This window comes from Phyllostomus discolor, chromosome 8 (assembly GCF_004126475.2).
Source record: "Phyllostomus discolor isolate MPI-MPIP mPhyDis1 chromosome 8, mPhyDis1.pri.v3, whole genome shotgun sequence".
Lineage (NCBI taxonomy): Eukaryota > Metazoa > Chordata > Mammalia > Chiroptera > Phyllostomidae > Phyllostomus > Phyllostomus discolor.
Genome location: NC_040910.2, coordinates 43,822,567 through 44,080,011, shown reverse-complemented (window position 1 = coordinate 44,080,011; position 257,445 = coordinate 43,822,567). Strand labels below are relative to the sequence as shown.

The following is a 257,445-nucleotide window of genomic DNA, read 5'->3' as shown; positions in this document are numbered from 1 at the left end:
GTTTATCTTTGCCTTAGGCAAGTCTTGTCCCTGTTCTGGAGCATCAAGGTTAACACTCCTTTGAAACGTGAGTGGTCTTTTTCAGACCCTGATCTGTAACCACCGTCAGGGTAGCACATAACCTTATCAGTGTCCTGTAATCCAGCCTTGGCCTTGCTGCCTTTCATCTTCATGATCTTCTCTATGTTCCCTCCTTAATTCCAAAAGTGTTTTTAAAAAAACAAAAGTGCAAACTATCATCTCAGGAGCATTTTCTCAGTCTGTTGGGATCTTGCTTCCAGGTCTGTTCTGTGTTTAGGCCAAATAAACTCTTTTTATTTTTCCACAACTTTGAACACTTTTATGTTAACACTGGATTTGGGGTTCAGACAACCCCAGCTGAGACAAAACCCCCAGAGCAGGTCAGTGGGTGGGGAAGGAGGGCCGGGACACCTGAGCAGGCCCAGGATCTACTCTTGGAGCTCCACTCACCCTCCCTGTCCTGTAAGCAAGGGAGCACTCCCTCCCCTAGGCATCCACTCTCACCCTAAGGAAACTTCAGCCTGTTTTAGTTTAAGATTCTGATCCAGATTACACCCCAATTTCATGAACCACTAGCCCATGAGATAAAACACCTGACAGTCACACTTTCTCCGTGTGCACAAACTATAATCTGAATGCAAAACTATATAAAATCTAAAAATGTCTAAGCCTAGAAAGCCATAACTACAACCTCCGAAAGGGCATCATCTCTGCCCCGCCCCCACCTCCCTGTCACCTTCCCCACTCCCTACCCCTCCTTGCATCTCCAGCTTTCTGGACTCTGTGGCTTTTCTCATAAATCTAACTTGAACAATTCCTCTTTGCAAGACTAAGCCCTAAAAATACATTTTAAAACATTGAAAATAAAGCAAACCTCAGAAACGTACTACACATGCTCAGGAAGAAAGAGTGAAAGAATTCTATAAAAATAGAATGTATGCTGCATTCTAACTTTTTTTTTCTAAGTTCATCTTTCATACCTGGTTGGAACTATTTTATACCGTCTTTCAAGCTCTATTGATTAAATACGTTTTATCTGTATTGAAAAAATGAGGTTTAGATCAATAAATGTTTTCAAGTGTCAGATGGAGGAAAGGGGTGGTGTTAAAAGGAGAAAAAACCCAGGAAAGTTTCCAAAGAGAAACCTCTACCCAAAAGACTCCCCCGAGGATGTCTGTGCCCAGGGAAGATTCAGGAGGGGAGAGAAACAGGGATTTCAAACATCTTCCAGGTGGTTGCTTTCTAGCTTTCCTCTCATGTAAAACGTCCACGACAAATATAAATCCTTAACAAGAGCATTTCATTACTCTTTTTAAAGAGACAAACTATTAAAATATCAGGTCCATTTGAAATGCACCAAAGGACAAATAATTGGTGATGCTGTGACTCAAAGAGGGATATTTATTTGGCTTTGTGATTTGGTGACGGAATCTAAAAAGTTAGGGGCTTGTTGCCAGTCCTAGTAAGACCCAATTTGGAAGGACCGGGTCGTGTACTAGAGATCTCGCTTCCCAAATATTTGGAAAACTCAGGAGAAAATGGATCTCCCTGAGGAGAAAGGAGGGATTAGGGACTGCAGACAACAGCAGCTCCGACGAGAACCCCAAAGGGTGAATCACGATTGTTCCCAGGGACCCTCCTTACGGTCGCTTCACCACCTGGGGAGCCGTGGGGGCTGCGAGCGCAGAGCAGCCCAGACAGGGTCCTGGCTGAAGTCTCCGCGCAGAGAACAGACGGGACGCCCGGAGTCCCAGCTAACGGCCACCCCACTACGCGCGAGTCAGAGGGGGACGTCGTTGTAACGGCTCCCCCAGGGGGACTGGGGTGCACAGACTCTGTCCTTCACCTCGGGGGACCAGGTCCCTGCCGCAGCCGACTCCTGTCATCTCCTCCTCCTCCCGGTGCACCTGGCCTGGCACACTCACCATTTCTAGGTCTCCTGGGTCTCAAAGAGTCCTTCCTGTCACTCCAACCACCTGTGATCACAGCAAGACAGGGAGGGCTGGCAGCAGGGAACACACGATTATCAGCCAGGCTGGAGCGGAGCTCGGAAGTCTGTCCCCGCGGCGATCGCGATTGGACAGAAATCAACGCACATTCCCCTCATGCCTGATTGACAGAGCCAAAAAGGACCCTGAGGGAAGGAGCTTCCCCAGCCTCGGCCCCTGGGAGGCACTTTGCTTGGCACTTTCAGTGCAACTTTTTCCTGACCTGGAACCGACTGTTCTGTATTCTCCCGGCAATTTGTGAACACGCGGGCACAGGTGTGCACGGGGAACACCCCACTGAGCTTCCCGATGGAGCTAATATAAATAACATTACTTATCAATTCATATAAAGGACACATGGACAAAACCAAGGGGGAGGGCGGAAGCAAGGGAGGGAGGTGGGTTTGGAGGGGGTTGGGGGGAGAGGTGGGGAGAAAATACAGACAACTTTAATTGAACAACAACAAAATAATTTAAACTTTAAAAAGGGGATGTAAAAAAAGTTTTACCATTATTTTCAGTTAGCTTAAGTAGTTATATTTTGATAAAATTTTAATAAAAAATTCATGTATAGATATTCATCAAACATTTGTTTTCCTTTTTTTTTATGGGCATATATATCCCTAGAAGAGGAATTGATGAGTCATACGGTATTTCTGGCTTAATTTTTGATGGCCTGCCAGACCGTTTTCTGAAATGGCTGCACCATTTTATATACTGCACCACCGGTATATAAGGGTTCAAATATTCCACATATACTCAACATTTATTATTATCTCATATTTTTATTCTAGTAATCCTAGTGATTGTGAAGTCGTGTCTCATTGGGGGCTTGACTTGCATTTTCCATTTTCTTTTTTTTATTTTATATATTGATTTTGAAAGAGAGAGAGATCAATTTGTTGTTCCACTTATTTATGCATTCACTGGTTGATTCTTATGTGTGTCAGCAACCTTAGCGTATCCAGATGACACTCCAAACACTGTGTGGTCTGGGCAGAGTTGCGTTTTCTTGATGACACGATGTCAAGCATATTTTCATGTGCTCTTGGCCATTTGCATAAGTTCCTTGGATAATGTGTATTCATATTTTTTAACATTTTTAATTTGACTGACTTTATATTTAAATTATAAAGGGTCTTTAGCCATTTTCTACACAAGTCTCTTATCTGCTATGATTTGCATTATCTTTCATCTATCTGTGGGTTGTTTTAACTCCCTTGCCAAAGACTTTTACTTTACATTGTAGTGATATACAGGTATAACAAACATTGCACTTTAACCATTTTTAAAGATTATTTATTTATTTTTAGAGAGAGGGTAAGGGAGGGAGAAAGAGATGGAAAGAAACATTGATGTGAAAGGAAAACATCCATGGCCCTGGCTGGTATGGCTCCGTGGACTGAGCACTTCACAAAGGGTCACCAGTTCAATTCCCAGTCAGGGCACATGCCTGGGCTGTGGCCCAGGTCCCCAGTAGAGGACACGTGAGGGGCAGCTACACATTGATGTTTCTCTCTCTCTTTTTCTCTCTCCCTCTCCTCTCTCTAAAAATAAATAAATAAAATCTTTTTTAAAAGACAGGAAAAAAAAAAGCCATCCAAAAACAGCCACTTATACACACCCAATCCAGGATGGAACCAGAAACTCAGTCATGTGCCCTGACCAGAATCAAACCAGCAACACTTTGCCCAATGCCCCACCAACTGAGCCACACTGGTCAGGGCCTCAGTAAACATTCTCAACTGTATAATTTAGTAGTGTGAAGTGTATCAGTCTCCAGAACTATTTTTATTTTGCAAAACTGAAAAATCTATCTCAGTAGACACAACTCCACATCCAAGCATTACCCCAGTGCCTAAAACCAACAATTCTTCTTTTTGTCTCTATAAATTTCACTACTCTAGGTACCTCACACCAGTAAAATCATATAATATTTGACCTTTTTAACAGAATAATTTCATTTAGCCTAATGTCCTTAAGGTTCATCCATGTGTCAGGATTTGCTTTCTTCTGGAAGCTAAACTACTCGGTTTTGTGTGTACACCAAATGGTTTTGGTCACTTGAGTTACTTCCACCTTTTGACGACTATTGTAAATAAAGTTACTATGAATATGAGTGGACACATAACTGGTTGCTTCCCTGCTTTCAAATCTTTCAGGTGCTTACCATGATGCAGAATTGATAGATCAGATGGTAACATAGTTCCTAATTTTTTGAGAAACTGCCACAAATTTTTCAAACCTGCAACACAATTTTATACTCCCAGCAATAGTGTACATAGGTTCCAATGGGTGTTTTGACTTTCTGTTTTTCTCTTTTAAAGCACAAAAACCATTAATTGGATGAAATCACAATTAACTTTTTCTTCTGATTTCACTCTTAGTGTTACATCTAAAAATTCTTTGTCACACTGATGATCAGGTTTATTTCCTATATTTTATCTAAGTGTGCTACAGTTTAGTCTTATATTTAAGTCTGATCCTTTTTGGAAAATTATTTTGTGTGGTATGATAATGTACCACCTTTTTTTTTTTTCCATATTGCTAGCCACCTGGCCCAGCACCAATTTATATAAGGAATATTCTTTCTCCATTCTTGGCCCTTGACACTTTTTTCAAATGTCACTGGACCATAGATGTGGGGGCTTATTTCTCAAATCTCAATCAATATTGTAAATCTGTATGTCTCTCATTGTGTCAGTGCCACACTATCTGAATTACCATTGCTTTGTGCAATGTTTTGAAGTAAAAAAACACTAGTCCAACAAACCTTTTTCAAGGTTTGGCTATTTTGATTCTGGACAATTTCATATAAATTTATAAACCCATTTGCCAATTTCTATAAGAAAATTATCTGGTATTGTAAGTACTGTGCTGACTGTTCAGATTATCTTGAGAAGCAGCAGCACCATTTCATGGAAGTTAAGTCTCTTGATTTATGAAGTTGGAAATTTTCCCAAATACTTTAGATGATTTCCAAAATATTTACACTGTTGTTAATTTCTTTCAATAATGTTGTATTTTTCAAAATATTTTCTTTGTACTTTTTTTTGTTAAATTTACTTTTTAGTATTTGATTCCTCTAATGCTATTGTAAATGCTTTGCTTTTTGTTTCATTATAAGAATGTTCATTGCAGAAATACAACTGATTTTTATATCTTGATTTTGTATCCTACAACACTGCACAACTCAATTATCAGTTCTAATAGTTTTTTTTTTTGTAAATTCCTTAGAGTTTTCTACATGCAAACATAGGGATAAGGCAGAATAGTAAGAAGTTAGAAAAATTCCTTCACAAGTAAAATGGGGAAAATGAGAGAGAGCTGAATACAGCCAGATACAGAAAGTTGCCTCCCTGGAGATAACACCTAGGCCTCAGCCAGATTCTAACTCCAGGCCCAGAAAAATGGCAAAACCAGGTGGGTGATGAAATGACCTCTTCTGAAAATGCACACCTGGAAAAGCTGATGAATATTCTATTGAAATCCTCCCCTAAACTCCCAGCCTTTGAAAACTCGTCACAAAAAATCCTTCATGCACTCCACCTTCCAGGAGCACACCTGTATTTCTTTTCCCCCTTCTTCTTCCTTCTCAGGCCTTCATCTCCTAAACTCTAAGGGGCCCCTCCAAACTTGTAACCAGGGGAGCAGTGGGCAGTGGCAGCTCATCCCAAGGCAGTCCCCTAAACCTCTCTCCAAGGCCCCCTTATCTCTGACTTCTCAATGAACCAAAGCAGCCCTGCCACGGCTCTCTCCTGCAGTTTCTTCGATGTCAGGCCCTTCCTTGTTTCACTGTTCCCAGCTTGAATAAACTCACTCTCAAAATCACCCAGACTCTGAAAGGGTCAGGCAAGTTTCCCAGCTCGCCAGACTGCTCATGACCCAGTCAGGCCAGTTTTCCAACCCGCTGGACTGCCCATGACTCAATTATCCCGACTTGCTCGATAGCCCGCGGCTCTCTGGAAACTCTTCTCCCGCTGCGCATGATAGACATCTGGCAACAGCCACAGTGGCCAGTGGTCAGACTGACTCTCCTGGACTTGAGAACAGTCTGCCCCTTACCTACCCATTGTCCCAGCCTGCTTACTGGAAGAACAAGAGACTAACCCCTCCCCTATCCCCTCACAAGCCCTGCACTTTTTCTTTTAAAAACCCCACTCTCACCTTCCCCCGCCTCAGCCCACCTCTCAGCACATCAAATAAAAGGCACTTGGATGGTGCATTTCAAACAGACTCCTATTGTGAAATCATCCCTTCATGAAGTCAAGAGCCCACACACTGCCAGCCAGCCCTAGGTGGGCCCTCTTAGGGCCCAGTCCCCTTTCTGGTAATAGGGACAGGCAATTTTTTCCTTTTTTCTTTTTAGATTCTTTGCCTGGTCTAATAAGTAAAATGAGGTGAGACAAAATAACCAAAAAAATCAATCAATTAATTAATTAAGCAAAACAACCAAAAAATTAATCTCCTATATATGGGACATTAATTAAAAAAAAAAGACTCAAAGAAGTGACCATAGTGGAAAGATTTTACACCTTTTGGACAAAGAAGGAATAACTTTGGGAAGAGTGGAAAAGGCCAGAAAGTTTAGGCTAGGTGCACTAAATGGTGAAGAGATACATATTTTTATTCAGCCTTCTCAGTGCCAAGTCTCTGTCTCTGATGACAGGGATGCAGCCTCCTCTTTCCGCGCATGAAGGCACCTAAGGCACCTTTCACACGAGAGATTCATCTGCTTTCAGAAGAACAAAACGGCTTCAAAGTACCCTATGAAGAGACCAAAATTCTGCCACCATGAAGCTGTCTTTTCAGGATATTGATTTTAAACTTTATTTTTCAAGATTTTATTTATTAATTTTTAGAAAGAAGGAAGGGAGAAAAAGGAAGAGAAACATCAATGTGTGATAGAAACATCAATCAGCTGCCCCTCCCACACCCCCAACTGGGGACCTGGCCCACAACCCAGGCATGTGCCCTGACCTGGAATCGAACCTGCAATCCTTTGGGCAGCACCCACTCCACTGAGCCACACCAGCTAGGGCTAAACTGTTTCTTAAGAAACAAAAGACTCAATGAAACTTTGGCTCTCCCTCTTTTTGTTGCCCAAGAGATTCAGCCAAAGAAACCTATCTCAGGAAGGAGATCTTAGAATGCTGCTTTAACCTAATTCAACTTAAGTACAGTAAATAAGAGGGCTTTAGGCAAGAACTTGTCATCTAGGCACCCCTTGAGTCCCACTGTTTCTGAGTCACTTAGCGAGGATTCCCCTGCTCTTTGTGTTCTGTTCTGTCTTAACAACCTGTAAGCGGCCCATTCTCCCTTCTGAAACATAATACCACATTTCCCCCTTTCCTCTTTGCCCAAAAAAAACTTATACACCCAATATTGCCTCATAATTTAGTTAGAGGCACTGACCTCTTTTCCTCCAGATTGTCAAATAAAAATAACACCCAACACAACAGCTGTCCAGTGCAAAAAATTAAAAATAATTTTAAAATAAAACATAGATTCTCTGCCTTCTAAGTAGAAACACTTCTATAATATCTAGAGTAGAATAAATGCAATAAAAATTCTTCTTTTTATGGAAGTGAGAAAGAACCAGACTTTCTACATTAGCTTACATTTGATATTTAAATTCATTTACTTAAATTCAATCTTATTCAGCTTAACTATATATAAAATCTCAGAACTTTTCTTCATAGACCTTCCTCTAGGTTGTCTTTCCTTGCACACTATAACCAAACTCGTTTTAGGACCAACCTCATTCTTTTAGTTTTTTCAAAAAATAAATTTCGATACAATTTGTATTACTAAAAACATCTGTTTCTTTCCATCTTAAATAGAAATCTTAACTCTTAGGAACCTCAATTTCCAGTTACAACTAAAAAGTAAGAAATTAGTATACTTTAGATGAATACATTTATGACAAATTTAATAATTTCTAAAAACGTAATTCCTCATAGCACAATTTTTTTAATGTGGCTCTGTTACTGGTTTGCTTCTGTGCTGGGGGCTGGCCCTGCCCTGGCCCAGTCCAGCACCTTCCACGTGTCAGGTGACCTTCTGGTCTGTGACTCACCCAGGAAAGATTTCAAGGACAAATCTAAGTGAGAATAAAGCAAATTTTATTTAGGTAGAGAAAAGAAGCCAGGGCACAGGTGCTGCTGTGAAAGAAGCAAAAAGTACATGTCCAAGTGGGCATGGGCCACTCAAGAACTCAGTTAGTTCTTGGGATTGCAGGTGTGTCCAGGGCAGGGGGAGGTCTCCAAGCTTTGTCTTTGTGGTGCCAAATTCTGACTGCGCCTTCTGGCTGGGAGGCGGCCTCTTTCCTGACATGGTCCACTCCGTAAGTGTCATGGTATTTGTCCCCTCTGGTCCTCTTTCTACTTGTGGTGTCTGTTTTCATCATACGAGCTTTGGGGTTGGTCTCTGGTCAATTTTTCCTCCGTCTTGGAAAGATCTGGTTCTAGCCAATCCTTATTTTTTACTTCCACACCCACGGCCAGGGTTTTCCTGCCAGAAACTGTTCTCTCTTTGATCATGCCCAGAGGTGGGGATGCTGGCGACAAGATGTGGGCTCCTACATTCCACATGTCAGAATTTTTCCCTGACTTCTTTCTATCCTGCCTCATTCCACCCTTAGAGACTTTTGTCTCTGAACATCTTCATAGGTGGTGAGGGAGAAGGGTCTTATTAATGGCATAATGCACCAGATATTACCTGCAGAGTTACACCTCAGTCCTTGAGTTTGGCTAAGAAAGAATTTGGAGCCAAGAACTCAAATACCAGCAAAAGTCGATTTAGAAAGTCACAGACAGAAAAAGTGAGCAGGATGGGCTGCGTGGATCCAGGAAACAAGCTACAGAGGCAAAAAGGGGTCCTTGGAGTTTGGGAGAAAGAAAAGCAAAGAAAATGTACCTAGGGGAAAGAGAGAGAGAAAGACATGGGCATGTTCCAGGGGACGGGGAAGGGCGTGGGGAGAAAGAGAGGGACAGACAGACAGAAAGATAAAATGCTGGGTCCTTCATTTTGAGAGTTTTTACCTGCTTTCCAAAAGCAGGAATCTTAGGAGTGGTCTCAGGGGAGGATCTCAGTAGAATATTCATCAGTTTTTCCAGGTGTGTCCTTTCAGGGTTGTGGTCTCTACTCCTTGTTTGGCGCCAGGGCAGGGGTCATTAGTCACTGCAGCTGGTCCTGAGGCAGCCGTGGCGCCAGAGCATCTGTTTTTGCTGCTTTCCTAGACCTGAAGCGAAAACACAACTGAGGCCTAGATGTTATCTTTAGTTTGACCAAAACTCTATCTCTGTGTTCAAAAGACCCGAGGCTTTGTTCCTGAGATTATTTCATGCAGGTCAGAACCTCATCGTCCTGAGGGCTTAATGCTAAAAGGAGTTGTCATGCAAAGGTTTATGTGGGAGCTGTATGAGGCTATCTCTGGCCCCCTTGTTCCTCCTTGAAGGGGGTCTACCACATGACTAGTGACATGCCAGGGGAGGGTCTGAACTGCATGAGCAGTGATATGAAAAGTCAGGGGGTCAAAACTGCACAACCAGTGATACGCTAGGGGAGGAAAGGTCACCCAGGGGACAAGGTCCCTCTCTACAATACTTGCTTCCCTAGTTTTGCCCATTGCAATGCACCCAGGACTTTCCACCCTGGTGACCTCTTGTATCTGGCCTATTGTTCCTATTCTGCTTATGCCTGGCTAACAGCCTACTAAATCATTCCCCTTTAAGGATGACTGCCTCCAAATTATTTAAGGGAAGTGTAGGGTGTTCTCTGTATCTGCTTTCTGCTGAAGAGGGATGGAGTTTTTCTTCAGAGCCAAGTGATCCCTGCTCTGCATCAGAGGGACAGTGAGGCCTAGGCATGGAAGGCGGTTGTGTTGCTGCCTAGAGTCAGCAGCGGGTGGTATTCCTGGGGCATGAGCAAGCAAGGCTTGTCACCTGATAGAGACAAACTGTCTTATAAATCTTAATATTAAGGCAAAAGCTAGACGGACAAGAATTATGACAAATATAAAAAGGAGTAACTAGGTAAGGATACCAAGGGCCCCAGGCTGGCTGACAAACATTGCAGATGTTGTTTGCCTTGACTAATAACTAATACCTCTGGTGATATCATCAGGTGCTCAGGTAAATCCTGTGTGGTTTACAAAGCATCAGCCACTAAGATTTTTTAAGCTGTTGTAGCAATTTTTTTAAGTTTCTATCAACCACTTTTGATTGTAATTTGCTATTGTGAAGCTTAGAAAAAAGTTTAATTCTCAATAATTCCAACTCAAAAAATGGGAGAAAAATGAAACATTAGTTTGGAGAGTTGTAGCCAAATATTTTTAAAAAACTAAAAATATTCAGAATCCAGTTCAGTTTGTAGGTGAAAAATAAAACTTTGAAGACAGTTAACGGTGCTAGAGTCTAACATACCCACAAGTGTGTATTACAGATTCTATGAAAACAATTTCCTCCCTAGAATCACCCTCATTTTATTAAAGACCTAAATTTATTTACTGCATTAAGTCCAGTTTTAATTTGGCCTGATTATTTGCATAAACACAAGAATAGTAACTGATCATATAGGCCCTTTTAAATCTGCTGTGCTGGAATCTCGTAAGAAATCTCCAGACTGAACTTTAATTAGCCTCTCAGGGTAAAGAAAGCAAGCCACATAGTTGCCACCAGCCTTTGCCTGTAATTCCTTTAGGGTTGGGGGAATTCCTCAAGTTCTTGAAGCCCCCAAAAATATCTTGAGGCTCTTTCTTTGCCATCTCCCAGGAAAGCAATCTTCATGCTTTACCGGGAAGGACTGCCATGAACCACGTAAATGAGCAAGGTACTCAGCTGATTTTCCAAGGGGCTTTTATAAGCTTCCAAAGTCAATCTTAATTCCTTAAAGCTTTCTGATAACATCCAGAGTCTGGGCATGTCTCTCTCAAACATAACATTCCAATCTAAGTCTTGGTTACTAAGACCAGTTTCCAATTTTGTCCTCTTAGAGAAATCAGATTCTTTTGGATTCATGCAAACATATTGCCATGAGAATCATAATATTCACGTTGGCTTAATAAGTGAATCATAATATTCACTTATTAAGAGTTTCCAAATTCTGGAGGGAGCAGATAGGAAGAAAAATACAAATGCTTTAACATTGCTTATAAAGGTATATTCACCAAATTATTTTAAGAAAAATAGGTCCCCTCATATCTGGAAAGCAAAAGGAAAATTTTTGTCCCTTTAACAGAGTGAAAAAGAACCAAACTCCAACTCTGTATTAGCTTAGTTTTGATATTTAAATTCATTTACTTAATTAAATCCATTATTCAGCTCAACTATATAATTTCCTCTCAAGATTTCTCTCACAAACTTTCTACAACTTTCTAGTCTCTTTTAGTTTACCTGTTCTCATCTCATTGAAAAATAACCAACTTTAAAACAACTGAATTTCTTCTTTCCCTTCAAAAAGTATCTGCATACCTTACACCTTCTATTACCAAAACCATACATTTCCTTTCAAGCTTAATTAGAATTCTTAACTCTTAGAAACCTTAATTTTTAGTGAAAACTAAAACGTCAGCAATTAGCATTATTTAGATTGGCAAACACATTTCATAACTTCTAGAAACAAATACATTTCATAACTTCTAGAAACTTGGCAAACACACTCACACTTTCAAGAGACGTTCATTAACAGCTCCAGACTTATTTTCTAGCTTCTCTGAAACAAACAAAAAGCCAAAAAGTAGGTGAACTTAAGACTTGTCTAGCAATCAATGTTTCAGTATCTCATGTTACTTCAAAATATTTATGTTCAAGAATTTTTATCATTTAACTTAGAAAAACTCTAAAGTTTCAAGTTACCAACAGATGTTACAGCACTACATTTAGGCACACACACACACACACACACGCCTAATTATATATATAATTATTAATTAACCCTTCCTTTTAGTTACATCTATTTATTAATTCTTAACAACTCTATGAAATTGTCGATTACAATCCAACCAATTTTACTGGCAAATTTTGTAATAGTAATAACATTTGCTTTTTTAAACCTAGGCAAAATGAATATATATTTTATGTTAATAACTCTAAGAGACATCAACCAAACTTAAGCCAGCTTTAATATCAAATATTTTTGACAAATATCAAGACCACAATGATCGTGAAGAAACATTTGGGATAGTTTTAATTTCTTAGTTTATTTAAGCATTTAATTTCTTTTTCTGATTTTTGAGAGCATGTTTGTTAAAGCTGGGGTCAGTGAAACAAGGAAGGACTTAGAACAGAGAAGCAACAGGAGGGAGTGGAGGCGGGCTGCACTGGCTGACTGAGAAGTCAGGGAAAGGGGGCCTTGGAGACAGGTTCTGAGGGTCAGCCAAAGGGAAAGAACTGTTCTCTGATGTCTATTTCTATAACATAATCAGGTAAGAGAGACGTAATCAACTGAGGTTGACATTACTTTAACATAAAGCCTGCTTAAATGTTCCAGTTATTCTAATCTCATTAACCTTTACATTTTCATATTCTTTAATCTAATTGTAGCCTGAGTCAGGGCTCCACCAATGAGTTTGTGCACCAATGTTCAGGAGTTTCAGTCTCAAGGAGTCCTGGAAACTTCTCTTTTCTAGCCCCTGGTCATTTTACCCACTGCAGAGTAAAAAGTCTTTGTGTTCCTGTTACCAAACAGCAAGTGGGGTCCCGCTGCCCGCTGCTGCCCTCTAGGCAAAATTCCAGGGGCAACGGGCTGGTGATAGAGGAAAGGAGTCTTTATTCAAAAGCTACACAATTTTGGAATAACAGCTTTCCACAGTCATTAGTCAATTAAGCCTATCAATCGAGGCTAAAATCTTTAACTCTTTAATTATAGCTTTAATCACTGAAACCTATCAATTAAGACTAAACTCTTTAACTCTTTAGTTACAGCTTTAACCACTTAAGCCAATCAATTAAGGCTAAAATCTTTAACTCCTGAGTTCCCCATCACTCCCCCTGTTTTTAATTATCTTATTTCTATAGATTAGTTTACAAACTAAAATGACATAACAAAAACTACACAATTTTGGAGGAATGGCATCCTTCTGCTTCACAGCTTGTCCCCTCTAGAACACCCAAGGGGGAATAATCCTGCCACTCTCTGCCAGACCAGCCCAATCCTAGACTGTACCCAAAGTTTCTTCTTCCATCCAAAATACTGTCCTTTGGGAAATGCAGGCAGCTGCAGCCGATCATCCAGGCATCCTTGAGGAAGAGAGAGCCAGAGAGAGCCAGAGAGAGCCATTCTCTGCCCTCCTTTTATTTTAAATTGTGTGGCCTATAATTCCAGAGGCATTCAGCTTCTCAGCCAATCCTGTCCTAGACTGTTTACCATTGCCTTGGCAACCCCCTCCTACACCCCTCCCTACTCCTCCCCAGTGATCTGATCTGATATCTCTATGCATCTCCAGTGAGGAGTTAAGCCAAGGGACACTGGCCCTGTTATTGATCTTTAACTTGATTTAACCAGCCTCACAAATGCACCAAGTGAATGCTGATCAGGTTTCTCATTGTAATGTCTTCCTTCCAGTCTTTTAAATTTCTCCACACTGGGGTAAATAGAGCAGACTTGTTTGAGGCCCCTTAACCTTACAGGGCTAACAGAGGGTCACTTTGGCCCCATATAGCCTTTGGTACTCCTGTACTAAAACCTCTGTCTTAACCCCACTAATATCAGTTTTACAGTCATACCTCAGTACTCAATGGCTTTGGACCTCATCAAACCCAGTACTCATCACATTCTGATTAGAAAAAAATATTTTAGCTCTTGGAGCTTGCTCGGGTCTTGTCACACTTGCTAGAACTTGTATAAGTCAAAACACTGCCTCACAAGAGAAAATTTCTTATGGGAAAACTTCGTTCAGTACTTGTCAGTTTGGGCACTTGTCACAAGTTCCAAAACAAATTAACAACAAGTACTGAGGTACCACTGTATTTCGCCCAATTTTTCCTTTCATAGGTTTGTAGCTAAATGTACTTAAGTTCTGTATGATACAGCCCAGAAAGCTACCAAGAGTACAGATACAGAATTACCCACATTACTAAGGTCTTTATCAATCAAAGTGATAGGGGAACTCAAGAGTTAAAGATTTTAGCTTTAGTTACAGTTGATAGGCTTAAGTGATTAATGCATGTGGAAAGCTGGTGTTCCAGGAACTGGAGTACTTGACTAAGTGGCTCCAGGTCAGCAAGTAATCCAACCTGTCCCAGGGGGTCTGCAAGCAACCTGATGGTATCTGAGTTAATCAGTAGATAAAGAAATGCTACACAGCAGAAAGAAAGAAGGAGCTCCTACCCTTTTCAACAACAGCGTAGATGGATCTGGAGTGCATTATGCTAAATGAAATGAACCAGGCAGTGAAAGACAAATACCATATGATCTCATCTATAAGTGGGACCTAATCAACAAAACAAACTAGCAAGCAAAATATAAACAGAGATGTTGAAATTAAGAACAAACTGACAGTAACCAGAAGGGAGGGAGGAGGGGGTAATGGGAGAAATGGGGGAGGGGGTTTCAGGAACATGTATAAAGGACACATGGACAAAACCAAAGGGCGGTAGAACCAAGGGTGGGAAGTGGGGTTGGCTGAGATCAGGGGACATGGTGGAGGGAGGGGGAATGGAGACAACTGTACTTGAATAACAATAAAAAATGTGGAAAAAACAAAAGAAAAAAATTCCAGGAAAGTCACCTCCAGACTGCAACTCTTATCTGATTAACCTCTTTCCAAACCCCTTACCTACCCTTTCCTTCTTGTTATAAAAAGGTTGGCTTAAGATGAGATGTTAAGACATTTTTTTAGGGTACATAACCCACCATCTTCTCAGACCACTGGTATCTGAATACAGGGCCCATAAAGATTTAATCCTTGTCTCTACTTACTGGTTCTGGTGGTGACAGGCAGCACAAATGCTGACTTTTTTGCTTTCAAAAGTAATTACTTATTTTCAGCTTGAGCGATCTTAAATAAGTCCTACAATTAAACAGTTGACACAAAAGAACAAACAAGAAACAAGCAGTTACAATATCTAACAACAATTCAGCAACCCTTCCATCTTTCTGAAGTTCAGATGGTACTAAGTCAGATACAACAGACAAGACAGTTGGAGAAGCTGGGTGGCCTGCACTTCTCACTACATGTCAACCCTGAGCTTTATTCCCTCGAGGAAACAAACATGAGTTCTGCTCAGTCCAGTCAAGATGAGATGAACAGCTGCCTTGAGTCAGACCAGAACAAGCTACTGCTGACCACTCCTTCAAGATTTACTGAAACGTGGTCAGCGTTGGCCCCCTTCCCACAAGATGAGACACAGATTCAACAGGCAACAAGGACAGCCTAAAGCAGACTGACAAATAAAATTCTTTCCCTTGGTTCCCACCAAGTTTCTCAAGTGTGAAAGAAGACTAGATCAGACACACAAGATTTCTCCCTCTTGGTTCCCCACAAGTTTCTCAGTCTAGGGGAAGGAGAGCAGACAAACCAAGGTTTCTCAGGAACCACATCCTTCCCTGTTTCCATCTGAGTTTGCCTGAACCTTAGAGGAGAGTGATCTTTCTAGGGTCATCACCCATGAAACCTTATCAGGAAAATTCTTCAATTTCAAAAACCAGAGCAAATTTGAAATCTAGACCATTTCAGTTCCTCCTTTCTTATGCTGCAAACAGAAATACTGTAGGTCAACAGCCCTGGGTCATGGCCTGCCATCTATCCACCTCCAAGACAACAGGTCTGAGCAGCCGCTGGTGGGGGCCTGGTGGCAAGCCCTGTGCCTGGGGGCCAATAAGCCCAGGCAAGAGGGGGCCTCCCATTTGGCATCAACGTTACCTAACAAAAGGGGTCCATTTACCTGCATGCATCAAATCCCAATAAGACACAAACAGGACTTTGCAGCAAAGTAGTTTATTAGTTGAAAAAGTGGGCAATGCCTGGTAACAAGTTAGCTAATGATCAAAGATCTGAATCCTCAATGGCTTTTAGGGGAAAAGTTATTAATCACAGTAACTCAGAAAGTTAGGTTTGTGGCCAAGGTTGTGGTCTCTACTGATTACCAGGCTCTAGGGCAGGAGGTAGTTGGCCCAATGCCGGCCATAGCATTGCTTTGACTGGTTTCGCTACTTTTCTGGGCCTGGAGCTGAAACACAGCTGAGACCTGGATGTCATCTCTAGTTTGACTGAAAACTCTGTGTCTGAGGCCAACAGACCCAACACTATGTTCCTGAGATTATTTGATGCTGATCAGGACCTTATTGTCCCGAGAGCTTAAGGAGTAAGGGAGTGGTTCTGCAAGGGGGGAAGCGGTGCTGGGTGAGGCCAGTTTAAATCAAAAGGACGAAAGGAGAAAAGGACATATTAAAGAAATAAAGTTTACATTGTTACAGCTTTATACTAGTATACTAACCATTAAGACACCCCTAATAAGATGGAAAATCAAGATTAAAACAGAAGTCAAAGTCCACTCAGACCCCTTCTTATTTATTTGCAGATATTATTTTAAAAATTAGGACATTGTGCCCAGCTGGTGTGGCTCAGTGGATTGAGTGCAGGCCTGCAAAGCAAAAGGTCACAGGTTCGATTCCCAGCCAGGGCACATGCCTCGGTTGTGGGCCAGGTCCCCAGTAGGAGACATCCAAGAGGCAACCACACATTGATGTTTCTTGCCCTCTCCTTCCTTTTCCCTCTCTAAAAAGAAAATAAATAAAATCTTTTTTAAAAAGAGAAATTAGCATTTTGGTTTCAGGACTACTCTGTCCCCCAAATTACCATGACAGTTCTGGGAGAACCGAAAAAAGAAATCACTACCTAGTAAAAGGGGACATGGATGAGCCACTTCAGCAATCACCCCACCAGCATCACAAGCCAGGGACCCCCCATCCCCTCTCCTTGCCTACATCTAATGAAAACTTTCCACCGAGGCCCTGTCGAGGCTCTCATTTCCCAAAGGCTTCCACTCTAACTTCTTGAGTGCGTACTTTGACTTTAATAAGTGCCTTATTAAATCTTTTCATTGTGCTCTCAAATCCTCTCCTGTGCGGTGACAAGAACCTAGACCCCTGTACTGGTATCAGGTGGAGGACTCTCCTGGCCTCCCTGGCTGCCACCTGGCATCACAGGGAATAATTTAGACACCACAACCATTGGTTATTCAGTGGCCCCAGATACAAACTGCTCAGGTAGCAACAATTGCAGAGAAAGATGAGTCTGCAGAATCACAGGGTGTAATTGATTCTCACAAATGTAGAGAAATCCTTTCTCAAAAACTCTCTTTATCGAAAAATACTAAATGAACTTTCCCAAGATGTACCTGGTGTTTCCAAGATTGAAAAAGAAAAATCAGAGGGACTGCTAGGGGGAGGGGGGCATAAGGGGACTAAATGGTAATGGAAAAAATATAATAAAGATAATATATTTTTTAAAAGGAAATAAAAATCAGTGGAAGAAGGAACGCCACCTAACATCACTACCACGTCAGTATCAGACGAGCAGGGGGCAATACAATATGTATGTTGCAATTTGATATGGTACAGTACTAGCATAACATCTTCTCTCATTATATTAAAACAATGCAAATGTTGGCCTTAACTTGTTGCATTTTAAAATGCATTATAGTACCTAGCCCTGACCCGCATGGCTGTTGCTTGAGCATCATCCACAAAAGCAAAGGGTTGCTGGTTCAATTCCTGGTCAGGGCTCATGCCTGGGCTGTGGGCCTGGTTTCTAGCTGGGGCACATGTGAGGGGCAACCAATTGATGTTTCTCTCACACATCAATAGTTCTCTCCCTTTTTCTAAAAATAAATAAAAATAAAATAAAATAATAGACACCCACACCCCTGCAATTAACCTTGACAACTACCTTCATCCACAGTGCTTTATACTTAAACCATCACAGGGGAAATGAATAAAAGCAAGAAGGGCCACAGCTTTTAAACATTTCACCTCAATCCAGATGATACCCCGAGCCTCTGCTCATCTCTACAGCAGTGAATCAGGACAAGACATAGATTTGGTGATGTGCACCTCATCACCAAAGGACTGAAGATGCCTGGGCTTTTATTCTGTAATATTTCTAAGGCTGTGTCCATTAAATGCAAACAGAAAAGGAAGAAGTCCAGTCAGAACAGAAGAAGCGATGCACATGTGATGACCAGATCGGTTTAAGTACTATTCGTGGTGTACAGCCTAGTCCATGCTCTGGCTGTCTCCAGCCTTGGGCATCATTGGTCCTCCACTGCTCCCTGCATCATTAGCTCATGGATCATCTGGACTGGGAGCACTTCACAGAGCCTGGATCACTAGCAGAACTGCAGGGATCTGCAGTGCTGGGCACCACTTATCTTCCAAAATATCTAAACACGTCCTTCCCAACTTGTCTACATTAGGGTGATAAATTTTGGTCATGAAACAAACGTATGTTAGATGCTGCCATTGGGTATTCTTCTGAAGGAAATAGTTCAAGTTTAAAAGTTCCTCCCTCAAAGTGGGAATCCTGGGGGCACAATGACCACTGAAAATAAGGGGTCTGGCTGTCATCTGGTTCTGCCAGCAAATGCTGGGTTTCCTGATAACCGTGCAGGGCAGCCCAGCCATCCTGACAGATCCCAAGTTCAGCCTCTGGTCTAGCCCCTGGCCCTCTGGCCTCACACACTTCTGGGAAACACTGCTGCGCCCACCTGCAAGGCCCCTCTGGAAAGGCAATCCCTGCTTTGCTCAGATGCAGCCAAGCTTCCCTCAGACTTGGTCCCCTCGAAAAAATTTATATCCAGAATCCCCCAAAAGGAGCACTGTTAGTTAGACAGGGAGAACATGACATTTATCGTAGTAATTCATAACATATCTCTAAAAATGGTAAAAGATAGTTCCAAGTAAGAATATTCCCCACTTCATCTTAATATCCCTGACTAGAGCCTCTTACAAATTAAGGTTAACACCACTATATTGTTTTTAACTTGTAGAAAACAAACATTATGAATGGTGATGCAGAATAGAGTTTACCGCTTCACAGGATTCAATAAAAAAAGGCCTGTTTCCTTGAATAGAAATCACACCCTCTAACAGAGTATTTAGCACTCTATTGCTTAAAACAGTTAATAAAATATTTGTATGAGATGACTAGAGAAGTGTTTGCTGACAAAAAATGCACATAGTTTTAATGACATACAATCAAACATAAATGAAAATATTCTGAGATTACATTTACCTAAAAGTAACAATAAATACCCAGTATTCCTGACAGGAGGAAGGTGCTTACTATCCCGCTGAAAAACCAGGTCGAGCCAACTACTGCACAATGCAGTAGAGAAACAAACTCCATGTCCTTTTATCCAATGCATCATTGTAAATATGAATCAACAAAACATACCTTCCAGTACTATCAACAGCACAAGCTGTTCCCTGTACAAAGTAGGTCTTATACAGATAACACCTAGAGAAGCAAAGAATCAGACGATGGTCCCATGCATGAGAAGTTCAACTAGCTTCTAGGTGGACACAAGAAAGCTTAAGCAAAAGCCACTCTGATGGGTCCCTGGTGTGAATCTTGTGAAGAAATCACTAGAAAACTACACCTCTAAGAAATCAAACAGGCCATAGTTGAAGATATTCTTGACTGGAAGGGCAAAGAATCCAAAAAATGACCTGGAAAATGGTGCCCTATGTTAAACCTCTATGTATCATTCCGTTTCCGTATATAGTGGCTCTACAAGCTGACTAACGGGTTTTTGAGATAGGCCTTCTCTATCTCATCAAGTGAAGCTACTGGTAAAGTCTAATATGGAATCTCACAGTATAAATTCTGGAAAATCTAGTTCCTAACATTACTTACAAGGGAATATCTCCAAACATAGTTGCTATTTTTGGTCATATAACAGGTCTCTCCTCTTAAATCAAAATCTCTGCACTGTGACATGCTAGTCAGGGGGGGAAAATCACAAGATCCAACAGTAAATTAAGTTCACATGGAAATATGTTCTTTCATAAACTTAACCCATATAAATATTTATTCCATTTATTGCTAAGGAACATGGGGAAAAACCTCTTATACCAATTACCCCCACTGCAAAAGGTATTGTTAATAATAAAGGGATATATGTGATATATATATAACATATACATACTGCACTAGGATTGTCCATCACATTTCACATGGCCAGTAAAAAAAACAACCCAAACAGCAAAATTAAAAAATTGCAACTTTTAATGCCACTTTAACAAACTAAAACATCATTTAAAAAATCTGTTTCCGCCCTGGCTGGTGTAGCTCAGTGGATTGAGCACGGGCTGCGAACCAGGCATCGCAGGTTCAATTCCCAGTCAGGGAACATGCCTAGGTTGCAGGCCATGGCCCCCAGCAACCGCACATTGATGTTTCTCTCTCTCTCTCTTTCTCCCTCCCTTCCCTCTCTAAAGATAGATAAATAAAATCTTTTTCAAAAAATCTGTTTCCATATTAGAAATACACTGGAATTCACACATTAATGGGCTTCAAAGAGTCAGCAATGACTCAGTGAAAAATAACTGGTTATTAATGGTATGTCATTTTGTTGAAAGACATGTCCCAGAATTACCACACTATAATACTCATCTCTGAAAGAAACCACAGTTGACCTCTGAACAACACAGGTTTGACCGCTGTTACGCAGCAGTTCAAACACTCGACGTTAAGGGTAAACGGTCATTTCAACGTGTGACTGGGAAACCACAATTATCTGCAATTTTAAAAACTCTTCACTCTTGAAAGTTTTCTGAAACATTATATATACATAAATTAATTTCCATCAAGCCCTATCAGGTTATTTACATTTTTATTTTCTTTAGTGGAAGTCTTCACATACATCTATGTGGACCAGCTGAGATTTTTCCCACACACTTAACATTCATGAGGTTTTACCCAGTGAGTCCTCAGATGTCTGTGGAAAGGAGAGGAATAACCAAAATCTTTCCCACATTATTTACATTCACTAGATTTTATTCAGTGACTCCTCTTATGCCTTCGTAAGGACGAGCGGTCAACAAAGGCTTTCCCACATTCTTCACATTTATGCGGTTTGTCTCCATTGTGTCTTCTCACATGTAATTGGAGGTTTTTGTTACAAGTGAAGGCTTTTCTGCATTCTTTACATTTATAGGGTTTCTCTCCAGTATGATTCCTTTCATGTATTTGTAAGTTACTGTGATCTTTATAGGTTTTACCACACTGTTTACATTCATAAGGTTTCTCCCCAGTATGAGTTCTTTCGTGTCTTTGATACAAACTAAGGCAAGTGAATGCTTTCCCACACTGCTGACACTGATAAGGAGTGTTTCCAGTGTGCATTTTCATGTGTCCTTTGAGGGAGCAGGGATAACTATAGGCTTTACCACAATGTTTACATTCATAGGATTTCTTCCCAGTGTGAAACTTTTTGTGTATCTCTAAGGAACTGTAATATCTGAAGGCTTTTCCACATTCCTTACATTCATAGGGCTTTTCTGCTGTGTGAGTCATTTCATGTGGTTCTAAGGATCTGAAATATTTAAAGGCCTTCCCACATATCCTACATTCATAGGGTTTCTCTTCATTGTGAGTTCTTTCATGTCGTTGAAGACAGCTGGGGTACATGAATGCTTTATTACACTTTTTACACTGATAGGTCCTCTCTGCAGTGTGATACCTTTCGTGATTTCGGTATGACCTGAGGAGAGTGAATGCTTTCCCACACTGCTGACACTCATAAGGAGTGTTTCCAGTGTGCATTTTCATGTGTCCTTTGAGGGAGCTGGGATAACTATAGGCTTTACCACAATGTTTACATTCATAGGATTTCTCTCCGGTGTGAAACCTTTTGTGTATTTCTAAGGAACTGTGGTGTCTGAATGCTCTTCCACACTCCTTACATTCATAGGGCTTTTCTGTTGTGTGAGTCATTTTGTGTGGTTCTAAAGACTTGAAATATTTGAAGGCCTTTCCACACATCCTACATTCATACGGTTTCTCTGCACTGTGACTTTTTTCATGTATTTGAAGTTGACTGGGATGCATGAAGGCTTTACTGCATTTCTTACATGGATAAGGCTTCTCTCCAGTGTGGGCTCTCTCACATGTCTGAAGAGAAGTTGAAGAACTAAAGGTTTTCGCACACACCTTACATCTGTAAGGAGCATCTGCAGTGTGTGTGATCGTGTGTCTCTGAAGGGTTTTGAGCCACATGAAGGTTTTCCCACATTCCACACATTTATAGGGTTTCTCTCCGTTGTGAGTCCTTTCATGATTTTCAAAGCACTGGAGGTAGCTGAAGGCTCTCCCACATATGCCACATTTATATGGCTTCTCTCCATGTTTCTGATACTCAGAAAACTTGTGTCCAGTGTGACATTGGGTGTGCCTGTTACGGGCTGAGCCATCCAGGAAGACTTCGTGGAACATGCTACATTCACATGATTTTCTTCCAGGAAGAGTTTTCTTCTCCAGATTGAGATTTGGAACAAGGTTGGTGTTATCTCCACACTGACCAACATTTTTCCCTTCACAGATTCTCTCTGACATATGTCTTCTGTAAAAAACAAGAAACACATCACTAATGTTTTTTATTAGTGATTTTATATTTATTAGTAAAATATGTGAACTATATTTTTATGATTTATACTAAAAGTGTAGGTTTTGTTTTTCTCAACTTGTTCAAAATTTAATATACTGAAGGCTCTGTAAGACAAGTTTACCCTTGCTATTAATAAAATAGTGACTCTCATATAGAGGGTTTAATAAATGCTGTTTCCTACTCTTTTTTTTAAACACTGATAATTTATGTCATATATAAGAAAGCAATTTGGTGAAACTTTCTAAGATGTAATACATTTAAAGCAGCAGTTGTTTTGGTTGCTTCTTTTTAAAATTTCAAAGATAACTGGTTTTTCACATGAGACACTGCTTTCTCTTGTGAGTATGACTCACCTTCGTTTTCTTTTCTGGTTTTTATACTGATCTTCAATGTCATGATCTTCCCATACTTTACCTAAAATAGCAGACCCAGAAAAACAATTCCAAAGTATTAGAGATTATTTAAAAATTAGTATGTTCTACTTCTATGATGAGTTGTGACTATTTGTCAATGTCCTTTCTTCCCACATTATACATCTTAGAGTATGTTGATGAGTAAAAAACACGTGTGCTCTAATTGACCAAGTGAAAAGAACTTGCCATCCTTACCTACAGAAGCCAAGTTCCTGAAGGTTTCCCGCATCACATCTCTGTAGAGTTTCTTCTGTGAAGGATTCAGTAAAGCCCACTCTTCCAGCGTAAAGATCACAGCCACATCCTCAAGGATCACTGAGTCCTAAAACATTCCATAAATGCATAGAGTAAAATTTGTGGAACTGAAAGCGTGAACATCCATAATCCATTTATAAGAAGGTTACCTATGATCTATTCCCTCCAAACATTTATTATATGTCTTGATCAAAGAAACTTTCTTTCCACACTTACTTCCTCATAAATTTAATACCATCAAGAACACAGAGAAATTGTTTATATATTTTTACGGTGATCACATTACATCATTATTTCTCTAACAGCAGGATACAGCACATGTTGAGAAATGACAAAATCTATACAAATGAAATAAACAATATTATTTTAATAACATCAATGCCTTGTAAAAATTCATTCAGCTCCTTTCTTATTATTAATAATGTACAGCACTCCTAAGTTAGAATGTGAAATCTGTATTCAATGAATAATATTTACTTAAGAAATTAAAGCTTTCTGACCACCAAATATAAGACAAGCCCGTGTGGTCTTTGGTAACCCAAGTTCTAACAAGGTGCCGAGGCTGTGTCTCACTCAAGTCCTCGAGGACACAACAAGTTGTCAGACGCATCTGGCTGAATAAAAATATTCTATGGAGAAGTATTGCTTTTACCTTGTGTAATATTTACCAGTTTCAGTTCTTCTTTTCTTTCTGTATGATTCGATGAGCTAAAATGTTAATCGTGTGCAATTTAACACAAGGGCACTCTCTGAGATACGTGTTGTTAGGTGAATTTGTCATTGTAGGAATATCATACAGTGTACATGCATGAACTTCGATGGTAGGCAGAGCCTCCCATGTTCCTAAGCTATGTGGTTTCATAGATTGTTCCTAGGTTATAAGCCTGTACAGCATATTACTGTACTGAACACTGTAGGCAACTATAATACAAGAGTAATTAGTGTATCTAGATAGTGCCTTCCCTTCTGTCAGTTCTAAGTTCCCCTGTTGACTAAAGGAGCATGACATAGGACTTCCAGTCAAGATGATGGCATAGGCAGACATGGCTCACCTCTTCACACAACCACATCAAAATTACAACCAAAATAGACAACCATCACTCAGGACCATCAGAAATCTAATTGAATGGATGACTGACAACTATGGAATTAAAGAAACCACATCCATCCAGACTGGTAGGAAGGGCACAGACATGGAACAGGCTGGTCCCATGCCCACATGTGTGGTGGATAAAAATTCAGGAGGGATATCTTGGGGGCGAGGAGTCCCAGCCCCATACCAGAACCCCAAGCTGGGTGGAGAGGGACAAAGTGGGGGGAGGGGAAATGAGAACAACTGTAAAAGCATAATCAACAAAATGTAATTAAGGGGAAAAAGGAGCATGATATCAACCCTTGAGCATAGAAATCCCTCAGATAATGACACCACACATTGCCAATAGGGTATGAAAGCGTTGATGACTTCCACAACAGGGGTCTCTGGGAAGAGAAAGGCAGGCCTCTCAAGCAGGCATGAAATAGCTTGAGAGAGCAAGATATGGTACATGGATTTGTTTTATTGAGTAGAAAGTCAACTAAGGTGAGAGTTCATACGCAAGGATGGAGCTAGCATGTAGTCAACCTCTTACTACCCTATAGGATGGAGCACTAAGGCTCTCTTGTTGCCACGGATGCACATGAAGACAAGGAGAAAATAAATTATGAAGTATTAAGGATGTAAGCAATCATCAATGATTGGAATCAAAGACTTTGAATTTCTGATCCAGAACATAAATAACTTAGAAGACATCATTCCCCTGTTCACAGAAAAAAAGCACAAAAATTGGAAATTAACTTGTATTCTTAATCCATGAGATAATTTAGGGCACAGGGCAACCTGGTGTTTCCAAACTTTGGAAAGAGAAAAAATGTACACAGTATTTTGAAGTATGGCCCAAATATTTTGTTCTAAACATAAGCATTACTTTAAAAAATCTATCTTGGTGAAGAATAACGCAGAAACAACAGAGAACAAACAAGAACACAATATCCATAAACCCTCGGCAAACCAGCTTTCAACAGGAAATTTGAAAACGCATCATGAGAATGCCTTTTTTAAAAAAAGGGAGAAAGAAACAAGTCAGTGCAGTACCAATTAATTTTCATAAAATTAGTAACAGACAGCAAACTGTCAATGCAAAAAGTTCATGTTACACTAAACATGAGAAATGACAAAAATGCACACCCATACTTCACACTGAATTGGAAAAAAAATCAAAGGCAAATACAATCTATTGAAAGAAGCCAGAGGACAAAATACCTTACATATAGAAAATAAAATTTAGAACTAAATCTAGAATGTCACTTCATGAAATATGCTAGCAAGACAGCAGTAAAATGATACATTTAAATTTTGAAAGAAAAAATATATATAAATTTTGAAAGAAAAAATTTTCCTAGAATTCTGTCTCAAGCAAAATTATCCTTCAAAAATAAAGGAAAGAATGTTCTGAGATAAGAAATGAGAAAATTTGTCATGAGTACACCTACTTTAAAGGAAAATTCAAGGCCTGGCTGGTGTGGTTCAGTGGACTGAGTGCCAGTCTGCAAACCAAAGGGTTGCTGGTTGGATTCCCAATCAGGGCACATGCCTGGGTTGCAGGCCAGGTCACCAGTAGGGGTGTGAGTGAGGCAACCACACATTGATGTTTCTCTCTCTCTCTTTCTCCCTCCCCTCCCCTCTCTCTAAAAATAAATAAATAAAATATTCTTAAAAATAAAAAGTCAAGAATTCATCAAAAAGAACATAAATGATTACATTTGTCAACTAAAAATGAATGAAAGTTAAATATCTTTTGTTTTCCTTACCATAATTAATGTAACAGATGACATATTGTTTAAAACAATATAGACTTAAATTTTAAATAGTGATAAAAGGTCAATTCCCCAAGAAGAGATTGCAATTCTTCATATGCACATGATAACAGAGAATCAAACTATGTAAGATAAAAAGAATTTTAAAAGACATAGATAAAAGCACTAGTATAGCTATCAACTTCAACAACCCCTTACTATGAATTATAAATTTTAGCAGAAAGAACAACACCAAGGAGAGAGATAAACTCAATTATGCCATGTAACAAATGGATTTAATTGTAATCTATGAAATACTTCATCTGATAAGAGCAGAATACTCATTCTTCTCAAGTTCACATGGTACATTCACCAAGACAGAACACTTCTTGAGACATAAACCCACCTTAACAAATTTGAAAGAATGGCATCATACAAAATATGCTCTTACATCACAGAGGCATTCCTCTAGAAATCAATAACAGGATAGCTGGAAAATTCCCAAATGTGTGGTCATTCAAAAAGATTCTTCTGAATAACATACAGAAATTTTTTAAAAGTCTCAAGAGAAATAAAAAATTATTTTGTGTTGGGAACTGCCCTGCCTGGTTTCAGAAGCCATAACCCCCGTGGCTAAGGCTGAGTAAAGGACCTTTGTCGGGAGTGGACAAACAGCTGACCTTTGACACAGCTGGGTCGAGTGAGACACGTCTGCACAGCAGAAGTGGCTGTGGCCAGGTCTCCTGACTATCTCTTCCCATATGCCTGTCCCTATTAGCATCAGGTGGTGAGATTTTTGGACACCTGTGCTTTATAACAAAAAATTCTGCATGCCTCTAATTCTGCTTGAAATGACTTGTTAACCACAGAACAGAGACCCCTAGCAACCCTAATGTTGCCTGTTTCCCTCACCTGGAAAGTTAAGGATAGAATTAAACTATGGGCAGACTAGCTGCCAAAATGCTGGAGGAGGCAGTTGCTAGGAATGTTTAAGGAGTCACCATTCAAAAGCTCAAGATTTATTAGAACCACTACCTTTCCCATGCCCTGAGCAGGAGCAGTTATTAATGGGACCAGGTAAATAGAGGAGGAAGGACTTTTAACTTAAATATAATAATCTTAGTAAATGGAAACAAAATATGGGCCTCCCTAGATATGTAGTTAATAGATCTAGGCAAAAAATAATTTATTTAATTTAAACCATCTAATTTCTATAAACAATAACTAATTTTTAAATCACTCTTTGTACCCCCTTATTTTAGACCAATCTTTAAAACTTAGTAGATATTTAATTATAATCAGCATTTGAAAGTCTGTGCTCATATGGCTTCTTTAGCTATCTGATTAATAACCCTCTTGGTCAAAATAACCTTTGTTTAATATGCTTGATCTGTGGGACTTCCTTTACTTTTCAGTTATTTCTTTGCTTAACATAATTAATCTGTAAAATCTTCTGTACTTTTCAAAGTTATTTCTATGGTAATCGTTTCTGTTTTAATAGTCATATTATGTATTAAATATTGTATAACCTACCCTATAAAAATAAAGATTGATTTTTCCCGGAGAGTCAGTTAGGTCTGAAGAGCCTGGCTGTCCTCTGGCACCTCACCCAATGTCTTGTTTTGCCTGAGCCGTTCCTCCTTCGGGGACCCTAAGACCCGCCAAGATTGGACCCTGGCAGATCCTGGGACCATAAGCCACTTAGGAGACAAAGCTTATCTTCCTTGTAGGAGCACCACCTCTGCCCCCTTTCTCTTCACCCTGCTTGGCCCTGGGCAGATGACTGATTAGCCAATGACGAGTAAGATTACTCAAAAGAAGGACAACCTAAGACAGGCATGGTCTTGAAGGGGCCCCCAGGGAAGGACTTGGGGGGCTATAGAAAAAGGGGGTGATAGACCCTTGCCCCTCAGCTTTGACATAGCCTGACTCCTCATTCTGTCTGCAAGAAGTCTCCTAATCTCTTGGCTGCCTTACTTCCCCTGCCCGACTTAAGCCTGAAACAATGCCTTAAGCCTGAAACAATGCTGGAGGTGGGTGGGGCCCTGTGCTGGAAAGGGCTGGTTCCCTAGGGCAATCAGGTCTAAGAAAGAATGCATAAAATCCTATGAAACCTACTTTGCTAATACTCTCAATTTAAATGATAAGGGTCCAAGCAGGAAGTGAGTTTGTTCCCCAAAGTTTTATGGGCCTTTAACTACCTGACCCTGACTCAGAACAAGCCATCAGAGTTCTTTGAATGTTATCTATTGTTTAATCATTTCTGCCTGAAAATGATTGATGAGCTTTACCTATACACCCTGTATTCCTATGCAAATCGAACTCAATAAAAGCCTGTCAAGGCAAGGGTTGAGGCACTGTCCTCTTGAGAGGGTGGCCGAGGCACTCAGAGGCTTTTTCCTTTCATGAGAGAGAAGCCACACCGTCCCTTTTCCTCCACAGGACTCAGTAATCCATGTGAATTTGTCTTGTCTCATCCATAATGCCACGGACCCCAGGAGCCGGGATCCATGTCAATTTTGAACTCCACAAAATGAAGAGACAACATCAAAAGTTGTGGGATACAGCAAAAGTAATACCCAAAAAGAAATTTGTACCACTAAAGATATACACTAGCAAAAGCAAAGATCTATAATATTTAATGTGAGCATCCAACTGAGAAAGTTATAATTTATACTGGGTTATCTTAACATTACTAATGGTAGGGACCACTCAGTACAATTTTGTTAAAGCCAATTTGGAAGTTGTGAAGACTTGATTTAATTAAATTATAATTAATGAATTATCAGTTCAGAGCTTTCCTGATCACTACAGATATTTTTGAAGAATGGGTCTTATGACCATAAGTCAAGGCAGACTTTTGATTTTTACATGAGGTAAACCTTTCTCCTCCATTTTATTTCAGTAAGTCCCCTATACCTTGGGGTACCTTGCTTTAATTTATTGAGATCCCAGATATAACTGTAACTTGAGACCAAGCATTGAGAATTCCATTAAATGTTGCATATTACTGCATTACAAAACATGGTTAACAATTCAAAATTATTTTTATCATTTAAAAAACATTTTATTTATTTACTTATAGAGAGAGGGGAAGGGAGGAAGAAAAAGAGGGAGAGAAACATCAATGTGAGAGAGAAACATCAGTTAGTTGGCTCTTACACACGCCCCAACTGGGGACCAAACCCACAGCCCAGGCCTGTGACCCAATCTGGAATCAACCAGCAATGCTTCTCTTCGAAGAACAGTGCTCAACCAACTGAGCCACACAGGTCAGGGCCAAAATTATTTTTAGAGACTCAACATCCAAAGAGTGACCTTTAATCATTTTTATTTAATTCTAATTAAGTCAAACTCTCTACCATTTTCAATATCTTTTCTCCTCTTGCTCCTTTGCTCAAGTCCTTACCTGCTTTATATTTTAGGTACTAGGAAAATATCAGAGGATTGTGCAGTCTCTCTGGCCTGGTATCCATTAAAGTTTTCCTTCAGAGGGCCAAATCAGCATCATCAGGATTAGAAGCCTCACCTATGAAAATGATTGCTATATAGGACTTAAGGACCTGGGGCCTGAATCCTACTGCTGTGCCACAGACATGCTATAAATGTTGTCCCAATAACCAGAGAGTCAGGATCTGTGTTGCAGTAGAAACAGAGCCAGCAGAGGTACTTAAGGGTCCTGCTAAACTCTCTGGTATTAGGAGAGTGAACTGAGCCCACTGTCAATGAGCTGCTTTTCCCAGTCTCTTCTCTTTCTCTCCCTGAAATAACTTCTCTTTAAGATGTGACCATCAGATAGGCATACCTTACTCACACCATACAATATTTCTTTGGCCACTAAGATTCCTCTCCTGCTATCTGGGCAACCCCCAGCCTCTGTCACAGCCTCACTCTGAGGAAAGGCAATATTCAACATAAGCATCCCGCCCAGGATAATTTTAAAATTACACCATTCTAACAGTACTACTCCCAAAGGTAGATCCAACCTTGCCACATGTGGCAGTCATCATCAGCTTGCACTGTACCTTGCACTGTACCGAGTGACTCCAACAACGGTACACACAACAGCAAGCCTTGGCTCTCATCATAGACCCTTCTAATCAACTCAGGTCTGGTAACTGTAGCAGCTGACCCTGGCTAAAATCACTGTTTCCCAACCCACAACCTGCATCTAGCCTCAGCCCACAGCCAGCCACTCCAAAGAGGCTTCAGAGTTGGCATACTTGGAAACCAGCTTTGTCTCATGGGAGTGCCACACCCAAGTTACCCCATAAGGGACACACTGAGGGGGAGACTCAGTTAGCACCAGACCTCCCTAGCAGCTGCTGCTCCACTGGGGCCAAGCCCCACACAGCAGATTGTGCACATTAATCATGACCAGTTTTATCAGCTAGTCAGCATAAAAAAAGTCCCACTCACGGTAGTACCTACACCAATCCCCGCCAAACTAAGACAGAAAGGCACATAGAACCCACCCAGGAGACACTAGTAGAGCACCTGTCTCTGGTGGCCAATGCGGATTGTGCCAGGGGGCCCATATAACACTTTCAACATAAAACCACTCTTTTAAAAATGGGAGACATAATTGATCTACATAATGCATAGAAACAGAAACATAAGCAAAATGAGACAATGGCATACTTTTCCAAATTAAAGAAAAGGAAAAAGCTCCAGAAAATGAACTAAATGAAACAGAAACAACCAATCTACTAAAGAATTCAAAGCAATGGACATAAAAATACTCAACAAAATCATGGTAGAATAGATGAATGCAGTGAGAATGCTCACAAAGAGATAAAAAACATAAGAAAGACACTATTGGAACTGAAGAATACAATAACTGAAATTGAAAAAAAAATACTAGAGGGAATCAAGAACAGATTAGATGATACAGAAAAACAAATCAGTGATCTGGAAGACAAGATACTGGAACTCATACAATCAAAATAGTAAAAAGATAAAAAGAATGTTAAAGAACAAAGATAGTTTAAGAGAACCTTGAAACAACATCAAGCATACTAATATTTGCATCATAGGGGTTACAGAAGGAGAAGGGAGAAAAAGACAGTGAACCTATGTGAAGAAATATTGGCTAAAAATGTCCCTAACCTGGTGAAGAAAACTGACATTTAAGTCAGGAGGTACAGAAAACTTTAAATAAGAGAAGGCCAAAGACACCCATAACAAGATACAATACAATTAAAATGCCAAAAGTTAGAGACAAAACAGAATCTCCTTTCTTTACGCCAAGACCTTGCCACCAGAACAGTGTCATGAGGATCACTGCTAAATCTAAGCCCAAGTAAGTACAATCCAAGACAAAAGAGAAGTTGCAACCAACATAACAGAAATACAAAGGATCCTAGTGTATACTATGAACTATACACCAACAAACTGGACAACCTAAAAGGATAAATTCTTAGAAATATACAATTGTCCAAAAAATAACCAGAATGATATAGACGATCTAAACATTACGATTACTAGTAACAAAATCAAACATGTAGTATTAAAAAAAAACTCCTCCAATGAATTCTACTACTTTTAAAGAATACCTATACTTCTTAAACTATTTCAAGAAATTGAAGATAAAAATACTCTGCTAAATTTATTCTACAAAGACTGCAATACCCTGATATCAAAACTAAAGATAATACAAAAAAACCACAAACTTATATGTCTGAGGAACACAGATGCAAAATTCCTCAACATAACATAAAAAAGCCATATATGACAGACCAACAGGCACCATCATACACAACTGTGAAAAGCTAACAGCTTTTTCCCCAAGATCAAGAACAAAACAAAGAAGCCCACACTCATAACTGTAATCAGTGAAGTATTGGAAGTCCTGGACATGGCAACTGGACAAGAAAAAAAAAAATAGAATAAAAGTCATCATAATTGAAAAGGATGAAGTGAAATTGTTGCTATTTGCAGATGATTTAATACTATTTATAGGAAAACCCTAAAAACTATCAAAAAAAACTATGACTAAATAAATTCAGCAAGGTTGCAGGGTACAAAAACATACAGAAACTAAAGGCATTTCTACACACTAATAACAAATGATCAGAAGGTGAAATAAGGAAAACAACATAATTTACAACTGCATAAAAATAACTAGCAATAAATTAAATCAAGGAGGCAAAATGCTCCAAATCTTAAACAATAAGGCATTGATAAAAAATTTGAACACAACAAACATTTATATAAGGATATACCACGCTCATGGATTGGAGGAATTAATATGTTTAAGTGTCTATCCCACCCAAAGCTTCACTGCATCCCTATCAAAATAATAATGGCATTTTTCAAAGAAATAAAACAAATAATTCTAAAATTTATGGAAACACAAAAGACCTCAAATAGTCAAGGAAACACTGAGAAAGAAGAACAAAGCTATAGTATCAGTCTCAATGATTTAATGTATACTACAAAGCTTTAGTGCTCAAACAGTGTGATACTGGCACAAACGCTGATGAAATAGAACAGAATACAAAGCACACAAATTAACCCAAGCTTATATATATGGTTGATTAATCTACAATAAAAGAGGCAGGAATATGCAGTGGGACAAAGACAGTGTCTTCAATCAGTGGTGATAAGAAAACTGAATGGACACATGCAAAAAACTGATCATGAACCACATTCTTACACCATATATAAAAATAAACTCAAAGCAAATTAAAGAATTAAATGTAAAACTTGGAACAATAAAACTCCAAGAAGGACACACAGTCAGTAAGCTCTTTGACACCAGTCTTAACAATATTTTTTGGATGTGTCTCCTCGTAGAAGGACAAGAGCAAAAATAATCAAATGAGAAGACGTCAAACTAAAAAGTTTTTCATTGTGAAAAAAAAATGAACAAAATGAAAAACAGCCCACTGAGTGGGAGAACATATTCAAAAATGATATATCAGATGAGGATTTAAAATAAATACATAAACTCAAAATTTTTTAAATCCGATGAAAAAATGGATAGGTGATAAGAATAGACATTTCTCCAAAACATACAGATAACCAGAGACATGTGAACAGATGCTCATCAATAATCATCAGAGAAATGCAAATCAAACCACAATGAGAAATCACTTCACCCCTACCAGATGGCTACTATAAAAATTCAAAAAACTACAAATATTGGCAAAGACTCAGAGAAAAGGAAACTCATGCACTGTCTATGGGACTGTAACTGGTACAGCCGCTATGGAAAACATTACAAAAATTCCTCAAAAAATTAAAAACAGAACTACTGCACAATCAAGGAATTCCAATTTGGAGTATTTATATGAAGAAAACAAAAACACTAACTCAAAAACATATGCACCCCTATGTTCACTGCAGCATTACCTACAGTAATGGCTAAGCTAGGAAAGCCACCTATGTGTCCAAAGATAGAGGAATGGATCAAGAAGGTTTGACATTTACATATAATGAAACATTGCTCAGTGATAAAAAAAAGTGAATGGAAAGCTTGCCATTTGCAAAACATGGAAGGACCTAGACAACATTAAGCTCAGTGAAATAAGTCAGACAGGCAAAGACAAATACCAAATGTGAAATTCAAAAAAATTAAAATAAACCAAATTAACAAACAAGTCATAGAAACACAGACTCATGGAAACACAAAACTGCTGGCTGCCAGGGAGAATTGGGGCAAAGGGGATGTGTGGAAAAGTTACAGAGAAATAAGAGGTACAGATTTCCAGTTACAAAATAAGTAAGTCAGAGGGATGTAATGTATTGCACAGGGAATACGGTCAGTAAAATCATAAGAACACTGCATGGTGATAGTTCCTAGATGTATTGTGGTTGTCACTACATAAGGTGTCAAATGTCAAATCACTATGTTGTACACTTGAAAATAATATTGTATGTCAAATACACTTTAATAGAAAATAAAAGTCTTTAAATTTTTTATTTTGAAATTAAAAAATTTTAAAGCTTTAAAAAGGTTTTTTTAACAGAATAAAAAATGCCTGTACTTTTGGGAGTGACCATCTGATAGACTTACCTCACAGGGTCTAATTATTCTAGTACCTGACCGAGCCAAACTCATGTCAAGAACTGTTTCAGCCACAATTTCACTCAAAGACACATATAGGTTCCAGTCCAGACATGGACCCAAAACCACTATAAGGAAGGCCCCATGTCCATACTCAGGCCCCCAAAAGACAATGAATTATCAAAACTTAAAACTCAGAGTGCCATGCACGTAGAACCCAGGCTTGGCAGTGTCAACAACGTAACACAGGCAGCATGGCGCACAGGAGAAGCACCCCAGAAAGGAACAGTTCATAGTCCCTAACTGTCTGAGGTTTCTCATCAAGCTGCCCAGATAAGAAGTGCTTGGGGAAACGTGAGGGTTGAGGCTTAGGTGTTCAGGAAACAAACATCCAACTTGGATCCACAGTACTCATGACAAGAGCAAACACCAGTAAAAAATATATGCATTATAGCACTAGCTTGTTTTTATGTAAAGAAACACTAACAGAAAATTCTACAAATAATCAAAATTGGTTATTTCATCAGGGTGGCTACAGTAAAAGGCTGGGACTATACTAGGATATGCAGGCAGCAAGTCTTCTTAAGTTAGTTACCTAACTTAGGTATTTCCATGTATTATTTATTTACAACAAAGATATTTATATATGACATATTTTCTAATCACTAACCACCATATTTAACATTTACATTTTAAAATTAATTTAACTTTTTTGCCCTTGGCTGATGTGGCTCAGTGGATTGAGTGCCAGCCTGCAAACCAAAAAAGGCCGCCTGTTCGATTCCCAGTCAGGGCATGTGCCTGGGTTGTGGGCCAACCCAGGGAGCATAAGAGAGGCAACCACACACTGATGTTTCTCTCCCTCTCTTTCTCCCTTCCCCTCTCTAAAAATAAATAAATTAAATCTTTAAAAATGAAATTAATTTAACTTTTCCACAAAGAAAACCACTCCCAAATTCAATCTTTTAATCATTTAAGAATACACTACTGCAGAGCATCAGAATCTTCCAAATCTTTCTGATAAAAACAAATGAGGTACATTCTAATATATTTAACTCTGAAGATAGTTATATAATGACTACCTGCATTAGGGGTTTGTAATTAAACTCCTCCCCCAAAATGAATTAGAAATTCCAAAGATTTCCATGTTTTGAAGTGTTTTCCTAAAATCAAAGAATATAGAAATTCAATATAGAAATTGCTTTTCCTTATATCCATTTAGATAGGAATTCATTTGCCTTAAAATTAGTATAACCTTTTAATAGTCAAACTTTTCTAGAGATATAAACATATAAATAATAACCAAAAAAATGGAAAAAGCATCTGAGATACTTATCTCACATCTTTTGGTTCTCTTGCCTAAATAGAACCAAAATTCTATCAAGAACCAAAATTCTATCAATTATAGAATTCCCTTGTTTTACATGGTGTCTCTCAACTTACATACTAAAAGCCCAAATGCTAAGGTAAACTAAAAGAAAAGAGCTGTAATATTCAATGGAGAAAAAAAAAATCCAAAGAAAAGAAACCCAGATCTTGGAATCAAAATACATCAGTCTGCTTCCCTAGAGGTCAGAAGGAAAACCCATGTTAAAAAAATTGAATCTATTCCCGATGTGAATGAAAAGGGTCCTGGGCAAAGCTCAGTGAGGAAAGTCACCTCACTGGTGATCCTGTGATCTGATCATAAATTTGTAACTGGGTGTGTCAGGAAGGGTCATCCAGCCTCAGGCCTCATAGCCCTACTACAAGCTTAGAAGACCTTTGAAATGTGAGAGGTCTTTTTCAGACCCCTGAGCTGTAACGACCCTCAAGGGAGCACATCATCTTAATCAGTGTCCTGTAATCCAGTCCTGGCCTTGCAGTCTTTCACCTTCATGTAATCTTCTTTGTGTTCCCTCCTTAATATCAAAAGTGGTAAAAGAACTGCAAACTGTCATTCTCAGGAGCAATTTCTAGTCTGTTGGGATCTTGCTTCCAGGCCTATCCTGGGTTTAAGTCAAACAAATTATTTTTCCACAACTTTGGATGTTTTTATGTTAACACCAGATTTGGGGTTCAGACAACCCCAGCTGAGACAAAACGCCCAGAGCAGGTCAGTGGGTGGGGAAGGAGGGCGGGGACACCTGAGCAGGCCCAGGATCTCCTCTCGGAGCTCCACCCACCCTCCCTGTCCTGTAAGCAACGAAGCGCTCCCTCCCCCAGGCATCCACTCTCACAGTAAGGAAACTCCAGCCTGTTTTAGTTTAAGATTCTGACCCAAATTACACCCCAATTTCATGAACCATTGGTCCATGAGATAAAACACCTGATGTTCACACTTCCTCGATGTGCACAAACTATAATCTGAATGCAAAACAACAAAATCTAAAGCCTAAAAAGCCATAACTATGACCTCAGAAAGGGCATCATCACTAACCCCCTTTCCCACCTCTGTCTGCGCTGTTTCCCATTCCCCAGATGCCTTGCATGCCCAACTTTCCAGGCTCCGTGGCCTTTCTCAGTTCTGCAAGACAAAGCCCTGGAATTATATATTAAAACTCCGAAAATAAAACTAACATTAGAAATCTACTATACATGCTCCGAAAGAGTGAAAGAATTCTACAAAAATAGAACTGAAGCACTGCAATATTTTAATTTTTTCTGAGTTCACACCCTTCGTGTCTGTTTGGAACTATTTTATGCTGTCTTTCAAGCTCTATTAATTACCTTTACCCTTATTGAAAATAAATGATGCTTAAATTACTAAATGTTTTCAGTGAGAAAGCCAGGGAGGGGCAGTGCTGACAGGGGAGAACAGCCAGGAAAGTTTCCAAAGAAAGAATCTTGACCCGAAGGACTTCCCCGAGGATGTCTGTGCCCAGGAGAGGTCCTAGGGGACGACCAACTAAGATCTCATCCATGTCTTCCAGATAGTTATTGTCGCTTTCCTCTCGTGTAAAATATCCACAACAAAGATAAATTGTTAAAAATTACTTCTTTTTTATTAGTATTTACTATTTTTTGAAAAGTCAAATTGTGACTCCAAGACCTATACATGGCATTGAGAATTTGAGGAGGGATTTGGAAATTTGGAGATGTATTGCCATTTCTAGGAACAATCAGCGTGGGAGAACAGGATGTTGGATTTGAGAAATGCTTCCCAAATAGTTCGAAAACTCTGGGTGGGGAAAACTGTTATCCCAGAGGTTAAAAGAAGACCGCAGCTCCTCCGGCTTAGGAATCCCGGAAACCAAGTCGGAGCCGGGTCCAGGTCGCTCTCGCGTCCGCAACCTCCACTCTTGATCACCTTGATCACGGGGAAGACGGGTCGTGCCTCGGACGTTTCCAAGGGGCCCCTCGTCCCCAGCATAGGACCCCAGCCAGGCACACTCACCATTTCCCAGTTTCTGGGATCTCCCTGCATGGTCCCTTCCGCTCCCGCGGCGGGCACCAGTCACAGCAGGACTGACGTTGCAGCAGAGGCGCCTACACCGTTTATGCCCGGTTGAGACTCGACCCAAGGAAGCCAGGAAAGTCCACAGGTTTGTTGAGCTGCCACCTGCCCTGCTCCGCCCCTGATTGGACAATTCTCAAGGACCCACCCCCTATATTCCTTGAGCGACAACTGAAGAAACGGCTCAGATGGCTAAGCAGAACCAGCTTCCGCTAGTGGGCGGGATCATCCTCTTCAGGGACGTTTCCTTTTTTTTTTTAAATCAACATACGAACTAACAAAAGTCAAAGGTATAGTCAAACACACACTTTTATTAGGAGAAAAAGTGACTAGAAGGAATTTTATGTTAAACACCTTACAGTAACCTACTTGGCAGCTGCAGTTAACTGATCTCTGTTGCTGTGAATACAGCTCACGCACAGGTATGAACGATTTGTATATTTTTTCAAATACCCACTGAACACTACCATATATTAAATTTGGAAAAGAATGTAATTGACGATCCCCAGGTATACTTCAATTTTGTTGATCTTTTGGACGAGGTCGTGTAAAGAGACAGGTATGTGTTTTTGGCTCATCAATCATGCCATGAACCCAGCACAGCCTGTTGGACACCGAGTCTCCTCCACCCCTCTTCAGACATCGGACGGCTTTGGGGTAGTTGTTTGCAAAAGTTCTTTGCGTGACATTACATTCCTGTCCTCATTGTGTTCGTGGAAGTATTTAAGCACTAGATCTGCTTGTGCCCTATTTGCGTTTGTTGGGGTTTGGGAGTTGCCTCGGGGCAGAAAGAGCAGGCTCAGCTATCAAAGATTCTCCTAGCGCCAAGACAAGGACTGGACTGTGACCAACCCTAGGATCGTTTGCTTTTAAACAAAACTTCTTCCTGACTCTAAAGAAATAGTGATGTATTCCTGCAGCTTATTCTGAATGGGGACACAGATGCGCATAGGGAATTCCAGATGTTGTAATGCTCTTCTCCTCAGCAAAAGGGCCCACCCAGACCAAGCCAGACTGGTACCAGAGGGAGGGAAGTCCTCCGTGGGTCAGAGGGTGGCAAACACACTTAGAAATGTTAACCCTACGCACACTCCTGCAGGGTCCTCGGCGATACATCTGGCCTTTCTTCCATTCCTGTCTCACTCTCCCCACTCCATCACTTCTGTCTGCCAGGATCACTTCAAAATAAACTACATTTATCCCCCTCCCCCACACACAAAAAGTGTCTATGGCTTGGAAAGACGTTCATGATATATTGCTAAATTAAAAGGAAGTGTGAGCCCTGGCCAGTCTGGCTCTACTGGTTGGGCGTAGTTCTGCAAACCAAAAGGTAGCAACTTCAATTCCTGGTCAGGGTACACATCTGGGTTGAGGTTCTGTCCCTGGTGCATGGGAAGGGCAACCCGGTCAATGTTTCTCTCTCATATTGATGTCTCCCTCTCTTTCTCCCTTCCTTCCCCTCTAAATAAATATATATTTTAAAAAAATAATAACTGTGAAACAAAAAATGTTTACAAACACTTAAAAATGACTTTACCATATACAATAAAGAGTCTGGCTCAATTCTGATGTTTGTTGACAGTGTTTAGACTTCCACCCAGCCCATCTCCACCTCCACACCTGTGGAGGTATTTTAGCTAGAGGCCCATGGCTTCCCAAACATTTGGATCTGGTGGAAAACTTGAACCGGGCAGAGCCACATGGACACAGGCACTCTTCTGTGGACAATCATAAGCTTGAGCTGCGTTCAGTAAAACTTACAGGTGTGCATTTTAAAGTAGGGGACATTTATTTTTCATAATTTTTGAGTGTGTGCCTAGAGATTTTGTAGTGTAAATGGTTATGATATCAGTAAGGCAACTGAATTTCTATTTTCACCAACATAAAAACAATAAAAGATTTTGGAAAATGGGATTATGTGAAAACTCATTGGTTCAAAACTTCTAGTTATTTATACATTTGGGTTTTTTTTTCTGTTCATTGAGTTTTTAATTCTAAAAATTTACACACCAAATTATTGTACACCAAAATGTTAATGATCATTGCCTTTCAGTGGAGGGTTATCAGTAACATTTTTTATGTTTCTACCTTGCACATAATTATTTATATATTTGAATAACTTTATTGAAGTATAATAGCCATGCCATATAATGCATCCCTTTAATGTGTACAGTTCAGTAGAAACACAGTATGGGAATAGCTAAAACAAAAAAAGACAAAAATAAAAAAACCAGTGTAGTCCCAATCACTGAAATTTTCCAAAAATTCAAGACAGAAAACTGTTAATCGAGGAAGCTCACATGACACTAAACATAATAAACAACAAAACAACACAAAAATCACACAGGATTTGCTCTCACATCACAGAGTCATTAATCTAGGAACCAATAACAGGACAGCTGGAAAATCTCAAATTTGTGGTCATACAACAAGACACTTTTAAATAATATATGGAATTCAAAAAGAAGTCTCAAGAGAAATTTAAAAAGTTACTTTGAACTCCATAAGAGAAAAATACATCAAAATTTGTGAGACACCACAAAGGCTATAATGCCCAGTGTTTCTTTATGTCACCAAATATACCAGCAAAGAAAAAACCTATAGTCATTAATATGAATACCCAACATAGAAAATTATAAAAGAGAAAGCTAATTAAACCCAAAGTAAGCAATATAAAATAGAAATCAAAAAAGTAATTGATGTAATTGTGGGAGGTTGATTTAAAAGTTAAAAGAAAAATAACAGTTTCTTTGACAGAATGAATAAATAAACAGCTACTAAATATAACTAAGAAAAGAGGGAAGGGATTACAATATAAAGGAATTACAGGAGTAATTACAATATAAAGCCATCACCCACATGGGTAACTCCACGAGGTGTGAGAAGTGGTCACTGAAGCTTTATAATGAAAGAGTCTTTGAGGACATGACCAGGTGTACCTGCTGTGTGACAATTTAAACATTCTGGAGTCTGCTGCTCTAGGGGTATGCACTCATTGGTTGTTTCTTGTATGTGCCCCGACCAGGGATCAAACCCACAACCTTGGGTATTGGGATGATGCTCCAACCAAAGTTGGCAGTTTGCACAGCACAAATAGACTTAAGCATATTTGTAAACAAGGAATATGTTGCAGCACAAACACACAAAAAGTCATCTAGATAACATGGGGGATTCTGAGAGTACTGTAGTTATTTCTTCATGATGTCAAAAAGGTTGTGGCATGTTGTTCATTAAAATAGTTATTTTTAAAAAAAGTAACCAGGGCATCAGGACCTCACATGTTTTGGGCAATGGTCCATCTCCCTTTTGCAAGTCCCTTTTTTTCAACATATGCATGTCCTAAATATCAAAAGACTGTCCACAATTGAGAATGTCATGAATGTGATGTCATACCTGTTCTGGAGCAAGGCAAATGCAGTTCAGATCTTACCTACAGAGACTGGGTGTAGCAGCAATGGTGTTGAGGTTCCCTGAGGGTAACCAGGTAAAGCTATGTCATGTCCCTTCTTAAGGTGAAGCCCAACTGTGCTAAACAGGCTGTTAAAATAGGTATTCAACAGGACAGGCTTATCCAAATATATCATAGCAGAATATGTACCAGTTGCTTAGTAGATGGAGTCAGTAATTTTCATAATGTTAGAAAATAGAAATACAAATTTATTTGGTAAAAGCACTACGTCAAGATTGAAGGGATCCAGTGTGAGGAGTCATTCATTCTTTCTAGGTTTAAAAACAGGCAAAAATTCATCTGTTCAAAGTATAACTGGAGAAAATTACTTCCTTTCAAAATTTTTATTTATTGATTTGAGGGAGAAAGAGTGAGAGATTTGTTCTTCCACTTGCTTATGCATTCATTGGTTGTTTCTTGTATGTGCCCCGACCATGGATCAAACCCACAACCTGGGGTATCGGGATGATGCTCCAACCAACTGAACTACCCAACCAGAGCTGAGAAAAATCACTTCTTTTTATCAAGTTACTTATAACAGTTTTCAATTCTTGAAGGCCATGTTTAATTTACACTGGGCCATACTAATTAACATTACTAAATGGTAAGGACCATAGAGTCTCATTTTGTGAAGCCAATTTAAAGTGGTAGACTTAATTTAATCAAATTTTAATTTAGACAGTATTGTTTCAGAGCTCTCTTGCTCACTAAGGATATTTTAAGAGAGTGGGTTATATGACCATAAGCCAGTCAAAGCAGACTCTTGATGTTTAAAATAAAGTATAACTCTTTCTCCTCCATATTAATTCAGAAATTCCCCTAAGATCACAGGGTACCCTGCTTCAATTTATTGAGATCCCAGTTATAACTTGAGACCCAACATTGAATTGTATGAAAGATTGTGTATTACTATGTAACACAAGATGGTTAACAAGTCAAAATTATTCTTAGAGACTCAAAATCCAAAAAGTGCCCTTTATTTTTTTTTTAATCTGTAAATTCTTTCTGTATAGTTTGGATTTTCAATTGGAGCAAATTGTTTATCTTTTTAATTCTTGTTTCTTTTCTCATGCTGTTGTCTATTTTTTTTTATTTTTTGCCACTATATAAATATCAAGGGAGTGTGTAATCTGCCAACTCTGCTACTCAAAATCTTTTTCCTCCAAGGGTCTCAAATCACTAACACAAGGTTTAGAGGCCTCTACTATGGAAATAACTACTGCATAGGATTTAAGGACCCTGGGCTTGAGTCTAGTTCAAACTAATCCCATTGCTGTGCCACAGACTGTAAATGTTGTCCCCCAAAACAGAGGCAGGATCTGTGTTGCAGTAGATGCAGAGCTGGCAGCAGCAGAGGCAATTAAGGGCTCTGGTGAGATCTCTGGTATTAGCAGAGTGCACTGAGCCCACTATCTATTTGCTGCTTTTCCTGAGCTCTTCTCTTTCTTCCTCTGAAATAACTGCTATTTAAAAGGTAACCATTAGATAGGTGTACCTCATTCACAAAATACATCTTCCTCATTTCCTCCTATGACTCTCCTCCTACTGCCAAGGCAACCCCAGCATCTATGACTCTTAAGGTTTTTGCAGGTTCCAGGAAAGACATCTACTGAAGATCATTTTAAAGTCATATCACGCTAATAGTACTACTCCCAAAGGTAGATTCAGCCTCACTGCTTGTGGCAGTCATCATCAGCTTGCAACACACCTTGTTCCAAGCAGCTCCAACAATGGTACACACAGCTGCCAGTCTTCGCTCTCCTTGTGGTCCCTCCTATGTGGCCTTAGACCTGACACATGCAGCTGCTGACCCAAGACACCAGAAAATGAACTAAAGAAACAGAAACAGGCAATCTACCAAATAAAGAATTCAAAGCAATGATTATAAAAATACTCAACAAAATCATAGAAGAATAGATAAACTCAATGAGAATGCCAACAAAGAGATAGAAAATATAAGAAAAAAACAATCAGAACTGAGGAATACAATCATTGAAATGAAGAAAACAATAGAGGCATTCAACATCAGATTGGATGATGCAGAATAAAAATCAGCAATCCAGAAGGAAAGACAGTGGGAATTACACAACTGAAACAGAAAAAAAGATAAAGGACTGTTAAATAACAAGAATAGTTTAAGGGACCTGTGAGACATTAAGCATACTAACTTTCACCGCATAGGGCTCCCAGAAGGAGAGACACAGAGAACCTATATGAAGAAATAATTGCTGAAAATGTACCTAACATGATGAAGGAAACAGACATCCAAGTTGGGAGGTGTAGAGAATGCTAAACAAGGGTACCTCAAAGAGGCCCAAACCAAGATACAACATAATTAAAATACCAAAAGTTCAAAATAAAAACAGAATCTCTTTTTTTTACCATATGTTTTGTCATAAAAATAGTGTCGTGAAACTCAATGCTAAATCTAAGCCACAATAGAAAAAGAAAAACTCATAGCAATGTCATTGTCATTAGACATGTAGATTTGAGCAAGTCTACCAGTACTGGCCATCTGACAGTGTAGTGGGATTGACAAAGGAACCATCAAAAGTTTTGAAAAAGAAGCTGTCGAGATAGGGAAGGGCTCTTTCAAGTATGCCTGGGTCTTGAATAAACTGGAAGCTGAAATTTAGTGTGGTTATCACCACAGATATCTCCCTGTAGAAATTCAAGCCCAGCAAGTATTGTGTGACCATCACTGATGCCCCAATACACAGAGACTTTACCAAAAACATGATTACATGCACATTTCAGGCTGAACGTTCTGTCCTGATTGTTGCTCTTGCTAATAGTGAGTTTGAAGCAGCTATCTTCAAGAACAGGCAAACCCGTGAGCATGCCCTTCTGACTTTACACACTGGGTGTAAAACAATTAATAGTGTTAACAAAATGGATTCCACTGATTCACCCTACAGTCAAAAGAGATATGAGGAAATTGTTAAGAAAGTCAGCACCTATATTAAAAACAATTCACTCTAACCCTAACTAGTAGTATTTGTACCAATTTCTGGTTGGAATGATGACAATGTGCTGGAGCCAAGTGCCAATATGCCTTAGTTCAAGGAATGGAACGTCAGCCATAAATATGGAAATTCCAGTGGAACCACTCTGCTTGAAGTGCTGGATTACATCTTGCCACCAACTCATCCAACTGACAAAGACCTTCAATGGCCCTCCAAAATGTCTACAACATTGATTGTATTGATACTGTCCCTGTGGGCCAAGCAGAGACTAGTGTTTTCAAACCTGGCACCATGGTCACCTTTGCTCCAGTTAGCATTACAACTGAAGTATGTTAAAATGCACCATGAAGCGTAGAATGAAGCCCTTCCTGGGGACAATGTGGGCTTCAATGTAAAGAATGTGTCCATCAAAGATGTTCATCATGGCAATGCGGCTGGTGAGAGAAAAAAAATACTTACCATTGGAAGCAGCTGGCTTCACGGCTCAGGAGATTACACTGAACCACTCAGGTGAAATCAGTGCTGGATATGCACTTGTGCTGGATTGTGGAGCTGAAGGAGAAGACTGATCATCACCCTGGAAGAAAGCTGGAAGGTGGCCCGTGGTTTTTGAAATCTGGCGATGCTGCCGTCATTGATATGGTTCCTGGTGAGCCCACGTGTGTTGAGGGCTTCTCTGACTGTCCACTGGGCCATTTTGATGTTCATTCATGACAGGAGACAGACAGTTGCTGTTGGTGTCCTCAAAGTGGTGGGCAAGAAGGCAGCTGGAGCTGAAAAAGTCACCAAATCTGCGAGGAAGCTCAGAAGGCTAAGTAAATATTATCCCCAATACCTGCCACTTCAGGTCTAATAAGGGTGGATGAACTGTCTCAAAACTATGTCTCAGTTGGCTATTTCACGTTTTCTTTTTTAAGTTTAAAAAAAATACCATTTAAAAAGTCAAGCTCTCCTGTATTCCCCGCTCTACACCTCCTGACCACATCAAAGAGACCCGCGTGGTACTGGAGCCCACCACAATGAAGGGGCAGTGTCCCTGACTCCCACACCACCAGATGTGAAGTCAAGCTTCTCCCTACCTGACAGTGTGCCCAGTTCTCCGTGTGGCCCGTGTGCCCACAGAACTAGCACTAATGCAGGGGCCATTTCTCTCCCCTCCAACAGGGGTCCCAGGCTCCGCTTGCCATCCATCCAGGGTAGGGTTTGTGGGGAGGAGGGTCATTACCACAGAGAAGCCCACTTTCCTCCGCCCTTGCCTACCCTCCTAGTGCAGAGCTGCGTCCTTTGCTTTGTGTCTGGTCCCCTCCTCACTTCCATCCAAGGTGGGATTGTTGGGGAGTGGTTTTTATATTATACGCTACAATGCCCTCAGAGGGCATTGGAACGTCAAGGAATGGAACGTCAGCCATAAATATGGAAATTCCAGTGGAACCACTCTGCTTGAAGTGCTGGATTACATCTTGCCACCAACTCATCCAACTGACAAAGACCTTCAATGGCCCTCCAAAATGTCTACAACATTGATTGTATTGATACTGTCCCTGTGGGCCAAGCAGAGACTAGTGTTTTCAAACCTGGCACCATGGTCACCTTTGCTCCAGTCAGCATTACAACTGAAGTATGTTAAAATGCACCATGAAGCGTAGAATGAAGCCCTTCCTGGGGACAATGTGGGCTTCAATGTAAAGAATGTGTCCATCAAAGATGTTCATCATGGCAATGCGGCTGGTGAGAGAAAAAAAATACTTACCATTGGAAGCAGCTGGCTTCATGGCTCAGGAGATTACACTGAACCACTCAGGTGAAATCAGTGCTGGATATGCACTTGTGCTGGATTGTGGAGCTGAAGGAGAAGACTGATCATCACCCTGGAAGAAAGTTGGAAGGTGGGCCACTCCCACGCACAGGCAAGGTCTCCCATTCAACAGAGGGTCTCCCGCCCCTCAATGGTCATCTTCGCAGGCCTAGCAGCTGCAAAGCCCAGCTCTAGGTGAGCTGCGGACCACTTCCCCTGCCCTGTCCTTGGCAAAGAGAGAGCTCAGCAGCCAGAGCGACAGGCGAGGAGCCACCACCCAAACTCTGACAAGGTGACCCGCAGGCCTCCCCACCGAACAGACAGGAGAGAGGAGAGGCCCAGGATTCTGGTTTGGGGACATTTATTATTTAAAAACATCACCCGTGTGCTTTCCCAGGGGCGGAAGAGTCACTGCTGAGCTCCTGGAGGAGAAGGGGCAGTGCAGCCCCCAGCTCCAGGGCCCTGCATCTCTGCCAGCTGAGCGCCCTGCCCAGCCTGACCCGCAGCCCAAGCGGAGGCCCAGGCAGAAGCAGGCCAGAGCTGCCCTCGAAGCCAGCCCCGAGGCAAGCTGCTGCAGCCTCTGGCCCAAGTGGTCCCCACGCGTTCACAGCTGAAGCCGGGAGCCAGACTCAGCCCACGGGCAGGGTCGGCGTCCACTGGCACACTCTCCATGTGTCAAATGTATCAGACACGTTTCCTCAGAGCTCGGAGCCCCACAGGCGGTTTTAGTTCCATCCCCCCTTTCACAAGGAGCTGAGTCTCAGCAAGGCTGGGGGTGCAATTCAGTGTCTGAGAGCTGGTGTTTGGGATTCAGGGGGCCGCTCCAGGCTCCTCTCCCGGGTGTGTGGGGGGCGGGGCACGGAGACGGTGGTTAGGTGTGGGCAGAGCAGGGTCCAGGTGTCGGGAGCAGCAACGAGGTCCTCCGCAGGGCACTCTTTCAAACTTTTGGTGTATTTGGCTGGCGCCTTGGGTGTCTCGTGCTGTCGGGTTCTGTAGGTTCCGTTGCTGGCTTGGGCATCTGTCCCTTGCTTCCAATGGGGGCTGACCGTGAGCGGGGCGTCCCTCCCAGAGCCAAATGCACAGTCCGAGCCCTGCAAGATCCAGGCGTATCCCCAAGCTCCAGGCAGAGGCTTAACCTGGGCGAACACCTCCAGCAGCCCCCACCCCACCGTCCGCTGCGCGGAGTCTTCAGTCCTGCCTCGGCTTCTAGCGTGCCCGCGGACGCATCCTCCAGCCTCGCTGTGAGCTCTCCTGCGTCTCTGAGCCCGGTCAGGCTTCTGGCTCGCACTGGCTGCGGTCCCTGCCCCAACTGGCACCGGCCTCGGGGGCCGTCGGGGAGACCAGTGCGGGGCACGAGCCCGCTGAGGGATTGCCGCTGCGCTGTCGCACTCGCTGAAGCTGGGTACCTCCAAATTCACTTTCGTTTGTTCTTTGCAAAGATCCTAATTGTGGGGATGGCGCCTCTGCCGCCCCGAAGCTGAGCGGGCAAGGCGCTGGGTCGGAGGATGCGGAGGAGAGGCCTCAAGCCCTCGGGGCGAGGCCTCGGGGAGGTGCACGCGCGGAGCATGGGCGTGGTGATCAATGGCGGAGTCAGTGGCGAGCCCTGCCTGGGCTTCCGCTTGAAGCCGCTTCCCTGTGGAGAGGGGTGGGTGGCCGGGGCTCCGGGGGTTGGGGGGCGGGCAGGCGGGGCAGAGGGGCTTATTTGTGGTTTTGACTTAGTAAAAGTCACAGCGCTTTCTTACATCGTCCAAACTCTCCAGGAGATGGTTACTCTAGGCCCCCAAATTATCGTGGTGGTCACCGTGGCTGAACCCGAGTCCCAGTCCAACGCATTGAGAACGGGGGTCCATTACGCAGATATTCTGGGTGGGCCCCAAAGGCGAGTTGCTTAGACGCACCCCAGTGAGCCCGGTCATGCAGACTGGATATGAGCGTGTTTCCCGCCTTGCTTATCTCTCCCCGGACACTCCCAGCCTCACAGGCCCCATGCCTGGCAAATTCGGACCTGGCCCGGCCGGTTCCCGGGTACCACACCTGGAGGCTACCGCGGCTCCCGCTGCTGCGCGCCCAGGGACTAACCCCCTCCTCCGCAATTCTCAGCGAGAGTCGGGGATCCCCCAGCCACACCAAGCCACCTGCACCCTCACTCTGACAGGTCGCCCCCACCTCGTAGGCCCCAGGCGGTGCCGCTGGGGACTGGGACACCGTCCACCCTGCTCACCCTTGCCCTCCCCGTCACCTCTAGCCGCGCGCGGGCAGGGATCCTGACACTCCAGAACCCAAGATGGGACCCCTGAAACTTTACAACGGCGATTTGGGATTTCTTGCACACTCTGCCGCTCCCAATCCAGTCTGGTCCCCGCGCACCCCACAGAGCCCCACCCCTCCTCGTCTCCCCGTCTTCCCGGCGGAAGCCCAGGACTCCCTTCCCCTGGCTCCAGTTGCCGTGGTGCTCCGGGCAAGGGCCAGGGGGGCGCACATTGGCAGGGTCCCCAGGGGGTCCTTAGCAGACTCGTGCCTTCCCCGGTGGCCCGGCTATGAGAGCTGGGTGCTCTCTGGCACAGCTGCTAGAGGCCAGGCCGCCCGGACCCCCTTCCAGCCCCATTTAAGTTTACTAGTCAAGTTTGGTTAATGATTACAATGCATCCTACAGCCTTCGGGAGATAGGGGTAGGGGTAGGGAATGTTTTCTAGATCATTGGCAATTTTTAAGCTATTCATTTTTAAAATCAGTACTTTTCAATGAAAACTTGACCAAAAGTTTGTCACAGAATTTTGAGGCCCCTTAAAACAAAGTTTAATGAGAAAAAAGAAAAGAGAATCTTAAAAGTAGCAAGAGAAAAGCAGCTGGATACATGCAAGGGAACACCCACAAAACTATCAGCTGATTTTCAGAGTAAACTTTGTACTCAAGAAGGAAACAGCATAATTGACTCAAAAAGATAAATAGAAAGAAATCTACAATCAAGAAAATTTCACCCAACAAAATTATTCAGAATAAACGGAAAGATTTTTTAAATTACCAAATAAAAAAATCTCAGTGATAAAAGCAAACATTTTATGCCCTGGCTGAGTGGCTTAGTTGGTTGGATATTGTCCAGCAAAGCTCAAGGTCAGCAGTTTGACCCCCACACGGTGCACAGACCTACTGGTGGATCCCCAGTAGAAGTTTGTACAGGCGGCAACGAATTGATGTTTCTCTCTCACACGGATGTGTGTGTGTCTCTCTCTACCTTCCTCTCTCTCTAAAATCAATAAAACATATCCTCAAGTGAGGATTTTAAATAATAATAAATAAATAAATAAAGCAAACATTTTGTACAATAGTAGACCAACTAATTACAAAGCTACTACAATGGTTAAGGCATCAGTATTAAAATCAGGGTTGTCTAAATAATTAAGGAGTAAGCACAAAAATATAAAATTCAATACTATAAATGTAATGTGTAGGGAGAGTATAAGTGTAGTGATTTTAAAGTGGTGTGACATAAAACGTAGGTTGTGCCCTGGCTGGTGTGGCTCGGTGGACTGGGTGCCAGCCTGAGAACCATGGAGCTGCCGGTTAGACTCCAGCTCAGGGCACACACCTGGGTTGCCAGCCCGCCTGGGTTGGGGGTGCATGAGAGGCAGCCATGCCTTGATGTTTCTCTCCTTCTCTTTCTCCCTCCCTTCCCTTCTCTCTAAAAACAAATAAATAAAATCTTTAAAAAAAACATAGGTTGCCATACATGAAGCTCATAGTAACCACAACAAAAAACTTATAGTACAAATAAAAATCAAAGAGAAATGTATCCAAATATAACACTAAAGAAAGTCATCAATGCCAGAGAGAAAAAAAAAAAAACAAGAGACAAAATAAAAGAGAGAGTAACTATAACAACAACCAGAAAACACTTAGTATTGGAAACATATACCGTATTCATGCATTGGAAGAATTAATATCATCAAAATGTCCATACTACCCAAAGCAATTTACACATTCAATGCAATTCCTATTAAAGTACCAATGGCATATTTCACAGACATAGAACAAACACTTCAAAAATTTATATGGAATTATAAACGACCCCAAATAGCTGCTGCAATTTTGAGAAAGAAGAGTAAAGTAGGAGGGATCACAATACCCGACACTAAATTATACTACAAGGCCACTGTAATCAAAACAGCCTGGTACTGGCATAAAAACAGGCACATAGATCAATGGAACAGAACAGAGAGCCCAGAAATAAACCCAAGTCTCTATGGTCAATTAATATTTGACAAAGGAGGCAGCAACATAAAATGGAGTAAAAATAGCCTCTTCAACAAATGGTGTTGGGAGAACTGGACAGCCACGTGCAAAAAAATGAAACTTGAGCACCAACTTACACCATATACAAAAATAAATTCAATGTGGATAAAAGACTTAAATATAAAATGTGACACCATTAAAGTCCTAGAGGAGAACATAGGTAGGAAAATCTCAGATATTTCACGCAGAAACTTTTTTACTGACTTGTCCCCTAGAGCAAGGGACATAAAGGAAAGAATAAACAAATGGGACCTCATCAAAATTAAAAGCTTTTGCACAGCTAAAGAAAACAGTATCAAAATTAAAAGAGAACCGACTGTATGGGAAAACATATTTGCCAATGATACCTCAGACAAGGGTTTAATCTCCAAAATATATAAAGAACTTACAAGACTACACTCTAAGAAGGCAAGGAATCCAATTAAAAAGTGGGCAAAGGACTTGAACAGACACTTCTCCAAGGAGGACATAGAGAAAATCCAAAGACACATGAAACGATGTTCAATATCGCTAGCTATCAGAGAGATGCAAAGTAAAACCACAATGAGATACCACTTCACACCAGACAGAATGGCCATCATAAACAAAGCAACAAACAACAAGTGTTGGAGAGGTTGTGGAGAAAAGGGGACCCTAGTGCACTGCTGGTGGGACTGCAGACTGGTACAACCACTATGGAAAGCAGTATGGAACTTCCTCAGAAAACTAAAAATGGATCTGCCTTTTGACCCTGCGATTCCACTGCTGGGACTCTATCCTAAGAATACTAAAACATCAGTTCAAAAGAACCTATGCATCCCAATGTTCATAGCAGCACAATTTACAATAGCTAGATGCTGGAAGCAACCAAGATGCCCATCAGTAAATGAATGGATCAAGAAACTATGGTACATTTACACAATGGAATTCTATGCAGCAGAAAGAAAGAAGGAGCTCCTACCCTGTGCAACAGCGTGGATGGAGCTGGAAAACATTATGCTAAGCGAAACAAGCCAGGCAGTGAAAGACAAATACCATATGATCTCACCTTTAACAGGAACCTAAATAACAAAACAAAGAAACAAGCAAAATATAACCAGACACTGAAATAGAGGACAGGCTGACAGCGACCACAGGGGAAAGTAGAGGGAATTTAAGGGGACAGTGGGAAGGGTTCACAGGAACAAACTTAAAGGACACATGGTCATAAACTAAGGGGAGGGTGGTAATGGGAGGGAAGTGGGGAGGGGTGGGAGGGGGGAATGGATTAGGAGTAAAAAGGAGAAAACTGTATTCGAACAATGATAAAGAAAAACACTTAGTATTGTACAACGGTAACACACACATATCTATCAATAATATAATTACTTTAAACACACTGGTAAGTACACTAAATGTCAAATAATAAGTCCTGAGGTGGCTGAAGGGATGAAGATAAAACGAGACCCAAACAGAGCTGCTTGCAAAGATTCACTTCAGATCTGAAGACATGGACTAAACGTGAAGGCACAGAAAAAGATGTGTCAAACAAATGAAAAGGAAAAGAAAGCCGGGGTAGCAATGCTTATATCAGACATAAAAGACTTTAAAACTAAAACTTTAACAAGGGACAAAGGACATTACATAATGATAAAGGTATTACTCTAACAAGAGGATATAACACTTGTAAATATCTATGCACCCAACATAGGAACACTTACATGTAAAGAAAAAATTCACAGATGTAAAGGGAGATATTCACACTATAGCAATGATAGATGAATAAACCTAAGCTATTAAATCAATGGATAGATAATCCAGACACAAAGTTAACACGGAAAACATGGCCCAAATGACACATTAAACAGGTGGACTCAACAGATGTTGCGGAACATCCCATCCACAGACAGCAGAACACATTCTCTTCAAGTGCACACGAAGCATTCCACAGAGTGAATCACATGTTCCGCCACAAAACAAGTTTCAGTAAATTTAAGATTGAAATCATATCAAGCATCTTTTCTGACCACAATGGTCTGAAACCAGAAATCAATCACAAGAAGAAAACTAGGCCCCGGCTGGAGCTGGGCACCAGGGGAGGAGCAGCGCGGGAGCTGGTGCCCACAGCGGGAGGGGCGGCGATGATGAGGAGTGACCTCAATGGCTCAATTCCTGTCTAAAGAGAGCACGCGGACCAGCAGCCCTGCTCAGGGCTCTGGCACCCAGGTCTTGGCGCTGGGCTTCGTGTGCTCCATCCTCAGAGCGCTCCTGTTGCTGCAAGTGGTGCTGCGGCTCTTGGTGTGGGCCCTGATTGCCGACACCTTCTACCACTTGTGCCCAGCCCACGGCTGGGTGATGCTCCTTGCTGTCTTCCTCTGGCTGGTGACTATCATCTTCTTTCGTCCTCTACCTGTTTCGGCTGCACATGAAGTTGTACATGGTGCCCTGGCCGCCGGTGTTAATGATATTTAACACGGGCAACACCGTTCTCTACATCACAGCCTTCATCACTGGTTTCCCTGAGGTTGAGCAGACGTCACTGAAAGGCGCCTGGCCTTATAAGCAGCAGGAAGCTGCCTCCTTCTCTGCCTATTCAATGGTGATTGCCTGTGGAGTGAGCACTTTCTTCAGCTTCCAGGCCTGGCGAGGAGTAGGCAGCAATGCAGCCACTAGTCAGATGGCTGGCGGCTATGCCTGAACCAGCTGTGCCAAGACCCACCTCGGGGGCTGCAGGCTGTGGCTGGGTCACAGTGCAGGGTGGCCCTCTGGGTCAGCCCAGAAGGACTGCACTTGCTTCTCTCTGACCATCAGACTTGGGCTCACCCAACACTCCTGGGGAATCAGAGTCCTACCTCTGGTTTGGATGAAGTGGGCATGTGCATGGGTTGGAACTAGGCCCACAGCCGAGACCTCCTTCTGCTGATCCCCCTCATTCAGCAGAAGGAGACAGGGCATATGGGGCTCATTGTCCCTGCTTTGTCTTTAGAGGACTTCAGTGTCCAAGGCAGGGCCCCCGCTTCTCAGCAGCACTAAATACACTAACAAGGACCTAGACCCTGACCCACCACAGAATAAGCCTGACAAGCAATGTGTAGTTATGTCATCACGGTCTTTGGTCCGGGAGTGCTGAGCAAGCTCATGAAACCATTCTGATTCCTTAAAACACAACTCGGACCTGACCCTCCCCCAGACCAACATGTTCTTTCTAGGGAGACATTTTTGACAACATGGCCTTCCTTTCCTATACCTCACACATGCCACTTTGAAAGCAAATTGGTTTTAAGCAACTTCTCAATGATGAAAGCCCATCTCAAAGGCTTCCCTCCCTTCCCCAATCCTGTCTGTAATAGTTCTTTGGGGAAAGCTAAGGTCAATACCCACTGCTTCTCTGACACTGTCGATTAGGCACGTGGGACATGAGGAGAGGGCATCAAAACCTCGCTTGGCGAGTTGTCATGTCCTTAGTGACCATTGTCTTTGTTTTTTTTGTATTTTGTTTTGGTTTTTTACAAAAATAAAGATAGAAGAACCTTAAAAAAAGAAGAAGAACACTAGAAAAAACATGAACACGTGAGGGAAAACAGCATGCTACTGTTGGGGGCAAAATGGCACCAGGTGTTAGATGGTGGAGTCAGACGGGACCTCGGTTCGCCAGCCTCGGTACTTGAGTTCTGGCTAAGAAAGAATTCAGAGGCAGGACTCAAACTGTAAGATTAAGTTCATTTAGAAAGTCACGGAGGCCCTGGCCAGGTGGCTCAGTTGGTTGGAGCGTCATCCCATACAGCAAAAAATGTTGTTGGTTTGATTCGGGTCAGGGTACCTACCTAGGTTGTGGGTTCAATCCCTGATCAGGGCATGTGCAGGAGGCAACTGATGTTTCTCCCTCTCCCTTCTCTCTCTCTCTAAAATCAGTAAACATATCCTCAGGTGAAGATTAAGTTAATAATTATTATTATTTAAAAAGTCACAGAGGTAGAAGAAGCAAGCCATAGACGAAATGGGCTCAGGAAACAAGCTACAAAGGCCAAAAAAAAAAAAAAAAGGCCTTTGAAGCAAGAAAGGTAAAGGTAACGCTCCTTGTCTGAGGGCAGAGGGCCGGGAAAGGTGCAGGCTTATAGGTACTCAGGAAGGCCTAAGGGCTATTAAGGGTGGGGATTTTAGGGATGGTCCCAGAGGAGGATCTCATTAGAATATTTATCACTTCTCCAGGTGTGTACTTTCCTGATTGTCTCTACTGATTGATCAAGCTGGGGTGGGAGGGTCATTAGTCAATGCAGCTGATCCTGAGGTCAGCCACGGAGTCACTGGTCTGGTTTTCTGGGCCTGGAGCAGAAACACAACTGAGGCCTAGATGTATCTGATGTGGGTCAAAACCTCATTATCCTGGAGACTTAATGCTAAGGGCTATTCTCCAGCTCCCTTGTTTGTTCCCCTATAAAGGGTGTCTAACCCAAATAACTACCAACATGCCAGGGAAAGAAAGGTCAGGGGAGGGACTAAACTGCATAACCAGCAATATGCTAGAGAAGGAAAGATTGCCCTGGGGGTGAGGTCCTTGCTTTCCCACTTTTGTGCATTGCTAGGCACCCAGGGCTTCCTGCCCTGTTGACCTTCTGTACCTGGTCCATTGTCCTTGCTCTGCTCACATCCGTCTAACTGCCTCCCACACAAAGACCTGTTGGACCTGATTCTCACCTGCGAAGAGAGTGTACTGCCAGATAGTGCAAGATCTGAATTCCAGAGAGCAGACCTGCTCAACAGTGATGTCCAGGACACCCACAAAGAGCCTTAGTCGATGTTTCCATCCCCAGGGCATTCCTCATCTGTGAGCTCTGCCACTGCATTCAGCACATGAAGGACAGGGAGAATGAGATCCAGGAACTGCTGCAAGAGTTGGATAAGAGTGGCAAGACTTCCCTGCACACCTCTGCTGCTGCTGAGCAGCGGCCGGTGCTTCCTGAAACCCCCTCCTTGCACATACTCCTGTTACTACTCTTTCCTTCCTGACCCTTGTTTTGACTCAGTGGACAGCTGCTGGTGGACAGCAGCCTCACTCATACACCACATGTAGAAGATGAGAAGACAGACTAAGTGCAGACCCAGGACAATCAAGTACTGTATCCCATTGTTACTTACAAGTGTGAAATTGTTTTGTTTTGTTTTGTTTTTTAACCAAAAAAGAAAAAACCCTAATCCTACAGTGTGTTGATTATATGTGCTAAGTTAGGCACGACACTGAAGTGCGTGGCAAAGAAGGATGTTAAAACATTACCATCACCCTGGCTGGCGTGGCTCAGTGGATTGAGTGCGGGCCTGCAAACCGAAAGGTCACTGGTTCGATTCCCAGTCAGGGCACATGTCTGGGTGGCAGACCAGGACCTGGGTTGGGAGTGTGCGAGAGGCAACTGAGTAATGTATCTCTAGAACCCCTCGCACATCAATGTTTCTCTTCCTCCCTTCCCCTCTAAAATAAATAAAATCTTTAAAAAAATTAGCATAAAAATGTATTGTGAGAAGTAAAGGCTGTTTATAATAATGGTCTAGTGTTTCTCCTTTGCTAGGTTTATGTTTCCTCACAATTTACCTAAACATATAGGCCTTGGTAGAAACCTAAAGGAAATATTAAGTATATCATGTGGTATATTAAGAAGTGAACTATTGTTTAACTAAGATATTTTATGATAAACTGCATCTAATACTGTAGGAAATACATAAAAGGTAAGAAAAACAAAAGCTGCTACAGAGGACCAGGAACTGGCCTCATTCTCACTGTAAGGCCAGTCTTGTCTTGTGAAGAGAGAAATGTCACACACCTTCTTCATTAAAGGCAATCAGCGACCACGATGCACCACGGTATTCGTAAGCGTATTTTGTGCCCATATCATTATAAGTGGTAAAGGATGTGTTTCCAAATCATAACAATGAGGGGAACAATGATATTCCCCTCTTCCTACTAATATTACTGACTGAAGTGTCTTACGAATTATGTTTAGCTCCACTAAATTATTTCCCCTTCTAGAAAATGATTATGATTACCAACTATAGAATAAAATTTACTTCCTCAGAGCACTCAATACAGGAAAAGTTCTTGCTTCCTTGAATAGCATTCGAATCAACTAACAGAAGCCAAAATCCTATAAGTGCTTTTGAGCTCATGTTACTGTCATACCTCACAGTCCTTGAAGGTTTGTGGTCATTCTGATTAGAATTCATTATACCTTTTTTTGACTTGGTGCAACCCTGCCAGTTACTGGCAACAGGGCATTGAGAAAACCATGATGTCCATTTTTGGTATTAAGAATGAAAAATAAATGTTATATGAAAAAAATTGTAACTATAAAACAATAAAAGATAGCTCTGACCAGTGTGGCTCGACTGGGTATCATCCAGCAAAGCAAAAGGTAGCTGGTTCAATTCCTGGTCAGGGCATATATATGCCTGGGTTACGGCTCATGTGAGAGAAAACCAATCGATGTTTCTCTCCTCCCTTTCTCCCTGCCTTCTCCTCTCTCTAAAAAATAAATAAAATCTTTACAAGATTTTTTTAATTTAAGAAAAGAGTAAAAATTTAAAATTGCAAACTTCATCTGCAATTCCATAATTATAATGGAACATGTTAATATATCATCACAAGAACAATGTTAGCATTCTATGGCTCAAAAAACAGTTAATAAAATATTTCTATGAAGCAACTGCATAAGTGTCAGTGTGAAAAAATAGGCATATGGTTTTAGTCACACACAGTCACATCTGACTGAAGATGTCCTGAGGGGTTCCATGCAGCTACAAGTAACCGTAAACACCCACAGCCTTCTGACAGGAGGGAGGTGCTGACTGTCACGTGGAAGTGCCAGCGCGAGGCAGCCACCGCACACGCAGCAGAGAAACACCGCCCCTCATTGCTTTCTGGCGGCACCACTGCAGACAATGTGGGCCATCAGGAAAACAAACTCACCAGCACTGCTGACAGCAGGTGTTTCCTATACAAACTTATGCTGATATAACCCAGAGAAGAAGAAAATCAGAGAATACTCCCAAGCATAAAAGTCTGAATCAGTTTCCTGGTGAACACAAGAGGGCTTACATCTAACCCACACTCTGATGGGTCTTTGATGTAGATATTGTGAAGATATCAGAGGAAAACCACACCTCTAAGGAAATGAAAATCAAAGAGTTGAAGTGTAAGAAACCAGCTGGAAGATGGTGTCCTCAAAGCCCCCATGTATCTCTGTCTCCCCTGCGTGGTGGTGGCTCTAACGTTTGACTAATGTCTTCTTTGCTTCTGCCTTCCAAATCACATGCAAGTGAGGCCATTGGTGAATTTTAATATGGAACAAAAAAGAAAATGAATCCTGGGAAACCTACTTTCTAACGCTATCACGAGAGAGAACACCCCCAACTTAGATATTTTGTCCTATCACAGGTCTCTCTTCTTAAATCAATGACTATTTACTGTATACCAGTTGAGAGAAAAAAGAAAATTTTTAAATTAAAAATAATAACTCATATGAAACTTTATTCTTTCATAAACTTGACAAACAAAATTTACTTCAACTTTTATAAGGATGGAAAAAGGGGGCTTATACAGTAAGAGAGGAAAACTATATATAATGAACTTATTACTGATTAAGTAATTACAGTTTACCCTTGAACAACAAAAGTTTGAATTGCACAGGTCCACTTATACTGGGATTAACATATCTGTAAACAACTGAGAATCTACCCACGCAGAGGACCCACTTAAGTTGTACAATGATACACTGGATAGTAAGAAAAGAAAGAAGCTTGGTAAACATAATTTACAATTTTAAAAAAATTTTATTGTATTTTTTATTACCATTTGGTCCCCTTACATCTACACCCTACACATAATTTACAATTTTATTATCAACCCTTTAATGTCAAAAAATTTCTAGAAAATTATATGTGAATTAATTTGCATCAAGCCTTCGTACATTATTTACATTTTTATATTTGTGTGTGTGGAAGTTCTATATGTAAGGATACAGGCCTGACTAAGCCTTTCCCACACTATTCACATTCGAGAGGTTTGACCCAGCAGGTCCTCTCACGCCTTCAGAGGCGAAATGGCTGAAGGCGCTTCCACATGCCTCATATCTGCATAGTTTTCTCAGTTGTACACACTTTCATCTCATGACTTGGAAGGGTTTGTTAAAAGTAAAAGCTTTTCCACACACCTAACACTCACAGGTTTTTCCCCAGTATAAGTTCTTTCATATCATTGTAAGGACCTCTGTTCTCTGTAGGCTTTACCACATTGTTTTCACTCACAGTGTTTCTTTCCAGTGTGAAAACCTTTTATATCTGGGATACAAATTAAGGCAAGTGAGTGCTTTCTCACATTCCTTACATTGAAAAGCTGTATGTCAAGCCTGCATTTTCACGTGTCTTTGCAGGGATTTTCGAGATGAAGGCTTTACCACAATGTTTACATTCAAAAGGTTTCTCCCCAGTGTGAGTCCGCTCATGCATTTGTAAGGAACTGTAAGATATGAAGGCCTTTCCACACTCTTTACATTCATAAGATCTCTCCACTGTGAATTCTTTCATGTATTCAAAGATTGCTGGGATATCTGAATGTTTTACTACATTTTTTACACACATAGGGTTCCTCTCCTTTGTGAATCCTTTTGTGCATTTGTAAAGAACTAGAATATCTGAAGGATTTTCCACATTCTTTACATTCATAGGGTTTCTCTCCTGTGTGAGTCCTTTCGTGTGTTTGCAAGGAATTAGAAAACCTAAAGGATTTTCCACATTCCTTACATTCATAGGGTTTTTCTGCAATGTGAGTTCTTTCATGTTTTCGAACATAATTGGGAGCACTGAAGGTTTTACCACAATGTTTACATTCATATGGTTTCTCTCCAGTGTGAGTCCTTTCATGTATTTGTAAGGACCTATTATTACTGAGGGCTTTTCCACATTCCTTGCATTCATAGGGTTTCTCTCCTATGTGAGTCCTTTTGTGTGGTTGTAAGGAACTGGGAGATCTGAAGGCCTTTCCACACTCTGTACACTGATAGAGTTTTTCTTCAGTGTGAGTTCTTTCATGGATTCGAAGATAACTGGAATACATGAATGCTTTACTACATTTTTTACACTGATAGGGTTTCTCTTCAGTGTGATTTCTTTCATGTCTTTGAAAACTTTTATAACATCTGAAGGTTTTTCCAGTGTTGACATTGGTAAGGCTTCTCTCCTCTGTGGGTTCTTTCACATATTTGCAATGAAGTTGAAGAACTGAAGGTTTTCACACACACCTTACATCTGTAAGGAGCATCTGCAGTGTGTGTGATCATGTGTCTCTGAAGGGTTTTGAACCACATGAAGGTTTTCCCACATTCCACACATTTATAGGGTTTCTCAACATTGTGATTTTGTTCATGTTTTTCAAAACACTGAAGATAGCTGAAAGCTCTCCCACACATGTTACACTTATATGGCTTCTCTCCATATTTCTGATACTCAGAGGGTTTGTGTCCATTGTGACATGTGATATCCCCATTATGGGATGACTGATCTATGAAGACTTTCCCCCACACACTATATTCCCAGGGTTTTCCTCCAGGAAAAGTTTTCTTCTTCACATTGAGATTTGGAATAAAGCCAACATTTTCCCCACATTGGCCATTTTTTTCACCTTTATGGAGTCTCTCTACAAGGTGACTTCTGTAAAAAACAAGAAGCAAGCACATTATTAATGAGCTATTTATTAGTGATTTTATATTTATTAGAATAATTGTACTACATCTTTGTAGCAAAATTGTAGATATTCTGCTTTATTAGTAATATTTGAAATAGACTACACTGAAAAGTCAGAAAAACAACTTTACAATTATCAAAACAGTGACACTCACATAGGGTTTCTTAATGCTGTTTCCATGGGAACTAGTTTGCAAAAGTGAACATCTATGTCATACATAAGAAGGTACTTCAGTGAAAAGTTTTCAAGAAGCAATTCATTAACTTGAAGCAAGGGTTGTTTTGGTTGCTTCTTTTTAAAATTTTGCAGCAAAACAGGTTTTTTATATGACACCCTGTTTTCCATGGTGTGACTCACCTTTGTTTTCCTCCCTAGTTTTCGTACTGGTCTTCTATAACAACATCTGTCCATTTTTTTACCTATAATGCAGACCCAGAGAAATCACTCCAAAGTATTAGAAATTACAGAAGAATCAGAGCTTCTAGATCTATGACGGGCTGTGACCACGCCGTTTATTTGGCAGTGTCCTCCCTTTCCACATCCCACATCTGAGAACAATGTTGAAAGGTGAGAAATATGTGTCCTGTAATTGAGGAAGTGAAGGTAACTTGTCATCCTTACTGACTGAGGCCAGGTTCCTGAAGGTTTCCCACATCACTTCTCTGTAGAACTTCTTCTGTGCAGGCTGCAGTAAAGCCCACTCCTCCAGACTGAAGCGCACAGCCACATCCTCAAAGGCCACCAAGTCCTAAAACAGCCTGAATATGTGATTTTGGGGACTGACAGCACTGGACACCGAGATCCCATTTATAGGAAGGTTACATGTGATTCTATCATCTCTAAACATTTATACTATGAATTAATCATCAAAAATTTACTCTATCAGCACTTCATTCCTTATATAATTAACACCATTATTAACAAGTAAAAATTATCAACACATTTTTCTATGATCACATTATACCATATTTTTCTCTAATGACAAGGTTCAGAGCATGCTGGGAAATGACACAAATGACACAAGTAAAACTAATATTATTATTTTAAAACCATCAATTCCTTGTGAAAAAAAATTCCTTCATTTCTCTCATTATCTATTTACAGTACCCCATAAACTTCATCTGCATGAGGTTTAAATAAATAAAATCATAGTGAAAACTGGAAGCTCTTTTTTCTGACTCCAATACTTGTTCATTGAGCTTTGATTTATTGCACTTGGCAAATATTGCATCTTCATCAGTATGGAGATAAGACCCTCCACCAACAACACATTACAATTCCCTGAAGGCTCAGATGATGGTGAGCATTTTTTAGCAATAAAATATTTTTTAATTAAGGCATGTACACTGACATTATAGACATAAGGTACTGCACTCTTAACAGACTAAGGTGTATAAATAAAACTTCTTTATACATTGGGAAACCAAAAAAAATTGTACTATTCTTTATTAACTCATGCACTTTATTGCAATGGTCAGTACTATTTCCAAGGTACACCAGTAATCTGAGGCAGCTGGCTGAATAAAATTATTCTCGTGGGGAAGCTCTGCTTTTACCTTGTGTAATATTTATCATAGACTCAGTTCTTGGACCTTGGAGCTCAGATCTTAGGAAGAAGGCAGGACAAGCTAGAACACAAAATCCCTATACTCCTGTGCCTCCGGGCTGCTGCCAGCCCATTTCTGGCACACATGGGTACACACACTAGACGCAAATATACCGGTGTGCTCTTTCTAGCACAACCATAACAGTCAATTTTGGGACGTGCTGACACTGGAACAGGTTCAAAGCCACAGATCACAAGAGAGTCCATTGATGTCCACAATGGTCTGATGATGAATTTGCCCATGATGGTACATTACATAAAGATGTTTGCAGTGCTTTCCTTCAAAAGAACACAAAGCCTCTATTCCCCAACTAAAAGGACGCTTTTCCTCATCAGCCACTCTAGAGAATGCCCTCCCTTCTTCTTTCATTTCCAAACCCACTTCCCCCAACCCCTGCCCATGGAGTAAAGGAACAAGATAGCTCAACCTAAGCATGGGACTCCCTCAGCTGATGACAGCACACATGGCCAACAGGGAACAAAAGGGCTCATTACTTCCACAGGTACAGTCTCTGGAGGCAGCAAGCCAGGCATCTCCAGCAGGCACGAAATAGCCTGAGAGAACAGCAGCAAAAAGAAAACTTCATGGACTTGTTTTTTGAGGACAGAAATGCACTAGGGCACAGGGGGCAAACACAAGGCCCATGGGCCGAATCCGGCCCTCCACCTTGTTTTATCCAGCCAGTACCTTGTTTCTCCCCAGTGGCAGCACCGAGCTCTCGCTTAACTGTTAAGGAGTAGTTACATTTATACAGTCCTAAAATTACATTCTGCCCTCTGAGGGCAACTGTGAGGCTGATGTGGCCCCCAGTGAACATGAGTTTGACACCCCTGCACTAGGGTGAGAATTCACACACAAGGGCAGTAGTTTGCATGGATTCAATCTCTTGTGACTACGCTAAGGTTTTCTTGTCACCTTGTGCAGATGTGGGGCACAAGGGGAAAGGGGGGAGATGTGGTTGAAAAAAACAGAAAAAAATCAGTGAAGTAAACTTTCACTAAGATTTTTAAAAATTATAATAGAAAACTGTCAAGTCAGAGAGCTCAAATAACACTAAATATGATGACCAAACATTTCAAATCAGGTAAAAGTCAAAGAGAAACAATACATTTAAAAAAGCCAAAGTGGAAAATGCCTTAGTTACCATGAAACAGAAACAAGAATTAAATAAAAAATTTCTTCCCTGAAACCATTCAAGCAAAAAGAAACTGAAGTAAAATAAAATATTTTTTACACCACTCTTCTAGAATTTTGTGTCAAATAAATCATTCAAAAATAAAGGAAAATAAGGTCTTTCAGCAGCATTCAAAAACTGAGGTATTTGTCATGAGTTCACCTACTTTGAAAGAAAAAATATTCATCAGAAAGAATGTAAATGATGATGTGGTAAATTAGAAAAAGAATTAAGGCATAACAAATATAGTTTGTTTCTTAGCATAATTAGTATAACAGATGAGTTTATTTAAAATAATATAGATTTCAATTTAAAATAATAATAAAGAGGACCATTCTCCAAAATGCATAACAATCTTCACGTGTATGTGTTCAACAACCGAGAAGCAAAATACTCGGGTAAACCTGACAGAATGCAAGCAAAAATGGATGCATCCACTACTATAGTTGTAAACTTCAACAGTCCACATCATGAATAATAAATTCCAGCAGGCATAACACCAAGGACAGAGATGAACTCAACAGGGCCACATAACAACTGGATTTAATTGTAACTTATAAAACACTTCATTCAACAAGAACAGAATTCACATATTTCTCAAGTTCAAATGGAACTTTTACCAGAACAGAACAGATCCTGGGACATAAACCACACCTTAACAAATCTGAAAGGACAGAAATTGTACGCAGTATGCCCTTACACCAAAGGCATTAATCTAGAAATCAGTAACAGGATGATAATTGGAAACCTCCAAATATGTGAACGTTTAATGACACAAGTTCTCAATAACACAGGAAATCAAAGAACTTTCAAAACAAAAAAAAGTTATTATGAACTACATGAAATAAAAATAAAACATGTCATGTGTCATGGGCTGCAGCAACAGCAGTCCCTGAAAGGGACATATTCATGCCATCGCATGAATATGCTAGGAAAAAATCTATAATTATTAACATGAGCATCCAACTACAAAAAATAAAAAGAAGAATGATTAAATTCAAAGTCAGCAGAATTAACATATATACATATATATATACACACACACATACCATGGAATACTACTCAGCTGTAAGATGAAATACTGCCATTTGTGACAGCATGAATGGACATTGAGAATACTATGCTAAGTGAAATAAGTCAGAAAAAGCTAAGAATCATATGATCTCACTCATATATGGGATATAAAAGTGAAACTCATAGACACAGACAACAGTATGGTGGTCACCAGAGGGAAGGGGTTTGGGGATGGTAATAAAGGGTAAAGTGGGTCAAATATATGGGGACGGATGATGATTTGACTGCGAGTGGTGGGCGCACAATGCAATATACAGATCATGTATACTTGAAACCTATCAAATCTTATTAACGAATGTCACCCCAATTAGTTTAAAAAAGAAACAACATTTAGAAAAGAAATCAAGGTAATTGTGTGAAATCAATGAAGAAAAATAAAACAATAAAAGCAACTTCCCTTTGAAAATTAATAAAATTGATAAACATCTACTCACAATAACTAACAAAACAGCAAGACAGCTATTACACCCAAGAGGTGTAAGAGACGGTCGCTGAAGCCTGATAATGAAGGAGTTTCTGAGGACGCTACCAGCTGTGCCTTTCGCACAGCAGCGTTCACAGTCTGGAATCTTTGGCGGTACTGGTGCTTGTTAAAGGTGGGGCAGTTTGCAAGTAGCAGCATAAATGAGCTCAAGCAAAATTTGTAAATAAGCAATATGTTGTCCCCCAAACACACAGAATCTACACAATGCTCTGGTTGTTGAGAGATACTATACCTATTTCATCACGTTGTCAGGAATGTGGTAGCACTGTATTTATTAAAATCAATTTTTTTAAGTGACCCAAGAATCAGGGCCTCGTAAGTTTCAGGCAGCAAGCCATCTACTGTTTTTTAGATATGTCAAATGAATGTCCACAAAGGACAACATCACTAATGTCATGTCATACCTGTGCTCCTGGGGCAAGGAAAAAGCAGTTCAGACCCTGCCTGTGGAGGCTGTCTGTGCTGACAGAGCTGAGGTTCCTTCCCTGAGAGTGACCAGGTCAAGGGATATCCCGTCCCTTCAAGGTGAAGCCCCACTGCAGCTGAGAGACTGTTGAAATAGACACTAAACAGAACAGGCTCACCTACAAAATGTGTGCCAGCCTCTGAGTGGACAGTTAGTAAATTCAGCTGGGTACTGGGTGCAGGGGTTTATTTGGTGTGACCACAGCCTCAAGGGTGAGAGAACCCAGTAAGAGGAGTTAGTCTTTCTTTCTAGTACCAAGTACAGGCCGAATTCATCTCTTCAAAAGATAACTGGAGATAACCAAGTCTTCCTAAAATGTAGCTTACAACAGTTTGCAATCCTTGAAGGCCCTGTCTAACTTATACTGGGTCATCTCACTGTACTGAGCAAACGCCACGAAGTCCCATTCTGTGTAGCCACATTGGAAGTGGCAAAGGCATTTAATTTAATTTAAATTCATGAATCATTGTTTAGGAGTTTTCCTGCTTAGTAAGGAATATTTTAGAAGAGTAGGTGTTATAACCATAAGACATGGATGGAACTCAAATGTGTTTTGCAGACAAATGCTGTGTAATTTCACTTATGTGGGGAACGTAAAAAGAACAAAACCAGCCGACAAAACAGAAACAAACTCAGAGACATAGAGAACAAACTGATGATTGCCACAGAAATGAGGAACAGAGGAATGGGTGGGAAAGATGAAGAGAAATAAGAGGTACAGACTTCTAGTTATATAACAAAATCACAGGAATTTAATATATAGCACAGGGAATATAGTCAATAATATTATAATAACTTTGAAAGGTGACAGATGGTTACTGACTTATTTGCTGATCCTAAAGTATATAAGTTTTCAATTACTATATTAGACAACTTAAAATAATGTAATAGCAGTGTATAAATTATACTTTAACATACATAAATCAGAAATTTAAAAAAAAAAAACAGAAAAAAAAATGCCTGCTTTTTAAGGAGTAACCATCTGATGGTGTCACCAAATTCCCAGGGTATAATTATCCTAGTGACCACCTATTGCCCGCCCACATTTCAAGGAGAACTTAGCCTCAGTGGCATCTTCACTCTAAATGCACAGACAGGTTCCAACCAAAACATCGAACTAAAATCACTGTAAGGAAGACCCCATTCCCATACTTCTGCTCCCAAAAGACAACAGATTTTCAAAAATTACACTCCGAATCCTTCGTGTAGAAAACTCAGGCTCAGTGGGGTCCACCAGGCCTTCTGCTGTGCCGCAGTGAGACCACAGCATGGCCCCCAATAGCCCGGAGGCCAGGATCTGTGCTTCAGTCGGGGCAGGTGCATCAGCAGAGGAGCTTAAGGAAACCTGGTGAGCCCTCTGGTATCAGGGAGCCACCTATGGGCTGCCTTTCCCTGTCTCCTCCCTTTCTCTCTAAAATAACAGCTCTTTAGGGAGTGAACATCTGATGAACTCACCTCCTTCACAGGGTGCAATCATCTCACACCCCCTGAGAATGCCCTGCTGTTGAGGGGACCCCAGCCTCAGTCACACCATCACACTAAAGACAAAAGTTCCAACAAAGACATTGACCCAGGACCACTGTAAGGAGGGCTCCATTCCCATACTCCTGCTCACATTAAAAAAAAAAAACCCACAAGGAATTACCTAAAATGTCAACCCGGAGTCCTCCGTACAGAGAACCCAGGCTCAGTGATGTCAGCAATACAACAAAGGGCAGCACAGCTCACAGGTGAGGATGTGGCTCCCCAGCAGGCAGCCAATCACAGAGCAGGAGCTGCCAAGTTCTTACCAGCCTGACAGATACAAAGGTGGTGGGGGAGGGCTGAGGCTTAAGTTGTCAGTAAACAAACATGGAACATGTGGATCTACTCTCATTACAAGAACAAATACAAGAAAGGAAAATGTGCATTCTCACCGGCTTGGTTTTATATAAAGAAACGCTAAGGAAATCCTAGAAGTGACTAAAATTGATTATTTGAGGGAGGATGGAGTGAGCACAAGGGTGGAGCAGGCTATGTGGGCAGGGAGTCTTCTTTAGTTTCCTAGCTTAGAAATTTAACCTTCCAATATGCTATTTATTTTTAAAAAATGAAAAATATTTACATATACCATATCTTCTGTGCTTAATCAGTATGTTTAATTAACCTTTGCTTTCTAGAATTAATTTAATTCAACTTTTCTACATAGAATACAACTCCAAGATTTAATTCTTTAAACATTAATGGATATAAAACAGCAGATCATCTAAACTTTCCCAGTCCCTTTCTCACAAAAGACACAAGGCATTATAATAGTTTGTCCCATCACTATACAAGGCCTGTCCAGTAGGTATCCAGCCATGCAATATGAAAAATAGAGACAATTATTGAAAAAGATACCAGAAACACTGTACATAGGACAATGACGCCTCAGTCCCCAACAAAGTAGGCACCTTAGGACCTCACACAGTTTCCCCAATTGCCATCAGCTGCCCCATTGTATTTTCCTGAATCTCATCAATGTTCTGAAATCTCTTCCCTTTCAAAGGTGATTTTAGTTTTGGGAAAAGCCAGAAGTCACAGACACCAAATCTGGGCTGTAGAGGAGCTGAGTCACCTGGGTGATTTGATGTTCCTCCAAAAACCTCTGTATGAGATGTGATGCATGTGTCATGGTTGCCCATAGCTGCAGCCTTGTGAATCATCCAAATAGTTTCTGCAGAGGAATGTTCAAGCTTAACACGAAATTGGATGCAGACTCGCTGCTGTACTCGTTCAGTCATTTTTAATGTGATCGCCACACAGTACACATGCTCACTCAACAGCATCTACCACCCCCACTGACTAGTGCAGTGAAGTCAGCATTGTTCACACAGGTGCACTCCAGTCCACTCTCCCTGGCTGCCAGGTTGCATCATGTTGGGCAAACCATTGTCGTTATATTACCAATGGCTGGGCTTTTTCTGGAGAGACGTCATATTTGATGCTGGAGTATTTTCAAGAACGAGGAGCATATAGTAATGCATTAGGGGTTTGCAATGAAGCCCTGAAAAAAAACTATGATTTTCATACATTTTTACAGGTTTTGAGGCATTTCCCTCATATCAGTGAAACTAGAACATCAATTGCTTTTTCCTCACATCCTTTGAAATATGGTAAACCTTTTCAATATCAAAATTCTCTAGAAACATGGACAAACACTGACCCCCCAAAATACAAAACACACCCATCCCACATCTTCAGGTTTTGGGGGAGGGTTTTGCTAAATGGAACCAACATCTATTTGATTCCATAATTATCTTGCCTTACTCACATGGTATTGCTCAATCAACTTATACATTAGAACCCCAGATGCTGATGGAAACCACATCAAACAGCTGCAATAATCACCGGAGAAAGGAATTCAATAAAAAGAAACACAAATATTGAAATCAAGATAAGCAGCCAGCTTCCCTATAGTTCACAAGGAAACCCACACTCAGGTAGGTAAACGTAACTGCAAACTTTAGGTCTAGACACCCCCATCTGAGCTAGAACCCCAGGGAGCAGGTTAGTCCCTGAGGAAGGCAGGTAAGGACACCTGGGCAGCCCCAGGAGTGAACCCTGGGAGTTCCGACAGCCTCCTCTCCTGTAAGCATGGAAGCGCTCCCTCCCCCAGGCAACCACTCTCACAGTGAGGAAACTCTCAGCCTGATTCAGTTTTTAGTTCTTACTCAAATGAACTCTCCAATTCATAAACCATTTGTCCAACACACAGAGCACCTGATCTTCATAGATTTTCTCAGTGTGCACACACTACACTCTGAATGTCAAATATTTAGGCATTAAGAACAATAGGGCATCACCACCACACAACCCCCCTGCACTTGCATCCCCAGCCCCAGGGCTCAGCTGCTTTCTCATGAAACTACCTGAACACTTCTGCTCTGCAAAAGGAAGCCCTGGAATTGTAATTTGGTTTGGTTTTTTCTTTTTAGATTTTATTTATTTTTACAGAGAAGGGAAGCAAAGGAGGAAAAGAGGGAGAGAAACATTGACTGGTTGCCTCTCGCTCTCCCCCAGCCAGGGGTCTGGTCCACAACCCAGGCATGTGGAATAGAATGGGCAGCTGTTCCCTTTGCCAGTTGACACCCAAACCACTGAGCCATGCTAGTCAGGGCCGGAATCGTATTTTATAACACCGTGTCTACATAAAAAACAGCCAAACCTGTAGAAAAATTTTATGAGCTTATCTGAGCCAAAACTGACAATTGCCAGGAATCAAGATCTAAAGTGCTCCTTTTATGCATTTGAAATTGAGGAGTGGATATAAGGAAGATCACAAGAGGACAGGAGAAAGCAAGGGAGGATTGGACTCCAGTACTAATTCTGGCACTTTAAAGTGTGTTAATCTAGATGCCCAAGAACAATGAAAAGGGCTGGCTTAAAACCTTTTACTAATGACGTCAGAGAACTGAGGTGTGACTACCCACCAGAAGCTGCCCAGGTAAGAATTCGTGACCAGATCGCCCCGTGAGATAACTTTCCATAAAACCTTTTTTGCTGTTGTTGCTCACAACTCAAAAGTAAAACAAACTTCAGAAATTTACTGCATATTCTCAAGAAAAAAACAGTTACAGAACACTATAAAAATGTAATGCTGAAATATTTAATTTTTTCAGAATTCACCTTTTGTGCCTGTTTGGAACTGTTTTACACTGCTTTCAAGCTCTCTTCATTAAATACATTTTTATTCCTATTGGAAAAAAAAATGAGACAAATCAGTCAATAAAGTTTTTCAAGGTGACAAGCCCAAAGTGCTGACAAAAGAGAACACTCAGAAAATTTTCTAAAAAAAAGAGAAACTTCTACTCAAATGCCTTCCCATAGGGTGTCTGTGCCCAGGATAAGTCCTGGGAGGATAGGCAAAAGGATTTCACACAAAATATTTCAGGTAGTAATTCTATGATTTTTTTCCTCATGTATAATATTCACAGACCAAAAAAAAATTTAAAAGACAACATTCTATTACTGTTAAAAATATATAAACAATTAAAATATGGGTCTGTTTGAAATGTACCCTGGAGGACCAAGAATTGATATTGTGATTCCAATACAGATATTTGGGAATGCAGAAAGGAAGCCAGAATTTTGTACTTATATCCAGACCCAGGAAGAGCTAAACTGCAGTGGCAGGGTCATGGATTTGCGACTCTGCTCCCAGAACACTTGAAAAACTCAGGAGAAAACGGGAACTCCTGGGAAGGAAGGAGGAACTGGGACATCACAGACCACAGTTGCTTTCTCATGCACCTCCAGAGACCCAGTCCTGATTGCCTGATAACCCGCTCTGTGGTTGCTGTACCGTCTGGGTGATGTGGGGCTGCAAGCACAGAGCTGCCCAGAGAGGATGTGGGCCTGGAGCCAACATCACTGAGCACAGTGACCGGACAGGACACCAGGGGTTGGCTGCCAGCTTAGCCCCCAGGCTGCGGGCTGAAGGGGACCGAGGTCTCAGCGGAGCCAGCCCCTGGAGGACTTGGGTCTGCAGACTCTGGATCTGACGGTGGGAAGGTGGTCCCATCACAGGCCATTCCATATGGTTCCAACTGGCTCCCCTTTTCCCCATCTCTGAACCCAGGCCTACACACTCTAGGTTTTCTAGATCTCCCTGAGTCCCCAGACTCCCATGACCTTGATAGGTCACAGAGGCACAGAGCCACCAGGGACCAATGAGAGAAGGGGTCATGTTGTCACCGGCCAGTTCTGACATCCAGCCTATGATGTGTGTGTCCCTAGCCATCTGCCCCAGCCATGCCCCTGACTGGGCAGAAATCGATGCACCTTCCCTCTCCACCTGATTGACAGCTGGCATGAGGAACCAAGGCTCCAGGGAAACCCTCAACTACTTAAACCTTCAACAACACACTCCTAAAGAGCTTGGGCATGAATACGGGGCTCATGTAGTAAATCCTACAACTTCAGCAACAGAAAGTAACCTCACAGGATGATCAGATCATAGAGGACTGTCACTCCTCAGGCCTACAACTTCTTTAATGAAATCTTTACCTCTGCCTTAAGCAAGCCCTGTCCACTCTTCGTGTCCATCTAGGTTAGCACACCTTTAAAATGCCAGACCAATCCTTTTCTCCAGATCCCTCAAGGAAGCACAGGAGCTTGTTGCCTGCATATTATTCCAAATGAACGTACTTTTTATCAATCACAAAAATTTCCCACCATGCTTTCTCTCACCTTCTTAATCTACCACCGATAAATTCCATGTAATCTTTTTCACTTTACCTCTTTGGATTCCCCAGTGCACAAAAAGAGCAGCAGAACTGCTCTTGCCCAGAGCATCTCCTCGGACCCCTGAAACCATGCTCCCAGGCGTGTCCTCGGTCGGCTCAAATAAAATCCAACATTTATTAAACTTTCCGAGTAGGTTTGAATGTTCTGATGTTGACAAACTCGTGGACAAAAGAACTCTCAAAGGTAATTAAAATCATTTTGTAATAAATAGACATGAAAATACAAATTATCAAAAGTTGTGGGGTTCGGCAAAAAGTCCCTAGAGAGAAATTGTAGCACTGAAGGCATATGATTGAATAAAAATATCTGTAGTCAAGGATCTAAGCCTCTCTCTGATGGAATTAGAAGAAGAAAATCGAAATAAACCCAAAGTAAACACATAACTAAGCACATAAAATTATTTTTAAAATTAATAAAGTATTGAAAATCAATTAAAAAATTAACAGAACCAAAAGCTGGTTCTTTGAAAAGTTTAATAAAATTCGGGAAAGTCTCTAAAAGCTAAAGGGGGGAGACAGAAACAACTCTTATCAGGAATGAAAAAGAAGAAAATGAAAATGTAAAAACATTTAACAAAAACCCAAATCCATTTAGGATGGCAAACTAGGAATGGAGGAGAACTTCTTTATCAGGAGAAAGCCCATCTACAATGTACTTACTGGTAAGAAACTGTCCGAGACCCCAGATCTTGGTCGTTCTGCCTAGCACAGCTCACATCAATAGGACAAGACATATTTGGCAAAGCAAGTCAGAAACTTTATTCCCTGGCCATGGAATGGAAAAAGATAATCAAATGCTAATGATTCCTTCTCCCAGATTCTGGAAATTTAAGAAAATATTAAAAGGTTGGGGGGAAGGTAGGCAGGCTCAGGGGTGGGGATTCTGGGGAAGGGTAGAAAGATTCCTAAGGCAGCATACGCAGTTCTCAAATATGCTTGAAACACGCCCAGCCATACATCAACTGTGTTATGTTAATGTGAAATCTCCATCCCTGAGCACAATTTTTAGTAGGCTAATAAAGAAAAGTTTGCCAAAAATTTGGTTGAGAAGGGGTTTCAGGGGCCATCTTGCATTTTTCTGGTGTAAGCCCATTCTTTTAGGTGGTCCTTAGGTTCCTTATCTGACTCCTGCTGGCACGCTTAGCTAACCCTGGAATTTCTGATTTTTCCCAGATGACTTCAGCCTACTTTTCTATTTTTTAAATTTATTTATTTTTAGAGAGGGGGGAAGGGAGGGAGAAAAAGAGGGCAATGTGAGAGACAAACATTAAATGGTTGCCTCTTGAATGCCCCCAACTGGGGGCCAAACCCACAACCTAGGCATGTGCCCTGACTGGGAATTGAACCCAGGATATTTTGCTTTGTGGGACGATGCCCAACCAACTGAGCCACACCAGTGAGGGCAAGTTCAGCTTACTTTTTGTCAGGTGCCATGTTGGAGAGAATTCAAGAAAGTCAGTAAAAGTCGAACTGATGATGTGGTGGCACAACCTAGTGATAGAACTAGATATTTTCCTGCTAAGATCAGAAATAAGGCAATAATGTCCCCTCTCACAAGTCCTAGTCAAAACTGTCCTGGAAGTCTAAGGAAGGTTGCGGAAAAAACAACACCATTGTAACCAAATGCAGGTCCGGCTGCCTGCCACTTAGAAAGCCAATACGTCAGAGACAGGTGCTCATGTAAAAAGGAAAGTGGTTTATATTCAGGTGCCAGCCACCTGGAAGATGGGGGTTCATGTCACAAAGCCCATCTCCTTGGGAAGATGGGGGCTCACTCCCAACATCTCAGGCTAGGCAGAGAGGTTTTTACAAGGAGGGAGAGGGGAGCAGAACAAAGAGATCACGGGAGGAGACTGAGAACTTCTCTGCGTGCAGACGAGCACAGTCTGTTCCGATAAGGCAAGTGACCGTCCAGTGTGCGTCATCCTGGTTTAGTCATCCTGGCACCGAGGTTGAAGGTCAGCAAATCCCCCGAAGCAGAGATGCCCGAAGGTCGGAGTCTGTGTCTTTTGAAGTTAGTTCCTAGGGCTCTTACACAAATGTGCTGTTTATCTACAAGCTGCATATCAGTCAGAGTCAGCACTCACAGAAACAACGTCTAAAGACTGGTGGGGCGGGTTATCATTCCCACTGTTACACTAGAGACGGTCAAAGCTCCCTGGCTGGCAAACACTAGGGGTGTGAAGAGGAATGATAAACAGGTGGAGTGCAGGGGGTTTTTAGGCAGCAGAAGTCTTCTACATGAAAAGACAAATGCGTGTCATTTTACACTGCAAAGGGCCAGAGGTTTTAAAATGGGAGACAGGAAAATGGCCAGTTTGAAGTATGCCCATGACATCCTATTCTGGTCAACAAGGCCTGTCCTCAAAGGTTCCGTTTCACCAGAGTCTGACTGACACGGGGAGGGAAACTGCCAGCTTACGCCCCGCCCCCCGCCACTCTGCCTGACCTACCTTGAGGCCGGGGGCACAGACTCAGAAACACCTGTGGGGGTCACAGGATATATTTTCCTCCTGACAGGAAATATGTGCTGGGATTTCCAAATCATTTCTCCACCTCCCTGACACCAACTGGGTGGCCTACAATCCAATTCTACCACCAACCAGTTAACAACAGAGTCCAAGGTTTAAGGACTCAGTCCCACACACTCCCCACTTGTCACACAGCGGCCATAAATAAAGGCCAAGGCCACACACATTTCTCCATGGCCAACTACAAATCCAGGACACACCCGAATGCCTCTTAATTCACTAGAATAACTAAGAACTAAGAACTAAGAACAGCACTTACATATTAGTATCGGTTCACTGAAGAAGATACAACTTGGGAACAGCCAAAGGAAAGGGTCACCAGAACGAAGTGCAGAGGGTGGGGGCAGAGGGAGGGTGGGAGTGTCCATGCCCTGTGCTGATAGGACGGCCCTCCAGCACACAGATGTGTACCCCAACCCAGGTCTCTCCAAATCCTGAGGTTCAGGGTCAGAACACAGTTCCAGTTGCCGGCATAACTGGCTGAGTCATTGACCACTGGTGAGTAACTCAATATCTAGTCTCTGTCCTCCCCAGAAGCGGAGGGCTGGGCTGAGAGTTCTAAGCCTCTAATCAAAGTTTTTTCTTCCCAGTGACCAACCCCCATGCAGCTGTCAGGGACCTGCAAACAGTCACCGCATTAGAACATGAGACACTCCTATCACATTTATCACTAAGAAAGTCTAAGGGCTTTAGTAGGTCTTTGCTAGGAACCATGGACAAAGATACACCATCTTCCTTATTGCACCACAGAAGGTCACAGCCCAGGGCACGGGCTCATCACAATATGGACCCAAATCACAGGACTGCAGAACGCTGCCTCTCCACCCACAGCACCGCGCTCCAGCGGCAGCACTCCAGGGGAGCACAGATCACGCCCTGGAAGGGCTGCAGTGTCAGAACTTACGTAGAAGCCTCTGTGAAACTCATACAAAATAATACTGAATGTGAACTGTAAAATTAAAAATAAAAGAGGCCTCTGTAGAACTCTGAAATAACAGAGAGACAAGACCAAGGACACCTAAGGATATTTTCGACTCTGACAGTGACATCAAATAGAAAACGTGGACAAAACCTGAGTCAGATAAACGTAAAACCTCACACTAAAGGCCGACTTACCTCACTCAGCTCCTTTTTCACAGTACATCATACAGATTTTTTCAACAAAAAACTACAAAACACGCTAAAAGAATTAAAGACGCATCCCTGGCCAGTGTTGTTTAGCAGACTGGAGCACTGTCCCATGAACCAAACAAGCAAAAGAACATCTGAAAAAAATAATTCAGATGCAACAGCTATGTTGGAATTATCTGCGCAGAAGTCCAAAGCAACCACGGCTGATGTGTGAAGAACTCTAATGAAAATGGTGGACAACTCTCAAGGGCAGATGCATAATATATGCAGATATGGAAACCAAGGAAAGATCCAAATGGGAAGTGCTAGAAATAAAAAACAGAACAGAAACGAAAAATTGATTTGCAGGCTCATCATTACAGTGAAAATCATGAGGGAAGAATTAGCGAGCTTGAGGAGATGTCGATACCACCTTCCTACACTGAAATGCACAGACAGTAAATGAACAAAAGGGCAGAACAGGAATCCAAGAGCCTTGGAACAGTCACAAAAAGTGTCACATGCACATATGGGAAACATGACAAAAAGGGAATAATTCCTCCCTCTGGGTCCCTTGGAACATTGCTGTGATATATTTTACTTAATCTATAAACTAATTTCTATAAACAGAAAAAAATAAATGAATTAATAATGACTGAGATTTTCCCAAAATTAAGGGTAGAAACCAAACCACAGATTCAGGAAGCTAAGACATCACCAAACAAGATAATGACATACCTAGAAATATCACACTCAAACTGGAGAAAAATCAAAGCAAAATGAAAATGTTGAAAAAGCTGAGGGAGGAAACCTTAGTCATAGTGAAACAAAGATGAGAATGAAATCAGAATTATTCTCAAAAACCACATAAGCCCTAAGACAGTTTTGTAAAACAACTGAAGTGTTGAAAGAATAACCATTTAATCAGAATTCTGTGTTGAACAAAATTATGCTGTAAGGGAAAAATAAAAACCTGCTAAGATAAGCAAAAATGAAGAAACTTGTCACCAGGACTCATGCTTTACAAAAAAAAGTTAAAAGAAATGTTAGCAGAAGGTAAAAGATAAAGGTAGAATAAATGAAGAATAAATGAAGCTAATATAAAATGATGTTGCTGTTTTCATTTAATCCAAGAGATACGACTTTGTTCAAAGTATTCATAGCAACAACATACTCAATAATTACACCTCACAGATTGTGTCAAATGAAGGACAACAGTGTTACAAGGGACAGGAAGGCAAGAATTTGAAATACTGTTACAAGGACCCTGCATGTCCAGTAGAGAGGTGTAGTCAGAGAGAATTTACTTCAGAGAGAATTTGAGTTAGTTGTAAATGTATACTGCAAACTCAAGCCCAAGTAAAAAAATATATAACTGATACACTGAGAAGAGAAAAAATGGAATCAGGTAAAATGCTCAATAGAGGGCAAAAATAGCACAAGAAAAGTGGAAAACAGAAAGAAACAAAGAACAGGGGAAAATACAAAACAGTAAAACATACAGTAGAGATTGATCCAACTATATCAATAACCACTTAAAAAGTCAATGGTCACCCTGGCTGGTGTGACTCAGGTGGTTGGAGCATCAACCCATACACCAGAAGGCTGCAGGTTCGATCCCTGGTCAGAGCACATACCTAGGCTGCATGTTTGATCCCTGGTCAGCGTGGTTACAAGAAGCAACCAATTCTTGTTTCTCTCTCACACTGATGTTGATGTATCTCTCTTTCTCTCCCCCCACCTTCATTTCTCTCTAAAATCAATCAACATATTTTTAAAATTTGTTAATAGTCTAAATAAACAAAGGGAAGATGAAAACTGCCACAGCAAATAATGAAATAACAATTAAGTGATCTATGAGAATCACACGTAAAGACACATTACAAGTAAAGATGAAAAGCAAAGGGCAGAAGAAGATACACCACAACAACGCTGAACAAAAGAAAGCTGGCAAAGCTGTACTAACTTCAGACAACACAGGTTCATAGCAAGAAAAACGCAGAGATAAAGAGGGGCATTACATAATGATAAAGGGCTTCACTGTCCGAGAGGACACAGTCATACGTGTGCACACGCATGACAACAGTGCAAGCAGTAAAGATGCACGCGGGAGAGCTGAGAGTACTGCAGAGGCGATGAATCCACCGGGGGAGGTGGAGACTTCGACACCCGCCCCCACGAGTAATGAGGAGTTCCAGCAGGCAGAAAATCAGGATGGAATAGCTAAAGTAAACTGCACCACCCAACAAGTGGATTTAACTAAAATCCATGGAACCCAGCATCCAAACACAGCAGAATACACATCCTTCTCAGGTTCTGGTAAAATATCCACCAAGACAGGAGACATTCTATAAAACAAAACACACCTTAACAAGTTGGAAAAGAGAGAAATCATGAAAGATGTGATTGGGGACAACAGAGGTATTAACCTAGAAATCAGTAACAATGATAGTTGGAAAACCTCTACATAATTGGAGATTAAACAACATACTTTTAAATAATACATAGCTCAGTAAGAGGATGACTTCAGAAAGTTAGTTGAATAGGAGTTTTCTATAGTCATCTACCCAGAGTACATCGATTTTGACAACAAGCCAAGGAAGACAGAACTTTTGTGGAAGTTGGAGGGTCCAGTGGAGCCTCCACACACTACTGGATGGAGAGGGAGAGAGAGAGGGAGAGGGAGGGGGAGAGGAAGATGGAGAGGGAGGGAAGAGAGAGAGAGAGACAGAGAGAGAGAGAGAGAACAGGCACCATGACTAAAGTAAGAAGAGCAGTTTCACTTTACCAGCATCCTCTTTCCCCAAAGGCAGTGGCACAGCCCATTGCCACCACCCCTCAGCCCACTGCTCCCTACTGGGAGAAATCAAGAGAGTTGTGACTAAGCACATGGTTTCCCCAGCAGTAGGGACACAACCCACGAGGCTCACCAATTTCCCACTGCATCAAGAATACTAAGGGGATTGGCACTGCTGAATGGTTGGAAGGCTGGGACCAGGGAAGAGTTTCAAGGACACACAGCAACTGGGCTTGGGACTCAACCAATGGCTACAGACCCAACTCACTGCTTGGGGATTCTACTAGGAGGCTTGGATTTTAGCTACATGGGATGCAATGCCTGTAGACACTCCCAATTGGCCCACCCATGCCAGCTGCATGGGCCTGCTCCAGATGGCTCAGAAACACACACACAATCAGCTGGCTCAACTCTGTGGGATTGGAGGAAAACATAAACTCAGTGGGATTGGAGCATTGCAGGGGAATTCCCTCAGCAGAACAAATAGGAGACTCTCAGGACCTGGCCTGGCTTTGAGCAATCCAGAAAAGGCACATAGTCTTAAGAATTTTTCCTAAAGAGAAACCCAAAGGCATGAAGTAGGCACATCCATAGGAAAAAAATCTGGAAAAGTCTCAGAATCTCTACTGGAGTAGACTAGTAAAAGTGTTTCTCTCCCAGTGGCAGTCAAATTTCACACCATAGGAGTTTGTCAAGGTGCATAAAAAAATCTAAACAAAAAATGACACTAAAAATTAGAAGATTGACACTAAATGATGTTAAAAATTATCTGACAAAAAATTTTAAATAACTGTTCTTAAAAAGCTCAGGAGCCTCATAAGAACACAGATAATCAAATCAGACTTATCTGGAGATACAAGATTTAGTCAACATATGCAAATGACTAAATGTGTTACTCAATTTACAAAATGAAAGACATTTATCTCAACAGATGCAGAAAGAACATTTGACAAAATTCAACATTCTTTAATGATAATATTCTGAACCAATCTGAGTACCTCAACATAACAAAAGCCACATGTGACAAGCCCACAGCTAACATCATACTGAATGGTGAGAAGTGATGCCTTCCAGAACCTGGCACCTGTCAGGGGACAGAGGACGGGGCAGGCACACCCTCCCCCAGGTGGGCTTTGCCAGAGGGCTCAGGTTTGGCTCCACCATGGCTCATGGAGGCCTTGGTAGCTCATTGAGTTTGTGGGTGCTGTTTCCGGACCTAAGACAAAACGGGCAGCTAAGTGGGGGCTCATGTGCTCGGGGCCCAAGGGAGCCTCTATTTTCAGCAGAGGCCAGTGTGGTGGTAATTCCAGCCCAACATGCTGTTGGGCTGAGGAGGGCAGGTTCTCACATCAGAAGCCTGTGGACAACTTAAGGCCATCGTGGGGAACTCCAGGAGGCGAGAGAAGATGTCAGTAAGCCCCCTACAGTGAAGGAGACTCCAAGGGCACCTACAGGGAGCCTGCTGCCCGGCCGTGTGAACACAGTCTAGAGCCTTGCGAGGCAGGGATGCTTATTGAAGGTGAGCCAGTTTGCAAAAATAGTACAAATGGGCTCGGGTAAAGTTTGTAAACAAGAAATCCTTGCCTCCAGAACACCAAAAGAACCATGATACGTGTTTGCTGAGAGAGACAATCGCTGTGTTTTTAAAGATTTTATTTATTTTATTTTTAGAGAGAGGGGAAGGGAGGGAGAGAAACATCCATCAGTTGCCTCTCACAAGCCCCCAACTGGGGACCTGGTCAACAACCCAGGCATGTCCCCTGACAGGGAATTGAACTGGCAACCTTTTGGTTTTCAGGACAATGCTCAACCCGCTGAGGCACACCAGTCAGGTCTGGATAATCACTATTTCTTCACATGTCAGAGAGGGAGGAGCCCTTGTTTACCAAGAATTTTCAGAAACTGAACCCAGATGTCAAGACCTTACCTCAAGTGCAGATCAATGCAACTGTATGCATTTTCAAGCTCCTTTGCTCAATATTTGTATGTTCTGTGTGAGGTCAAATAAATGTCCTCAAAGGAGGACATCATTGGTGCCATGTCTCATTTGTGCTCCTGGAGAAAGGTGTCTGCAGTTCAGACCCTGCCTGCATAGGCTTGTGTGCTGACAGTGGTGCTGAGGTCCCTGCAGGTAACCAGGTAAAGGAGCACCATGTCCCCAGAGAGGTGCAGGCCAAGTGCAGCTGACTGCTGAAACAGGCACTGAACAGAACAAAAAGAGTCAAATCTGTGAAGCAGGGTATTTACCAGTTGCTGAGTGGGTGGAGTCAGTAATGTCCACTATGTCAGGGGCTGGGGATAGCAGCGTATTTGGTGTGGCTGCAGTGGGAGGTGTTGTCCATTCTTTCCAGGCTAGGATCAGACCAGTGGTTAAAGGAGAAGCACTGGAGATCATCGCTTCTGCCTAAAAAGGCTTTTTATAACTTTGCAATCTTCCCAGACCCCGGTTACATTACACTGCGTTACACTAAGTAACTGGGGGTAAGACCCTGGGTGGAGGGAGGCTTCTTGTGAAGCCTATTTGAGAGTTGCAAAGACAATATAAGTTTAGTTTATGATCGTTGCTTCAGAGCCTGCTCCCTGCTGTGTGTAAAATATTTTAGGACAATGGGTGCTATGCCCATGAGGAATTTAAGGAAGATGAATTGTGTTCATGATCAAGGTGAAATAACCTGTTCGTCCTCTGTGTTATACTGGGCAACTTCCCCTAAGAGCACCAGGGCACCAGGACCGCACTTACTAGAGTCCCAGTCAAAACTGCAGTGAGAGTCCCAGTGCTGACGACTTGTATGCGGCTTGGGAGTGAGTGCCTTACAGCAAAGGGCAAAATCAACGCGGAACAGATGCAGGAGGCCCCCAAACCAGGTAGTGTCCTTTCATTTCTTTCCTTGTACAAACCTTTTTAGTATACTGTGGATTTCTCATTAGTAAAATTGTAGACCTTAGTTTAGTTTCTGTCTTTTTTCCTGTTTCCTTTCTCCTCTTTCCTTGCTTTGGGGAGCAGTGGGCCCTGTATATACTTCTATGGTGGAGGTGCCTCTCTACCCTGCTATTTATAACTTTTTTCTCCCGAGAGCCTCTAACCAGTGCATCAGATTTAAGAGCCTTTCCATGAAAACTGGTTGCTTTATGGACTTTAAGGACCTAGGATGAAACCGGGTTTGAACTGATCCCTGGGCTGCACCACAGTGAGGCCCCGGCTCAGGATCCGTGTTGCAGCAGATGCAGGGGCAGCAGCAGCAGCAGCAGAGCTACTTAAGGTCCTGGGAGCCCTCTGGCATCCTAGCAGGCTGGGCTCAGCACGCCACCTGCTGGCTGCCTTTCCACCCCGCTTCTGTCTCTCATTCTAAACAGCTGCTCTTTGGAAGTGACCAGGGGATGGGCCCACCTCTTGCACAGGGTGTAGTTCCCTCTCCCATCCCCATCCCTGGGACAGGTCGGGGCCATCTCAGCCTCTGTCGCAGCTTCACTCTAACACACCGGTAGGCCCCAACAAAAATATCAGCCCAGGACCACTTTAAGGAGGGACCCAGTCCCACATTGCTGCTCCCAAATGCCTAGAAATTCCAAAAACTGCCCACTCTGGTGGGCAGCACACAGCACTGAGGCGGGACAGGTCCAGCAAGGCCTCAGGGCAGCACAGCTCACAGCACCAGCTCCTCAGCCCCCAGCAGCCCCAGCGCAGGAGCACAGCAGGTGAGCAAGTCCGAGTAAGGGAAGACAGACCCGGGGTGCCTATGTCTGGACACGCTGTTCATGTAGCTGACAGTTATGGTCACCGGCAAGGTGCCCCCCCTACACACACACACACACACACAGGGTAGAAAAAGCTCTATGAGTCACATAACTGAGGTCACTGGGGAGGGCAGAGTGGCCTCTCAAGCAGCTCTGAAATGGCTTCAGAATTTAAAAAGAAAAAAAAAAGGAATGGACCTGGGTTTTTATTGTGACTATAGAGTGATAAAGAAGAAATAGTCAACAATATCTGTCAAAGATAGCACTGCAGAATTTGTTCAGAACCGCTGCAGTAGGTATAGAGACCACTGTGGCTGGGTTCACGGTGAGTGAGAGATGAGACTGGCTCTGTTCTGAGAACAGCACAGGCAAGGGGGAATTTATGGCCAGACAGCAGGGTGGGGCCACTGCATGAAAATTGCTAAGAGAAGACTCAGAGGTTAGGGGTTCCTGCTAAACCGACCTAACAGGATTCTTGGTGCACACAGGCCAGGGTGATCAGACGTCACCTGACAGTGGAGGAGGAGGAGGCTGGTCAGATACGGAGGGTGGTCAGATAGGAGGGCGGGGGATTCTGGTTTGCCCCCCTCACGGGGCTGCTGCCAAAACTGGACTTTACAAGTGTAAAGATAGTCCTGGGAGAAGATTCAGGAGCCTGACACAGTTTGGTCAAGCAAAGCATCCTGGCTGGGGGCAGGGCCAGGGCAAGAGTTCTGCACACACGTGGGCTCGTGTGGTTGGAATCTGAAGCCAGTGCCAGGGAAGGGAGCACGGACTTTCTCATCCGCCTGTCCAGGTGCGGACACAGGGGAGAGGGAGGGGGCGGCTTAGCAGTCAGCTAACACCAAACAGTGCGGAGTCTGACTGCTCATTACAAGGACAAACGTGGATAAGAAAAATAGGCACTTGCGATGACTTGTTTCTAAATTTAAAAAAAAAAACACTAACAGGAGGCTCTTGAAATGATAAAAACTGTGTTTGGGAGTGGCTGGAGTAACATTTCTGGAGGGACCAGGATATGTGGGCAGTGAGTCTTCTTTAATTAGACTTTTCTATCTTGCAGATTTATTTAAGGTAAAAAAAGAAATTTATATACACCATGTTTTACCATCTATTAGACTTTCTTTAATTACAACTTTTTTTCATAGAAAGCCACTATAAGATTTAATTCCTTTAAGCACTAATAATACAGTAGTGTAAACCATACACGTGAAAAAATTAAACTTCTTGCTGACTGAAAGGACAAGCTGCATCCTGGTTTGTTTTTTCCCTTAATCTCACATGGAAGTGTTTTCAGAAATAAGCAGTACATTGTGATGCAATTCAGGTTTGGGTTTCACTACTTAAACATAGTAAAATTGTTAAAGATTTACAGAAGTTTTGATGAGTTTTCTTCAGGTCAATTACAAGCAATGATGTAAAAATTAAAAATGGACCTGAGAGCTTAAATACTTTCATCTCACATTTTGAGGTTCTCTAGCCTAAAGGTACAAAAACTCTATTTAGTTTCACTACTTACTTGCCTTAGAACATCAAACATCGTACCTCTTACCTCTCGATCAATTTACATTTTTAAGCCCAAGATACCAAAAGTGTTACTTCCCTCACAGGGAATAAAATTACCAAGTGCTCAGAAAACCAGAGTTGATAAAGGATCCAAAGGAAAAACACAAGTTTGGAGTCAGCTCAGAAGAGCAGCCTGCTTCCCACAGGGCAGGAAGAGCCCCTTTCAGAAGGTTCCACATCCTGACTCTCCAGGTTGAGTCAGAGCCCCTGGACGGGACAGTTCCTGGGGACAAGGGGACGGAGGACACCTGCGCAGCCCCAGGAGTGAACTCTGGGAGCTCCGACACCCTCCTCTCCCCGGGGAATAATGGAAATGCTCCCTCTCTTGGGCTTCAGCTCACAGCAAAGAAACACTCAGCTGGATTCAGCATCAGGTTCTGACCCAAATAAACTCCAAGTTCACAGACCCTATCCAAGGTCACAGACTCCTGACTTTCACAGACTTTGTCAATGTGCACGAATTACACTGAATGCACCCACACTGTGGGTGCAAAACTCCACCCTATGTCTAGAAACAGGCCCTGGGGAGACACAACTAAACCCTCAGAAAGAGCATCGCCCCCTCCCCCATGTGCACATATGCCCCAGCTTTTCAGGGCTACAGCTTCTCAGTGCACGGGCTCCTTCCATGGGGAGTGTGAGCAGGTAGGACACCTGCAGGGGGAGGCTCCCCAGGTAGAACCACTGGGCCTTCCAGCACTTCCCCCTGCAGGCTCAAGGTGTGGAGTTAGGGCTTAGCTTGGGTCACTGACCTCAGGATTCTGCTCCAACTTGGAGTTGTTTGATATTCTAAATGACACAAACCCAGTGTGTGAACAATCCAGCAAAATTATTTCAAACCACCATTTATGTGGAAAGAAAGAAAACTGTGAAGCACTTTTAATAGTTCAACTAAATCACACACATACACAAATAACCATTCTTTTCAAGAAAAAGATGTTAATTATTATTTCCAGGGAAATTACTAGCCTTCTAAATAATTAATCAGATTTGAACACTTCTGTATGCCCTGGTATTTTACTTGAAAACATCCAAAAGCAAAAAACAGACCTCAGAAACTTACTACACGTGCTCAGGGAAGGAAGTATGAGGGGAGAATTCTGTACAAATGGAATGTAATACTGGGATCTTTTTTCTGAAATTTACTTCTTTCCTGGCTCTTGGGAGATATTTTAAATAGTCTTTTAAACTCCGATTCAAAATATTTCACCCCTGTTGCAAACGTAAACTTAAATGCATGAATAAATGGAGGCTATTCCAGGAGGGGTGGGGCTGACCAGACACGGCACCCAGGGGAATTCCAGACAGGAGCCTCCACGCAAGCGGCTTCCCCAAGGGACGTCTGCGCCCAAGAGCGGGCCTGGGGAGAGGAACGGGTATTCTTCAGCGTATTCCAGTTGGTTATTCTAGGCTTTCTCTCATATAAAATACCCACAACAAATATAAATCTCTGAAAATGTCTCTGTGGGAAAAGGATAAACTGTTAAAATATTGGGTTCGTTTGAAATGTATCCCCGAGGACAAATAGTTCATAACGATGCCGTTGTGACCGGGAGAGAAGTTGGCTTGGGAATGTGAGGAGGATTTGAGTAACTAGAGACTTGGTGGCCGTCAGGAAAAGCTAGGCTGGGGCACAGGTTCGTGGATCTGAGACCCTCTCACCCAAATATTTGGAAAACAAAGGAGAAAATAGCCCCCCTTAGGAAGAAAGGAGGGGGACTGTGCACCCCACAGACGACAGCTCCTGCAAGACTCGAACCCCTCAGACAGAGTGCCGACTGTCCCCCTGATGACCCTTCCTGTAGTCACTGCACAATTTGGGGAAACTCAGGGCTGCGAGTGCAGCATTGCCCAGGGAGGCTCTGGGGCCAAAGTGGCCACATTGCATGCGGCAGGGGAGTGAGGTCCGCACACCAGGGCGGTGACTGCAGGGCGGCCCGCCGGCCACCGCCGCCGGTCTGACCAGCCCACTCATCCCAGTCTCCGCACATGGCCCCGCACACTCACCATGTCTAGGTTTCTGTGTGTCCCCGAGTCCTTCCTCCGCTCCACAATCAGTGCAGATCACACCGCGACAGACGCTTTGCAGAGCCCCCAGGGACCATTAAAGACAGGCCACACTAGCACCTAGCATCCCTCCCCCATCCCTGATATCTAACTGATAGCCCCCCTGGACCAAACCTAGGACTAAGAATACAGGACAGATTTTTCTCCACTGTGTGACTTTTAAGAACTCTTGACTATTTTTTCTCCTTTGGATGCTCCTGGGATTTTGCCTCACTGTATCTCCAGGTTGCAAACTAAAAGATCCTTGAATAAATCTTTATTATTTATTTCTAGCCAAATTCTCCTTATTCATTTATATTTGATTGACAGAACAAGAGCATCTTATGTCACCTAGGGGTCAAGGGCTTGGTGGAAGGCTATGAATCATTCTTGGAGCTGCCCTTGTTTAGAAACATGGACACAATCTGACTTCACCATCTGTAATGACGTGTCTGGCCTCATTTTAATCTTTGATTCTTGATGGCATGGAGCCCTCTACCCATCTCTTCCCCATCCCCTCTCACTTGGTCCTCTTAGTAAGACTCCCCAGAGCACTTGGTGCTGGTAGGAAGTTGGAACCCAGAAGCCCTAGCCTTGGCTCAGGGACTCTTCTCAGTCTAATCACAGGGTGTGAAGTGTGTTCATTACATCCTCAGCTGCACAGCGTACACTGAAAGGAAATTTAATTTAGATCAGTTTTGAGATGTACTTGGAAACCCTTGCCCCACAGCTTTATTGAGATATCATTGACTAATAGACATGTATTTAAAGATTATATGGTTTCATATACATATACTGACTTGTAGAATATAAATGGCTAAGAAGTGGATCTTTAGCATTCTCACCACACACACAGAGTAGCGAAGCTGGTAGCTGTGCTAACTGACCTGGAAGTCTTTATATGTCCAAGAGCCTGGACGCCAAAACCCTTGTGTGTTGTGTGTTGGTATTAAAATTCAGATGCCTACCTTTCAGGAAATTTTTTCAATATTACTACCCCTTACTGCCTTTCTTATGCCAGTTTCCCCACTAAAACATGTCCACCTTAGTAATTGGTGGCTTTGGAATGTACCCCAACAATCCTTTCTTTGCAGAGTACAACTACCATGCTAGTTATTGGACTTATTTTATTTCTGTATATATTTTGATCAACCCCTTTCCATTGTTCAAATGAGGAATATAAAAGCTGTTAATATGGGAGACCAAACACCTGCCACAACAGTTACTGTTTCCCTTTTCTTTTTAGTTTCCCCTGGAAGGGTAACTGCCTAGTCCTCCCATCCCAACCCCTTGTGTATGAAGGAAGTTTAATACCATTGGATTTGTCATTGGAACCCCTTCTTTGTTCAGGAACCTATAAATCCTTTAGCACATTTAATTACTAATTTCTCAGCATTCCTCCCCCAACTCTGAGTACTAATTATAAAATGAAACTTTCATATGAGGTGAAACTTTTCTGGACTCCTTCTAGAACTTCTTGCCTAATCGATAGAACCTGCAGAGATTTAAGAGGTAACATTTGTAATATGGAACATTAAGCCTGCTGAGCATTCCAGGTTTCCACAGTTGTTTCTTTCCAACTTTTACCACTTAAGCCAATATAATTTTACTCCACCTACCTTCTTAAATGCTCACATTTTAAGAAAGAGTTTATTTTATTTTTAGAGAGAGGGGAAGGGAGGGAGAAAGAGAGGGAGAGAAACTTCAATGCGTGGTTGCCTCTCACACACCCCCTACTGAGGACCTGGCTGGAAACCTAGGCATGTGCCCTGACTGGGAATAGAACTGGTGACCCTTTGGTTTGCAGGCTGGTGCTCAATCCACTGAGCCACACCAGCCAAGGTTTAAATACTCATATTTTTCAGACCCTTGGTTCAATCAGTCTTATTATCACAAGTCTATGATCTAAAAATTAGGAAGATGGCGGCTTTACACTAGGTAGCGTTTTTCTCCGCTTCTGTGAAGAGGGGGGAAACTCGCGGATCGGTGGAGAAACAGAGCAAGTGGACTAGGTTACCGAATCACTTTTGAAAGCAGGACATCAAAAATTACTGCACTCACTGAAAAACCACACGGACCCCGGAGTCCGGAAGAACGTGGAAGTGTGATCCAGAGAGCCAGTGTGTTCGGGAGCACCCAGGGTACCTGACAGACTTGCTGAGATCTAGCTGGGAGAGAGAGAAGCATTTCAGAGGTCCCTTAGCCAGCTGAAGCCAGCAAGATCAGAAAAACTGGTCTGGCCTGTTAGAAACCAAAAAGAGGGTTTTGTTTGTTTGTTTGTTTGTTTTTGGTTTTTTTGTGGTTGTTGTTGTCATTTTTTTTGTTTGGTTTTGTTTGGTTTCTGTGGCTGTTGTTGGTTGATTGATTGTATCTTGTGTTTTATGTGACATTTTATTTTTCAATTCTTCTTATTTTTTCCCGCAATCCCTTATGTTTCTCTTCCATTCATCCTAATATTATTCTTTCCACTCCAAATTTATCTCTCCTGCACTACATCTTCTGCTTTTCTTTCCTTTTTTTTTAATCTTGCAAGTTGCTATAAATTTGTATTATCTTTTTCTCACTTTTCCGACATTTTTTATTTTAATAATATTTTGGTATTCTTTTTCTTTCTGTATAATCTTCTTTGCTTTGGCTGGTTATACTGTCATTTGATAGGTTCCCCCTGGTGTCTCAGTCACAAGGTGTTGATAAGTTACTATCCTTCATCTGTGTTCCATTAATACACATCTCAAGGTTCTATACTCTTTATTCTTGTTATCTAGACCTCATTGATTCTGACACAAGACTGTCACTTTACTATTACTGCTAGTAAGACCTAGTCTATACAATTGTAAACGCTTCTCAATACCCCTACCTGATCTCAGCCCACCTTGGAATTTTCTGAACTAGACTATTGTGGGGGTTGTCTCTATTCTTTTACTCACTACTCCTATATACTAATCTTTAATCTAATCCTACCTTAGAATCTGACCTCCCACAGCCTCACAGCTTTCTAGATCCAACTAACAATCCTCTCGTCCCCAGTAAGAGTCTTACCTTCTTTCCATCCTTTCTAAAACATGGATAGTGGGGTGGGGAATCACGGTTAACACTATAAGGAGCCAAAGGATAACCCATCTCTTCTCTACTGGCTGCTAAAGTAAATATCATAGTATACTGTCTTGCTGTTTTAAACCATTTTGCCTTACTCCTCCAACTGATCACAAAAAAGAATAGGGGGAAGCTGTGAGCACCAGGATATGTGAAGGAGATTGCACCACTGAATCTCACAAATATTCTACCACAGAAGTTCACACCATAATTAAAGGGAATTAGAACAGATCAAATTAACAAATAAGAAGAAAAAAGAAGAAACCCACGAACAATGAGAAAACAAAGAAACAACCCCCAATTGAAGGGAAACGAGGAAGCCTCAGGAAAAATGCTAAATGAAATAGAGGCAACTCAACTGTCAGATAGTGAGTTCAAAACAATGATTACCAGGAAGTTCAATGAACTCACAATGAGCTTTCAGAAATTAGAGGGAAACTACATCAATCTCACTGCAAACTATATAAACATGAAAAAGGAAATAGAAACTCTCAACAAAGGTCAAGAGGAAATGAAGAATACAATTTCTGAACTGAAGAACACAGTAGAAGGAATGAAAAGCAGGATTGATGAAGCAGAAGATCGGATTAGCGAGCTGGAGGACAAAGTAGAAAACAGCATCCAGAAAGAGCAAGAAAAGGAAAAGAGGCTCAGAAGGAATGGAGAGAGATTAAGAGAAATGCAAGACAATATGAAACATAATAATATCCGTATAATAGGGACACCAGAAGGAGAAGAAGAAGAGGAAGGGATCGAAAACCTAGTTGAACAAGTAATGAAGGAGAACTTCCCTAATTTGATGAGAGAAAAAGTTATACAAATCCAGGAAACATAGAGAGTCCCAATCAAGAGGAACCCAAAGAGACCCACCCCAAGGCACATCATAATTTAAATGGCAAAATTTCAAGACAAAGAGAGAATCTTAAAGGCAGCAAGGGAGAAAAAGGAAGTAACATACAAGGGAGCCCCAATAAGGCTAACAGCTGACTTCTCAATGGAAACACTTCAAGCCAGAAGAGAATGGAAGAAATACTCCAGGTAATGAGAATCAGAGGGCTGCAACCAAGGCTACTATATCCAGCAAGGCTCTCGATCAAGATAGAAGGCCAAATAAGATGTTTCCCAGACAAAAGAAGTCTAAAGGAATACACCTCGACCAAACCAGCTCTGCAAGAGATTCTAAAAGGACTGCTTTAAGGAAGGGAGGGAAAAGAGAGAGAGAGAGACAGGAACACACGTACATAAAAGACAATGAATAAGTACCTATCAATAATAACCTTAAATGTAAATAGATTAAATGCTCCAGTCAAAAGACAGAGAATAGCTGAATGGATAAGAAAAAATGACCCACATATCTGCTGTCTACAAGAGACCCACCTCAGGATAAAAGACCTACACAGGCTGAAAGTGAAGGGCTGGAAACAAATCTTTCAAGCAAATGGACAAGGAAAAAAATCCAGGGTAGCAATACTCATATCAGACAAAATAGACTTCCAAAACAGGTCCATAAAGAGAGACCCAGAAGGTCACTTCATAATACTCAAGGGAAGAATCCATCAAGAAGACATAAATATTGTAAATATACATGCACCCAACATAGGAGCACCCAAATACATAAAGAAAATCTTAGAGGACTTCAAGAAAGATATGGACAGCAACACAATTACAGTGGGAGATTTTAACACCCCACTATCAAAAATGGACAGATCTTCTAAACAAAATATCAACAAAGATATAGTAGCATTGAACAATACCCTTGATGAAATGGACTTTACTGATGTATACAGAGCCCTCCATCCAAAAGAAGCTAAATATACATTCTTTTCAAATGTACATGGAACATTCTCAAAGATAGACCACATGATAGGACACAAAACAAGCCTCAACAATTTCAAGAAAATTGAAATCATACCAAGCATTTTCTCAGATCACAAGGGACTGAAGCTAGAAACCAACCCCAAGGAAAAAAAAAAACACTCAAAATCATGGAGATTAAATAGCATGCTATTAAACAATGAATGGGTCAAGAATGATATTAGGGAAGAAATCAAAAGGTTTCTGGAAACAAATGGAAACAAACTCACAACAACCCAAAACTTATGGGACACAGCCAAGGCAGTCCTGAGAGGGAAGTTCATAGCGATACAGGCCCACCTAAAAAGGTTAGAAACATTCCAAACAAACAACCTAACCCTACGTCTACAAGAACTCGAGGAACAACAACAAAGGCAGCCCAGAGCAAGCAGAAGGAAGGAAATAACCAAGATCACAGCAGAATTAAATGACCTAGAGACTAAAAGCACAATTCTAAGGATCAATGAATCCAAGAGCTGGTTCTTTGAAAAGATAAACAAAATCGACAAGCCTTTAAGCAGACTCATCAAGAAAAAAAGAGAGAAGACCCAAATAAACACAATCAGAAATGAAAGAGGAGACATTACAACAGATACCACAGAAATACAAAGGATTGTAAGAAATTACTACAAAGAGCTGTATGCCAAAAAATTTGAAAACCTAGGTGAAATGGACAACTTTCTAGAAAAATATAATCTTCCAAAACTCAATGAAAAAGAGGCAGAAAGCCTGAACAGACCAATAACAACAAAAGAAATTGAAGCAGTCATCAAAAAACTCCCAACACACAAAAGCCCAGGACCAGATGGTTTCACAGGAGAATTCTACAAAGCATTTAAGGAAGAGCTAACCCCTATCCTTCACAGACTATTCCAAAAAATCCAAAAAGATGGGAGTCTCCCAAACTCTTTTTATGAGGCCAACATCATCCTAATTCCAAAACCAGATAAAGACACAACAAAGAAAGAAAACTTCAGGCCAATATCACTGATAAACATTGACGCTAAAATCCTCAACAAAATACTGGCAAACTGCATCCAACAATACATTAAAAAGATCATACACCATGACCAAGTGGGATTCATTCCAGGGATGCAAGGATGGTTCAATATTCGCAAGTCAGTAAATGTAATACATCACATAAACAAAACCAAAGACAAAAACCACATGATCATATCAATTGATGCAGAAAAAGCATTTGATAAGGTACAGCACCCATTCATGATAAAAACACTTGGCAAAGTCGGAACAGAGGGAGCATTCCTCAACATAATAAAGGCCATATAGGAGAGACCTACAGCCAACATCATACTCAATAGGAAAAAATTAAAATCTTTTCCACTAAGATCAGGCACAAGACAAGGCTGTCCACTTTCACCACTTCTATTCAATATAGCACTGGAAGTTTTAGCCACAGCAATCAGACAAGAAAAAGAAATAAAAGGCATCCAAATCGGAAAGGAGGAAACAAAACTGTCACTGTTTGCAGATGACATGATAGTATACATAGAAAATCCTATAGACTCTACCAAAAAACTGCTTGACCTAATCAATGAATTTGGCAAAACAGCGGGATACAAAGTCAATATCCAGAAATCAAAGGCATTTCTGTACACCAACAATGAAACAGCAGAAGCAGAGATCAAGGGAAAAAATCCCACTTGAAATAGCAAAAAGAAAAATAAAATATCTAGAAATATATCTAACCAAGGAGGTAGAAGACCTGTATTCAGAGAACTATATAACACTCAGGAAAGAAATCAAGCAAGACACAAACAAATGGAAACATATACCATGTTCATGGATTGGAAGAATTAATATCATCAAAATGTCCATACTACCCAAAGCAATTTACACATTCAATGCAATTCCTATTAAAGTACCAATGGCATATTTCACAGACATAGAACAAACACTTCAAAAATTTATATGGAATTATAAATGACCCACAATAGCTGCTGCAATTTTGAGAAAGAAGAGTAAAGTAGGAGGGATCACAATACCCGACACTAAACTATACTACAAGGCCACTGTAATCAAAACAGCCTGGTACTGGCATAAAAACAGGCACATAGACCAATGGAACAGAACAGAAAGCCCAGAAATAAGCCCAAGTCTCTATGGTCAATTAATATTTGACAAAGGAGGCAGCAACATAAAATGGAGTAAAAATAGCCTCTTCAACAAATGGTGTTGGGAGAACTGGACAGCCACATGCAAAAAAGTGAAACTTGAGCACCAACTTACACCATATACAAAAATAAATTCAAGGTAGATAAAAGACTTAAATATAAAACGTGATACCATTAAAGTCCTAGAGGAAAACATAGGTAGAAAAATCTCAGATATTTCACGCAGAAACTTTTTTACTGACTTGTCCCCTAGAGCAAGGGACATAAAGGAAAGAATAAACAAATGGGACCTCATCAAAATTAAAAGCTTCTGCACAGCTAAAGAAAACAGTATCAAAATTAAAAGAGAACCAACTCTATGGGAAAACATATTTGCCAATGATACCTCAGACAAGGGTTTAATCTCCAAAATATATAAAGAACTTACAAGAGTGCACTCTAAGAAGACAAGGAATCCAATTAAAAAGTGGGCAAAGGACTTGAACAGACACTTCTCCAAGGAGGACATAGAGAAAATCCAAAGACACATGAAACGATGTTCAATATCGCTAGCTATCAGAGAGATGCAAAGTAAAAGCACAATGAGATACCACTTCACACCAGACAGAATGGCCATCATAAACAAAGCAACAAACAAGTGTTGGAGAGGTTGTGGAGAAAAGGGATCCCTAGTGCACTACTGGTGGGACTGCAGACTGGTACAACCACTATGGAAAGCAGTATGGAACTTCCTCAGAAAACTAAAAATGGATCTGCCTTTTGACCCTGCAATTCCACTGCTGGGACTCTATCCTAAGAATACTAAAACACCAATTCAAAAGAACCTACGCATCCCAATGTTTATAGCAGCACAATTTACAATAGCTAGATGCTAGAAATAACCAAGATGCCCATCAGTAAATGAATGGATCAAAAAACTACGGTACATTTACACAATGGAATTCTATGCAGCAGAAAGAAAGAAGGAGCTCCTACCCTTTGCAACAGCTTGGATGGAGCTAGAAAACATTATGCTAAGCGAAACAAGCCAGGCAGTGAAAGACAAATACCATATGATCTCACCTTTAACAGGAACCTAAACAACAAAACAAAGAAACAAGCAAAATATAACCAAAGACACTGAAATAGAGGTCAGGCTGACAGTGCCCACAGAAGTGAGTAGAGGGAATTTCAGGGGATAGTAGGAAGGGTTCACAGGAACAAACTTAAAGGACACATGGTCATAAACTAAGGGAAGGGTGGTAATGGGAGGGAAGTGGGGAGGGGTGGGAGGGGGGACTGGATTGGGAGTAAAAAGGAGAAACCTGTATTTGAACAATGATTAAAATAAAATAAATAAATAAATAAAATAAAAAAGAATAGTACATTGTAATGTGCTGTAGGGACTACAATATGTAGGACAGTAATATGTGTGCCCTATGTTTGCCTTAAAAACACAAAGGACATGGGTGGAAGCAAAGCTGAATTGAGCTAAAGAAATGACTATAGATGGTGAGTGTAGGAATATATTATTGGGTTATATCATAAATAGATATAATCTGCATTAGAATAGCACAGATCTTCCTAAGGGGAAGAGAGCTACATAGATGTAAACTTTCCATGTATCACTGGAATTAAGCTAGTACATATCTAAGACTCATTTGAATAAATTGAGTTATATGTTTGGTGGGCAACCTTTAAAAAATGTTTATATAAAGTGGAGAGTCATTTTAAAATCAAAATGCTACACTCAAAAATATTCGCTTAATGCAGAAGACAGCTATGGATTGGTAGAGAACTGAACATGTGAGAAATGTAGAAAAACTAAGGTGGCAGGTGTAATTGCAGCTATGCCAGTAATAAAACACGTCTGACACGGAGGAGAGGCAGTGTCACCCTCTGTAACTCACCTACCTGTAAGTGTGAGGCAAGCTGAGCAGGTATCCAGAGCCAGGTAAGAGTCAAATATCAGAAATGAGGTCAACGTCTTTATTGAAGTTCTCTCCTGAGGTTTGTTAACTAAATAAAGCCACATCTCATTTAAATGAACTTGAATGTTAATTGAAAACCCATGTCAAAACCACAAGCAATGTGTACTTACAATGACAAAGCCTCAGTAGTATTTGAGTCCTGTTATTTCAGAGGGTTGGAGAGATCCAGGAAAGTGCACCAGGGTGGTTTCCAAACTCTGATCAATTATTTTACCAAAGTTAAGTGTTTCTTTTACTCTGTTGTCTCATTTGTGGTATTTTTGGTGGAGCCTTGCTGGTGGAGCCTACCCCCATGCAGCAAGCCGTTAAGCCCTTTTAGGGAACAGAACTCTCCCTGGCTGCTAATAAACAGACCAAAGCAAACTGGTCATCAGCTACCATAGCTGCAGAGAGTTTTTCTTTAAGGAAACATCTGAAGCATTAACTGTCTACTACGTACATTTTATGTGTTTTGGAGACATCTTGACTGGTACTAATGTTAGTGGAATGACAGCATGTGGGCCCAGGTCAGTAGCCCCGACTCCCAATGAAAGCGTGAGTGTTACTGGTCTGAAAACAGCACAACTGCGTTGTGTGGGCCAGAGGGGTTTGACGGAGGATGACCAAGATGAAATTCCTTTGACCCTAGAACAACGTGTGTCTGAGCTGCGCATAACCCCTTCTATGGATTTTTGTCCGCTGACCTGCCTAGTTTCATTGACTGGCACAAATCAAACCCACATTGTTCAAGGATCAGTTGGTGGTTGGAATCTGCAGATGCAAGTCAAGTTAGGTTATATGTGAATTTTGGATGCACTTTTATGTTTTAGAATCACAGTGCGTCCAGAGATCCAAGTACTTTGATTAAAACTCAAAGACGGCTTCTAGAATCGTTATCACTTCAACCCTAGTTACCTGTGTAAGATGAGGTCACGTGTAACTGCAGAGCATGTTTTCTCAAGACAGGGCTGCACAGAAGGCCAGCTGTGCCTCGTGCCCTTCACCCCCAGTCCTTCAGTTCTTAACGAGGACCCCACAGTGGTAGAAAGAACTGAGCATATAAAAATTAAGGTTCGGGAGAGTTAACATTCTTCTATTATGTAAAAGTGAACATGCCATTAACTTTCCATAAAATAGAATTAAACATATACATAAAGTATATATATATATATATATATATATATATAATTATATATATATAATTATATATATATATATAATTATTTTAGGTGTAGTTCTGAGTTCTCACAAATGTATAGTAATACTATTATCAAAAGATGGAAAATATTTTATCATGTCAAAAACCACTTCCTTTGGTACCCCTTAAAATGAAACACTTCCATTACAAGTTGCCACTCCAAAAAGAAAAGGAAAATATTAAATTCCTATGTCCTTTATAAAAACTTATAGTGACTACTTTCGTTTCCCTTTCTTTCACAACACGTGCTAGAAATAAACATACAAAAATAAAACCTGAAAATAGGAAAATGGGGTACAGGGTCTGCTAGGGATGGCCAAAAAGACTCCCAGGCACTCTTGCAATACAAAGATATTGAAAATTTATCATATATCCTTTTTTACTAAGTTACTGAAAATAATTCCCTCCTTCTACTGCTCACCCGAATTATTTGTTGGGTGACTGCTCTAAACACCCGCAGCTCTCTGTGGTGTTTCCAGTGGGGAGTCACAGGAGACTTCAAAGGACAAACTCAGGGTGGGTGGGAACAATGCAAATGAGCGCAGGTGCTCCCCCAATGGGGGGGGCTCCATAATGTGATGGGGTCTACTCTGTGTCCCTCAGTGTGTACAGCAGCAAAGTGTAAATGCCAAAATACTACACCACTTAAAAATTTAAAAGTAAGTGGAAATCCTCTCAAATGGCGCTAACCACAAAAAGACATCACAGGTATCTGTGGCCCAAATCATTAGCACGTGTCAAGTCCCAGATAACAATGTCTAACATATATTCTATAGATAACTTAGCAATTTCAAAAATGAAGACAAATGATGTCTAGATCTGTGTTTCCTGTTAATCACAGAAATGCAGGACTTTCTGCATTGCTGGGCTCTTACTTCCACACACAAGCAGTTCCTAAGTGTTTAAGATGTGTTACGTGCAAGAAATTTCAAGTGATCAATGACTTCATCCCTCACTGAGGCTCCTATCATCATAGCAGATATATACACACTCCAGCCTCAGTATTAGCAGTTCACATTACTTTTTTTACATTCCCTCACAACTTTTATTTTCATCTTATAAACCAAAGCATTACCATTTGTTAGTCATCTCTCTTCCCCTCCAAAAAATATATGCACCAGGGCTACAGAAACTTGTTTTATGCCCACATCCAAACGCTGCAGTGCCTTGGTTATTTCTGCTAAATTGGGTACAATGACTCTGAAGGGCACAGCAATGAGAAACATTTAAACATTAGCACCAAGAGTATGACTTCTCCCTCCAGAGTCAGCCTGGCAGCTGAGCTTGGGGAAGCCCCAGGGGTGAAGTTGCCAGAAACTAATCTCTTCAAAACTTAAGACACTCACAAAATTCTTGGTATCTGTGTGGCAAAAGCTGTTGAATGCCGACCACCTCAGACCACTGCCAGGCTCCTTGATTAGCTTCTCGGGGAGTTTCTGAAGTGACATGCATCAGTCCTACACTCCTCTGTGATCACCCACAGAGAATGAGCCCTTTGGCCAAATGGCACCGCTCTGAAGATCTGACTGAGCGCTGGCAGCTGCTATGTCACAAAGAAGGAAATATGGAATGCCTACACTGAGCTAAATGACCCCATAAGGCAGCGGCAGCTTTTTGAAAAACCAGCCAAGGCCAGCGACGATGAGGCCACATCCATAAATGAGACCTTCTGCACTGCCCTGGACTCCGGCTGCCCCCAACAGCTGGCTCGCAACCCGGCATGGACAAGTCACTGCTACTCTCAGACTCCAAAAACATCAAGGAAGTACTTGTTTCCTGCCATGAAACTTGAAGACACCAAGGACAATGTAGCAACTGCTGATACACTGGAGAGCACATCAGCAGCCACTTCTGTCTAGGAAATAATTGCAAGTCACGTAACTCAGGCATCTTTGCACTTCGACAAATGGTCAAGGACTCAAGGGAATTCTTTTATGTTGCTGTCCACGTCACTGTATAGCTCAGTCACCAGAGAGAAAAGGAATTTAGAATTCCTCTTTTACTCCCCGTCACCAAAGAAACTGTCTCTTTAAAAAAGTACAGTCTCTAAGTAAAAAAGCCCTAATTTTACAAGTGCTCCTTCCTCCCTTGCCAGGTTTGTTCCCTCACAGTTAATCTAAACTCAGGGGCTTCAGCTGAGTCAGAAAGGTGATACTAAATGCGTTGTACAGCATCCCAAGCAGTGAATTTGTATTTTTTCACTGAGGTGCTCTATGGTAAATGGTGTCTGATACACTGTAGAAAACACACCGATACTTACTAACTAGGAAAGGCGAGGGCCCAGCAGAGGCAGTGGGCTGGGCCCTCCTCGTAAGGCCAGTCTCATCCTGCTGCAAAGAGAAATGGCGCACACCTTCTTCAAGGTGACCATGACACTCCAGGGTATTTATAAGGGGACTTCGTATCCCTACTTCCAAAGGTGGTAAAGGGTATGTTTCCAAATCATAACCAATATTCCCCTCTTCTTACTAATATGACTGACTGGGGCTTCTTACAAATGAGCTTTAGCTCCACCACGTTGCTTTTGCTGCTAGAAAATGATGATGACTGCTAATGGCAGAACAAAGTTCACCTCACAGCAGTCAATACAGAAAAAGGTCTGGCCTCCTCGAAAAGCAGTCAAATCATCTAACGCAAGCCTACATCCCACTAAAAGCCCCTTTAAATGCCCTGACATTATTGTACCTCACAGTCCTTGATGCTTTGTGGTCATTCTTATTAGAATTCATTACACCCCTTTTTGATGAGAGGTGTGATCCTGCAGGTCACAGGCAAAAAAAGAAATAATCTGAGAAAACCATGATTTACATTTTTGGCATTAAGAATAAGTCAGTTTTATGACAGAACTATATCATGAAAAATTAAAATATAAAAATTGCCTGAGGGGAAAAAAAAAACCCTGAAATTACATGCACATGATAATGTTGAATAACACTAATGGGTAATCATTAAATTTAAAAAATTGCAATGTGTAACTGAAAATTCACAATTATAATGAGACATTTTAATTATATACTCAGGAAATAAAAAACAAAATACGTTAGCATTTTATATCGTAAAAAGTATTTCTATGAAGCAACTGCGTGTTAGTTTGAAAAAATAGGCACATGGTTTTAATCACACCTGACTGAAGATGTACTGAGGGGTTCCATGCAGCTACAAGTAACTGTAAACACCCACAGCCTCCTGACAGGAGGGAAGTGCTGACTGTCACGTGGAAGCGCCGGGGCAAGGCAGCCACCGCACACACAGCAGAGAAACACTGTCCTGCGTTGCTTTCCGACGGCACCATTGCAGACAACATGGGCCATTAGGAAAACATACTCACCAGCACTGCTGACAGCAGAAGGTGTTTCCTATACACAAACTTATGCTGATATAACCCAGAGAAGAAGAAAATCAAAGCCTGAATTAGTTCCCCAGTGGACACAAGAAGGCTTGCAGAAAAATCCAAACTCTGATGGATCTTTGATATGCAATGTGTGAAAACATCCATGAAAACCTACACTTAAAAAAATGGAAATCAAACAAAATGGTGGTGGCTGCAAGGATACTCTTGACTGGAAGTGCAAAGAATCAAAAAAAAAAGAGGTAGAAGATGGTGTCTCCAAACCCCTCAAGTACCTCTCCCGGTGTGGTGGCTGTACAATCTAACTAATGCCTCCTTCCCTTCTGCCTTCCAAATCTCACACTGGGGGCTATTGGTAACTCCTAATATGGGACCACAAAGGGTATAAGATTCTGAAAACTCAAGTTTCTAACACTATCCACAGAGGTAATGTTTTCAACTCTATTTTTTTATTATAGATCTCTCTTCTTAAACAAAAATCTATTCACCAAATGCAAGTTACAAGAAAAACATGAGCAAAGGCTGAAATATAAAAATAATTCACATGAAACTAAAATCTTTCATAAAATTGACATACTTAAAAATTTCTTCCAAGTGTTTATTAGAATGGAAAATGGAAAAAGTATCTAATACCTATCACTCCACGAAAGGTGTTTTGTTAATATGAAAGTGAGGATATATATAATGGAACAGAAATACCCAGAACTGTCACAAAACCAGTGGGAAAATCCCAAAAAATACTAAATTGCCATTTTCAATGGCCCCTTAACATGAAACAAATAAAACATCATAAAAATTAAACCTAATTGCATATTAGAAATAAACTTGAATTCATCCATGGACCTAACAGGTTTCAAAATGTAAAGAGACAATATTAACTGATGATGAAAACTTATTGCCTATTAATGTTATATAACTATTGAAAGACAAATTGCAAAATAACTTCACCTCAATATTCATTTCTACAATAACTGATGCTTAAACAATGAGTTTGAAATGCATAGGTCCACTTTTATGCAGAATGTAAACTGTGGTCCTGCACAGTTTCAAACTTGGGCTATTCAAGAGTCAACTGTATTTTTGATATTCAGTTTAGTGTTCATTTATGCAGAAAGCTGGCTTAGGTTATACAGAAATTTTCAACTGTGTAGAAAATAGTAGTTTCCTCTAACTCCTGAGTTTTTCAGGATTTACTGTAGTAAAAATTTCATGTGCCATTATGCACTTAAAGAAACCTGGTGAACACAACTTATTTACTATTTTAATAACAACTCTTTAATCTTGAAAGTTTTGTAGAATAGCCCTGGCCAAATTGCTCAGTTGGTTAGAGCATCGTCCTGATACACTAGGGTTGTGGGTTCGATCCCCAGTCAGGGCACACACACACAGAGTAACCAATGAATGAATACTCTCCCCCTAGTTGTCTCTAAAATCAATTTTAAAAATATTTTTTTAACAATAAAGTTTTCTAGAACACGGTAACTAAATTAATTTACATCAATCCTTTTTATGTTTCCATTTTTTAAATTTATTTTCAGTGGTTTTACAAGTAAGGATGTGGGCTAACTAAAGTTTCCCCCACTATTTGCATTCAAGAGGTTTTATCCAGTGAGTCCTTTCATGCCTTCGGAAGGAATAGGGATGACTGAAGTCTTTCCCACATTCTTCACATTTATATGGTTTTTCTGTAGTATGCACTCTCATCGTGTGTATTCGAAAAATTTTGTTACAAATGAAGGCTTTTCCACATTCCTTACATTCATAGGGTTTTTCTCCAGTATGAGTCCTTTCGTGTCTTTGTAAGGAACTGTGATCTCTGTAGGCTTTTCCACACTGTTTACATTCATAGGGTTTCTCTCCAGTGTGAGTTCTTTCATGTCTTTGATACAAACTAAGGCAAGTGAATGCTTTCCCACATTCCTTGCATTGATAAGGTGTATTTCCAGTGTGCATTTTCATGTGTCTTTGAATGGTGGTGCGACAAATGAAGGCTTTACCACAATGTTTACATTCATAGGGTTTCTCTCCCGTGTGAGTCCTTTCATGTGTTTGTAAGGAACGATAATATCTGAAGGCTTTCCCACACTCCTTACATTTATAGGGTTTTTCTGTAGTGTGGGTTCTTTCATGTATTCGAAGATTACTAGGTGTGCTGAATACCTTACTACATTTTTCACATTCATAGGGTTTCTCTCCAGTGTGAGATTTTTTGTGTATTTTTAAGAAACTGTTGCATCTGAATGCATTTCCACATTCCTTACATTCATAGGGTTTCTCTCCTGTGTGTATCCTTTCATGTATTTGTAAGGAACTATAGTATCTCAAGGCCTTTCCACACTGCTTACATTCATAGGGTTTCTCTCCAGTGTGAGTCCTTTCATGTGTTTGTAAGGAACTATAAAATCTGAAAGCTTTTCCACATTCCTTACATTCATAAGGTTTCTCCGCATTGTGAATTCTTTCATGTTTTCGAAGACAACTGGGAGCACTGAATGATTTATTACATTTTTTACACTCATATGGTTTCTCTCCAGTGTGAGACCTTTCATGTGTTTGTAAGGAACTGTAATATCTGAAGGCTTTTCCACATTCCTTACATTCATAGGGTTTCTCTCCTGTGTGAGTCATTTCGTGGGGTTGTAACGAACTATATGACCTGAAGGCCTTTCCACACTCTTTACATTCATAGGGTTTCTCTTCAGTGTGAGTTCTTTCATGTATTTGAAGATGACTGGGATACCTGAATGCTTTACTACATTTTTTACATTTATAGGGTTTCTCTCCCGGATGATTTCTTTCATGTCTTTGAAAACTTTTATAATATCGGAAGACTTTCCCACAGAGTTTACACTGATAGGGCTTCTCTCCAGTGTGGGCTCTCTCACATGTTTGAAGAGAAGTTGAAGAACTAAAGGTTTTCGCACACACCTTACATCTATAAGGAGCATCTGCAGTGCATGTGATCATGTGTCTTTCAGGGCTTTTGAGCCACATAAAGGCTTTTCCACATTCCTCACATTTATGCAATTCTTCTCCACTGTGATGTCTTTCATGTTTTTCAAAAAACTGAGTGTAAGTGAAAACTTTCCCACATACAGTACATTTACGTGGCTTCTCTCCATATTTCTGATACCCAGATGGCCTGTGACGTGTGATGTCCCCATTATGGGATGACTGATGCATGAAGACTTGCCCACACACACTGTATTCCCAGGGTTTTCCTGCAGGAAGGGTTTTCTTCAGACTGAGACTTGGAATAAGGCTGAAGTTTTGTCCACACTGGCTACCCTTCCTCCCTTTGCAGAGTCTCTCTACCATTTGACTCCTGTAAAAAACAAGAAGCACACGATTAATTTCTTTGTTAATATTTTATGTTTATTAGTAGAATATCTGAACTACCTTTTTATGATTTACTGCAAAAGATAGGTTTACTCTCTTATCCAATTGTTGGGCACTGAACACACTAAAAGCTCTGGAAGACAACTTCAGCCTTGCTATTATCAAAACAGCGACTGTCATGTATAGACTTCATTAATGCTATTTCCATGTAAACCACTTCACAAACACTGGACATCTTTGTCATATAGATAAAAGTAATGTGGTGGAAAGGTTTTGAGAAGTAGTTAATTTAAGGCAGGGTAGTTTGGGTTGATTCTTTTAAAAATTTCATAGCATAACATGTTTCTCACCTGAGACACAGCTCTCTATTATGAGTGTGACTCACCTACATTTTCTCTCCTGGTTTTTGCACTGATCTTCAATGTCATGATCTCCCCTTTTTTTCCCTAAAATGCAGACCAAGAAATATGATTCCAAAGTATTAGAAATTATAGAAAAACTATCATATTCTAGTTCTATGATGAGCTGTGACTATATCTAGTTTATTTACCAGTGTCCTCTATTCCTACATTACAAGTTAGCACAATATTGTTAGGTAAGAAACACCTGTCCTTCAGGTGAGGAAGTGAAGGTAACTTGTCATCCTTACCTATGGAGGCCAGGTTCCTGAAGGTTTCCTGCATCACATCTCTATAGAGTTTCTTCTGCAAAGAATCCAGTAAAGCCCACTCCTCCAGACTGAAGTTCACAGCCACATCCTCAAATGTCACTGAGTCCTAAAATACCACCAATATGGGTACAGTACAATTTATGAGACAGATAGCACTGGGCATCTAGACTCCATTTACTGGCAGGTTACATATGATTCTCTCATCTGCAAACATTTAATCTATGACTTGATCATTAAAAACTTACTCTCTGTCCACAATTACTTCCTTATAAATTTGACACCATCATGAACACATGGAAATTATATACACGTTTTTACTGTGATGACATTATATTTTATGTATTTCCTCTACTGGCAGGATCAGAGCATGTTGGGAATGGAAAGAAGTGCTACAGAAATGAGAAAGATACTGGGGTGGGAAAAGCAGGTTTACAGTTATGAGTACACGGAACATAGAGTTAATAAAGCTATTGCAATCATCATGACCTGTACGTCTTTTTCCATACAAATAACTGTAAACCTACTTTTGCCAACCCTGTATTATCATTTGTAAGATGATCAATTCCTTGTTAAAAAAAGTTTTTAATCTTTTTTTCTATTACCATCTACATGATGCAGAGGGTTATTAGATCTGCACAAGGTTACAGTAAACACATACATACTGAATATTAAAAGCCTTTTGTTCTATTGCCATCACCAAACATGAGTCCAGAAGGCCTCTGACAAGGCCAGTTTTAGCAAGGTCCAGGAAGCCACATCATCTTAACAGTCTCCAGGACATTAAAAGTCATCATCTGCAGTGGTCTGAATAATATTCATACAGACCAGCACTGCTTTTTTCTTATAAAATACTGATTACAGACTCAGCTCTTCCTTTCTTTCTCTGTCCACTATGATTGCCTGGAAAGTTATGGTCTGGTGCCACTTATCTATGGGGATACATTCTGAGATATGTATTGTTTGAACAATTTCATCTTTGTGGGAACACACAAAATGTACAAACCTAGGTGTATGGTCTACCAAACACCTAGGCTATGTGATGCAGCAGATTGTTCTTAGGCTACAAACCTGTACAGCATGCTGCTATACTGAATACCATAGGCAATTGTAACACAAGGGTATTATTTGTGTGCCTAGGCAATGCTTTCCCTTATTCTGTCATTTCCAAACTCCCCTGTGGAGTAAAGGAGCATGACAGCTTCGCCCCTGAGCATAGGATCCCTCAGCGGATGACAGCACACACTATCTGCAAAGTGTGACAGGGTTTATTACATCCACAGTTGAGGTCTTGGGGAAGTAAGGCAAGCCCCTCAGGAAAGGATAAGATTCTTTAGCAAACGTGCATGGACTTGTTGTTTTATGAGGTTAGGTGATGGGTGGGGTGAGAGCTTACACACACGGGCAGGGGCTTGCGTGGATTCAATCTCTTGCTACAGCAAAGGAGAAAGCCCTCAGGCTTTCCCATCACCTCCTACAGATAGTGCACAAGGGGAAGAGGAAAGGTGGGGCTTTAAAGCTGTCAGTAGTCAATGATGAAAAAGTGCGAGTCAGAGACTTCCAGTGTCTGGCCTGGCACTGAAGTATCTTAGAAGCTGTTATTTCCAACTTTACAATAAAAAAACAAAAAAACTTGAACTTCTCTTTTTAAATCCATCAGATAATTTAAATCAGGACTCATTGTCCCCAGTATTAGAAAAAATAAAATAAACACAATACTTTGAAATATGCCCCAAATATTATGTTTTTAACATTACCCTGTACTAAAATATATATATACATATATAATTTAAGTCTAACACAAAGAAAAAATACCTATAAACCTTAAGTACTTTCTTTAAACAGAAAACTTAAATCCATGTCACAGGAGTAAAGAAAAAGACAGATAAGAAACAGAAGAAACCTGTGAAGTAACAATCAGTGAGACTGTCCTAAAAATAATGATAAATAACACACTAAAAATTAAAACAAAAGTGTACAACTAATTATATCACATTCAATGTAGACAAAAAACAAAGACAAATAATATATTGAAACAAAGATTAGAATTAAATTATAGATCCTATTGGAAATCATGCAACGAAAAGAGTATAAAATTTAAAGTTTTAAGAGAAAAACACTACTCTCCTATGTCAATCAAAATTATCCTTCAAAACATAAAAAATAAAACTTTCTTAGATAAAAACAAGAAAATGTGTCATGACTACACATATTTTGAATGAAACATTCAAAAATTCAGTGGAAGAATGTAAATGTTGAAGGTGGCAAATTAGAAAATAAATAAATGGAGGTAAAATATCTTCTGTGTTTCTTACCATAATTAATATAACAGTTGCCATTTTGTTTAAAATAACATAACCAGCAATGTATTTGACAATTATATGCTAAGAAATATGTGCAATAAGTAACAGTAGTGTGGAAAAAAAAAACAGCAGGGAGAGCTTTGAATAGAGTGGTCTGAGGCACCTACATAGTCAGCAAAGCAGTACCCTGTGACTTGACAGAAAAGGTGAGTGAGTTGTAAACTTTTATCTTCAAATCTCAATGGCAAGCACCAAAAAAGTTTTAAAATATGTGTAATTGATTGCTACAGTGTAGAAAATAAAAGTATGAGGGGGAAAATGCTCAATTAAAGACAAAGAAGGCAGAAAAGGAGGGAGACAACAAAACTAAATAAGGACAACAAATAGAAACAGTGAAACTAGTCATCTGCACACACCCAGGCCCAGCAGAGGGAGCCACCTGATGTGGATTCTGACAGCTCTAAACAGGTTGCCCAGGGCCAGTCACAGGCAGGGTTCCACTTAGGGCTGCACCAGAGTCTTCCAGATCTACCTAATACATAGAAACAAACACAGAGAGGCAGCCAAAATGAGAAAACAAAGAAACAGTCCCCAAAGAATGAACAAGAGAATTTTCCAGAAGAAGAATTAAATGAAATAGAGGCAAGCAATCCATCAAATACTTTAGAGTAATGATTATAAAGATACTTAACAGCACAAAATAAAGACATAGGAACCATAAAAAAGGACCAGTCAGAAATAAAGAACACAATATCTGAAATAAAATATTACACTGGAAGGAATAAACAGGTTAGATGAAGGAGATGATCACATCAGTGATTTGGAAGACAACGTAGGAAAAAAAAAAAACCATGCAGAGAAGCAAAACAGAAAAAAGAATTTTAAAAATGAGGAGAATTTAAGAAACCTCTGGGACAACTTGAAGCGTAACAATATCCACATCATGGGAATACAAGGAAAAGGGAGTGAGAAAGGGATCAGGAACCCATCTGAAGAAATAATGACTGAAAAGTTCCCTAATCTGGTAAAGGAAAAAGACACAAGTCCAGGAAGCTCACAGAGTCCCAAACAAGTTGGAACCAAAGAGGCCTATTCCCAGACACATAAAGTGGCAAGGTTTAAAGACAAGGAAAGAATCCTAAAAGCTGCAAGTGAAAGGCAGGAAGTTATCTACAAGGGAACACCAATTAGACTGTCATCTGATTTCGCAACAGAAACATTTCAGGACAGAAGCGAGTGGCATGAAACATTCAAGAGATGAAAAGCAGGAAGGACCTACAACCAAGGCTACTTTACCCAGCAAAGCTATCATTTAAAATTGAAGGAGAAATAAGGAGCTTCCCAGACAAGAAAAAGCTAAAGGAATACGTTAACACCGAACCAGTACTGAAATAAATGTTAAAGAGCTTGCTTTAAGAAAAAAAAATGAGAGGAAAACAATCTAACAATAAAATGGCACTAAATACACATCTATCAATAATCACCTTAAATGTAAGTGGTTTAAATGTTCCAACCAAAAGACACAAGGTAGCTGAATGGGTAAGAAAACAAGACCCATATATATGCTGTGTCCAAGAGACCCACCTGAGATCAAAAGATATACCATATATTTAGGACTATAAGGCGCACTAGACCATAAGACGCACCTAGGTTTTAGAGGAGAAAAATAGGAAAAAAATTGTGAAGCAAAAACTGTGGTAAAATATTTAATGACATAAATAACACAATATTTCACCAACGTACATGTAAACTACATTTACTAGCCAGGTAAGTTACATTCAGGCTATAAGACGCACCCCCATTTTCCTCCCAAATTTGGGGGGTGCGTCTCACAGTCTGAAAAATGCAGTGCACAGAAGAGGCATGGGAAATGTATCTGAAGAAATGATGGCCAAAAAATTCCCTAACTTGGCGAAGGAAACGGACATCCAAGTCAGAGAGCACATAGGGTTCCAAACAAGATGAATTCAAAAAAACCCCAAAAACACATAATTAAAATGCTAAAAGATAAAGAAAGAATCTTAAAATGTAACAAGAGAAAAAACAGTTTTGTACAAGGGTGCTCCCATAAGACTAAGAGTTGATTTTTCAACAAAAACTTTGCAGGCCAGAAGAGAATGATGTAATATAATCAAAGTAATAAAAGGGAAACCTACAACAAACAATACTCTACCCAGCAAGATTATTATTCAGATTAAAAGAAATAAAATTTCCCAGACAAGCAAAAACTGATGGAGTTCATCACCACTAAATCAGCACCAAAAGATATGCTAAATGGACTTCTATAAGCAAAAAATAAAAGAGCAGAACTAAAAATAAGATTTTAAAAACTCAATGGTAAAGGCAAGCATTTAGTAAAAGTGGTAAATAAAGTAATTATAAAGCTAGTATGAAAGTTAAGAGACAACAGTAGTAAAATCATATGTATCTGGAATAAATTAAGGTATATACACAAAAATGTGAAATATAATGTCAAAAACATAAAGTATGTGGGAAGTGGGAAATGAGTATAAAATGTAGTGTTTTTAGAATATTTTGAACTTAAGCAACTATTACCTTACAAGAGACTACTATAAACATAGGATACGAGGGTCATGGTAACCACAAACCAAAAATCTGTAACAGGTTCACACACACATAAAAAGAGAAAGGCATCCAGACATAACACTAATGAAAGTCATCAATGCACAAGGAGAAAAAGGCAAGAGAAGGAGAAAGGAATAGAGAATTACAAAAACAATTAGAAAGAATTAATAAAATGGCAATTAAGTACATATCCATCAAAAATTACTTTAAATATGAATTCTCCAATTCAGTAAAATGAATAATAAAAATAAGAGCCACACATATCTGCTTACAAAGAATTATTTTAGATCTACAGACATACACAAACTGAAGTGGAAGAGAAGAAAAAAGATATTTCAGCCCTGAGCTGCAAAGGGTGTGTTCACAGGTGATCAGGCCTGAGAATACGTAAAATCCTGTGAATCCTGCTTTGCTAAGAATGCTCTCAATTAAATGATAAGGGTCCAAGCAAGAAGTGAGTTTGTTCCTCAGTTTTATGGCTCTTTAGCTATCTGATCCTGACTCAAAAAAGGCCCTCAGAGTTCTTTGTATGTTATCTATTGTTTGATCCTTACTGCCTAACAATGATTAATAAGCTTTACCTGTATTCCTGTGCAAAACAAACCCAATAAAAGCCCATTGAGGAAAAGGCTCTCGGCCCTTCTCCTTTGAGAGATCGGCCACCTTTCTTCCCCAAGCAGATCATGTCTTGGTAGACTTATTCTCATCTGTGGCAGCCGGGGTGGGGGGGTGGGGGGATGTGGGCAGAGCCCCCTCACAATCATTATTTTAAATTAAATTTTACTTTAAAAAATTAATTTACTTTACTATACAGAATACCACTCTAAGATGTAATCTATTAAACACTAAAAAATGTAAAATTGCAGACCATCAAGAGTTCCCAAATCCCCTTCTGATAAAAAGGACAAGGGTATTATAATAGTTTGAATAACATTATATATAATATAATATAGTACATTAGGGTTTGCAATAAAGCCCTGAAATAAACTAGAAAATTCAAAGATGTCCATAAATTTTAAGTTATTTTTTATATCAATGAAAATAAAAATTCAACTGCTTTTATCCTCACACCCATTAAAATAGAAATTCATCTGCCTAAGGAATAGCATAGACTTTTCAAGGTCAAAGTTCTCTAGAGTCATGGACATACAAAAACTGACCTAAAAAATGGAAAAATCACCTGAGACTTAAAAACACCCATCTCCCATCCTCAGGTTCCCTTCCATAATTAAACCTAATTCTATTTGGTTCCCCGAGTTTCTTGTCTTATTCACACAGTATCTCCCAAATTATATTTTAAAAGCCCAGATGCTAATGAAAACTAGAATCAAAGAGCTGCAATATTTAAGGGAGAAAGGAATCCAATGAAATGAAACAGCAATACGGGAATCAAGACAGATGAGCAACTTCTTCCCTATAGTTCAGAAGGAAATCACACATAGAAAGTTGAGTATGTTTTCACTAATGGTCTAGACACCCCCTGCTGAGATTAAAACCCGGGGATGGGTCAGATTAAAACCCAGGGGAAGGAGGGGGGGGACACCTGAGCAGCTCAGGAGTGAACTGTGGGAGCACCTACAGCACAGGTGGCAAACACAAGGCCCACAGGCCAAATCTGGCCCTCCACTTTGTTTCTACTGGGCACCAACACAGAGCTCTCACTTAACTGTTGAGGAGTAGTTACATTTATAGTCCTAAAATTACATTTGGCCCTTTGAGGGCAACCGTAAGGCTGATGTGGGCCCCCAGTGAAAATGAGTTTGACATCCCTGTCCTACAGTCTCCTCTCCCGTAGGCATGAAAGAGCTCCCTTCCCTTCCCCCACCACCCTTTCCTTCTTGCAAGTGAGAGAACTCTCAGCCTGACTCAGCTTAACTTCTGATCCAAACGAATTCCCCAATTCATAAACCCTTTCTCAAGGACACAAAAACACCTGACCTTCACAGACTTGCTCAATGTACACAAATTATACTCCGAATGCAAACCTCAACATGAAATGTAGAAATGTCTAGGCCCAAACATCAACAACCACAGAAAGGAGGGCATCCGCACCCACCTCCACCCAAGGCCCTGCACTGCTTCCCCACTTCCAGGGCAAGGAAGCTTTTCTCAGAAATCTACTCCAACAATTCTGCTCTGCAAGGCTAAGCCTTGGAATTGGATTTTAAAACACTCCCAAAACAAACAAATCTCAGAAACTTATTACACATGCTCAGAAAGAGTGAGAGAAAAATTCTAGAAATGGAATGTAATTCTGGATTTTTTTCTTCTGAATTCTCTTTTTGCATGTTTGGAGGTCTTTTATACATCTTTAAGTTCTATTGATTAAAATACATTTTACCCTTATTAAAAACTGAGGCTTAAATAAGTCAATAAGTGTTTTCAAAGTAACAGACCCAGGGAAGGGGCGGTGCTGACAGGAGAGAACACCCAGGAAAGTTTCCAAAGAGGAACCTCCACCCAAAGGACTTCCCAGAGGATGTTTGCGCCCAGGGAAGCTCCTGAGGGAGAGGAACAGGGATTCATGTGTCTTCCTGATGGTTACTCTCGGCATTCCTCTCATACAAAATATCCATACAAATATTAAACTCTAAAAAAGGGCATCCCATTGTCCCGTACAAAAATTAAGTAAGCAATTAAAATATTGAGTCTGAAACGCAACCCGGAGAACAAATAGTTGATAATGATGCTGTAATTCAGGAACGAACGGATGGCTTTGGGAACTCGAGAACTGATCTGGAAATCTGAGGATTTATTGCAAGTTTTAGTAAAAGGCAATCTGGGCGAACGAGGTCGTGGATTTGAGACCCTGCTTCCCAAACATTTAGAAAACTCATAAAAAGACGGCTCCCCCTGGGGAGAAAGACGGGACTGGGGACCCTACGGTCCACAGCTCCTCCCCGCACAAGCCCCGCAACCCAGTCACGATTTCCCCAGGTGATCCTTCCCGCGGCCACTGCACCATCTGGGGAGACGTGGGGCTGTGGGCGCAGAGCTGCCCAGAGACGCTGCGGAGGCGAAGTCGCCGCACAGAGACTGCACGGAACCTCCACGTCCCGGTACCCGGCCCAGCCCCCTTGCTGTGTGGCTGGAGGGGGTTGAGGCCCAGGGGAGCCCCCAGCAGACTCCGTCCGCAGACTCCAGACTCGACCAGGGGTAGGCCAGTCCTACCACAGCCGGTTCTAGCCGGTTCCAGCCAGTTCCAAGCAGGCGCTCCACCAGGTCTCCGCACCCGGCCCGCACACTCACCATTTCTAGGTTTCCTGGGTTTACCTGAGTCCCGCCCAAACTTCCACTACCCGTGCAGATCACGATGCCATACAGCCTACAACAGTAACCAGGGCCCGTTAAGTAAAAGCGAAGTGCATTCCCGAGCCTGCCCTGAAGGTAGTGGAGAAGTCCACGCCCATGCGATGCCTCACCCCACCCACCTGCCTCAGCGGCCCCCTGATTGGACAGTTGCTGATGGCGTTCTCCCTGAATGACAGCCCTCTGCAAGACCCTAGACTCAGACTTTAAACAGAACTTTTATTTGACATTGAGCTGACTGTATTTGCCCGGCTCTTTGGAAACACGTGGGCACAGGTGTGCACAGGGAATTCCTCATTCAGTTTCCGAATGGTGCAAGTAAGAATAGAACATAAGGATGGGAGCCAGGCCGGGCCACACTGGAACAAGAGGGTTTATGTCCTCTGCAGATCAAGGGCTTGGTGCAAGGCTGTCAAGCCATCCATGGCACTGAGACTCGTTAGAAACACCGACACTTAATATGGTCTAATGATCTATAATAACGAGTTTGGCTCCGTTTCAATCTTTGATGCTTCCCAGCAATCTCTTCCTCACCTCCAGTCAGTTCTGCCTCCGAGCACTTGGCTCTGGTGGGAAGTTGGAACCCTGGGTCCCTAGCGTGGGTGCTCGGACGCTCCTCAGTCTCCCCACGGGTGCGGCATGTGTTCATTACATTCTCTGGTGTACATTTTACGCTGGAAGGAAACTTAAGTTTTTCCTGGGTCCCTAGAGAACTCCAACATGTAAATGACTATAATATCCCTAAGACAATTAATTCCCACTTTCACTGATAGTAGAAAAGAATAAATCACTTATTTAAACTAGGTTACATACGGAAACTTTCTCCTCCCCCCTCCTCTGCTTACTGAGGTGAAACTGACAGCAGAATTGTCTGTATTAAATACTGCGGCATGATTGATTTTGATATGCATATACTATCTATGTACTTGTAAATTTGCTAAGTGTGGATTAATCTTTCTCACCACACATGCACACAAGTAACTATTGTGTAGTGATGAATGTTTCAATCTGGAAATACTGATATGCCTAAATGATGGGGACTGTGAGATTTTTAATCCATTTAGTTATTTATTATTTATTTATTTGAACAGCTTTATGGATATATAATGCACATAGTATACAGTAAAACCCCACATAAAATGTACATACAACAGTTTTAGTATATTCCCAGGTGTGTACAGTCATCCCCACAGTCAATTTTTCAACATTTGTCGTGTCTAAAACAAACTCCTCTACACTTTGCTATCACTCCCAACGTTCCCCTCTTCCTCCAGCAATTCCTAGCCTTAAGAATCCCTTAATCTAATGTCTGTCTCTATGTGCGACTTTGGGCTCTCACATGCGTGGAATTATATACTACATGATGTTGCGATTACTTCATTCATTCAGCATAATTTTTTGCAAGGGACAACTGTGTTGTAGCATGTATATACATCATTTGTTTTATGGCCAAATAATATTTCATTGTTTGGATAAAATGCTTTTGTTTATCTTCCATCTGTAACAGACATTTCGGTTTGTTTTCACTTTTGTGGGATGCAGCAAGACAGTGCGTAGAGGGAAATACATCGAAGGCATGCAACTTGAAAAAAAAATCTGAATCAATGATGTAAGCCTCTATCTTATGAAACTGAAAAAAAAGGAGTGCAAATTAAACTCAAAGCAAGAACAAGAAAAGAAGTAATAAAATTTAGAAAATAAATCAATAAAAGTACTGAAAAACGATTGAGAAAAATCAGTACAACCAAAAACTAGTTATTTGAAAAGATTAAGGAAATTGAGAAACATCTATACAAGCTGAGAATAAAAGAGAAAAGACAGAAATTGTTCCTATCAGAAATGAAAGAGGAGAAAATGAAAATGTAAGGGCATTTAGCAAAACCCCAAATTCACTGATGATAGCAAACTAGAAAGAGGGAAACTTCCTCATCTGGGTAAAGAACCTCTACAAGAAACCTGCAGTTAACATCATACTTAATGGTGAGAAACTAGATGCTTTCCTGCTAAGATAAGGAAGAAGACAATTTTGTCCCCTCTCACCAGTCCTCGTTAACACTGTCCTGGAAGTCTAAGGAAAGTTTTGGAAAGGACAAAACTATGAGACAGTGAAAGATCTGTGGTTTCCAGGGACTTGGGAGTGAAAGGGAGAAATTAATAAGTAAGTGGAGCACAGAAGATTTTTAGGGCAGTAAAAGTGTTTTATATGATAAGGAAAAGATGGACACACCTCATTTTACATTGCCAAAGCCCAGAGACTACAAAACATGAAAAGATCAAAACTAATATAAGTGTCCTGGTGAGGCCACCTTAGTTTAGCATGCAGAGACAGGCATTACCTTGATTTACACTGCCGGTAACTGTGAGGCAAAACAGTCCCAGAATTCTTTTATCACAAAAGGGCAACTTAATCATCCAAGAGTCTGTAAAGCCAATTCTGGTCAGTGCTAAGATGACTGCCTGCTGTTTGGTCAGTGGTGTGGACCCTTGAGTCCCATCCTTTAAAAGGATGTTCCAGTTAAAGGATAAAAGTAGTAACTGCCTGAGCTTCATCATGCCCGGATGAGGCGATGTCATCCCTGAAGGCTATGAACTCATTTCCTTTAACCCGGGGAATCCTAAGGTGCTCCCCAGGAAGCCTAGAGGTCTGGGAAAGGGGTGACCTCCTTTAGCACCTGGCAAGGGACTGAGAAGAGGGGGGGCCACCCCCTCCTGGTAGGATATGCCAGAGGTGCCAGGTTTAGCTATGTCTTGTCTCAAGGGGTCTCAATAGCAGAGTTCTTGGGGCACTGTTTACAGGTCCCAGGGCATAATGAGTAGCTTCCTAAGGGGTCACAGGTTCAAGACCACTTTTAGGATAGCTCTACAAGCAGTGACAAATGTGTTCTAATGGCATACAGTTGAGGCCTCGGACAGTTTCTTGCATCAGAAGCCTATGGACAACGTAAGGCCATCGTGAGCAACTGAGGAGGCACAGCAGGTGGTCACTGAAGGTTCTGCTGTGGAACAAGTGTCTGAGGGCACTATGGGAGTGCCCATCGTATGGCAATCTGAGTCCAGAGCCTTTTGGTTTTGCTGCAGGGGTACCTACTGTTCAAGGGGGGCCAGTTTGCAAGAAACAGCATAAACGGACCCAAGTGCAACGTGTAAATGGACTATGTTTCCTCCAGAGCACCACAATTATCTAGACAATGTTGTGGGCACTAAGAAGGGCAATAGCTGTTTCTTTACTGCATAAGGATGGAACAAGACCCAGATTACTGAATACGTTTTAGGAATTTAAACACAGGGCCAGGGCCTCACCTGGTATACACAGCAATGGCCTCTCCTTCTTATGAGTGACTTTTGTCAATATTTTTATGTCCTGAATACCCTCAGAGGAGGATGTCATTAGTGCAATGTCATACCTGTGCCCCCGGAGCAGAGTGGATGCGGTTCAGACCCTGCCTGCAGAGACCATGTGTGTTGGCAGTGATGCTGAGGTCCTGAAGGTAACCAGGTAAAGGTGGATCACTTTCTTTCAGAGGTGAAGGCCAATGGCAGCGAAGAGGCTGCTGTTATAGGTACAAGCAAAACAGACACAGTCAAATCTGTGATGGCAGGATATGGACCAGTTACTGAGTGAATGGAGGCAGTAACTTCCATAACACTGGGGACTGAGAATAAGGGCTTCTTTGGTGCCAACACAACCTTAGTCCAGTGTGAGCTGCTGTCATTTGTTCTCACAGGTTGAAGATCAGCCAAATTCAGCTATTATGAGGAGAAGCAGTGGGGATAATCTCTTCTTTATCAAGTAGATGTTATTTGATGGTTTTCAATCCTTCAAGTCCCTGTTCAATTCACATTGGGTCATATGAAGTAACTCAAAATTTAGTTTTATAACTCATTAGTTCAGCCCATTGCCGCTCTGTGTGGGGTGTTTTAAAACAATGGGTACTATGACCATGAGGAATGTATGTAAGACCATAGTTCTCACAGGTCATGTAACACATCTCCCATTTCTCCCCTGGACTATGTTCAGTAACTCCTCCAAAGTTTCCAGAGGTATCTCGCTTGAATTTAGTGGGATCCCAGGTACACGCAATCTGAGTCCCAGTATTGATTATTTGCATTAAGGATTGCCAATTAGTGCATTATATTGGGTGATAAAATCAATTCAGGATCTATGCAGCAGAAGCCCCAAAGCCAAATAATTTCATTACATATTTGTTCTTTTTAAATATTTTAAATTTATTTTCCTTTTATTTCCTTTTTTGTTGGTGGTGGTGTATAAGTTCATTGAGTATTTTTTGTATTGCCAATTAGGTCAAACTGTGGACCTCTGTTTCAGCATTTTCTTCTTTTGTTCTCTCCTTGCTGTCTTTCCCTGTTTCATTGGGCGGGGGAGCAGTGCACTAGATATATTTTGGGGAAAGGGTTATCCTGTACATATATTTTTTGTAAATTATGTAATTTATAAATAAATACCCTGATATTTATTAATTTTTTTCTCTAGAGAGCCACGAAACAGTGGTCTCAGGATTGGGGTCCTTCCCATCAACAAATCAGTGCTTTATAAAGTTCAGGGACTCTGGGTTTAAGTTGAACTTGAACTAACCCCTTGGCTGCTCTACAGTGAGGCCATGGTTCTTGTCCTTGTATCCCGGAGGGCCAGGATCTGTGTTGCACTAGATGCAGGGGCAGCGGCAGCAGAGGTTCTTAAGGGTCCTGGGGAGCCCTCTGGAATTAGAAGTGTGGGTTCAGTGGGGCCTCTAATATCAGCCTTTCTGCCATGTTGTTGTTCTTCCTTTTTAAATACCTGCTCTTTCAGGAGCTACCACCCAATGGGCTCACCTTCCTCTCCCACTGATATGATCCCACTATGTTGGGGTGAACCCAGCCTCTACTTTACTCTAGCACACAGATAAAATCCTATCACAGACATCACCCAGGACCACTTTAAGGAGGGCCCCAATCCCACGCTCCTGCTCCAAATGCTTACAATTCCCGAAACTGCCCACTCTGGTCGGCAACAGGACCGAGGTGTAGCAGGCACAGGCAACACCTCCCAGGCAGCACGCTCACAGCACCACTCCCCAGCCCCCGTCAGCCCCAGCACAGGCTGCTGCCAGGAGCAGAGCAGGTGAGCAAGTCTAGCAAGAGAAGACCATCCCCGTGGTAGTCCATGCCTTAACATGCTGATCATAGCACCACCAGTTATTATGGTCACCCACAGAGGTGTGCATTCCCAGGTTAAAAAATGATGCTGGTATGCCCCCTCCCCACCACCACCACCACCAACCACACAGACACACACACACACACACACACACACACACGGAAGGTTTGAAAAGGCTTATGACAATAATTGAGGTCTCAGGGCAGCCTTTCAAGCAGCTCTAAATTACTTCAAAGAGCAAGGAAAGGAGCCTGGCCTGAGTGTCCAATGGAATTGGGTGACTTGTGTGATTTGAATCTCCTGCTATCTCCAGGGGAAAGCACACCCAGACTTTCTCATTAGCTTTTCCAGGTGGGACTCCAAGGGGAAGAGGAGGGCGTGAGGCTGCAGTGGTGAGCTGTCCAATGTCCAAAAAGTTAGGAGCTGATTGCTCCTTGCAAGGAAAGTGGTAGGTAAGAAAAATATGCATAGTCAATTGCTTCTTTTTATATAAAAAAACAATAATGGAATGTTCAAGAAGTTCGGCACTGGTTATTGTGGATGGCTGAAGCAAGAGCCCTGTAAAGGACCAGGATATTCCTGCAGTGAGTATACTTGAAACTTTATCTTATGGATTTTTGCCAACGTTTTCATGAATTGTTCTTTAAAGTAAACTTGAGTAATCAATCAAGTAGACCTCAAACAAGACCAGAATCCAGAAGGCCTGTAGGGGGCGCTCTCGAACCCTGCATAGATTGAGAAGTTCGACAGGAAGCATTGTTTCTAATACTCCTGGCTTCCTTTTCCCTTTTATAAAAGTAGCCTCTCCATTGTCTTGGCAGACTTTAATGTGGCTTGCCATGGTTTCCTGTGCTGAATTGCAATTCTCCTTGCTCCCAAAGAAACTTATGCTGTTGGGAAAATATCTGGCTGACTTTTTGTTTAAGGCCAACACGTTTGGTGGACAGCCCAGGCGTGCAGGGAAGACCCCTGATAATTCCAGGGCTGGTGAATGAAAAGGTACGCTGCCCGCAGAGCCCACTGAATGAACCACTGCTTTCTCACTGACCCTGAATTTTGAGGGTAAGTTTTCTCCTGGATTTGACCTCCTGCTCTTTTTGTGTTATGAAGTTCTAGAGACTCTATTTGGGACCTAATTTAAGACTGTGCATTTCTGGTTAAGGCCGCCTTTGTCTTTGAGTACTTCAGCCTGACCTTTTCAGGACCAGGCTCTTCCTCTGGGGTCGTTTTACTCCTCGCTCGAGCTCTGTCAGGATCCCAGTTCCCACGGGAACAGATGTGGTATTTGTCCTCAGCCTGTTTGGACTTTTCACTCTTGAGAAAAGCCTACAAAAAATATCCCATTAATGTAAATACTTTGAGGGTACCTCCCCACCACAGGGGCCCCAGTTGATTTTCTGTTTAAAAACTGTGGTCTCTCCTCATGCACATTTTTAGCTAAATGGACTGATTTGGTCAACAGTAATTTAGAATACCAGTGGTCATTAAGGGGAACTTTTGCAAGCCCCAAACTATAGCTCTGACATTGGCAATGCTTATTTCTGAATGGAATGCCTATTTCAATAGATATTTTAAGGCTTCCAAACATCAGCATGAGTCTAAGGTTACCTCTTGCAAAATATATTTTTAAAATTAACTGACAAACACTTAACGAAACTAACGGCCCCCGAACCTCCAGCTCCTCTCCTCCCGGCCTTTCTGTTTCTCTCCTTCCGATGCTTCGCCCTGGCTCCGCCCCCAGCACCAGCTGTTCCTCTCCCCACCTTCTTTTCTTTCAGGCTCCACCTCCAGTGCTGTCTTTCTCCTCCTCCCAACCTCTCCCCATCCACCCCTCCTCTGCCCTTTTACAATTAAATCTTCTGAGGAACCTAACACACTCCAGCTTTCTTAGTTCTGTGAACTGAGGCCAAATATCGAGCCATAGTTGAAAAATTTCCTAAAGTAACTGGGAACTCCCATACATTTGGGGAAGAATTTAACATACTGACTTAAACTTGCCAGCCTAGCTTCTCAGACGTACATCAGTCCACATGCTTGTTGGTGAGGGTCAAGCCACACTCTGAATGAATGAAGCCTGAAGGAGAACGCAGGCAAAGGGATTTAGGGGGAAAAAAAAACTAACTTTTGGTGAAATACTGAAGTACTTGCTGAAGGGCTCTAATGAGCAATTACAGTGCCTTTCTGAAGCCTAGTGACTGGCTTCAGAAAGTGCAGGCTTGTTCACAAAAGTGTGGTGACCCTGATAAATGTCATAGGTAAAACTAGACAGATACATGCAAAAAAGAAAAAAAGAACTAGACCACGTTCTTATGCCATGTACAATAAAATACTCAAAATGGATTAAATGCTTAAATGGAATACCTGAAACCATGAAACTCCTAGAAGAAAACATAGGCAATAAACTCTTTGACACTCCTCTTAGCACTGTGTTTTTGGATATGTCTTTTCAGGCAGGGGAAATAAAAAAAATAAAGCAAATGGGACTACATCAAACTAAAAAAGTTTTTGCACAGCAAAATCCATCAACAAAATAAAAAGACAACCCACTGAATGAGGGAAGATATCCGCCAAAGATACATCCAATAAGGAGTTACTATCCAAACTATATACAACTTAGAACTCATACAACTTCACACATACACACACACACACACACACACACACTCCAATTTAAAAAATGGTCAGAGTTCCTGAATAAACACTTCTCCAAAAAGGACATACAGACGGCCCACGGACATGAAAAAATGATCAACATCACACATCATCACAGAAATGCAAATTAAAACCACAGTAAGGTATCAGCTCACATCCGTCAGAACGGCTATCATCAATAAATCAACAAACAAGTGTTGGGGAGCAGGTGGAGAAAAGGGAGCCCTCCTACTGATGGGAATGCAGATTGGCTCAAGAGAGCACAGAGAAGAGCCTGGCCAGGGGTTTTTTATTGAGAGTAGGAGTGGGCTGGGGGGAGAGTTCACACACACGGACACACGGAGGGGCTTTCATGGACTGGATCTCCTCACAGCACAGGAGGAGTGAGCGGCCAGGCTTTTTTTTACCACCTCGCATATTTGTGGGATGCACAGGGAAAAAGAACAGGTGAGGCTTCAAATTGTCAGCTGTCACATAATTAAAAAGGCATATTGGTCACAGCACGGCGCTCCTAAAATGCTCATGCAGTCAGAAGCCGTCAGAGCACTAGGAGCATCTCTTGTTCTATTATTTCATCTTGGACTCAGCCCCCAGCACAGAGCTCCTGAAACCCTTATAAAATCCAAAGTGGTAACAGCACGAAGTGATAACTCTGGTTGGGCTCCTAATGGCTCCCTGAGGGGGCCTGTCACCAGAAAGGCTAGTCTGTGTGATGTGTGAGAACTTGGGCCCCTTCCCAAGCTCCAGCGCCCACTGCCACCCTGATAGAATATAAAGAAGGCCTTCTGTATGAGTGCTCTGGGACCTGGGGAGCCTAGCCACTGCCTTGATCAAGAAATGGTCAAACAGAAACTGTTCTTGAAGTGAGCCAGATTGTAAATAGCTGTCCCTTTGATTTCTGAGGTCCCTTTTTGTGAAGCAAGTTTCAAAGTGGCAAAGACATTAGAGTTTAAGTTTATAAATCATTGGTTCACAGCTTCCCTGCTATGTGTGGAATATCTTAGGACAGTGGGGGCTCTGACTATGGGAAATTTAGGCAAGACCATAATTCTCATAGTTAAGAAGAAACAGTCCTATTTGTCCCTCACCTTATATTCAGAAATTCCCCTAACATTACTGGGGTCCCTTGCTTAAATATAGTGGGATCCCAGGCATAACAGCAAGTTGAGTCCTAGCATTGATTACTTGTATGAAAGTTTATTAATACGTATATTTCAGCAGACAGCAAAATTAATGCACAACCAATGTCATACAGGCCCTCAAACCAGGTAGTACCCCTGTAACGTGGAGAATTGTAATGGGGAATGGTAACCCACCCACCCCTCTTTTGATGTTGTTTCTGTAAGTGCTGACTCTTAATATGTAGCTTGTGGATGAACAGCGCATTTGTATGAAAACCCTGGGAACTAGTTTCAAAGGATACAGACTCTGACCTTTAAGTGTCTCAGTTCTGGGAGCTTTGCTCACCTTCGACTGTGGAGCCAAGATGATGTGAAGCTGGGATGACGTGGAGCCAGGATGACTAAACCAGGATGACGCACACCTGATGGTCATTTGTCGCATCAGAATGGACTGTGCTCCTCTGCACACAGAGAACTTCTCAGCCCCTCCCTTGATCTCTTTGTTCTGTTCCCCTCTCCCTCCTTATAAAAACCTCTGCCTGCCCTGAGATGTTTAGAGTCCCCCATCTTCCCAAAGCGATGGGCTTTGTGACATGAGACCCCATCTCCCAGGTGGCCGGCACCGACAAATAAGCCACCCTCCTTTACATCAGCACCTGCCTCTCAAGTATCAGCTTTCGTGGTGGTGGGCAGCCAGCCCTACTTTCAGTTACACGCCCTTCCATCTTTTTCCTGATATAACTTTTTCTAGTATGCTGTGAATTTCTACTTGGTGAAACTATAAATCTTAGTTTTTAATATAGTTTACTTTTGTTCCTTCCCTCCTGACCTTTTCTGTTTGATGGTTGTTGTTCTTTTATTGTTTTCTAATCACTGGAGTTACTTCTGGGAAGGTGTCCTCTCTACCCTGATATTTATATACATTTTTCCTCCGGAGGACCTCAAATCAGTGCCACCAGGTTAGGAGCCTCCTCGTGAAAACTGGTTGCTTTATGGAATTTAAGGACCTAGGCTGAAACCGGGTTTGAACTGATCCCTGGGCTGCACCACAGTGAGGCCCCGGCTCAGGATCCGTGTTGCAGCAGATGCAGGGGCAGCAGCAGCAGCAGCAGCAAAGCTACTTAAGGTCCTGGGAGCCCTCCGGGATCCTAGCAGGCTGGGCTCAGCACGCCACCTGCTGGCTGCCTTTCCACCCCGCTTCTGTCTCTCATTCTAAACAGCTGCTCTTTGGAAGTGACCAGGGGATGGGCCCACCTCTTGCACAGGGTGTAGTTCCCTCTCCCATCCCCATCCCTGGGACAGGTTGGGGCCGTCTAAGCCTCTGTCACAGCTTCACTCTAACACACCGGTAGGCCCCAACAAAAATATCAGCCCAGGGCCACTTTAAGGAGGGACCCAGTCCCACATTGCTGCTCCCAAATGCCTAGAAATTCCAAAAACTGCCCACTCTGGTGGGCAGCACACAGCACTGAGGCGGGGCAGGCCCAGCAAGGCCTCAGGGCAGCATGGCTCCCAGCACCAGCTCCCCAGCCCCCAGCAGCCCCAGCGCAGGAGCACAGCAGGTGGGCAAGTCTGAATAAGGGAAGACAGACCCCGGGGTGCCCCTGTCTGGACACACTGCTCATGGAGCCAACTGTTACGGTCGCACTCGGAGAAGTGGCTCCCACAGCGAGACTAACGCTGGTGTGCGTCCCACCCCGCCCACACACTAAGAGGGTAGGAAAAGGCCTATGAGTTACGAAACTTAGGTCTCTGGGGAGGGCAAGGTGGTCTCTCAGTCAGCTTTAAAATGGCTTCAGGAAGCAAAACAAACCAACAAACAAAAAATCCCCACAAATAAATAAAGTGTACCTGGCCTGAGTTCTTATGGCAAGAAGGAGGAAAAAATTCAATGATGCTTGTCAAAGACAGGGTGGCAGGTTTAATGAGTTTGGACTCAGCTCTAAGAACACCATTGGGCAGGTAGACACTCGTGGCCAGAGAGCAGAATAAGGATCAGTGGATGAAAATTTACGAAAGGAAGATTCAGGAGTCAGGGGTTCCTGCTGAACAGACCAAACAGGATTCTCGGTGCACACAGGCCAGGGTCCCAGACGCCACCTGACGGTGGAGGAGGAGGAGCCTGATCCTATAGGAGGGTGGGGGATTCCGGTTCACCTCCCTCACAGGGGTCCTGCTACAACTCCATTTTACAGGGAAGTGCAACGCTAGGCCTGGGAGAGGGTTCAGGACCCTGACAAAGTCGGATCAAGTAAAGAATCTTTGTGAGGGCGGGGCCAGGGCAAGAGTTTTGCACACAGGTGGGCTCGTGTGGTTGGGATCTGAAGCCAGTGCCAGGGAAGGGAGCACGGACTTCCTCATCCGCCGGTCCAGGTGCGAACACAGGGGAGAGGGAGGGGGCGGCTTAGCGGTCAACTAACACCAATGTGGAGTCTGACTGCAAACACAGATGGGTGAAAAAGGTGTGTGCATTTGCAGTGGCTTGTATTTACATAAAAAATCTCGAAGTAGAGGCTCAATAAATGCTCCAAGCTACATTTGGGGGTGATGGCTGGAGGGACCAGGATATGTGGGCAGTGAGTCTTATTACATTGGAATTGTCTTACAGATTTATTTAAAATAAACAGAAATTTACATACACCATGTTTTACTGCCCACTAGCCTTTAATTTTTAACTTTTTTACATAGGAAATTATTCTAAGATTTAATTCCTTTAAACTCAAATGGTTAGAAAAGCGTAAACCTTGCAAATAAGAGTTTTCAAATCCCTTGCTGCCTACAGAACAAGTTGCACTCGGGCTTGTCCTTCCCCTGAATCTCCCAGGGAGGTGTTTTCAGGGGTAAGTAACATATTATGATGCAATTTGGGATTGAGTTTAACTGCTGAAACTTAGTAAAATTTTTGAAGATTTACAAAAGCTTTGATTAGTCTTTCTCACATCACTTCAAATATAAATTCAGTATTTTGAAACTTTTTAAATTTCAGTCTATAGAGACACGCACACACCAATGCAGACATAAAAGTGAAAAATGGACCTGAGAGCTTTAGTACACTCATTCACCTCTTGAGGTTCTCTTGCTTAAAAGGAACAAAACTCTATTTAGTTGCACAGTTTCCTTGCCTTACTTATATCTGCCAATCAACCTACATTTTTGAGCCCAAGAAACCAAAAATGTTATTTCTCAGAATAAAATTACCAACTTTTCAGGGAAACTGGGGCCAAAGGGCTGCACTATCCAGTGGATAAAGGATCCAAAGGAAAGAAACAAATTTGGAATCAGCTCAGAAGAGCTGCCTGCTTCCCACAGGACAGGAGGAGAGGCCCTTCCAGAAGGTTCCACAGCAGAGTCTCCAGGTTGAGACAGGACCCCTGGAGTGGGACAGTCCCTGGGGATGAAGGGCAGGGACAGGTGAGCAGCCGCAGGAGTGAACTCTGGGAACTGCAACACCCTCCGCACATTGCTTTGGACCATGTGAATATTGTCAATGACACAAGCACATGCCCTGACTGGTGTGGCTCAGTGGATTGAGCGCCAGCCCATGAAGCAAAGCGTCACCAGTTCTGTTCCCAGTCAGGGCACATGCCTGGGTTTTGGGCCAGGTCCCTAGTAGGGGGTGCTCAAGAGGCAACCACGCATGATGTTTCTCTCCCTCCTTCTCTAAAAATAAATAAATAAAATAAAATAAAAGACAGTACAAAGTTTAAGGAATCCAGCCAATTCACACAATTCCAATGTTTATGTATAAAAGAGGGAAGAAAACCATAAGACATTTATTTCTTTCAACAAGGAAGACCATAAGTATTTGTTACTTTCAGAAAATAATGATATTAATTAACTATTATTTGCATGGTAAGAAACTTTTTTAAATAATTAATCACACCTGAACACCACTGGTGTTCAAGTCTAAGCCCCCTAAGGGGTAATACACCCCCCCAGAGTGTTTTACAGCACCCTAGCCCCACACAGAAGAGAAAGAACAGACCTCAGAATATTACTAAATACCTGCAGAGCAGAAAAAAGGAAACAAATTTTTAATACATTCAGTGTAGCCCTAGAGTACTTTTTTTTTCTGATACTCACCTATTTCTTGCCTATTTAGGAACATTTTATACTGTCTTTCAGGCTTTATTATTTATAAAAATTGTAAATATTTGAAAAACTGAGTAAATCTTTTCAAATGGACAAAGCCAGAGAGGCACAGAGCTGACAGGACCAACCACCAGGAAGTCCGCTGTGAGGTGTCACTCCTCCTCTCCGGGTTTCAGCTCAGCCCAGGCTCGGCTGGTCAAAGGGGAAGCACTGGGGATACTCACATCTTCCTAAAAAGTTCCCCATAACAGTTTTCAATCCTTGAAGGCCTTGTTTAATTTACCCAGGGCTGTATTAGCTAATATTACTACGGAATAATAACCATAAAATCCCATTGTGTCAAGCCAATTAGGAAATTGTGAAGACCTAATTTAATACCATTTGAACTTACAAATTATTGGTTCTGAGCTCTCCTGCTCACGATGGGATATTTTAGGACATGGGTGCTGTGACTGTAAAAACAGACCAAGATTTCTGATGCTTCTGGCCAAGCACACAAATCTGACCTCTATGTGAGAGTCAGTAATTCCCCTAAGATCATTGCATACCTTGCTTCAATTTATTGAGATCCCAGTTATAACTGTAATTTGAGACTCACCACTGAGTAACTGCATGAACATTTGTGAATGACAGCATTATAGGAAGTGGCAACTTTAATTCAAAACGTATGTTTTAGAGGCTCAAAACTCAAGAAACACCCTTTTATCTTTTTTTCTTTTGAAATTCTTTAAGTATATCTTGGATTTCCTGCTGGGTCACTTTGTGGTCTTCTTTTCAATACATTTTTCTTGGCTTCCTTCTCTTATTTTCTTCCCTGATTTGTATTTTAGGTCATTGGATAAAATTTACATAGTGGGTGTCCTCGTTACACTGGTATCTACTTTTTCTCCCCTAGAGGGCCCTCAAATCAGTGCCTCCTGGTTAGACACCCCCACCCTCCCCCCCATGGAAATGGTTGCTATAGGATTTAAGGACCTTGGCCTTAAGTCCTGTTTTAACTAGTCCCTTTGCCGTGCCACATTAAGGCTCTGGATGTTGTTTCCAACGTCTCAGAGGGTCAGGATCTCTGTTGCAGGTGGCGCAGGTACATAGTACAAGCACTTAAGGAACCTGTCGAGCCCTCCGGTATCTGGAGAGTACACTCAGCCCGTCTCCAGAGGGCTGCCTTCCCTGTCTCTCCCTTTCTCCCTGAAATACCTGCTCTTTTAGGAGTGACCATCTGATGGGCTCACCTCATTCACAGGGTGCAATCATCCTCATACCAACTTGGGCCCCTCGGATGTTGGGGAAACCCAACCTCAGTCACACCTTCACTCTAAACACAGGTTCCAGTCAAGACATCATCTCAGGACCTTTCATATTCCTGCCTCCAAAGGACAACAAATGATCAAAACTACCCACTCAGAGTTCTCTGCACGTACAACTCAGGCTCAGCGGGTCCACAGTGCAGCACAGGGCAGCTCGGCCCACGGGAGGACCTCACAGAGGCCTTGGCTCACAGAGCAGCAGCCTCCAGGTTCCTGTCAGCCTGACAGATGAGAAGGGCCAGTAAACAAGCTGGTCCTTACTTAAGTCTCAGTAAACAAACATTAAACACAGGGAGCCTGACCACTCACGACAAAAACAAACACAAGTATGAAAAATAGGCATTTGCGCTGGCTTGTTTTTAAATTAAAAAATAAAACACTGATAGGATGATGAAGAAGTGATCAAAACTGGTTATTTGAGGGTGACTAGAGAAAGAGCGCAGAAGTGGAGCAAGATATGTGAGCAGGGAATCCTCTTAGGAAAAGTTTACATCTTCCCATTTATATATTTTTAAATTTTATTTATTTATTTTTAGACAGAAGGGAAGGAGAAAGAGAGGGAGAGAAACATCAGTGTGTGGTTGCCCCTCGTGCGCCCCCAACTGGGGACCTGGCCCACAAAGCAGGCATGTGCCCTGACTGGGAATTGAACCAGTGACCATTTGGTTCACAGGTTGGCGCTCAATCCACTGAGCCACACCAGCCAAGGCTTAATCTTCCCACTTATTGTTTATTTAAAATAAAGACAGAAATTTATATATACCATATTTTTCCTATGCTTACTCATTACCTTTAGCCCTGGCTGGTATGGCTCAGTGGATTGAGTGCCAACCTGTGAACCAAAAGGTCACTGGTTCAATTCCCAGTGAGGGAGGGAACAGGCCTGGGTTGTGGGCCAGGTCCCCAGTTTCAGGTATGTGAGAAGCAACCGATCAATGTATGATGCGGACTCTGGCCAGCAGTGTCTTCGGTGTTGTGGATGCAATGAACAAATTCACACCGGCTACTGAAGTCCTGCAGAGAAAGAGGGGCAGCACTGCCACTCTCTGAGAGAGAGAGAGCACCTCAACCCTTGCCTGGACAGGCTTTTATTGCTTTCTAGTAGCATTACATCAAAAAAGGTTCTCATTCATTATGCTCAGGTTTCTTTTAGGTGATTACTTTTAACAGATAACATAGGAAAGCATGTTACTGATTACTTCTTACAGATTAACAAGAAAAAAATGTTGCAAATGCAAGGGAATGATAAGAGTGATTGGTCTGGTTATACTCTGTCCTTGAGAGAATTAGCACAGACTTCAGGGAGTTACTTTAAAGACATGCAGTAAGCAGTTGCTGCTTCAACTCAGGGCGAGGGAGTTTTAGCAAGAGCAAGACTCAGAGCAGCCTAAGTATAATGCAGGCCTGGTTTCCCATGGGAAAGCCCACCCGTGGGTTTGGCTTCCTGATTGCTAACATGCTCCTGTCAGTTTCCCAGTAGGGCTGGGCTACATTTGCCATTCCACGCAGATAGGTTTTCTATACTTATTTCTTCAAATAGTCTCTGTTCCTTTTCCTTTTTCTCCTCCTTCTGGGATTCCTATAGTGTAAATGTTTGTGCACTTGATGTTGTCTCAGAAATCTCTGAAAGTATCCTAATATTTTTATTTTGCTCTTCTGGTTGGTTGAGGTATACTAGTCTATCTTCCAGGTCACTGATTTGTTCTTCTGTATTAACTCATCTGACATTGATTCTTTTTAATGCATTTTTTCATTTTAGTTACTGTATTCTCCAGCTCTGCTTTGTTCTTTATTATTCTTTCTAACTGTTTGGTGAAGTTCTTCCTACATTATCTATTTTACTCTCAAGTGTCATGAACATCCTTATGACCATTTTTTAAAACTTTTTATCAGACAAATTACTTATGTCCATTTCAATAGGGTTTTTCTGGGAAATTTTTTGTTCCTTTATTTAAGATATTCTTCTGTCTTTTCCCTTTCATTGACTTTCTATGTTTTTTAAACATGAATTATACAAAATATCTATCTCTCCCAGTCTTCAAAAAGTGGCCTTATGTACAAGCCACCCCTGTGTAACTGTACTGGGTGGTTTGGGCAGGCTGATTGGACCCAGGCAGGCACCTTGGGTGCTGGTAGGCCAGACTGAAGAGCACTGAGAAGGAAGTCCAGGTGTGTGTAACGACGCCTTGTCAGTCCTGCTTGCTTCCTTTGTTCAAAGCTAAAATGGGCTCTGGGAAATTTGGCTGTGAACACACTGGGCCAGAGCACACAGACAGAGCTCACACCCACCCTATAAAGGTGGAGGGAACATAAACAATGGTGATCACCAGAACCTTTGATCTCAGAGATTCGCCATGTTTTCCCAACTTTCTCTATTTAGTCTTTTCTTTCACTGGCTGTTAAGAAGTTGTACAATCAGCCTTCAGTTGTCTCTCAGGAGTAACTGTTCTATATAAAGGTGTATATTTCAATGTGCTCATGGGCAGGGGTGAGTTCATTGTCCTCCTACACTGCTGCCATCATGGGCCTCTCCACCCTTCTTAGTTTCTCCTGGAAGGATATATCCATTGTCCTCATATCCTAATCCCTTGCATACAGAGGAAATCTGACAACTGTTGGATTTGTCATCAGAAGCCTCTGTCTGTACAGGAAACTAGAGATACTTTAGAACATTTAATTGCCAACCTCTCCACCATTCCTCTCCTAACTCTGTATACTAATTGTACTGTTTTTTCCCCTTCAGCTAAGACAGCAGAAGATATAATTTATTGTACACACATTGCATTCAGTCACAACTGAGAACAAAACTAGTCCAGAATGGCACAGGTCCAAAGTTAAGAAACATAAGGGATGGTTTTGTATAGGCAAGGTGGGTATCTCAAAGGCGGTTGCAGTGATCAGGTTGTGGTGGATGCTCTGGATGCACTGAAAAGTTCTAGGCAGCAGAAATGTAGTCTAAAAATTTGTACCAGTATCACTGGACTGTGACTTTTTTCAATTCTGCTCCTATGGCTTCCACGAGTGAACAAGCTAGCAGTTTACTTGGACCTCTGTTTAATCTTTCTTCTTTTGCACTTTGGCCTACACATTTGCTTTGCCCTCCACTTGGCTCTCATGGTGTGGAGCTTTCTAAGAAGATGCTGCTAAAGCTAAGAGCTCATTGTACTGCTGAGACTTTATACCATGTGAGACCTCCCTGGACTCCTTCTAGAACTTCTTGCCTAATCAATGAAACATCCAGAGATATAAGAGGTAACATTTATAATATGGAGCATTAAACCTGCAACATATCCTGGGGTTCCATAGTTGTTCCCCGGCAACTTTTACTCCTTACGCCAATATAATTTCACTCTACCCGCAGATAAACTTAGCTGCTTGCATCCTTCAGATTTTTTATTCAATCAGTCACTATCATAATTCCATAAATTCCATTAGGATTTATTTTTACTTACACTTGGCAGAAATATCTTTGGGGTCACATTGCTTAAAATCTTATGAACTTGGAAAGTATTATGCAGTCAGATCATTGGTTATGCCTATTTCATTACACAGTCAGTCAGAGATTGGACACCATCCCTAAATTTACAACACAGTTTACAACAAGAATTGCCTGGTAGTGTTTCTGATAGTGAAGGAATGAGATTTTTGAGAATTTATTTTCCTGGTGAAGTGTTGGCACAAGTGACTATATGGTCAGAAATTTGTCCAGAACTTTAGGGGTAATTGCTTAATCTACAACCAAAGCAAAAGCTGCCCAAGAAAAATCTTTAAGTTCATCTGCTGATGTTGTATTAGATAACAGAATTTCTCTTGATGATAAATTAGCAGAGCATAAAAAGGTGGTGTCCAAGTCATTGCTAATACCACCCATTGTACTTGGATAAATTGTTCAGAATGAACAAAAACAGTTATACAAAATCAGGGGCCCTTAGAAACTCTTCATCTTTTTACCTCTTTAGGTGGCTACCCACAAGTTCAATCTAACTGCCTTGAACTGTTGCGCGTGGGTCACCGGCCAGCAGTGACCACGGAACGCTGTGGATGGCTCGTCGAAAAACACGCGAGAAAAAACGCATGCACAGAGACAAACTAGTTTCTGTGGGGAAGTAGGGAAGAAATGGCCACCCCCCCTAGTGGGGAGCGTGCTGATTTACCGTCCACACTTGCTTTTATTGGGCTCATTTTGCATAATAATTCAGGTAAAGTACAGTACTCATTAGGGGGAAGTAAGGAACCATAGAAAACAAGGAACTCTGCTGGTCTATTTTGAGTGGGGGTCAAAGAGCTGTAAGACTTTGAGGAACAAACTAACTTCCTCCTTGGACCCCTCTCATTCAACTGAGAGCATTCTAAACAAAGAAGGTTTCACAGTAATTTACATGTTCTTTCTTAGGCCTAATCACCCGGGGAATCCGCCCTTTTCAGCACAGAGCTTCACCACCCTGTCATTGTTTCAGGCTTAGGTGGAGCAGGGGAACTAAGGCAACCAAGAGATAAGGGGATTTTCTCCCAGATGAGAACTCAGGCTATGTCAAAGCCGAGGAGCGAGGGTCCATCACCCCCTTTTGCTGCAGCCCCCAAAGTCCTTCTTTTGGGGGGCCTCCCAAAGTGATCGTGCCTGTCTTAGGTCGTTCCCCCCATGGGGAATCTTACCCGTCTTTGGCTAACCGACCAAGCATTTTGGGGTTCAGTTATGAATAAAGCAGCAGAAGCAGCATTCCTGCCAGGGAGATAAGCTTTTGTCTCCTTGCTGGCTTATGGTTCCAAGGGCGTTCCCTTAGCCTTAGCCTAGGCGGGGGTTTCAGCTTCTAATACCTGTCAGGGTGGTTCCCAACATCGAACAACATGAAGACCTATTTAGAAGGTAGAAAGAAATGCCTAAGTAAGCTGTCCTGGCTTCTATGGGGGCTGCAGCCTGGGGCCTAAGAGAGGTAAATTTCCGTTACATGCTTTTTTGAAGAGCCTAGTATTGTGTGTTTGGAGAAGAGAGTTGATTGGAACATAATATCATGGAAAGCCCTGCACTGGCTTCAGATAGTCTAAGAAAATAATTTGTCTGTATGAATATCTAACATGGTCCAATTATGGCAAACAGCCCACAGAGGGGGTGAGAGGGTTCTATAAAAACTATTTGCCATTAGCCATAGGGATCCTTTCCTCATTATAGGAATTAAGTCAATTTATTATATCACCAGAGGTATGATTTTTCATATCAGGAGCACTGGTCAGTCACTAAATTAGCCATGGAAAAGGAGGAGAGAATTCCTTTACTTCTGCCTAGACCCTTAGGGCAGAGGCCCCTCAGTGATTTTATAGTACATGGGTTCACAGGGCCAAGGTTAAACCATAAGACTGAGACTGAGAAGTTCAAGTCAATTTATCATGCTGAAACTTGAAATTAGCCTCTGCAAAATGGCACTTAATATGTGAAGAGTTAGGGATGACAATTCTTTGTACTTGGGTAATTGGATGAAGAGCTCTTGTTGCTCTGGGTGGGACCAGACAGCAAGATCACCAGCAGCAGCCGAAAAGGGTCTGTAAAAAGAACAGGAGTGTGCTCTGGGCCAGGGCATCCTGCAGTGCTCCCATGGCTGCCAGGACAGGACTCAGGGAGCTGAAGCCTGGGGGGTGGTCTCTGAGCAGGGGTGGCCTGTTTGATCTGGGGGCAGAATGCAGCATGTCTCCACTTGACTCCATTGGCTGTCTTGGTGGCATACTCTCCATGAACTATACAACTCATGTGATCCCAAGGGACACCCAAGTGGCCAAACGTCTAGGAAAGGGGTGATGATTTTCTCCAGGACAATTGTGTCAGTTGTAGAACTGGGAATTATACTTCCTCCTGCAGATGGGATATACCAGAGTTTATGTTTTGTGGCTCTATCCTGTGGGCACCAGTATCTTTTCAATGAGAAGGCCTCTGTAGAGAACAAGCCTGATGAGTCCTCTTTCAGGACCCAAGGAAAACACGGAAAGCTGGCTGCATTGGATCATCAGCTTATGGCCTGCGAGAGCCTCCATTTCCAGAAAGACTGTGCCTATTGCCACCAGTGGCTACTCTAATGCATTTAGCACCAGGCTGACATGGGACTCTGGGAGGCATAAGAGGAGGCTGCTAAAGTCTCTATAGTATAGGAGTCTGGGGAGGGAAATGCTAATAGTGTGACTGCTATTTGAGCAGATTCTAGAGCTTTTGTCTCCCCATTCAAAGTTAGTCGTTTTTCACACTGAGGTTTAAGGTAACAAACAATGTGATTTCACCAGTGAGGCGAGGTTCTGCCAAAAGAGTGCTTAACTGTAAAAAAAGATAAATAAAGAGCCCTGGTTGGTGTGGCCCAGTGGATTGAGTGCTGGACTGTGAACCAAAGGGTTGCCGGTTCAATTCCCAGTGCAAGGCACTTGCCTGGGTTGTGGACCAGGTCCCCAGTGGGGGGTGGTCAAGAAGCAACCACACATTGATGTTTTTCTTCCTCTCTTTCTTTCTCCCTTCCCTTCCCCTCTAAAAATAAATAGATAAATAAATAAATGGAAGAAAGGAGAAATATTTAAGCTAAAATTCAGCTCAAAATCAAAGTTTATAAATACATGTCAAAGCACTCAGAAGAAAAAAAGCCCTTTTTGTTTGCTCCATGTTCTGGAATAGCAAATAAAAAAATGTTTTGTTATTTAAAAAAAAACAAAAAGAAACAGAGTCAGTCTATTTTTAAGTGTTTTGTAAGTGAGCAAGTACAGGAGATCATTACAGACAGCTGGGATTGCTGCGGCTGAGGAGCGTGTGTCCCTGACATGGGTCGGCCACTGCTTCTTCCACCCGCTCAGCTCACCGCCTGGGGCCGGGGGCACACAGGAATTTCCCAGAGTGCACTCTGGGAAAGGTGTGGACTGCTAATGGTGTTTGCCAGTAGGCTGACAGAGTGTGGGCTTGAGCTGGGGAAAATGCAGCTGGACATGGACTCAGGACAGGCGTAGAAGGGCCTGGGGCTGATGCCTAAGAATTAGTTAGACTTCACTTGGGGAGGACTATGGGACACGCCTTCATATTTCAGAGCCATAGTATTTCCAAATGACTGTACAGGGAACATAACTTAAACACCAAGACAGACCTGGGAGCCCTCTCAGTTTGCTGCATGTTGTGTGCATGAGATGAGGGCAGGTGAAACCCTAGAGGGCGTTTTCTCAACCAAGACAGGGCTTCAGGAAAGGTGTGCCGGTGACAGTCCTTCTTCTCGGTCCTCATTCTTCCTAAGAAAATCACAAGCTGGAAGTGAGAAATGTTGCACACATAGAAATCAAGATTCAAGAGAATTTCAAAATACAAAAGCATTTTTATTGTTTCCTGTTAATTATTTTGAATATACATGCAAACAGGTAATTACTACCATGAAAGGTGAAGAACACTCCATCTCCCCAAAAGGACATTCTTGTGGTGTCCGTTTTTACTAAACCCCTCCAATAATAAGTAAGCAGTAAAAAATAGAAATGATTGCAATTCCTTTGCAATCAAAGCACTTACTTTTCTTTGCCCCTCTTCCATAACATGTGCTGGTAGTCTGAGCACATGTTATGGAAGCAGGAAGTGGGCTGTGGGTCTTTGTGGACCCCTGGAACAAAAATCTTCTGGCTACTCCCGCTGTTAGAAAGAGAAAATTTTCCCCCATATCTCCTTTTATACTACCTTAAGATATTACTCAAAATGACATAAGCTGTCTGCAGCTGTGGTTGTTAATAACTGTGAGTTTGTTGTCATTCTACTGTTCATAGTTTTGATCTTCTTTTTCTTAGACAAGTGCCTTTAACATTTCATATAATAAGGGCTTGGTGATGATGAACTCCTTTAACTTGACTTTATCTGGGAAGCCCTTTATCTGCCCTTCCATTCTAAATGAGAGCTTTGCTGGATAGAGTAATCTGGGATGTAGGCCCTTGCCTTTCATGACTTTGAATACTTCTTTCCAGCCCCTCCTTGCCTGTAAGGTCTCTTTTGAGAAATCAGCTGATAGTCTTATGGGAACTCCTTTGTAGGTAACTGTCTCCTTTTCTCTTGCTGCTTTTAAGATTCTCTCCTTATCTTTAATCTTGGCTAATGTAATTATGATGTGCCTTGGTATGTTCCTCTTGGGGTCCAACGTCTGTGGGATTCTCTAAGCTTCCTGGACTTCCTGGAAGTCTATTTCCTTTGCCAGATTGGGGAAGTTCTCCTTTATTATTTGCTCAAATAAGTTTTCAATTTCTTGCTCTTCCTCTTCTCCTTCTGGTACCCATATGATTCGGATGTTGGAATATTTAAAGATGTCCTGGAGGTTCCTAAGCCTCTCCTCATTTTTTCTGAATTCTTGTTTCTTCATTCTGTTCTGGTTCAATATTTCTTTCTTCCTTCTAGTCCACACCATTGATTTGAGTCCTGATTTCCTTCCCATCACTGTTGGTTCCCTGTACATTTTCCTTTATTTCACTTAGTATAGCCTTCATTTTTTCATATAATTTGTGACAATATTCAACCACTTCTGTGAGCATCCTGATTACCAGGGTTTTGAACTGTGCATCTGATAGGTTGGCTATCTCTTCATCGCTTAGTTGTATTTTTTCTGGAGCTTTGATCTGTTTGTTCATTTGGGCCATTATTTTTTTGTCTCTGCACACCTGTTACATAGTAAGTGGTGGAGCTTTAGGTGTTCACCAGGGCAGGACAACCCATGTCGCTGAGTTGTGATGCTGTATGGGGTAAGCGAGAGGGATTCCAAGAGGGTACAATGCCACTTGCTCTGCTCTCTGCTAGTTTTCAGTCACTTCCCCCACTACCCAGAATCAAACTGGGCCTTCTGGTGCTGATTCCAGATGGGTGGGTTTGTGTACATTCTAGGACCCTGTGGGTCTCTCCAAAAAACTCTCCTGGGAGACTGGGAGTTTCTCCTGCTGCCACCTCCACCCCCACAGGTGTTTTTAATCAGAGGTTTGAGGCTTTATTTCCCCGCACTGAAACCCTGGGTTGCTCAGTCTGTCTCATTCCCCAGCTGTTCCAGACTCTTTGAGTTAGTTCCACACACTTAAAAAATGATGAAAATGTAGATTTTATGGTATGTGTATATCATCAAAGTTAAAATAAAAAATTTAAGGCAAGTGTTAAGGAACAAAAAAATCAACCAAATCAATTTAAAGATCTAATCACTACTGTTAAATGATAAATGAATAGTCAGCATCCAGGTAGTAGACAGAAAGGCCCTCTGAGGGGCTGTACAATAAAGAAAGCTTTTAGAGACAGAAACTGAGCAGGGCGAGAAAAGGAAAAGAAGGGATCGTTTCAGGTAAGGCCAGCTCTCTTCGGAGGGAACTGAGGCAGGGGTCTTACTGGGCTGGTGTTGACCAGGAAATTGCTGGCTAACTGATTCCAGTCACATTCCTGGAAGGAGATGAAACCACAGCGAAGTCTTTGCAATCCTGGAAGCAAATGACTCCACTTTGGGCCTCTTATTTCTTTTATTTAATGGAAGTATTAATACGTGCTACAACATGATTACCCCTTGAAAAATTATGCTGTGTGACTGAAGTCAATCACAAAGAGCATGTATTACACAATTCCATTTATATGCCAGACCAGAATAAGACAGTCTGGAGAGAAGAAAATAGATTACCGGTTGCCTAGAGCAAATGGAGGAGGAAGCTGGGAAGATTGGGAGTGATAGCTGAAGGGCAGAGGACTTTCTTTTTGATGCGATGATGTTCACATCTGCTGTACTGATGATTGCATGCATCTACAAATATGTTGGGTACCTGTAAAATGTGTATGTTGATGGAGTGCACTGTACAGTATGTGGATTACATCTCAATAAAACTGTTCAAATAAATAAATAAATAAATGCATCGTTCTGCAGTGCAAAAGGGTTATGCAATCCAATCTCCCAGACAAGTGACAATTTTTAGGTTAAAAAAAAAAAAGAAGTTCTCAGGTTAACACATTTTCACAGTTACCTGTGTGTGTGTGTGTGTGTGTGTGTGTGGTGAGAATGCTTAAGACACACTCTCAGCAAATTTAGTTGCTATACAATATATCAAATTGTCATATGATAATACTGAAATGCAATTTTGTTAGTCGTTTACACGTCAATAAAACTGGTGGGAAAAACGTTTTCAGGTTTATCCCATATTTACACACAATTTAAATTTTTTATATTATTAAAATCAGAATTAATTATCCTAGGGAAATTCTGGTGGTTTACATTTCAAAATTCTCTAGGGACGCAAGCAAAAATTGATCTAAATTGAATTTCATTGCAGTGTAAAATGTACACTGGAGAATGTAGTGAACACACCTCACATGCTGAGAAGAGTCCTTGCACCCAGGACCGTGGGCTTCCCAACTTCCCGCCAGAGCCAAGTGCTCTGAGGGCTTTCTCCAAAGGACAAAATGGGTGGGGGAGGGATGGGTGGAAAGTTCAAGGCTGGGAGGCAACAAAGAGTGAAATGGACCCGGACTCTATTAAAGACGATGAAGTCACATTTCATTGTCCATGTTTCTAGACAAGAGTTTCATTAAGGGGACTCCCAGTCTTAGGTTAAGCCCTTGACCCCTAGAGGACTTAAGACCCTCTTGTTTTAGTGTTCCTGTCCTGCTGAAACGTCACCCTTGTGTTCTGTACTTACTCCATTTAGAAATTCAATCAGAAATTCCTTGCGCACTCCTGTGCCCAAGGGTTCACAAAATGCTGGGCATAGTCAGCTCTAACCCCGGAAAAGTTTGTATTTAAATGCAAATACACCAGGCTTGGTAAGGTTTGGAGGAGCTCCAGCTGGTTTGGAAGAGCTTAGCGTCCTCCCGCCAGCCGTCAATCAGAAATAAGGGGGCGGGGTCTGGAGAAGTGTCCAATCAAGGATGCCGTTGGGGCAGGTGGGTGGGGTGAGGTACAAAGCGGCTGGTAGGTTCCTTCTCTCTCTCCAGCCTTCTTGGGGTTTGCTGATTTCTTGTGTCTGGAGGCTCTTCCTCAACCTGTGTCCTGGTGTAATCTGCGCTGGCATGGGTGTCGTGGGAAGAACTCAGGGAGACCCAGGAAATCCAGAAATGGTGAGTGTGCGGGGGCCTGGTCAGGAGACTAGGACGAGGGACTGGTTGGAACCGTTTGCTGGACGACCTCCCAGCGGTCAAGCCCGGAGTCTGCGGACCCGACTCCCCGGGCCGCCGCAGGACCGCAGTCCCCTCCAGCTCCCTGCGTGGGGGCTGGGCCGACAGCCGGGTCCCCGGGCGTCCAGTCGCGTCACTGCGCGGCGACTTAGACCCCGGCGCCTCTGTGGGCAGCTCTGCGCCTGCAGCCCCTTGTCTAACGAGATGGTGCGGTGGGAGGGTCGTCAGGACAGTAACTTACTCTGTCTTTGGGAATTCGTACGTGGGATTAGCTGTGGGGTCAACGGTCCCTATTTTCACCCCAGTAGTACCTATTTTCTCCTAACGTTTCCAAATGTTTGAAAAGCCGGGTCTGAAATTCACGACCCTGCCCCCGCCCCCACCCACCAGCCTAGCTTTTCCTCGGACTGGCAATAAATCCCTGAATGTGAGATCCCCTCCTTCCCAAACACCAACTTCTCTGCGATTCACTTCACTGTCAAATGTTTGTTCTCCGTGGTGCATTTCAAACAGAGCAAATATTTTAACTATTATTTTCCCCAGGAGGCGTGAATGGTTCGTTTTTAAAAAATTCTGTTTGTGGATATTTTCCATGAGAGGAAACAGAAAATACCTCCACCCCCAAAACTACGTTCCATGATATCCTTGTGTCTAACCGCCCAGGATGTTCCCTGGGCACAAACATCCTACGGGAAGTCCTTTGGGTGGAGGTTCCTCTTTGGAAAGTTCCTGGGTGTTCTCTCCTGTCAGCACTGCCCCTTCCCTGAATTTGTCACACAAATAAATTATTCACTTAAGCCTCTGTTTTTCAGTAAGGATAAAATGTATTTAGTTTATAGAGCTTTAAAGACAGTTTAAAATACTTTCAAACAGGCAATAAAGGTGTGAATATGAGAAAATACAAGGTATTCCTGTACTACATTTTATTTGTTAAGAATTCTGATTTTCACTCTTTCCTGGGGCTGTTGTGGTAAGTTTCTCAGGCCTCTCCCTTACTTTTGGTTGTTTTCAAATGAAATTCCAGGGGTCAGACTTACAGACCAGAAGTGTTCAAGTGTGATTAAAACCAGTTTTTTGCCATACAAGTAATAATTAACTGATACCTACTTTTCTTTTGTTAGTTTGGTTTTGGGGTTTTATGGGTTTTTTTGTTTGTTTGTTTTTACATCTATTTATCTGAAAGGAACAGATATTTATGGTTTTCTGGTGGAACTGGTAAAAATGCTATACAATTTTCTTCCCTTCTTTCCACATAAACACTGGGTTTAAGGGATTTTGCTAAACTGTTCAAAAACTGGATTTTGTTGTAATGTAAGAAACGTTTAAACCTGTAGAGAAGTTTTATGAGTTTATTTGAGCCAAACTGAGGACAATTGCCAGGAAGCAAAATCTGGAGAATAAATGATTGCTTGAAATCAGTGCGTGGTAGGTTGGGGGAAGGGAGAAGCAAAGCAGTGGGGGTGGGAAGGGATCCCGTGAATTGGCTGAAAAGGAAAAAAACAGACACAAACTTCTTTTACATAAATAGATATGGGATAGTTAACACTTAAATTAACATGATAACAATAACAATGAGGGGTTTTGTGGTCTCTGCTCTGGTGTAGTGGGGTGGGGAGGGGGGGAGGAAATCACTCTGACATTCCAAAGCTCTGTTATCTTAGGTGCAAAAAACACAATAGACAGGCTCAGTGAAGGTAAAGATTAGCCATTGTCAGGGAAGATTCAGGCCTAGGACTTGACTACCTACCATGGCCTGCGTTTAGTTAAAAAGTTTTAATCTCAGACCATCCTATGTCCTTTCTTTAGGTCTCTGAGTTTGTAAGGCAACCATTCAGGCCTCCCCTGAGCTTGTCAGGTTTAGTATGTGGCCCCCTTTTTGCCCACAGTGTCAATTTTAAGTATCAGTAATGTTTCAAGTACCTCCACTGCCGAACACAAGCTAAGGGCCCCTGCAAAAAGAAGTTCTTGAAGGCCCAGTGGATCTTCCTGGGAGCTGCTGCCTACAGCTGTCCTGTCTGCTAACACTCCCCATGGAAGGAGCCTGTACACTGAGAAGCTACAGCCCTGGAAAGCTGGGGTATATGTACACATGGGGGAGGGGGTCCCCGATATGCCTTCCTAGGTTGTGGTTATGGTTTTCTAGGGCCAGATGTTTTTTAGACCTTATGTTTGAGTTTTGCATCCACAGTGTAGGTGTGCTCCGAGTGTAATTCTTACATGTGGAGAAGTCTGTGAAACAGATCAGGGTTCTGTCTTGTTGACAAAATTATTTGTTAATTTGGGGGTTCGTCTGGGTCAGAGTTAAACCAGATCAGGCTGAGACTTCCCTCACTTCTGAGAACTGACGCCTTGAGAGGAAGCGCTCCCCTGCCCTACTGGAGAGAGGAGGGCGAGGAGAGCTCGGAATTCAGTACTGGGGCTGCTCTGGTGCCCCTCCCCACTGGGGCTGACCCACTCTAGAAGTTGTCAGCTGGGAATATTTAGATCTTAAGTCTGGGAATATGCTAAACATTATGAATGTGGTTTTCCTTTTGAACTGTAGAAAAGCAGACTGCTCATGTTTTTTGATTCCAGTATTTATTCTTCTTTTCTTGGATTCCTTTTTCCATCGAATATTGCAGCCCTTTGCATTCTGGTTCCCATGTGTACCTAGGGTTTTTAAATGTAGTTAATTCTTGTCTGGATCTCATGAATGGTAGGAAACTCCTCACCTTGGCTTTAACTGGACTCAAATGACTCCGCATATCAGAAAACTCCCACTGTGAGGTGGGCCCCTAGTCTTAACCCCCAGATAACGCACAAGCACTAACAGCTCTTTCCCTCTTTCCCCTCCCCTCTTTCTGGAGCGCAGGCATGGCAGGGTAACCGCCCATCTCCGCTTCCTTCTCACCAGAAACACAGAGTGGGCCCTGCCCCAGCCCTCGTCCTGTGTGAGCCTCGGCTGGTCCCTGTGGCTTCCATAGAGGCCTTCAACCTCTGACTCCTAAGTGGACCTACTTAGAAAAGTAAAATAAAATGTAGGTTGATTCAGAGATGGGAGGTGGATGCTTTTCAGTTTTAAGGTGATGTTTCCATATTTAGGTCAGGATTGTTTGTGCATGTCCCTAGAGAACTTTGACGTTTAAAAGGGAATACTACTCCTAATTTATTTTAATGGATGGGAGGAAAAGGCAATTAGATTTCTCTTTTTATTGTTATGAAGAAAACACCCCCAATTTTATGTAAATCTGTGTAATTCCTAGTCCTTTTCAGGACTTAATTGAAATCCCCTAATGCGTCATGATATATGCTACTCATTTCTGAAAATATCCCATGTCATGTATAGCGGAGGGACAAACGGGTATGCCCCTTGTCCTTTAGCTAGAGATTTGTAAGTGTCTTATGGTCTTAAATCTTGGAGTAGTTTTCTCTGCAATAGTTAAATTAACTTTAAAAAGTAAAAGTGAATTAAAAATAATGACTAAGTATAGGGAAGTATAGTGTGTCTAAATTTCCTCCTTCGTTTTAAATAAATAAAGAATGGGGAGGTGTAAAAATTCCTAAGCCAGGAAACGAACCCCAGAAGACGCCCTGCCCTCACCCTGCTCCGCTCCTGGGCCCTGACTCCATCCTCCCTCAGATAACCAGCGGTGATCACTTCTTGATCACCCTATTAGTGTTTCTTTATATGAAAACAAGCCCGTGCTGATGCCAATTTTTTTCTTGCCTGTGTTTATTCTTATAATGAGTGATCAGACTCCACATGTTTGAGTTTGACTACAGAAAACCAAAGCCTCAGCCCTCCCTTTCCTCCTGGAGGCTCCTGCTCTGTGACTGGCTGCCTGCTGGGAGCCCCCCGCCGTCCCCTGTGCTGCCCTGTGACACATTGTTGACCCACTGAGCCTGGGTTGTATATAGAGGACTTTGGGAGCAGGAACATCGGAATCAAACCCTCCTTATAATGGGCTTGGTTTGATATCTTGGCTGGACCCCTGCTGTGTGTTTAGAGTAACAATGTGAGTCTGGGGTCCTCCAAATTAGAGAGGGAATTACCACAGGATGAGGATAACTCTGCTCTGTGGATGAGGTGAGCCCATACTGCTTAAAGAGTGATTTTTTTCAGAGTGGGCCAAGTCCACTCACCTAATATCAGAGGGCTCACTGGGACCCTTAAGTAACATGGCTACTGCTGCTCCTGTCTGTACTGCAACACAGATCCTGACCCTCTGAGTTATGGGAGATGACACCCATAACCTCACAGACAAGGTTGTATGGCACAGCCAAGGGATTCGCCTCAACCACTCTAAGCCCAGGGTACTTAAACTCTATTAGGCAACCAGCGGTCATGGAGGAGGCTTGTAACCGTGGTAGCAATGACCTGAGGCCCTCTGGAGGAGTGACTATTACCAATACCATGATAAACAGGACATTCCCCTCCAAAGTATATCCAGTGACCTAAAATATAAAACAGGAAGGATGGGGGTGGGGCAGTGTAGGCGAAAGGTACTAAAACAAAGGTCCACAATTTGACCTGATTGGAAATGCAAAATAAACTGAAAGAATTTAACATAACAGAAGAGAAAGGTCTCTGTTGGGTTTTCTGTTCTCTGCAACATTGGTTTGAAATAATAGTGATGTCTCCTCTCAGATTAGTTCACAAAGCTTTATGTAATCAATCAAACTGGATGTTTTTTTTTTTTTAAGGTATATCTGGGGATCCCACTAAATTTAAGCAATTCACCTCATCATGTTAGGGGAATTTCTTTATGTAACACAGACGACAAATAGGTATACCGTGCCTCAACCAGCAGAACTCTTACCTTGCGCAAACTCCTCACAGTCATCGCCCACTGTCCTAAAATACCCCTTGCGTATGGGGTGCTTTGCCTACAGACCCCCGCCCACTGCAGATGAGAATAGGTCTACCAAGACATGATCTGCTTGGGGAGGAAAGGTGGCTGATCTCTCAAAGGAGAAGGGCTGGAGCCTTTTCCTCAATAGGCTTTTATTGGGTTCATTTTGCACAGGAATATAGGTAAAGCTCATTAATCATTGTCAGGCAGTAAGGATCAAACAATAGATAATATACAAAGAACTGTGAGGGCTTATTCTGAGTCAGGGTCTGTTAGCTAAAGGGCTATAAAACTTTGGGAAACAAACTCATTTTGTGCTTGGACCCTTATCAGAAAATTGAGAATATTCTTAGCAAAGCAGATTTCACAGGATTTTATGTATTCTTAGGCCTGATCGCCTGGGGAACCCGCCCTTTCCAGCACAGGGCTGCACCGCCCTCTGTGATTGTTTCAGGTTTAAGTCAGGCAGGGGAAGTAAGGCAGCCGAGAGATTAGGAGACTTCTTGCAGGCAGAATGAGGACTCAGGCTCTGTCAAAGCCAAGGGGCGAGTGATCTCCCTTTTGCTATAGCACCCCAAGTCCTTCCCTGAGGGCCCCCTCATGACCATGCCAGTCTTAGGTCGCCCCTCCCTTGAAGAATCCCACCTGTCATTGGCTAACCAGTCATGCACTAGGGGCCAGGCAGGGTGAAGTAAAAGGGGCAGAGGCAGCACCCCTGCCAGGGAGATAAGGTTTGTCTCCTTAGTGGCTTATTGTCCGAAGGTCGCTCACTCACTCAGCCTTAGCCATGGGGGGGCGGGCGGGGGGGGGAGGTTACAGCTTCTGAAACCAGGCAGGGCAGTTCCCAATACTTGGGAAAGCTCTGAACTTGTGATTCGTAAGTTAAAATTAAGTCTTTACCACTTTCAAATTGGCGTGACAAAGTAGATGCCACAGAACTTATCCACAGCTAATATTTTTAATATAAAAATTCAGTTTACATTTAACATTCTGAATTAGTTTCAGATGTTCAGCAAAGTGGCTAGAAAATCATGTACTTTACAGAGTGGTCCCCTCCCCCTCCCTGATGCTTCAAACAGCCGCCTGATTATGATTATCACCATGTTATTGACTATATTTCCTATGCTGTAATCTCTGTGACTCTTCTGTGACTACTGATTTGTTGCTTAATCCATTCACCCTCTTCCCCCTTCCCCTTTCCCTTTGGACAGCTGTCAGTTTTTTGCTTTTATGAATCTGTTATTTGTTTATTTTGTCCCCCAACTAATACTAATTCATTAATATGACCCATTTCATAATGAATTAAACAGGACATTGAGTGATCAAAAACCATTGTAAAAATCTTATTTAGGAAGAAGTGTTTATTCCCAATACTTATCTTTTTAGCAGCCTTATTTGGTCTACTCTTGAGCCTGGAAAGAATGAACATCACCTCACAGTGGAGTCCTATAACCTTGAGGCTGTGGTAGCAGTAGACAAAACCTACACCCAGTGCCCAACGTTATGGAAGGAAATTACTGGCTCCTTCTACTGGTAAATGTCCCACTGTCACAGATTTGGCTAGAGTCTGGTCTGTTCAGTGCCAATTTGAACAGCCTCTCAGCTGTAGCTGGCCTTCACCTCTTACAGAACATGATACACCTTTACCTGGTTCCTCTTAGGAAACCTCAGTCGCCTTGCCATCCCGGGGTTACTGCAGGCAGGACCTGAACTACATTGACTTTGCTCCAGGATCACGAGTGTGACATTACACTCATGACATCCCTCTCAGAGGACATTTATTTCACATTTATTCAGTACATACTAATACTGAAAAATGGAGCTTGCGAAAAGTGGGTGAGCCATTGACCCAACGTAACGTAAGGCCCCAATACCTGGTTAAGTCCCTGAGAATGATTTGGTAATCAGACAGCTGCTCCATGCTTTTGGTGTTGGGGTGGCAACATAATCCTTGTTTACAAGTTTTACTTGAGCCCATTTGTGCTGTTACTGGCAAATTGGCCCACCTTGCGGACACCCCTATAACAGAAGGCTCTAGACCGTTTAAATTGCCATAATTTAAAGCACTCCTGTTAGTGCCTTTGGTTTTGTTTGTTTGGTTTTTGTTTTTTAAGGGGGGGGGGGAGGAGGGAGAGAGGGAGAGAAACATCATTGTGAGAAAGATCGATTGGTTGCCTATTGTACATACCCGAACCGACAACCTAGGCATATGCCCTGACCAGGAATCGAACCAGCAACTTTTTGCTTTGCAGAACAACAGCCAACTGAGCCACACTAGCCAGGGCTCCTGTTAGAGTCTTTCAAGTCGCCTTGTCTGTAGGGGCTTCAGTGACCTCTCATGCCTCCTGGAGTTACCCATGTGACCCTGCCCTAGGCCCTACACCATATGCCATTAGAACTATAGTTGTCATCATGTACTGGGATCCCCTGAAAATGGACACTCTTCATAAACACTGAGCATGTTACCTTTGTTGAGCTGACCGTTATGCCTTTGGCCTGGAAAATAGTGCCCCGCCAGGTGAGGACACCTACTGATATGTCCATGTGATATCATGGAGCCATATCTTGGTCCTGTGGCATATGCCACATGCAGAATAGTGACCCCTTCTCTGTTCAGTGCACTGAAAGATACCATGATGGTGGAAAACATTACAACTCCCCTAGACAGTTTCCTCAGGAATTCTTTGGGATTCGTTGAATGCATGGCACTGAGGAGCACACGCACTTCCAGGATGACAATACACATACAAAACTAATGGATCTCAGTGCAGAGTTGCTGCCCTTCATCTCTTAATTGGGACATTCCTGATAAAGAACCAAGCCCCAGGGTCACTCAGTTCATCAAACACTAGGCAGTAGTCTTATTACTGGCCCACAGTTGGCCCCATCAACATAGACTCCAGGATAATTGCCTTAACAGTTGTCCCTTTGTGGTAAAAGAATTCTGGGAATGTCTTTGATCAGACAGGCAGAATATAAATCCAGGTAACACTTGTCTGTACATTACTGAGTCTACTATACCAGGACTCACCAGGAAACTGCTGGTCTACATTGGAGTTCCAGAATCCACTGATAGTAACCATGGCACTTCTGAGAATACACAGTGCCATGCTCCCCATCAAGGGCATCTAGTAGGAGTTCACCTCCCTTACTGGCCTCAGGCTGTAGAGCACCCTGCTGGTTTATTCAAGTTAGTTCAAAGTGGCTGAATGAATGACATCCTGTTTCAGTCGTCAGTCAGCCACGGGAGGTAAATTGTAACGAGTCTGTCTTTATCTTTTCTTTCTAATGTACTTTTTCCAAAGCAGTTTTGGGTTTACAGAAAAGGTGATCAGAGAGTAGAGAGAGTTCTGTGATGAATATTAAACAAGTTAAAAGAATATTTTAACCTCCCAATAAGAATATTTTCATTTTGCCAGCTGCGTCTATCCACTAAAGGCCTGGGGTGTGTTAGGGATGATACAGCCACCTGGACTCTCATGTGGTGTTGGGAGTGGAAGAAAAAGCTTTCAGCTCTTCACTCTGTTTTTACTGATTAAATATAGTGGTTTGACTCTTTCCTCCTTGAGGCCTGTATGTGGTAAGTAATAAGGAAGGATATGAGTTTTTCTCACAAAGTACTGATGGTCTTAAATGAAAATACTTGTTTCATTTTTATCACATTCTACTATTTCCCAGCATACTTGGACTCTGCCATTAGAGAGCAGCAACCTGTGATGTGATCACAGTAAAAGTGCACAAGTAATTTCCATGTGTTTGTGATATTGTTAACTTATGAGGAAGTCAGTGTAGACAGTTTATGATAATCAATCATAAAATAAATATTTGGAGATGACAGAATCACACGTGACTTTCATATAAATGGGATCTGGGCATCTAATGCTGTCAGTCTCACTCATCCTATGCTACACATATTTGGGGTGTTTTAGGACCCACTGGCCATTGAGGATGTGGTTGTGATCTTCACCCTGGAAGAGTGGGCCTTACTGGATTCTTCACAGAAGAAACTCTACAAGGATGTGATGCGAAAAACTTTCAAGAACCTGGCCTCCATAGGTACAAATTAAAATTTACTTTCAATTCATCAATTGGAGAAGTGTTTCTCATTGGTGTTCTTTCCAAGATTTGGATGGTGAAAGGTGGGACAATGGTCAATAAACGAGGCATGGTCATAGCCAAAAATGAACCTAGAATCTAATATTTCTCTAATTTTAATATTTTGGGGGTTTTCTTGTTGTTTGCATTTTAGGGAAAAAATGGAACACTCATGACATTGAAGAACTGTATAAAAACCAGGGGAGAAAACTAAGGTGAGTCACACACTAGAAAGTAGTGGCTGATTTGAAGATCTGATTATGTTATGAAATTTTTTTAAAGGAAACAAAACAAATAATCCCTACTTCAAATTGAGTTACTGGTTTAGAAAATTTTCACCAAAAATACTTTTTTATAGATGTTCAGTGTTTGCAAAGTAGCTTACTTCAAAATAGTATTATTGAATTTTATGTGTTTACTGTTTTAATAATAGAAAGGGTGAAATCCTCGTGCAGAACATTTCTTCTATTGAACTGTAAACAACTGAGACAAAGCAGAACACCTACACTTTTCTTTTTTTAGAGAATGGGGGAGGGAGGGAGAAAGAAAAGGAGAGAGACATCGATCGGTTGCCTCGTGTACACCACTCCAGCTGGGGACCAAACCCACAACCCAGGCATGTGTCCCTGACCAGGATTCAAACCAGTGACCTTTCGCTTTGCAAGGTAACACCCAGCCAACTGAACCACACAGGTCAGGGGTAGAATGCCTATACTTTTCATATGAAGGGGTAGTTTAAATATCTAAATAGATAAAAAATTGCTAATGAAATCATTAATACTGTACTTCTTGTTTTTTGTTTTTGTGTGTGTGTGTGTGTTTTTACAGAAATTATATGGTAGAGAAACTCTGCAAAAATAAAGAGGGTAGTCAGTGTGGAGAAAACTTCATTCTTATTTCAAATAGGAATCTAAACAAGGAAACCACTGGAGTGAAATTGCATGAATGCAGCACATGTGGCAAAGTCTTCATGCATCACTCGTCCCTGACTAAGCACATCAAATGTACTGGACACAAATGTTACAGCTATCAGAAATATGGGGAGAAACTGTATAGGTGTAAGGTGTGTGGGAGAGCCTTCAGTTATCGCCAATGGGCTGAAAAACATGAGAGAAGTCATAATAAAGAGAACAAGTATAAATGTAAGGAATGTGGGAAAACATTTTCTGCTCCTGCATCCCTTCAAGCACATAAAAGGATTCACACAGGAGAAACACCCTACAAATGTAAGGAATGTGGGAAAGCCTTCATGTGGCAGACAGGATTTCGGAGACACATGATAATGCATGCTAGGGATTCTCCATATAAATGTAAGGAATGTGATAGAAATTTCAGTTGTTCCACTTCGTTGAGGGCACATGAAAGAACTCACACTGGAGAGAGACCCTACCAATGTAAGGAGTGTGGGAAAGCCTTTAGATCTCACAGTTCCTTACAAATACATGAAAGGACTCACACAGGAGAGAAGCCACATAAATGTAAACAGTGTGGTAAAGCCTTCAATTGTCCCAGTTCTTGCCGAAAACACGAAAGGGCTCATACTGGAGAGAAACCTTACGAATGTAAGGAATGTGGGAGAACTTTTGGTGGCCTCTCAGGCATTCGCGTACACATGATCACTCACACTGGAGAAGGACCTTATAAATGTAAGGAATGTCAGAGAGCTTTTATTTCTCCCAGTTCATTCCGAGTACATGAAAGGATTCACACTGGGGAAAAACCCTATAAATGTAAAGAATGCAGTAAAGCCTTTAGTTACTACTCTTCCTTTCAGTTACATGAAAGAACTCATACTGGAGAGAAACCCTATGAATGCAAGGACTGTGGGAGAAGCTTCCTTCGTTACCAAACCTTAAAACGACACATGGGATTGCACACGGGAGAGAAACCCTATGAATGTCAACAGTGTGGGAAAGCCTTCAGGTATTACCTTCCCTTCCAAAAACATGAAAGAAGTCATTCTGTAGAGGAAACCTGTGAATGTAAGCAATGTGGGAAAACCTACCGAGATTACAGTTCCTTAGAAACACACAAAAGAACTCATAATGGAGAGAGACCCTATGAGTGTAAACATTGTGGTAAAGCTTTCAGATGTTTATCTTGGTTCGGAAAACATGAAAGGACTCACACTGAAGGGAAACCTAATGAATGCAAGGACTGTGGGAAGGCCTTCTCTCGTCCCCAGACCTTGAAAATCCACATGAGAGTGCACACTGGAGAGAAACCCTATGAATGCCAGCAGTGTGGTAAAGCCTTCAGATACTCCTCTTCCTTCAGAATTCATAAGAGAAAGCATCAGAGAAATCCTTGGAATGTAAGCAGTGTGGTAAAGCCTACAATTCCTTAGAAACAAAAACTCATAAGAAGCCCTATCAGTGCCCAGGTTTGAAGAGCTTCAGGTGTTTTGATGACATGAAATCACACAGGAAACCCTGAATAGAAACAACAGTAGTTTTCTCATTTAGGCTTTTAAATACATGAACTCACACTGAAGAGGAATTCTGTGAATTTAAGTGTGGTAAAGCCTTTGTCACACAGCCCTTTGAAGGTCTGTGTGATACACACTTGAGAGACACATGTAAGGAGTGTGGAAGGACTAATCATCCCAGTTCCTTCCAAAGTCATGAGAGGACTCCCTGGGTAAAGAGGAGTGTAAACTGTGTGGGAACAACATCTAATGGTCTACATCCTTACATGTGAAAACTGACGAAACAAAAATATAACAAAACAAAAATATAAGTAGAATGAAAAAGCCAAATGGAAATTAATCCATGCATAATGTTCCAGACAACAGCACGGAAGAGTTGTTATGAAGTTGTAAATAGCCCTGGCTGAGTAGGTCAGTTGGCTAGCGCGTCATCCAGGTACACCAAAGTGGCAGGCTCAGTCCCCGGCCAGGCCACATACGGGAAGCAGCCACTGAATGCGTAGTAAAGAAGTGGAACAAGAGATTGTGGGTATTAGAGGGACAATATTCTTATACAATGAATATGTACTATTCAACAACAGTATAAGATTAATAGGTAGTACTTTTTTCTTAAATCTATTTAAAAATCTTATTTGAACCTGTTGGATTGATGGGTGAGTTGAAGTGTATTTCCATGTGCATTTAGGTTTAATTTTTGTTTTGTGCTAAGAGGCCATTGAAATTTGACAGTATGGTATTTGTTGGGATTTTCCTACTGGACTTCTGGCAATTCCTATAAATCCCTAGTTCATTATATATATTTTACCTTTTTTAGTGACAAGATTTCTCTTGGATTTCAAGTAAAAGAGCCTTTCTTTATAATTATAAACAGTTGGAATAGTTATTATGGCAAGTTTATTAAAGAATATGGTTTCATGTGAGTTATTTTCATTTGGACTTTTACTTTTGGTTCTTTTTTTCTGACTATTTGCTGAACAGACTTTGATTTAAGAGAGACCTGTGATAGGATGAAAATCTAGAGCTGGGATGTATTCCTGCAAATAATGTTATTAGCTGGGTTTTCCAAAATTCATTCCTTTTATGGTTCCTTCTTAGAATTCACCAGCACCTTTACTTGCATACGATTTCAAAAAGAGTACCAAAGAAGGCATTAGTCAGATTTTGGAGCCATCATTCAGGGAGAGCTACATAGGAGTTTCAAAGACACCAGATTTTATTCCATGTTCAGGATTTTTTTTGTACTTCCAATCAAAAAGTATCCTCAAAACCACCAACTGTTTCATATTCATTTTCTATGAGATGTAGATTTCCCACTGATATTTTCAGAAGATCCATCAGAGTTTGGATTTTTTTGTCAGAGCTCTTGTCCACTAGGAAACTGATTCAGACTCTTATACTTGGGAATATTGTCTGATTCCCCTTTTCTCTAGATTATGTCCATTTAAGATCTGGTTTCTACAGGAAACCTTAAGTTGTCAACAGTGCCAGTCAGCATGTGGTCCTGATTCACCATGACACCTACAATTGTGCGCTCACAAAGAAGGATACGGGAGTTTGGTTCTCCACCACATTGTACACTGGCTGCCTTGATCTGTTCCTTTCATCGGAGAAATGTGTGAAGCAGCACATTTTTCCCATCTGGAAGACTGGCGGGGAGGGGTCCTGTTACTTGTAGCTAAATGTATATTTTCAGTGTTTTTCATTACTTTAGATGTGATTAAAACTATGTGTAGCTTTTTTGTGTCAAAATGTTTCAGTTTTTCTATTCCAGAGATATTTTTTTGTTTTCTAAGTCATCAAGTGCAAATATTACACATGTGCACCACTTAAAAACAGAGACACTTTCTGAGGAATGCATTGTCAGGTGATTCTGTCGTCGTGCAAACAGCACAGTGAGCTTACACAAACCTACGTGGCATAGCCCACTGCACGCCTGTCCTGCACGGTGGAGCCTGTTGCTCCTAGACTGTGCATCTGTGCCACGTGTTACTGCGCTAGTTACAGGAGGAAACGAACACAGGAACGTGTGTGTTTAAACATCTAAACATGGACAAAGGGACAGGAAAAATAAAGAAGTTTTTTAAATGGTACACCTGTATAGGACACTTATGAATGGAGCTTGCAAGACTGGCAGGCACTGTGGGTGGGGCGGTGAGTGGGTAGCCAGCGGATGTCAAGGTCTAGGGTGTCACTATGCGCTGCTGTACACTTACATACACTGTGCACTTAGGCAACAAAAGTTTATTTTAAAAATTTCAAGAAAAACTTAGTTTACTGTAACTTTTTACTTTATAAAATTTATTTTTTTTTACTCATAATAACACTTAGCTTAACACAAGCACATTGTTTAGAGGGAGAGGCACCACTTCGATTTGGGATGCAGGTCAATACAAAAGGATGCCTGGGAGCATTAGCAACAAGAAGCGAACTCTAGCAAGGTGTGTTATGTTCAGTATTTCTCCATTTTGCTGCCCCAGTAACTCAGGAAGCTGTCTTGGGAGAGGGGCTGGGTCGTCCGTGGCTCCTTACCGCCCTACAGTGCCCTGGCAGTGGGTGCTGACTGCTGTGCTGGAAGGCCCTGGGGTCCTCTCACTGCCAGGTCACACAGGGCTTCCATTGGCAGCCTGCAGCATGGCCCCCAAGCATGACTTACCCAGCCCTTAAAAGCCTTGAACTCTGCCATTGACATGGTCTCCTTATGGATGAAAGTCCTTTCAGGCATCCATTTCAATAATAGGGATATTTCATCTACCTTTAATATACTCTGTAAAGTAATTTTCCTCCACAGCTTATTTAGAGTTCCCAAACACTTCAGCTGCCTTTGCACCAGCACTCAGAATTCACAACTTTCACACAATGCAGTGAGTAACAGTTGAATTGTTTGAACCACCCAGAGCTAGCAGGAAGTTTCATACTGAAAAAACAAAAAACTACTTCGCCATGATCGTCGTACTGAGAAAAATAATGCTGCTGTGTCTGTCTGCAGGTCATTAGAAATTTCCACATGTCTGACAGAGGCCCTTCTCTAATTCTTGTTACTCGCTGTCTTCAATGAAAAGACCTAAGTTGAAGGCATCATACTTTGTAACCTAAAAAGTTACTACAAAGCTACAGTAATTAAAATTGTAATACTGGCACACAGACCAAGAACAGAATCTAGAACCCAGAAACGAACCCTCACATACGTAGTCAAGTGGTTTTCAAGAATAGGAAAAGCAGCAAGCTGAAGGTAAGGCAGGCTCCCACGCACACAGAGACCAAGGCAGAGTCCCTGAGGGGACCCCATCCCCAGGTGGCCGGCCCTGGGTGGCAGGGCTGACTTGGAATATTTGCATGGAAGGGGCAGTGTTTTGTTCTTTCTGGGGTAGACTCTGGATACAGATTTGCCTTCCCTACACGCAGTGCTTCTGTCACAGCTGCCACGCATGGACTGACAGGCATCTCACTGTCACGGTGTTGTCACACAGCATTGCCTCCCTCGAAGGAACTCACTGCATAGGAAACGAAGTGTGGCAGTCGGCAAGTGCTCATGGGATTCCCTGATCTTCCCATATTCCCCACCGCCCTGAGGCAACTGGACTGATACAACAGTAGAATGGGCTTTGGAGGATAGTCAGTGTCCTCTGGGTCACTCTGCCTTGCAGGTCCGGGGCAATGTTCTCCAGGAAACTATGTGTGCTCTAAATCAGAGTTCATCATACAGCACTGATTTTCCCACAGCCAGCATTTCCCGGGGAGCGAGGGTGGAAATGGGAGCAGCATCATTCACTGTTACAACTCTGACCCCTAGTTACCCACTGGCTTTGACCAGGATACCCTTGGATTTCACTGAACTGGATGGTTAGCCTGTCCCTGACCAATTTCAGTGCCCTCATGCCTTTAAATCAACTGGCAAAGGATAACATTTTGGCACTGGCTGGGGTAATTAATCCTGATTACCAAGTGGAAATTGGTCTGCTGCTCCACTATGAAGGTAAAAAATGCTAGGTCTGCAATTCAGAACATTTCTCAGGGTGTATCTTAGCATCACCACGCCCCAGGATTAAAGTCAATGGAACAGGACAAGAAACCAATGGCAGGGCAACCTACCACCCAAAGTTCTCAGGGTCGAAAGTTAGCATCATTCACTTAGGCAAAAAACCATGACCAGCTGAGTTCCTTGCTGAAAACAATATGAAATGAGTAATGGAAGCAGGTAGTTGTAAGTACTAAATGTGAAAAGCTGCAAAACAAACAAACAAATAAACAAACAAACCATGAACTAATTATAATTTAGAGAAAGTGAAAAAACTGGTGAAATAAACCTTTGCTGCATATTTGGGCCCCTTCTTATTAACTATCAGAGAACTTCAGACATTTCACCCTGCAAGCCAGCCCCTTAGCCCATTGCTGACCCCCATCCCCAACTTTTCTCATGCTGCACTACCTTCAGGGTCCACCAGGGGGCAGGCACTCCCAGGAACAGGACTTGGACTGGGCCAGGCTCTGGGCCCCAGAGAAACAGGGACAAGGAGCTGAGTCCAGAGACTCTGCAGTCCAACCTTCCCTGCTGACAAATGGGGAGCCCGAGGCTGAGGTTTTTCCAGTGCTGGGAGCTCAAGGTTCAGGATGCTGACTCCCGATGCTCATCTCCTGATAACACTCCATTTCTGTCCAGCAGCTGCAGGTGAGAAAGGTGCTGAGGAAGAAGATGACCACCTGCGCCATCAGGATGGGAGTGGTGATGAGCCCTGGCTCTCAGGTGTCCCCACAGACCCTCCTCTGAAACCCCTCACCTCCAGCCTCCTGACCCCAACCAAGGCTCCCACATGGAGCAGCCTAGGACCTTCAGCAGCCTCCCCCAGTTTCTCCCACCCCTCTCCTGCCCTCCAGGACACCAAATCACTTCCCAGGGCAAATCCCGGGTTCAGAGGTCCCTGCACCTCCACTCTGAAAGTCCCTCATGTCGAGGTCCAACAGCACTGAAACACTACACTGCTGTGGCAGATGGCCTCTTTTATGGGACACCATGAGAGCCAGCGAGGCCCCGGCTCCTGGTCTGTGAGATGACAAGGTGCACAGAAACCTGTACAATAACCAAGTTTCATCCTCCCGTTTTGTGTACAAACCATCCTGTTAAGTGTCATGTGTGTAAGGCCTGGAGAAGGTCTGGAGGGATAGTGGCACTGACTGCTACACAGGCCACCTGGGGCAGGTGGTTCAAACATCAAAACAGCAGCAAAATGCAAGATGCTCACGGCCTGGTGTGAAGTCAGATGGCATAACTTTTTCTCTAATATTCCCGTGAACATGTGAGACCTGGCTTTCTATTCTCCCACTAGCTATAGGGTGGGGTGGGGAGGATTGGAGGTGCAGATTCTTTTGGGAGTGGGATACTCTAGTGGGAAAGCCCTCGGAGGGCCCTGGGAAGTTCCCCAGATCTGAGCCTGGGGTCTGGGGTCTGGGCCTGCCTGTGCCATTCAGGGCCTTGGGGGTAGAGAACCTTCTACACCCACTCTCACCTCAGACCAGCTCCTCCAGGATCTCCTGAATGGAGCTCTGTAAAAACAGTGCCCAGTATGCAGGCCGAAAGACATCAGGAGCTGGCTTGGGCATCACCGCAGTAAGAAGTCCTACCACAAATTCTGCTCCCAGATCAGGCACAGAAGGGCAGCCAGGGAGGGAACGAATGACACCCAGAGGGCCCAGAATTACAAATGAGTAGATGAGTTTGGTCCTCAGCACTCACCTTCTCATGTTACCAGCCATGACCTGGGATGGACACTTGATGGACCAACCAAGCTTCCAACACCTAACAACTTACTCCTGCCCAGGAAGCCCCCTGCCGCCTTTTCCATAACCCAACGCACACAGAAAAAGGGACAAGGGGGTGTAGCTGCTAATGCAGTGTCACAGTTGTGACCTGACCTGGACTGGCCTGCCCTGGGCTACCCTGTTACCTGAGGGTTCACCCTGCAGAGTGATTGGAGATGTTGGAGGGGAGGCCAGAGCCACTGTCTACAGTGGATGGAACAGCTTTCATTATCAGCTTTCCAGAACCCACAGCCTCGCAAAGTCAGGAGGTAACTGGAGAGCATGCTGCTGTGCTCTCAACCGCCTCCAGTCAAGTGAACCAGAGAGGGGCCTTTCTCTAGAACGTGGGTGCCTGGTTACCAGAGTTCTAACTTCTGTTTTGTTCTGTCACTAAGGATATGAGGACACCTTTCTCAAGAGTCTATTACCTGGGCCCCTTCATTCGATCAGACCCACTCAGAGCCCCCCCTGGGCTGGTGACTGCTCAGACGCCTCACTCAGGTCATCTCTATAACTGCAAACAGACATCCAACAAGCCCTCCCCATAGCTCCCCGGGAACGTAACCTGAGTTCCAGCTTCAAGCAGGTAGAGCTGAGTTCAGATCTCTTTGTTTGTCCTGTGGGATGGTGTCACCTGTGTCTGATGCAAAAACAGAGAAGGAAGAATTACAGGAAGAGGTCGGATGGAGCATGGAATGCCACTTAAAACAGGCCTGAGTCTCAGCTGTCTGCTCTTGGGGATATCACACCCCTCTGGGTCACATTTTAAGGCCTGCATCTATTAAGGGTTGAAACTATGAAAATTCAGAAGGGATCATCCATGCCATAACATTTCCTGTGGTCTCCTGCTATATGTGGAATCAGACCTCGTGCCTCACGTGGGCCTACGTGGCACACAGGCTCCACAGTGGCTTCCAGTAGCCCCTGCCTCTTGCTGTGCACATCTCTGTGTCACCACTAAGTAGTTAGTAATGGGCTTCTGCACAACAGAATACAGCCAAGGTGGTGTGTGTCATGTTCAATTTTTCACTTCCCTCTTACTTGCTTCCTTGAGTTCCTCTCTCTCTCCCTCTCTCCCTCCCTCCCCTTCCCGTCCCTCCCTCTTCCTCTCTTATACTTCTGGAATTGGGAGAGAAAGCACCAGTATTTTGAGCTCCATGTAGAGAGCCTGCAGGACAGAACTGAGAGAGTGCCCAGCCAACTGACCGGCAGAAACTGACGTCTCGGTCCCAGTTGAATCCTAACAACCCATGTGTGAGTGTGGGAGCAAATCAACCCCGACAGAGCTCAGCTGAGACCACAGCATCATGTAGATAGATACCTTAGGTCAGTCAGATGTACCCTGCTAAGCTGTGCCCAGATCCCTGAGTCACAGAAGCTATGAGACATTTTTTGTTAGTTTTTTTCATTGATCTTAGAGAGAGAGAGAAAGGTAGAGAGAAAGAGAGAGAGAGAAAGACGTTGACCTGCTGCTCCACTCAACCATGCAGCCACCTCTTGCACATGCCCCGACTGGAGACGGAACCCACAACCTTGACACACACCGACGATGCTCCAACCAACGGAGCGACCCGGCCAGGCTATAATATGTTAAATACTTACAGTTTCTGGTGTGAGGTTTTAGGGCAGTGTGGTTGGTGCCTCTGTTTCTCCATCTGACAATAATAAGCATACCCTCTGTGAGCTTGTAAAAAGAATTATAGAGTTAATGTTTGAAAAATTCTTGGAACACCAGGCATGTCTCAAACTCTTTGCTCTATATTATAATTTTTTAAATTTCTCTCGCATTGCCTGTAAGCTTCTGAGGGCAGAGTGGTACCTGCCTGAATGTTGAAAGCACTCTGTAACTTATGATAAATAAATGAATGGCCAAAACTTTTGAAATATTGGAAGCTTATTGTGCATGGGACCCCCATCACACATGCAAGAGACGGGGCCAGACCACAGATCGGTGGGGCCATTTCATGGTTTGAGGCCAGTATTCCTCAGGCTTCCTGAGATCTGGGGTGGAACTGGGAGGGATGGGACTCTCTGGGTTGGGGTGCAGGTGGTTGCCATGGTCCGCGGAGCCTTGACAACTACCCCCCCCACCCAAGGCCTGGATGCCAGAAGAGGAGCAGACACTGCCCAGGAGACTTAGATGGAACAGGCAGAGGCCAGAGGAGAATCTCAGAGTCCATTTCAACAGCTGCTCCTGCTGAGCAGATGGCCTTGAACTCAGATTTCTGAATGACTTCTTTTGACTTTCAAAATTCAATGTGATTTTCAAAATTATACATGTGTATAATGATGTCTTAAAATATTAAACCTCATTGCTGAGTGTGAACTGTAGCTTTCTGCAGGGTAAGAACAAGAGCCTCCTCTCCCAGGCACAGCTGGAGGGCCGTTCCTGGTTCCAACACCATGACGATCTTCTAGGAAAAATCTGAAATCTGTGCTCCTGTGTATAATGCATACCCACGTTTTTGGCTCAAACTTTCAGGAAAAAAATCTTTCATTTTAATTTTTTAAATCAATTTTTTATTTATATGCAAAACTAATTATTGTATTCCATGGTATTATTTTGCATATGGATATCATTCTTGCTTTCTAGAGTTATACTTTTAATGCATAAGCATAAATAAAAGAATTAAAGACATTTATATAGATACAGAATTAGTACTACTCATGTATAATGTGCATCCTTATTTTTCCCTCAAAAATTTGGGCAAAAAGTGCCCATTATACATGGCAAAATATGGTGTATGTTAAACAGCAGCCCCTAAAAAACTTTCCAAAATACAGTGAAGTCATTTAAAAATTTAAATGCTACAGTAAAAAAAATTTAGTTAATGCAAAGGAAGGCTACGAAGAACTAGAGAAACTAAAAACAACATGAGAACTGAAGAAAACAAGAAATAAAACGGCAGATGTACTTGAAACTCTATCAATGATACCAAATGCGAATGAATTACATAATCCTAACAAGAGGAATCAGAGGTCGTTACCTCCGATTAAACAACAACAACAACCATGATTTAAATGTATGTTATGCACAGGAAACACATTTTAGAATTAAAGATACAAGTGGGTTAAAAGTAAACGTAGAGAAGCTATTCCCTGGCCAGTGTGGCTCAGTTAGTTGGGTGTAGTCCTGCAAACCAAAAGGTTGTGAGTTCAATTCCAGGTCAGGGCACATGTCTGGGTTGCAGGTTCAGTCCCTGGTTGGGGCAGGTATGGAAGGCAACCAATTGATATTTCTGTCTCACATCAATTTTCTCTTCCTCTCTTTCTCCCTCCCTTCCCCTCTCTCTAAAAATAGCTAAAAAGTAAAAGCAGGGGAAAGATACATCTATGAACAGCACCCACCTGAAAGCTGTAGAGATTATACAAACATCAGGCAAATATGCATGAAAGTGAAAAATATCAGCAGAGATATTGAGAGACATTGTAGCAAGCCAAAAGGGTCAAAGTTTATGGTCTGTATCTAAAACAAAATAGATTTCATTTTTGCAAATATTAACAAAGAAAAAATATCAAATCAAACCTAAACTTTTGCCTTAACAGACTTGAAAAGGTATGGTACCAAACCCAAAGAATGAAAAAGGAAATAATGAAAATTAGTGCAGAAATTAACAAAAGAGGAAATTTTAAAAACATATAGAAAATCAATGTAACCAGAAATGGGTTCTATGGAAAGCAAAACAAAATTGACAAATCTTTAGTAGGTTGATCTAAAGAAAAAGGGGGAAGATTCAAATTTAAAGAATCAGGAAGATAATGGGATATAACTACTGACACTACAGAAATAAGAGAATTATAAAGGAATTCAATAATTGTATGCAACAGTTCAGTATCTGAGATAAAATGGACAAAAGCTAAAGAGAAACAAACCACTGAAAATAATTTTAAAATAACAGAAAATCTAAATGGAACTATAAAAGTGAAGTGGTTGAATTAGTAAACAAAAGAACACCCACAAAGTAAGCACAGGCCCAGATGGCTTCAACATAAATAGAATTCTCCAAAACTTCTAAAGGTTAGTATTGATTCTTTACAAACTTTTCAAAAAACAAAAACAACAACAAAAACCCTGAATGGAGACAACCCTTCACACTTTTTCCCAAGGCCATTATTACTCTGATTCCAAAACTACCAAGTTATCACAGAAAAAAACCTAACATACCTATTCTTTTTGTAAATAAGGATCCTCAACAAATTCTAGCAAACATGATCCAGCAAAATATACAAAAAATGATACACCACGAGCAAATGGGATTTATTCCAGGAAGGAAAGTTTGGGTTAACATCTCAAAATCCATTAAGGTAATAAACCACTAGATTAAAAAAGAAAAATGGCAAGACCCTCTCAATAGACTCAAAGACAATAATTGACAAAATGCAGTACTCTTTCATAATTAACACACTCTGCATACCCAGAATGGGAGTAAATTTCCAAACCTCATTATGAGCATCTGTGGAAAACCCACAGCTACTATTATATTTAACTGTGAAAGACTAAATGCTTTTCCCTAAAGGTAAGGAACAAAGCATGTCTAACCTGTCACTGCTACTCAACAGTTGTCTGAAGATTTTAGCCAGACCATTTTAAGGAGAGAAATATGCATGCAGTTTGGTTACAAAGATGCAAAACTATCTTTACTGCCAGGTGAGATATCTTATATAGAGAAAACTCTTAAAAGACTATTGAAATTAGTAATTGAGTTCAAAAAGTTTGTAGGCTTGGAGATCAAAATATAAAAACCAATTAAATATTTTTACACTTGCAGTAAACAGTCTGATAATAAAATTTACAAATGAAATGCATTTACAATATAATCAAAATGAATAAATACTTAAATAATTTAATGAGAAAAGTAGGAAGCAAATATTCTACAAACTGCAAAATATGGTTGAAATAAATTAATAATGTATAAATAAATGGGAAAAGCATCTGAATTTCATGAATCAGATGACAACACTATCCCAGACATTCAGGACAATATCTATTGTGACCCCAGCTGTAATCTTTATAGAAGTGGGAAAACTGTTCTATAAATTTATATGGAATTATGAATCAACCAGAATTACCAAACTGTTCTTGATTAAGGAAACAGAGCAATAGGACTAACATCTTGGTTCAAAACACTGTACCAACCAAAGAGAATCAAGGTAAGTCTTGTACTGACACAAGAATAAACATACAGATCTGTGGAATAGATTAAGATTTGAGAAATAAACCCTTATATCTATGGTCAACTGAAATTTGATAGTGGTACCAAAATGGGAAAAGAATATTTTTTCTCATAAATCGCTGCTAAGCCAACTGAATATTCACATGCAAAAGAAATGGGTTGTACTTTGACATCACACCACCCACTCTAATAATACTCCAAATGGATCAAAGGCCTAAACACAAGGTGAAATTACAAAACACTCAGATAAAACATAGGAGAAAATTCCTGATGTTGGATTTGGAAAAATATTGTTAGATATGACACAAAGAGAAATAATGGGGAAAAACTAGGTAATTTAGACTTCATGAAATTACTGACTTCTGTGCTTCAAAGGACACCAGCAACAAAGTGAAAACACCCTTGTGCAAAGTTGCTGGGAATACAAAATTGTGTTGCCAGTATACGTATATCAAATCACGTTGTAATATAGACAATTTTTGGTCAATTTCACCACAATACAGCTATGTGGAGAAAAGTTTCCAAATGCATCCCACATTTACATAATCATTTATTGTTTTTCTTTAATAATTAATAATAAGAATCAATTATCTTTCAGATATTACATTGTTTGCATTTCAAAGTTCCCTAGGAACACAGGCAAAAACTGATTTAAATTTTCTTCTAATGTAGAATGTACACCTGAGGATGTAATGAGCACATCTCACACCCTGTGTTTAGATTGAGAAGTGTCCTTGCACCCAGGCTCGGGCTTCCAGCTCCCCACCAGTCAAGTGCTTTGTGATTCTTTCTCTTAAGAACCAAATGAGTGGAGGTGGGGCAGGGATGGGTGGGAGGCTCCAGGGTTGCAAGCATCAAAGACTAAAATGGAGCCAGACTCTTCACATTAAGTGTCTGTGTTTCTAAACAGGGTCAGAGTTCCCTGAGTGGACTCACAGCCTTACCGCCAAGCCCTTGACCCCTGGAGCATATAAGAAAGACCCTCTAGTTCCAGTGTGACCTGGCTTGGATCACCCTCTTCCCTGTACTAACTTGCTGTATCTGAAAACCAAATCAGGATTCCCTGTGCACAACTGTGCTCTCGCCTTCGCAAAGAGCTGGGGAGAAACAATACGAAAGCCTCAGGACTAGAAAAGATCTGTTTATGCTAGGTCGGGTACTGCACACAGGCTAAAGTGGTTTCAGAAGGTCAGGGTCCTCCCTGCAAACTGTCTCTCGGGCACGAGAGGGAGCGGCCTTAGGAACTGTCCAATCAGAGGCGCCGCTGAGGCAGGTGGGTGGGGTTATGTTTAGCTCTGGCGTGGACGTGTTTAGCTCTGGCGTGGACATATCTAGCTCTGGCGTGGACATATCCAGCTCTGCTCTGAGTCCGGTGTCGCCTCCCCTTAACGGTCACTAGTGGCTCTGTCACAGCTTCTGTCACATTTTGGTCTGCACTGAACGCGAGGGTCGTAGGAAGGACTCAGGACACCCAGGAAACCTAGAAATGGTGAGTGCGCTGCTCTGAGGTGGGGAGCCGGGGAAGACGGGCTGGTAGGAACCTGCTATGGCGGAGTCCCGGCTTCCCCCCGGTAAAGTCCGGAGTCCGCCCCTGGACTCCGCCTCTGCTCGGGGCGCCGCTTGGACTTCGGTCCCCTCCGGCTCTCAGCGAGGGTGCTGGGCCGGCAGCCGGGACCCCGGGCATCCAGTCCCGTCACTGCGCGGCGACGTTGACTTCGGATCCTCTCTAGGCAGCTCTGCGTCCGCGGCCCCGCGTCTCCCCAGGTGGTGCGCTGACTACCGGGAGCGTGACCCGGGGCAGTCGTGACTCGGGCTCTGGGGCTCGTGTGTGGGAGCAGCTGAGGTCTGTGGGGTCCCCAGTCCCTTCCCGGGGTGGGGGGGGCTCTCTTTCTCCTGAGTTTTCCAAATGTTTGGGAAGCAGAGTCTAAAATCCATAATCCTATTCCCACCCCATTTTTCCTAGGGGTGGCAATAAGTCCCTGAATTTCCAGTTCCTGCAGCCATTCCCTAAGCCAACTTCCTCTCTCTTATCAATTATTTGTTCAATGGGGTGCATTTCAAACAGACCCAACATTCCAATTGCTTATCTTTCTCCCTCAGAGCTTTGTAAATGCTCTTTTTAAAAGATTTCTATTTTTTCCCTAGCCGGCGTGACTCAGGTGTTTGGGCGTCCTCTCGCAAAGCGAAAGATCGCCAGTTGGATTCCCGGTCAGGGCACGTGCCTGGGTTGCGTGTTCAGTCTCCGGTAGGGGAGTGTTGGAGAGACAACCGATAGGTGTTTCTTATATTAATGTTTCTAACCCTCTCTTTCTCCCTCCCTTCCCCTCCCCCCAAAAATAAATAAATGAAAAATTTTTAAATATATATTCGTAGATATTTTGCGTGGGAGGAAACTAAACAAGAACCACCTGGAAGACATTTGCATGAAATCCTGGTTCCTCTCCCCCAGGAGCTTCCCTGGGCGCAGACATCCTACGGAAGTCCTTTGGGTGGAGGTTCCTCTTCAGAAACTTTCCTGGGTGTTCTCTCCTGTCAGCACTGCCCCTCCCTGGGTTTATCACTTGAAAACATTTATTAACTTATTTAGGTAAAATATATTTAATCAACAGAGCTTGAAACAATATAAAGTAGTTCCAAACAGGTGTGAAAGACATGAATTAAGGAAAAATAAAATATTCCAGTATTACTTTTTATTTTAATGTGATTCTTTTTTTGCTGTCCCTGAGCATGTGTAGTTAAGTTTCACAGGAAATATAATTAACTGGCATCTCTTTAAAATATATATAAAGAGAGAGAGATTTAAGTTGTTTTAGTTGAACTACTAAAGACCTTTACAATTTTCTTCCTCTCTGCATAAATACTTGGTTTAAGTAATTTTGATGGATTATTCAAACTCTAGGTTTGTGTCATTTAAAATATCAATGGTTGTCTAAAGTAAATCCAGTGTGAAGCAGAGGTTTGTGGTCAGTGACTCAAGCCAAGGTTCCTTTGAGCCTGTGAAGTGCTCGCCTAGAAAACAAACAAACAAACAAACAAAACGTCTTTCAAAATGAGTGGCAAAAGGCATTTATTTGAGATTAATAAGAATAGCTACTTGGGAAGCAGTGATTCAGACACAAGCCCAAATAATGCTCCACTTAGGAGATAAAGGCAAGAGGTATTTATGAGAAAAGGAAGGGGAACAATTACATCAATAGAAGCAAGGTCCTTCTATTGGTCAACATGGCATAACATAGTGTTTTAAACTTTCAGTAAGGTCATCATCAGTCCTTGCAAACAGGTCTTTGGGACACATGATGCTTTAGGTCCTGTCCAAAGGTTATTTTGCCTTGTTTGACACTCCAAGGTCTGAGGTATAAGACATGCAAGGCAGTTCCTCTGGGATGGCAGCTCCATTTTGATGTGGTTCCATTTATTATTTTTTTTTTTTACAAAAGGGAAGTACTTGAAGGTGCAGTGGTTCCACCTGGAGAGCATCCCCTGGTGGTGTCTTACCTGCTCACACCCACCACAAAGGAGCCTGTGCACTGAGAAGCTGCAGCCCTGGAAAGTTGGGGCGCACGTGCACATGGGGGAGGGGGATGATACCCTTTTGTTGGTTGTAATTGTGGTTTCCTTAGGCCTAGACATTTTTAGATCTTATGTTTGATTTTTGCATCTACAGTATAGGTACAGCCAGAGTGTGATTTTTGCACAGTGAGAAATTCTGTGAAGATCAGATCTTCTATCTCATGGACAAAGTGTTTATGGATTGAGGAGTTCAAGAAAAAAATTTTTTTTACATTTTATTTTTTTTTAGAGAAGGTAAAGGAAGGAGAAAGAAAGGGAGAGGAACATCAATGTGTCATTGCCTCTCACTTGCCCCCCACTGGGGACCTGGCTGGCAAACCAGGCATATGCCCTGACTGGGAATCAAACCAGCGACCCTTTGGTTCACAGGCCAGCACTCAATCCACTGAGCCACACCAGCGAGGGCAAAGAAAATTTTTTAAAAAATGAATTGGGGGTTCATTTGAGTCAGGATCTTAAGCTGAATCAGGCTGAGAGTTTTTTGCTTTTGTTTTTGTTTTTTTACTCAGTTGAATATTTATTTAACACTCTTCGCTATAATATTCAACCAGTATTGTCTACAGACAGTCAAATAGCTTTATTCAGTTTCACTTCCATGATATTTCTGAGAGTTGGGGAGTGCTTCCATTTCCCACAAATCCACCCTGATGGAAGCTAACATCCTATTGACCAGGCAGCTTTTCCACCAGTCGTCTGCTGCAGCTCTCTCTGCCTCTCCATGCTCCAGCAAAGACCCAGACTCCCCTCTCCATTCCCCCAAGCACACCTAACATCAGAGGTTCGGCTTAAGGAATTTTACCACAGCCTTCCTGATAGCACCTTTTGCACCTAGAGAATGACATGAAAAAGGCTATACTATTCCTAAGGTAAATGAACTCCTATTTTATGGAAGTGAGGGAAAAAAACAATTGAATATTTATTTTCAATAATATGAAGAAACATATCAGAGGTTACATAAATATATGTAATTCCTAGTCCATTTCAGAGCTTATTTGCAAACCTGTAATGCATTATAATATCTTACTCATTCCTAGCCCTGGCTGGTGTGGCTCAGTGGATTGAGTGCTGGCCTGCAAACCAGAGGGTCACCAGTTCAATTCCCAGTTGGGGCATATGCCTGGGTTGTGGGCCAAGTCCCCAGCAGGAGGTACCCCACACACTGATGCATCTGTCCCTCTCTTTCTCCTTCCCTTCCCCTCTGTCTAAAAATAAATGAAATCTTTAAAAAAATATCTTACTCATTCCTGAAAATATTCTCACTGTGAAATATAGTAGAGAGAAAACTGTCATGATGCTTTTTGTCCTTTTAGTTAGAGATTTATAAATTTATGGTCTGCCTTTATTTATTTTACTTTTTATACAAATGGGATTTTTTATGTTACTATTAAATATCTGAATTTTTAAAAATTATCACCCAAGGACATTTTTATCATTGCTTTTAGAGAGAGAAGAAGGGTAAGGAAAGAGAGGGGAAAAAACAGAGAAACATTAATTGGTTGTCTCCTGTATGCACCCCAACCAAGGATCAAACCCACAACCTAGGCATGTGTCTTGACCAGGAATTGAACTGGCAACCTTTAGGTTTACAGGGCAATACTCCAACAACCTGAGCCACACTGGCCAGGGCAAATGCTGGAATTTTAAACAGATTCTTGGACTGGGAGCTTATATGCATCAGCTCATTCAACTTTGGTCTGCATTTTTATATCATTTAGTAGGGTTAAATGATGGAGTGCTTTCTTATGTAGAAAAGATAAGTTAATGATACATGGCCTGTTTAAATTATGTCACTCGCTGGAATGAATTGTAATGAGTCTGTCATTTTTCTTTTTCTAGTGTTTGACAGACTTCAGTTTTTTAAAAGCCATTTTAGGTTTACAGAAAACTTGATCAGAGGACACAGAGAGTTCATAACCCTTGTGTATCCACACTGTTTGCACTATTTTTTAAAAAATCTTGTATGACTGTGGTACATTTATTACAATTGCTGAGCCAATACTGATGCAGTAAATTTCACAGTTTATGTGAGCTTGACTCTGTTATGGGATCTATCGGGTTTGGGCAAATGTACAACCACGTGTATCCATTATTTTTATGCCATGTACTGTAGTTTTACTTTCCAGAAATCTTCTCTGCTTCACCTATTTATTCATTTCTCGTTCCAGCCCTTAAATCCTTCAAACCCAGAGACTTCGTTTATTGATTCATAGTTTCGTCTTTTCCAGACCGTGTCATTCTCACAGTCATACAGTGCATAGCCTTGTCATTTAGCAATGCACTTTTAAGGTTTCTTCATGTATTTTCCTATCTTAATACATCATTTTTTATCATTGAACAGTATTTCATTGCATGGATTTGCCACTGATTGCCTCATGAAGGATGTCCTGCTTACTCTAATTCATGCCAATTATAGATAAAGGGCCTACACATATTCATGTACAGGTTTTTGTGTGAACATAAGGTTTCAGTTCATTTAGGTCTATTCTAAGGAATGTAAATGCTTTTGTTTTTAATGGAAGTTCCCATCTCCAATGTAGATATGCCCACTTTTATTCCCACCAGCAGTAAAGGAGGATTACCTGCACCTTCAATTCCATCAATTCGACCAATATCTGGTATTCTAAGTATTTGTATCTTGAATTTCAGCCATTTAATAAATGTGCAGCGATACCTCATTGTTCTTTTATTTGCATCAAGATCTCCTCATGTTATGTAGGAGTTGATTACTTTTGCATTTCACATGTAGATCTCTGGTGTGTTTTGAGTTAATTATTGTGAAAGGTATAAGGCTTGTTTCTACATTTGTTCTGTGAGTGTGTTTGTATGGGGATATCCATTATTTCCAGCATTATTTGTTTAAAATACTTTCTTTTTCCAATGAATCATCTTTCCTCCTTTGTCAAGATCATTTGAGTATAGCTGTGAAGTCCATAGGAAAGCAATTGACTTGTGTATCCTTGATTCTTGGTGTGCTCTCTCATTATTCCAGGAGTTGTTATCTCTTGCTGTGAGTTCTTCCACTTTCTTCCTGTTACTGATTTCTAGATTAATTTCTCTGTGGCCTAAGAGCATATTTTGTGTGGTTTTTGTTCTTTCAAATTTTTAAGGTATGTTTTATGTCCCAGGATGTCTTGGGTGAGTGTGTATTCTGCTGTTGTTGTGTGAAGTATTCCACAGATTACAACTAAATCCAGTTGTTTTATAGAGCTGCCCAGTTCCACTCTGTCCTTCCTGATTTTCTCTGTACTGGAATTTATAATTCATGATGAGGCGGTGTTAAAGTCTCCAGCCACAGGAGTAGATGAAGACAATATTTCTCCTTGTGTTTTACTAGCTCTTGCCTTTTGTGTTTTGCACCTGTGTTGTCATGTACATACATATAAGGAATTACTGTGCCTTCTTGGTGAAGGGACCCCTTCATCATTCTGAGATGCCCCTCTTTACCTCTCAGTTTTCTTTGGTTTGAAATCTTCATTGTCTTTAATTTACATACCTATGCGAGCTGTCCTTTGATTACTGTTGGTGTGGTATATTTTCCTCCACTTTTTACTTTTTATCTATCTACAGCTTTATATTTAAAGTGGATTTCCTTTTCATGAGAAAAAGTGGGAAGGAGACCACTTTCTCTTCTGAGTGTTTATAGCAAAGATTTTTGAACCCTCTTCAAGAAATGCAAAGGTTCTTAGGGAGAGCTGTGTAGTACTTATATATTCTTTGGGTATAATTCTTAAATATCTATTACATATTAACTATAACAAAGTAAATATTACATATTTACTTTACTATTAAGTAAATTTAGAATTTACTTCCTTGAACCTCAGTTTTCCAATTTGTAAAATGGGAATGGTAGTAATAGTGTCTACCCTAGAAGGTGGTTGTGAGGATTACATAATGATGGAAAGTGCTTAGCACAGCTTTCTGGCACATTGGAAAGGCTCAATAAACGAATGCCCATGTTGACAAACATGGAGAGTTGATGCTTACTAAGGAGGGTGGCGGTGGGCTTCTTGCACTGCCAGTGCCCTCCTCTAGATGGAAGCAGAAGCCAAGGAAAGGGACCTGGGTTGTCCCTTACCAGCTGTGAACTTCAGGTCTCCAGTGACTCCACTGGACTTCAACCAGAACCAAAAGAATCAACAAGGTCAGACAGGTATGCTTCCTCTGGAGCTGGAGGAGCCCTGGAGGGTCTTTCAACACAGGTAGAGAGACTGGGACCCAGAGAGAAAAACAGTAGGGTCAAGGTAAGTTAAAGTGAACTTACCTTGGAGCAAAGCAAAAGGTGTCAAGGAATGATGGAGACAGTTTCCCTTTAGAAACAAGACAACCACTCCCTCCTGCTCTCAGATCTAACATTTGAGCCTCACTCATGCAGCTGACAGAGCACAGAGGAGGCTGTCTGTGATATCACAGGGTAGAGGGACCAGGGAATGTTGGGGGCAGGGGACTGTGACTGGGCTGCAAAGCCACAGAGAAAGGAAGAAGTCTGTTAACCCCCCTCTCCGATGGCCCTCCCCTCTGTCCGTGATACCATGCTCTCCATCATGGGGGCACTGGAATAGGGTGTTCTTTGGTGCTTCTTCTAAAAACATCCTGAGGATGACTGGGCTAGAAGGAGCAAGTACAGCACTGGACACAGAAGACCTAGGTCCAAATTCTGTCTCCTATATCATCTGTGGGGTAACCTTAGGCAAATGGACTCTGCAGCTGGGTTTCTTTAAAATGGGAAGAGTTACGCAATTGCATGTCCTATGTAAATCTTCAGGGTTAAGTGAGATCAAGTAAACACTCACCATGGTGCCTAGCTGCAGTAAACATTAGAAAAATGATTGTTAATATGTGAAAAAATAAAGTGACATTCTGTTCCCAATCTATCTTTAAGAAAAAATAAAAAGTGGATTTCTTGTAGACGGTATATAAATGTGATTTTTTAAAAATCTGACATTAACTACTGTATCTTTTAATTATGTTGAGATCATTGATGATTAAAGTGATTATTGGTACAGTTGGATTAGTATTTACCAAACCTTTTACTATTTTCTATTTGGTGCCCTAGTCCTTTGTTTCTGTTTGTCTTCCATCTTTTTTCTGCCTTCTTTGGCTTTAATTAAGCATTTTACCTAATTTTTCATTTCTTTCATAGCATATCAGTCACACATTAAAAGAGCTTTTTAATTTGTTGTCTTTGAGTTTTGACTACACATTTATAACTAACCTTCGTGCTCTGTCAAGTCACACTGTACCACTTTGCTTGTTGTGCAAGTGCCTCAAACTGCACTATTCCCACTTATCCCATTACTGTCCCTTGTCACACTGCTGTTGTTGATTTCAATTACCCATAAGCATTTTTACTAATATTACTATTACATTATTGCTAATATTATTTTAAATAAAGTGCCATGTGTTACCGTGTGTTACATGATAAGAAATAAAAGATGTTTTATCTTTATTCCTTTTTTAATCCTCCATGTTTATCATGAATTTTTTAACATTTCATAGTAGATATACTAGTGACAAATTTTCTAGAGTGACTTGTTGGTAAACGCTTCCTCATGAAATTGGAGAATGAAAATTTTGTGGGTTTTTTGGAGGAAAGCACTATTGCATCCTTTACAAGGTCTACAATTGTGAGCTAACTCACCAACCACCCATGTGGACTTCCTTGAACTTCCTTGCAGCTCTTAACTTGTTCTGCAAGGTCAACAAGGCCCAGGTACCCAGTTATAGTTTGATGGTAAAGAGCTTTCCCGGCCTGTTATCTCACTGTGTGTTCTCAAATTTGGCTGGAAGCAGCCCTGAGCACATGAGTACGGGGATTTTATAGTCTTGTCATGCCTTCTTCCTTGTGTCTGAGCTGTAAGTTCTAAGTAACTTTCCAATTTCATTAAATTAGACAGAGAGAGAAAGAAAGAACTCAGTCTGTGATAAATAAAACACAGGTTAAAAGTGATCACTCTCCACAAGCATATTTGGGGCATATTGCCTGATTACTGGTAAAGGCCTGGAGAATTTTAGGACAACCATTGTCAGCTGGCTTTGTTCAAAGTTGATTTCTATGAGTCTCGTGGACTCATGTGTTTGGTGATGGGGTGAGAAGAAAAGCTTCCAATTCTTCACTATATTTTATTCATTAAAACTTAATATGGATTTTACCCTCTGCCTCCTGGAGGGCTGTAAATGGGTAATAAGGAAGAAAATGAAAAATTTTTTTCATGAGGAATTGATGGTCTTAAAAAGATGCATTTTTAAAAATATCTTCTTTATTTATTTGTAGAGAGAGGGAAAGGGAGGGAGAAAGAGAAGAAGAGAAACACAATGTGCGAGAGATATATCAGTCAGTTTCCTCTAACATGCTCCAACTGGGGACCTGGCCCGCATCCCAGGCACGTGCCCTGCCTGGGAATTGAACTGGAGATCTTTCGGTTCACAGGCCGGTACTCAATCTACTGAGCCACACCAGCCAGAGCTATATGTTTTTTATCTGTATATCATTTCAGTTACTTTCCTATATGCTCAGAACCATGACATTGAAGATACATAAGATGTAAAGTGATTCCAGTAAAAATGTGTAATTTCCATGTGTTAATGATGGTATTAAATTTATGAGAAAGAAACTGTGAACAGAGAATAAGTTTTTGATGATCATGTCATAGATGAGATGTTTGGAGACGAAAGGATCATACATAACCTTCCTATAAATGGAGCCAAGGCATCCAATCCTGTCAGTCTCACACATCCTGCTCTACACGTATTTGGGATGTTTCAGGACTCAGTGGCTTTTGAGGATGTGGCTGTGAACTTCAGTCTGGAGGAGTGGGCCTTACTGCAGCCTGCACAGAAGAAGCTCTACAGAGATGTGATGAGGGAAACCTTTAGGAACCTGGCCTCCATAGGTAAGGATGAGGACATTCCTTCAATTGTCAACAGAAAACAAGTGTTTCTTGTTCATCGACATTGTTCCATGTTGTGGAATGTGGGAAGGGCAGACACTGGTAAATAAACTGGGTGTGGTAACAGCTCATCATAGATCTAGAAGCTAATAATTTTTTTCATAATTCTAATGCTTTAGAATCATTTTTCTGCTTCTGAATTTTAGGGGAGAAATGGAAAGATCCTGACATTGAAGATCAATACAAAAAGCAGGGGGAAAAACTAAGGTGAGCTGCACAATAGAAACAGTATCTCATGTGAGAATTCTCATTTGATATGAAACTTTTTTAAAAAACAAACAAAATTAATAAACCCTGCTTAACATGTCTTTCTTAGAAAATTTTTACTAAAAATGCTTTCTTAAAATGTAACATACATGTTCAGTGTTTGCAAACTTTTTCACTTGGAAACAGTATTAATAAACCCCATATATGAATATCACAGTTTGATAATAGCATGGGTGAAGTCTTCCTGGAAAGCATTCAGTACATTTAATTTCAGACAATTTAGACAAGACAGAATACTTACACTTTTCCTACCAATCATAGTAAATATGATGAATATAAAATCATTAATAAGGAATCACTAATAATATGCTTCTTGTTTTTTATAGAAGTCATATGGTAGAGAAACTCTGTGAAAGTAAAGAGGACAGTCAATGTGAAGAAAATTTCAACCTTATTTCAAATTTCAATCTGAAGAAGAAACCTACTGGAGCAAAATTATATGAGCTCAGTTCATGTGGAGAAGCCTTTGTGTATCATTTATCTCTTGATGGACTCACTATATGTCACTCTGAACAATATGAGCATCTGAAATATGGAAAGAAGCCATATAAATGCAAGGTGTGTGGGAAAGCATTTAGTTATCTGCAGTGCTTCGAACAACATGAAAGAAATCACAATAGAGAGAGAACCTATAAATGTAAGGAATGTGGAAAAGTCTTCAGTTGTTCAAGTTCACTTCGATCACATGAAAGAACGCACGATGGAGAGCAACCCTATGATTGTAAACAGTGTGGGAAAGCCTTCAGTACTTCTAGTTCTCTTCGAATGCATGAAGTAACTCACAGTGTACAGAAACCTTATGAATGTAAGGAATGTAGAAAAGCCTTCAGATATTATCAAAGTTTTCAAACACATAAACGAAATCACACTGGAGAGAAACCCTATGAATGTAAAAAATGTAGTAAAGCATTTAGTTGTCTCAGTTATCTTCGAAAACATGAAAGAACTCACATTGTAGAAAAACCGTATGAATGTAAAATATGTCATAAAGCATTCAGGTATCCCAGTTATCTTCAAGTACATGAAAGAACTCACACTGAAGAGAAACCCTATGAATGTAAAATATGTAGTAAAGCATTCAGCTGTCTCAGTTACCTTCGAAAACATAAAAGAACTCATACTGGAGAGAAACCCTATGAATGTAAGGAATGTGGAAAAGCCTTCAGATGTTATCAAAGTCTTCAAACACATGAAAGAAGTCACACTGGAGAGAAACCCTATCAATGTAAAATATGTATTAAAGCATTCAGGTGTCTCAGTGATCTTCGAAGACATGAAAGAACTCACACTGCAGAGAAACCCTATGAATGTAAAATATGTAGTAAAGCATTTAGATGCCCTAGTTATCTTCAAATACATGAAAGAAATCACACAGGAGAGAAACCCTATGAATGTAAAACATGTAGTAAGACATTCAGGTATCCTAGTTATCTTCAAATACATGAAAGAACTCACACTACAGAGAAACCCTATGAATGTAAAATATGTAGTAAAACATTTAGATGTCCCAGTTATCTTCGAACACACGAAAGAACTCACACTGGAGAGAAACCCTATGTGTGTAAAATATGTAGTAAAGCATTCAGGTATCTCAGTTACCTTCTAATCCATGAAAGAACTCACACTGGAGAGAAACCCTATGAATGTAAGCAGTGTGGAAAAGCCTTCAGTTATCACACAAACTTCCGAAGACACCTGACAATGCACACTGGGGAGAAACCATATACAAGTGTAGAATGTGGGAGAGGCTTCAGTTTTCCCCGTTCCTTTCAAACACATGAAAGGGATCACTGGATAAAACCTCTTGAATGTAAACAGCATGGCAAAGACTTGAATTGGCCCTCATCCTTACATGTGAAAACTCCCATGCAGGAGAAATAAAACATGTAAGGAAAATGAGAACGCTTAACAGAAATTAATCCAGCAAACTTTCAACATGAAAAAGTTCTTTTTGAAGTTGTAAATACATTGTGTTTATTAAACCTCTTAAAGTGCATTACTGGACCTTGGATTTCTACTAATTACCTTCAGAAATGAATATTCAGGTGAGATAATTCTGAGAGTTGTCTTTCAACAATAAGTACATAAAATTAATAGTGCTTTTTTCTTAAAACGTTTAATATTTTTCTCCATTTTGAAACCTGTTAGATCCATAGGATTTAAAATGTGTGTCTTATATGTATTTAGGTTACTTTTTTTTTTATAATGTTTCATTGTTCTGTGTTAAGGGGTCATTTTAAAAAGGAGTTTAGTAGTTCAATTTTCTTAGTGGCCTTGTACCAACCCTTTATATTCCTAGCTTATTTTTCTCTCTTTCTCTCTCTCTCTCTCTCTCTCTCTCTCTCTCTCTCTCTCTCTATATATATATATATATATATATATATATATATGAGAGATATCACCATCCATATATATAGATGGATGAGGGGGGACCCCCCAAAAAACCGCAATCATCTTCTAGAGGGTGGGCGGCTCCTTGTAGTACAGTCTTCCCCCACTAGTGAATGTTCTAGGAACCCATCTGTATCAGTGTACCAGCTAGCACTGTGGTGAGAGGTTACATTAAGCTTCAGAATGTTTGTGAAGACTCTTTAGGTGCATTTACCTATTTCATGATGGGTGATTTACAAGTACACTCACCCACACCACACTGTTCAGCAGTTTTTAACCAAATATGGCATGACTCCCATGGCCCATCCTCCTTATTTACCCAATCTTACCCCTGGTGACTTTTTTTTGTTTGTTTCCCTGGATGAAGAAAGTCCTCAAAGGGAAACGTTTGCTGATGTGTAAGAAGTGAAAAAAAATGGCAGCTCCAAACGGCATCAAAATCAACTAATTCAAAAACTGTTTTGAGCAGTGAAAAAAAGATCTCAAAAGGTGTATTGCATCAATGGAGAGGACTTTGAAGGTGACTGGAGTTTAAACATCAGAATAAATACACAATTTTTTATCAATAAATTTCAGGTTTTTGGTGTCCCCTTTGTATTCTGCCTTTTCCTCTGACAAAGCGCCTTTTCCAGGGTGATGGGTATAAGAGGGGTTTTTTTCCATTTTTATACTGATGAATATTTAGAATAAATTTTAAATATGGCAATTTTATGAAATTCTCATGTGAATATTCTTTTTACATTTTTCCTTTGCTTTTTGTTTTTCCTTCTGACTGTTGTTTGGTGAATTCACTTTGATTTAAGAAGAGGGATCTGTAATAGGGCAACAAAATCTTAGGTTGGAAGTGTAGGTAATGTTAGGAACTTGGTTTTCCAGAATCCATCTCCTTTATGGTTTTATGTTAGAATTCATTAATACCCTCACTTGCATTAAATTTGGAAAGCAAGACAAAAAAGGGCATTAGTCAGATTTTAGAGCCACCATTTGGACAGATAGATACATAGGTGCTTCAAGGACTACATCTTCCAGTCCATTTTTTTGGATTCTTTGATTGTTGATCAAGACTATCATCAAAACCTTCACCAACTGTCCAATATCCATTTTCTGAGAGGTATAGCTTTCTACCGATATCTTCAGAACATCCACTTCAAAGATCTCTCAGTTTGGATTTTTCTGTAAGCCCTCTTATGTCCACCAGAAAACTGAGTCAGACTTCCTACTCCTATCTGTAAGATCTAGTCCATATAGGAAACACCTTATGCTGTGAACAGTGCTGTCCAGTGGACTTTCCTGACTCACCGTGATATTTACAGTGTTGCCGCCTCTGCTGCGTGGGCAGTGGCTGCCTTGACCTGCCCCTCCATGTGAGATCCAGCACCTCCCTCCTGTGGGGAGGCTGTGCGTGTTTCCTGTTCCTTGTAGCTGCGTGTAATCCCTCAGTGTGTTTTCAGTTATGTTTGATTGTATGTGACCAAAAGTATGTGCACTTTTTGTTAAATGAACACTTCTGTAGGTTTTTAATAAAAATACTAACTTTTCTCAGCCATGTGCTAGTAAATGTTTTGTTCTTCATTTCCTGAAAGGATATGTTAAAATGTTTCATTATAATTAGGGATTTCCAAGTAAATTTTGTAATTTCCTGCAATTAATCATTATACATTATTAGTCAATTTTATCATCTATTTTCAAATACAGGCAAATTTTCCTCAGGCATATTTTGTTTTATTTTTTGATAGTTGCAGTTTTTATTGTGACACTAATTTTCATTCACTCTTAATACTGAAACCTTAAGCCATGGGTTTTTGGTGCCAGTGACCTGCAGGTGGAGCAGAACGGTGCCTGTAGTCGAAGATGGAGTGCAGTGAATTCTAATGATAACAAGCCACACGGTGGCTCGACTGTGGGGTGCAGCATAAAAGGCTGTGCAGGCCTTTGACAAGATGTGGCCTGTGATAGACGGCTTGATGGCTCTTCAAGGCACCAGGACAGTTTTGTATATTGAATGCTGTGAGTTGAGGAGATAAAGTCATTATGTTAGTGGTAATCATGAACCTTACCACCTAGAAGGCAAAACATGGTAGTGGAGCTAAGCTTAATTTGTAAGAAGCCCTAGTTGTATTAGTAAGAAGAGAGAAATGTTGGTTATTTTTATGATTTAAAATTGTCACTTTTGCTCTGACTGGTGTGGGTAGCTCAGTGGTTTGGGCATCATCCCATAAAGTGAAGGTTGCCGGTTGTCCCAGTCAGGGCACAGGCCTGGCCTGTGGGCTCGGTCTCTGGTTGCGGGGGGTGGTGCGGGAGGCAGCAGATCAATGTTTCTCTCCCACATCAATGTTTCTCTCCATTTCCTTCTACCTCCCTTACCTTCTCTCCAAAAACAAAATCTTTTTTAAAATTGTCACTTTTACCATTTTTTTTACATGGTTACAAATTACACATATTTTTGCCCTCGTCCATCATGGTCACTGGCTACCTTTGAAGAAGGAAGTATGTGGCATTTCTTTCTTCAATAGGGTAAGACTTGGCCTTACCAAGACAGCAGGCCAGTTACCAATCCTCCAAAACAGCTGTGCCTTTAGTACTTGTTAGCTAAACACTGATGTGTTTCCCATGATATATTGCACCATTTACCATAAGCACTTCAGGTAAAGTATTCACTTTCTAGTGTATTACGTAATGTTTTTAATGTACCTTTATGACCCAACCGAGGCCTCTAAGTGTAGGTAAGCTGTGAGAGAACACAAACCTGGCAAGGGAGAAAGACAGGATCACTGGTCTCATCAGGCCTCTCTTGCGCAGAGGCTGTGCTCTTGCTGTTAGTACCGCCATCCCTCACTGTGCTGCACTTTCGAGCTGTCGTGCCCGATTCAGCACAAACAGTCAAGGCCCTTAGGATTTGGATGTAGTGACATGTGACATATGTTTTTGCAGTCCTGGTGCTTACTGGTTTTGGGGAAAAGAATGGATAACAAATGGTAAAGCTTTAGTTTATCAGATGGGAATATGGTCTTTGAAGGAAAGTAAAAAATGATGTGACATAATAGGGAGGGTGGAGTGTATACATTTCCTTTCTATGAGGGTCAGAGCCTTCGTGAGTGAGGATGCCATTATTGGTAATTTGCATTTGCACGTGTAATATATCTTAACCACTTTTTCAGGAAGTGCTTGGACACGGAAGTAAACGGAGGGCACAACATGGAATTTCTGATTTCCTTGGTTAACAATCATGATTTCCCATAAAGATGAAGATGTAGCCACGGCCTATCTTCATTTCTGTCATCACAGATTTTGTGTATTATCATGTGGTCATGAGCTTGGACATTGCTCTCTGGAACTTGATTTTGGCCACAGATATTTGTGGTATCTTTCTGTGTTTGACAATGTAATTTAAGACAGTTTTCATTTATCTTTAAAAATTAAAATGTTACAGCATTTGCATTTCCATGTTGCTTCTGTACACACTGACGCCTTGTGTACACCATTAGTGCATGGAGTCCTCCCAGCTGCAAAGTCACGTTCATCTGTGTGTTCTGGCCCACCCCGAGTGTACACATAGGTTGGCATGTGTGCAGCTCTGCTGTGATTCCCCAGTGGATACGCCATAAAGTGATGGGGATATGTAAAGGCAGTCATCCAAGGAACTACCGGGGTGTCTTTCAGAGAGACACTCTCATTTTGAGTAATATTAAAATTGAGTATAATAGGAGAGATGAGAAATTTTTAAGATTTTATCTACTTTTAGAGAGAGGGGAAGGGAGATGGAGAGGAATATCGAGGTGTGAGAAAATGATCACTTTTTCCTCTTGTGTGTGTGCCAACTGGAGACTGGCCTGCAACCCAGACGTGTGCCCTGACCAGGAATCCAACCAGCGACCTTTTGTTTTGCAGGACGATGCCCAACCAACTAAGCCACACCGGCCCGGGCAAAATGGGAAATGTTTAATGCTTTTTTTCTTGCAGGAATGTCTGGAAGACCTTTATTTCAATGATCCACACAGCCCCACAGCCCATTTTGCTATTTATAGGATTCATTTTTGTATACTCGGACTCCCAGCACATTTTCTACAAGGCTGGAAAATACAGGTAACAGCTTCAAGTTCTATTAAAGAACAAAGGAAATTACATCTTTTTCATATTTTTAGAGTTAAATAAAACCATGTGGAAGGGTTTTGTTCAGATCAGCACCACAAGGGTGCTATCCTGGGCTGAAGGCATACATACACCATCGTTCGATGGTGGCATCGCCATACATTTGTGAAAGTACACACACACACACACGCACACACACACACAAGTAACACTTGCTTTCATATCCTGGGAGAATGTGAAGCCCTCTTAAACCCTGATTTTCTTTAAAAATAGATTTTATTTACTTCCAGACAGAGGGGGAAGGAGGGAGAAAGAGGGAGAGAATCATCAATGTGTGGTTGCCTCTCATGCACCCCCCACTGGGGACCTGGCCTGCAACCTAGGCATGTGCCCTGACTGGGAATTGAACCGGCAACCCCCTAGTTCACAGGCTGGTGCTCAATCCACTGAGCCACACCAGCCAGGGCAAACCTTGATTTTTATGTGTTTGCTTCTTTCCACAGCTGTGGGATCCTTCTGAGAAAAATTAAAGGTCTGTGAGGAAGATTCAGTTCCCACTAGGTCTTCCTTGCAGCCTTGTCTTAACTGAGAAAGCACCCTCTAGGGTTGTGCTGCCCACATCTCACGCACATAACCAGGAGTGAAGTGACGGGGCTCCCAGAACCCGTCCTGGAGTTCAAACCAGGCTCCTCGGACAGATCTCTGGATGCACTGTGGTCCTGAAGCTTAAAGGTGCATCCCATGTGGGCTCTGCCTGGGGACGTCCTCAGTCACATGCATCAGTATCGTTTCCTTCTGTCACCTCCACAGATCATCTCCAGCTCTTTGTTTTCATCTCAAGCCTATTCGTGCCTACTCACTTGGAAACATCAGAAATCCATGTGTATCCCCCTCTGGAAAATTTCTCTGAGCTGGGGTTGTGATGGAGAGAGTGACAGAGGCAGTTGGCAGAAGCTGTGTCATGGGCCCATTCTATTACTCACAGAGTCCACAGTGATTGCCTATTTATGAGATCTGCTTGCTTACTTTCACATAATACTTAAAAATTTACTGATGTTGAATGGGAAAGCCAGACGCCGAAGACCTGTCCAAGTACCAGTCACTCCCTTATCATCTCCTTACTCTCTATTACAAAGGCATTAGCAGCCTCCTATGATGCACCCAAGTGTCTCTAAACCACCTGTGGCAGACGAAACTACCCAAGGTATTCTGGTACCAAAAACTATTTTACTCAGCTGGTGCTACCCACAATTAGAAAAGCGCTGCTGGCAACTGGCAGGTCTTTTTGTGAGTGGAGCCCTGCTTTCAGGGCCTGAGGTGATGACTCTCCACAGCCAACTTTCCATTCTATGCTGGTTCCTGAATGCAAGACCCCTGAGGCTTGCTAACCAGAGGCTCCTCACTGAAAATGTAATGACACTTTCAGGGCAGAGCAAACACTGGCCCCTCTGGGATATCCAGCTTACAGGAGGAATTGTGTTCCCATCACAATGATGCAACCTGTTCCAGAGGAGGTCCCGTCCTTAGACACACAGGCCACTTTGTCACTTGGAATCACATGAGTAACCAGGGAGTTCGTACACTTTATAGACAGTGTGCTGTCACCATATCTGATGGAGTCCACCACAGAGGTGCTGTGTTCCATCCCTAATCAGGCCATCCCTGATCAAAGATTGGACCCAAGCATCAGATCCATTAGTCAAGCTGCACAATTAGTCAATTGTGCTACCAGTGGAGAATTCCCTGGCCAACAATTGAACGCATCTGCACATTTTACAAGTTTGTTTTGGGTTTTTTTTTTTTTGTGCTCTTGCCAGTGACCTATCTGTGTGGTCCCATGTACAGCAACAACTCGTTATCCAAGGTCTCCCCCTCTGGCATAGGGAACTTTGAGAATAACTCACGATACCCAAGGACGAATCAAGGCCACCCCAACTTTTCACATAAACTGCAGAGGCTCATTTCATTGCTCAAGGCAATAAGTCAATTTAAATTGCTTACTATATATTGCTTACTATATGCTGGCATTAACTTAGGAGCACACATGATTTGTAAGAGGCCTGTAACCTAAATATTCCACAAAATTCAAGAGACTTCCCTCTTCTGCCATGAACCTTCCTTCTTTATAAATACTTTTCTCTTTAAAACATTAGATTTAATTCCCAATCTTTGGGACCAATTACATTTATTTGATTATCAGGCTTACTGGCCCCTTATAAGCAGAAGCCTTTCTACACTAGACATTTCTGTCAGAATGGTCTCTCCCACAGACTTTGGTTTATTCCAACAGTGCACCCAAGCCACCACCCTTACCTCTCACTCCTGGGTCTACCATGTAACATCACCTGTACAGCCCATGTACCCTGCATGTCCGTGTTGCATTTTAGGCGTCCTCCTTTGAACCCCTCGGGCCCGTCCAACACAAATGTGCTGTTTTCCTACTGCATGCACTCTGTCATTGTCCTGTCAGTCACTGGGGCTGACCGGGGCACATCATTAATGTCAATCAAGAAATGTGCAGAGCACTCAAAATATGTGAAGCAATCAGCTAATGCTTCAGCTGATGTACTTGAAGTACAACTCTTTGCAGCCATGGTATGACCAGCTGACTTAGGACTACTTATCAGCCAGGGAGAGTTCTGTCCTCCTAAAGGGTTACTTAATGTATGTGGATAGATACACTGGCAAGGCTTCACCCATAACACAACAAATGAGACAACATATTAAAATAAACAATAACACTACTAAAATATTTGAACTGATTTTGGAACCATACTGACACTTTCCTGGATCTCTCCAACACCTGAGATGACTAGATTAGAATACTTTTTTGAGGATTTGTCTTATTAATTATAATATATTGCTTGTGCTTTCCACATTACTTTTTACTTAAGATTCAAATTTTAATTAATGTCAATAAGATTTGGCATCATTCATTCAAAAAACCTCAGGAATGAATGTTAATAAAGACACTGACCTCATTTTAAATACTTGACTCCTAACTGGCTTCAGATCCCTGCTCACCCTGCCTGGCCCACCTGGGTAAACAGGCTATGAAGGCTGACACATGCCTCTTTTCCTCTTGTGTCAGCAGGTAGAAGGATCAAACCTTCAAACCTGCAACCTCTATCTCTACACACATTAAAAAGCCAACCCATTCTTTTCTGCATGAGCCACCAGGAGCAACTTACTTTTGCCTTATTCTCCTTAGAAAGTATGTTTGATTTATAAACATTTTTCCTTTAACTTGATGCACATGATTACATCAGTCTTCACATGAGATTCTATTGTGGGTAGAGTGTTAATTCTGCCCACAGAAAAAAAACTATGATAAAACAAAAGGTAACTTATCAAAATGTGTCTTGCATGACAAACACACGTGCAGAGTAGGGCATTTTCGTAAAATGAGAATAAGATCCAAATACAGAGATCCCAGAATCATAACCAAACCCAGGTTCGGTTGTCTGCTGCAATGAAAGCCAAACTTGTGAGACGGGTACTGATGGAAAAGGAAGGAGGTTTACTCAGGTGCTGGTGACCCAAAAAGATGGAGGGTCTCTCATCCCAAAGACCATCTTAACAGTTCTGGTCAAACCAGCAAATTTTATAGGGCTAAAAGCAGGGGAGAAAAAATGGTCGTGCAGGACGTGTAGGACATGCAGAATGTGTAGGATGTCGTTCTTAGGCCTTGACATGGATCTTCACTGTCAGCATCCTAGAGCTGGCCATCTGGTTTTTGTCAGCTGAATTCCTGTGACTGTGCGGTCCGCATTAGCTGGGACCTTGAGGTCAGGCTGCCTCCTACGCTATTATGGTTTTGCTGGAAAGAGCACTTCTGCATATCATCATCTCAGTCTGCACGCCTATGTGCACCAAGAGTTGGCTGGAAGCAGCCCTGAGATATGCATGAGGTCAGCACCGCTGTGGTCTAACTTGTGTCTTTACCCTTGTGCCTGAGCTCTAAGTTCCCAGTGGTTTTCTAGACTGTAATCAGACACAGAAAGAAAGGAAAAACTGAGACTATGACAAATTTTAGACAAGGTAAAAAGCAGAGCTTCCCACAAAAATATTTTTATTCTGTCAGCTGCCTCTGATTATAGGCATACCTGAGATATTATAGGTTTGGTCCCAGACCATCAGATAAAGTGAATTTCTCAATGAAGAAAGCGACAATAATTTTCTGGTTTCCTGGTGTATAAACAAGTTCTGCTTACACTGCTGCAGCCTATTAAGTGTGAAATACCATTCTGTCTAAAAGATTAGTGTACATGTATTATTTGAACCTTCAGTGAGTCACAATCTTATTGCTGGTGGAGACCCTTGTACTTATACTGATGAAAACGCATTATCTGCCAAGCACAATAAAGCGAGGCTCAATAAAATGAGGTACGTCTCTACTTCTAATGGTCTGGAGGACTCTAGGGCAATATGGCCAGCTAAGCTTTGTTCAAAGTTGGCTTTCCACAGGCCTCGTGCACTGTTTGTATTTGGGATAGAAATAGAAAAAAAATCTTCTAATTTTTCACTGTTTTCAATCATGGGAACCTCATGCAGATGTTACCGCCTGTTTAATGAAGTGATAAAAATGGTGGGTAATAAGGAGATGAAAGAACTTTTCCAAAATCAATTGATGTTTTTTAAATAAATAATATTTATTTCACTTTATAGCATTTCTGATATTTTATTTTTTTAATTAAACTTTAATTTTCAATTACAGTTTACATTCAATATTATATAGTACCGTTTTCAAGTACACAGCACAGTAGTTAGACAATCATGTGGCTTCCCAAGTGCTCTCTCAATTTGTCCAGTACCTGCCTGGCACATACTTAGTTATCGTCACAACATTAGTGACTATATTGCCTGCATTATACTTTACATCCTCATGACTGTTGTGTAACTATCAATTTCTACTTCTTAATCCCCTCGCCTTTTTCACTCAGCCCCCAGGTCCCCATCTGGCAACCATCAGTCTGTTCTACATCTATGGTTTTGTTTCTATTTTATTTGTGAGTTTTGTTCTTTAGATTCCATGTGTAAGTGAAATATGAGGTATTTCTCTTTCTCTGTCTGACTTATTTCACTTAGCATAGTACCCTCTAGGTCCATCCATGGTGTCCCAAATGGTAAGATTTCATTCTTTTTGTTTATGGCTGGGTAATATATATATCATATATATTATCACATATACATACCACAACTTTTTAGTACACTTGTCTGTTGTATGTCATTTTCCAACATTTTCTGAACCTTACAATTAGAAAAATAGGATGTAATGTTATCACAGTAAAATGTTGATAATTTCCTTATGTTTATGATGTTGTTACATTAGTAAAGAGTGTAGAAAGACAGTAAATTTTTGATGATTATAGAATAAATGCTTGGAAATAGAGGAATCATATGTAACCTTCCTATAAATTGAGTCTAGATGTCCCATGCTATCAGTCTTACAAATCACATATTTGGGGTTTTTAGGACTTGGTGGTCTTTGAGGATGTGGCTGTGAGCTTTGCCCTGAAGGAGTGAGCTATACTAGATCCTCCACAGAAGAAACTCTATAGAGATGTGATGTGGAAACCTTCAGGAATCTGGCCTTAATAGGTAAGGATGACAACTAATCTCTTTGTTAACTAGAGGACAGTGTTTCTTACCCATCAGAGTTGTTCTAACATGTGTAATGTAGGAAGGGAGGACATTGGTAAGTAAATTGGGCATAGTCACAGTTCATCATAGAACTAGAAACTAATGATATCTCTAGAATTTCTAAAATTTTGGAATCATTGTTCTGGGCCTGCATTTTAGGTAAATAATGAGAAAATCATGACATTGGAGATCAGCTCAAAAACAAGTGGAAAAAAATAAGGTGAGTCCCACTCACAATAGGAAGATAGTCTCACATGAGAAACCTGGTACGCAACAAAATTTTAAAAAGAAGCAACCAAAATAATATATGCTTCAAATGTACTACTTCTGAGAAAATTTTCATCAAATTACTCTCCTATAAGACATATATGTTGAGCCTTGGCTGGTGTGTCTCAGTGGACTGAGTGCCAGCCTGTGAACCAAAGGGTCACTGGTTTGATTCCCAGTCAGGGCACATGCCTGGGTCACCAGCCAGCTCCCCAGTAGAGGGCGTGTGATAGGCAACCACACATTGATGTTTCTCTCCCTCTCTTTCTCCCTTCCTTCCCCTCTCTAAACATAAATAATCTTTTTTTAAAGATATATGTTCAGTGTTATAAAATAGTTCACATGGAAATGCCATTATTACACCCTATAATGAGTATCACTGTTTTGATAACAGCAAAGCTGAAGTCTTGCAAAACATTCAGTGTATTCAATGTCAAACAATTTGGATAAGACATAAAACCTACACTTTGCTATAAAACATAAAATGTAGTTCAAATATTCTAATTAATATAAAATCACTAATAAAGAAATTATAAATAATATGCTTCATGTTTCTTTTAAATCCACACCCAAGGATATGTTTTATTGATTTCAGAGAGAGAGAAGAAGAGAGAGAAACATTGATTTGTTGAGTGAGAGAGAGAGATTGATTTATTGCTCCGCCTATTTATGCATTCATTGGTTGATTCTTGTGTGTGCCCTGACTGGGGATATAACCTGCAACCTTGGTGCATCAGGATGATGCTACCCAGCCAGAGTCTAATGAGGTCAGTTCTAAATGGATTTGTAAACAAGGTTCGCAGTTCTATGAGTGGCCTTGCATCTTATGTCAACCCCTAACCCAGAATGACCTCAGACACCCTTGCCCCAGTCTGGCTTGGCCTGGATGCCACTCTTGCTCAGGACAAGGGGATCGCTCCATGTGGAAACTGAGTCTGATATTCCCTTCACACACCTGTGTCCCCACATTCACAAAGAGGAGCAGAAAAATGCTAGTGTTCCTCTAGGACCAGGACAAAGTGTTCAAAGTAAACAGCTTTGCAGTCAGAGAAAGACAGCTACCATATGATTTCATTGGTGGAATCTAATGAACAAACTGAACTAATAAGTAAAATAGAGACAAACTAACAGAGAGCATGTTGACAACTCTGCGGAGCCTTGGGGGTGTGGAGGAATCCAGCAAAAAATAAAGGAAAAAAGAGAACACATAGACACGGACTAGTATGGTTATTGAGGGGCGGGGAAAGTGGAAGAGGGTATGGGGGGCGGTAAATGGTAATGGATAAAATACAATAAAAAATAAATAAAATTAAAAAGAAATTTTTAAAAAGGAAGCAACTTGGGAGGGGACAAGTCCCGCCAAATAACGGAAGGTGGTTCTACGGAGCCACTTTCTTGTAACCCGCACGTCGCTCAGGAATAAGGAAGGCAGAAGTGTCCAATCAGGGACTCAGCAGAGCAGGTGGGTGGAGCTGCGTTCAGCAAACTGCACTTGTGCTCGTGACCCCACCGGCGTTCGCGTCACCTCTGTGCTTAAATGTCTGAAACGTCTCCGTACCTGCGTTACCTGTACTGGCCCTAGGAGCCGTAGGAAGAATGGCGGGGGACCGGAGAAGCCCGGAAGTGGTGAGTGTGAGTAGCCGGACGTCCTCAAATGGGAGGAGCGGCTGGTTGCCACGGGCAATGAGACAACTGGCTGCCGCGCGCGGTCCAATTAGGAGTCTGCAGATCTGCGTTCGGCGGGGACTTTGCTGGGATCTCAGTCCCCACTGGCTTGCGTCTTGAACGCTGGACCCGCAGCCTGGGACCCCACGTCCTGTCCCGTCACTGCGCTGCGACTTCGGCCCCGGCCCCTCCCGGGAAAGCTCTGCACCCGCAGCCCCTCGGCTTCCCAGAATGTTCGGTGACCACGGCGAGGGTCCTCCGGAATAATTGTGATTCGGTGTCCGAGGTTTCGTGCATGAGAGGACCTCTCGTCTGTTGCCCCCAGTCCCTTCTTTCTTCTCAAGGGGACCTGAAGTTTTCAAAATGTTTGGGGAGCAGGGTCTCAAATCCACGACCCTTTCCCTCCAGCGTAGCTCTTCTGGGGACCGTCAATAAATCCAAAAGTTTCAATGTTCCTGTCCACGTTCTTAGATGCCACTTTTTGGTCTCCGATTCGCAGAATCAACTGTTTCTCTTCCAGCGTGCATTTGTAACAGATGTATTTTGATTGTTTATCATTTTTCCACATGGCTCGTTTAAATATTTAAATTTTATGTGTAGTTGTTTTACGTGAGAGGAAAACTGGGAGGGTAGCCACCTGGAATACGTTGTGTGAAATCCCCGTTCCTCTCCCCCAGGAGCTTTCCTGGGTGCACACATCCTCTGGGAAGTCCTTTGGGTGGAGGTTCCTCTTTGGAAACCTTCCTGGGTGTTCTCTCCTGTCGGCCCCGCCCCTACCCTGGGCCTGTCACCTTAAAAAGACTTAACTTTGTTTTTGGTCCCAATTTTTCAATACAGGTAAAATGCATTTAATCAATAGCCCTTGAAAGGTGATGTGAAGTAGTATTTTCAAAGAGGCATGAGAGGTAAATTTCAGGAAGAAAAAAATATTCCAGTATTACATCGAATGTGTTTAAACTTTTGTTTCTCAATTTTCTCCCCTGAGCAGGAGTAGTACTATTCTAAAGTCTTTATTTATTTATTTTTTTGGTCTGGGAGGTTTGGGGGTGATTTCAAGTGGAATTCCAAGGCTTAGACTTGGGCATCAGAAGTGTTCAAGCATGCTTAACTATTTAAAACTGTTTTCCTGTCATGGAAATAATAATGGAAATAATAATATAATTATTTTCTGAAAGTAATAAATGTTTGTGGTTTTTCTTGTTGAACTAGAAATATGACTTACAGTTTTCTTCTTTCATTTACACATAAACATTGGGGTGGTATGAATTTGCAGGATTCTTCAAACACTGGCCTATATGTCATTTAAAATATCTATGTGGTCCAAAGCAGTGTGATTGAGAGCTGAAGCCTAAGGTCAGTGACCCAGCTAAGGCCCCCTGACCTGCAAAGGGTCCTTCCTGCTCACATCCACTATGGAAAGAGCCTGTACCCTGGGAGACGCTGGGGTGCAGGTGCATGTGAGGGGAAGGCAGGTAACACTCCTGAGGTTTTAGTTGTGGCTCTCCTGGGCCTGTTTCTAGGCAGAGGATGGAGTTTTGCAGCCGCAGTGCAAGTGCACTCAGTGTAATCTGTGCACATTGAGAAAGTCTGTGAAAGTCAGGAGCCTGTGTCCTGGGTAAGGTTTGTGACTGCGGGAGTTCATTTGGCTTAACCTGACACTGCATCCAGCTGAGATAAAGCCTGAGAGAGGAGGATATCCAAGCTCCCAGAGTTCAATCCTGGGCCTGCTCAGGTGTTGCTCCCCTTTGTCTCCAGGGACTGGCCTACTTCAGGGGCTCTGTCTCAACCTGGAGAGTCTAGAATGTGGAACCTTCTGAAAGTGACTTTCCTTCTGTCCTGTGGGAAGCAGGCTGCACATCTGAGCTGATTCCAATACTACGTTTCCTTTGGATCCTTTATCTGCTGAATAGTGCAGCCCTTTGGCTCCAGTTTCCTTGAGCACTTTGTAATTTTATTCCCTGTGTGCAAAATAACATTTTTAATTTCCTGTAATTAAAAATGAAAATGGATTAAGAGAGATAATATTGTTAAGGCAAGTAAATAGTGAAACTAAACAATTTTTGTTTTAGGCAAGAGAACTTCAAGTTATGAGATGAGTATTTAAATTCTCAGGTCAATTTTCATTTGGACATCAGTGTTTGTGCCTGGGTATCCCTAGGGAACATTGAAATATAAAAGGCAAAAGTAATTGAATTTCTATTTTAAGTCCATGAACAAAACTACTTAACGTTTGTGTGAATCCTTGAAAATCTTACTACATGTAAGCAGCTAAAACCAAATGCCTATTGCAGCATAATATGCTATTTATTCCTGAAAAGACCCCCGTGTGAGATAAAGGGGAGGGACAAAGTAGGATGACTGTAACTTGTCCTCTTATTTAGCAAGAGATTTGTACATTTTAATTTTGAGTGGTTTACACTTTTGTAAACATTATTGTTTAAAGGAATTAAATCTTAGAATGGTTTCCTATGTAAAATAAAATTAAGGAAAGACTACTAGACAGTAAAACATGGTGTATATAAATTTCTTTGTTTATCTTAAATAAATCTGCAGGATAGAAAAGTCTAACTTTAGAGGACTCACTGCCCACATATCCTGGTTCTCCAGAAATGTTACTCCAGCCACCCCCAAATACATAGGTTTTTATTTTTCTTGAGCCTTCTCTTGGTGTTTCCTTTTATAAAAACAAGCCATTGCAAATGCATATTGTTCTTACCCATATCTCTTTTTGTAGTGAACAGTCAGACTCCACACTGTTTGGTGTTTGCCAACAGCTTAGACCTCCCTATCCTCCTTCCCTGTGTCCTCACCTGGACAGACGGGTGAGAAAGTCCCGGGCTCCCTCCTCTGGCACTGGCTTCAGATTCCAACCACAAAAGCCCTTCTGTGTGCAGAACTCTCACCCTGGCCTCGCCCATGACAAAGATTCTTTGCTTGACCAAATTTTGTCAGGCTCCTGAATCTTCTCCCAGGCCTGGCTTAACAAGTCCTTGCAAAACCCAGTTGGGTGATACAGAATTCCCCACCCTCCTATCTGACCACCCTCCGTATTTGATCAGGTAACTCTTCCTCCACCGTCAGGTGGCGTCTGGTCATCCTGGCCTGTGTGCACCGAGAATCCTATTTGGTCTGTTCAGCAGGAAACCTGATTCTTCTGATTCTTCCCTAAGTACTTTTCCATCCACTGACCCTCACCCTCGTCTCTGGTCATGGAGCCCCACTTGCCCATGCTCTCTGTACTCAAAATGAAGCCCAAGCTTATTTTTCTCCACTGTAAAATTCTATCACAATGGTCTCTATAACTATTGCTGTGGTTCTGAAGAAAATCTGCCTTACCATTTTTGACAGGCATCACTGACCTTCTTTTTCCTGTAACACCAAGTTACCACAGTAAAAACCCAGGCCATTTTTTAAACTCTCTGAAGCCATTTAAGAGCTGCTTGAGTCGCTTGCCCCGCCCTCCCAGAGACCTCTGTTATGTGAGATCCAAGCCTTTTCCTACCCTCTCAACCACACCAGTGCCGGTCTCGGTGTCAGAGCCACCCCTCAACAGGTGACCATGACAGCTGGTTCCATGAGCAGCATGGGCACCCCCCTAGACTGTCTTCTCTTGCTCTGACTTGCTTACCTGCTACACTGCCTGATGGTGTCCTGTCTCAGGAGGCGTTACTGAGCCTGCCATGCCTCAGTTCTATGTACAGCCAACCAGAGTGGGCAGTTTTGAGAATTTCTAAGCATTCAGGAGCAGGAATATGGGACTGGGCCCTCCTTAAAGTGGTCCTGGGTTAAAGTTTTGCTGGGATTTATCTGTGTGTTAGAGTGAAGCTGTGGCCGAGGCTGGGTTGGCCCCGACATACCCTGGTGGTAGAAGTGGGAAATTGAGACTACAACCCTGTGCAAGAGGTGGGCCCATCTAGTGGTCACTTCTTAAACATTTGAGAAGAACGAGGTCTCAGGGAATCACCAGGGTGGGCCAACAGGGTTAGCCAGGTTGATGGAGACCCAGATATGGCCACCTGCAGGCTCTATGCGGGCAAGCCTCAGCAAAGGAACAAAGGCATCTGCCAGCACTTCTGTCTTGAAGAGAGCTGCTGCTCCAGCTCACCTCAAATCCAGACAATTCATTTCCTCCCTGTATGTCCCTGGTGCCTTTCCAGCTGCTGCCCCAGCACTGGAGCTCAGAGAGAGTGGATTGGAGTAAATCTATGTGTGAGTCCTTTAAGAGGAATGCCCGGGACTCCAGAAGCCCTCTGTCTCCCTCAGCCATAATCCCACTGGCTTTCACAGTCAGCCCTTGCTCCTCCCCCAGTGGGCACTTCTGCAGCTGAGAGAGCCCCCCTGAGTTTTAACTACCACACGTGGGTAAGGGAACAGCTCATTGTGCATTTCCACCTCTTACCAGACTCGATGTGGCTACTTCTTTATATCTTTAGTCATAGGGCTTTTGTTCAGCACCTTGCGGTTGGTTCTCAGTGATGACTATGGTAAGTTTGATGTGATGGTGGGAGGATGTGAGTATAGCATTTACCTACTTCACCATCTTGACTGGAAGTCATCTCAGATTGAAAGTCTTAAAATGATAATATTTGTTTCATTTCCATAGCATCTGTCATTCCCATCGTACTCTAAACCATGCCATAGAGAAAAATAGGATGCAGTGTGATCACTTAAAAATGTATTAATTTTCATGGGTTTATGATGAGGCAAAATTTATAAGAAAGTAAGTGTGAACAGGAGATACATTTTTTTTTTTAGTTGTTTTTTTTTAATATATTTTATTGATTATGCTATTACAGTTGTTCCATTTCCCCCTTTCTCTCCCCTCCCCTCTGTACCCCCCTCCCACCCACATTTCCCCCTTTAGTTCATGTCCATGTGTCATACTTATGAGTTCTTTAGTTTCTACATTTCCCGTACTGTTCTTGCCCTCCCCCTATCTATTTTCAACCTACATTCTATGCTACTTATTCTCTATACCTTTTCCCCCTCTCTCCTCCTCCCACCCCCCTGCTGCTATCCCTCCATGTGCCCTCCATTTCTGTGGTTCTGTTCCTGTTCTAATTGTTTACTTAGTTTCTTTTGGTTTTGCTTTAGGTGTGGTTGTTGATATTTGTGAGTTTGCTGTCCTTTTACTATACATGTCTTTTCTTTATCTTCTTTTCTTAGATAAGTCCCTTTAGCATTTCATAAAATAAGGGCTTGGTGATGATGAACTCCTTTAACTTGACCTTATCTGAGAAGCACTTTATCTTCCCTTCCATTCTAAATGAGAGCTTTGCTGGATAGAGCAATCTGGGATGTAGGTCCTTGTCTTTCATGACTTGGAATATTTCTTTCCAGCCCCTTCTTGCCTGTAAGGTCTCTTTGGAGAAATCAGCTGACAGTCTGATGGGAACTCCTTTGTAGGTTACTGTCCCCTTACCTCTTGCTGCTTCTAGGATTCTCTCCTTCGTTTTTACCTTGGCTAATGTAATTATGATGTGCCTTGGTGTGTTTCTTCTTGGGTCCAACTTCTTTGGGACTCTCTGAGCTTCTTGGATTTCTTGGAAGACTGTTCCCTTTGCCAGATGGGGGAAGTTCTCCTTTATTATTTGTTCAAATATGTGCTCAATCTGTTGCTTTTCCCCTTCCGATTCTGGTACCCCTATAATTCGGATATTGGTACGTTTAAAGGTGTCTTGGATGCTCTTAATCTTTTCCTCAATTTTTTGAATTCTTATTTCATCATGCTTTCCTGCTTGGTTGATTCTATCTTCCTTCTGGTCCACTGTATTGTTTTGAGACTCATATTCCTTCCTTTCACTATTGGCTCTCCTCCGCGTGTCTTCCTGCATCTGTTTTATGGTAATCTGCATTCTTTCATCTAGATTTCGTCCAAAATCCACCAGTTCCGTGAGCTTTCTGATCACCAGTGTTTTGAACTGCGCATCTGATAGATTGGCTAATTCCTGGTCGCTCAAAAGGATGAGTCCTGGGGGACTGATCTGCTCTTTTGAAAACATGGTTTTGTTTTGTTTTTTTCCCCTGTCTCTCCTTTTTTTTTTTTTCCGGTCTGGTTGCTCTTGTTACGGTGGGGGGTGGAGCCTTAGGTGCTCACCGGGGCTGGGCCCCCAGTCGCTAGATTGTGATGTTATATGTGGGGGCGGGGCGGGGGGCGGGAGCGGGAGCGGGAGCGGGGCGGGAGAAAACAATGGCGGTAGTTCCGTTCCCCTGGACTCAGACCCTTGTCTGGGCTTCCGGGCCGCGAGCTCTGCCCTGGTCCACAATCGCTACCCCTCTGGGTCTGCCAGCCGCAGCTTGCATACTCAGGGATCACCGCTGCCTTCTTGTGTGCCAGATGGCTTTTGCGCCGATTTCACGCCAAACCTTCCCCCGACCTCCGCGCGCCGCAGACCCAAGCCAGCCCCGCGCCCACCGGCTCGTCTTCTACCAGTCCAGATGAACGCGTCTACTTCAATTTCTTGGCTGCCCGACTTCCATTCAGATAAATCCTCTGCCGGATCTGGGTGTTGTTCTGATAGTAAATTATTGTTGTAAATTATTGGTTTTCTAATCTTGGTTGTACGGGGAGATATGGTGCGTCCACCTATTCCTCCATCTTGCCGGAAGTTTAAATTTGAAATTTTCATACTTCTCTGAATTCTCTTCCGGAATACGGAGGCACAGGGAGACCACCCCTCGGTCCCGGGCTTCCTCTCGTGCCGACTGTGTCCTGTGCTGTGAGGGGCACACATGTTAACACCCCAGTCTGCATGTCTTTGGTGGCTTTAGAACATGTCTACGAAAGCTTTTGTCTTCTCTCATTGAGAGGTGTGGCCTATGTCCCCTCTTCTTAAATCTAGGTGTGCTATGAGGCATTTATAACCGACAGAATGAGGCAGAGCTTCTGCTGGGTGACTCCCAAAGCAGAGGAGGCACCGCAGCTGCTGCTCTGCTTACTGACCTGCTACTCTTGGCGCTCTGGGCAACTGTGTGAGAAGCCCAGCTGCTCGGAGGTGGCCATGCTGTGAGGAAGCCCAGAGCCCACAGAGAGGCCACACATAGGTGCTCCAGTCAACAGCCCCAGCTGAGCTCCGGCTGACTGCTAGCATGACCTTCCAGGAGATACATTTTTTAATGAAGCCACAGAATGAATATTTGGAAACAGACATATGATTTGGAGACAATCATGTGGAACCTTTCTGTAAATGGGGTCTGCATGTCCGGGGCCGGCAGTCTCGCTCATTGCACCGTGCACATATTCAGGCTATTTCAGGACTCGGTGGCCTTTGAGGATGTAGCTGTGCAATTCAGCCTGGAGGAGTGGGCCTTACTGTAGCCTGCACAGAGGAAGCTCTACAGAGGCGTGATGTGGGAAACCTTCAGGATCCTGGAGTCGGTTGGTAAGTGACAAGTTGTCTTCACCTTGTTAGTCAGAGGACAGGTGTTTCTTGTCCACCAAAGCTGTTCTAACGTGTGTAATATCGGAAGGCAAGACACTGGTAAATAAACTGAGCACAGTCACAGCTCATCATAGAAGTAGATGATTTTTCTCTAATTTCTACTACTTTGGAATAAATTTTCTGGGTCTGTATTTTAGGAAAGAAATGGGAAGATCATGACATTGAAGATCAGTACAAACACCAGGGGAGAAGACGAAGGTGAGTCACACTCAAAATAGAAAGCATCCTCTAACGTGAGAAACCTGTTATGCTACAACTTCTCAGGAAATTTCCACCAAATTACTTTTTATATACAGTGAAGGCATTTGGTGTTTGAAAATAAGTCCTAATGAAACACAGCATTAATAGACCCTGTACATGAATATCACTGTTTTGATAATAGCAAGGCTGAAGTCCTGTTGCAGAGTACTCAGTATATTCAATTTCAAGCCATGCAGACAAGGCAGAAAAACCTACTTTTTTTGCTATAAACCATGGAAATTTAGTTCAAATGTTCTAATAAATATAACAACCCTAAATAAATCATGAATAACGTGCTTCTGGTTGTTTTCCAGAAGTCATGTGGTAGAGCGAATCTGTGATGGGAAAGAGGGTACTCAATGTGGAGACAACTTCAGCCTTATTCCCAATCTCAACCTGAACAAGGAGTCTCTTGGAGGAAAGCCATGTGAAAACAGCGTGTGCTGGAAAGCCTTCATACAGCAGTCATCTCATCACTGGAACATCAGATGTCACACTGGACACAAGCCATATGGACAGAAGCCATATGAACATGGTCTGCAGTGTACTGGAAAACATGAAAGAAATCACAATGGAGATAAACCTTATGAACATAATATATGTGGTGAAACCTTCACCACAGTACCAGGTATTTTCAAGTTGATGAAACCAGAGAAAATCTTAAGTATAAGGTGTGTGGGATAGCATCTAGTGATCTCTCAGTCCTTCCAGCACTCATGATCACTCACCCTGGAGATGGACTTCATAAATGCAAGGAAAATGAGAAAGCATCCATTTCTCCCAGTTCATTTGAAATACGTGAAAGGAGTCACACTGGCAAGAAACTCTATGAATGTAAACAGTGTGGCAAAGCCTACAGACATCACAGTTCTCTACAAACACAGAGAACAAGTCACTCTGGAGAGAAACCCTATGAATATAAAACATGTAGAAAAGCATTCATTTGTCTCAGTTATCTTCAAAAACATGAAAGGATGCACACAGGAAAGAAACCCTATGAGTGTAAGCAATGTCGCAAAGCCTTCAAATACTGCAGTTCCTAAGAAGCACACAAAGTGAGTCACATAGGACAGAAACTCTATGGATGCAAGGCATGTGGTAAAGCTTCCAGTGGTCCCACTGCCTTGAAAACACACAGAAGAACTCACATGAGAGAGAAACCCTATGAATATAGAGGACATAGTAAAGCCAGATATTATGCTACTTTAGAATCACACAAATGGATTTACACAGGAGAGAAATCCTATGAATGTAAGCAATGTGGTAAAAGTTATAGTAATCACACTTCCTTAAAAGCACACAGAAGAACTCACACTGGAGAGAAACCCTATGAATGTAAAACATGTAGAAAAGCATTCACTTGTCTCAGTTACCTTCGAAAACATGAATGGACTCACACATGAAGGAAACCCTATGAATGTAAACAATGAGGTAAAGCTTTCCTTTCTCTACAAGATTTCCAAGGACATGAAAGATATCACACTGGAAAGAGAAACTATAAATGTAAGAAATGTGGGAAAACCTTAATTTTACACACAAACTATTGCACACAGTGAGCATGTACTATCCTTGCCCATCCTGATTTTATACTAGGAGCAGAGAGGTATCTTTGCAAGTCCAACGTTTTTCCCGAGTGGGAACATCAAAAAGGGGTGTGGCTTGCAAAGGTAGTCAGTCATCCAAGTTTTAATTTGATTGTACCAGGTGACCTGTAGGGAGAGGGTATCATTTTGCATAATAATCCTAATTTAACATAAAAGGAGATGTGGGAAATATTCAGATACACTATATCTAAATGTAGGAAAGCCTTCACTCATTCCAGTTCTTCCCAAAGGCATGAAAGGGGCCATTGGATAAAACCTTTTGAGCATAAACAGTGTTGGAAGGGCTTCAGTTTGCATGCATCCTTACATGTGAAAAATCTCAGGGAAAAGAGAGAAAGCTATATGTGACATGAAAAACCTTGATGGAAATTAACCCATGTATAATGTTCCAAATTTCACCATGGAAGAATTAGTCTTAAAGTTGTATGTTTGTAGTGTTTAGCAAGCTTGTATTGTGAAGTACATCATTGCAATGTAGATTTTGTGTTGTTGTTGTTGTTTTTAAATTTATTTTCAGAGAAAGGGGAAGGGAAGGAGAAAGAGAGGGAGGGATACATCAATGTGTGTTTGCCTCACGCACACCCCCTGTGGGAGACCTGGCCCACAGCCCAGGCACGTGCTCCGACTGGGACTTGAACCAGCAACCCTTTGGTTTATAGGCCCATGCTCAGTCCATTGAGCCACACCAGCAAGGGCACGATGTAGATTTCTAAATAAGAAAAAAATACTCAGGTGAGATAACTCTGGGAGTTGTCTTAAAATGTTAGTCCATAAGATTACTAGACAGTGCTTTTTCCTTAAATGAATTAATATTTTCTTAACATTTTTGAAGCCTATTACATCCCTGGGTGAACTGAAGTGTATTTTAATGTGCAGTTAGGTTAAATTTTTTATACTGCTTTATTTGTCCTCTGTGAAAGGGTCATTGGAAAATACCAGTTTGGCATTTGTTGGGATTTTCCTACTGTCTTTATGACCGTTCCTGGACATCCTTCGTCCCGTAACTATATAGCTCGTGTTGTTCCTTGTTTACTGATGGGGCTCCTTCCTGGGGTGACAGGTATATAAAAGTCTATAATTTTCCATACAATGAATGCTTGAAATAAATTTTATGTATGGCCTGTTCATGAAAGAATATAGTTTCATGTGAATAAATATCTTTATATTTGGGCCTTGGCTCATTGTTCTTCATTCTGACTGGTATTTGGTGACTAGACTCTGATTTAAGAAGAGAGAGACCTGTTTAGAAAAAAGAAGAGTAAAAGGACAAAAAAATTACCCATGGGTAATGTTAGGGTGTAGATTTTTAGAATCCGTCACCTTATGATTCCATCTTAGAATTTACGAGTAGCCTCCTTTGCATGAGAAGTGGAAGGGAGGAGTGAAGAAGAACACATCAGTCAGAGTTTGAAACCACCACACAGGGAGAGACAGATTATCAGGCCTTTGAGTACTGGATCTTTCAACCCAAGTTCCAGATTCTTTGTCCTTCTGATCAAGACTATTGCACAACTATCACCAAATACTTGATTGAAAGTTTCATGGAGGTGCAGATTTCCACTGATATTTTCTCAAGATCCACATGAAAGATCCCTCAGTTTGGATTTTTCTGTAAGCCCTCTTATGTCCACCAGAAAACTGAGTCAGACTTCACACTCCTGTCTGATTCCCTCTTCTCATGATTACATCCACATAAAATCTAATCTGTACAGGGAACACCTTATGCTGTGAACAGTGCTGTCCAGTGGGCTTTCCTGACTCACCATGACGTTTACAATGTTGCTGCCTCTGCTGCGTGTGCAGTGGCTGCCTCAACCCGGCCCCTCCATGTGAGATCCAGCACCTCCCTCCTGTGGGGAGGCTGTGCGTGTTTCCTGTTCCTTGTAGCTGCGTGTAATCCCTCAGTGTGTTTTCAGTTATGTTTGATTGTATGTGACTAAAAGTATGTGCACTTTTTGGTCAGAATAATGCTTCTGTGGTTGTATCATAGAAGTATTTTATCAACCATTTTCTAAGCTGTTGTATGCCACCAAAGAATTGTGTTTCATTTCCTGAGAGGATATACAAAAATGTCCCCTTGTGGATATCTGTGGTTCTCCTCATGTAATGATTGTACCTTGAGTCAATTTTATCCTGTGCAGTCAGGTTCAGGTAATTTTCTCCCAGGCATACTTTACTCTTTATTCTTTTACAGTTATAACTTTTGTTGTGAAAGTCTCATTGATTCTTAGTAACCAAAAATTTCAATCATGATTTTTCAGTGCCTTCTTGCCAGTGACCTACAAATCACAAATCATACCTGTAGCCAATAGAGTAATGAATTCCAATAACGACTGTGACCATAAAGTGGTCACCTGACCTAGGGGCATGACATGAAAGGTTGCTCGGAACTGTTATGGGAGTTTGACTTGTGCTAGATGACGTGATGACTATGGAAGTCGTCAAGATGTTTCTGTGTATTGAACGTGTGCAGTGGTAACCTGATTGTTTTCTCGAAGACAAAACCAACGCAGTGGAGCTAAGCTTATTCTGTAAGAAGCCCCAGTCACTCATTAGTAAGAAGAAGCCTGTAAGTTTAGGTAAATTTTGAGGGTACACAATTCTAGCAAGGGAGAGAGTCCAATCAGGACTTCCTTGGTGAAAGACTATACTCAATGCTAATGTTTCAACATCCCTTGTTATGTCACCCACTTGGGGTCAACACACCCGATTCAGCACAAATAAGACACTGGGATTTGGATGTGAGGAATGAAACAAACAAGTTCTTCCAATCCTGGAGCTTATACTTCTGTGCGAATAGAGAGGTGAATAGCACACTGTAAAGCTTTGTTTTGTGATATGGTGATAAGAGCTTTGGAGGAAAGTGAAAAATGACATGTGACATAGTAGGGAGTCGGGGGTGAATATATCCTTACATGGCGGTATAGCCTTGTGAGTAAGGATGTCATCATTAACCACTTGTATTTCCGCAATGTGAAAAATGGTAAACACTGTTTCGGGGACCACGAAGGTGTGAAAGTAAGTAGAATGTGGCAATACCAATGTCCTGCTCTTTGATAAACAATAGTGATTCCCAATAAAGATATAGACATGGTTAGTCATCACTTTTACCATCATTGCAAATTTTGTATATGGAATATGTGGTTGTGACTTTAGACTTTGTTATCTGGGGCTTGAGGCTTTGTATTGATTTGAATCACAGATATTTGTGGTGTGCTTTTATGTTTAATGTTGTTTGAGAGGAGTTTTCATTCATCTTCAAATTTGCAAATGTTGAAGTAGTTTGCATTTTCATTTTGCTGCTCTACCCACTGAGTGACACAAACCATGAAGTCCTCCCAATTGGAGAGTTACCTTCTTCTGCTCTGCTCTAGCCCCTCCCGAGTTTACTCTACAGCACAGTCCCTACACCCACACCCAGCACAGTTTCAGTGATAAAAAGGGATCCAGGTGTATGAGACACCCTGAGCTAGGGATGAGGTCATGCACCTTGGGGTTTTCAAAGGGTCCCTGCAGGGTGATAAGAAGAGCAGGTGTTTAGTAAATAGAAATTTGCCCTGGAAATAAGCTCTATATAGAGGTGGATCAAAAAGAGGTTATTGCTGATAATCTTTTATTATGGCCACGGCCCCTAATTCAAGTTCTTCTGGGTAGCTAAAGGGAGGAGCAGAAGCTTCCCTTCAGCCTGTTGGTAAAATTGTCTTTAGCTCAAAATAACCTGCATACCACTGCGGCACAACTTGCAGTGGCTCGTTCTGGACACACTCGGGATGGTGCACTCTGAGAAAAGATGTGTACACACTGGAGCCTCGCTGTTATGTCACATGTCATTTTTAACTTGCCTTCAAAGCCCTTATTTCCATCTTACAAACAAACACTCTGCTCCCAAGTGCCTTCTATGAATGCTGGACTGCCCTGGCTGTCACCACAGGATTTCAGCACCAAAAAGGGACAAAAAATTCTGTGGAACCCACTTCAGATTTCAACCAAAGCCCAAGAAAATCTATTCTATAGTGTGGATCTTAATAAGGCTTGTGAGGAAATAAACTTTTCCTGCTTCACACAAAGGAGTCTGAGCTTATCAATGAACCATTTGTCTTAATTTCATAATAAAAGGTGAACTGGGCTGCGTGGCAGTGCTTGACTTTCGAGTCCTGGTGATGAATCTGAGCACCCTACTGCCTGCTGCTGTGAAGTGACACAATCCATGTAGCTCCCCGCAGTGTCAGTTGCCTCGGTCAGCAGATGAGAGCATAGTAGTGCTTCCATGATTAGAAGTCTGAGCCGATGAAAAGAAATGAGCCAATCCACACATGGTGCTGAGTCCTTCCAGTTACTAGGCCTTTCTAAAGTGGTTTGAATTACTGTAAGAATTACTGTTCCTTTCTCGTTATCATTATCATTTTACACTTAAAAGCAGAACTTCTCTCAGTGGAATCTACAACATTCTACATTACTTAAGGATCTTGAAATGTGAGAAACTGGCCTGTAAAATGACTGAGAAGTAACACTTTTAATAAAGTTCCTTGATGACTGTCTTGTTTTCATTATGGGTGCTTATTTCCCATACTTCCAAATCTTTAACATAAATGCTGAGATAATTATTTATGGTAATTCATGCCTTCCCCACAAGATAGAAGAATTTGGTTGATTCTTTCTCCCACTATTATCTCAAGCTTTATGTTAATATTTTAGCAGACCATGACAAAAAAGTATTTTTAAGTACAAACATAAATCTTGATGCTTTGCCACTTACAGTTACTTCATGCTCTCAACCACAGAAAGGACCAGTTTCTTCCTTATTCTTTTTCAGAGCCAAGAGTACCTTCCAGAACTTTGGGTAATTTATTCCATTACAGTCACTTTCCAAGATCATGAGGCAAAGGTCTCCCTCTCCATGCATTCAGAGGACTCCCTGAGCTCCTTCAGTCTGGAGCACTTTGCCTGAGAGGACCATCTTGCAGGACGTCCTGAGCTCTCATGGGTTTTATGTGGTGCAGGTGGATGCACCAACACCTGAAGTATCTTCTGGCCATTGTATTCCCATGATGGAAATCACAGGAACCACCTCCTCTTACCAAACACAGTTTGAAGATATCATATCTACAATGATGACCGTAGTGACTAAAGGACTTCTTTTTGAGAAATTTTATCAGCGTTTATTTGAGCCAATCTGAGGACAGCGTGGGATAGCAAGATTTCCAATGTTGCTAAAGAACCTTTGACAAGCAGAAGGATTCATGGCCATCAGTGCAGGAAGGACATCAGCATTTCTGCCCAGGGACCGCCGCTACTGGGCCGTTCAATTTCCACAGGTGCAAGTAGAAGTGGGATGCGGAGGGGCAGGGATGAAAGGCGATTTCCTCAGCATCGTGTTTCTGAAGTTTAACAGTGTGAGAGAGGAGACCAGACTTGCTCATCTTCCCCAGTGAACACACATTCCTAGTTCAGAAGGTCCTTTATCTGAAGCGAAGTGAAGAGTTAGGAGATAAAACAAAACAAAGCAAAATGAAAAACCAGAGGTATATTGGGTATTAGAAAATCAGACTAATTTCCAGGAAAGCTGTTTCAAGGAGATTGTTTTCCTGATAGCTGTTAAAAGGAGGACGAAGAAAAGAGTATGAAACAGAAATCTCTTCTCCGTTTCTCAATTCTTTATGCCGAATATCCACACTTTCCTTCCCACTCTGTAGGGCGACACACAGTGATGCTGCTGCTCCCGCGGCGGTCCACCCCGTGTGATGAGTACTGGTTGCAACCCAAGCCCTCCTTGTCTCTCTCCACGGAGCTCACCTGTGGCTCTGGCTCTGTCCCTCGGGCTCCATGTGTCCGATGGCCTCCAGGGTTTCTTCTGTGTCCCCAGGCATGATGAGTTATTGCTGCAGTTGAGTGACCTCGTGTGGGATTGTCTCTGAGAATACTAAGGACGAGCATTCCTGGGGGAATGGAGAGGAGATGGTTGGAAACGGTATCTGTGCCCACCATAAGGCGAGGGTGCCTGGCGGGGGGATGCCATCGTCGTCAGAGAGAACATTATGCTAACAACATCACAGACTCACCTATCGGGGATTATTATTTAGATGAAACCCAGTTTTCTGGTAAGTTTCATTATTTAGGAATTAAATAGTGTAACTGCAAGTAAGAGGTGGCTCAGGACCTAGGAGAGTGCTTGAATCACCATTGAGAAAACAACCACCTGCTTGTATTCTCAATGGCTTTTTATTTTCATGTCAGAAACTTTTTTCATGTCAGAAACACTTCGTAAATACCCAAAGACATTTTTCCCCACAGAAATGATGGCTTGTTCTTGATTTCAAGGCACTTTTCCGGAATCCGACTGACGTTCTGGAAGGATCCCCACGGACTGCATCCCTGGTATCTGAGCCTGTGCACCTTTTTGGCAAAACCACACGTCAGACTCCAGTTGTGAACAAAGATCGAAATGGAGCCATATTAACTGTTGCAAGCAGTGAGGTGCCTTTTAGTGTCTGTGTTTGCAAGGAAGGATCCCAGTTGCCTGGTGGACTTTCAGCAGTACGTTTTGAGTGCAAACGTCCCTGCACGGGATGAGTTCTGGCTGTTTTGGGCTGCGGCGACTGTAACTCAGGCACCGGGGGTGAGGGGGTGCGGGGAGCGTGGTGGTGGTGAGGGGGGCGTTGCCTTGGGAACTGTCCTTCAGCTCCAGAGCCTTGGGGGCAGGTGGGCCCGGCTGCGCTTCGCAGTCACCCGGAAGTACTGCTGGCGCGTTCGCCCCGCCCTCGGAGTTGGGGGTTGCACCTCTCTTGCATTTAAAGCTCCACGTGTCTCTGCCTTCGTTTGCCGAGCTGTGATCTGTACTGATTGTGGGACTTGTAAGAAGGACTCAGGGAGACTCAGAAAACCTAGAAATGGTGAGTGTGCGGCCGGGTGCAGGTCCTGGGAGGAGGGGCTGGTCAAATTGCCGTGGCGGGATGGTCTCTCCGCGGCAGGTCTGGAGTCTGGGGATCCAAGTCCCTTGGGGACTGGGCTCCAGCCTCAGTCCCCTCGGGCTCGCAGTGTGGGCGCTGGGCCGGCAGCCGTGACTCCGGGCACCTGATCTGTCCCTACTCACAGCGACTACGTCCCCGGAACGTCTCAGAACAGCACTGCACCCTCATTGCCGGGTATCCCCAGTTGGTGCGGTGTCCATGTGGAGGTTTGTTAGGGACAGTATTGACTCGGTTTCCGGGGTTTGTGCATGGACGGAGCTGTGATCTTGTGGGGTTCCTTATCACTCTTTTCTTCCCGAGAGAACTGGTTTTCTCCCGAGTTTTCATGTTCGTGGAGCAGGGTCTCAAATCCACCACCTGTCCCCCAGGCCTAGTTGTGCGACAAATGCCCGCATTTCCAATCTCTCCCCTGAATTCCCAAACGCCATCTTGCCTCTTTGATTTACCGGACCGTTATGAACTATTCGTTTTTGTTGTGCATTTCAAACTGTTAAAATCAACTGAGTAAATTTGAAGAAATAATCGGCTTTATTCCCCATTCATGAATGGAGTAGCATCCTATCTAGTAAATAGAATCTCCCAGGAACTGCATAAAACGGAAGGCTTTTATAGGCAGAAATGCAATTGAAGAGGTTATTAGGAAAAGAGGAAAGGATTGTTTGAGGCAAGATCACCTTTCCTTAAGAGAAGGAACAACAAGAGTCTTGCTATGCAAGTTAGTGTCGATCAGGAAATTCCAGGCTGGTTGGTTTAAAATTTTATTCCTGGGAGAGGCTGAAACTGCAATGAAATAGTCATACATCCTTAACCTGGAAAGTACATCCTTAGGCAATTTTGTTGTTTTGAGTTCAGGTACACCAACTCACATCGTGTAGCCCTGTCCCTGTGTTCAGTTGATTAGAGCATCATCCTGATCAAGGTTGATCAAGGTTCAGGTTTGTCCCTGGTCAGGGCACATACAAGAAGCAACCAATGACTGCATAAATAAGTGGGACAACAGTGTTTCTCTCTGTCTCTGTCTCTGTCTCTGTCTCTGTCTCTCTCTCCTCTCTCCCTACACCTTCCTCTCTCTAAAATCAATAAAAAATAAAATATCAAAAATACCATGGTGTAGCCTACTACACCCTTAGGCTATATGGTATAGCCTATTATCCCTAGGCTACAAACCTATACAACATGTTAGTGTACTGAATACTGTAGGCAGGAGTATGTATTTGTGAATCTAAACATAGAAAAGGTAGAGTAAAAATATAGTGTACAAAGTAAAAAAAAATGCTTCACCTTTATAGGGCACTGCGATAAATGGAGCTTGCAGGACTGGAGGTTGCTCTGCTTGAGTCAGTGATTGGTGAATGAGCATGAAGTCCAAAGACATTACTGTACACTACTGTAGACTTTATAACACTGTACACTTAGGCCACTAAACTTATAAAAACAACAGATTAAATCAAGCACAGGAGAAAATGATACAATCAATAGGTACAGCAGGCTTCTGGTCAAGATGGCAACATAGGCAGACATGGCTTGCCTCTTCACACAACCACATCAAAATTACAACTAAAATATAGAACAGCCATCACTCAGGAATGTCAGAAGTGGAGTTGAATGGATGTCTGACAATTACGAAATCTAGTTGAATTGAAGTCTGACAATTACAGAATTGAGGAAATCACATCCATCCAGACTGGTAGGAGGGGCACAGAGGTGGGACGAGCTGGCCCCACACCCATGTGGATAAAAATTCAGGAAGGATATCTCGAGGGCGAGAGGTCCCACACCAGGATACATAGCCCAGGATTCCAGTGCCAGGAAGATAAGTCCTCACAACTTCTGGCTGTGAAAACCAGTGGGGGTTGAGTGGGTGGAGGAGGCTGCTGGAGCCCCAAGCAGTTCCTTTTAGGGAACCCACACATGGACTCATCTACTACGACTCTCTCCCTCTGAGCTCCAGCACCAGGTTGGCAGCTTGAAGGGCACCAGTGCAAGAGACTGAAGTGTGTCTCGCATTGGGGCGAGCACAGGCCATTGTCCCTTTGCTGTGCCCTCTCCCTGCAAAGGTGGTAGGTTGATGCTGTATCTGAGATTCCATCAACCTGGCTAGCACTGTGTGACCCACCTTGGAGATGCATAGAGGCTCTACCCCACCCAATTTATGGGCCCACCCAAGTTGTTTTTCCATAGGAATGGCTGGTTTGGACTCCTAAAGTCTATCAAACAATAGCTGGCTTCAGTAAACCCTAGTGGCAGCCAGATTAGAATCACAGCTTGGCTTCACCTGGGAATCCCCGAGACTAGCACAAGTAGTAGCCATCTCAGATTGCTTTACAGCTCAGGGTGGCCCAGGCAAAATATAGGTGGGGGCCAAGCTTGGCCTGCACCACTGGGAAAACTCCAGGGCAAACGCACTCGTTGGAGAGCTATAGACCACTACCCTGTCCCTGCACAGCTAATTCTCCACGGAGAGTAGAGGTTGGTGGTCACAGCCAATCCTTGCAGCTGACTGGCCTGAGTAAATATCTCCCATTGATCTACCAACAGCAACCAAAACTCAACTACAAGAGGTGGGTATACTCAGCCCACATGAAGGCATGCCTTGAATACCGAGCTTGGGAGATAGGGGAGGCTGTGCCACTGGACCTTACAGGACGCCTACTACATTAGGCCGCACTATCAAGACACAGAGTCAAAGCAGCTCTACCTAATACATAGAAACAAGCACAGGGAGGCTGCCAGAACAAGGAGACAAAGACACATGGCCCAAATGAAAGAACAGATAAAAACCCCAGAAAAAGCTAAATGAGACAGTTAAGCAATCTATCAGATGCAGAGTTCAAAGCACTGTTTATAAGGATGCTCGAGGAACTTAGTGAGGACCTCAATAGCATAAAAAAGATCCAGTCAGAAAGGAAGGGTACAAAAATTGGAATAAAGAACAATTTACAGGGAAACAACAGTAGAATGGATGAAGCCAAGAATCAAATCAATGATTTGGAACACAAGGGAGCAAAAAACAACCACGCAGAACAAAAAGAAAACGAAGACCCCCCTCCCCCCAAAAATGAGGGTAGTATAAACAGCCTCTGGGACAACTTCAAGAAGTCCAACATTCACATCCTAGGGGAACAAGAAGGAGAAGAGAAAGAGCAAGAAATTGGAAATCCATACAAAAAAAACAGTAAAAGAAAACTTCCTTAATTTGGCAAAGAAAATAGATATGCAAATCCAGGAAGCACAGAGTCCCAATTATGATGGATGCAAAGAGGAATACTGCAAGACACATCATAATTAAAGTGCCAAAGGTTAAAGATAAAGAGGGACTCTTAAAAGCAAGAGAAGTTAGTTACCGGAAGGTTGCCAGATGGTAAGCGGGTGTAGGAGAATGGGTAAAGAGGTGAGGGGATTAAGAAGTACAAATAAGTAGTTACAGAATAGCCATGGGGATGTGAAGTACAGTATAGGAAAGGGAGTAGCCATGGGTCATATGCATGACCCATGGATATGAACAGTGGGGACAGAGGGATTGCCTGAGGGAGTAGGGGGCACTAGGTAAAGAGGGGTAAATGGGGAAAAACAGCACAACTATAATAATCAATAAAGTATTATGGAAAATTAAAATAAGTAAATTACAATTAAAATATTAATTTTAATTACATAATTAAAATATAATTTTAAATAAAATTAGCCCTGACTGGTGTGGCTTAATGAATTGAGTGCTGGCCTGCGAACCAAAGGGTCACTAGTTTGATTCCCAGTCAGGGCACATGCCTGGGTTGCAGGCCAGGTCTCCAGTAGGGGTCGCGTGAGAGGCAACCACGCATTGATATTTCCCCCTCTCTCTTTCCCTCTCTAAAAATAAATAAATAAATAAATGGAATTTTAAAAATTGAAATTAAAAGAAAAAGACACAGTGAACACAAGATCTGTGAGGCTGCTGCCTACGTAAAACAGCATACTGTTTTCCAAAGAAATGTTTAATAAGTAGAAAGAGTACACTTTAAAATAAAGAGAAAAAGTGTCCAGCCTGCAGCCTTCACGAGGCCCAGGCTGGCTTTGAATGTAGCCCAACACAAAATTATAAATTTACTTAAAACCTTTTTTTTCTCTCATCAGTTTCATTAGTGTTTGTGTATTTAATATGTGGCCCAAGACAACTCTTCTACTTCTAGGGTGGCCCGGACACACCAAAAAGTTGGACACCCCTGAAGTATAGTATTATAAATACGTAAACCAGTAACATGCCCTTTTATTATCATCAAGTATTATGTACTGTACATAACTGTATATGCTATACTTTTCTAGCCCTGACAGCAGAGTAAGCTTTTTTACTCTGAGCTTTTTTACTCTTTTTTATAGCATCACTATAAATATCTGAGCAATGCATTGCCCTATGATATGATGGGTATGACATCACTAGGTGATAGGAGTTTTTCAAATCCATTATAATCTTATGGGACCACCATCCTATATGTGGTCTGTTGTTGGCCATATGTTGTTGCATGGCTCAGTTATATGACTGTATTAAATTTGGCTATGGTCATGTGACTTAGCACAAGTCCATTGTCGGCCTCTTGTCTTTTAAATAAAATAGACTCAATATTTTAATTGTTTATTATTTTCTCACAGTCAGTGAATGACTTTTTTAAAAGGTTTGTGTGTGTGGATACTTTACATGAGAGAGCAGTAGCTAATAACCACCTGGAACTACTATGCATAAAATCTTTGTACCTCTCTTTCCAGGATCTTCCCTGGGCACAGACATCCTGTGGGAAGTCCTTTGGGTAGAGGTTCCTCTTGTATAATTTCCCTGAGTGTTTTAGATCAGCACTGCCTCTCTCTGAGTTTGTTACCTTAAAACATTTATCCACTTTATTTTAGTCTTAGGTTTTCAGTGAGTAAAAATTTATTTAATCACTACAACTGGAAACACAGTTGAAAATATTTCCAAAGATGCCAGAGAGAGGTGACTTACAGGAAAAGTAAAATATTTCATTGTTACAATGCGTGTGTTAAATTTTTGTTTCCCTTTTTCCTCCCAGTGTAGGTAGGGATATTAAAAAGTCTATTCTTTTATTTTGGGCGAGTCAAATGGATTTTCAGCACTTAGGCCAGAGGTATTGAAGTATGACTAACAACTTATAAAACAAAATCTTGCCATGTAAACTATAACATAGATATATATGTTTTATATATATCTTGGCAATGCAGTCTTGTGGATTTTTTTGTTGAGCTAGCAAAGTACCTTATAATTGCTGCTTGTTCAAATACTAGCTTTGTGTCATTTAAATTATCAACAGTGGTTCAAAGCAACTTCAGTGGGGAGCAGAGGCCTGGGGCCACTTACTTTAAGCTAAGGAAGACCCTCCACCTTGAGCCTGCACAGAGAAGTACTTGAAGGCCCAGTGGTTCTACCTGGGGAGCCTCCCCCTGCAGGTGTCCTACCTGCTCACACTCCCCATGGAAGAAGCCTGTGCACTGAGAAGCTGCAGCCCTGGAAAGCTGGGGTGTATGTGAACATGGGGGAGGGGGATGGTGCTCTTTCTGAGGTTTTAGTTATGGCTGTCCTGGGCCCGTTTTTAGACATAAGTTGGAGTTTTACATCCACAGTGTGGGTGAATTCAGAGTGTAATTCATGAACCCCAGCTTTCCTATGAAAGTGAGGAGCCTGTGTCTGTGGTTAGAGTCTGTGAACTTGCAGTTCATTTGGGTCAGAACCTGACACTGAATCCAGCTGAGTGTTTCTTTGCTGTGAGCTGAAGCCCAAGGGAGGGAGCATTTCCATTATTACCCCCAGATAGGAGGGTGTTGTAGTTCCCAGAGTTCACTCCTGGGGCTGCTCAGGTGTCCTTCCCTCTTTGTCCCCAGGGATTGGCCCACTTCAGGGGCTCTGACTCAATCTGGAGAGTATAGATGTGTAACCTTCCATAAGTGACTTTCTTTCTACCCTGTGGGAAGCAGGTGGCTCTTCTGAGCTGATTCCAAACTTGTTCCTTTCCTTTGGATCCTTTATCCACTGAATAGTTCAGCCCTTTGGCCCCAGTTTCCCTGAGAACTTGGATTCTGAACATGTCAATTAATTGAGAGATACAAGGTGGAAAAGCAAGAACATCGTGAAAGCAAATAGAGATATTTCTTTTTAGGCAAGAGAAATTCAAGGTCTGATGAATGTATTTATGCTTTGAGGCACATTTAAAATTTTTAGATTAGTATTTGTAAAGGCAACCGATCAATGTTTCTCTCTCACATCAATATTTTTCTCCCTCCCTTCCCCTCTTGCTAAAAACAATGAAAAAATATCCTTCGATGAGGATTAAGAATAGATAGGTAGGTAGGTAGATGATAGATAAAATCAATAAGCATGTCCTCAGGTGAAGATAATTTTTTTTTGTTTTTTAAAATTTTGTATTCAATTTACTGGAATGACATTGGTTAATAAAATTATGTAAGTTTCAAGTATAAGATTCTGTAATACATCCTCTGTATATTGTATTGTTTGTTTACCACCCAAAGTCAAGTTTCCTTCCATCACCATTTATCCGCCCCCCTTCCCATTACCCTCTTCTACTGTCTGCTACGTCCTTTCCCTCTGGGAGTCACCATACAGTTGTCTGTGTCCTGAATTTTGGGGGGGGGGTTTCTTTCTTTTTTTTTAAGATTTTATTCATTTTTAGAGAGGGGAAAGGGGATAGAAAGAGGGAGAGAAACATCAAAGTAAAATCATAATGTATTTATTTCTCATATCTTTCTCTAACTGGCTTATTTCATTTAGCATAATAATCTCCTGGTCCATCCATGCTGTCTAAAAGGCAGGATTTCCACCCTGGCTGGGGTGGCTCAGTATATTGAGCACCAGCCAGAAAATCAAAAGGTTGTTGGTTCAATTCCCAGTCACCGCATGTGCCTGGGTTGCAGGCCAAGTCCCTAGTTGGGAGTGTGCGAGAGGCAACAGATCAAGGTTTCTCTCTCTCTCTTTCTCCCTCCCTTCCCCTCTCTCTGAAAATAAATAAAACATTTTAAAGAAGAAAAGAAGAGGTAAGATTTCCTTCCATTTTATAGTCAAGTAGCATTACAATGTGTAAATGTACCACAGCTTTTTATCCATTCATTTACTGATGGTTACTTGGGCTGCTTCTGAATCTTGACTATAATAAATAATGCTACAATGAACATAGGGGTGCATATATTCTTTCACATTAATGTTTCATGCTTCTTTGGATATATTCCCAGAAGTGGAATTGCTGGATCATAAGGAAACTCCATATTGCTTTCCATAGTGGTTGCTCTAGTCTGCATTCCCGAGAGTGCACGAGGTTTCCCTTTTCTCCCCATCCTCACCAACTCTTATTGTTGATTTATTGATGTGTGAGGTGAAATTTCATTGTGGTTTTCATTTCCATTTCTTTGATGATTAGTAACAAGCATTTTTTGATATACCTATTGGCCATCTGTATGTCCTCTTTCAAGAAGTGTCTTTTAGGTCCTTTGCCCATTTTTTTTAAAGATTTTATTTATTTTTCAAGAGAGAGGAAGGGAGGAAGAGTGGGAGAGAACATGCAAAACATGGATCAGTTGCCTCTTGCACACTCTCAAATGGGGACCTGGCCCACAACCCAGGCATGTACCCTGACTGGGAATCGAACCGGTGACCTTTCAGTTTTCAAGACAACACCCAACCCCCCTTAGCCAGTCCAGTCAAGCCCTTCTGCCCATTTTTTAATTGACTTGTTTGTTTTGGGTTTTGAGTATTGAGTTGCATAACTTTAAAAATTTGAGGTATTAACCCCTTATCAGATATATCATTGGCAAATATATGTTCTCTCATTCAGTGAGTTGTCTTTTTGCCTTGTCATATTGTTGATGGTTTCCTTTGCTGTACAAAACCTTTTTAGTTTGATGTGGTCCCATTTGTTTTTTTTCTTTTGTATTTCCTTGCCTGAGGAGATCTATCAGCAAAAATATTGCTATGAGAAATGTCCAGAATTTTACTGCCTATGTTTTCCTCTAGGATTTTTATGGTTTTTGCATGTGTCTGTCCAACATAATTTATTGAATAGACTGTCTTTACCCCATTGTATGTTTTGGCCTCCTTTGTCAAATATTAATTGACCATTAAAATGTGGATTTATTTCTGGGCTCTCTATTCTGTTCCATTGATGTGTGTCTGTTTTTATGCCAGTACCATGCTGTTTTGATTACTATGGCCTTGTAGTATATTGTGATAACAGATGGTGTGATGATTCCTCCAACTTTGTTTTCTCAAGATTGCTATGGCTATTTGGGGTCTTTTGTGGTTCCATATAAATTTTTGGAATATTTGTTCTAGTTCTGTGAGATATGCCATTGGTATCTTGATAGGAATTGCATTAAATTAACAGATTGCTTTGGGTAGTGTGGACATTTTAATGATATGAATTCTTTCTATCCATGAACACTGTATATGCTTTCACTTACAACTTAAATTTCGATTACAATTTACATTCAGTATTATTTTGTATTAGTTTTAGGTGTAATGCACAGTGGTTAGACAGTCATGTATGTTACAAGGTGCTTTCTCTGATATTTCCAGTACCACGCAACCCCCCCCAGCCCCTGCCCGACACCTTATGCATTTTGTGACCATGTGCCAATTCAACATGAACATATTGTGGATTCCAGTGAAGGCCCTTCCTTGCAAGTGCCAGGTGTTAAGCTGTTCCTCAAAGTGAAAACCCAGGTTACAGTGATACAATTCTGATGGAAAGACTTTTTTGTGTGTGATCTTATCATTTCAGTATATGTGGCTACGTGTCCTAAAAATTGGTGTGAAGTGGCAGCTCTCTCTACGGAGCACGCCCCGCCTTTCCCTGCCCTTTTCCCCCAGGCCTGTTGTCCTTGCCTCTCTCCTAAGCTCCAAGGGTTCTCTTCTTTGACTTCTGTAACTTTCTTCCTGAGCCCATTTCTTCTATGACTCACTTCCTCTGCCTTTGTGACATTCTAAATAAACTTTTACTTATAGTTTGACCAAAAAAAAACCCCAACTGGTATAAAGTGACCCTGAGGCTCACAAATATAGGAATTTTGCAGAGGTCTAAATTGCCCCGCCTTCCTCATTCCTGGGCTCTTAACACTGGTAACTTCCTAGCTCCATGAAGTGAGACAGACAAAAGAAGGTCAAATGGAGTCAGTAATAAGTATTATATAAACATATTATAATTCATACTCCTCCACAGCAATGTTTTCATTTGCCCAAGTCGACCTGACTACTTCAAATGGTCCAGAGTACTTCAGGACAATGTGGCCAGCTGCATTTTGTTACCAGTGGAATTTCCACAGACCTCCTGGTCTCTCGTGTTTGGTGATAAGAATAGACAAAAAAGCTTCCAGGTCTTTATTTTGTTCATATTCATTAACACTTTATGCAGGTGTGACAGTGTGCTTCATGTAGGGCTGCACCATGTGGTATTAGAGGAGATGAGAGTTTTCTCACAAGGAATTGATGTGCTTAAACTGGCAATATTTTTTATCTGTATAGAATTTCTTCAAAGAGCTCTGTGCCCTGACATTAGAGAGCAGTGAAGACTTGAAGTGATCACAATAAAAATGTAACAACAAATTCAATGTGTTTCCCGAGGAAGTGAGTTGTGGCTAATAAATACTAGTCTGACAGCCAAGTCATAGAATAAATGTTGGGGACCAGGTGTCATATGCAAACTTTGTATGGTTTGTGTGTAGATCCCCAGTGCTGTCTGTCTCACCCACCCTCCTGTATGTACATGTGTGGGATGTTCTAGGACTCCGTGGCCTTGGAGGATGTTAATGTGAAGTTCACCATGGAGGAGTGGGCCATCCTGAATCCGACCCAGAAGAAACTGTACAGAGATGTAATGCAGGAAACCTTCAGGAACCTGGCTTCCGTAGGTAGTGATGACAACTTCTTACTTACTCTTTTAGTCAATTAGAAAACTAGTGTTGCTTGCTCATCAGTGCTGTTTGAAGAAGTGAAATGTGGAAAGAAAATACTCAGATAACTAAATTAGGCATGATCACAGCTCATTGTGGACCTGAAATCTAGCCATTTTTCATATTCTTTAATAATTTATGATGTTTTTTCTAGCATGTATTTTAGAAGAAAAATGGGAAGACCATGACAGTGAAGATCAGTATGAAAAACATGGGACAAATCCTAGGTGAGTCACCCTGACATGAGGGAGCAGTGTCCCACAAGAGAATTGTATTGTGTCATCATATGTTAAAAACAGGCAAACAACTGTGGCTAATGTGGCTCAGTGGCTTGAGCACTGGCCTGTGAACCAAAGCGTTACCAGTTCGATTCCCAGCAAAGGCACATGCCTGGGTTGCAGACCTGGTCCCTAGTAGGGGTGCTTGGGAGATAACCACACACTGATGTTTCTCTCCCTTTCTTTTTCCCTCCCTTCCCCTCTCTCTAAAAACAAATAAATAAATAACTTTTTTTAAAGGGGGATAAAAACATAGGCAAACAAATCATAGGAGCCCCTTTTCAAATTTACTGATTCTTAGACTACTTTCATAAAAATATTTTTCTCAAATGTGACCTAGATGTTTAGTGTATAAAAAGTAAATAAGTATACTGGGAAACAGTATGCAGAAACAGCATTAGTGAATATTACTGTTTTTATAATCTCTATGATCAAGCCCAATTTCAGAGCTATTAGTATAGCCATTTCAAACAGTAAGTATGCGCGGAAACCCTATACTTTCCTTGAAATGGTAAAAATGTCATTGTCATACTATTAATAATTATAGAACCACTAATAAAAAAGTATTAATGATATGCTTTTGATTTTTACAGCAGTCATACGGTAGAGAGACTCTATAAAAGGAAAGAAGATAGTCAATGTAGAGAAACCTTCAGCCAGATTTCAAACCATGACGAAAAGAAAGAAACTGCTACCGAAATAAAACTACCTAAATCCAGGTTGTGTGCACAAGTCTTCGTGCATCTTTTATCCTTTACTAGCCACACAAGACCGCTCACTGGACCCAAACTATACCAGTGTCAGGAATATGAAGAGAAGCCTTATAAATGTAAGGAATGTGGGAAAGCTTTCAAGCAGCGCCGATATATTCGAGTGCATGAAAAGAAACACCGTGCAGAAAAGCCCTATGAATGTACAAAATGTGGTAAAGCCTACAGGTATTCAAGTAACTTATGTAGACATGCAGTAACTCATACTCAGGAGAAACCCTATGAGTGTAAGAAGTGTGGCAAAGCCTGGAGTTCTCTCACCATATTTCAAAGACACATGACCAAGCACAGCAGAGATGGACCTTTTAAATGTAAGGAGTGTGGGAGAGATTTCATTTGTCCAAGAAAATTTCGAAGTCATGAAATGACACACAGGGGAGAAAAGCCCTATGACTGTAAGGAATGTGGTAAAGCCTTCAGTTTACTCAGATATCTTAGAAAACATAAAAGAACTCATGATGGAAAGAAGCCTCATGAATGTAAGGAATGTGGTAAAGCTTTCCGTTATCCCACTTTTCTTAGAAATCATGAAAAAACTCACTCTGGAGAGAAACCCTATGAATGTAAGCAATGTGGGAAAGCCTTTAGTCGTCCCAGTTACTTTCAAATTCATGAAAAAACGCATAGTGGGAAGAAACCATATCAATGTAAGCAATGTGGAAAAGCTTTCAGTTGTCACAGGTACTGTCGAATGCACGAAAGAATACACAGTGGAGAAAAACCCTATGAATGTGTGAAATGTGGTAAAGCCTTTGGTTACCCAAGTAGTTACCGTAAACATGTGAGAACACGTTGTAGAGACGAACCCTGTTAATGCAAAGAATGTGGGAGAACCTGCATTTATCACTCAGCTCTGCAGTCACATGTGATAGTGCAGATTGGAGACGGACCTGTAAATGTAAGGACTGTTAGAAAGACACGCAGGGGAGAAAAGCCCTGTGTCTCATTTATGAGACATAATGGAAGACTCATTTATGTCTCCCAGTTGAGTATCAAGAATGAAAGAGCTGTCAATGTAAAGATTGTAGAAAAGCTTTCCATCGTCCCAGTTCTTCAGAAAACCATGAAAGAACTCAAACCTGAGAAAAAGCCTACTATGCACATAAGGAAAGGGGGAGAGCCTTTCACAGACATGTAAGAATGCACACTGGAGGCCCATCGTGCACATGCAAAGAACATAGGAGAGCCTTCAGCTGTCCCAGTTGCTCAGAAAGCCGTGACAAAAACTTCAAGTAGAGAGAATTCTATTGAATGTAAACTGTGTAGGAAAACCTTCATTTTGCCTCACATCCCCACAACACCATGTGAGAATGACTGGATAGATACTGTATGACTGAAAATGAAGGCAAAGTTTTAATAAATACTTTCAGAGCAGCTCAAAAACTGCCCTGGGAGGAAATCACATTACAGTAAGTACTACATGTAAGCCTGGTGCAAATTAATTCACATACTCCCCAAAATTCACAGCATGGAAGAAATACTATAAATGTTAGACATACACGGTCATTATGACTGACTCATTCTCACAGTGATTTTCTGTAGTATAGAGTCCACTTACTTTTGCAAATATGCACTGAGGTAATTAATTCTGTAGATAACTCTGTAAGCAAGAGTTTCTAAGTTGAATAGGTATTTTTTTCCTTCCTGTCAGTTGATAAACACTCTGTATTTTTATATTGAAGTTTGTTAGATCCATGGGTAAATGGAAGTGTTTTACTAATATACAAGTAGGTTCAATTTTTCTGTAATTTTGTAAGTGTTCTGCAAAGCAAGGAACATTTAAAAAATGATACTTTGGAGTTTGTTCATGTTTTCCATCTGGCTTCCTGTAGCAAGCATTGAATGAATATGCCTTACACACACATATGTATTCTACCTTAACAGAAAAGTGCCTTTTCATTGGCCTGAAGAGCTTCATTCCATTTTCTTGTCAATAAATGTTTTTTAATTTTTCAATGACAGTTGACATTCAGTATTATTTTATTCAATAAATATTTGCCACATATTTGTAAGTGTGCCAAGTTTATTAGAGTATAGTCATACGTGAATGATTTTCATCCACTGTCCCTTGCTTTTGTTGTTGCTTCTGGCTGGGACTTGGACTAGGAAGCCTGCATTGAGAAGAGAATACCTATGACAGGACAATAAGGTCTAGACTTGGAGGTGACACTTCCTGACTCTGTTATGTGACATGTGTAATGTTGTGAACTACATTTTCCACAGTCTGTTGCCTTTATGTTTGCATGTTAGAAATCAGCAAGGCCCAACCTGCATGAAACTTGAATGCAGGAGTGAGACAGGATTGGACTGGTTTTGAAGCCACTTGTGTAAAAGGAGACAGACAGAAGCATGGAGCTTTTGTGTGTGTTGGTTTCCCTCAGTCTTTGCCCTGCCAACAAGAATATCCTCTAATCCACTGCCTGACTTCCATTTGATCTCAGGAGTAAGCTTTACAGTTGTTCAGAATTCAACATTAAAGATGCAGCATAGGTTGGATTTTCCTGCAAGCCCATTTGAGTCCACCAGGCTACAAATGTTGACTGTAGTGGTGAGACTGTTTTCTGAAGGGTACACCACTTTTTTTCAGATTGTATTTGTGTTAGGTCTAGTTTGACAAGTAATCACCTTGTTCTGTGGATACCACTGTTGACTGTGTGATTCTGGCTCCACTACGACGTCTACAGTGGTGCAGTGCAGAGGGCTAGGAAACAGTTTGTTCTTCCACCACACTGTGCAGTGCCTTCTCTGAGCCAGTCCTTCCATGCGAGAACCAGTCCTTTCTCCAGTTCACGCAGTTTCTGGATGTTTGCATTTACTTGTGGCTGAACATAATCTCTCAATGATTTCAGTTATCTTTGGTTGTATGTGATTAAACTTGTGTGCATTTTCCTCTAGTAAATGCTTCTGTACTTTCTGAAGAAATAATAACTTTTTCCCAAGCACTCTTATGCTAAGAACTATTACTGTGTTTTTTATTTCCTGAGGATATATTTAAATATCCCATGTAATGTATTTTTGGGTCAACTTATAGTCTTTTTGACTTAATCATTATACATTCTGAGTCACAGTTATCTTGTATGTACAAAGTCAGATATATTTTCCTCAGGCAATTTTTATTTTATTTTTTTACACTTACAGCTTTTGGCATGAGACTACTTTCTTATTCATTCATAATATTAAAATTTTCAATCATTTTTTAGTCCTCTCCAGCCAAAGACCAACAAAATCACATCTGTAGTAAAAGAAACATGTAGTGAAATGAATACTAATAAAATGACCACAAACCATGAATGACTGGATGTAAAAGTAACAACACACTTAGAAGGATTTCTTGGGCTTGGGATATGTAATTTGCTATTCAAGGAAGCAACACTTTTGCACTGGCTTCTGTGAGGAAATGAGCTTCATTCTATCTTGGGTAATGATAATCATTTTTATTCAGAAGGCAGAAAGAATGAGGATGCCTGGATACCTAACCTAAGTGGTAAGAAACACAAATCATTAGTGAGAATAGAGGGACTTTGGTAATTTTATTCTTGGAAACCTGTTAGAATAACAATTTTTTAAAAAAGTTATTCCATTCCTGATGCTTACGTTTTTGTGCAAAAAGAGAGATGGTTAAATGAGAAAGCTTTGGTTTCTAAGAAAAATAGGGGTGTTGAAAGTAAGGAAACAATGGCAGCTGAGATAATAGAGACCTGGGGTGGCCCTGGCGGGTGTGTCTCAGTAGATTGAGTGCCAGCCTGGGAACTGAAGTGTTGCCATTTCAATTCCCAGTCTAGGGCACATGCCTAAATTGGAGGTGGGTCCCCAGTGGGGGCTGAGCAAGAGGCAACCACACTTTCATGTTTCTCTCCCTTCCCTTTTCTCAAGATAAATAAATGAAATCTTTAAAAATAAAAAGTAGAGGACTGGGGTGGATCATACATCTTCATTATGGAGGGTAGGGGCCCCAGTGAATGGGGATGTCATCACTGACCATCTTTTTCCCCATCTAATACATCTTAAGGACTTGAGCATCTGCTCAAGTGTCGATTTAAACAATGGACAGCAATACCAAAGGTTCTGCATTCCTGGGATTAACGGCAATGGCCTTGCATAAACGTGTAGACATGGTGCGAGTTTCAGAGCATGTGCCATTAGATTGTGAGTATGGCCATGGGAATGTGGCCTGAGGGGCTTCTCACTGCTTTAGGCCGTGGTATTTGTAATATTTATGTTTCTACTTAACACCAACTGAAATCATTTGAAATTCCCTTTTGAAATGGCGTATCGTTTTGCTGTTAAACTGAGTGACACAATTTGTGTACCTTAGGAAACCTCTGGGTTCCTCCCAGTTTAAGAAAGAGTTCTGGTCATTGCACCACAGTAGCCCATCACGGGTTTTTTATGGTAGAGTGATGTTTGTTCAAGCCCAGTGTGGTTTCCTGGTGAAAACACCAGAAAGCCATCGATGTTTAGAGGACAATGGTCTAAGGAGAAACTGAGGTGACCTGCAGACAAAGTATCGGCAAAGGAGGTATATACATCTTCAAACTGGGAAATTTTCTGTTCCTATTTATCAGATGAGTAGCTGGAAATTTTTTGTTTCAGTGGAATGCACAAAGCTTTCCATGCTCATTTTGGCTGTTTTCAGGGATCATTTCCATATGTTTACACTTCCAGGAGATTTTATGAAACATGGGGTAAATGGTGATGACTTTTATTTCACTAAACAGCAAAGGAAATACAGATTGGTCCTTTTTCTTTTTTAGTGCTAATTTATGTTTTCTATGCGGTGTAAAGATTATGTGATTTTTACAGTATTGGTATCTCACATGATCCCCTGCCCCCCCATCTTTCCTTCCGTCATGCAAATGAAGAAGGTAAAGCACAAACCTTACCCAAATTTACATAACTCATTATAGCGTAATCTCAATTTTAGTCGTAATCTGTGTTCCTCTACTGTGCAATGTCAAAAATTTTAAATTCAGAAGAACAGTGCTAGGTTCATATAAATATGTACCTTTACAAATGTGGTATCAGAGTTTCCAAACAGGACTTAGAAGACTACATGGTGATCCACTTATGTGACATTCTGGAAAAGGTAAAGGTATAGGAACCTTAAACAGATTCGTGTCTAAAGGTGGGTTCAGTATAAACAGGCACCGCAAGAGTGTTCCTCTGGGCTGATGGAGTGTTTTTGGTCTTCATGGTATAACTATGCATTTGTGAAAACTCACAACTACTCTGGAAACAGTATGTGTAAACACTAAAAACATATATGTAAAGCGACCAAAATGTTTTCACATACTGGGAGGATGTTAAAACTGTTCCGAACTTAGATTGCTACATGTGCAACACTTCCCTTCACCACCTTGAAGTCCTTCTTAGAGCTGAAAAGTCAGGGCAAGGAGAAAGGTCACAAGAGGACTTTCTTGGTACTGAATCGGATTCTACAAAACACGCTAGGGAAACACCTGCCCTCATTCACACAACAGGTGAGACAGTGATAGGGCTCCTGGCACCCACCTTTGCGATAACACCACGTTTCTTGAGTCATACACAGGAAATGCTTGCTCGGGAATGATGCGGTGCATCTAACAGGTCTCCACAAATAAGGTCAGCCTGGGGATGTCCTAATCTAATCCTTGGGCATCAGCATCATGTCTTCCCGGCGCAGAGCTGGAGGCCATTTCCAGCTCTTAAATTTCCCATCTGATTGTGGTTGTGCCTCCTTTCTGGGAAACATGTTTAAATGCAACACCTACTCCACTCTGGAACTTTTTGTTGCAACTCAGAGCCCATGTCTTGAGGAACAGGCTCCTCGAACACAATAATCGCATAAACACCTCTGCACCAAGAAGCACATCTCACAATATTCTCAACCCCATCAATAATGTCAAAAGGAGATGCCCTGCCCTGTCCTAGCTCTGGGAATCCCTCAGGAGCCCACTTGTCCCAGAAGCACCCTGCCCGAGTTCTGGGGCACATTCCACCCTGTGGTTTGAGTGGCGCATGCACCGACCACACCCTCACTCGAATGTGGCCTTCAGAGTGTGGAGCCGACCCTCCGAGGCCGGTGCGTACTCCTCTGGACCTGGGCTCACCCTGTAGAATTTTGGCCCCATGGGCTGTGGTAAATGACACGTCAGCCGGGCCCTCAGCACTCCAGAGGGGTGCCCCCGCACTTCACGTGGCTCCCAAAATGCAGTGCGGTACCACGCCGAAGTGGAGGGAAATACCAGGGATTTCCACCTTCCCCGAACTGCACAGGAGGTGAAGCCTGCCTCTCACCTCGGTGGAGACTGTGCCCACTGTTACTTGAAGGGGAGAGTCAGAAGTGAGCCAAACCTCCTCCCTGCCCTCGCCACAGCTTCCAGTGTTTTCTTGGGCCCCCAGGTCATCTCTCTGCGTGGTCCTACGTCCTGAAGCTGTTCCGCATCCCCATCAAGGAACTTGCAATGAGGGCCAGAGATCCAGGGCTTAGGAGGACTGGTCCCCAGGGCTGACCCAGGGAGACCTGAGCACAGGTGAGACCTCAGGGAGGCAATGGACGCCATACCGAGGAGATGGCAGCCAAGTGAGGAACCGTAATTGACGTCCCTGAGCTTCCAGAGGGAAAGCAAAGTGAGGAAGGGTCACGTGGTGAGGGGTGCATTTCTGGAAGTGATTGCAGCAGCGTGAGGATTTGGGAGAGGATAACTCCTGCCATTCCAGGCCCTGACGCTCACTTCTTCATGCTCTTATGCTCTTGAGTTGTGTTTCTTAGATGATCTTACAGTAATGTGCCGGCTCAGGAAACTTGAAGGCCCTTTGTCACCAGGATGGGCAGATGGACACTTCTTGGGAGATGAGTTTGAGGACCGGAAGATAAGATACCTTTGTGTCACATAGGATGGAGCTGAGAACAGTTCACTGAAGTGAACTGTGGGCCTGGGATGTGAAGAACAAGTTCATGTGGGCCTGGAATGAGTTTGTGTGTGTCTATAGGCTAGTTAGTCCATAAGTATCAATCTCCTCTGGTGTAATAGGCCTCCTGGTAGATGCTGTAGTGAGTGAAAGGGAACAAATATCCCTGTCTCATTGAAGCTGCCATTGTAGGAGACAAGAAACAAGGGATACTAACAAGACATGTAATGAGTCAGGTGTTACTTAGCCCTAGGGAGGGACACAGCCTGGGCTGTGTGTGTCTGTGCCAAGGCCTCTAAGGGTTTGTGACTCTGTGTCTCTGTGAGTGTGTGTGTATACATGTTCAGTGACAAAGCCTGTGTGATTCTGTGTGTCTTCCAGGGGGTATGTGTGTGTGTCCTTAAAATCTGCAATGCTTGTTATTTTATTTTGCCTAATTGCCCTGGTAGTACCCCCCCACACACACACACACCATGTTGAATTGAACTGGTTGGCACAGGGAAATTCTTGTCTCCTTTCTGATTGTATTAATCACATACTTTATATTCTGTATTTTAAGATATTTTGACACCTTCACTGGGCTTTCAGACATAGGAAAATTCTTCCCTAGGGAACTAGGGGTGCCTAATTCCATACTGGTGGTGGACAGCTTGCCTGGAGCACACCTTTCATGTGCAATACACCCTCATCTGGTGCAACGTCCCTAAAAGCTCCTTATTTCCTACACACCAAGACAATATATCCCCTGGTATAAACCAGCACAGGACCAGGTGCCTCAAAACTAAGACAGTTTCTGTGCTCCAAAGCCTGCTGGCATTTTTCAAAGTAGCCAGTCCTAAGCTGCTTACTCTGCGCTATTTTAGCTCGCCTGTGGAAGCCTAAGTAAGGCTCTGGCTGAAGTTTGGGGCTCACTCCTGATTCTGCCTCCTGATCAAACCAGATGTATCCCTGTGGCTGCACCTGCCATAAAGTCCGCCCTCGTCTTGGGAAATGTAAGTAATACATATCTTTCAATGGCATCGACCTGTTTGTGTTGTCACATAGCCACCTTCAAAATTAAAATTGAGGGTACAAATTAGACACTGATCCTAAAGAGAAAAGTTCAGGAAACACGGTGGAGCCACCTCGGGACTGAGGGAGTGAAGTCTGTGGGAATGAGCCCACAGAAGAGTTGATGAGTTGATGTCTGTTGAGGACCCCATGGCGGAAGCAGAGGACATGGATGCTGAGCAAGCACACACTCCCTTTGGTTCCCTCACTGGTTCTCAATAGAAAATCAAAGTGACAAAAAGAAAAGTCACAAGGGGTATATATCTGGATGCAATTAGAGCAGTGGAAGGGCTAGAACATCAGAACTCCAGCCACTTCGGGCCCTGACTCTGCCATCCATGGGCTCCCATTGTGCATTTGTAGAGATGCGCTTATTATACTCAGTGGCATCAGGAAGGAGCTGAAACACCGATCCTGTCAGGAGGAGCTGAAACACCCTCCTTGGGGATTGGTTTGGGAGCCAGGGGATACTCCTCTCCCTCATGGGATGGGGGTGAGAACAGTTTACTTTGTTAGGATCTGGGCTTTTGATGAAGTTCCATGTGAGGGAGTCTGTCTGTCTGTAAACTCAGATATTCAGAAAGTATCAATCTCCTATGTTGTAACAGGCCTTCTAATAGGTGCTGAGGCGAACATAGCTAGCACATATTCTTGTTGGCTTTAAAGCTGACATTTCAAGAGATAAGAAACAAGATATATAAGTAAAACTATGTCATTTATCTAATGGAAATTAGTCCTAAAGAGAGAAAGAAAACTGAGGAGGGGTGCAGATGACTTGAGATCCGTGTGTCTGTGGCAGCATTTGTGGCTCTGAGCCACTAACTCTGAGGGTCTGTGAGTTTGTGTGTCTGTGTCTGCATGTGTCCACCTGTATGTGCCGTGAAAATGTCTATGTGTGTCTCCCTCAGGAGCTAGTGCATGCCTGATTTCCTTGGTAGCACCTCCCTTACCAAGCTGAATCCAACTGGTGAGAGACATTCTTGTTTCCCTCTGATTTTGGAAAGTCTTCAGTCTTTTTACCATCAAGTATGATGTCAGCTGTGTGTTTCTCATTTCAGGATGCCTTATTTCAGGATGATGAAGTTCCCTTCTGTCATAGTTATTGATTGTCTTCCTTGTCAAGGGTTATTGAATATTTTCAAATACCTTTTTGTACCTAGTGAGATGATCTTGTCATTTTTGATGTTTGTTCTATTAATGGCATGTTACATGAATTCATCTTCAGATGTAAGACCAACATTTCTTTCCTGGGTAAATTTCACTTGGTCATGGTGTATAGGTCATTTTATACTGCTGGATTCAGCTTGCTAGTATTTTGTTGAGGCTTTTGCATCTATATTAAAAAGACATATCTGGGCCCTGGCTGGCGTAGTTCAGTGGATTGAGTGCGGGCTGCAAACCAAAGTGTCGCAGGTTCGATTCCCAGTCAGGGTACATGCCTGGGTTGCAGGCCATGACCCCCAGCAACCGCACATTGATGTTTCTCTCTCTCTCTCTTTCTCCCTCCCTTTCCTCTCTAAAAATAAATAAATAAAATCTTTAAAAAAAAGACATATCTGCATACCATATTATAAGGTTTATGTAGTGTAAAATTATTGTATCTAGTGTGTATCCATGTGTATATCTGTATGTATACATTTATAAAATGTAGAAATAGTATGTATAGTGTATGTAGTATATTTGTACAGTATTGGTAGTAAATAGTATAGTATTTTATATTATTAGTATATATTGTGAATAACTAGAATATATTACATACAATTAACATGTCTCATTTATTTCACAGTGCCTATAGCATTATCATTCTACAGAATAGTATTGCAGTCTTAGCCATCTATAATATAGCAGGTGTCATTTCCATGTCTGTCTATGGAATTACTCAAAAAGCCAATTACATCCTCCCATAAGAGAGGAAGGGTAGGAGAGAAAGAGTGAGAAACATCAGTTTGTTGCTCCACTTGTGTATGCATTCATTGGTTGATTCTTGTTTGTGCCCTGACTGGGGATCAAACCCATAATCTTGGCATATTGGCACAATGCTCTAACCAACTGAGCTACCAGGCCAGAACCTCATTGTGGTTTTAATTTGCATTTCTCTGATGATTAGTAATTTTGAGCATCTTTCCATTTGTCTATTTGCCATCTGTGTGTCCTCTTTGGAGAAATGTCTATTCAGGTCCTTTGCCCATTTTTAAATTGGATTGTTTGGTTTGTTTTTTTGGGGGGGGTGCACTAAGTTTTACAAGTTCTTGATAAATTTCTGATATTAACTAGTTTTAGATCATTGATTGGCCATAATTGCTAGCTTATCAGTGCTGACATAATAAACATCCATAACTGTAGGGAATTTTTATGAGTTTATTTGAGCCAAAGTGATGACAATCTCCAGGAGTCAAAATCTCAACAGCCTGAGAAAGTGCTCTGGAGAATGTCAGCTTTACAGCTTTCATTACACATTAGAAGCAAAGGAGAAGATGTAAGGGAGATTACATAAAATCCATGGGTAGTAGATGTAGGGGATGGAAGAAACAAAGCACAGCGGGGAAATCTCTGAAACTGAATAAAAGGTAAAACCAAGAGACACATGCTTCTTTTATACTGATAGGTATAGAATTTTTAGCAATTAACATTTACAGCACATAGAGGTGGTATTTGGGGAACAAGATGACAATGAGGGGTTGGTTCTGTGGTCTCATGCTCTGGTGTTGGGTATATCCTGAAGGGTCTGGGAACAAGGGGATTATTCTGAAATTCCAAGGGTGTGTTATCTTAGATGCAAAAAGACAATAGACCTGACATGAAGTTTGGTGTTTGCCAGGGAAACTAAAGGCCTAGCATATGACTATTACCAGACAGGGGCCTGGCCCTCAGCAGGTCTGCCTAGGGCCAGCTATTGACCTCACGTAGGAAAGATTTCAAAACACGACACCAGGTGACTATGAGGATGCATTTAGCCTGGGGACAATGAAACAAGGAAGGTTCTAGCATAGAAGAAGCAACAGGAGAGCCTAGGCTGGGCTGCCTTAGCTCCCTGGGAAGTCAGAAAAAGGGGACCTTGGGGACAGGTTCAGGGGATTAGCCTGGGACAAGGTGCTGCTGCCCACTTCTCCCCTGGTGCAAGTCTCAGGTCCCTTAGAGTCTAGGAGATGCATGCTGTGCAGGAAGAAGAATGTGAAGGAAATGTCACAGCTGCTCCCCAGAGGGAGGACTCGCACTGCATTCTTTGTCTTGAGGCTTTGCAGGTGGGAATTTTAGGGGACGTCTCAGGGGAGGGTTTTAGCAGAATATTTATCCCGTTATCCAGGTGTATTCTTTCAGGGCCCTGGTCTCTACTGATTGGTCAGTGCCCAGGCAGTGGGTTTGTTAGTGATTGCAGTAGCCTACCTGGCTTTGCTGTTTTTCTGGCCCTGGAGCTAAAATACAGCTGAGGCCTAGATGTTATCTCTAGCGTGGTGACTTCTGTATCTGGCTGTAAATTGCTTGGCCAGTGTGTTCAGCTCTCTGTCTCAGTTTCCCTGTTCCACTTGCCAAGGATTTTCCTAACTAGTTACTATTCTGCCTCACTAAAAACTTAAGGGAGAGTCCTGAATGTTGTGTGAAAGTGTTCTCAAAATGTTCCTACAAATCCGGTATGGTTTCATCAGGTTTTCACTTCCATTGCCAGATTTTCATCCCCTCCATTCCCTGGGAAGGCCTCAAGGATGGCTTGGTAAAGCCATTGGCCTAATTCCCTGCATTTTTCCTGATCTGTTTCTCTTTGTCTTAAAAAGTTCCCTATAGATAGTTTCCAGCAAACCTTACTCACCCATTCTGCTCTTTTGCTCTCAGAAACCGATATATTAGTAGGAACAGGTCAGAATAGCCAGGATCATATATTCTAACAGTTAAATCAAATTCTTTTGTGAACCCAACAGGGCCTTAGAGGAGATCGGGGAAATCTTTAGTTGGATTCCTTAATTCCGTTCTAGTTCAAGGAAAGTAAATTATTGCTGGTTCTCCTTCTCCTGAGACTGGCTTTTCTCTAGAGGGAGCTGCCAGAATATCTGGTTTTTCTAGTCTATTGGGTCTGCCTTTCTGTTCTTAGTTAGCCCTGGGTGAGAGGGGAAACAGAGAAGAAGGGGTGGGAGGGGTGTGGAGGGGAGGGAGGAGAAAGGGAGGACAAGTCCCGACAAGGGACACCAGAAGCTATAGGATTTCCCGGAGGAGTTGGAGAAAGGGAGAAGTGAGGTGTTGGGACTGAGCAGTTTTAGAAGTCTTCTATTGTTCAGAGAGAGTTTCTAAATTTTTCATTAACTTCCTGGAGAATAGAAAATTTATCTGTGCTTCTTCTAGAGGCTTCTATTTCCCAATCAAGGAAAGTTTCCCATTCATTCAGTTTAATATTAGAGCCTGCTTTTGCCACACATTCCTAAAAGGCTGCAGGGACTATGGAGTCAGCTCCTGGGCTCGGACAGCTCCTTGCCCTACATTTAGCTGAGCCAGGCTTGCTCCGGCGGGCTGTCGGGCTGTCGCAATCTGGAAAGGGTCCTGCAATGAGTGTCCAACCAGGGTCTCCGCAGAGGCAGGTGAGTGGGGAACATACCTAAAGGGCCTGTAGGGCTACTCCCGCTGCCCAGAGTTCATTCCTGGGGTTGCTCAGGTGTCAGCATTCATTCTCCTAAATTAACCCATAGTAAGCAGGAAAGTTGTGGACCAATAACTGATAAATTCACATTAAATTAAGTCTTCACCACTTCCCAATTGGCTTTGCGATGTGGCCCTTAACCCTTAGTTACATCAGTTAATATGGTCTGGTGTAAATTAAAGAAGACCCTCAAGAACTGAAAACTGTTAATAAGAACCCTTTTAGGAAGAAGTGATTATTCCCACTGCTTGTCTTTGGAACAACTGAATCTGGTGTTTTTTTTTAAATCTGGAGAGAATGGATGACATTTCACACTGAATTACCACACCTTGGGGCTATGGGCACACCAAATAAAACCCTACACCCGGTTCCTGACATTATGGAAATTCTGACTTTATCCACACAGCAGCAGGTACACGTTCCGCTATTACAGACTCGGTTAAGCCTGTTTTATTCAGTGCCTATGTCAGCAGTCTTTTAGCTGCACTTAGCCCTCACCTCTGTAGGGACATGACATGCCTTTTCCTGATACCCTCAGGCAACCTCAGCACCATTACCACTGCGCACAGTCTCGCAGACAGGATCTGAACCGTGTCTCCCCTACTCTGGGACAACACGTATGACATGACATAAACGGCATTCTCTTTGTGGACAGGGTAATGCTGGCCTCAGAAATTGATTTTTGAGAGCCATTTCTTCCCTTGAATTTTTTGCAATAGTTTGAGAAGGATAGATGTTAATTCTGTTTTGAAATTTGGTAAAATTGTATGTGAAGTCATTCAGTCCAGGACTTTTGTTTGTTGGGAGTTTTTTATTGCTTATTCAATTTTTTTAGTAGTTATATGTTTGTTAAGATTTTCTTCCTCAGCCTAGGAAGATCATCTCTTTGTGGGAATTTATCCTTCCAGATTTTTCAGTTTGTTGGCATATAATTATTTATAGTATATTTTATTATCCTTTGTATTTCTGTGGTCCTCTTTCTTTCTTTTTTTTCCCTAAAGATTTTATCTATTTATTTTTAGAGAGTGGGGAAAGGAGGGAGAAGGAGAGGGAGAGAAACAATGATGTGAGAGAGAACATCGATCTGTTGCCTCTTGTGTGGGCCCTGACCAGGGATCCAACCTGCAACCCAGGCATGTGCCCTGATCAGGAATCAAACCTGTGACTCTTTGCTTTGCAGGACAGTGTCCACTTCATATGTCGTATAAATGTATAGCCACTATGCTGTACACCTGAAATTAATATAATATTAAAATTCAACTGATTAAAATTTTTAAAAAATTTTAAAAGCTGGGGAGAGGTAGGGGAAAAAGACAGCAAATTACTTAAATGACACTAAATTTTTTTTTAATTTTTAAAAGTTAAGTGCTTTATTGCTAAAAACGGTGATGATCATCTGAGCCTTTAATGAGTCATACTCTTTCTGCTAGTGGAGGGCCTGGTCTCATGTTGATGAAAATGCAATTTCTGTGAAGTACAATAAAATGAGGTGTGCCTGTACTTCGAGTGGCCTGGAGGACTTAAGGATGATATGGCCAGCTGGGCTTTTCATTTCTGGTGATGGGAATAGAAGGAAAAGCTTCCAGTTCTTCACCATGTTTTTATTCACTGAAACTTCATGCAGATGTGACCCTCTGCCCAGGGGAGTACTGGAAATGATGGGTAAAAGGGAGGAAATGAAAGGTGTTTCTCTCATGAGGAACTGATGATTTTAAAGTAATGTTTCTTTTATTGGTAGAGCATTTCTGCTCTTTCCCAACACACTCTGCACCCTGCCATTAGAGAAAAATAAGACATAATGTGATCACTGTAAAAGTATATAAATGGTTTCCATGTGCTTATGATGCATTTACCTTATGAGGAACTATGAACATTGCGTGTTCGTGATGATCAGTTGTAGACTAATAAATTGGAGATGACAGAGTCATACATAAACTGCCTATAAATGGAGCATAGACATCCAGTGCTGTCCGGTTCATGCTCCCTACTGTACACACATGCTGGATGTTTTAGAGGACGAGGATTTCTTGCTTGTCAACACTGTTGTAAGATGTATAATGTGGGAGGGGAGGCCACTGTTAAATAGGGCACTCTGACAGCCATATACAGACCTACAGTTTAATGAAAGAATCCACACTGGACAGAAATGTCATCATCATAAACAACGTGGAAAAGCATATAGATATCATGAAACTCTTAAAACAATGAAAGAACTCACATAGGAGAGAAAACCTATGGGCATAAGAAATATAGTAAAGCCTTCAGTTGTCTCTCTTTTTTTGGAAGACCTAAAAGGACTCATATCAAGGGAAAATTCTAGAAATGTGAGGAATGTGGGAAAACCCTTCGTGCTCGCTCCAGCCTTCAGGGACACATGGCTGCTCACCTTGGAGAAGGACCTTTTAAATGTAAGGTGTGTGAGAGAGCATTCATTTCTCCCAGTTCATTTAAAATACATGAAAGGACTCACACTGAAGAGAAATGCTATGAATGGAAATACTGTGGTAAAACCTTCACATTCTGCATTTCCTTCCAAAACCACAAAGGAAGTCATACTGGTGGAAAGCCCTGTGTGTGTAAGGAGTGTGGAAAGGCCTCGAGTTCTTCACATTCACTTCAAATACATGAAACCATCCATACTGGAGTGAAAACCTATCAGTAGAAACAATGTGCCAAAGCCTTCAGATATGAGCAAGCATTTCAGAGACAGGAAAATGTTCACAAAGGAGAGAAAACCTATGGATGTAAAGAATGTGGAAAACCTTACACCTCTCCACAAAGTCTTCAGTCACATGGAAGGACTCACCCAGGTGTGAAATGCCAAATGTAGAGAATGTAGTAAAACTTTCAGTACTCATCCATGTGCATGAAAGAAATCACAATGGAGAGACCCTGATGAATGTAAACAACGTGGTAAAGTCTGCAGATGCCATAGTTCTTTACAAACACACAAAAGAACTCATTCTCAAGACCAACGCTATGAATGTAAGGAATGTGGCAAAGCCTTCAGATGTTATTCTAACTTTCAAAAACATGAAAGAAATCACACTGGGGGAGAAACCCCATGAATGTAAAAAGTGTACTGAAGCATTCAGGTGCCTCAGCAGTCTTAGAAAACATGAAAGAATTCACACAGAGAGAAGCCATATGAATGTAAAAAGTGTGGAAAAGTCTTCAGAGCCCAAAGTTCCTTACAAACACATAAAAGAATTCACACTGGAGAGAACCCTATGAATGTAAAACAATGTAGTAAAGCATTCAGGTGTTCCAATTCCCTTCGAATACATGAAAGAACTCACAGTGGAGAAAAGCCCTATGAGTGTAAGCAATGTGGTAAAGCCTACACAGATCACAGATACTTCCCAAAGACCAGGAGAGCACACAAAAGAACTCATACAGGAGAGAAACCTGATAAGTGTCAGCAATGTGGTAAAGCATTTATTTATTGCAGGTATCCTCAAAAACATGAAAGAACTCACATAAAGGGAAACCTCATAAATGTAAAGAATATGATATAGTATTTAGGTTTCCCGGTTATCTTAAAAATCATGAAAAATCACACTGGATACAAACCCAGTGATTTTTAAAAAGATTTTATTTGTTTATTTTTAGAAAGAGGGGAAGGGAGGGAGAAAGGGAAGGAGAGAAACATCCATGTGTGGTTGCCTCCCACGTGGTCCCCACTGGGGACCTGGCCTGCAACCCAGGCATGTGCCCCAAACTGGCAGCATTTCTACTCACAGGACAGTACCCAGCCCACTGAGCCACACCTATCAGGGCTCATTTTTGATATTTGACACTTAGTTGACTTCAGATACCTGCTCACCTTGTCTTGATTACAACAGGTAGAAAATGTATAAAGGTTGACACATGCCCCTTTTTTGGGTATGCCAATAGGTAGGAGGGTCAAACATTGAAGACGTGCCACCTCAATTTCTACACACACAAAAGCGCTAAACTTTTCCCCTTCACACAAATCACCTGGACCAGCTTACCCTTGCCCTGTTTTTTTAAGTACCTTTGATTTATAAACATTTTTCTATTTACTTAATGCATATTGTGATGTGTCTTGACATCTGATTTCATTTTAGGTAGGGTGTGAATCCTACCACCTAAAGCGTTTTTGAGAAAACAAAAGATAACCCATAGAAATGTCTTTCAGGTGACACAAGGTCTTCAGGGTAGGGAATTTTGAGAAGATGAGGAAAAGAAACTCAAATACACAGTTACCAGTAATAACAATGTTTTTGGATGCCTCGGTCATGAAAGAAAAACTTGGAAGCCACCCACATAGTATAGTCTTACAAGAGAAAAATACAGAGCAAAAGAAATGAATGGGCCCTGGCTGATGTGGCTCAGTGGACTGAGTGCTGGTTCGATTCCCAGTCAGGGCACAAACCTGGGTTGTGGGTCAGGTTCCAGGTTGGGGGAATGGAAGAGGGCAACTGATTGACATTTCTGATACATCAATGTTTCTCTCCCTCTCTTTTTCTGTCCCTTCCCCTAAAAAAAAAAGGAATGGGTTGCTTTTGTTAGAATATGTAAAAATCTTGGAGTCATCCTTCTCATTTTCAGAACAAGAAAAATGTCCAACAATCTGAAAGCAGACACCTCTTTTTACTGTGAGATACTTGAGGTCATGTGGCAAAACAGAGCCCCAAAGTGAGAGCCTAGCAAATATGCAGACTTTCCACTTGGAGCAGAAGCCACTGGAGTCAGCAGCATCCGGAAACATGAAAACCATAATAGATGAATTGCTGGGTATACAATAGGGAGCAGTCTGAAAGTTAAGAGCCTATGGGGAGGGGGGGCCAGTATTAATATACCACCCAAAATATGAATTTTCCTTGAAAGAGTCCAAAAAAGTTTTTCACTATGAAGATGAGAAAAAAAATTACATCATGTTTCCTGCAGGAAGTGGGGAGAACATTTTGATATACAGAGTATTCTGTTTTCTATAATGTAGACCATCCCTCAAAGAAAATGACTTTCAAAAAAGCCTTATCTCTTTGACGAAAGTGCAGTCAGACAATTTCCAGATCCTTCGAGTTTCCTCTCTGACAGAAGCAAAGGAATAAATGCCAAGACCCTGTTCTGATGATCATAGGGATTCTGTTTCACCAAAACATTACTCATATTACCGTAACATAAGAGAATGTTTTCTACCCAAATGTTTGACCACCATTATCAAAAGGGCTTGAGCATAAAGTCGGTGGATTAAAACAGAGAGCTAAAGATGCAGTCTCTACTTAAGAATGAGTTTCTAGGCATGCCCAGCACACGAGAGGAGAAAAATGGGACACTACAGGATACTGAAGCCCTGAACCTGACAGCTGTAGCAAACATTAAACATAGTCTAAGGCCTATCGAAGATTTTATAAAACCTTACAGACATGATATATTTGCCTTAAATCTTACTGAGAAAATTCATGAATATGTGGAAATTAAATAACATACTCCTGGACAACCACTGGGTCAAAAAAGAAATTAAAAAGAAAAAATGTGTTTTAAGGAAAATTTTAAAGATTTTGTTATTTATTTTTAGAGAAAGGGGAAGAGAGGGAGAAAGGAGAGAAACATCAATATTTGGTTGCCTCTCATGCGCCCCCTGTTGGGAACCTGGCCTACAACCCAGGCATGTGCCCTCACTGGGAATTGAAATGGCAACCATTGGTTCTCTGGCCAGTGCTCAGTTCACTGAGCCACACCAGCCAGGGCTGTTTTACAGAAAATTTTAATAATAGCTCAAGACAGGAAGAGCATGGCCAGAAGTGGTATGGGCTGAGGCAAGCAGGGGCTGGCTGAGGCCTGTGCTGCATGGGCCACGAAGGCCACAGACAAAGTGGCCAGCAAGCTGGACCAGTAGCTACAGACAGGGCTGGGGTAAGGGCACTGGCATCCAGGCACTGGACCAGGTGGCATAGGCACTGGACAGTGGGACAACGAGCTGCGCACCAAGCTACTGCAGTGTTCCTATCTCAACCAGGGGGTTCACAGCCAGAGTCACCAAGGCACTATGTCTTCAGCCCCTTCACAGAGTTCTAGGAGTTCTCTAGAAAGCAAATCAAGGACATGGAGAAGATGTTCAAGCTGTAAGATGCTGGCCAGGATGGCTTCATCAATCTGATGGAGCTAAAGTTCATGAAGGAGAAACTTGGAGCCACCCACACCCACCAAAGCCTAAAAAACGTGATCAAGGCGGCCCTGGTGGGTTGCTCAGTTGGGTAGAGCATTGTCCACATACACCAAGCTTACAGTTTGATGCCAGGTCAGGGTGCATACAAGAATCAACCAATGAATGCATAAATAAGGGGAACAACAAATCGATGTCTCTCTAGCTCTATCTCTACCTCTTTCTCTATCTCTTCTCTCTCTCTCTGAAATATCAATTAAAAAAAAAACATGGTCAAGAGGGCAGATGAGGACTTTGGCAGCAAGCCCATCTTCCAGAAGTTCCTCCTGATTTTCTGCGAGGCAGCAGCCAGGAGCTGCAGGACAAGGGCTGCATGTGCTGGCCCTCCTCCCAGAGATCAACGTCTCACCAAAGGCATCAAGGGGCCCCAGAGCTCCTTTGAGGCTGAGGTCCAGGCTATCAGTGTGTTGAGCAGCCTGGAGGAGGAGATCAAGGAGGAGCAGGAGGAGCGGACGGAGGAGGTGGGAGAGATGAAGCTGTGGAAAGTGGCCCTCAAAGAACTGTAGCCCACTGTCATGTAGCAAAGGGGTGCTGCCCAGCTGCCTGGCCCTGGCCCAGCTCCCAGTCCAGGACTAGCAAACTAGAGGATGAGGCTAAGTCCTCAGCTCTGTCTGAAGGGACCATACTAAAAACCTACAAATGTCTGTGAATGCTGCCAGTAGAGGGGTCTCACAGAGCTGGCCCAGCTGCTGTATCTGAGGCCATGATCCCAGCGCTGGCTCCCTGCCTGGCCCAGTCCTCCCTGGTGTCCCTGAGTCTCTCTTGCACCCCTGGCTACCTGCTACCTTCTCCAGTGCTGCTTCCCACCCCTGTGACTGCTGTCCACACACCACCCTTATCTCCCCATGCCTCTCCTATTCAGAGGCCTCTTGCCTTTAATCCACAGGCTGCACTGCTGCTGGGGCCCTCAACCCCTTCCTAGACTGTTGGGAGCCTGACAGATGGCAAGCATTGTGGCTGCCTCCGTGGAGTGGGAGCTAAGGAGCTGATCAGAGGCACAAGGTGCTCCACCCCCTGTACCTGTTCCCCAGCCCAGCAGGCTCTCTGCTGGAGTCAGGGAGGGGGCCCAGGAAAGGCTTTTATTTTGGTGAAGGGACCCTGACCCCATGCAACCCCCCTACCCAGCCAGGCAGGGTAAGGGGACAGCTGTGTCTAGCTCACAGACCACACTGTCCCAGCCATGCCATGTGTCATGGCAGGGAAGCCTCTGGGAGTAGAAACACCTCTCCCTAGCCCTCTAGGGGCAACCTGAGGGCCCCAGGAGCTCTGGAGAGAGCAGTGTGGAGAGGAGGGAATGGCCCCTCATGTGGTCGCAAACCAGGGCCCTCTCAGTTCTCCAGGGGGTGTCTAAGAAGCATTTTAAGAGGCGTTCACAGACCAGACAGTGGAGAGCAGGGGACTTTGCTCGGCCCTTTCACACCATCCTTCCCCAGAGTGACATTCACTGCCTTGTCACCAGGATGGGACCTATCCTGTCATGCCCACCCCCTGAGGAAGCATGGGGACCCCAGCCCTCCCTGTGCCCATCCCCAGACTGGCCTCGGCCAAGCCTGTGCCACCCACCAGTCCACACAGCTCCCATGTGCTTGATCACCTGTGTGTCCATGTGCACTATTTCAGGGTGAAACTGCTCGTTGCCCAGTCCAAACGCAGTTACACACCCTGCGGTGTGTGCCATGACAGTGCCCTGCTGTGTAAGCGCCTTAACTCCTTGTTTTAGTAAAATGCCCCAAGAGTCTACAAAACAACCATTGGACTTGCAGCGGGGTTTTTTTGTTTGTTTGTTTTGTTTGGGTTTGGGGGTTTTTTGGTTTTTGGTGGTTTGTTGGGGGGGGTTTTGGCCTTGGAATCTGCAAAACTAACAAAACTGCAGCAGCCTTGGCCCTGGATTGTGTTTACCTTAGCAGATGTGTTTATACAGATAAATATAAAGTTATTTTTCTTTTGGCTTATTGTTTTCCCCCTTCCTTCTCCTCCCCACCCCTCAAAACTACTTCTTCAGCCCTGACCCATGTGGCTCAGTGGGTTGGGCATCGTCCCACAAAGCAAAAGGTTGTTGATTCAATTCCTGGTCAGAGCACAAGCCTGAGATCTGTCCTGGTTGGGGTGCATATGAGAGGCAACCAACCATCGTTTCTCTCTCTCTCTCTTTCTCCCTACCTCCCTGTCTCTAAAAATAAATAAATAAAATCTTAAAGATTTTATTTAAGCCCTAGCTGGCATAGCTCAGTGGATTGAGCACGGGCTGTGAACCAAAGTGTCGCAGGTTCGATTCCCAGTTAGGGTACATGCCTGAGTTGCAGGCCATGACCCCCAGCAACCACATATTGATGTTTCTGTCTCTATCTCCCTCCTTTCCCTCTCTAAAATATTTATTTACTTATTTATTTTATTTGTAGGCATGCACCCTGACTGGGAATCGAATCTGCGACACTTTGGTTCACAGCCCGCGCTCAATCCACTGAGCTACGCCAGCCAGGAGCAAATAAAATCTTTTTAAAACTACTTTTTTATTCAGTGATACAATTATTTTTTTAACTAAAATAAGGTAAAATTTTATATTCTTAAAAAATCTCAAGACAGACAAAAATGAAAATAGAATTTATGAAATTAATTTATGGGATACAATGAAAGGATTACTGTAAGAGAAGTTGTAGTGATATATGCCTATATCAGGAAAAAAGATGTCAAATAAACAACCTAAATGGTAAGGAACGAGAAGAACCAATTAAACACTATGTTAGTAGAAGATAGGAAATAATAAAGATCAGAGCAGAAATAATTACAGAAGCAAGTGTTTTGGGTTTTTTTTAATAAACAAAATCAACAATTCCTTAAATAGGCTAAGTATGAAAAGGAGAAGACCCAGGCACCAGCTCACCTTGTTTTACTGCATTTCACTTTACTGTTCTTCACAGATACTGCATTTTTTTTACAAACTGGAGTTTTATGGCAGCGCTGTCTGTGCTGAGCAGGTCTGTCAGTGGGATTTTTCCATCAGTATTTGCTCACTTGTCTGTGTCACCACTTGGTAATTCTTACAATACTTCAGACTTTTTTCATTATTATTATGTTTCTAACAGTGACCTGTGATGAGTGGCCTTTATGGTTACTGTTGTAATTGTTTGGGGGTAACACAGATCACAATTGTTTAAGATGGGAAACTTAACTGATTAATTTGAATGTGTTTTGACTGCTCCACTGACCGCTGGTTCCTCCAGCTCTCTCCCTTTCCTCAGGCCTTTCTATTATCTTTCAACAACATTGAAATTAGGCCAGTTAGGGACTTCCAGCCAAGATGGAGGCATAGGTAGACACACTGTGCCTCCTCGCACAACCAAGATAGAGACAACAATTTAGAAACAGAATAACAACCAGAACTGACAGGAAATTGAACTGTATGGAAGTCAGACAACCAAGAAGTTAAAAAAGACCCATTCATCCAGACCAGTAGGAGAGGCTGAGTCAGGCAGCTGGGCTCAGGTCAGGCACGGAGAGCAGAGAGCATTGGGACTGGGCATGTAAGGCATCCGGGGCATGCAAGACCACCATGGGTGGACCCTGAGCACGCAAGCAGCAGCTGGCAGTACCCAGCCGAGGGGTGGCAACCAGCAGACCCAGGGAGGCGGCAATTGTGAAGCAAGGCACTGTGTGCAACTCAGGATCACAGTGCTGGGAAATAGAGCCTCGGGACACTGAAAACACCTGTGGGGGTTGAGACTCAGGGAGAGACTCCCAGCCTCACAGGCGAGGTCTTTGGAAAGTCCCACAGAGTGCACAAGCCCACCCACACAGCAATTGGCACCAGAGGGGTCCAGTTTGCTCGGGGGAAGCAACGGAAGGTACTGAGGTCCGACAGAGAGCAGAGCAAGCGCCATTGTTCCCTCTCAGACCCTGCCCCCACATACAGCATCACAACCCAGTGACTGGGGTGCCCTGCCCTGGTGAACACCTAAGGCTCCGCCCCTCATATGTAACAAACATGACCGGACCAAAGGGAAAAAAAAAGATGGCCCAAACAGAAGTGAAAGCCCCTCAATCAGTACTTTTAAGCGACTAAGAGATAGCCAACCTATCAGATGCACAATTCAAAGCACTGGTGATCAGGATGCTCACAGAATTGGTGGATTTTGGTTGCAAATTAGATGAATAAATGCAGCCTATGATAAGAGAAATGAAGGAAAATGCACAGAGAACCAATACTGATTGAAAGGAAACTGGGACTCAAAACAATGGAGTGGGCCAGAAGTTAAAAAGAAACAACCAAACAGAAAAGAATGGAGAAATAAGAATTCAAGAAAATGAGGAGAAGCTTAGGAACCTCCAGGACATCTTTAAACATTCCAACATCCAAATTATAGGGGTACCAGAAGGAGAAGAGGAAGAGCAAAAAGTGGAAAACTTATTTGAACAAATAATAAAGGAGAGCTTCCCCATTCTTGCAAAGGAAATAAACTTCCAGGAAGTCCAGGAAGCTCAGAGAGTCCCAAAGAAGTTGGACCCAAGAAGGAACACACCAAGGCACATCATAATTACTTTAGCCAAGGTAAAAATGAAGGAGAGAATCCTAGAAGCAGCAAGAGATAAGGGGACAGTCACCTACAAAGGAGTTCCCATCAGACTGTCAGCTGATTTCTCAAAGAGACCTTACAGGTAAGAAGAGGCTGGAAAGAAGTATTCCAACTCATGAAAGGCAAGGACCTACATCCAAGATTGCTCTATCCAGCAAAGCTTTCATTTAGAATGGAAGGGCAGATAAAGTGCTTCTCAGATAAGGTCAAGTTAAAGGAGTTCATCATCACCAAGCCCTTATTTTATGAAATGTTAAAAGGACTTATCTAAGAAAAAGAAGATAATAAACATGTATAGTAAAATGACAGCAAACTCACAATTATTAACAACCACACCTAAAACAAAAACTAACCAAGCAAACAACTAGAACAGGAACAGAACCACAGAAATGGAGATCACATGGAGGGTTAGCAACAGGGGAGTGGGAGGAGGAGAGAGGGGGGAAGGGTATGGAGAATAAGTAGCATAGATGGTAGGTAGAAAATAAGGGGAAGGCAAGAATAGTATGGGAAATGTATAAGCTAAAGAACTTATGACAAATGGACATGAACTAAAGGAGGGGAATGTGGGTGGGAGAGGGTGTGCAGGGTAGAGGGGAATGAAGGGGGTAATGGGACAACTGTAATAGCATAATCAATAAAATATATTTTTTAAAAAAGAAATTAGGCCATTTAGTACCCTCCTAATAGCCTCTAACTATTCAGTTTTTAAAAAGTTACATTTCTCTCACTTTAAATCAAAAGCTAGATTTAAGCTTCTCCAAGTTCAGATGGTTGCATAGGTAAATGAAGTATTTGAATCTTGCCACATGCACATCAAAACTACAATGAAGCTACAGAACCATCACCATTCAGGACTGTCTGAAATTTAGTGGAACAAAAGTCTTACAACTAAGAATATAAAGAAACTGCTTTGAGAATGGTAGGAAGGGCAGAGATGTGAACTGGCTGATCCCCCAGCCACATATGGTGAATTAAAATCAGGAGGATATTTCAGCTACGGAGATCCCCCCTGAGGAGTGAGGGACCCCAGCCCCACACCAGACCCCCAGTCCAGGGTTCCAATGCTGGGAAAATAAGTAGTCCCCACAAATTCTGGCTGTAAAAACCAGTGGGGCCCTGGCCACGTGGCTCAGTTGGTTAGAGCACCTGTTTGACCATTTTCTGACCAGGAGCCAGCCAGGCTCCCAATGTTGGTCCACTGGTGGCCTTCATCATGTTCCCACAGGGTGGGAGGGGGAGTCGGAGCTTGGGAAGGGGCCCATGGTCTCATGTGCCATACACAAACCATCGCAATAGAACGAATGTTGCACAAGAGGGAGTCACACAGATTTTTTGGTTTCCCAGTGCAGATAAATGTTTACATTATACTGTAGACCACTTTATATCTAAAAAACATGGTACCTTAATTAAAAATACTTTATTGTTAAAAAATGCTAATCATCAAGAGCCTTCAGTGAGTTGTAATCTTTTTCCTGACCAAGGGTCTTTCTTACCTGACTGTTGACAGCTGCTGACTGATCGGGTGGTGGTTGCCGCAGGTCGGTGTGGTTGTAGCAGTTTCTTACAAATAAGACAACAGTGAAGTTTTCCACATCAATTGCCTCTTCCTCTTATGAATGACTTGTCTGTAACATGCAATGCTATTTGATAGCATTTTACCCTCAGTAGAACTTTTTTTCAAAATTGGAGCCAGTTCACTCAAATCCTGCCACTGCTTTGTCAACTAAGTTTATACAGTAGTCTCGATCATGTATTGTCATTTCAGCAACCTTCAGAACATTCCACCAGGAGTAGATTCCATCTCAAGGTACCTCTTTCTTTGCTCATTATAAGAAGCAACTCCTCATCTGCTAAAGTTTTGTCATGAGATTGCAGCAATTCAGTCACATCTTCAGGCTCCACCTCTAATTTTCTTGCTGTTTCCACCACATCCGCAGTTAATTACTGTACTGAATTCTTGAACCCCTCAAAGTTCTCCATGAGACTTGGAATCTACTTCAACCCCTCAAAGTTCTCCATGAGACTTGGAATCTACTTCTTCCAAACTCTTGTTAATGTTGCTATTTTGACCTCTGTCAGTAAATTATGAATGTTCTTAATGACATTCAGAATAGTGAATCCTTTCCAGAGATTTTCAATTTATTTTGCCCAATTCCATCAGAGAAATCTCTATCTCCTATGGCAGCTACAGCTTCCCTAAACAATAAAACTAAAAAGTTGAAATTACTCCTTGATCCAAGAGCTGCAGAGCAAATGTTGTGTCAGCAGACATAAAAACAACAATGATCTTATTGTGTATCTCCCACAGAGCTATTTGGTCACCAGGTACACTGTCAAGGAGCAGTAGTAATACTTTGAAAGAAAATATTTTTTTTCCTAAGCAGTAGGTCTCCACATTTGGTTTAAAATGTTCAGTAAACCATGTTGTAAACAGATGTTCTGTCATCAGGCTTCCTTGTTACGCTTATAGAGCATAAACAGAGTAGATTTAGCATAATTCTTAGGGGCCCTAGATTTTCAGAGTGAGAAATGAGCATCGGCTTTATCTTAAACACCAACTGCAGTAGCCCCTAGAGTCCCCTTGTTTTCAAAAGTCAGGCATTGGCTTCTCTTCTCTACCTATGAAAGTCCTAGCTGGCAGCTTCTTCGAATATACAACTGTTCTGTCTACATTGAAAATCTGTATTTTAGTGTAGCCACCTTTATTATTTTCTCTAGATCTTTAGGATAACTTGCTGCAGCTTCTACACCAGCAATTACTGCTTCACCTTACACTGTTATGTTTTGGAGGTGGCTTCTTTCCTTATATAGTAACCTAATCTCTGCTAGCTTTAAACTTTCCTTCTGCAACTTCTCACTCTCTCAGCCTTCAGAGAACTTTTTTTAAAGATTTTAGTTATTTAGAGAGAGAAGATGGTAGGGAAAAAGAGAGGAAGAGAAACATCAATTGTCTCTCGTATGGCCTGCAACCCAGGCATGTGCCTTGACTGGGAATCAAACTGATGACCTTTTGCTTTGTGAGAAGATGACCAACCAAATGAGCCATGCCAACCAGGGCTCAGCCTTCATAGTGAAGGGGGGTAGGGCCTGCTCTAGATTAGGTTTTAACTTAAGGAATTATTGTGGCTGGTTAGATATTCTATCCAGACCACTACAACTCGCTCCACGTCAGCAACAAGGGCTGCTTCACTTTCATACCATTGGTGTGTTCACTGGAGTAACACAGACTGACCTGATCATAAATTCCTAACCAGGCATATCATAGTGGGTAGTCACGCCCCAGGCATATAACTTCCCCAGTGAAATGTTTATCCTTGCCTTAAGCAAGCCCTGTCCATTGCTCTTGTGCATCTAGGGTAACACACTTTTTTTTCTTGGTCTTTTTAAAAATACATCTTTGATGTTCCAGAATACCTTATTTTGCCGTGTATAACGTGCACCCACTTTTTTGTTCCCATAATGCACAGGATTATTATACCCATGATGTGTAATCATTATACCCATGTATAATGCACATCCTTATTTCTCCCTCAAAAAATTTGGTCAAAAAAGTACACACTGTACACAGCAAAATATAGTAATCCTGTTTTCCAGACCCCACAAAGGGAGCACATGACTTTGTTGTCTGTATACCATCCCAATTTACTGTGTTAACTCTTTTAATCCAATCATAGGGGTCTCTCCACCTTGCTTTTTCCCAACTCCTTAACCTACCAGCAATGGCTAATCTGGTCCCCTTGCAATTCTCTATAATATTTAACAAAACAGTTTGCCAATTTGTGTGAAGGAATCAGCTAGTATTATAAGTATTTTTTTGAATCTCTAGATGATTTTGGGATTCATCTGCCACTTTAACAATGTTAAGTCTCCTGATCTGTGAAATTGGAATATATTCCCATTTATTTATACATTTATTTATTTTGACATATTTTGCAGTTTTCAGATATTCATTTTGTACTTCTTTTGTTAAACTTATTCCTACTATTTTATTACTTTTTATTTTATTGTAAATATATATCTTTTTAAAAGTCCATAACATCATTTTAATTTTTATTTATTTTTTTTCCTTTTTTTACTGAATTTATTAGGATGACACTGGTTAACCAATGGTACAGGCATACTTCAGAGATATTGCAGGTTTAGTTCCAAACTGTTACACAAAAAGTTGAGGTCTGAGAAAATCTGTTCATTGTCAATTCCAAAGAAATAACCCAGAGGACTGGCCAAGATAAGGAAACTCAAGAGTTAAAGATTTTAGCCTCAGTCATAGTTGAGAGGTTTAAGTGATCAATGCACGTGGAAAGCTGTTGTTCCCAGAACTGTTCTCAGATGTGAGCCTGCTGTGTAAACAAACAGCAGAGAAACAGTTTGCATTTTGATCTCACACAGCGTGCATGTGAGCACACCCTCCTCTTCCTGCATGCCCTGTCTTGGGAAAGTCTGGGTTGTGGTAAAAATTCACTGGCCACTCACCCCTGATAGTGAGGTTGAACATCTTTTCATATACCTGTTGGCCAAGTGTTGTCTTCTTGGGAGAGGTGTTTGTTCAGGTCCTGCGCCCATTTTTAAACTGGATTTTTTGTTGTTGAATTGTATGAGCTATTTTGCATTTTGGATATTAAACTTTTGTTGGAGCTGTTGTTTGCAAATACCATCTTCCATTCAACAGCTGCCTCTTTGTTTTGTTGTTGGTTTCTTTTGCTATGTAGAAGCATTTTTAGTTTGATATAGTCACACCGATTTATTTATGCCTTTATTTCCCTTGCCTTTGGGGGCAAATTCATAAAATGTTCTCTATGACCAAGGTCCATAAGTTTAGTACCTGTGTTTTCTTTAATGTAATTTATTGTTTCAGATCTTATATTCAGGTCTTTGATTTACTTTGAATTAATTTTTGTGCATAAGGACAAACTGTAGTCATTTTTTTTTTTGCATGTGGCTTTCCAATTTTCTCAGCACCATTTATTGGAGAGATTTTCTTTTCTCCATTGTGTATTTTGGCTCCTTCATTGAAAATTATCTGTTCATATACATCTGGCTTTATATCTGGGCTTTCAACTCTGTTCCATTGATCTCCATGGTTGTGTTTCTGCCAAAGGTATGCTGTTTTGATTACTGTAGCTCTGTAGTATAATTTGAAGTCAGCTGGTGTGACACCTCCAGCTTTGTTTTTTTCCTGAGAATTGCTTTGTCTATTTGAGGTCTTTTGTGATTTCATATAAATGTGATGATTTTTTTGTTCTGTTTGTTTTAAAACTGACTTTAGAATTTTGATTGGGATTGCATTAATTTTGTATAATGCTTTGGGTAATAAGGCCATTTGAACTATGTTTTTCCATCCATGAACATAGAGCATCTTCCTGTTTTGCTGTGTCCTTTTCAATCTCTTTTAATAATGCTTTTTAGTTTTTAATGTAAAAGTCTTTCACATCCTTTGTTAAATTTATTCCTAGGTATTTTTTTCTTTTGGTTGCAATTGCAAAAAAAGGGGGATTTTTTTAAAAAAATTCCTTTTCTCAAGTTTTATTACTAGTATACAGGAAAGCAGTGGATTTTTGTACATTGATTTTGTATTCTGCAACTTTACTGTAATTGTTTATTGTTTCTAATAGTTTTTTTTTGTGACGTCTTTATGGCTTCTTATGTACAGAATCATGTCAGCTTAGATGTGTCTCTTGAAGGCTTATATGGTTGGGGGTTTTTGTGATCCAATTGGCTACTTTGTACCTCTTTGTTGGTGAATTTGGTCCATTTAGATTTAGGGTAATTATTGATGTATGAAGATTTGCCATAGCCATTTTATCCTTTGTTTTCTGGTAGGTTTGTGCTTCTATTGGTTCTTTTCTTTTGTGTTTCTATCAGTTGTTTTTGTTTGGTGGTTATTTTTTAAAATACATTTTATTGACTATGCTATTATAGTTGTCCCAATTTTCCCCCTTTGTTCCCCTCCACTCAGCAACACCCACTCCCATAGGCAATCCCCACACCATTGTTCATGTCCATTTGTAAGTTCTTTGTTTACTCTATTTCTTAAGTACTGTACTTTACATTCCCATGGCTAGTCTGCAACTATCTCTTTGTACTTCTTAATTCCCATACCTCTTCACCCATCCCACACACCTCCCTCCCATTGGGCAACCACCAAATGGTCTCTGTATCCATGCTTTTGTGTCTGTTCTTCTTGTTTGCTTAGTTTGTTTTTGGATTCAATTGTTGATAGATATGTATTTATCACCATTTTACTGTTCATAGTTTTGATCTTCTTTTTCTTAAACAAGTCCCTTTAACATTTCATATAATAATGGCTTGGTAATGATGAATTCCTTTAGTTTTTTCTCATTGGGAAGCTCTTTGTTGGCTCTTTAAGTCTAAATATCTTTTCTAGGTAGAGCAATCTTGGTTGTAGATCCCTGCTTTTGAGGCTGTAGGTCAATGACTTTGAATATTTCTTGCCAATCCTATCTAACCTGCAAAATCTCTTTTGAGAAATCAGCTGAAAGTCTTATGGGAATTCCTCTGTAGGTAACTAACTGCTTTTCTCTTGCTGCTTTTAAGATTCTTTATCTTTAACCTTTAACATTTTAACTATGATGTGTCTTGGAGTGGGCCTCTTTACATCCATCTTGTTTGAGACCCTCTGTGCTTCCTGGACTTGTATATCCAGTTCCTTCGCCAAAGTAGGGAAGTTTTCTTTCATTATTTTTTCAAATTGATTTCTAATTTCTTGCTCTTTCTTTTCTCATTCTGGCACCCCTGTGGTGCTAATGTTGGACCTTTTGAAGTTGTCCCAGAGGCTGCTTACATTATCATTTTTTTAAATTCACTTTTCTTCTTTTTGTTCTGATTGCTTGTTTTTTACTTCCTTATATTCCAAATCATTGATTTGATCCTTGGCTTCATCCATTTTACTGTTATTTCCCTGTAAATTTTTCTTTATTTTAATTAGTGTAACCTTCATTTCTGACTGGATCTTTTTATATGCTGCTGAGGTCCTCGCTAAGTTCCTTGAGCATCTTTATAAATAGTGTTTTGAACTCTGCTTCTGATAGATTGCTATCTCCATTTTATTTAGCTCTTTTTCTGGAGTTTTGATCTATTCTTTCATTTGGGCCATGTTTCTTTGTCTCCGCATTTTGTCAGCCTCACTGTGTTTGTTTCTATGTATTAGGTGGAGTTGCTATGACTCTGTGTCTTGGTGGCAGAGCCTAATGTAGTAGGTGTCCTGTAGGGTCCAGTGGCACAGTCTCCCCTATCACCCAAGCTGGGTACTTGAAGTTTGCCCTCTGTGTGGGCTGAATACATCCTCCTCTTGTAGTTGAGCCTTGATTGTTGTTGGCAGGTCAATTGGAGGAATTTACCTAGGCCAGTCAGCTAGAAGGACTGTCTGTGACCACCAACCTCCGTCCTTCGTGGAGCTGTCTCCCAGCTGTGCAGGGTCAGGGTGGTAGTGCTCTAACATGGTCTGTACTGTCCACTGCATGTGCAGACTCTGAGGTTTCCTGGATGGTGCAGCCCCCCAGCTATGTTTTGCCCTAGGCCACCATGCATAAGCTATAAAGCAATCTGAGATGGCTGGTACTTGTGCTGGACTTAGAGATTCCCAGGTGAAGTCAAGCTGTAAATCTAGGATGGTTGCTGCTAGTGTTGGGCCTGGGGCTGTTTAGCAAGAGGTCTGGGGGCAGGGGGCTCACTGAGGCTGGCTGTTGCTTGTTTGAGAGGATTTAGGAAATTGTCAAGCATTAGCCAAGACCAGACATTTATATAGAAAAGCAGCTTGGGTAGTCTTATAAGTTGGGTGGAAGGAGTCTCTGGGGATCTCCGGAGTGGGGAAAATAGTGTTAGCCAGGTGATGGAGACTCAGATATAACTCTGTGGCTCTTTGGGGGGGAAGGTTCAGAAAAGGGACAACTTGTAATTGCATCAAAAGCATAAAATATCTAGGAATAAATTTAACCAAACAGATGAAAGGCCTGTACTCGGAAAACTGTAAGACATTAAAGAAAAATATTGAAGAAGATACATGTAAATAGAAGGATATACTTTGCTCATGGATTATAAGGATTAATATTGTTAAAATGTCCTTACTACCTAAAGCAATATACAGATTCAATGCATCCTTATTAAAATGTCAGTGACATTCTTCTTAGAACTAGAACTACTCTTAATATCTGTCTGGGAGAGAGCTGTTCCCCAGTTCTTGCCTTGATGCCATAACTTCACTTTCTCCCTGTATGCCACTGGTGCCTCTCAAACTGCTACCGCAGTACTGCAGCTCAGAGGGAGTGAATCGAGTAAGTTTGTGTGTGGGTCCTTTAAGAGGAACTGCTTGAGACTCCAGAAATTTCTTCCACTGACTCAATCCCTGCTGGTTTTTGCAGCTGGAAGTTATGAGGACTTATGCTGGCACTGGAACACTGAGCTAGGGGACCTAGTGTGGGGCTGGGACTCCTTGCTCCCGAGATATTCCTCATGGATTTTTATCTACAACATGTGGATGTGGGACCAGCCCGTTCCATGTCTCCACTCCTCCTACCAGTCCTGGATGGATGTGTTTTCTTTAATTCTGTAATTGTCAGACTTCCCTTCAACTTGATTTCTTACCATTCTGAGTGGTGGCTGTTCTACATTTTAGTTGTAATTTTGATGTGGTTGTATGAGGAGGTGAGCTGTGTTTACCTATACTGCCATCTTGACTTGAAGAGTTATTCCATACTTCTTTCCTCTGATTCCCCTTTTTGTAAGCTATGTGTCTCAGTTTTGGGGCTTATGTGTGTTTACCATTAGTTTTATTAAAAAGAAAGTAGCATATATACAGTGGTTTTTCCCTTTTTAGTGCATCTGACCTCCATCCTCCTTTGTCATTTCAAACACTTACCCCCTTTTATGTTTTTGTTATTGTAAATTATCCTTGTTTAGGCTGTAACTTTTTTTTTAATCTTTTAGTTTTGTGAACTTTTGATTTTGGTTTCAGGTAGGATAACCCTCTTGAATATTTCCTGCAATGGGAGTCTTCTGGTGGCAATTTCCTCAGCTTCTGTATGTCTGGAATAGTCCTTACTTCTCCTTCAGATCTAAAGAATAACTCTGCTGGATATATTATTCTTGGCAGATGATTTCTCTGTTTCAGTAGTTTGAATATTTGGTTCCACTCTCTTCTGGCTCAATAGAGTTTCTGCTGAGAAGTGTGATGATAACCTGATGGGCTTTCCTTTGTATGTCACTGCCTTCTTTTCCCTGGCTGCTTTGAGAATTTTTTCTTTGTTATTAGTTTTTGACAGTTTTAATACAATGCGCTGTGGAGAGAGGCTTTTTAGATTACAAGATAACTAGATGTTCTGTTTGCTTCTTGGGTTTGAGGATCTAGCTCTTTCCATAGGTTTTGAAAGTTCTCATCCACTATTTGTTTTCTCCTTCTTTTCTTCTTCTGATATGCCTATTATTCTTATATTGTGTTTTCCTTTGGAGTCAGATAGTTCTCATGGAGCTCTTTCTTTACTTTTCCTTTTCCCCCTCTCTCCCTCCCTCCTTCCTTCCTTCCTTCCTTCCTTCCTTCCTTCCTTCCTTCTTTTTTTCTCTAATGCTCAGATCTCTGTCTTCTTCCCTTTGTGTCATTTCTAGATTCCTATCCTCAATATCACTAATTCTTTCCTCCATCTGGTCAGCTCTATTTCTTGTGCTCAGAAGTTCATTTCTAATGCCCTTTAAAGTTTCTATCTCTTTGGTAGAGTACTTGTTTTGTTCATTATTTTTTTCTGAGTGCATTACATTTCCTGTCTGTATTTTCTTGCATCTCATTGAGTATTTTCAGAACTGCAATCTTGAACTCTCTTTCATTTATATAACACATTTACATGAGTTCCTGTTTGCTTTCTGGAGGTTTTCATTTTCTTTCTGAGCTGCCTCGCTTTGTTGGTTAGTCATGGTATTTAATGAGCTCATTTTCTGTCTAGACATCTATGTATTGGCACTTCATGAGCAGATTTCTATGAAGAGGTCTTTTTACTATTTTCCAGTAAGTGGAGCTGAATCACAAATATTTTAATTCTGAAATCCCAAAGCTGACCTCTGGCTTCTGTCCCAGGATGGTTGGGGGTGGGGTTTGACCACTGCTTCTCCATAATGGCAACCTGGGACCTCTGTAAGGTCCTTCTTCACATGCCCCAACCAGGGGTCAGTCACAGAGGGAAATAGTGATTTTGTGGTAATAATTCTTGGGTTTTATTTAATGTGCTCCGAAACCTGACATCAAGGGTGACAGGAAGCAAGTTTTGGCAGTGTAAGGGCCATCAGGGCTCTGTGGCTTTGTTTCTTTTTTGGAATACTGACTGCCTGACAGCCACTGCAGAACCCCTGCACTGTGCCTTTGCCCAGGCCTTTCTGCAGGCTCAGGCTCAGGTCACACTAGTCACCCCTTCAGGAGTGCCCACGGAGACTCTGCTCCATCTGGCCTAAGGAAGTGCTAGCTACAGCCAACCTCCTCTCTCTGAGCCTGCCGAAAGCCCCATGAGCTCCAGGCTGCAGGGCTATATTAGGATCCCTCTTCCAATAAAGCCATTCTTACTGAGAGAGTGTGATCTTCTTTTTCCTATTTACCTTTTTAAAAGAAATGATTTTAGGGAGAGAGGAACAGAGTGAAAAAAGAGAAACTTTGATTTGTTCTACTTATTTATGAATTCATTGGTTGAATCTTGTATGTGCCCTAACCAGGGATTGAGCCTTGGGGCATCAGGATGATGCTCTAACCAACTGAGCTACCTGGCCAGTGTGAAAGTATGATCTTAATGTTACTGTTTCAACATCCTGCACATTCCAGGCAGTTTAAATGGAAAACATACCCAATTTAGCACAAATGTTTGAGTCTTTCTAGGCTGTGGATATACAGGCACAAAGAAAAAAGTTCTTGAACTCTTGGTGCTTATGTTTTTGTGCAAAAAGAGAGATGGTTAAGTGAGAAAGCTTTGGCTTCTAAGAAAATAGAGGTGTTGAAAGTAAGGAAACAATGACAGGTGAGATAATAGGGAACTGGGGTGGATCATACATCTTCATTATGGAGGGTAGGGGCCCCAGTGAATGGGGATGTCATCACTGACCATCTTTTTCCCCATCTAATACATCTTAAGGACTTGAGGATCTGCTCAAGTGTCAATTTAAACAATGGACAGCAATACCAAAGGTTCTGCATTCCTGGGATTAATGCCAATGGTCTTGCATAAACGTGTAGACATGGTGCGAGTTTCAGAGCATGTGCCATTTGATTGTGAGTATGGCCATGGGAATGTGGCCTGAGGGACTTCTCACTGCTTTAGGCCGTGGTATTTGTGATATTTATGTTCCTACTTAACATCAACTGAAATCATTTGAAATTCCCTTTTGAAATGGCATATTGTTTTGCTGTTAAACTGAGTGACACAATTTGTGTACCTTAGGAAACCTCTGGGTTCCTCCCAGTTTAAGAAAGAGTTCTGGTCATTGCACCGCAGTAGCCCATCACAGGTTTTTTATGGTAGAGTGATGTTTGTTCAAGTCCAGTGTGGTTTCCTGGTGAAAACACCAGAAAGCCATCGATGTTTAGAGGACAATGATCTAAGGAGAAACTGAGGTGACCTGCAGACAAAGTATCGGCAAAGGAGGTATATACATCTTCAAACTGGGAAATTTTCTGTTCCTATTTATCAGATGAGTAGCTGGAAGTTTTTTGTTTCAATGGAATGCACAAAGCTTTCCATGCTCATTTTGGCTGTTTTCAGGGATCATTTCCAAATGTTTACACTTCCAGGAGATTTTATGGAACATGGGGTAAATGGTGATGACTTTTATTTCACTAAACAGCAAAGGAAATACAGATTGGTCCTTTTTCTTTTTTAGTGCTAATTTATGTTTTCTATGCAGTGTAAAGAATATGTGATTTTATAATAATTGGTATCTCACATGACCCCCTGCCCCATTTTTTCTCCCATCATGCAAATGAAGAAGGTAAAGCATAAATCTTACCCAAATTTACATAACCAGTCTGACCCCCTCCTCATCAGCAGCCATTCAAGGATGGACAGCAAGCAAAGGCTGGGTGAGGACAGGGTTGACCCCAACGAGATCTGTGCGCAGGTGCGATCTCATGGAGGTGATGCACACAGGCCACAGCCACCATACTGAGGAGACTGCAGCCAAGGACGTGGCAGCTGACCGAGGATGCACAACCCCTGTTGTCCTCCCTGAGCTTCCAGTGGGAAAGCAAAGGGAGGGGTGGGGGATGCTTTTTGGGAAGTGATTGTAGCAACATGAGGGTTTGGAACAGGATAAATCCTGCCATTCCAGGCCCTGACTCTCAACTCCCCAGGCTCCTGAGCTGTGTTTCTTAGATGATCTTAGTGTAAATGTGCGGTTCAGGAAGTGTGAAGTCCTTTCAGGACAAGCAGATGGACTCTCTTTGGGGGACGTGTTTGGGGGCCATAAGACCTACTCCTCTGTCACATGGGAAGGCACTGAGAACAGTTCACAGTGTTAAGATCACATATTTTGGGTATGTAATGAGGTTTGTGTAAAACCCCAGTGTATGCGTGAGTCTTTGAGGCCAGTTATTCAGTATCACTCTTCTGTGTAACAGGCTTTCTAGTAGGTGCTGCAGTTAAGGGAATAAATGTAGAGATCCCTGTGTCCTTGAAGCTGACCTTGGAAACCAGAAACAACAGAGAGAAGTAAGATATATAATGTATCAGTTGGTGTTTAGTCCCAGGGAGGGAGGAACCTGCAGAGCAGTGCTGGGGCCCTGGCTGTGTGGGTCTGGGTCATTGTCTCTGAGGGGTTGTGAGTCTGTGTGTCTGCGTCTGGTTGTGTGCACATGTGTGTCCAGTGACAAAGGCTTTATGATTTTGTATGTCTTGGGGTTATGTGCTTATATCCTTAAAATCTGGACCTCTTCACCATTCAGTTGATTTGTTAATGATAAAACTTCAAAGAAAAGCAGTAATCCAAAACTAATAAAACAAACTACACACACACAGAAGTCTGGACCTTTGTTGAGGCTTATGTAAAACTTCTGCTTGAGAGAGAGAGAGAGAGAGAGAGAGACAGTGTGTGTGTGTGTGTGTGTGTGTGTGTGTCTGAGCTCTCACATTTCATTAGCATCAATCTCCTTCAGTGTGACAGGGCCTCTAGCAGATGCTGTGGTGAACAGAGCTGAGGAAATAATCTTGTTGGCTTTGAAGATGACATTCTATGACTCAAACAAGATATGTAAGTAACACTATACCACGTATCTGATGGAAATTATTCCTAAGGAAAGAAGACTGGGGCATGCAGTGGGCTCAGGCCCTGTGAATCTGTAGAGGCATCTGCCTGTCTCCGAACCATTAACTCATTTTATGAGGTCAGTGTTCCCTGATACCAAAGCCAGACAAGAAACCGCAAGAGAAGAAAACTACAAGCCAGTCTTTGTGTCAGTGTGTCTTGGCCACTGTGCCCAGATATTTAGACAAATATTCTACTGGGTGCTTCTGTGCAGGGTTTTATTTTTTATTTTTTGAGATTACCATTTCAATAGGTGGAGTTTGAGTAAATCAAATTACACTTCATAATGTGAATGTGCTTCATCTAATCAACTGTAGGTTTTTTTTAAGATTTATTTATTTAGTGAGAGTTTCATGGAATGTGTTTACTAAAGGTGGCACAAGAGTTTGAGAAGTTCTGCTGACCCACTTCCCAATAAAACTGGTAAAAATTATTTTAATAACAAACATTTAAAGCCCATGGGAATGGTCCTAAAAGGAAATAGCAAATGAAGAACATCTATTTAAGAAAACCGATGAAGATTTATAAGAGATGTGAGAACCTGTGTTAATTGGACTCTGAGCATCCCCTCCCCAACTCCTTCCAGGTCACAGTGGTGAAGGCTCCACTCCAGACACCTGCAGCCTGGGACACAGGGCACAAGGGCTTTCTTGCTGGGACATCAGGATGTTAGCGTCTCCAATGCTGCTCCCACTTGCTGAAGGGGATTTATTAAGTGCTGGGTGAGAGTGTTTGCAAAGTGGGGACACTGTTCTTTCAGTTCCTGCACATGGAGTGGGGGGCTGACAATACTGGGATACCAGTGACTTTTATCCCAGCTCATGAGATGGATGTAGCAGATGTCATTTGTGGGGGGTCAGGGGACACAATCAAGAGGCCCTATGGCTGCTTTCTCTCCCCTCCTGTGACTAATCAGCTCCTAAAATGGGATTGCCTCCCAGAGAGAGGCTACCTATTGGTCCCAAAGCAGCCATACTGTCCTGGTACAAAGATTTTGCCTTTCGTGGGGGCAAAGCAATCCATAAACACAGAGCTCTTAGTCACTTTTCAAGGATTAGTTACGGTGCCAAAAGATCATCAAGGGATCAAGTGTATGTGGAAGGCCATTACTCCAGGAACTGGAACACATGCCCTACATGACTCCAGGAGGTCAACGAGCACTCTGACCTTTGCGCCCCAGGGGGTCTGCAAGCGATGGGGATGGTATCTGAGCCATTGTGTTCTGGGATGAAGAAATGTTGGTCAACAAGTAAAGACATACTAGGAAAATCGCAGCTGGACTGCAACTGTTACCCAATTAATCTTTTCCCAAGCTCTTTATCTACCCTTTCATCTCCTTATAAAAAGGTCAGCCTGAAAGGAGATGTTAAGTTGGTTTTTGAGGGCATGTAACCTGATGTCTTCTCAGATTGCCGGCCATCTGAATTCAATGCCCATAAAGATTCAATCCTTGTCTCTGCTTATTGGTTCTGGTGGTGACAGGCAGCATGATCACTGACTTTTCTGGTTTCAGCTGCACTGGTGGTGGCCAACCAGTGACATTTACTGCAAGTCCCATCTGGCCTGAGGAAAATGCAAATCAAAACTCCAATGAGACACCACCTCACACCTGTTAGAATGGCTATTATCAACAAGATAAGTCATAAGTGTTGGAAAGGTTGTGGAGCAAAGGGGACCCTCATTCACTGCTGGTGGGGATGTAGAGCGCTACAGCCCCTATAGAAAAATCAGGCGGTTCGTCAAAAATTAAGCAGAGAGTTACCATATGACCCAGCAATCCCTCTCCTGGATATCTACTCAAAAACACCTATTCGCAAAGATATATGCACCCCTATGTTAACCGCAGCATTATTCACAGTAGCCAAGACATGGAGAAAACCAAAGTGCCCTTAAAGGGAGGACTGGATAATGAAGACTTGGTACACAATGGAATGTTACTCAGCCATAAGAAAAGACAAAATACTGACAGTTGTGACGTGGATGGACCTTGAGAATACTATGCTGAGTAAAATAATTCAGTCAGAAAAAGCTAAGAACCATATAATTTCACTCATATGTGGGACATAAAACTGAAAATTGCAGACACAGATAGCAATGCAATGGTTGTTAGGGGGAAGGGGGTGGGCAGTGGAGGGGGCCGGATGTATGGTGATGGAAGACCGTTAGACTTTAGATGATGGGCACACAGTGCAAAATACAGATCTAGTATCATAGAAATGTACACTTGAAACTTACATGATCCTATTAACCAATGTCACGCTAATAAATACAAGAAAAAATTTAAATAAAAAATATAACTTCAGGAAATAAAAAACAGTAATAGTTCTTAGCATAAGAGTGCTTGGGAAAAGGTTATTATTTCTTCAGAAAGTACAGAAGCATTTACTAGAGGAAAATGCACACAAGTTTAATCACATGCAACCAAAGATAATTGAAATCACTGAGAGATTATGTTCAGCCACAAGTAAATGCAAACATCCAGAAACTGCGTGAACTGGAGAAAGGACTGATTCTCACATGGAAGGACTGGCTCAGAGAAGGCACTGCACAGTGTGGTGGAAGAACAAACTGTTTCCTAGCCCTCTGCACTGCACCACTGTAGACGTCGTAGTGGAGCCAGAATCACACAGTCAACAGTGGTATCCACAGAACAAGGTGATTACTTGTCAAAGTAGACCTAACACAAATACAATCTGAAAAAGAATGGTGTACCCTTCAGAAAACAGTCTCAACCACTACAGTCAACATTTGTAGCCTGGTGGGCTCAAATGGGCTTGCAGGAAAATCCAACCTATGCTGCATCTTTAATGTTGAATTCTGAACAACTGTAAAGCTTACTCCTGAGATCAAATGGAAGTCAGGCAGTGGATTAGAGGATATTCTTGTTGGCAGGGCAAAGACTGAGGGAAACCAACACACACAAAAGCTCCATGCTTCTGTCTGTCTCCTTTTACACAAGTGGCTTCAAAACCAGTCCAATCCTGTCTCACTCCTGCATTCAAGTTTCATGCAGGTTGGGCCTTGCTGATTTCTAACATGCAAACATAAAGGCAACAGACTGTGGAAAATGTAGTTCACAACATTACACATGTCATATGACAGAGTCAGGAAGTGTCACCTCCAAGTCTAGACCTTATTGTCCTGTCACAGGTATTCTCTTCTAAATGCAGGCTTCCTAGTCCAAGTCCCAGTCAGAAGCAACGACAAAAGCAAGGGACAGTGGATGAAAATCATTCACATGGGACTATACTCGGTAACAAACTTGACACACTTACAAATATGTGGCAAATATTTATTGAATAAAATAATACCGAATGTCAACTGTCATTGAAAAATTAAAAAACATTTATTGACAAGAAAATGGAATGAAGCTCTTCAGGCCAATGAAAAGGCACTTTTCTGTTAAGGTAGAACGCATATATGTGTGTATAAGGCATATTCATTCAATACTTGCTACAGGAAGCCAGATGGAAAACATGAACAAACTCCAAAGTATCATTTTTTAAATGTTCCTTGCTTTGCAGAACACTTACAAAATTACAGAAAAATTGAACCTACTTGTATATTAGTAAAACACTTCCATTTACCCATGGATCTAACAAACTTCAATATAAAAATACAGAGTGTTTATTAACTGACAGGAAGGAAAAAAATACCTATTCAACTTAGAAACGCTTGCTTACAGAGTTATCTACAGAATTAATTACCTCAGTGCATATTTGCAAAAGTAAGTGGACTCTATACTACAGAAAATCACTGTGAGAATGAGTCAGTCATAATGACCGTGTATGTCTAACATCTATAGTATTTCTTCCATGCTGTGAATTTTGGGGAGTATGTGAATTAATTTGCACCAGGCTTACATGTAGTACTTACTGTAATGTGATTTCCTCCCAGGGCAGTTTTTGAGCTGCTCTGAAAGTATTTATTAAAACTTTGCCTTCATTTTCAGTCATACAGTATCTAGCCAGTGTACATTCTCACATGGTGTTGTGAGGATGTGAGGCAAAATGAAGGTTTTCCTACACAGTTTACATTCAATAGAATTCTCTCTACTTGAAGTTTTTGTCACAGCTTTCCGAGCAACTGGGACAGCTGAAGGCTCTCCTATGTTCTTTGCATGTGCACGCTGGGCCTCCAGTGTGCATTCTTACATGTCTGTGAAAGGCTCTCCCCCTTTCCTTATGTGCATAGTAGGCTTTCTCTCAGGTTCGAGTTCTTTCATGGTTTTCTAAAGAACTGGGATGACGGAAAGCTTTTCTACAATCTTTACATTGACAGCTCTTTCATTCTTGATACTAAACTGGGAGACATAAATGAGTCTTCCATTATGTCCCATAAATGAGACACAGGGCTTTTCTCCCCTGCGTGTCTTTCTAACAGTCCTTACATTTACAGGTCCGTCTCCAATCTGCACTATCACATGTGATTGCAGAGCTGAGTGATAAATGCAGGTTCTCCCACATTCTTTGCATTAACAGGGTTCATCTCTACAACGTGTTCTCACATGTTTACGGTAACTACTTGGGTAACCAAAAGCTTTACCACATTTTGTACATTTGTAGGGCTTTTCTCCACTGTGTATTTTTTCATGTAATCGACAGTAGCTGGGACTCCTAAAGGCTTTCCCACATTGCTTACATCGATAGGGTTTCTCCTCAGTATGAGTTTTTTCATGAATTCTAAGAAAAGTGGAATAAAGGAAAGCTTTACCACATTCCTTACATTCATGAGGCTTCTTTCCATCATGAATTTTTTTATGTCTACTAAGATATATAAGTAAACTGAAGGCTTTACCACATTCTGTGCATTTGTAGGGTTTTTCTCCACTGTGTGTTTTTTCATGGATTCGACAGTAGCTGGGACTCCTAAAGGCTTTCCCACATTGCTTACATTCATAGGGTCTCTCCGCAATATGGGTTTTCTCATGATTTCTAAGTAAATTGGGATAACGGAAAGCTTTAGCACATTCCTTACATTTATAAGGCTTCTTTCCATCATGAGATCTTCTATGTTTTATGAGATAACTGAGTAAACTGAAGGCTTTACCACATTCCTTACAATAATAGGGCTCTTCTCCCCTGTGTGTCATTTCATGACTTTCAAAGTTTCGTAGACAACTGAAATCTTTCCCACACTCCTTACATTTAAAAGGGCCACATCTAACGTGCTTGATCATGTGTCTTTTATATGTGGTGAGTGTACTCCAGGCTTTGTCACACCTCTTACACTCATAGGGTTTCTCTCGAGTATGAATTTCTGCATGTCTATGTAAGTTACTTGAATACCTGTAGGCTTTACCACATTTTGTACATTCATAGGGCTTTTCTGCACTGTGTTTCTTTTCATGCACTCGAACATATCTGCGATGCTTGAAAGTCTTCCCACATTCCTTACATTTATAAGGCTCCTCTTCATATTCCCGACACTGGTATAATTTGGGTCCAGTGAGCGATCTTGTGTGGCTACTAAAAAATGAATAATGCATGAAAACTTGTTTATACAACCTGGATTTAGGTAATTTTATTTCAGTAACAATTTTCTTCTTTTCATTATAGTTTGGAATCTGGCTGAAGGTTCTCTACATTGACTACCTTCTTTCCTTTTATAGAGTCTCTCTACCATATGACTGCCATAAAAATAAAAGCATATTATTAATACATTTTTATTAATGATTTTAGATTTATTAATAGTATGACATTTTTACCATTTCAAGGAAAGTATAGGGTTTCTGCACATACTTACTGTTTGAAATGGCTATACTAATAGCTCTGAAATTGGGCTTGATCATAGAGATTATAAAAACAGTAATATTCACTAATGCTGTTTCTATGTACTGTTTCCAAGTATACTTATTTATTTTTTATACACTAAACATCTAAGTCACAATTGAGAAAAAATTTTATTTTATTTTAATCATTGTTCAAATACAGTTTCTCCTTTTTACTCCCAATCCAGCCCCCCCCACAGAAAAAAATTTTGATGAAAGTAGTCTAAGAATCAAGAAATTGGAAGCTGGGCTGGTATGATTCCTTTGCCTCTTTTTCAAATTTGATGACATAATAAGATTTTTGGTGGGACACTGCTCCCTCATGTCAGGGTGACTCACCTAGGATTTGTCCCATGTTTTTCATACTGATCTTCACTGTCATGGTCTTCCCATTTTTCTTCTAAAATACATGCTAGAAAAAACATCATAAATTATTAAAGAATATGAAAAATGGCTAGATTTTAGGTCCACAATGAGCTGTGATCATGCCTAATTTAGTTATCTGAGTATTTCTTTTCCATATTTCACTTCTTCAAACAGCACTGATGAGCAAGCAACACTAGTTTTCTAATTGACTAAAAGAGTAAGTAAGAAGTTGTCATCACTACCTACGGAAGCCAGGTTCCTGAAGGTTTCCTGCATCACATCTCTGTACAGTTTCTTCTGGGTCGGATTCAGGATGGCCCACTCCTCCATGGTGAACTTCATGTTAACATCCTCCAAGGCCACGGAGTCCTAGAACATCCCACACATGTACATACAGGAGGGTGGGTGAGACAGACAGCACTGGGGATCTACACACAAACCATACAAAGTTTGCATATGACACCTGGTCCCCAACATTTATTCTATGACTTGGCTGTCAGACTAGTATTTATTAGCCACAACTCACTTCCTCGGGAAACACATTGAATTTGTTGTTACATTTTTATTGTGATCACTTCAAGTCTTCACTGCTCTCTAATGTCAGGGCACAGAGCTCTTTGAAGAAATTCTATACAGATAAAAAATATTGCCAGTTTAAGCACATCAATTCCTTGTGAGAAAACTCTCATCTCCTCTAATACCACATGGTGCAGCCCTACATGAAGCACACTGTCACACCTGCATAAAGTGTTAATGAATATGAACAAAATAAAGACCTGGAAGCTTTTTTGTCTATTCTTATCACCAAACACGAGAGACCAGGAGGTCTGTGGAAATTCCACTGGTAACAAAATGCAGCTGGCTACATTGTCCTGAAGTACTCTGGACCATTTGAAGTAGTCAGGTCCACTTGGCCAAATGAAAACATTGCTGTGGAGGAGTATGAATTATAATATGTTTATATAATACTTATTACTGACTCCATTTGATCTTCTTTTGTCTGTCTCACTTCATGGAGCTAGGAAGTTACCAGTGTTAAGAGCTGAGGAATGAGGAAGGCGGGGCAATGTAGACCTCTGCAAAATTCCTATATTTGCAAGCCTCAGGGTCACTTCATACCAGTTTTTAGGACACACACACATATACACTAAAATGAAAAAATCACATAAAGTAAGTTTTTCTGGCAGCATTGTAACACTGGGCCTTGACCTTGAGACACAGCTTAAGACTTGGCATTAGCAAGGGCCTTTGCTAAAATCCACAGTATTTAACATGGAATTAGCACATGACCACTAAATACACAAGATGCTGGGAGGTACTGGAAATATCAGAGGAGGCATTTTGTAAAGTTTTGTCTAACCAGTAAGTTCTACACCTGAAACTTAATACAAAATAATATTTAATGTACGAATAGAAAGAATTAATAACATTAAAATGTCAATACTACCCAAAGCAATAAGAGATTCAACAAATATCCTATCAAGATATCAATGGCTTATTCACTGAACTAGAACAAATATTCCAAAAATTTATATGGAACCAAAAAAGACACCGAAGAGCCACAGCAATCTTGAGAAAGAAGAATGATTTATTTACTGGTTTCTGTATTTATTATGCTATACGTTTTATCTTTATTTTAAAGTGTACTCTTTTTACTTAAAAAATAGGGGGGGGGAGTTACCCAGTCAAGATTTTCTGCAATAACCCTCCCCGTGGTCACCTCCCCAAGTGGGGAGAGGCGACAACGCGGGTGCAGGGCTGTCCAAAGACGCTCGTGGGGTTGAAGACTCTGTGAACAGGGACAGACCTGACACCCGGAGTCACGGCTGCCAGTCCAGCCGCCACAATGCGAGCCCGAGGGGACTGAAGTCTGAGCCCAGTCCCCAAGGGCCTTGGATCCCCAGACTCCAGACGCGCAATGGAAAGACTGTCCAGTCAGGGCGATTGGCCAGCCCCTCCTCCTGGCATCTGCACCCGTCTGCACACTCACCATTTCTAGGTTTTCTGAGTCTCCCTGAGTCCTTCCTACAACTGTCACAACCAGGACAGATCACAGCTCCACAGATGAGCAGAAAACGTGGGGTTCCAAGGGCAAGAGAGAAGTAATCACTAGCGTACAGAGATGGTGCAGGACTTCCGGGTGGCTGCGGAGCGTAGCCCCGCCCATCTGCTCCCGCAGCTCCACAGCTGACAGACAGTTCCCAAGGCAACGCCCCCCTCACCACCACCACGCTCCCCGCACCCTCCCACCCCCGGTGCCTGAGTTACAGTCGCTGCAGCCCAAAACAGCCAGAACTCATCCCGTGCAGGGACGTTTGCACTCAAAACGTACTGCTGAAAGTCCACCAGGCAACTGGGACTTTCCTTGCAAACACAGACACTAAAAGGCACCTCACTGCTTGCAACAGTTAATATGGCTCCATTTCGATCTTTGTTCACAACTGGAGTCTGACGTGTGGTTTTGCCAAAAAGGTGCACAGGCTCAGATACCAGGGATGCAGTCCGTGGGGATCCTTCCAGAACGTCAGTCGGATTCCGGAAAAGTGCCTTGAAATCAAGAACAAGCCATCATTTCTGTGGGGAAAAATGTCTTTGGGTATTTACGAAGTGTTTCTGACATGAAAAAAGTTTCTGACATGAAAATAAAAAGCCATTGAGAATACAAGCAGGAGGTTGTTTTCTCAGTGGTGATTCAAGCACTCTCCTAGGTCCTGAGCCACCTCTTACTTGCAGTTACACTATTTAATTCCTAAATAATGAAACTTACCAGAAAACTGGGTTTCATCTAAATAATAATCCCCGATAGGTGAGTCTGTGATGTTGTTAGCATAATGTTCTCTCTGACGACGATGGCATCCCCCCGCCAGGCACCCTCGCCTTATGGTGGGCACAGATACCGTTTCCAACCATCTCCTCTCCATTCCCCCAGGAATGCTCGTCCTTAGTATTCTCAGAGACAACCCCACACGAGGTCACCCAACTGCAGCAATAACTCATCATGCCTGGGGACACAGAAGAAACCCTGGAGGCCATCGGACACATGGAGACCGAGGGACAGAGCCAGAGCCACAGGTGAGCTCCATGGAGAGAGACAAGGAGGGCTCGGGTTGCAACCAGTACTCATCACACCGGGTGGACCGCCGCAGGAGCAGCAGCATCACTGTGTGTCGCCCTACAGAGTGGGAAGGAAAGTGTGGATATTCGGCATAAAGAATTGAGAAACGGAGAAGAGATTTCTGTTTCATACTCTTTTCTTCGTCCTCCTTTTAACAGCTATCAGGAAAACAATCTCCTCGAAACAGTTTTCCTGGAAATTAGTCTGATTTTCTAATACCCAATATACCTCTGGTTTTTTGCTTTGTTTTGTTTTGTTTTATCTCCTAACTCTTCACTTCGCTTCAGATAAAGGACCTTCTGAACTAGGAATGTGTGTTCACTGGGGAAGATGAGCAAGTTTGGTCTCCTCTCTCACACCGTTAAACTTCAGAAACACGATGCTGAGGAAATCGCCTTTCATCCCTGCCCCTCCGCATCCCACTTCAACTTGCACCTGTGGGAACTGAACGGTCCAGTAGCGGCAGTCCCTGGGGAGAAAATGCTGATGTGCTTCCTGCACTAATGGCCGTGAATCTTCTGCTTGTCAAAGGTTCTTTTTTTTTAGGATTTTATTTATTTATATTTAGAGAGGGAAGAGAGGGAGAGAGAGAAAAACACCAATGTGCGGTTGCTGGGGACTGTGGCCTGCAACCCAGGTATGTGGCCTGACTGGGAATTGAACCTGCGACACTTTGGTTCAAATCCCGCACTCAATCCACTAAGCTACGCCAGCCTGGTTGTCAAAGGTTCTTTGGCAACATTAGAAATCTTGCTTTCCCGCGCTGTCCTCAGATTGGCTCAAATAAACGCTGATAAAAATTCTCAAAAAGAAGTCCTTTAGTCACTATGGTCATCATTGTAGATATGATATCTTCAAACTGTGTTTGGTAAGAGGAGGTGGTTCCTGTGATTTTCATCATGGGAACACAATGGCCAGAAGATACTTCGGGTGTTGGTGCATCCACCTGCACCACATAAAACCCATAAGAGCTCAGGACGTCCTGCAAGATGGTCCTCTCAGGCAAAGTGCTCCAGACTGAAGGAGCTCAGGGAGTCCTCTGAATGCATGGAGAGGGAGACCTTTGCCTCATGATCTTGGAAAGTGACTGTAATGGAATAAATTACCCAAAGTTCTGGAAAGTATTCTTGGCTCTGAAAAAAAATAAGGAAGAAACTGGTCCTTTCTGTGGTTGAGAGCATGAAGTAACTGTAAGTGGCAAAGCATCAAGATTTATGTTTGTACTTAAAAATACATTTTTGTCATGGTCTGCTAAAATATTAACATAAAGCTTGAGATAATAGTGGGAGAAAGAATCAACCAAATTCTTCTATCTTGTGGGGAAGGCATGAATTACCATAAATAATCATCTC

The 257,445-nt window shown here is 41.8% G+C and overlaps 8 protein-coding genes, 1 long non-coding RNA gene and 1 pseudogene across 13 annotated transcripts; 6 read left to right on the top strand and 4 right to left on the bottom strand.

Annotated features, from left to right (window-relative positions):
- Nucleotides 1–20,437: 20,437 nt before the first annotated feature.
- LOC114503667 (zinc finger protein 709-like) lies at nucleotides 20,438–37,703 on the bottom strand. The gene is made up of 4 exons (XM_036034386.1): nucleotides 37,509–37,703; nucleotides 23,230–23,356; nucleotides 22,975–23,035; nucleotides 20,438–22,576 (listed from the first exon to the last, which is right to left on the bottom strand). Exons 1-4 carry the CDS (start codon nucleotides 37,536–37,538, stop codon nucleotides 21,016–21,018), a joined length of 1,779 nt encoding a protein of 592 aa, XP_035890279.1. The 5' UTR covers nucleotides 37,539–37,703; the 3' UTR covers nucleotides 20,438–21,015.
- A 6,335-nt stretch (nucleotides 37,704–44,038) lies between these two features.
- On the top strand, nucleotides 44,039–44,865 carry LOC114503666 (annotated as a pseudogene).
- Nucleotides 44,866–52,185: 7,320 nt separating this feature from the next.
- LOC114502299 (plasmolipin-like) lies at nucleotides 52,186–52,783 on the top strand. Its single transcript, XM_028519109.2, is given in 2 exon segments — nucleotides 52,186–52,428; nucleotides 52,430–52,783. Coding segments are annotated over 2 exon segments (537 nt in total). The 3' UTR covers nucleotides 52,724–52,783.
- Nucleotides 52,784–57,972: 5,189 nt separating this feature from the next.
- LOC114503665 (zinc finger protein 14-like) lies at nucleotides 57,973–65,827 on the bottom strand. Its single transcript, XM_036034481.1, is given in 5 exon segments — nucleotides 57,973–58,573; nucleotides 58,575–59,222; nucleotides 59,224–59,718; nucleotides 60,361–60,500; nucleotides 65,747–65,827. Coding segments are annotated over 5 exon segments (1,545 nt in total). The 3' UTR covers nucleotides 57,973–58,392.
- A 33,770-nt stretch (nucleotides 65,828–99,597) lies between these two features.
- On the bottom strand, nucleotides 99,598–255,140 carry LOC114503488 (zinc finger protein 709-like). Of its 5 annotated transcripts, XM_036034383.1 has the most exons (5): nucleotides 110,328–110,471; nucleotides 102,172–102,298; nucleotides 101,908–101,968; nucleotides 100,726–101,508; nucleotides 99,598–100,557 (listed from the first exon to the last, which is right to left on the bottom strand). In XM_036034383.1, the coding sequence occupies exons 1-5, from the start codon at nucleotides 110,328–110,330 to the stop codon at nucleotides 99,765–99,767; spliced, it is 1,767 nt and encodes a 588-aa protein (XP_035890276.1). In that variant the 5' UTR covers nucleotides 110,331–110,471; the 3' UTR covers nucleotides 99,598–99,764. The 5 variants fall into 5 exon arrangements, with proteins under 5 accessions (XP_035890276.1, XP_035890274.1, XP_028376899.1 ...); XM_036034381.1 differs by lacking the exon at nucleotides 110,328–110,471 and adding an exon at nucleotides 254,969–255,140 and having other exon boundaries at nucleotides 99,598–101,508; XM_028521098.2 differs by having other exon boundaries at nucleotides 99,598–101,508.
- Nucleotides 135,612–148,920, top strand: LOC114504217 (zinc finger protein 709-like). The gene is given in 6 exon segments (XM_036034385.1): nucleotides 135,612–135,770; nucleotides 142,321–142,396; nucleotides 144,587–144,715; nucleotides 144,909–144,969; nucleotides 145,583–147,051; nucleotides 147,054–148,920. Coding segments are annotated over 6 exon segments (1,920 nt in total). The 5' UTR covers nucleotides 135,612–135,722; the 3' UTR covers nucleotides 147,191–148,920.
- LOC114503283 (zinc finger protein 709-like) lies at nucleotides 159,468–172,035 on the top strand. The gene is made up of 4 exons (XM_028520785.2): nucleotides 159,468–159,638; nucleotides 168,483–168,609; nucleotides 168,813–168,873; nucleotides 169,260–172,035. Exons 1-4 carry the CDS (start codon nucleotides 159,636–159,638, stop codon nucleotides 170,812–170,814), a joined length of 1,746 nt encoding a protein of 581 aa, XP_028376586.1. The 5' UTR covers nucleotides 159,468–159,635; the 3' UTR covers nucleotides 170,815–172,035.
- LOC114502767 (zinc finger protein 791-like) lies at nucleotides 199,004–212,185 on the top strand. The gene is made up of 4 exons (XM_028519941.2): nucleotides 199,004–199,164; nucleotides 209,010–209,136; nucleotides 209,333–209,405; nucleotides 210,050–212,185. Exons 1-4 carry the CDS (start codon nucleotides 199,162–199,164, stop codon nucleotides 211,038–211,040), a joined length of 1,194 nt encoding a protein of 397 aa, XP_028375742.1. The 5' UTR covers nucleotides 199,004–199,161; the 3' UTR covers nucleotides 211,041–212,185.
- On the bottom strand, nucleotides 214,852–217,375 carry LOC118502285. Its single transcript, XR_004904995.1, has 2 exons — nucleotides 215,640–217,375; nucleotides 214,852–215,591 (listed from the first exon to the last, which is right to left on the bottom strand). It is a non-coding gene; the product is annotated as an uncharacterized LOC118502285 (long non-coding RNA).
- LOC114503663 (EF-hand domain-containing protein D2-like) lies at nucleotides 229,168–229,792 on the top strand. Its single transcript, XM_036034388.1, has one exon. It carries the CDS (start codon nucleotides 229,194–229,196, stop codon nucleotides 229,488–229,490), a length of 297 nt encoding a protein of 98 aa, XP_035890281.1. The 5' UTR covers nucleotides 229,168–229,193; the 3' UTR covers nucleotides 229,491–229,792.
- Nucleotides 255,141–257,445: the final 2,305 nt, after the last annotated feature.

Coding starts and splice junctions, on each gene's coding strand:
- LOC114502767 (XM_028519941.2), top strand. Junction 209,137..209,332: donor CAGGAACCTGGCTTCCGTAG/GTAGTGATGACA, acceptor TGTTTTTTCTAG/CATGTATTTTAGAAGAAAAA. Junction 209,406..210,049: donor AAACATGGGACAAATCCTAG/GTGAGTCACCCT, acceptor TGATTTTTACAG/CAGTCATACGGTAGAGAGAC.
- LOC114503663 (XM_036034388.1), top strand. CDS start 229,194: ATGGTCAAGAGGGCAGATGAGGACTTTGGCAGCAAGCCCATCTTCCAG.
- LOC114503488 (XM_036034381.1), bottom strand. Junction 101,969..102,171: donor CAGGAACCTGGCCTCCATAG/GTAAGGATGACA, acceptor TCTGCATTTTAG/GGAAAAAAAGGGGAGATCAT. Junction 101,509..101,907: donor AACCAGGAGAGAAAATGTAG/GTGAGTCACACT, acceptor TGTTTTTTACAG/GAGTCAAATGGTAGAGAGAC.
- LOC114503667 (XM_036034386.1), bottom strand. CDS start 37,538: ATGCAGGGAGATCCCAGAAACTGGGAAATG. Junction 23,357..37,508: donor ATCCCAGAAACTGGGAAATG/GTGAGTGTGCCT, acceptor GGAATGTTTTAG/GACTCAGTGATCCTTGAGGA. Junction 22,577..22,974: donor AACCAGAAAAGAAAACGAAG/GTGAGTCATACT, acceptor TGTTTTTTACAG/AAGACATATGTCAGAGAGAA.
- LOC114503283 (XM_028520785.2), top strand. Junction 168,610..168,812: donor TAGGAACCTGGCCTCCATAG/GTAAGGATGAGG, acceptor TCTGAATTTTAG/GGGAGAAATGGAAAGATCCT. Junction 168,874..169,259: donor AAGCAGGGGGAAAAACTAAG/GTGAGCTGCACA, acceptor TGTTTTTTATAG/AAGTCATATGGTAGAGAAAC.